The following is a 228961-nucleotide window of genomic DNA, read 5'->3' as shown; positions in this document are numbered from 1 at the left end:
CACATGTTACCTCTGGCCCAAACCTAGATCATGAGCAGAAATAACTGGTGATACTAATTGAGAAGAAAGTTCATCATAGTTTCTAGCAGCCTAAATATGATACCGGATCCTAGGATCCAGGGTGCAGTCAGGTGCTATTGCTCCTCCATCACCTCACCAGCACCCTTTTCCCTCCCCTCCGTTGGCAGTGGCCTGTTTGGTGCCACACAGGCTCCCTCTGCTGCCTCTGCTTTGCCTTCTCTTTAGGTTACTTTTCTGCCACTGTCTGTCAGAGCCTTTCACACGCTGAGACTATTGGAAGCATAAAATAATGGGAAAAATACCAAGCCAAATATTGCTGATAAACACGTGGTGACTAGAGCAGGCACAGGGACTGTATGGAGACCTATTCATCTCTGTTGCCATGGCACTGGGCAGAATGGAAGGGGCAATGCAGAGGTCCACCATTCCATTCTTCTGCATATCACCTGCAACACTGGTGAACAGAGAAGTCACACCAAGAAACCAAGAAGTGTCTTGAGCAACTGATAAAGGAACAACTGTTTGACTTGCCTGCAGTCCCACCCACAAGCTCTGCAAAATTGTAGATAATGAGGTAGTGAGGTGATTCTTCTCCTCTTCTCTCTTGAGAACAAACCTGGAGTACTGCATCCAGTTCTGGTGCCCCAAACACAAGGACATCAAACTGTTGGAGCAGGTCCAGAAGAGGCCAAAAAGATGATGTGCATTATCCCCTAACAGGGACAGGCTGAGGGAGTCAGGGCTGTTCAGTCTGGAGAAGGCTCTGGGAAGACCTTATAGCAGCCTTACAGTACTTGAACAGGGCCTTCAAGAAAACTGGGGAGGGATTTTTTTACAAGGGCTTGCAGTGATAGGACGAGAGGGAATGGCTTTGAGCTGAAAGAGGGGAGATTTAGACTGGAGGTTAGGAAGAAATTCTTTACCGTGAGACACTATAACAGGTTGCCCAGGGAGATTGTCGAGCGAGAAGCCCTGGGCACACCCCTGGCTTGCCTCACCCTTGCCACCCAGCCCAGCCAGGGAGGTGGAGCGTGAGCATAAATGCTAGTACGCAAAAGATGGTGAACTATGCCTGGGCAGAGCAAAGCCAGAAGAAACTCTGGTGGAGGTCCATAGTGGTCCTGACCTTGTGGATGCTGTTCTTTAAACAAGAAATATTGTTATTAATTCACCGTGGCAAGTACGACCGCCCACACACACACATAAAGTCCTGACAGACCCCGCACAGAGGGCTGAGACTTGCTAGGAGCTAATGAAGATTGATTCACGCCCTAGACATTAGCTAGCACCTCAGGGTCTAGAAGTATTTCTGTTGCTTGAAGAATTCCTACTAATTAAGAAATTGACCACAGCACAACAACTCACAGGGTATAAATGGAGTCCTGCTATGGAAAGAGTGGGTTCTCTCCACGCAGAAGCAACCTGGCCATCAGATCTTTTCCTCTTAGAATGGGACCTCATCTGAGTCCACACCCTCCCTTGGCGAGTGTATATATCCTACACACCCCTGGAGGAGATTTTCCCTTTCTGAGTGTCTGCATATTTTGGTTCATCTCTCCAATTAGTTTAATTAGCTGGGCAACTGTATTTTGCCTACTGAGATCTGAATCTGTAATTTTATTGCCTCAGAAGGAGACCAGTTTAATTGTAACAAATCCACAGTTTTCAGGTGCCTGCTGCTGTCTGTTTTGTGGGTGCCTCCGTGATGTTCACTAAGCTTGCTTGTAAGAGTGTTGTGGAAGGCAATGTAAAAGGCCTTGTTCGTGTCAAGATATAACTGTTTGCTCATTCTATTCCAGTCACAAAATCTGATGCCTTTTTCTACAAAAAAAATAATTTAGTTTGACATGATTAGTTCTTGATAATTTCACAGAGACTGATACTTGTCTCCTTGTTATCTTTCACATGCTCTGAAATTACTTGCGTATATAGCCTAGAGATGGTCACAAAATGTGCAGACATGGCACTTCAGGCTATGGTTTAAAGGTCATGGTGATCTTAGGTTCATGGTTGGTCTCTTCCAACCAAAATAATTCTATGATTCCATGTTGCAGTGGCATTTGATGTTAAAGCAGCTGGGCTGTCATTCTCCTTTTACTTCTCAAAAATTGTTTGTCTGTGTGCCGGTCTTAGCTGGGGTGGAGTTAACTTCCTTCATAGTAGCCGGTCAATCAACACAACCAACACACCAGGACCTAACGTGGTGTTCTGAGTTACATTGGACATAACTATATCATGAGTTTCCTTAGTATTCTACAGAATATATAAGAAATTTTTGCATTATAATTGCCAATTTCACAAGGAAATATTTAACTGTACAGCAGAAAACATTATCATTACTTAATTAGCTAGTAAGTTTCCAAAATGCTGGATCATTTTACATATTCTAATGTTCCAATATGCATAAAATGGTAGGGGTTGGAAGGGACCTCCAGAGATCAAGTCCAACCCCCTTGTCAAAGCAGGATCACTTAGGGGAGGTCACACAGGAATACATCCCAAAGGATCTTTAAAGTCTCTGGAGAAGGTGACTCCACAACCTCTCTGGGCAGCTTGCTACAGGGCTCTATCACCCTTACTGTAGAGAAGTTTTTCCTCATGTGGAGGTGGAACTTTCTGTGTTGCAGTTTGTATCCATTGCTCCCTGTCCTGTCACAGGGCGCTACTGAAAAGAGACTGACACCTTCTTGACACCTTCTTCTTGACACCCACCTTTCAGATATTTATAAACTTTAATAAGATCTTCCTCCTCTCACGTCTTCACTCTTCCAGACTAAACAGCCACCACAGTCTATATAATTTTAGAGTCATCTTTTCATAAACAAATTACTAATCTTAGTATTCAATATGAATTTGAACTGTCTACCTCATTTACACTAGCTAAAATTTGAATTGTATTGCCAGCCTAATAATTTATTAGTGTGGCTTAAATAAGCTACATTACATCTTAACTGTTTTGATGGAGAAGTACTTGTACTCCAGCGGCTTGAAGGAGATTTTGCAGAAGTGTTTTGGGTTTGATTTTTTAAATCTTTTCTGATTAAATATTTAGTGAGGAACAAAAATATTAGATGCTTTAAATGTCTCCCACAACAATGATTTTTTTTTTCTAAAGATGGATGCATTCTTTTAAAACCACTAACAACTAATTACATGTTTTCTTTACTTGTATAGGAGTTAATTAGATGACAGAGTTACTGCGTTATGCATTTTCTGAACAGTGTCTGGAATTCCTGCTGTGTCACAGCCCTCTGATTACTATCCGCTGTTGGTCTTTCAGGTGGAAAGAGATGAAGTAAACATGAGAAGCCCAAGGGCAATGAAGAGAGACTACAGGGACTTGGGATGATCAACGGCATGGTCAACAGCACAATGTTCTCCTCTATCATCCCCCAGTTGCAGGGAGTGATGAAGAAAGGATCACAAAGAGCCAGCAGACCAGTGCCTGGCTCCAAGACTGGTGTATCAGGCAGGACCTCAAGATCTGTATGCATCCCCAGGTCTACTGGCAACAGATAGGGTACAGATGTTTCAAATGGGGAGAAGGATCCTGGGACAAGAATTAGAAGGGTTCATAGAAAGGACTTTAAACGAGATTGGAAAGGGGAAGGGGATAGAATCAGGGACTCATTCAGAATCAGAGATGCAAGGGTTACTGATTGGTTAGTAACCAGGTAGGAATTAGGTCTGCCTGCAAAAAGGTGTCAGGATCAATAGCCCAGCTGAAGTGCATGTGCACCACTGCACACAGCGCAGGCAACAAACAGGAGCTGGAAGCCATCATATGAACGCTTTCAACTGAAAGAGGCTAGATTTAGATTAGATATTAGGAAGAAATTCTTTACAGTGAGGGTGGTGAGACACCGGAACAGGTTCCTCAGGGAAGCTGTGGATGCCCCGTCCCTAGAGGTGTTCAAGGCCAGGTTGGACAGATCCTTGAGCAACCTGACCTAGTGGAAGGTATCCCTGCCCGTAGTTTGGGTTGGAATGGACCTTAAAGATCATCTAGTTCCAACCCCCCTGCCATGGGCAGGAACACCTTCCACTAGACCAGGTTGTTTAAGACTCTCTCCAACCTAGCCTTGAACACTTCAAGGGAAGGGACATCCACAGCCTCTCTGGGCAACCTGTTCCAGTGACTCACCACCCTCACTGTAAAAAAATCCCTTCCTAATATCCACTCTAAATCTACCCTCCTCCAGCTTAAAACCATTGCCCTTCATTGTATCACTAGAAACAGTCCCTCCCCATTTCTCTTGTAGGTTCCCTTCAGGTATTGGAAGGCTGCTATAAGGTCTCCCTGGAACCTTTTCTTCTCCAGGATGAGTAGCCCCAACTCTCCCAGCTTGTCCCCACTGACCACAAACTGAGGTGCTCTTTCAATCAAAGCCATTCATGTAATTAAAGTCATCTTAGAACCAATTCAATAGCAGATCAATATTGATAATTTAAGTAATAAAATATTTACCTTTTGGATTGGTTAAAGTCACTTCTCCCTTCCAAGGATCAAAGCCTCATCTTGATATTTCCCAAGATATGAGTGCACAGAACTCCAGTGTGGGGCCTAGGCCTGTTCCAGCATTCAGGGGAGGGATAGTGGGGTGAGAGGAGGGACAGTGAGACAGACAAATCAATTACTCTATTGGGTCAGTCTGAATACCCAAATTTTCACTTAGTCTGAGAAATATTGTACATTATTGGCTACAAAGACGACTTCATTGTACAAAGCATCCAGAGAACCTAACTATGCCAACATTTACAATACAACTAAGACAGCTTGGAAAGACCATATATCGGAGGGAGAAACAGTGGAACAGAAGTATTAACCACAGCCAAAACAAACACACAAAAACAACAAATATGAAACTAAATCAAAACCAAACAACCAAAACAACAACAACCAAAAACCACTGAAACACCCCAAACCACAACAGCTCTGGGATTCTTGTATGTTGGAAGCTATATTCTAGTTGAACTAGAACTAGATTCTCATTTCTCTTGTCTTTTCTCCCCAGAAGTATTCAAGCCCATATAGCAGATCTAGACTAGACATCAGATTGTAGTTTAAGACAAAGATCTTTCCGAACTCAAGGCAGATAACCAAGAGTACCTCAATGTAAAAAAGTACTGTTTAGTTTTATCATAATGTGTGTTTCTTTATTCAGGTAACACTTAAAGATCTAAATTCTATTACTGGAATTCTACTGGACAGGCTGAATGAGTGCGCTAGCAAGAACCTTATGAAGTTCTGTAGTTCAGAAGGTTCAGTGGGGATAAGTGTAGGGGTTTGCATCTGGGAACCTAGGAATGCAGCTGTGGCAGTTTAGGCTGGGTGCCCCCTGCCACTGCTGCATGAGATACACCTCTGGTGTCCTGGGTGCCCACCCACAGGGGTGGACACAGGAAACGACGTATTTCTACCCATAAATCCTGCACCCTATAAGGCCATCTGCAGAGTCATTCTCTTCCTCTTTCTTCCCTCTCTGCTCCCCTGGGAGATGTCCTCTCTTATCAGGTAATGCCGGGGGAGTATCCTCAAGGCCTCTTAGGCCTGTCTAGGCCTAATGCCAGGAGGAGAATGGAGGAGGGGGCAGTCTCAGACCTGGCCAGCCTGAGACTTGCCTAGCAGTGGGAGGGGGAAGAAAGAGCCCTGGGGGGTTTGGGTTTACCCTCAGGTGGGAAGAAGGAAAGGATTGGGAAGCTTTGGGAATTATGTAACGGGCTCTGTACGCTTTGGGATACTCTTTGTCGCTATGCTTTGTAGTTTGTAGTTTTTTTTGTAGCTTCACCAATTGCTTTTCCATTTAAACTTTCCATCACTCTCCAATCCATTTGTGTGAGTCTCATTCTTTTGTCCCTTTCGAGGCAAGAGAGGATCTGTCTGGCCCCAAACCAGTACAGCAGCTCAGACTAGGATCCACCTGGCTGAAGAGCAGCCCTGTGGAAAGGGACCTGGAAGACTTGGTGGACAACAAGCTCAACTTAATGAACAGTGTGCTGCAGTGGCAAAGAAAGCCAACAGGATGCATCACGAGCACAGATAAAGAAGTCATTATCCCATGCTCCTCAGCACTCGTCAGACCACACCTAGAGCACTGCATGCACTTTTGGTCCCAGCTATAGGAAGAAAACAACAGATGAGGACAGGCTGCAAAGTGTCCAGAGAAGGGCCATGAGAATGATCAGAGTACTGGAAGAGCCCACATGAAGAAAGGCTGAGAGAACTGGTTTTGTTCAGTCTTAGGCAAGACCTCATTACCATGCACCAGTTACTAAAGAGTGGCTACCAAGAGGAGACTCCCTTTTTTAGAAGGAATCCCATGGAAAAGACAAGGCCTGGTAGGGGACAAGTTACTGCTGGGGAGACTCTGATTGAAGAAAATGTTCCACTGTGAGAATAGTTAGACACTGGAATCATCTCCCAAGGGAAGCAGTGGATTCCCCTACATTGGAGAGTTTTAAGACTCAGCTTGACAGGGTGCTGGGTCATCTCATTTCAACTGGACAGTTACTTAGAAAGGTTAGACCAGATGACCTTTGGGGTCCCTTCCAACCCAGCATTCTGTGATTCTAAAATTCTACATAAAGCAAAACAGAGGTTTACAAGCTATTACACGGAAATATCACTAATGTAACCTAAAATTCATCCTTGGGAGTATAGCTCGAGAAATTATTATATAGACTCCAGTTCCAAGTAAAGCAGGACGTGAGAAAGCAATTACTCCCACCTAGTGGCAGACACCTAGAACACACTGAGCTTTCACCTTGGGGCACTGAAATGAATAAACACAAATGGAATATTAGGAGGAGATTCTTTACAGTGAGAGTGGTGAAACTGTGGAACAGGCTGCCCAGGGAGGTTGTGGATCGCCCCTCTCTGGAGGTGTTCAAGGCCAAGTTGGAAAGGGCCTTGAGCAACTTGGTGTAGTGGAAGGTATCGCTGCCCATGGCAGAGGGATTGGAGCTAGATGATTTTTTAAGGTCCCTTCCAACCCAAACCATTACATGATTCTATGAAACCCCTCCTTCATCAGTATACTACCAAAAGCTGAAGTTTTACAAACAAATCTTGCTAACAATTATATTCTTAATGAAAATATAAGGAGACCATTAATTTCTTTTTTAAAGAACATACACCTGTGGTTGGGATTGATGATCTTAGAGGTGTTTTCCAATGTTAATGATTCCATGATTCCTTTTTCTGTCCTGTCATGGTGCCACGCTGATATCCTCATCATCTGTCTGATTGATTTCTGGATTAGTATCCCATAGTCTTTGCACGAGATTTAAGTTGGATATCAGGAAAAATTTATTTCCTGCAGGAGTGGTCAGGCATTCTGCCCGCTCGGAAGTAGTGATGCAGAGAACCAGTGTTTGCCCAGCCCCTCTAAGCAGGTTCACCAAAGTCTGGCTAAGCCACAGCTGTGGCTTTGAAAGTTGTCATCTCAACGCTTTAGCAAGTGCACAGCTACTTCAACCCACAATAGAAAAACTCTATAGAGTCCAACTAAATGAAAGGGGCCCGCTCTTCTCCTTGTGTTTCAGTAAAATTAAACTCAGGACTGAGAGTCTTCCTGTTTCACTGAGAAAAAAAATCAAAGGGATTGAGCAGCACAGACTAAAACCAGAGAAGTACAGTGTGGGGAATTTTGCCTGATTGCTCATAAGGGCTCAGTCTTTTCTGTTAAGAAATAAGTGATAGGACAGGAGGAAAAAGCCTCAAATTGCACCAGGGTGGCCTTTTCTGCAACAGAGCAAGAACAAATAATCTTATCCCTCATTTATGGACTGGGCAACACAGACTAGAATATAGGGCAAACATATCCAAAAGTCCATGTGCAAGATGAGGAGGGTAAGAGTTTCAGCAGTGATGCAGGTAGCCTCTCTTCCCTCCATGTTTAACCCACAGCCTGGATGCAGACACGTCAGCAGCCCACGGGACTAAAGAAGCCGTAGAGGAAGCTTGTGCTTCAGGGAGGAAAGCTTGCTGCCTGTTCAGCTCCAGTGAAGGGGAGAGAAGGGGCTCCAGCTCCTCATCCCCACTACAGAAAATGCTGCAGCTTCAGGTACCTCTCACCCAGCACAGGAGCCTCCACTTTGGTCCACAGGCAACTTCATCCCTACAATCCTTCCCCAAAACAGCAGCTTCATGCAGGGAATGCCCCCAGCAGTGCAGTATGAGGCAGAGGCTGTCATCCCCTCCAAACTGCCTCCTAGCTCCCTGCTCAGATCTGCTCCCAGGCCCTCCCTCCTAAGACACCCAAAGCCAGCCTCTGAATTTTGGCCAGGGAAGGGATGCAGCCATCGTCACCTCAGCACTGGTGCTTTCTCCAATATCCACCACATTTTGAATACAGACTCGCAGTCTACAAGCTCAGCATCCAGTTGGGCCCTGCCCTGGTTGCCAAGGCCACAGGGCCTGCAGGCAACACCACAGCAATGGCAGGAACAGAGAGGGGAAAGGTCAGCAGGTGCTAGACAAGATGGCAGACATGGCACAGACCTAGACAGCCTCACAGGAACCCAGGGCTGCCAAAGATGAAGACAGGCTGAGAGAGTTGGGGCTGTTCAGCCTGGTAAAAGGTCTGAAGAGACCTGGTGGCCTTTCAGTGGTTAAAGGGACTGAGAAGAAAGATGGGGACAGACTTTGTTGTGACAGGACAAGGGTTGATGGTCCGAAACTAAGAGGAGGAGTTGCAGACTAGACAAGACATATTTTACACTGAGGGCGGTGAGACCCTGGCCCAGATTGCCCAGAGAGGTGGTAGATGCCCCATCCCTGGAACCCAGGGATCAATGCTGCCACAAGTGACAACAAAATCTGACCACTGTTCCTGCTTTACAAACCAAATATCCACCCCTGGCATGATGAGCCTGATGATGTTTCTAGCTCCTGGACCATAGAGCTCAAAAACCTGATTAATAGCTATAGCTTCTCAAGGCTGATTTGGTTAAGTTACATGTTATGTGCTACTGGGAACTGAGCACCTACACAAATGAGGCAGCAGAATGTTATGTTGCCTGCCTGGAAGACCCAGAGACCATCTGCGTCCACACCCTCAAATCCTTCTGACAGTAAAATATTGTCAGGGAGGTGTATGAGCTGAGGTGAGCTTGTCTCTTTTGTTTCATCCAAGTGTACTGTGCAAAAATGTGAGGGGGAGGCAGGCCTCTTCAAACTCATACATGCTGGCAAAGATTTTTTGAAAAGCTGGGCTCTGTCAGAGCCCTAGTGACATGTTGTAAAGAGTTAAGTTCATTTTCCTCATGTCTGCCTCACTCAGTGTTGTTTGCCTCAAGATTTTTTCACACCACTGTCCCAGGAAGACAGGTCCTTATTTAAGAGGACTGCAACCTCTGAGATTATAGCAGCTGATAACCAGACAAGGCCAAAGGTTCTGTGTTCAAGTGTGTCATGACACAAGCTGGGGCTCACTATGACAGTTTCATGGGTCTTTTGACATCTCTTCAGACAGAGAGATGTTGTTAATATCATGCAACAACTCACCGTAATGGTTTCTTAGGTACTCCAACAGCTGCAGCTTGTCCAAAGAAGTTACTACTGGCTTTGCCTGGCCAAACTTAGCAAAACCAACTCCTTAGGAAGAAGGGGAACTGGTCTTCAAAGAGTTCTGTGCTGCAGCTCCCACACAAAAATAAGCAGGAGCTTGAACTGAACCATCAGCAGGATTGATTCTACTTATACACTGTCCAGAATTAACTCTGAAAAAGTATGTCTGGGCTTTGTGTTCGGTTTTGACTGTTTGGAACTAATGCATTCGCATTTTCTACATATGCACTTCTGTCAATATTGTTTCAGCATCCTAATGTAGGAGAAAAGTACTTCCTAATTTTCACCTGTGTTCTATAAGATAAGAGTAGTATGTCTTATAATTGGTTGCAGACACTCCAAGAATGAAGACAAACAAACAATCCTTGCATAAAAGCCCTTGAAGCCTGGGAAAGCTCAATTTTGGGATCAGACTATGGTAAAATTTCAGTTCTGTCATTGCACACAGCCAAGTCAGGAAACTAAGAGCTGGGAACCCCCCATTAATAGCATCATCAGGTTGGGATGGAAATGTACACCCATTATTGCTGACCTACAGACACATCAGTCCACATTTCTGACTCAAACACAATTATTTGTGAGGCACAGACGTACCATCTGGCTGCTGTGTGATTCTACCTAGCATAGCAAGAGCAGTCAGCAATAGCTACACCATCTTGCTGCTTCATACATACACGGAAGCAACCAGCACAAGCCCAGCGTCAAGCAGCTAGCAGCACACCCATAATTCCATCTAGCTTGTTTGGAATTATCTCAGGTACCTCTTCATGGCACTGCATGAACTGAACTGCACAGTCAATAGGATGGGTTCCCAAGAGGAGAAAAAAAAAAATAGTAACACATTAAGACCTTCCTTAAACTGATCTTCACATTACAAAGAAAGAACTTTCAATGTAGTTCTTGGTATAATGTGTTTCAACTATGACTAATACTGGTACAAATGTATTTTTTAAAGAGATTTTATTTGTCTGCTTCCTTTCTGGGATATATAGAACATACACAGCAAATAGTTCTTATGTTGGCGTGTTACTCAAACGTGAAATCTGAGTCCAAATATAAAATTCAGTGATCCTCTGAAAACAAGAAGTTAACTTGTTACTCACATGAAAAGCCACACTTACCAGAATCCCTCAGAAGCAGAAGAATAAACCCTAGTTCAAATACACACAACTTTATAGTACAGAAAATATATTATCTTTACAAGAAAGTTTTATAAGAACTCCTTCCAAAAAAGTAAACATTCATGTAAACCTCCACTCTGTCAACCTCCCAAAATCAACTGATGTCAAAAGACCACAGTGGCTACCTGCTGTTTCTGGACAGAAGACCATTTTAGAAGAGCACCACCATAACAATACAGTTGTCAATCAATTCTTTACTATTATAAATATATTGTCATTAAAAATACAGGAATCTCACATTTCTCAATTACAATTTGTTAACTTGAATTATATATAAGCATAGAAAGCCATATAGGACCCTCTAGCACAGAAAATCCAAAATCCTTCCTGTCAGTTTTAAGCAAAGTCAAATCATGTGTTTTCACAAACATAGTATTTCTGACAAAAAACAAAACAAAACAACCCAAAAACCTAAACAAATGTATCTTGGCAACAACTGTGGTAAAAATTAAAAAGGAAGAAAGTCAAGCTTAGACATAAGTTATGTAAAACCTGTCTAAAGCAGACCCTCCTAAACTACATCTGCCCAATGACCAGATTCCATGTATGAAAGAAATAAACACTGTTTCACAGGAATTGTTCAAGCATTACAAACTGCACTTACATGCTCCACATTATTTTTGTTCAATCATAGGTTTTAATAATTCAAATAATTTCTCAGCCAGGTTTTAAAACCCCAAGTGTTATAGGTTTAAGACTACTGTCTTACTATAAAGTTTTCCAAAGTATTCAAGAATATCAGGGGGCTGGACAGTCCCCAGAGGGTTGGACAGGACATTACAAAATATTTTTATCCCATCCCATTCCCCCGCAAATCTCTATATAATCTGAAGTTATGGCTTGTTCTTTCTCTCTGCTCTTTGCTCTCCTTGCTTAACTTTGTTTGGGTTATGCTGTGTGGGAGGTAAGACTTGGTGCGGCGGGGACAGGGAGACAGATTTTTTTTTTTTTAGCTGCACAGCATGGCCTTCAGGCTTTGTCCAGGGGGGTTTGGACTATTGCCAGGTTATATATGCAGATGTATATGTTTATTACCTTTTACATTTAGTATACTTTTGTAAATATTATTTTCATTTAACTTTCAAATTCTGTGCAAGTGTTGTTGTTTACTCTTTTGGGGTGAATTCCACATTCTGTCTGGTGCAAACCCAGCACACCAAGGTATCAAACATTACAAGTTCACAGGTTGGTTCTATTATTCTCACCCAATCCTAACATGTGCAGTAAAAAGTCAAGCAGAAACTGGTTGTCTTACATACAAGCATAAACATTTGAGAAATGGTTGGTCTATTTTGAGTTCAAAATGTCAATGTTCTCACAAGAGGGAAGAGTCTCAATTGGACTTTCTGTATTCTATGTATGTCATCATACAGTCAATGTTAACATACAAAATTTCATACTAGAAACAGCCTCTTTCAGAGCCATGCACTGTAGCCTACAGTCACACACAATTTCCAACTCTGCTGGAAATTTTCTATTATTCTACATCTGACTTTTCTATTAAAAATAAACACAGGCTGGATTTATGGTTTAAAAAGTCTATCTTCTCCCACAACTTGTAAAACAAGCATCAAAAGGGAACAAACCGCAAAAATAGAAGAAATTAACACATTGTGCTAGTTATGAAGCTTTTAACATGTGAAAGCCACAGGCTGAGGAACACTTTAGAAGTTCCTATATATGTGTTTTCTGTACACGCTAAGATTAAGAAACTGCTCTACCTGTTTTTTGCAGTTATTGCCACCACTTCCGCACAGAGCTGCAACTCATGCAAACAGGCGGCAGAGCTAGGGAGAAGGGGAACCTCTCAAAGTTCAATAAGGCCAAGTGTAGAATCCTGCATCTGGGGAGAAATAACACCATGCACAAGTACAGATTAGGCAATGTCCTGCTGGAAAGCAGTTCCATGGAGAAAGACCTTGGAGTCCTAGTGGACAGCAAGTTATCCATGGGACAGCAATGTGCCCTTGTGGCCAGGAGGGCCAACAGTATCCTGAGGTTCATCAAGAAAAGTGTGTCCAGCAGGGAGGTTCTCCCCCTCTACTCTGCCCTGGTGAGACCACACCTGGAATACTGCATCCAGTTTGGGGGTCACCAATTCAAGAGAAACAGGTATCTACTGGAGAGAGTCCAATGCAAAGCATGATTGCAGGACTTGAACATCTCTCCTATGAAGACAGACTAAGAGACCTGGTGCTATTTAGTCTTGAGAAAAGAAGGCTGAGAGGGCATCTTACCAATGGCTATAAATATCCGAGGGGTGGGCATCACTAACAGACATGGAACAACAGGTATAAGCGGGAACACATGAAATTCCACCTCAACATGAGGAAAAACTTTACTGTGAGGGTGACAGAGCACTGGAACAGGCTGCCTAGAGAGGTTGTTAAATCTCCTTATCTAGAGACTTTCAAAACCCACCTGGATGCCTTCCTGTACGACCTGCCGTAGGTGACTGTGCTTTGGCAGGTGGGCTGGAGTCAATGATCTCCAAAGGTCCCTTTCAACCCCTACCACTCTGTGATTCTATGAAACACATTTTCAAAATGTGTACAATAATTTTTTTGTTTGTTTTCTCTGCCATAAGAATTAGGTCAGCACTTTCTCCTGTCGGTATCTACAAGAACACAGTTTCTGTTCAAAAAACAAGGCCTTAGTTTCTTGGATAAAACATGGCATACTTAGAAGTTCGAAAGCCAAGCAGGTCTCTCATTTCATTCCGGAATTTTGACAAATCTTGCCGCAGCTCATTCAGGTTTTCCACAGTGGCCTGATCTGTGCTTTGCATCTTTTGTCTCATGGAAGTCAAGTAACGATGGACTAAGCAGCACATGACCTTTTGGTAGTTCTCATCCCTCTTTTGCTTCAGATTTCTCCATTCCTTTAAACAAACATCATGTATTTACTATGGCAAAGTGAATGAAAAAAAATATTTAAAACAACACAAACACAAACTTGTGTTGCTCAGGAGGTTATGGATGCTCCCTCCCTGGAGGTGTTCAAGGCCAGGCTGAAGAGGGCCTTAAGCAACCTGGTCTAGTGGAATGTGTCCCTGCCCATGGCAGGGGGGTTGGAACCAGATGATCTTTAAGGCCCCTTCCAAACCAAACCATTTTATTAATCTATGAACTAAAATACTTACCACCAGCAGCGTGAGGCTTCAACTATTCTTTTTGGTTATTTGACACTTCTGTAAAATGTTTCAAACCAATCACCTTCCCCAAAGGATACTCTGACCTCATGTCCTAGTTTGAGTTAGACCGGAACTACTTCTGGTCAGGGATGTGACTTCCCAGCTCAGTCTCTGCTCAGTGAGGGCACTTTCCGGAGCTCAGGGCATGTTTGCACAGACAGAGCTGCTTCCAGCAGTGAGAACACTCATTTTTTTCTGGTTAGTGATAAGGGCTGGACTGCAGACCAAGGGCACTGGTCTGTACATCTCATGTACTGCCTTGGGGGAGCAGACTAAAAGGCTGCAGCTCCAGGGATAAGCAGACCCTTGAGGTGACCCTAAATGGACCTATGAGAGTTTCTATACATGTAGTATTGAATATAAAGCTGAGGGACCATGAGGGTGAAGCCTCTTCTTCAATGGCCAGTGTCAGAGGACAGCTATGTCTGTCATGCTTCAATCCCTGTTCCCGAGTTCCTGAATCCAGCTCCTGAACCCAGTTCCCATATGCTGCCGAGGCCAGTCTGGGACTTCCCCAGTGCCAGCCACAACATCAGCAGCAAAGGCAATGTCACTGCTACCAGGGGGGTTAGGTTTGGTGTTGTTTTGGACCTATTTGATTTTAACGCTCTTATTTTCATTCCAGATGCTTTACTTTCTTTCCCAACCCATCCGTCTCTCGCCTTTATTCCATTTCCCTTCCCCAACCTAACTCTTAACATCTCACCATTTTTGAGATTAGAAGCCCCATGTAAGTACATGCTATGAGTTTTCAATCTATCAAGGCATTTTTTCCACATTATTCAAGGAGAATTGGGGGTTGGAGGGAAGAGGATTGAAACTCCCCAAACTGAAAGTTAATAGAATCTTACTCAAGTAGAAATAGGTAAGACCTACTTATTTGCATTTAGGATGTAACACACATTGTTTTATAGCTCCTATATCCCAGAAGCAATCACCATGTGACAAGCAGCTTCATGCAGCAATGTGCTGATTCATTTTAGAAAACAGCACCTTTCCAGGCTCAGAGCCTACAGCTCCCCCAATCATTTCTTACCTTTAGGCTGTTCTGACGTTTCACTTTGCCACTTGATGTATGAGAGCAGATCCATTTACTAAGACTGTTGAAAAGATAACAGATAGTCTTGGGGGAGGGAATAACATTGAAAGGTGGAGGGAGTGTGCATTTGTCATCAAAGTAGCTAAGCCAAAGCTTGGCACGAGCAAACTTCCATTCCTTATCTTCATGATTCTAAAGCATCAGAAACATTAACAGAGATAAGAAGCAAAAATTATTTTATTTTATAAATTCAATTTTCTCATGCATGAAAAAATTAGTCATTAAACTTTGATTATATAGTATTTTAGTATATAGATTCTATGTATTTTTACTAAATTTAATATGCTAATATTAAATAACTAAACCTTCCCACGTCTTCAATTCACTATATACTCTAGTGTAAATATAAAACAAACCCCCTATGACATGCCTAAGCACCACACCTTAGCAAGAGTAGCATCTTGACTTGAACAGTCATTGTATCATGAAAGTCTTCAAAACCCAAGAGCCAAAGCCTTGCACATGTTTAGCATGCAAATTGTCCACTTTATTTGGAACAAGGTATATAAAAAGTTTGTATTTAAAGGGAAGATGTCTCTTGTGAGCTCATAGAGCTCACAGAGGTCACCCACGCAGGTCTGGAGATTACTCTACACATTGTAGGAAGAAATTTGCACAAAATCCAAAGACACAGCTTGCAGTTATTGGCAATTAACCAGAAACCACTTACCGCTATCAGCTGAAAACTTTTATGAAGCATTGCCACAAGGAGTTTAGTTAATACTATCACAACCACCACGTTGTAGGTACCAACAATAACAGCACCCACAAAAGACTGCAATTCTTCTCCATAGCTAAAACGCGTGACAAAGATTGCTACGTGTGCCAGGGAGAATATGTACCAGAACAGAGCAAAACATGTGCCAATAAACCTAAAACACATGAAAGGGGAAAAAAAATAATTATCTGGTTAGGTAAAGTAAACATCATGAGTGAGTTTACTTACTGTAAATGCAAGTTCAGTGACAATTTCCAGTTGTGCTTAATTACTAGGAATTAAGGGTTAGGACAGTAGAGCTAGGACAGAGATGTCAGACTCACGAATGGAATGTGTCATTGCTCTGCTGCTCACAGAAAATACCCGCACAGTCTTTTTCTTCATTGACAGTAAATCCTTTATCATAAAGCTGTGTCAATCCAATTGTGAATGAGAACAAGACAAGGAGAAACATGCCCAGAAATTTTCCAAAATCTTGTAGCATCTGCCCCATTGAAATCTGTGAAAATAGATTTATTTCCAAGTTTAGCAAAACACACAGTTTTTCCTGTCTGTATTCTCTCCTTCAGCCTCTAATCAACAAACTATTTACATTTTCTATTTTTTATTACAATTTAAGATGCTAAACAGACCCCAAAATCAGGTGGTATCCTAGTAGCATTTTTCAGTGAGAAATTCTAGATGTTAAAAATAAAACTTAAGCAATTTTAAGATCACCTGATATGTTCACACCCTTCAATTAACCATATGCATTTAACCATATTTGTAATACCAATGGCAACAAGGAACTCACAAGCCAATAGATAAAAGCAGTAAATGAAGTTCATGTGAACACAGTGTCACAGAAACTTCAAAAAATAAAGAGATATCTAATGATCAAAACATCACTAATCAAAAAGTAGCATATCAAAGCCCATCTGCAGAACAGATTAATGATATTCACCTGGAGTGGTCCCAGAATAGAGCTGGTTGTGTACATGAAGAAGAGACGCAGATAACTAAGAACATTAGCAAAAGCAAAAAGACCTTCTGCCACTAGGGTGGGATGGAATGCATCCCAGTCCTTCCTTTCAGCATAATCATGAAACTGCAATATAAAAAGGACAAACTGAGAACGCTGATACTATAAATACAGAGGAGCATCCATGCACTGCTCACTACTTCTGCCTCCAAAACAGGCAACAGCAAAAAAGACATTAATACGATTCAGAGATGGCTCACCTCTTTCAGATATTTCACTCTCTTTAGATAAAGGCAGTTTAAAAGCCATTCCAGAGGGAGCCAGAAATCAGAGTATTTAAATTCAACACCTGCCACTCACTTGCTCAGTAAACCATTCATTTCTGTGTTCTGTGTTTCCCTCTACACTGTCCTGTATGGTTTGCTGAAAAAGGGACTTGTGTGCTTTATAAAAATAAGCATTAGTTTGGGGTAACAGGCCTCAAAAACATTAAAATGCTGCCCAGAAAACTAATGTACAGATGCAATTGTGATGTGTGACAGCTGGTCTTTGCAAGTTTTAGAAAGATGTAGCACCTAGGGTTCCTTTAATGGATTTTATGAATGACTACAGAGAACAGCAGTCACAAGTAAACTGTTAGTGTACACACATCCCTCAACTATATCCACTAGGTACTATTTAACTGTTCATGGAATATCCACAGATCCCAAACTTTTGGCGCTACTGATAATATTCTGCAGTTACATTACCAGCTTCTGCCCTCTCAAAATGGACTTTCAAAAACCAAAGGAACTCAAAACTGCTTTAAATTTACTTGTCCAAAAGTGCACTGCACAAAGATCAAGAAACAGGGATGAACACAATTTTATACATTGCAATTGGATGTGTACAAATCCTTCTGCTACAGAGCCTTTTTCTCTACTTCTCACAGCTTCAGTGCCTACAACATGCACCTAAGATGTAAACGAGTAACTTATACTTGGTTTTCTAAATAATTTATAAACTATGAATTTTGTCACATAAAAATGGTGAAAAAGCCATCATGTGCCTATTACACAGGACAGGAGTCTTTGATTTTCCAAAAGATTGCAATTGAAGCTAGTAGCAAGGGGCTTGTCTCAGCAAAGAAACCACTACTACAGACATGTGCTGGCCGGGAAGGCAGCCCAAAAGGACATTTTCTATTTCTTCCAAGAAATGGAGCTTTCCTTTCCAAACAACTACCAGCCTCTGAACCCTATCCATGCAAGGATAGGAAAATGAGCCAAACACCAAGCTGGGAAGAACTGGACCAGTTTCTTTCCCTCCCAACTGCCAGACACCTGTCAAACTCACAATTTGCAATTCAAAATTAATTGTGCTACTGCACTGGCTTGAATTTTGCTCACATATTTCTATTTGGTAGGTCTGGCAGCTTGTCATATGCAGTGCTGCTAACAACACATAGAACAGAATGGGAATAATTATTTTCAAAACTTCTATCTTCAACTAGATATTGGGAAGAAATTCTTTACAGTGAGGGTAGTGAGACTCTGGAACAGGTTGCCCAGAGAAGTTGTGGACATCCCTTCCCTGGAGGTGTTCAAGGCCAGGCTGGATGAGGCCCAGGGCAAGCTGGTCTAGTGGAAGGTACCCCTGCCCATGGAAGGGGGCTTGGAACTTGATGATCTTTAAGGGGCCTTCCAACCTAAACAATTCTATGAATCTATGAGCTGAATCCCGATGGTTTTTTACATAGAAAAGACAATGTTCTTCTATGGTCTCAGGACTTTTTTCTTTACTACAAAAACCCCCAAAAAACCACACCACCATAACAAAACAAAACAAACCCCAACCAACGAAAACTCCACACCAAACAAATAAACCAATTAAACAAACCAGTCCCACAACCACCTATGATATTTGAGCATATGTTATCAAAAGCTAGATCAAAGTTTCTGTCATAAGAAAGCTTTAGGCAAAACACAGAAATTACCCTTACCTTTCTGTATAGTACAGATATATGAATCAGTACTCAAATCTATGAATGAGTGAGCTATGAATCAAACTCAGATGCCAATTCAGAGGAGCTGTACAGCAACATTTCCCCAAATGAAAATCAAGGGCTTTGGGAGAGCTGCCAGTTCTTACTAGGAAGACAGTAGCTCTGTTTGGGGTTCCTGAGTACTTGGACATGTCTTGATGTTTCTTTGCAGTCCCATATGCCTTATCAACTTCTCTTTCAAGCCCAAAATGTAACAAGACCAGAGATTTTGACAACTATAAGGCACACATCCACATAGCAGGATATTACTAATGCAGTACACTGAACTACAACATACTACTCCTAACGTACCACATTTAAGACTTCACATATTTTGCATTAATGTACTCAAATTATATTTGCTCAGTCAATCCCATAGGAGCTTTGGATCTATGAAAATGAGAGCTCACCTTGTTATGGGCAACTACTTTTAGAGCAAAAGTTGCCAGATACAGGGAATTCATGACAAAACTAAGCTGATTACGAGATTCTTCCAAAAAGTCTTCTAAACCATCATACCACAGTCTTTTAACATCTGACCACACCATTCCTGAAGGGAAAAAAAGGCAAGTCAGGGAAGTCAAGCCATTGCACTGAATGGATATTCTTTTACAATTAAAGCACAATTGACTGGCTTCTGTAAATGATATTTTAGCAAAGAAGAAGTGGAAAAATCAAGTGACATTACTAAAAGCATTACATTGGATTACAAGCATTCATCATAAACAACAAGAGGCTTAGCCTTTTCAAGCCTACTTTCCAACTAAGAAACACAATCTCCAATAAAACAAGGCATGAGAGAAAGTGGAGAAAAAATGGGACAGGAGAAGTTCTAATTTAAATAAAGGTAGAGGGTTAGAACAAAAATGCTTTTTCTGAATGGAAAGAATTCACCTTATTAAAAAAAGCACTATAGAAAGCATTATATTGCTACATAAAGTATCAAGTATTTTTTGGAAGTGTGTAGTTATAATTAGAAAAAAATAGTAATTAGCTCAGTAACTGTTACTGAAAATACCCCAAAAGCAGAAACTTTTCTTACCCTGTTATTAAGTAACATTAGCAGAGAAAAGCGACCATGTCTTAAGACTGCAAAAATCAGAAGTTTAACTCATATCAATAGACATTTAAATATTCAAAATCTTTAGAGCAAAATTTATTTTACCATTGTTAACCGTATCTGGCTGTATGGAAAAATACAGTTACTAAGAATTTTACTAGCTGAATGTTTCTTACATAATTGAAAGGAACCTTAGATGAGATATAATGGTGCCTTTGATTTCTACAAATAATCAGCTAGTTAATGTTTGAATACCTCAAAGGTATGCTACTATATTTAGAACAAGAAGAAAAGCAGCATGCGTCTAAATGTAAAGTAAAAATTGTTAGACTTACTTCAGATTTCTGGACTTTGCATCTTCTCTAAAATTTGGCCCAGTAGGAGCCAGCTGAATGCCATTTGCACCTCTCTGAATGCTGCTAGCCCTCCTGTTAGACCCTACACTACTCATTTTTGATACTTCACTTTCGGTGATAACTAGAGATGGTTCTAACACTTCACATCCCTCTCTCAAAATGTACTTGGTTGTTTTTTCTTTTTAATTGTTACGCTATCCTCCAGAGAGAAAAATCCGGTTAAACAACGAATAACAACATGCTAATTACATCAGAAGGTAGCACTAGTCATCATAGTACAAGCAGCATCAGTATATGCCATCCAGTCTACTCAAATCATACCTACCAATTAGCCATATTATCAGAAGATAGTCTATCCTCTCAAGTGCTGGTCCCATTGTATTCTTCTTATTCTCATTGTAGACAAGGGAATACAAATTAAGTAACAGTAAAAACGTGAAATATGAAGCTCCATGAATAATAAACTTCATAAAAGGAGTGTGAATTATTCGACCCAGTCGAGATTTAGGAGCTAACAAGTAACACAGAGACAGAAGTGGCCAGAAAATGCCAACCATCAAAACAGTCAAAATTTTCTTGCATGTGTGCTTGCGTCGATAGCCTGCCATCTGTCCAAACCACACAGTGTTTAGGAACTGCTGGCAGTTAGACTGAGCAACAAACTGGTGAAAAAGAAACAAAAGAGAAACAGACAAAAAAAAAAAAAAATCAGCCTCAGGTTTCAGATTATTGGTTTACCTTATTAAAATGCAAACTGTGCATAATTGCCAATGAACAGGAAAAGGCAAGAATATGAAGATGGAATAATAATCTCATGTGAGATTAAGACTATAAATAACCTTAATTTTTGGGTTCTTTCTAGAACCAGAAACTAAGAATGAATGATACATACTAGATTTTTAATAGTTTTCAGGTCAAGTTCTGATTTCCCAAAAAATGGTGTTATTCTTCAGTAAAAACAAACTATGCTCACAACCAACAGAACATCTGAAATACTTTGGTAGGCTTGTTTAACGCATACCAGAAATGTGCAATGATGGTTATAGGACATTCTGTAACCATAGTATTTTAACAGTTTCACCAACAGTTTAGGTCTAGATATGTAGAACAGGCAGAATGGTAACGACTTCTGCAAGAACTAACTGAGAAAGAATTTGGCATGGAAAGTAAACCTCTCCATCCCTGGTCCTTGTACTGGAATCCCACAAACACCTACTTGCCTTCTAGTACAGCAAAATTAGAGTGACAATTCATGAAGGAATATAACCAAGAATGACCTAAGTCCCATACTGATGGCATAAAAAGGCACTACCTTTCTCAGAGGCGCCATTAACTTACACAAGTATAGCTCTAACACACCTCAGAACAGCACAGACCAGACCAGGGTAAAAGCAAGAAGATAATACCTAGTCATCTGTGTTTCCCTATGCAAGGATTTAATGAGGTTCTGAACAAATAAGTACCACTACCAGAGCTGTTCATAAAAGAGTAGTCATTCCAGCACAAAAAAAACTACATTCTTTTCCACAGCAGATACTGAAGAAATACTTGGCACCATGGAATTACAAAACTGTGGGGGTTGGAAGGGACACCCTCAGGATCACTCAGTCCAACTCCCCGCTAAAGCAGGTTTGCCTAGATCAGCTTGCATAGCAATGTGTCTAGGTGGGTTTTGAAAGTCTCCAGAGAAGGAGACTTCATGACCTCTCTGGGCAGCCTGGTTCAATATGCTGTCACTCTTAAAGTAAGGAAGTTTTTCCTTATGTTTAGGTGGAACCTCTTGTCTTCCAATTTGTGCATGTGGCCCTTGTCCTATCACTGCTACCACTAAATAGAGACTGGCCCCATCCTCCTGACACCACTGTCTGGGTATTTATAAGCACAACAAAATAAATGAAGTGGCAAAATATGATATGGATAGCCTATCAAATGACTGCAAAGACAAACCTCTTTTTGATTATACTTGATGGCAAGTTTTAATCGACTCAAGTTCATCCTCTCTTCCAACAATCCTCGCTTGTCTACATGTTCATCGCTAGATGTGTGATTCAGAATAACCTCCAGCTCCCGTGAATTCCGTGCTTGTGCAAGCAAATCTTTAGCAAAGGTTTTGCACTGCCGAGCTAGCTCCTCATAGTCGTTTCTGAAAGAGGCAGAAGCAGTGCACACCATTACACTACTTGCACAGATTCCATTAAATCACCAAGTACCCATTTTATTTCAGGGTTAGATGTTACGCTAAAGCAAATTAAGAAAAAAAAAAACCACAAACAAAACAGCCCAACAGTCATATGTCAAGATCCAAGCATTCTGAAAATAACTCTGAATAAGTCTCACCATGCCATGTAACAATTACACATAGTTTAGCTTGCAACTCCACTAGTCAGAGAAAAATTGAGAAACTAACTTACAGTATATAAATTCTTACTTTGTAAGTAACACATGAAAAACTCAAGACAAAAAAAAAAAAAGACAAGAACAGATTTAGTGAGCAAAATCAGATAAACATGGTACAAAATGCATAACTACCCTAGCCTGTTTGCAGAAGCAGCATGGTGCAAAGCAGCAGCGAGCAGAAGCAAGTGAGCCAAAACCCCAAGTTAGAAAACTACTCCTCATACCCCTCCCTGTCCCACTGCCATCCCAGCAGAAAGGACCAACACCCAAGGACCCAGAGGCAGCAACGGGAACAGGAAGCCTCCCATGCTACAATCTGAACTTCGAGTCCCAGAATATTTTGCTCCAGCCAGCACTTTCATTTTTGAAGCTGGCATGACTGCAGCATGGTATGAATAACAGCAGCAGATTTGACTCAACCCATGACATTTGTTATTATGCCTAATTATCAGTTTAAACAGTCCAATTACAAAAAAATGGAATAAAGCTTTCATAATGCATACATACACGTGGCATTTCATAAGACGATTAAAGTTGGTTTGTGTTTTCTATTCCTACCTGAATTCAACCTCAACAAGGCTTAATTCTTTCAAGTCTGCACTAAGTTCAAAAGCTCGTAAGATTGGATCCTCCTCTGTCAACATGATTAAAGCAGGACTGGCCAAACACCGATAAATGTCAAGACGAAACCTGTGGCAAAAGAGTATGACACAGAATTAAGACGTTTTATTTGATTGGCAGTTTCAAACCAGAACCCATTCCAAAAGTTTTCATAAAACAGTCAAGTAAAAGACAGAACAGTTGCTTTTCTTAAAATCAGACACCACAAGCATTAAAGGCAGTATGTCACAGAAGACACTGTCCTTCACATACTTATAATCCCTATTATTTTTATTACTGGAAATTGGCCAAACTAGGTCCCTCTCCTTTTCCTCGCTACTTCAGCTATTATCAGCATAAAGTCATCCATTAAAGTAACAGTATTGGTAAAATTTTGACATTTTAAGTGTTAAGTAATTAGAGTTCTTCAGGTGTCAATGAGAGACGGAAGTAAAGCATTTAATGCAATTCAGAATCACAGAATGGCAAAGGCTGGAAGCGACCTTTGGAGATTGGCTAGTCCACCCTCCCTGTAAAGCAGGGTCATCCACTGCAGGTCACACAAGAATACATCCTGGCAGGTTTTTTAAGTCTCCAGAAAAGGAAACTCCACAACCTCTCTTGGCAGCCTGCTCCAGAGCTCCAGTATCCTCACAGCAAAGTTTCTCATCATGTTCAGTTGGAACTTCCTGTGTTCCATTTTGTGCTCATTGTCCATTGTCCTATCAGTGAGCACCCCAGCACAGTGTCTAGCCACATCCTCTTCACATTCACCCTTTAGATATTTGTAAGCACTGACAAGACCCCCTCTCAAGCTGCCCTTCTGCAGGCTAAACAGCCCCATGTCTCCTGCCTTTGCTTATAAGAGAGATGCTCCAGTCCCCTTGTCATCTTCACATCCCTCTGCTGGGCTCTCTGTTTGTAGATCCTTGTCTCTCTTGGACTAAGAAGCCCAGAACTGGACACAACATTCCAGATGTGGCCTCACTAGTGCAGTGCAGAGTGGGTGAAGAACTTCCCTTGACCTGCTGATCATATTCTTCTTATTGCACCCCAGGTGACTGATCATTTCCTCCTGGACTGTGAGGGCTACTTTTTGTTCCCCATCCCTGTCTTCCAGTTCCAGGGGCTGAACCCTCATGGAGCAACTGGTGCCACTGACAAATACTGAAGCAAAGTAGCAGCTCAGCCTTTTTCTTGTCTTTGGTCACCAGGTTCCCTCCTACACCCAGCAATGGGTGGAGGTTCTCCCTAGCTCTTTTAGTGTTAACATACTGGTAGAAAATCAAGACACCTAGGTTGATATACAGTGAATAATGATATAAAACCAAAATGAAAAAAGCCACTGCTTCCCCCCAGCATTTCAAAGCACAACCTATCCTCAAGAACTACCATCTCTCACAACACAAGCTACAACATATTTAAGGAATCCACTTAAAAAACTCACCTGAAAGAGAAGATGAAATCTAATCGATCTGACCCAAAGAATACCAGAAAATCATGACAAGATTTTTTTATTTGTTGTTGTCTATAACTGGTAAATTATACCTGGAATGTCGCAGGCTGTCTTTTTTGTTCTTTGCAGTACACAGCGTGCATTCACAGCCTACAGCATGAGGCTTAGGCAAGGATATATCTTGCTTCAGTAGCATGGTGAGAATTTCGTAGTTGTTCCGATGAGCAGCTAAAATGACAGGTGCCACATCCATGGTTGTAGAGTACTCTGGGTTCTGAATGCGTTCCATGAGTTTCTGAAATAAAACGTAGGAAGCACCCAGATTTATTACATACAGTTATGCTATAGTGTTTGTATGCAAGGGTGTTTTATTTTTTTGAATGTTTAACAATGAATATCTCGTTAAAAATATTTTCCTGTGTTTCATGACATGAAAATAAGGAAAAACTTGTAACAATTGTCACACACCTCTCACATACTGGAAAAGAAAAATTAACACAGAAACGCTTCTGGTTTACATACATCAAAAACACGACATTCAGCACCTATCTTCTCTAATATACATGCATGATATTAAAAAGTGTATTTTGCTCTCATTTGAGAAAAAAAAACGTGAATACATTTCCTACCTAAGCATAGAAAAACATATCCTGGCTGTACCATATTCTGTTGCACAACCACCTTATTCGTTCCCCTCCCTCTACCTCTGCATGTGAATTTTAAAAAGTTCTTTGATAATTCAGCACTGTGAAAATATGTTTCAACTGATTAATTTCAAGGTGAAGATTTGATGTTTACATATTTGCTCAAACAATCTACAAAGCTTCAATACATGAATATAGTTGCCAAGACCGCTAATTACCTTGCAAACAGTCCACAAGAAAATAATTTATAGGTGCTCTGTTTTTATAGTCTCCTCTGGACTAGAGATGCAGAACTTCTTTTAAGAACACTGTTTTAAATACCTACTGTTACGCAGAATCTAACAGCACAGCCCACCACTTCCTGACCAAAAATCAAGGAAAAACAACACTCAACTACAATGGTTGGTCTGGAGGATCTTTTTGGTCGGTGATTAAGTAGAATGTCAACAGCTCCCACCACTTCAGAGTCAATAGCCACCAAAAGTGCATCCGATGACTAAGGAAAGAAAACAAGTCATATGTAAAAACTGCAGTAACTTCAACAGCATAAAGGGTCAATCTGAATCCAAACTGCAGTTTGTTTTTTTTGTTTGTTTGGTTGGTTGGGTTTTTTTTAGTTTATTTTTTTAAAGTAGTAAAATTATGTTCTGTATTTCCAACATTCATATGATCAGGATACAAATCCAGATTCTCATTCCAGGAACTACATAGCATTATGGACTATCTGTTTCATAGCACAAACAGTAAAAGAACCAACTGCAGAAATTAGTTTCCAGCAAAGATAATGCAGGACATGGCAAAAATCAGGTTCTAAGGGACAGTTTACCAGGTTATAAAAAAATGTTAAAAGTTAGCGTCTCTGTAACATAACTTGTTTAACGGGATATTTCAGCTCCATATGTGTAGTTCTGTAGCAATGCTACAAAAATAAGCCTGGGGGGAGGGGAGGGGCTGGCAACTACTTCTGAAACTTCTCTTAAGTGGACCTAAGCAGCTTTTCATTTTCTCTACAGTTGACATTATCCTTTTACATTAACTTGAGGAAATTCAGATTTTTACTTTAAAAGTAAAAGAGAAAGACACAACTGTCACTATTGATACTAAAAAGGAGATCCAGGTAAAGCACGGGTTTGTTTGGGTTTTTTTGTACATCCAGTATCAAACAAGCAAACAAAAGATACTATTTTTTCTTCTTCTACACACTTAAGCCATCATAGCTACAACTGTCTCAGCAGCAGCAGAGATGCTGCATACAGTTAAGGAAGTATTGTTGGTATGAAACTGTCTCTACCACCAAGCACAGATCAAGCTGAACAAGCACTGCAGAAACACATGCTGGTATTAACTTGAAATTACCTAATACAACATGTCTTTCTAACTGTGCTACCACTTTAAAAGTTATCATATTCCACAGACAAAGAAATCTCTGCATTCTACACTTCTTAGTATGTTTCACACTGACTATGTTCTGTTTATTATTACAGAATCACAGAATGCATTGGGTTGGAAGGGACCCTTAAAGGTCATCTTGTCCAACTGCCCCCTGCAGTAAGCAGAAACATCTTCAACTAGATGCAGAAACATCTCCAACTAGATTAGGTTGCTCAGGGCCCCATCGAGTTTGACCTTGAATGTCTCCAGGGACATGGCTTCACCCACCTCTCCAGACAACCTACTCCAGTATTTCACCATTCCATTTGTAAAAAATTTCTTCCTAATGTCCAAACTAATTCTGCCCTGCTCCAGTTTAAAACCATTGCCCCTTGTCCTTCTAAACAGTCCCTCTCTGACCTCCCTGTAGATCCCCTTCAGATACTGGTATTTTGCTAGCAACAGGGATGACATTTAAAATAAAATTCAGACTTCTTAGTATCACTGAAAAATGTTACTACACATTTGCCCTGTCAGTAAAGTCCCACTAGAAAAGTAAACCAGTGAGAAGAAAACACTTTCACAATTACTAAAAAGAACTGAACTGCCTATAAAGACAGATGATATTTCCTTTCAAATTCTGACAGATTAACAAAGATGCTATATAAAGAACAGACTACACAGATGACTGCACTGACAATTTTCAATAATTTAGGTGCCATATACCTGACAGCCATAATCCAAGAGAAGCTGTAGTATGTCCAAGTTTTCATTTTCAATAGTTATGGTAACAGCATTTCGTCCAAGCACATCCACACAATTTATGTTCATTTCACCCGATCTGTTTTCCTCTAAGAGTTTCTTAACCATGTAATAGTCACCTGTAATGTAGAAACGTCACTTATTAGAAAGCACTAAAAGCACATGAACATTCTTAAGTACCAGCTACCATCAAACAAGACAATATTATTCCACAGCTGACAACAGAAATTGAATATGCCAGAAAATTAATAAATCAAGGCAGATAAGCACTCTCTCATTAGGGAAGAAACTTAAGGTATTTCAGGAAATCACTAAGACATGTACTTTAATCTACCCCTTTAGTTCCTGTTCTAAAACAGAAACAAAAGCATGAGTACTTTTCCAAACTGGCGCAATAGCTCACACACAACCTGTGAGATACAGGAGACATTAAGTTTAACTACATCAGAGCTGGCTGCAGGCCATCCAGCTGTCTCATACCAAGGCAATCCCACCACACAGAGCACCAGAAGGAACTCCCTAAACCCACTGGCTAAGTTCCCTGCAGAAATACTGTGGTTGTGAACTAACCTAAACACAAGACCACCAAGCAGCTCTGCATAGAACGCTTGCCTCTTCCATCATGCTTATACCCTCATGTACTCGTAACCATTCAGAACATGACCAAAAGCCTACGTCAAGTCAAATATTTCAAACGTATAAAGATTAGTTTCAGACTACGTTCCTATTCAAGGGTAACTAAGCATGTGCTTAAAATAAGTAGTGTATTTTAGAAAAGATGCTACTTCCCTCTCACATCATGGGTGCAAACCCCACTCGTTCTGAAGGTATCTGGATAAGCCCCTTATTCTTCAACAACTAAACATTCTCGGGCTAACAGTGACCGCAGAAGATACCTCTTCAGACACAAAACAAAGTCCCCCACAAATACAAAACGAGATGGCCCAATGCCTCCCCTCCCACCGGACGCCGCTGGTGATAGGAATTGGCCGGAGAAGGGCGGTCCCACCCTCGGGGTGCTAGGGATAGCGGGACGTGGCGGGGCCAAAGCAGGGTGGCTTCACCGGCGGGGTGCTAGGGATAGCAGGAGGCGGCGGGGCCGGAGCAGGGTGGCTTCACCGCCGGGGTGCTGGGGATAACAGGAGGCGGCGGAGCCGGAGCAGGGTGGCTTCACCGCCGGTGTGCTGGGGATAGCAGGAGGTGGCGGGGCCAGAGCAGGGTGGCTTCACGGGCGGGGGGCCTCCTGCGCCAGGCGCTGGAGCAAGGCCAGGTGCCGCGGTGCCTCTCGCAGCAGCCGCACAGCGAGACAGGGCAAGGACCCGCTGTCGTACACGACAAAGGACGCAGACGTTGGCGGAATTTACTCCCAGTCCCACCGGAACGACCGGGACCTGGGGTGCTGCCGCCAGGTTGAGGAGGGTTCGGACGCCCGGAGCTAGCGGCCAAGACCACCGTTCCCCAAAAGCGCCGCAGACGGGGCCAGCCCAGGCAGCAAGCGCAGTACCTTTGTCGCAGGCCAGCAAGAAGAGTTTCTCGTCCAGGGTGGTCTCCTCCTTCACCTGCCGCACATCCTTCAACGCTAGCAGCTTGTTGGGAGAGGCCGAAGCGGACGGGTCCGCACTCTGATACAAGGCGGCCATAGCGCCGGCTCCGCTAGGCCCATCAGAGCGCGGGCGGGCCGGGGCGGGGCAGGGCAGGGCAGGGCACGGCGGGGCCGGGCCGCGGCGCAGCACGATCAGTAGCGCTCCACCGCCACCCCGGAGGAAGCGGGACAACACTACCCAACCTCGCAGCCCCACGGGCAGGGCACAGCAAGGCGGGGCGAAGGACCACCGCTTCCCACCACACTGCGCAGGCTCAAATGGCGGCGGAGCAGGAGGGAAGGAGCGCGGTTGCGGGCTGTGACCACCGACCGGCTGAAGGCTCTGGCACAGCAGCGGCTCCGTGACTTAAGCTTCCCTCCCGACAGCGTTTAGAGAGCTAGAGTCAGGCGGGGAAGGGGCCTGTACCTTTCAGAAGCTGGGAGGAGAATTTCGCGAGCTTCCTTCGAGGGAGCTGTCCTCTCGCTATTTTACCCAGCACACTTTGTGGGGTAAAAAACTGGGTGAATGGCTGCGCCCAGAGAGTTGTGGTGAAGGGAGTTAAACCCAGTTGGTGGTCAGGTATAAGTGGCGTTCCCCCGGACGCAGTATTGAGGCCAGTTATATGTGGCATCTTTATCAATGATCTGGGTGAGGGAATTGAGAGTACCATCAGTAAGTTTGCTATGACACTAAATTGTGTGGAAGTCTTGATCTGCTTGAGGGTCGGAAAGCTCTGCGGGGGGTTCTCTGCAGCCTGGATCGATTGGTTGAGATCAGTTGTGTGAGGTTTGATAAGGCCAAACGCTGGGTGCTACACTTGCTTCACAACAACCCCATGAAGGCTCCAGGTTTTGGACAGAGTAGCTGGAAAGCTGCCTGACAGAAAAGGACCTGAGGGTGCTGGTTGACAGCCACCTGAGTATGAGCTGGGGTGTGCTCAGATGGCCAAGGCCAGATGCTGCTCTGGATCATGAATACTGTGGCTAGCAGGAGTAGGGAAGCATCATGCCCCCGTACTCAGCACTGGTGAGGCTGCATCTCAAATACTTGTTTCAGTTTTGGCACCCTCACTGCAAGAAAGACAGGGAGGTGCTGGAGCTGATGCCCAGGGAAGAGCAACAAAGCTGGTGAAGGGTCATAGAGAACAAATCTTATGAGGAGCAGCTGAGGGAACTGGATTGTTTAGTCTGGAGAAGAGGGGGCTAAGGGGAGACCTCATTGTTCTCTACACCTCCCTGAAAGGAGGCTGGAGTGAGGTAGGGGTTGGTCTCTTCTCCCTAGTATCAGGTGATAGGATGAGAGAAAATGATCTGAAAATGTGCCAGGGGAGTTTTAAGTTGGATATTAGGAAAAAAATAATTACTGAAGAGAGTCAGGTGTTGGAATAGGCTACCCATGGAGGCAGTGGAGTCACTGTCCTGGAGCTGTTTAAGAAACCTGTGGACATGGCATTTTGGGACATGATTCAGTGGCCACAGTGGGCTGAGGTTGAAGGTTGGATTCAATGACCTTAGAGGTCTCTTCCAACTGAAACAATTCTATGGTTCTATGATCTCGCCACACTGTGAGGCCTCAAGAACACAGACTGCAGCACATCTCCAGCATCCAACTCCTGATTGTCTCAGTTTCTGCTTTTTCTTCTCAGAATGTTTGTTTCAAAGAGTGCAAGTGTTAACCAAATGATTTTTCTGAGTGAGACAGACGTTCATCATATGTTAATCCTTAGTGCTCAGCTGAAGTTAGTAAAGCTAAGAGCTGTGGTTCTGTGCCTCTACAGGCTGCAGGTGCATAAACGAGGTAAGTCTCATAATGTTATTGTATGTCATACTAGAGTAAGGCACAAAAAAATTTGTCTGGTAGCTCGTGACATAAATGTATTTTTGAAATTCAAGGAAAAAATGGAATATAATTTTAAAATGAAACGGGAAAACAAATGATTTTTAGAAATACTCACTGCAGAGGAAAGTGAGTACAAGACAGTTTAACAAGGATTGGGAAATCAGTACCCTAAAGGGGTGGTCTTTCCAGACAGTACAAACCAGTACACAGAGAAATGGGTCTCTATCCAAGCCCTTAATTCTCTCAACTTCCACTATCCCTTTATGTCATAGAAACTAAATGGATGCATCTTCCTTCTATTAATATGTTGTTCAAGGTACTGAAGATGTAAAGCTTAGGTCAGCTGTTCACTCATCATGATTTTTGGGTTTTGCCACATATAGGACTGGGTTAAGAGCTAAGAGAGTAGCAGCTTCATACTTCAACCAACCAACCAAAAATACATTTTTGCTTTTATTTAATTTTCTTTCTTTATGCTTGGCTTCTGTTAAGAACTTTAATAAACATCCAGCTCCACACCATTTGGTGAAAATGTACAGCTGCAGAGGAAGGAGTATAAATACTTCAACATTAATAAAATTATTATGAACTCATCCAATCTTTCTAGACAAAAATCTCTGCACACAATATACACTTTAGGAAAATCAAAAGAGTGATCTACAAGGAAATGCAATACATTAATGTGAAACCCCAAACTGGACTAGCTAGCTCTTTACTGTTTTCTTATATAGTATTTTATGAAAAATTGGGAAAAAAGAAAATCAGATGCTTAGTCCAACTGCAAAAGTTAGTGAATATGCAGACCTAATAATGACATAGTTATCTTTCTGGTTACTATTTGAGTCTGTATCTTAAGAAAAAAACAACAAAGTTTCTGCTCAGTAACAACAAAGCTACTCCATTACTTAAAGATTATTCTCACAAGAAAGTTTCACCAGCTTCATCAATATTCATTAGTTTCCAGACATTCCCATAGGCCTTCACCTGCCCCACTGAACCAATCGTGTGACTTAATGACTTCAAGAGAGTGAAGCTCTCCAAGAGTAAGGCAAAGACAATACCTTCTGTGCAGTTAGGAGTAATGCAACAGGGTTGGAATGCACCTTGAGACTTGGATGACAACATGTAAAAGACACCCCTAGGAATCAAGCAATGTTTCACAATAGGTCTTGAAATAACTTATGTAAAATGATGCAGATTCTCACAATCCTACAGAAACTAATATAAATGAAGCTTAATTAATATGCTGTGGGTAGGGGTTTTGCTTTAAAACAATACAAATCTGTGATGCTAATTTGGTAATTAACATATTCTGAAACCAGTGTTATCCATCAGTGATCAATGTGTTATGAAACTGAATAAAAATTTAACTAATAAATACATTCTAATAGTGTTTGTATTTGTGCATACTCAGCTTCAGAGCTCTGTAAACGGTGAGGCATTCATTGTGCTTAACATGGCAGAAAGTTCTATTCCATGTTTTCATTACTTGATTTTGTTCAGTCCTCTTCCCATCAAACATGCAAACACTGTCATCACCATTTTTGGCTTCACTTCAACCAGGTCATCTGGGAGAGCATATATACGAGCACCAATTTTCCGAGCAACTGAAATAGCATATCTTGGAAAACAAGAGAAAATAAATGTTATTTATCTTTCTTGCATCTACTAGTGTGCCAAGATGCACAGCAATGGATTGTAATAGCAGGATATGCCTTTTCAGGCATACTCAACACTCCAAGAAAATGGACATGACTGTGAAGAAAGCAGGTACTACCAATTGTATTGGCAGACCTTTTGTTACCGGTTATCAAACCACTTTTGTCAAAACCAGTAACAATTATAGCAGGCTATTAATAAACCAGTTGGAGTGTAGTGGTGGTAGGTCTTATCAGACGTGAATTTGAAGTCACACCACAGAATGGCAGGTTGGAAGGGAACCCAAGGATCATCCTGTTCCACCTTTCTAGGCAATAATCTAGTTGAAATGAGATGGCCCAGCACCCTGTCAAAACTGCCCAGTGGATGGGAATCCACTACTTCCCTTGGGAGATTATTCCAATGTCTGACTGTGGCTACTGAATCATGTCCCAAAGTACCATGTTGATGCATTTCATGAACACTTCCAAGGACAGTGACTCCACCAACTCCTTGGGAAGCCTGTTCCAATGCCTGACCTGTCTTGCAGCAATGAAATTTTTCCTTATCCAATCTAAACCTCCCCTGGCACAATTTCAGGCCATTTCCTCTTGTTCTGTCACCTGATACCAGAGTGAAGAGACCAACCCCCATCTCCCTGATTTCCTAACTAAGAAGAAAATGGTCTTTGGATGTGATTGGCCTTCTGGGCTGCAAGCACACATTGTCTGCTCATGTCCAGCCTCTCGTCCACCAGTACCCCAAGTCCTTTTCCTCAGGGCTGCTTTCTATCGCCTCCTCCCCCAGCCTGCATTGATAGTGAGCATTGTTCTGACCTAGGTGAAGGACCCTGCATTTGGTCTTGTTGAACCTCATGAGGTTCACCTGGGCCCACCTCTCCAGCCTGTCCAGGACCCTTTGGATGACATCCTGTGCCTCCAGCTTATCAACAGCACCACTCAGCTTGGTGTCCCCTGCCAACTTGCTGATGGTGCACTTGATCCTACTGTCTATAGCACTGATAAAAATATCAAACAGTGCAGGTCCCAGTACAGGCTGCTGAGGGACACCACTTGTCACTGCTCTCCATCCGGACTTTGATCCATTGATCACTACCCTCTGGATGAGACCATCCAGCCAATTCCTTATACACTGAACAGTCCACTGATCAAACCCGTATCTCTCCATCTTGGTGAGTAGGATGTTGTGGGAGATCGTGTCAAAGGCATTGCAGAAGTACAGACAGATGACACTGTCCCTTGTCCACTGATGCAGTCATAGAAAGCCACTAGGTTGGTCAGGCAGGATTTTCCCTTAGTGAAGCCAAGCTGGCTGTCTTTGATCACCTCCCTGTCCTCCACGTGCCTTATCAGACCTTCTAGGAGAATATGCTCCATGATCTTCCCAGGCACAGAGGTGATCCTGACATGTTGGTAGTTCCCAGGATCCTCCTTTCTGCCCTCTTTAAAAATGGATGTAATGTGTCCCTTCTTCCAGTCACCAGGGACTTCACCTGACTGGCAGGACTTTTCAAATAGAAGAGAGTGGCTTGGTCCCTACATCAGCCAATTCTCTCAGGACTCTGGGATGCATCTCATCAGGTCCCATAGACTTAGGTGTGTTCAGGTTCCTCAGGAGGTCATGAACCTGATCTTTGCATACAGTGGGAGGGACTTCACCACCCTGGTCTCCACATTGTGATTTTTTTAACTTGGGAGGTGTTGGGAAAAAGGTTGCCAGTAAAGACTTAGGAAAAAAGTTGCTGAGGACCTCAGCCTTCTCCTCACGTGTTGATACTAACTACCATTCTTGTTCTTCAGCGGTAGGGGGTGGGGTATGTTTTCTTTTACCTTCCTGCACCTTACAGAAACACAAAGCAGCATTTTAAACTTACTTAGCGTTATTCAATTTATCTTCATAAGAAAGATCTTCTCTCTTGACCATTTCTGGACGAACTGCTTTTGGTGCAATCGCATCTATTAAATCTAGTACAGGCAAACTAGTGCTAATTGATTTGTCCTAAAAGAAAGGACACCAAAGATAAGTTTGCTTTGGTTATTCCATCTTCACGATGCAAAAAGGCCTTCAGCAAATCTCACATACTTACTGAAAGACAGAAACAGGTTTGTTTACTTTATTGCATGAAAGGTTTTCTCCCCTCCTTTATGAGGTCTACTGTTCTTTCCCACAATCATAATGACAAGGCTCACACGTGGTGTTGATGTTATTATTAAATGGTTTATATTTATTTAATGGAAGAAACTTCCCCTTTTCCCTAAGGAGTAAAGGGAACTCTGAAAGAAGTCCAAGGACCAGACTTTCAAGACAATGACAAAGTATTTACATTCCTCAACTCCTTTTCTTCTTCTTTTCTTGTAATGGAACTATTCTGTGCAGTTAAGTTTATGGCTTTTCATTTCAGCAGGTATTCTGACCTGGCACAAGCAGCCTGTGTTTTGTACTTAACAAAGTGTTATGGCTGTAATTATTTTTTTTCCCCACCTTTAAAGCACAAGCAGCTGATGATGGATGTCAAACCAACAGTCAGCAGACAGTGCCAGTGAGGCTGGCCCTGTTCTTGCAGGGGCCCAGCACAAAAGCTACATGACATGACTGCCTTGGCCACCAGGTTGGAACTATTGATTTCTAATTCAGTGAAGCTCCATACAGCCAACACATCATTTAGAAACAGTAATATGAATCTGCTTAAAGACATGGAATGCACATTATTGATCCCACCACCTTGTGGGGGGAAGAAGCCCCAAAGACCATCTTCAGGAACTTCTGTGGTTTCTAACATATCAATAACCCTTTCTTCTTTGCAGCCACATGCTTCTTTGTCTTCTGCCTCCACCAAGACAGCTGATGGAAGGACCTCACTTAGCATGCTGTCCCTCAAACACTGGCATGCCCTCCCCAAGCTTATTTCCAGCAAATCTGGTTTTATCCCCTACACCCCTCCAATCTACTTTAAAGCTCTTTCAATGAGTCCTAACAGCTCCTGTGCAAAGATCCTTTTCCCCCTTCGCAACAGGCATAACTTGTCTGTTGCCAGCAGGCCTGGTGTCATGTAGACCATGATCAAAAACCCCAAATTTCTGCTGGTGACAGCAGGTTAGGAGCTGGGCATTGATCTGCTGGCTCCTACTCTTTCTCTCCTCACCTTTCCCTGCAACTGGAAGGACAGACTACTGCTCCTGAACCCTTATAACCAGTCATCTCAAGGCCTTGAAGTCTCCTCCGATTGCCCTCAGACTTTTTGTTGCAACATCACTACTGCCTACTGGAAAAATCTGAGGGTTGTACCAGGGTAGGAAGCTTTCCTTTCAAATCTTTAACTGTCACCCCTGGGAGATGGCAGACTTTCCTAAGAAATGGGTCCAGTCTGCATATCAGGCCTTCTGTTCACTTCAGAAGGGAGCCTCCTGTGACAATGACCCATCTCTTTTTGCTTTATGGAAGGAGTTTAATTTAATTTCAATTTTATTTTTTTTTAAACCACACACACCTCCCCACACCCCCCAGTATTTCTGAATTAGTTTTTCAATTCTGGACAAGCATGAGAGTGCCGTATCAAAAAATCCAGAAGATACACTGGTAACTTTGGACATAAACCCCCACAAAAGTTTAGCCAGTTTTTGTTGTTGTTGAGGTTTGGTTTGTTTTGAATCCTGAGGCAGCAATGTTATTAATAAGAAACAAAAATAAATGAGGCTTGTAAATTTCACAGACTGTCAGAGCTAGCAATTACAGTCGCTGATGGGAGAGCTAGATCAGGTTAAAAGTGCCAGAACTGATTATATGTAGAAAGAAGTACATTAATTTGATTACCTTGAAACTTGTAATTGAAGTTTTCTTATTTGCTTTTGCAAGTGACTGATTCACCCACTTCATAATAATTTCATCATTTACTTTTTCCCCCTCTCCAAGGTCTGACAGTACATTCAAAGTGTACCTGTAGACAGAAAGTAAAAGTCTGAGTTAAAGGGAGCGATTGAACTCTACTTTAAGAGCACAAAGATACAAGGAAAAGGAAAAATATTTCCAGCACAGTACCAATGCCAAGTAACTTCATAAGGTACCTTAAAAACTGCTCACTTTAAATCACTTTTTCATTTCTTTCAGGAATAAAACTCTTAATATTCACCATTACATCTTCTTCATATATTTTACTGAGCATATCATGACTAATTTTTCTTTATAAGCTTAAGTTGCTCCTCACATCCAACTCACCTTGAACACTGAATCACAACAGTTTGAGAAACAGAAAAAGCATTGAGTGTTTTGGAGTAGATGTAAGAAAGTTAAGTTTGGAAAATTGGAAAAGTGGAAAATACTTGCAATAAAATACTATTTCATTAAATAAGTTTTTTCCTCCTCAGTATACTAGCAACATTTTCAATTTATGATATTTACATTGATATCACTGTGATGGCCTAAAAATTTCTTCCCATTTTGACTTCTATGGCACGTTACCTCTATTTATCTTCCTTTTTAAATTACTCTGTGCTTATCTTGAATTTGCCTTGATATACAAGACACATATCCATGGGTGCGCAGATACATATACGCGTATCTATCATATACCGTGCCTAACTTACCTTCTCATCAGCTGCCATATCAAAGCCAAAGTCAGAGTTGGATTACCCTCATTTAGGTCATGTCCAGCGATACCAACTAGTGAGAATCTGGCTTTTGCTTTCCCAAGTTCTACTGCATAATTGCAATTCTCAATCTAAAAAATAAACGTGGTACACATGACGAAAACACCTTAGTATTTCTATAACGCAGACCTATAGTTTCTGTGTACTTGGAGTTACTTTGATTTACTCTAACTATGATGCAATCTGGAGCCAGAGCAAGATTTCTAGCTTTTCTACCCTGTGATTATGATAAGATAGTTTGTACTATAAATGCAACTATGCAAAGATTCCAACAATGGTTTTCTCAAGTGTGAAAAAAAACTAAGTTGACTTCCACTGAAGTCAGGGAATTATATTTACTGAGTTTGGAAAAATAGAATCATAGAATGGTTTTGGTTGGAAGGGACCTTAAAGATCAGCCAGTTCCAATGTCCCTGCCATGTGCAGGGACACCTTCCATGAGACCAGGTTGCTCAAAGTCCTGTCCAATCTGGCCTTGAACACCTTCAGGGAGGTGTGAATAAACTCCCTCAGCAGTTTATTCCAGTGTCTCACCAACACTGAATATTGAAACGTTCTTCTTAAACAGATGGATTTATTTCCCCTTTACATTTCTGGTTTTAGAATGATCACAGAACTAACTGAAAGCTTGGATTCTGCAAATCTTACACAAATTCTCCTGGCAGCACATAAAACTGCTCTGTGAAGAAACACCTCACAATAGAGCAGCATCAGGCAATGGTAGCTAAATGTCAGGCCTGAAACCTTTTTCTTATGAAACTGTGCTCTAGCACAGAGTATTTACCAACCTTTTTCATATTGCCACCAAGTAATGGATAAGGAGGTTTGTTGATGTGGTTCCAGTCAACCGGCACACGAATCATGTCATACAATTGGAAGATTATTAAAGCATCAGAGAGGTCACTGTACCAGAATAAAACAATTTTAAGTACAAAAGCTCAGATTCACCACAAAAATATTAAGTACTTGAGAGCTCTCAAAGTCTAATTACACTGCTGAAAAAAATCAATCACATAAATAAAAATGTGTGCTGTTCTGTGGAAAAATCACAGAAAATCATTAAGGTTGGAAAAGACCTCCAAGATCGACTCCAACAGTCAGCCTAAGACCACCATGGCCATTAAACTATGTCCCAAAGTGCCATGCCCACATGTTTCTTGAACACCTCCAGGGACGGTGACTCCCCACCTCCTTGGGCAGCCTGTTCCAATGCCTGACCACTCTTTCAATAAAGGAATTTCCCCTAATATCCAACCTAAATCTCCCCTGGCACAATTTCAGGTCATTTTCCCCTCATACTATCACCTGACACTAGGGAGAAGAGACCAACTCCCACCTCACTCCAACCTCCTTTCAGCGAGTTGTAGAGAGCAATGAGGTCTCCCCTCAGCCTCCTCTTATTCAGGCTAAACAATCCCAGCTCCCTTAGCTGCTCCTCACAATACTTGTTCTCCAGACCCTTCACCAGCTTGTTGCTGTCCTGTGGGCACACTCCAGCACCTCCATTTCTTGTAACGAGGGCCCCAAAACTGAAGTCAGTTGAGGCGCAGCCTCACCAGCGCTGAGTACCTACTCCTGCTGGCCATGCTATTCTTGATCCAGACCAGGATGCTGTTGGCCTTCTTGGCCACCTGGGCACACACTGGCTCATGTTCAGTCGGCTGTCAACAAGCACCCTCAGGTCCTTTTCTGCCAGGCAGCTTTCCAGCAACTCTCCCCTGAGAAACTGACCCCATTGCTTGATTTCTGCACTTAATTACATTGAATTGCATATTGAATATAATTTATTTCCACAAATCTCAATGAAGTACACACATAGGGTAGACACAGATAAAACACCCAGCTAAAGAGTTGTTTTTTTTTTTTTTTCGTAGCATTTGTTTCCTCAGGACTTTCCAAAATGTTCAATTACTCCTGCTTTATCTGCACCTACAGATGTATTTTGCTAAAGAATAATCAAAACAGGGCTCCCCAGAGAGGTTGTGGAGTCTCCTTGTCCAGAGACTTTCAAGACCCATCTGGATGCATTTCTGTGCAACCTGCACTAGATTCTATGGTCCTGCTCTGGCAGGGGGGTTGGACTCAATGATCTCCAGTGGTCCCTTCCAACCCCTAACATCCTGTGAAAAACTATTTTCCTTCATTGTGAAAAAACAGCACTAGGAAAAGTATTATTTCCCCATTATAAATACCATTCCTAATAATCCCCCTTCAGATAGTTGTTTAATGAAATCCTTCACATTAAGCTGTCTACAGATGGTGTCACTTTACAGATGGCAGAAAGAATGAAACGTAACAGCAAACATGTATGAAAACAGATGTTCCCAGTTACTCTCTAAATCCCATCTTCTATTGGTAGGACTTGAATCAACTGCTGGCACAGTTTGAAACTGACCAGAAGGATCTGAAAATCATGCTAAAAGCCTTTTGTTTTTTGAGGGAATAGCACACTGCATAGATTCTTCCAGTCAGCTCAGCAGACATATACCCTCCTACAGTTTAGAACTACATTAGTGGTTTAATAAGTTTACAGTCATTTCAGCTCTCATTATAGAAAATAAAACTCTTGTATTATAAACCATAATCATTTCAATCTTTTTTTAAATGTAATTCAAAGTAAAGGAAGGGTGGCACATCAAAAGTTCACAAGCTTTCCAGTATTTCTAGATCTTTAGTAGACTATATTTCAGTCAGATACTGCTTAATGTATTTCTACAGACTGGTTTTGAAGTTCCTATCACACTTTGTAGAAACTTGGAAATCACTGTTTGTTTGGTTTTGTTTTTTTAAGTGTCTTACCTGTATAAATGATTAACATAAGGGCTTACACCCAAGGAGTTCATCCAGTTTCTGAAAGTCCTTTCTTCCTTACTTTCTCCTATGGTGACAAATAGAATGCTACATTCAGTGTTGGAGAAGGCACTTCAATAGCTAATGTTTAAATGACTCTCATGGCCCTTCCCCCACCCCTAAAAATGAGTTCATCCTTTCCCCATCAATGGTCTCTACTGGTCAGTAACTGGAAGCAATGCCATCAAATCCGGAGTCCCTCAGTTGTGGGTACAATGCCAGAGGCACTACAGGGAGTGCTATTAGACTATATTTTTTTCTGTGTAAATACAATTTAATAAAATACTGAAATAATTTTGTGGTTATATTTTAGATAATTAATTTATCATGTAGAAAACAGTGACGAATAATAATTTCTTAAAACCAAAATCAGTGGAAATTATCTTTAAATAATTCCTTTATATTTTTATAGTATTTTGTTTAATTCAACACTATCTCTAAATCTGCTTGAAATGGCTTGTTCTTATTGAAAGTTAGTACTAACACACTTACTGCAATTGCATCAAACTCCAGAGACTAAAGTTTCACTTGTCCCCACACACAAGTTCAGGGTATTAACTTGCAAAGGTTCTTCCCTCACTTTTATAGTTTTTAACACTAGAGACTTGGCAAGGCAGTATTGGTTATATTTGTGAAGCTCTTTGTACTGCTAAAGAGGTTAAGTTATCCTTGCAGTTTCAACTAGCGACACTGCTTAGGAACAATGCAGAAACTTCAGTAGAAAATAACCCATCCTTCACTCTCCTGACTAAGATTGTTTTTATCCAGTGTAATTATGAGTTCCTAAAAATAATGCTCTTTCTCTGTACAGTTACTTTGCAGTAACAAATACATTAACTCCCTGCATATAACATTACCTAAATTTTAACAAGGTTTCTGTGGTCCGTTGCACATGACTCAGTGCTGCATGAGATGTTTACTCTTACATCCAGGAAGAGCATTTAAAAAAATATTTAGTCTGAATGTGAGCTTGGAATAACCTCATCACTTAGTTCCACAATTAAGAAAACAGAACACTGAAGAGAGAGAAAATCTCTAAACCTCCCCCCAAACAACCCAATCAAAAAACCTCCAAACCCAGAAGAACAGATTTCTCATCTCAGGCCTGAAACAAAAATCTGGGTATGATTTTTCTTGGTCTTTTTTCCTTAGAGGATAATGGTACTGAGTTTGTTTAATGAGGCTTATTTAGCATTTAGTACAGCAGTTCTACATTGACTACTAACCAATGAATGTTTTTGTAAAATGAATCTACTGCACAAATATGTATTTATCATAACAACAGAAAGAAAAACTCTATTATATCTTTTCCTTGAATTTGACATATGTCATAACATAGATGTTTACATACAAGTTATAATTTTAATCTAGATCTCTGTCTTTTATACAAAAAGCTCTGGATTTCAAAATATATTTACAAAAAAATAATTTCAGAAATCTCAGCCACAATTAATTGATGTTTTCCAAATTAATAAATTTTACTTATGTTTTAGCCAGCTTAGCACTCATTTTTCAGCTATTATGAAATAGATGAAATGTATCTTAATATACTTTATTTCTAAATTATGAGTTGTTTCATATGTAAGTCAAACCAGTATTTATTTCAAAGATTTAGTTCTAAAAATCACCAGTTGCTGACAAATATGTTGAGTCAAAGAAAAATACTATTTTACAAGGTCTTCAGCCTGTCAGCTTTGTTTAATTCTCTTTGTTTACATTCTTGTTTATATTTCTTCCCACCACAAAATTTAAAATACATCAGAGAATCACGTTTTCTGACAAAGTTTTTAAAACTACCAGTGTTTTTCCATAAAGAGACACAAGAGATACATTAAGATTATAAGGACTAATTTGAGAGGTTATAGTATTTGAAGCAAGTCTCTTTTGCCTTTTTTTTTGTGTGTGTTTTTTGCTTGTTTGCGGTTTGGGTTTTGGGGGGTTTTGTTTGGGGTTTTTTGTTGTTGTTTTGGATTTTTTTGTTTAAGATTTTAGGCATACTGAGCTTTACAGTGGTTTGCAATACCTAAAATGATGACTGCCAAGGTCTTAATTTAGGAACACTTACCCTTTGCAAAGACAGCAACAAGATTATTTAATGAACGCTTACGGGAAAAAGCATTGCTACAAACCCAAATACTCAGCAACTGCACTTAGCCTTAGAATTCCAAAATGTGTGCTTAACATGGTTAAAGGAGCCAAGCAGGAGCAAAAGCATGCAAGTCGGGCAGCACCCTTTTGGAGAGCAGGAATCCAGGAACTAAACCCAGCATACTGTATTTAATATGCCACTCTAAACAAATTCATTTAGCATGCAACACGTAAGTGTTCATGAGTTTTCTGGATGGCTGAGAAGTGACCAATTTTTTTTCCTCTCCTATTCAAAAATACCTTGTGATCCTACAAGGAGCGTATCTTCTGCTGAGTGGTGCAGCAGATAGCCAAAATCATTGCAAAACTGCTGAAAGGGGGCAGAGCTATGCAAAAGAGAGAGGAGCAAATTTGGTAGAATCCTTTGTATTTCTTGCTCTCTCTCTCTTTGCGATCATTATACTATGGAACTGATGAGAAGTAACCATAGGGATGAGGTCAAGAATCCAGAGGGCTCCAAATACCTACATTTCTCTCTGAAAGACAAGATGCAGTTTGTACCCCAAGTTCAGCTGGCCTGAGTGGGTAACAGCCTTGAAGGCTGCCAGTGGGCTAAGCAAAAGCAGCAGAGGACACCTACACTGAAGCAAACGTGGGTGGACAGATGTCCCTTCTCTTTCTCCCCACAAGATATCAGCTTTCTGTGTGACAGAGTCCAAACTCTGCTGCCTTCCCCGGAAGCAAGAGGTTCCTCAGAACAACAGCAAGACTCAGTTAAAGGTCATGTGTTGCCTGAGGGCAGGATGCCGTGCTTCTTCCCCACCCAATATGCAATGTTCTTTTTGCTGTGTCAGGATACCTAAAGGTACAAGTGCACATCACCAGACTTGGGAAGCGTTACCAGAGCGGATGTCAATTTATGCAGCCCCACAACATACTCTTTGGGTGAAACAGTCACTGAAAACATAGACTTCATACAGGAAAGCAAAGACCTTCAGAAAGCTTTACTCATCCACACGTGCCTAGAGCTTTACACCTCAGCTCATGGAAAGCCTGTACTGGTTAAACCAAGAGAAAGGACATACTGCATGTCCCTGCCCACATTTTACATGCATCATGCTAGACCAGTGGGGATTTTTTAATTTCTCTTTTACTTATGATGGCATATTAAAGCAATAGAAAAATACAAGAACAATGCAAAAATCAACCAGAAAAGGACAGAGATGATTAAAATGCTAGAAAAAAAATAAAAGAAATAAGTAAGCAATGGCAGAACAAACAATTGTAAGGAGTAGAGAAAAGTACTAAATACAGTACCTACATTAGGAGGGGTCAAATCTGCATTTCATGAAGCAAAATAGGAAAGCATTATAAATTATGAGTCAGATTTCAACAGACAGTCCATGATGAAACTATAAAGAAACGAATGTCTTATATTTTATATCACTACCTTGAGAAAGCATCAGTAAAAACACAGGATTTTTTTGAAAAAAAATTAAAACCACAGAAAACATCATAAAACACAAACAACATCAACTTTTAGCTGAAATAACTATTTTGAAAGTTGAGAACTCTGTGACACCACAGGAGTTACTTGAGTTCAACAAAGTGTCATCTACTTGCCTATGAACAGATAACATTTTCATGATGAATTATTCATCTCTAAAATATAAACAGTAAGTTACATTTCGCCAGTGTTTATCCTTACCAAATCATAATCTAGCATTCAGATGACTAACTTTTTTACAAACTGTTTTAGCTGACACTCTGATCTCACCTAGATATTTTTGCAAAGTTCAGAAAGTAGTTCAGATGGAGTTTTTTTCCCATGCCAATGAAAACTCTTCTAAATTTGACCAAGTTTTCAGTATTTCGAATTATACCTGCAACTTCATGTTCAGAAAAGAGATGCTAATCTGAACATATTCCATCACCACACAGCTCCTGGTTTTGTATTTCTCAAAAAATTTCAGCAGAGGAAGAACAGGCCTTTCCTCCAATCATTTGTCCTGGTCAGCAGGGACTGCAGTGACTAGGGATATCACAGCTGGAAAGCAAAGACTATCACCTGTGCTCCTATACCTCTACCCAGCTAAAACTTAGAAGAGCAGGAAGCCTGAAACAGGAGTGGTCTGAGGGATACAAGATTTGTGACACAGGGATGTAGCAGAGCAGATAAATTATGAAAAATAAAGAGGAGCAAAGGAAGATGGACTCACCTAGATGGAAAGGAAACCTGATAGGAACAATAAGAGGAAGGCAGGAGTAGGCAGTGCAGAGGAATGTGTGAATTGCTGATGATTCTCCCGAGTGCAGCACCCCTGATTCTCACCATTCCTTTGAGATCAGTGAACAACTGTGAAATACACTGGCAGGAGCCATTTAATGATCCTAGATTTAGCTGGTCCAGAGGAAGGGTAATAGCCAAAGATTGCTACCAATTATCCCTTTATCTCTAGCATTAGGGATCTGAACTGTATGGTTAGAAATCCAAACTTGCTGATGTGGTAGGATCTACATAGATTAATATAAGGTTGTTGATACAGAAGCCTTTTTGTTTGTTTCCTGTTTTAAAAGGCAAACTGATATACACAAACATATATACTCATATATGTATAAACACAATACGTGAAAAGTACTGAAAAATACTACTACAGTTGCACAGTACAGCACTGCAAATTAGGGAAAGCCAGCAGTTTTGCATCAGCTAAAATATAAACAGTATGGAACAAAATGCAGGCAACTGGAAAGAGAGTAAGAGGACAGTTACTGCTCTTGCAGATTAATGATAGAAGGTTGTTCAGGAAGAGCCTTTAGTTATACTAGCACAAGCAAACACCACTTACATGAAGTAATGGGGACTTCTAAGGCTTATACTGAAAGCTAGTAAGAAAACTCTCTATGCTGGTGTTAACACTAGCACCATCACACAGGCATCCTAGATCACAACTACAAGGCATACTTAAATACAAATCACTAATATTTTTGTCTCCAGTATGTTTAGTAAGTTGAGTACCTTCTAATAAACTGAGATCGTAAGATGAATTATCAGGCTTGTGTAGGGCTGGATATGTGTTAAAGAGGTTTGCAACAAAAGCCAAATTGAGTTTAGGGTTGCCTGCAACCACATCAGCTGGAGTTACAAACTGCCTGCAATTCAATTTATCTGCCTGTTGGAGCATGTGTTCAGCCCTCTTCAAGTCATTTTTATCCTAAAAGACAAAAAGTTTGTAATGAATATTAGCATGTTTCCATTCTTTACCCAAAAAAATCTCCAGCCAATTTTTAAATAACCCATGTCCTCCCTCATTCCCTCAATGCCTTGGAGCCCAGAACAACTGCCTTCTTCACATCCTTCTTCCAATTTTTTTCTGTCATAGCATCATAGAATTGTTTCAGTTGGAAAAGACTTCCACGATCGAGTCCAACCATCAACCTAAGACCATCATGGCCACTAAACTACATCCCCAAGTGCCATGTCCACACATTTCTTGAACACCTCCAAGGACAGTGACACCTCCCTGGGTGGCCAACACCTGACCACTCTATCAGGAAATAATTTTTTTGTAATATGCAACCCAAAGCTGTCCATTGCTTCTGCAGCTGCCTGCAGAGTATTCCCCATGAATCACAGTGCCAGCAGCAGCACCCAAAGGTGTGCTGGTTACATTGCTGCTTCCAGGCTGCTGATTCTCACTCTGCAGATTCTGTGGCATGTGCAAAAGGTTCTCCATTGCTGCCTGAAACTTATCTTCTCAAGCATGGTAATTAGAGATGATGCCCAAAACCCTCAGCGAGAGTTTGAATGTTCCAGAATGGGATAACCCACTACCTTGCTCTCCTTGTAATACTTTTGCCTCTGAATAGTCTTAAGTTGATAACCTATGTGTTGTTTTGCTTATTCATCATTATTATTACTCTACATTGAATAAAACAGTGTTCAAAATTGTGTAGCATATACTTTCTCCCTCAAAGTCTTCATAATACTAAGAGTTACTACTTGCAGGGAAATGATTTAGTAATTGAATTGCTGTTAGAATTGTGTAACAGAATAATTCAGTGTTGGTACACTCAACCAGAAACTTGCTTGAGAACGAGTTGTTATGTGTTATCAATATTGATTTATCACATTACAGAACACAATCATATGAACTGTAGGAAATTACATGAAGAAATTTAACTACTATCCTTTCCTACTCCCATAAAATCCCAACAAACAGAACTCTCCTCATGAAGAAGTTTGAAAGAACTTGATTTTCCATGTGGGTTTTCATTATCATCAATAATGAGATTCTACCTAGGATTCTGATTGATAAGTAGCTATCTATATCTCAAGCAGGCAGGTCAATTTTGTATCAAATGCATTCTTGAAATAATCCTTCCAACAAGCATTATGAAAACATAACTGATGAGGTTTAAAGAGACCTCTGAGATCATCAAGTCTAACTGCTCACCTTGAACTCACAATCCCACCACTACTGCTAAGCTACTACCACTAAACCACTCAGCAGCACATCCATGCATCTTTTAAATATTACTAATGATGGTATTTTAAAGATGGCAGGCTGGTTTTAGATCCTCTATCCCTTAAAGCTCTTCTGTTGATTATTAGAAGGGCTCACAGGTTATTTCTGAATGCTATTTGGTTTGAGGAAGGATCACAAGGTTTGTGAAGTCTACTCCATTTCCTTGTCTGAATTCTGGAAGAGCAGATCTGAGCAAGATGTCATAGGAGAAAGCAGTTAGACACTACCCCAAGTCAAACATAGCTCCAAATTCTAGACTGCAGGATACATTATCTCGTTTCCGTAGCACCTTGAATCTTCATTCAAGTTTCTCCCCATCTGAGTATTTGTGACATGGAGGAATCTGACTGAGCTTTTGTATGCTTTGCAAAACAGAAAAGGATTCAGAGAGCCTTGTAACCAGGATGTTTGGTACACAGATAGAAGTCTCAGGTATTTCCAGTCTATTTTTGTTTCTGGATACTTACCTGAAATCCTGAAAAGTCAATTTTAATGGGTGACTGATCAAGGTCATCTCCTTTGGGTGCAATCTGATTTAACAGATGGTAATACACTCTTGAATCCTAAAACAAGTGTCATATTAAAAAAATTAAGCAAATTTGAAAAGCACATATGTAGGCTTTCATAGCCATTTTCTGCTTTTCTAGTCCAATTTGAATGCCACAAAAGTCAAAACTATAGCACCCTAATTTCAGTTAACAATGGGTGAGGTCATACTATGCTATTTCACACAGAACTTATTTAGTCAGATGGAATGTCTGCTAATTATTCTGGACAATGTTTGTTGAATTTATTCTGCTGGGTATGAACTATACAGCTGTAATTAAGATATTTAAGGTAAATTTATATAAAATAACCACAAAAAATACCCTCAACAATACGGAGCTTTGTTGCAGTGTTGGTATTTTATTCCTTATCTATCCTTTTAAAATAGACTTGTTTTATAAAAATTTCTTTCTTAATTGATGACATAATTGGAATTAAAAATGGAAAGCTAATTGGTTCTTGTGTCACTATAGATTCATCCAAATTGTGTTTATTTGATGAAGTTTTCAGTATGTTTCTGGCTTTTCTCCCCTCACTAGGAAAATACTCATGAAGCTAGCAGGTTTTTGGTTTTAACACTTCTCTTAAATAGCATGGAGTATTTTTACCATAGTAGCAGTTTTTATATGAAACTGCTTTCTAGTTAAAGGCTTGCTTTAATAATAGCCTTCTGGTGGCATTGGAAAATACTTAACTAGCAACTAGTGGCATGTTTTTCTTCAATGAAAGGAGGACTTGTCACCCTCGGGAATCTTCCTCCTTTCCATTTAGTTGAGTTTTTCTCTCTTCAGCTGGACTTACTACATTACTCTGCATGCCTTATGCAGAAAGGCTGAAGAAGAAAAAAATGATGCAGATGTGCCTGCCACCACCCCAAGGAACCAACACACCTTTCAATAAACTGGCACACCAGCAAAGCACAGGGATTGAGGGGGGCTGCTCTCTCCTTGCATCAAGAACCAGTAACTACTCCAGACAGCCCTCTTAGCTGTTCTTGCCCCAAGACATTTCCTACTCTTCTGTAGAGTGCTAAGTACCAAAGGAAATCACCCATTAGCAAATATACACCAAGAGCACATTTAAAGTCATGTGCCATTTATTTAAAACAACAAAAGAAAGAAAAGATGGCTTTATGCAGACCCAGGAGCAGGGAGGGATGGTCAGGAAAAAGGTAGTACAAATTGTTCTAAATAACTCAAACACCAATCTTAGAACTTTAGAACTTCCCTGGATATAAGCTTGTCAGAAATGCTCACTTTGCTGTGACGCTGAACAGGATACAAGACATCAAAAGGATGCTTTCAGTGTTTAGAAATGCAGGATGGATCTACAGCTAGAAAAAGCACAAGGCTACAATTTTTTTTTTAAATACTTCTGGTATGACACATTTGTTTCTATACATAGTATGTTTAAATACCATCACATCCAATCATCACACTGATAGCTACATACCTTAATGTCTTGGCTGAAGTTACTGATTTTCAGCCACCCTGCATTAGCCATGTGGTAGTTCACCCAACGTAGCAAGAGCTCTTCTGGGGAAAGCTTCATTAACTGATCTAGCTCTTCCCTTTCATTCAGCAAGGCAATAAGAGCTAAAAGCAAGTTTGAAAGAAAGCTGAAATGATTGCTATTGTGGTCTCAGTTAATTCCAAACTGCCAACGTTGCTATATCTGGTGTTACTCTTACCTTCATTTCTGGAGATCTCAATATCAGCAAACAGACCAACTTTAATGATCTGCCATAAGAGTCCCAATACCAAGTGTGGTTTTCCTTCTTTCAAATCTTGTGATCCAATATTGACAACAGTACAGCCAATAGCAGATGCTGAGTTCAGAGCCAGGTTTAGGTTTTCCTATTTGGAATAGAGTTTAACAAGTTTATGAGGTTGCAATTCTCATTAAATCTATAATTTTAAATTATTTAAGATTCAGATTTGGTAAGAAATAGTGTAAGAGTTCACAGAATCACAGAATGAATCGGGTTGGAAGAGACCTTCAGAGGTCATCTTATCCAACCCCTCCTGCAGTGAGCAGGGACATCTCCATTGCCTGAACATGCAGATCAGGTTGCTCAGGGCCCCATCAAGTTTGACCTTGCATATCATGGTTGAATAGCTCCCAGTGGAGAAGAGCACACAAGATTTTTTGTGAACCACTACATATATTTTCAAAATTTAATCAAAATCATTATGGACAGTGTTTAACATGACCCACCAAAAACTTGTTGACCACATTCTGCAGCTTGGATCATGGAGAAATACTCTAATAAAACTAATTTTTGTGATTCATAAGTAGCACATGCACAAATTAAACAAGTATTGCTCAAAATATCAGGGGTTTGATCCTGTGGAAAAATGTGCTTGCATGGAATTCTGCCTCGTGCAGAAGGCTACTAAGACTATCATCCCACCTGGGATTTTATACAGGCTGACAACACATTTATTCAAGCAATTGTTGAACTGTGATTGAACAGGCAGCATTAAGAAAATCATGACAATTCAACATCCTAACACTGAAAGTAAGAGTAGCGATTGTCAGAGATGAAACAGTCCAAGATAAAAGTACCTGGCAGCTCTCATAAATATTACTACTTTCTGGAGTCATATTTAACCATCTACAGAGACAACATAAACACTCATAGTACCATGTTTGCTTACACAACTTCTTTAAATAAGTAGAGATTACAAAACCTTCCTGGAGAATTTGCAATGTGGTATGTTTTAACATTTCATATTTTAACATCACAGCCTGAAATGAAAAGTCTGCCGGTTAACTGAAGGGTTAGATCATGTTGTACTTTTTCTCATTAGGCTAGTAACTTATGGATCTATTTCCCTGTTCCAGACCTGGGTTTTTTTATGCCCAAACTAAGATCTTTAAAATTGTTTCTCTCAAATATATGACTTGATACACAATTAAAAGCAAAGCTTCTTATTTTCTATTTCTTCACTAACTGAAAATGCATCATCCTACCATATAGCCACAGAAAACTTCCTATATTGCTAAACTATGAGCTGATATCCACTCAGAGCCTAAGATTTTCTTCAGGTACTTAGTAAAGCAAAACAAGAACAGTGAATAAAGTAAGAACTAAGGAAAGCATGAAAAATATTTGTGTGTAAATCACCTAAGAAACAGGGATATTCAGCAGTTTATTAGAAAATACAATCTCATGCTTTGACATTTTTCACTACCTAGGCCTTTCTTTTGCTCCACCAGGAGAACTGTAATTAAAGGAAAGCTACAGAAAAATATTTTACTTTTCCATTTCTGCCAAGTTCTTATCTGTGCAGTACTTACAGAAACAGTGAAAGAAGTGAGTTTCTTCTTATTAATAGCCCTTTCATCAATTGTATTTGGTTGTGAAAAGTTGATCATTTTGCTATGGAAGAAAAGTCAGTATTTATTCAAACTGTCATTTCCCAGAAAATCTATTACTTGACTATAAATCCATAACACTTAAAACTAGCTGTAAATATTTCTGATAAGTCAAAAACACCACCTCACCCTCTAAATCCCTCCTCCCTGTTAAATAATTGCACACTCATCAAGAAACACCCAAATAATATATGTAATTATAAGCAACTTGAGCAGCTGGGTTTTACACTTAAGTAACACAGCAATGTCTGTGCTGTCAAAAAAAGCTGAGAAGATTAAAGCTGTAAAACAAAGTCAGTTAAATAGTATCTAATGAAAATTTTTGTAATATAATCAATATATTTCTGTACTGCATTTCTATAGTAGCTTGCAACTACAAGGATCTCAAAGATTAATTCATGTTGATACTGATATGCTAATCCTTTCTTACCACAGTGTTTGAATAAGTATTATTACCCTATTTTAACTAGAAAGTTAAAACAGACTAAAGATAAGAGACCTACTATCCTCTCTGTTTTGCCTCAGATTTAATTCAGATTTCTATTTCTCCCATCCTGGGATATAACAACTACATATAATAGCTTCTAAAAATATTTGAAATAGCAAAATTTTCCAATTATTTCAGCTAATGAACGCACAAGCTGTGTAATTATCTCCTTTGTAAACAGTCTGTATATATCTGATATGTAACAGTTGAGTCTGAAATGGAAGTCAAGTCACATAATTTGCAAAGATAACGTTTTTATGGGCAAACAGATTTTCCCATCTTACAGGCTGGTTGAAATATTTAAGAGTGGAGTCTTGATGTTAAAACCCATCAGAAGTTTTCCAATTTGTGTCACTCTGATCAGCATTTAACCTTCAAGATTAATTTCTTTTCTTTCTCTCAGCCCTGCACTTACCAAAGAAGAATGCCATCTGCAAGGGATTTAAAAAGACTAGCATCTGATGGGTTCATAGGCAGGAGGTGCTTACAGTCTGGGTCATCTTGTAGAGCTTTATTTATCCAATTAACAAAAGCAACTTTTTCTTCCTCTGCAAAGAAAAACAGCATTAAAATAATCTATTAAAATGTTGATGAACACATCAGACTTCTGTAATGGCACAGAGAAAGCTGATGAGGTCCTTCCATCCAAAAAGATGTGTATTTGTCTTGGGTTTGGATGTGGGTTTAGTGTTTGGGGGTTTTGTTTGTTTTGTTCTAAATTGACACTGTGGAAATGAAAATGAGGATAAATTTTTCTGTAAGTACAGAAATAAGAGTAGATTAGTAGATAACAAAGCCAAAACCTTCACTAAAACTTGACTTGGCATTACTAAAGGTACAACAAAGGAGCCACTTATTTTCTGTCCCAATGCATACTGCCAATGCTTGTTCTCATTTGTTGCTCTGGCAAAGGCATCTAGCGTACCTCCAAGTGCAGCATGAAACTAGCAACAACTCAACAGCCTATATATTAGTAAACTAGCACCCACACTGATCCTGCCCATCTCCATAGGCTTTTTCTTCTGTTAATTTGATGCCAACAGCAACGTTTTCCAGTTGTTTTTTTCTTCCTCTCTAGTGCACACCTAAATATCTCCATGTAAAATCTTCTCACGTTTAATTGTTTCTTACCTGAATAAGAATGCTGTGTTCCCTCACTAGATATAGCTGATGTACCTCCAATTGCTGTAATACCTTGCTTTTTGTTTATTGATTTTCGGAAAGATTTGCTAACATCTTTACTTTTCAATTCCTGAATTATCTGGAATTAAAAAAACATACGAGAGGACTTTGTGATTGAGCATACCTTCAAATAACTGTGTTAAGTCATGCAAGTATTCTAGAATCAGTAGTTAACCTGGCTGCCTTTCTTTGGTATTTACACTGACTTCTATTCTGAGAGGGGAAAAAATAAAAATAAAAAAAAAAAAAGGAAGTTACCGTATGGGAAAAGTTAGTTTAAATCCCTTCATGCAACATTCATACTGGGTATCTAAAGTATTGTTTCTTATTGAGTACCTCAAGTGCTATCTTTATTAAGCCATGGTATCTAAAAAAGCAGACATCAACAATCTACACAGTTTTTCCACAGGTATTTTGGTAAACTGATAAACGCATTTTCAGCTACTACAGCACATTTATTTGACATCATATGCTTTACAGTAAAAGGTACAAAAAAACCCAGGAACTAGTAAAAAAACATGGAACAGTAAAAAAATGTCAGCTACACGTGCCCTTAAGAAAGCTGATACCATTTTCCACCTGCCTGCAATGTAAACCACATTGGATATACTGATAAGTCCTGTATTTGGCCAAATAGTGTATATGTTTCAGTGTCAGTTTTGAAACCTAAGTAACACATACAATTTAATACCTGTGAACTATTGCATATTAGAATCTTGGAAAGAAAGACGAACTACTAGTCCAACGAGCAACTTGCTGTAATTCAAAACAAAAATCTAATCATTCTGAAACACACACACCCCCCAAAGTCTGAAAAGTTTTTGTTTCTCTTAAACACATTAGAAAGTAATCCACATTAAAAACAAACAAACAAACAAGTCTAAAAGTTTAAGTTCACTAGAAGTAAAATCTGTACCTTACTCCCAGTAAAAGATAGCTTTTAGTATAGAGATTAAGTGTAGCAGTGCAAGCATTAGTTTATCACTAAGAGAATTCAAAGGGTGGTATCCAATTACTCTTTCGTTAAGGCAAAGGCTGACCCAATAGTTCCTAAAGTATGTTCCTAAAGCATGTGGAATTTGATGAAATTCAACAAGGGCAAGCGTAGAGTCTTGCGCCTGGGAAGGAACAACTCCATGCACCAGTAAAGGTTGGGGACGGACCTGCTGGAGAGCAATGAAGGTGAAAGGGACTTGGGGGTCCTGGTGGATGGAAGGGTGACCATGAGCCAGCAATGTGCTCTTGTGGCCAAGACGACCAATATCATTCCAGAGTGGATTAGAAGGGGTGTGACCAGTAGGTTAAGAGTGGTTCTCTTCCCCCTCTACTCTGCACTGGTGAGGCCACATCTGAAATATTGTGTTCAGTTCTGGGCCCCTCAGTTCAAGAAAGACAGGGAACTGCTTGTAAGAGTCTAGCGCAGAGCCACAAGCATGATTAAGGGAGTGGAACATCGTGAGGGATCTGGGGCTCTTTAGTTTAGAGAAGAGGAGACTGAGAGGTGACCTCATCAATGTTTATAAATACTTAAAGGGCGAGTCCCAAGAGGATGGAGCCAGGCTCTTCTCAGAGGTGCCCAATGACAGGACAAGAGGCAATGTGTGGAAGTTGAGGCATAGGAAATTTCATGTAAACATGAGAAAATTTTTTTCACTGTGAGGGTGATGGAGCACTGGAACAGGCTGTCCAGGGAGGTTGCGGAGTCTCCCTCTCTGGAGATATTCAAAACTCGCCTGGATGCATTCCTGTGCAATCTGGTGTAAGTGATCCTGCTCTGGCAGGGGGGTTGGACTAGATGATCTTTCAAGGTCCCTTCCAGGCCCTGAAATTTTGTGACTGTGATTCTAACCCTTGAGGAAATAGTAAGTAGGACTAAAATTGCTGTGCTCTCAATTGCTGCTCAAATGAGATCCAGTAATTAAATGGGAGAGGGAAATATAAAAGACTGAAAAATAATTACACAGGATATCTTAAATTGTCTCAGAAAGCTTTCCCATTCTCAAAATATTATTTGCATCAAAATAGTACTTAGCTGTACGACTTAATTCAGTTTTCCTGAATCCTAGTTCTCAACAGGTATCAGACAAAAGGAATGTCTTACAGAGACAAATTCTTCAAAGTTGATTTTCCCATCCTTGTTGCTGTCCGTCACCACAATGACTTTTTCTACAATCTCCCGGACTTTGTAACCAGGCAAGGGCAGACTTGCTTCTTTAAACAGGTCTTGAAGTTCATAATCACTGACATACCCACTGTTGTCAATATCTGTAAAATGAAAGCACATTTTTATACTTATATGAAGAAACAAGTAGATAAATTATTAGTTCACCAAAGCATGCAAGTAAAGCATCAGTAATCTTACATGAAAACGTTTGTTTCAGATTTAAGGAGTTCAAATACCTGAATTTTGAGATCATGCTGCATATACAAAGATACAAATAATGTAACTGTCCAGCTAGAAAACATTTCTGTTTTCATTGCTGAAGTTGGAAGAAATTAATAAACACAGAATTTCAGTGAAAGTAAGGGGAGTTATGTAAACATTCTTATTTTCTTAGATTTTGCTGGCAACATAGAAAGAAAACATGGCCCTATTAAAATGAAGTGATCCATAAAGAGTTCTTTCACCAATCCTACATGGCTTTGCAGCATTAATGGAATCCTTACTATTTTCTTCTTTAAAACATACCTATTTTACTGAATGCTTCTCTTAGCTCTTCAAGTTCTTCACGAGCGACAGTAATTATGTTGTTTTCCATCTCTGGACAGAAAGAAGTGACCTCAGTTGCTTATACCTAATAATAATAGACAGGAAATACATAGGGCTTTAATTCCAAGCACATACTGGCAGAAGTTACAGATCTTTTAAATATAATCAATCCAAAATGACATTTTTGTGCCTGGCACACTTAAAACATTACAAACAACACTTTAAAGTACATCAAACACTAAGCAATTCTTTTCACTGCACTACTGACTGAGAATTCATAATAGCAACACTTGTTTTCAGACACTTAGTGTTTTCATTTACTTGGTGTTACTTAACTTGTTATTAATTTATGTAGACTATGCACTGACCATCTATCTACCTCGATTGCTTGAGTGGTTTTCCAACATAAAAATTGTCTTATATTGCAAAACTCAACTTTTATAAAAGCTGATTTTTAAGTGCAATGCAGTGTCACTGCCAATTAGGGGCTAATTGCTATGATGTAGGCCTGCAAAGCAGGCAGTTGCACAGTAATAAACCTCAGCAGGACACTTTCAAGAACTTGCTTACAATCAGAGGGTGAACGCTGGTGAGCCTTTCCACAGCTGTTGCAGAAGCTGCCACCTCCCCACTCTTCTGACAAGCCTCTTGTCTCATAACACTGTCAAAGAGCCAAATCCATTTTGCTAGGCTTACTAGCAGCATGTACCATTCTTCATATTCAAAAGAAAAAAAATACTTGAATATATATGCAGAAAAAATTACCTTACACACAGATTTTTCTGGAAGTGCATGCAACTTGACTGGAAACCTAATGTGGCAATTAAACATAAAGAAAGAGTGAACTGTAGAAAGATTGGGGAAGAAAATTAAATATTTAAAACCAAATTACTGAGGAAATTTAAAGGATTGAAGGTGCAAGCAAAGACAGTCCTCTGAAATACAGAAACAGTGTGTCAAAGCATGAGTGAAATAGCCACACAGGTGCAAAAGAAAACATCACTTCTGTCATGCTGTTAGTATTTTTTAACTATTTATCACTACCATGAGCCATACTTTATCAAAGCCAATTTCTGCAAAGTTGCAATGCAATTAGTTTCACTCCTCCCATGTTATGATTCATAACTGAGATTTTCCCATACTCTGAGAAAATAATAATCTTTGATTTCCAAAGACATTTCAGTAACACAGTAGGGACATCTGTTCTTGAATGAAGCAGATTAAAGCTAATACCTCTGCTGTAAAGCAAGTCTTAAATACCCTATTACATAATTATAGAGGGTCAATTAAATGGCAGAAGTGCTGCAATCATGGTTTGGCATTGAGAAGCGATCTAGTTTGAGCAGAGACTCATCAGATATTTCAGACAATTTCAAAATAGACACAAGGACCTTCTATCTAAGCTAGTAAATACCTTGCACACACAGGTTTATCACACTGCCCAGATGACTTGCTGCAGAGGCAATTCTGACAAGATTTAACAGTAAGCCTCCAAAAGTACCTGTCCACTGAAACTACGACTACCTGTTGAAAGATGCATTGCTTTACAGAGACACATTTCTCTGTACTTTGGTGGTGCTCGTATGACATAGTATGTTCTGCTGCCCCAGGACAGGGTAGGTACAAACACTGGGTTTATGCTGAGAAAATCAGCCTTGACCCTTTTTTCAGTGCTACACATGAACTGATAATATTCATCTCTCCCTAGCCTGCCTCCTGTGCCAGGAAGCTTTTTTATATCCAAAGACAATCCATTGGGGTCTCCTGGACATGTCCCACATCTAAGTTTAATGCAGATTCTAACTACTGCTGACACCACTGCGTATTTCTTTATGTGCAGAGGAGTATCTGGCTGAGTAACCACCAACGAATAAAGTGAGTAGGCCAAACAGTAGTTCCTGATGGGTTTTTTTAAACCGTTATCAAAGCTGCCAGAAAAAGACACAGCTGTTAACTGGCAGTCAGGCCCACAGTTTTCTCCATCCCTGCAGGCACCTGGCAATTTCTTTTCTAGCTCTACATTTCAAATTCCATTTGCCTTGTTTCCAAATGCAACTACTTCTGCAATGGCAACAGACTCTACAAACACTGAGTCAAAAGCTTGTTTTCTTTTGCTGCTATTCTTCTTGTCTGGCACTAGACATCTCCTCTTCCCTAGTGGAAATACTACTCTATAGCTCCATCTTCCTTAAATTTTTGTTTCTCCAGCCAAGCTAACATAACTTGCAAATACAGGTTGTGCTTTCTTGCCGAGAGAAGGACAACAAAGCTGGTGAAAAGTCTAGAAAATAAGCTGAGGAGAAGGAGCTGACAAACGGGGGTTGTTTAGTCTGGAGACAAGAGGCTGAAGGAAGACCTCATTGTTCTCTACAACTACCTGACTTAGTGGCCATGGCAGCCTTAGGTTGATGGTTGGACTCAATCCTAGATGTCTCCTCCAACCAAAACAATTATTTGACCTTATGTCAATAACCAGCTGGTTATCAATATGTGCTACCCACAATTACAAAACATGAAATTTCTACTTCTCTTATTTGCCTTTCAATCAAATTGTGATAGATCTTAATGTGCACCCTCCCATCCCACGCCCCCTCAAAATCCGTAGTTTCACCTGTAGCATTCCTATGTTAGTTTACCTCAGGTTCTTCAAGCCAGCATGGTGGGAACAAGTTAGCTTTCATGCATCTCTAGTCTCTTAGGCTCCTGACATTAAACTAGGAGTTCTGCCCTGTAACAGTGAGAAAAGAATGTATTATAAAATACAAGACATATAAAAGTAACTTCAAAACAAAGCTATGGATCGATGTCCTTCAGTCAGCAAGAAGAGAAGAGAAAACGCTACTGTATTTTAACTGAGGAAATGATAATTAAAGATCAGGGAAAAGACTTGCATGTAATAAAACACTGGAGCAACTGAATTAACTGGAATTGGTACACAGAATGTTAGCTGTGTATGAATGCATACACAGGTTTCTGTTGTCTTGTCAGAAAGAAGAAAACTGACAAAGTTTGTTTGCTTTGTGTTTTCTGGGCTTTTTTTGTTGTTTGCTGGTGGTTTTGCCTGTGTTTGGGGTTGTTTGGCTTTTTGTTTGTTTGGTATTGGGGCATGTGTTTTGTTTGTTTTGGGTGGGGGGTTTCAGGTGTTGTTTGATTTTGGTTTTGTTTCTTTTTTTAATTTCCCACAGAGTAACTTTTTATCTTACTGTGGTTAAGTCTTTTAATCTTTATGATAAAATCAATGATCAATAAGGTTCAGTGACTTTATGATTTATTACTATAGTTTAAGCTGGTACAAGATATAAAAAGATCTTTCCCTTATCAGTGAAAAAGCTGCAGGAGACATTATTAGGAGAGAAATACACTTCATGTTAACCAAAGTGAAAGAACTCTTGATTGTAAAATATAGTCATAAAATCATAGAACACCAGGTTGGAAGGAACCTCAAGAATAGTCTGGTCTCACCTTTCTGGGCAAAAGCATTGTCAAGACAAAATGGCCCAGCTCGCTGGCCAGCTGAAACCTTAAGTGTCCAATGTCGAAGAACCCATCACTTCCCTGGGGAGATTCTTCCAATGACTAATGGTTCTGACTGTGAAAAATTCTCCCATCAGAATCTCTGCAGGAATAACCTGTACCCATTACCTCTCATCCTTTCCATGTGAATCCATGCAAAAAGGGAGCTTTTATCTTCTTCGTAGCCACCCTTTAAATACTGCAACATGACAGTAAGGTCTCCCCTAAGCTTTCCTTTCTCAAGGCTGAACAAATCCAGCTATCTGAGCCTCCACAGGCTTCCCAGTCCTCTGACCATCTTTGTGGCCCTTCTCTGGACCTTCTCCAGCCTGCCCGCATTTTTTTTTTTTCTATGCTGGGTATCAAAACCAAACACAGCATTCCAGTTGTGGCTGGATGGCAGCACAGCCTGATGGGGTGTCAGCCACCCCTCCCAGTTTGGTATCATTGGCAAATTTGCTGAGGGTACACTCTATCCCTTCATTCAGGTTATGGATGAAGATGTTTAACAACCCCAATACTGACCCCTGGGGAACACCACTACCTAGAGGACTCCAACTTGATTGTACTGCTGATCACAACCCTCTGAGCTCTTTCATTCAATCAGCTCTCAATCTGTCTCTCTGTCCACACTTCCTAAGCTTACCAATGGGGGTGTCGTGTTACTGCTGAAATTGAGGCAGACAGCATCCAGCACTCTCCACTCATTTACCCAGCTAGTGTCACCATCATAGAAGGCTTGATAGATTGGTCAGGCATGATTTCCCCTTCATGAATCCAAACAGACTACTCCTGATCATCATCTTTTCCTCCACACACTTGGAGATGATGTACAGAATGAATTGTTCCATCACCTTTCCAGGAATGGAGGTGAGGCTGTCCTGTAATTTCCTGGGTTGTCCTTTTTGTGCTTTTTGAAGACTGAAGTCTTCAACACAGTACAGTAATGCTAGTGAATAATAAAATCAACATTTTCAAATATGCCTTTAAGGTAAGTATGGGTGACTCTAGAATAAACAGTAAAACGATAAGCTGAGTGTCAGGGGGTAACACAAGGCTTCTCTTCCCTGACCCCTTCCTGCCTCCTCTTTCCCTCTCCCCCCTTACAGGAGATAAGAAAGGGAGGAAAAAAAAAAAAGTAGAGAGAGAGTTTTAGTTGATTTACACAACATAGTTTACTCCTCTACTATAAAGGTATCAGATTACACCAGTAAGAGGCAAAACACAGCTACCCCAAACGAAAACCAGAAGAGCAAGAGAGCAACTAGTGTTCCACCTCCTAGGGTCGTAATACAGCACAGTCCTAACTCATGATCTAACAGTGGAGGATATACATGTTATGTGGTTCAAACCACTACACTGAGATAATATTTAGACTGGTCAGGGGCCTGAGCTGACCTCACTTATTATATTATATGCACAGGATAATTTCATGAGACTTCAGTCAGGATGAAGAGTGATTCTACTACAAAGCAGACACATGTTTGCTTTAGAAAAGATACTTTTTCATCAAAACAAAATGCCTCCAGCTTCCCCTGGCTGCTGAGTATATAGAACAACCATGCAAATTCATCAGCAGTATCACTTTCACCCAGTTTCCTTTACATGCATCATTCAAGAGGATCTCAGACTGCCTGTGCTTTCTGTTGTTGTGTGCAGCACTCAAATGAATCCCAAACAAACAAAAACTACAAACAAAAACTACAAACAAAACCAAAACCCAAACCATCAATGGAAACCTTACCTATGCCAGAAGGAACGCTTCTAGGAGAGTAATTTTGAAAACACATTATTGCATACAGAGTTCACAGAGGTACATTTTCTGAAACACTAGACAAACATAACCTGTTTACCATTTAGCTACACCAATACTTTGGGCTGAATTTGCCCAAACTGATAATTCAGACCATATGTGACCTGTTCTGGTTTGGTTAAATAGTTACTTTTCTAAGAGTTCAAGGAGTTTCACCTGTCTCCACAAAAGGACCAGAGTAGTTTATTCCTGATCTGGAACAGGGACAGAATCATTGAATTGTTTCAGCTGGAAAATACCTCCAAGATTGAGTCCAATCATCAACTAACACCACCCTGGCTATCAAACCATGTTCAGAAGTGCCACGTCCACATGTTTCTCGAACACCTCCAGGGATGGAGTCTCCACCACCTCCCTGGGCAGCCTGTTCCAATGCCTGACCACTCTTGCAGGAAAGAGATTTTTTTTCTAACATTCAACTGACACCTTCCCTGGCATAATTTCAGGCCTTTTCCTCTCCTTCTATCACCTGACAGGGAGAAAAGACCACCCTCCTACCTCATTACAGCCTCCTTTCAGGTAGCTGTAGAGAGCAATGAGGTCTCCTTTCAGCTTCCTCTTCTCCAGATTAATGTGATGTGAATCTTGTCTACCCCAATATCAACAGGAAAAGTGATATTTGCTCATACATTAATCCAGATATTATCTAACTCATAAAACTCACAAAATATTTTCTTGAATCCATTATGTCAAGGATTCTTTAAGGCTGTAATCTTCCATTTAATTTGCCCTAAGCATGCTGCAGTCTAGAAGAGCAAGTAGTATGCAAGAATTCATCTCTGCCATTGCTCCTTTCAGCTGCTAAAAGAAGGCATGACACCTCCCTCTCCAGTTCCAAAGAACAAGGGGAGAGTAGTGAACTCCAGTCTTCCAAATTCTACAATAGACTACAGGCCACTGCTCTACTTCTCATTTAATCTCTTACAAGCAGCTGTGACATTAAGTATGTCATCAAGAGCAAATCTGAAATAGCGACATTGTCTGTGAAACAGGGATGCCGAGGTGATAAAAGTCAACACCACCAGCCCTGCAGAGCTGTGTGCACAGGTTATTGCTTTCTAACCGTATTTCATAGATTCACAGAATGGTTTGGGTTGGAAGGGATCTCGAAGCTCACTTAGTTCCAAACCCCCTGCCATGGGCAGGGGCACCTTCCACTACCCTGCTTGAAAAGGTGGTTTGTAGAAACCACTAGGATTGTAATAAACTGGATCTTTGCGAGTATGGTACTAACCTTCCCAACACAAAACATTTTAGTGTTTCTTTAGCTTGCACCATACTGTCCAGAATCTAGAATAATCTTTATGTTTTACTGATACAGTTAAAACTAGCACTTGCAAAAGAAATTCACAAATCCTGGTATAAAACTTAGGAAACTTGCAGCCCATTTCAGAGAGCTGTGTGACATACGCTTGAAAGAGCCATTTTCACCTGTGGGCTTCAGATAATATGACATAGTTACCCTCAGATCTGCTTCTGGTCACAACCAAGGTCACATGCACTCACAATGAAAACTTGTATTCATGTTAAGTATTAATGTGTTTTCCATAGCTCAAGAACACTAAAGAGTCTGACCACTGTTACTCAAAATCATAGAATCAGTCAGGGGTAGAAGGGACCACAAGGATCATCCAGTTCCAACCCCCCTGCCATGGGCAGGGACACCTCACACTACACCAGGCTGCCCAGAGCCTCATCCAGCCTGGCCTTAAACACCTCCAGGGATGGGGCCTCAACCACCTCCCTGGACAACCCATTCCAGGCTCTCACCACTCTCATGGTGAAGAACTTCTTCCTCACGTCCAGCCTGAGTCTCCCCACTTCCAGCTTCATTCCATTCCCCCTAGTCCTGTCACTACCTGATATCCTAAAAAGTCCCTCCCCAGCTTTCTTGTAGGCCCCCTGCAGACACTGGAAGGCCACAATAAGGTCACTTCAGAGCCTTCTCTTCACCAGACTGAACAGCCCCAACTCTTTCAGTCTGTCCTCATAGGAGAGGTGTTCCAGCCCTCTGATCATCCTCATGACCCTTCTCTGGACACCTTCCAGCATGTCCATATCCCTCTTGTAACAGGGGCTCCAGAACTGGACACAGTACTCCAGGTGGGGTCTCACCAGAGCTGAGTAGAAGGGGAGAATCACCTCCTTTGACCTGCTGGCCACACTTCTCTTGATGCAGCCCAGGATCTGGTTGGCTTTCTGGGCTGCAAGTGCACATTGACGGCTCACATTGAGCTTCTCGTCCACCAGCACCCCCAAGTCCCTTTCCTCAGGGCTGCTCTCCAGCCATTCACTGCCCAGCCTGGATTAGGGCTTGGGATTGCCTCGACCCAGATGCAGGACCTTGCACTTGGTCTTGTTGAACCTCATGAAGTTGGCTTGTGCAAAAGTGAAGCAACCCAACCATCTCATCTTTTTATCCAAGAATCTAAAATTGGGTATTTGAATAAAACTTAAACATTTAAAGGTGGTTTTCTGAAAGCAAAAATCTTGCTTTTCCATTTTACACATGGTGATGACCATATTCAAGTAATACATGATTGCAATGCTACATTCCAATTAATTAAAAAAAATTAATTAAAAAAAAAAAAAAACAAAAAAAAACAAACAGTGAGAACAGGGCTCAGGACAGATTAAGGTGACATGGTGGAAGAAATTTCTTTACAATGCAAACATCATACTGTTTACACTGGTCCAGGAAGCATTTGACTAAACCTTGAACAAAAATCCGATTTGCCTTTCTTTCAACAAGCTCAATCAATTTCATATACTGTTCCATTTTATATGTTCTTTTCTCATATCCTCTCACCAGCAATGTCATTTGCCCTTTGGATAGATCATTTGACATGCCCCACAATCAGCTTATTATACTGAAACCTGTGTTGACTAGTTATTTAGCTTCCTTGTACACAAACGTGCTAGACCCTCATTCCTTGAGAACTTCTGCAAGCTCCCATCAAGTATCTCTTCTGCTCTTCCTCGTCTACAAGACTACCCTTGCCTCACTGACTTGGAACCCATACCCACCATCTGTATCCATATGAATGCCTTGTTCAGCACTTCTGAATTCATCCACCCAGTAACCAGGCAAATGGACTGTCTCTGGGAGGCCATGCCTGCCAAATTGCAGAGGAAGCTGGTGCCTTGGATGCTGTCACCAGAAGCAAGAAAAAAATATGGGCTAAATCAGCATCACAGCCACCATGGCACAGGATGCCAAACCTAGACATTGTGAAAAGAGCAATGCCTGCTAAGGTCAAAACAACATAGCACATTTACCACCCAAATGTGCATTAGATGGAAAAAGTCCACCATTAACATCCAGAAAATTTGATGTGAAAACAGGAAAGAGCTTGTCACAAACCCCATTAGCAGTCACTGCTCTGAAGAACAGTCACTGCTCTGAAGAACAAAGCCCAAACTTGGATTCTCTGTGACATTTCATTACAGTAAACCACACTAAAATATAAATGGAAAGGCTACACTAAAGTAAGTTCATTCAGACACTCCATCTTCAAGTCATTCTTTTATACCTGGGCTGACATTACATATCAAGTTTACAACAGCAAAAGAGAGTGAGTTAAAAGACACACCAGGAAATGACACTTAATCTCTTTCTCCATCTAGGTGTATGCACATACAGCTTTTGTTGGCATGCAGCTACAATGACAACTGCATTATTTTTATAGCAAATTCCCATATTATCTGCTACACATCTTAATAAGGAAACAAATCCTGACATTCTGATTGTAACATCTGCATCAATAAAAATTTTGTCTATGCACACAGCAGAAGTCATGCTCAGAGCCCATGATGCGTTATCAGGACTCTCATTAGGCAGAGGGGCTTTCTGGGTGTCTCAGTACTCTACATGTAAGATTCACAACATGGAGGTTGTAATGATGCTGTAATTATTCTAGTACTTCTTTGTTAACCTATAGCACTGCTAGTTATTTACTAAACAGGAAAGCTAACCAGAAGCAGTAACTCTAACTTTTCAAAAACCTAGTCAGCCCCAAATTAACTTAAAAAAAAAGAACAACAAAAAACCCAAAGCAAACAAACAAAAAAGCCCCCCAAAACATAACATGTTTTAAAAATTACTCATATGGAATGACATCTCCTGTTTTCAAAATCCTCACATTATTCTCAGATTAACTTTTCAAGCTTCTCTCTCTTAAGTGGAAGGACTAGAAATTTGTTTTCAAATTTAACAAATTCCCACTAATTCCTCCATTCCACAAACTGTGACTTTTGAAAGCATCTTCAACTCTAGAATTGATGATACTGACTCACCATCTTCAGGTCTGCCTCTAAATTACAATTTAAATAGTATATTTCTAAATGTGACAGTGCTATTAAAGTCAAGTAGTTGAAATGTTATCTCCAGCTCTGTATTTATAGTAAGGAAACAAAATTAATCAGAAACATTAAAACTCAAACAGCACAGCTTTTCACTATTTGCCAGCTTCTAAGCACAGCAAATTATTACCAATTTCACAGACAGAATCCTGCTGCTGCAAATTACAACTCTGCATGTTGTGAGTGTCACAGTTTTTCAGGATTTGCTGGATTTTGCATTCTGTCTACTACAATCAAATAGATATCTTCAATTGTTTATTCTGTTACAGTATCACTGATATTTTTACAATACCTTTTGCAAGGCTATCGGTTTTTGTCCCAAGCCAATTCTTCCAGATTCGATGCTGCTTGAGGGTAGGACATACTGAACTAACTGTTCTTTGCCAAGAAATTTATCCTTCCTTGGCATAAAAGTATATTTTTCTTAAGCAAAATTAGAACAGTATGAACCATTTTTCTCTTCTCCAAGCATGAAAATAACATTTAGTGTGTAATTTAAAAAGCAAACCTGTGAACAAACCTAAGAGGCAGAAAGAGAGGGAGACCTTAAAGCAGTGTAACTACAACACTCCAGAACACTACTGCCTCTACCCTTTCCCTGTTCCTGCTCCCTGGTAGTCTGAAGAAACCTCAACTTGCTACATAAAAATACTGAAACTCCAGCAGAGAGCCACAGGCTAACTCTTACTAATTAACTTAGTTTTAAGATCACTCCAGAAGTTAATCATGTGAAGATCATTAAGAGGAACAACAAAAATGCACATTCAGTCTCCTGCCCTCAGCAATTCAATTTACATCCACATATCCTTAATATTCTAATTGCAGTTACTAAACAGTACTGAATAACACAATCGAGTGTTGCCAAAGTACATTTCAGTTTTCATTATCAAATGGCAGTATGACCTTCTGTCACCTGCTAATTCCCCGTTCAACTCTACACTCTTCAGAAGATTCTTAGAAGATTAGACTGATCAGCTACTATACTACAAGCAAGCCAGGATTTTCTGTCATGGAAAAGTCAGTTTATTTTTGTTTTTCTCTTCTCATTGGTCAAGCTATAGGAAAAAGGAGGATCTTATACAATTCACAGTGAAAGCAACTGGCAGCTCTTCAATGCAGAAAGTTGCCATTTTCATGGGATTAAGGAGTTGCATTTGCTAAAGTGTGGAGGAGCACATCAGCACATCTGAGTAACAGAGTATTGTTTTTAGCTTCTACACTGGAAAACTAGCTGGGGTACACATGAAGCTCATTTGCTGGTACTGCAGTTCTTAATTATGCCAGAAGAAAACACCCACAGTTGTTGCCAAGTAAAGCAAAAATATATCTTTATATTCAATTATAAACAGTTTTCTCACTGAATACTTCATGTTACCTAAGGGGAAAAAAAAAATTCAGAGTTGAGTCCTGGTGCCAGCTGTATCACTAGCAAAATCCACACTAGTTTCAATCAAATGTATCTTGATTCTATAAATCAAACTTGAAAGGACTAGAAATGTTGCAGAAGTGAAATACTCAGCTCAGTGGAACAGAAGAATTTCATAATACTTTATATTTTTTATAACTTCAGGATATTGAAGAACAGAATTTAGTTTCCCTTTGTCATAAGGGGATAAACTACTGCAAAGAGAAAATGGCAGCACATGTGGAAACAAAATGGGAGAAAGGGAGAGGTGAAACTAGAAGACGAGCTTAATAAATCTGCAAGATAAAAGCATTCCTAACTATAAAAATTTGGGAGAAAAACCCAAACCTATTAGTGAACATCTGATTTGAGAAGAAACACCTAGCTCCTGAAGCTCACACTGAGACAAATCCTTTAAATTAGCATTCGAGTAACTATAACCTTGCTGATAACATATGCCTAATGTTCCAGCATTTCTACACGTCAATGTATTTAATCAGCCCATTCTACCAATCTTTACTAACAAGATGAAAGGATGAATACACTAAATGAATTAGGGGATACAGCTGCTTTTTTTTCCCCTCTCTTTTTTTTTTTTTTTGATAGTGCCTGCTATTTTTAAGAAAACATCTGTGAAGGAGCCCTGAAAGCGGGTTGCTAATCCTTTTCACACCAAAAGCACGCATGCAGAAGCGCACAATCTGCTTTATTTCTGAAGCTTAGCAATATCAGCATTACTGATGAGCTGTTGTGATGTACTATTTCCTTTATTCTCCTTGGACACTTCTCTGTAACACCAGTAACAAATACACACCTCCACATTAAAAAAAAAAAAAAAATCTAGAAATTCATCAAGTAATTTACATTTAGAAGTACTGAAACAAATAACTACATATCTAGTAAGGTCAGGACAAACATTTAGTACTTCCTGCATATGACCAGCTGAAACAATGCTGAAATTATGTAATTGGCAATTTTATCACAAACATAACACTCCCAAAGAGAGGTCACCCTTACTGTTTCATTTTTCAGACCTTTTATAAATGTGTACCAACAGTGATGCTTAAACCCCCTCAATAAAATGGATTTACATGATTGTAATGAAGAACTGGTTGTATCAGTAACCTGGAACTTCTGATCTATACTGACCTGACTCACACCAACTGTTTTTGTTAATATCCCTTTGGGTATTACAACAGCACCACTAGTCAGCTATTTGCTCAGTGAATGTCAAGGCTGAAATGAGCCTTCCACACATCTTAAAACCCAGGATTTCCACTGAAAAGCATTTGCCCTTGCTTAGCTAGCTATCTTTTCTCAGTGTTACAATTTGTTGTTCTCTCATTGTCTAGCACAGTACAGTGGAGCCTTCTCCACTAATCATTCTGTTTGCTAGGATCATATTTGTTTATTTGCTGCTGCTCCTGCTTTACATTTATTTAATCCATTTACACAGACCTAGTGATTTTTGGAGGTTTTATGGCAACAATTATCATGGATGTGAAGTATTTCACATGCCATGGTGAATGCTATGAAAATACTTTAAGTAGTTCCTGCAGTAAGAACAGCAACTAACATTAAATAGACTGCACATGAAGTGATAAAGGTAAAGGGTACAGTCCTTTTAGTTTAGGTGATGACATAATCCTCATGGAGTGAAAGCTCAAAGCGCTGGGAAAATACCACAGAACATATGCTCCTCCAAAAGGGTAAAAGGACAAAACCCACAAGTCTCCTTTCTCTCTCTTCTATTGCACTGGTTTCCATAGTGAGCCATGCTACAGAACTTTAATGAATATTCCCAGCCATAAACTCTATTCTTTAACAGTATGGAAAACTGTTTCTCCTTACACCGAATCTCTCTCAGAAAACAACATATTTCCACTATGAAGATTGTAGCTAGTACGGTTATTCAGAATTTAATTGAAGAAATACTTTATTAAAAGAATCTATGGAATTACACCACCTAGAATTTTCAAATGTAGTTTAGATGATACTTTACACACAACTTTCTCCTAGTGTGAGAAGTGCAGAGTTTCATACTTCGGTGTTCAAGGCCAAGTTGGATGACGCCCTGAGCATACTGGTATAGTGGAATTTGTACCTGCCCATGGCAGGGGGGATGGAATTAGATGGTCTTTAAGATCCCTTCCAACCCAAATCATTCTATGATTTTTAGGCATCACTGTTGCTACAAGTCCGGAACAACAACAACAAAAAGAGTAATTTCCAAAGCAAATTAAACAACAGAAAAAAATCCTCCCACAAAATTATTATGACTATTACATTCTTTAGTTCTGCATTTTTTAAATTTTTAAAATCAGCATTTCAGCTTCTGTGTTAAGAGAGCTAGATTCCAGGCATCCATGTTCATGACCACATATGAAAATGAGTCTTCAAGCAATTGTACAGACTACCAGCTGTTATTACAACAGCCAGGTAAATGACAAGCATGCCTTGATACAACATGAAACAACAAGCATGCCTTGATACAACATGGTAACATTACCATGCACCACCTCTGATCATGGTATCAGCCTGTATAACATTCATATTTCACAGTTCATGAAGGCTTCAAGGAATATACATGTGCTTTTAATGGTCTTAATATAAGCACTTCTGTCCATCTGTAAGAGACAGCTGAAATTTAACTGCAGTCATGCTAACCACATGGGGGAACATCTCACATACATCCACCAAGTGGATGAGCATTAAGAACAACTAAAAAAAAGACCCAAAACCAAAAAATCCAAACCCAAACAAACCAACCAACCAACCAACAAACCACAAAAAACCCACACACAGTCTTGGAATTAAACAGAGCAGGTAAGTTCTTGTGCTCTGGGACCTACCAGTCCAAAGCAGTCACTCAGTGTCTTTAAATAAGTACACTGACCTGCGGAGGTGTGTGGCAAAGAAGCAATGAAAGCCAAAGACGGTAGAAATCTGAGCGTGGAAGAATTATGCAATTACACAGTGAAGGCACTGCCTAAGGCAGGTGGGGAGGCACATGCAAGGCTCATTTCACCAATATGAATGCTGCAATAGAAGAGAAAATACAGAATGGTCTCATGGCACACTATTTCCTCCAGTAATGAATCACTCTTCAACTGGATGGTAATATACCTGCTCTTCCTCCTAACGGTTGAGAGACATAGAAGTATAAAATAATTGGACAAGGAAGAAACAAAGAGATGAATTCAGAGTTTATTAAGCTGCTTGTCATGTTCAAGAAAGCAAGGAACAAAGTCAGGTGTTTCAGCTAGTGTTTCTTTGAAGGGTTTGGAGAGTGCTAGGTGTCATGAATGCCCATAAAAGTGTCTTTAAGGGGAGCATCTAGAAGACTTCTTGCATCCTTGCAGCACAATGAAGTTGTTATGGGCAGTCTCATAAGACTGCAGTAACAGGAGGGACTTGATATGATCAAAAGGCAGTAGTTGGTGCTTTGCAATCAGGAAGGAAAAATGTCTCCTAACTTCACTCCCAGCGAAGAACAGGGAGCAGGAGATCTCCTTAGTGAATTACAGTAAGTATCACCAAAAACCCAAAAACAAACCACAGAGAAACCAACCAACCAACCAACCAACCCACCCACCCTGAATTACATACTTGGTAAATGCCAACATATGCACCACAAATTTATATAGCGCTCTACCTATGAAAAATGAAGGCCCTTTTTTAACATCTATGTTAATATGATCCCACTGTTAGCTCAGGAGACTTACAGGCAAATGCACTTCATTTTTTCATCCATTAAGCACTTTATGTGCCCCACTTATGCTTGGCCAACAACGACAAAAAGAAAAAAAAAATCACCCTCCAGCTAAAAAAAAGTATTGCATTTCTTAGGATTGAAACATAAAAAAATAATATAGCCTGCTCAAACTCTCTTAATATCTCAATAGATGTACTGTTAGCTTTCTTGAGCTTATCAGGAATAATATAGGAATTGTAATTTTACATTGAATTACCAAGTAGTGCACTTTACACCTAAGTGTGATTATTTTCTCAGTAAGTGTGATTATTTTCTCAGACTTGGACACTAACATTCAGAGTACTATTTGCACTATAAATAGTTTTAATGGAAATTGGTTAGAAAATTGTGTTCAGAAAAACACTTAAAACAAAATCCAGACATACTTGGTCTTCCTGGACTGTCCCTTTCAACCCCACCATTCTATGAGCCTATGATTAAAGTTCTACTTAAGAAAAAATGTAAAGCTATGTGGTTTCTACTTTATCTCTTGGAATGACTCTTGAAAGATTAATGTTGTAAAGTCAATTGATAGAAAACAATTCAATGTGTTGACAAAGACGAAATTCAGTTATGCTTTGTAAAGCTTTTCAAAATATTTCAAGTCCTTCCATGTTAGCAACCTCTGAAAGGTCAGCAGAAATTTTAATCCAACAGCAGATAGCTGTTTTGCAAAATAAAAATGACCATCCATTAATTTTAAAAAATTACAAATAGACTCCCCAAAAACATCCATCCAAAATGAATCAATAACTCAAATACGCACATGCACCCCCTTCGTGGACTGTTTTACATGCAAGAGACATAGTCTTAGCACAGTGGAAACAGGCAACAGAATTAGAAGCCTCCAAGAGGATTTAATTTCAGCTCAAGAACAATGCTATTACAAAGTTCATAAACAACTGCAGAAAGAGCTAGACCTTCTTATTAGAAGCACAAAGCTCAGCCTTGAATTTCCCCTCGCATACTCTCCCTGCTACTTCTAGTTATACATACCCCCCCGTACTTTATCCTTGCACACTCTAGTTATGTAGGCAGAGCCCCAGGCGCGGGTCACAAACTCAGGTCTGGCAGGACACCCCAGGACGGCTGCTGAGATACTTTGGCGTCTGTCTCGCCTTTGGGGTTTGCGCTCAAAGCCTTTCGTACTTTATGCCTTCAGATACGGTCATCCCTCAAAGATACATAAACAGAAAACAACAAATAACGAGCAATGAAGTAGGCTCCCTTGCTATCTACACGGAGGAGCGATGAGTCGGTGAGCGCTGAGTCCCAGACCTACCAAAAAGCGCCCTCCAGCCCGCCAAGCCAGCTGGACTCACCCCTTCAACCCCTCACGGAGTGACTCCGACAACCGGCCAGACCAGACGCTCCTACACCTGCCAGGTCCCGGCCGCCGCCTGCGGTGCTCGCCGCCGCCACCTGCCCCCGACAGGGCGGGACGAACAGAAGGACAATAGAGGCGGCCAATGGCAAGCGGAAAGCGGCAGGCGCGGGCCCAGGGGTTCTGTCACTTGCGGCCGTGCTCTGCGGCTGGAGGGGCTCTCTCGTAGTACTCCAGTTGTTGCCCAGAGATACACTGAGAAGAGTGTCGCCACGGCCGACTCAGGGCACCCTCTAGAGAGGGTTTCTCAGGCAGCTCTGAAGTTTTCTTCCTCCTCACTGTAAGGCACTCTCAGAGCTGCGGTGCTTTCATCCCTCGCCGTACGCTCTGAAGCCCTTTGAGCCGCGGTCCGTACTGCGCCGAGGCGTCTGTCATGGCCCGGTTTCGGCTGGCGCTCCTGGTAGCCCCTCAGTGCCCTTGCCAGGAAATAGCTGCGGCACAGCGGGATGCACTCGGGTCTTGCTCGGCTGCTGGCTGTCTGTGCATTTCATTGTGGAGGAACGCCCTGCTAGGATAGCGAGGTTCTGTGAGAAGCTATAGGAAACCAAGCTCTGAGCCACCGTGACCACTGTCTCGTCTGGTGACGAAGCGGTTAAACGCCGGCCGCGCCTCAGGGAAGCGCAGCAGCCCCCATCGACAACGGAAGAGGTTTGGGTCCTGCCGGACGCCGTCACGCACTTTCCGCCTCGGCGGCGGCGCGGCGGCGCCCATTTCAAAGCGGGAACCATGGCCGAACAGGGCCTAGGGATGGCCTCCATGATCCCGGCGCTGCGGGAGCTGGCCAGGTAGGATGGATCCAGCCTCTGCTTAGTGGGCATGGGGACGTGTGAGGGGGGTGTTACGCTGCTGAAAATGCGCCCGACCTCAGCATCCCCGTGTGGCGTGGTGAGGTGGAAAAGTAGGTTCCTTCCCCGCTGCTCTGCGGAGTCGCCTGCGCTCTCTCTTTATCCTGGTAACCTTCTCCCGCCACCTGCCTGAGTTTCTCTCTTCCTCCAGGGTGGTGCTGGTAGAACCTAATGGGAGAGGCGTTTTGCCCTACGTAGTACCCAGTGTCCTGGATTCTTCTGTTGTGTTTATAGGGTGGTTTCATTGAGAATTAAACTACCTTGGAAATGTTTGTTAATGACATTTTAATATTAGCATCAAGACTGCAGCTTTCTTTTGTGGTAGACAGCTAGTTAACATGGAGCTACAACTGTATGTTGAAGAGTTGACAAGCCTTAGCTGATATATTAATCACCTGAGTAGTTGTTATTGTCACCACTTCACCAGGGTATTGGTAGCTAATGAATAATTTGGGTTAATTCCAAAATTAAATGAGTTTTTAATTTTTGTTGTTAGTGGTTTTCTTCACCAAAACTGTTTTATTGCTTGGTAGAAATAACAGTCACTCAAGTCTGCTAAATGCTAATTTAATATGTGTCAAACATAATTGCATAACAAAATTAAATTATCTTCAGCACTTCATAGAACTTTGTACTTCTGAAGAATAAAGATAAAGAAGAACAGGCAATATGCTGGTCACTAAAACAAAAAAATCAGTTTGTATTTCTTTGTGACAACTTGTTGAAGAATAAGAATTCAATGTTTATCATCATGTTGTTGAGATAGTCTTCAAAGAAATTATTTTTTATTTTAAAATGGATAGTCACAGACCACTGGAACAGGCTCCCAGGAGAGGTTGTGGAGTCTCCTTCTCTGGAGACTTTCAAGGCCTGTCTGGATGCGTTCCTCTGTGATCTGACCTAGATTGTATGGCCCTGCTCTGGCAGGGGGGTTGAACTCGATGATCTCCTTGGGTCCCTTCCAACCCCTAACATCCTGTGATGCTGTGATCCTGTGATAATGTTGAAATAATGTACTTCTATTTTTAGTGCTAGTCCGGAAGAATACAACACAGTTGTGCAGAAACCAAGACAAATACTCTGCCAGTTCATTGACAGAATTCTTACAGATGTAGATGTGGGTAGGTATTGCAGCCATATCTTTTAGAACATAAAGCTGTAAGGGTGGTGGAGCCCTGGAGCAGGCGAGGTTGTGCGTTGTCTTTCTCTGAAGACTTTCAAAACCCATCTGGATCCATTCCTGTGTGGCCTGCCCTAGATGACCCTGCTTTGGTAGGGAGGGTTGGACTTAATGATCTTTGGAAGTCCCTTCCAGCTCCTACCATTCTATAACTCTATGATCTATTTGAGTATCATACCCATGTTACTCTGTAGATGATGTGTAATTCTCTTGCAGTCCTGAAAGGGGAAGCTATAAAAATAAAAAAGCCATAGGAAAACTGTGTGATTAAGAATTAATGTTAACTGTGTGCTGTTCTTAATTTAAAAAACAGTTGTGTCTAATACTAAGTAAAGGTTAATGCATGTAGTGTTAATGAGTAATATTTAACCTAATTTATATGCAGAGAATCATTGTCACCTCATGTTTTGTCTGGAAGCCTTTTCATTTGTAAAAACACACTCTACCTTAATCCCATCAGGTTTAATTCTGTATCATAGTGTGTTATATTAAAAAAGTTCTTTTTAGGTGTGAACAAAATTTGTGAAGTTGATTTATTACGATGTTAATTCAGAAATGTCTCCTTTGTTTTTTTTTAAGTTGCTTTGGAACTGATTAAGAAATCAGATTCACAGCCAAGTTCTGTAATGCTGCTTGATTTTATTCAACATATCATGAAATCTTCCCCTCTTATGTTTGTAAATATGGACGGAAATCAGGAGGAAGCTGAATGCAAATCAATTGGTGAGTTCATTGAAGATATTTATGTTGAAGCTTTATATTTACAGGGTTTAAATTTTCTGACTGGGATCATACAAAAGAACAAAAATGAGCAAAGGCTAGTTTGTAAGTTCAGCTTTACTTGTTTTTAAGTACATTATGATAGACTTGCAAAACTGTGAATGGATTTGCACTTGTGGTAATGGAAATTTATCAAGACAGAGTTTGACCTTATTAATTGCCATTGCTTAATGATATTACCCAGCTCATGTTGATGAGGTACTCGGTACAGGGATGTTAGGAATGAGTTCTTTACCATGAGGGTAGTGGAACATTGGAACAGCTTGCCCAGGGAGGTTGTTGGGGCCCCATTCCTGGATATATTCAAGGTGAGGCTTGACAGGGCTCTGGGCAGCCTGATCTAGTTGAGGATGCCCCTGCTTACTGCAGAGGGTGTTGGACTAGATGACCTTTGGTGGTCCCTTCCAACCCAGACCATTCTGTGATTCTATGTATTCATTGCCTGAAGGTTTTTACTTACACAGGAAAGTATCTGGAACTACTCAGTGTAAATGTTTTGCTGTTTTGGTTTTGTTTCCCTGCCCCCACCTTGGCATGTGCTTTCCCACTCCCATCCTTTCCTCCTTTCCAATAAGATCTGCTGAAGAAATGTCCCAGTGGAGGCTTTCTGTTTATTTAGCCTGTATTTATCTCAAGAAGTTTGTTTATTCTTTTGTTTATTGACAAGCAACCTGCTCTCAAGGAGGTGCTTGTAATGGGAGGATTTGAGTTTTATCCTAATAATTTGCACTTTCTTATTGTCCTAGAATTCAGTAACTGGATCATAACGAGGCTTCTCCGAATTGCTGCATCTCCAAACTGCAACATGTTGCACAAGAATATTTGTGATGTTATTTGCTCTTTACTTTTTCTATTTAAAATGAAGAGTTGCTCCATTTTTGAAGTACTAACAAAAGACTTGCTTCAGCTTTTCCAAGACTTAATCTGTCTGCATGAAATAGATGCACAAAAGTATCTCTGGGAAGATGGACTAGTCTGGCCAGTGACTGTAAAGAGATTTTCAAGCAGTGCAGGTGACAATGTGGGATATTTAAGATTGGCACCATTACAGTTGATGGGTATGCCTAATGTAGAATGTTTAGAAGTTACTTTAATGTCTATTCTGACAGATATTGCTGCAGATGTGTTTTTTGCACGACAAGATGTTATTCTCTGGGGAATAGGCTGCTCCCTATTGGAGCATGGCAATCTGAAAGTTAAAGCCTTGGCAATGAAGTTTTTAGTAAAATTAATTCATTTAGGAGGCCCTCCACAGCAGCTGGCCAGTGTTTTCTTCAGAGTCTTTTTTGGAACTCTGCAGTCAGCACTTGAAATGGATACTGAAGCATCAGAACTCTTTGGAGAGCCACTTTTACTGTTGGTGAGGACATTGTTGCCTTTTGAAGCAGATTCTTACAAAAACGTTGAACCTGTCTACTTGAATATGCTATTAGAGAAGCTCTGCACGTTGTTTGAAGGTGATGTGTTTAGATGTCTTCAATCCGAAAAGTTGAAAGCTGTTTTTTGCCATATACTGCAATATTTTCTGGAGTTTGTTCCAACTGGCTATGAATCTGCCTTACAAGTAAGAAAAGTCCATATCAGTACCATATGTGGAATTTTTGTGAATGTGCTTGGAACTCAGGAGGAACAAGAGGTAGGTTAATTTCTAAACCAATGTTCATTGTGTGAATGGATCATGTACAAAAGCTTACATTTGTGCAAAGGAAAAATATTTTTTTAGATTCAACAATACTGATTTTTAGTTGCATAGTTAGATTGATAATCCTTGTTTCTCAACTGTTTCACATATTAGTACAGGTCAGAGTTTTTCAGTTGAACGTAGCTGCACCCTATGTTTTTAGATGTATTGAACTATTGAGAAGCTATGCAGGCATGTGGGTCTGTCTGTAATCATAGTATAAAATGGGGTCAGGCACAGAATACACTCTTATAAGGGCAGCTTTACAAGTTCCCTTCATCTGAGCTGCTCTTTCTAATCATATGCTTTTAGTCAGATTTGTTGGAGACAGGCAGACAAGTTTGAATAACATGAAATTAAATGGAATCATCTCAGTTGGAAGGTTCCTTTAAAAGTCATTTAGTCCAACCTGCTGAGTGTTCCCTCTACAACCATGTGTGTATCCTATCTGTTGTTTCTTAAACTTCATGTGTCTGCCTTGATGGCTTTGTGAGCCAACATATTACGGCAGGAACTGAGCAACAACTATACAACCTGCATTCTGTCTGCTAGGAACACAGGAAACTTCATTGCTTATCAGAGTTCTCATCTTCTGATTAAGATTTTTGAATAGAAAGATTTTTAAGAACTTCAGCATAAAATCTTGAAATACACTATTGTAAATCAGAAACAATAATATTATTGAGAAGTAAGGCATAGCACACATCATAGCGCTGCTGTTTTTTTATCTACCCCAGTATCTGCTGAGTCCACTTTATACAGCATTGAAAACACAAACGGAAGAAATTGTTCAGGAGCTTCAGCAGAACCAGCAGGATACTTCCAATACTGCCAATACTGATTGCTGGAGCAGCAGCACTGATGAAGTTCCAGAGAAAAGACGACGACTAAGCCAACCAACAAAGCACCCAAAGAAATCACCTACAGCAGTAATGTACGACACTTACTCAATGACTACTTTTATAGTAATTTGGCTAGTGAATAATAACAATGTGTTTTATAATATGTTCAATGCAAATTATTTTCATTTTTATACACTGAAAACAGAAAAAGCTGGGAGAATTCATACAGAATCATGTATGTGTCTGTGCTGTTACACTGGATGTGCTTAGAGCAGGTCCAGTTAAGTCAGTTCTTGGATGAACAAAGCCAGTTGTCTCAGCCTCTGCTTGTGCTGTGCTTGATTATCATGGACTTGCTCCAGCATATTGTATTTGGGCACTCAAAACTGATTCCAGCATACTGTACTCCAGGTGTGGTCTCAAGGTCAGCCTTTGTTCTTGATAATACAGCCCATTAAGTAGTTGACCTTCTTTACAACAAGGTAACACTTCTCTTATATTCAGCCTTTCCATGTCTGTTGTGTCATTTTCTCCAAAGCTGCTTTCCTAGCCAGACGACCTTCAGCCTGTTCTTTTGCATGGGTTTTTTTGTGGTAGTTGCAGGACTTTTCTCAGGTCTCTTGATCTTCATGAGGGTCTTGTCAGCCTAATTTTCCAGCCAGTTGAATCCTCTGAGTAAGCAAATCTTTTATCCACAGAGATACTTGTCTCATTATAGAAAAGAATCAAGTTAGTATGGCATTATTTGCCCTTGGTGTAAATATTTGCTGGCTTGTTCCTAGGTACCTTTTTATCCCTTATGTGTCTAGAAATGAGTTAAGGGAAGACTTTTTCCCATAGCCTCCCCAGGGACTGGTAGGTCTGTAGTTCCTTGGATCCTCTTTTTGTCTTTTTTGAAGATGTGTTTGCCTTTTTGTAGTCATCAGGAAGCAGCCTGCTCACCATGATCTTCTAAGTCTTGAGGAACTGCACCTCAAAGCCTTTTGGATAACTGATTTCCGTTGTACTTACCTTCAGAGTTAGTATCTTGATCTTAAGAGCACATGTAAGCTAATGCTTCATTTGGTATTTTCCTAATTCTGTATTCAATGGGAATTATCTCTGGCTTTCCTATATGATTTATCTTTTTCTGAAAAAAAGTATGTTTTGGAAAATAATGAATATGGTTAAATTTCAGACTTAGTCCTGTAAACATGAAATTGAAGATCTCTCTCTGGAATGCCATCAGCAGAAAAGCTGCATCGCTAATACATATCCTTGAGGAAGAAATTCTGACAGCAAATATTCTTCAAACTGTGGAAGGGATTGCTGTATTTCTGCAACTGGCTGCTCTGTGCATAGTTCATTGTTCTCCCCCAACAAATTCTACCAGGTAAAGGTACCACAAGACCAATAGTTTATCGTAACTTCTCATGGTTTGTGTAGATTAATGCTTGTCCATGCATCAGGACAAGCTTGGATAAGTCCTGTATATTTTGAAGTAGTACATTTTCACAGTAGCTTTGTCTACAAGCAGTACAGTGTTCAATGTTTAATGGTCTGTGGCACTCATCATGATTTCTGTTTTAACAGTATAGATCATAAAGTGACTTATCTGTGTAACTCTGACACAAGCGAGGATACTCCGAGCTCCTCAGATTCAGTGGCGAATACCCAGTTCTCATGGATTTCCTCCGATTTCATCACAAGAATAGTGAAAGTCTGCAGAAACCTGTTAGAGGCTGCTATGAAGATCACTAACCTAGAACGAGTGATTGACAGACTAGTTAAAATCTTTGATGCTTTGCTTTATGCACAAGGTGAGAAATCCTTTAACCTGTCATTCATTTGATTTGGAAGTTAGGAAGGCATCTGAATTAAATTAGTCTGTCATGGTAGAGTATTCAAATTACAGATCTTGTGTTAGAACTCCAATTTCTGTACAACAAGGGTTGAACAAAACAAAGAAAATATTCTCTGTTTAGAGAGCTTCCTTTACATTCCTTTTTTTTTTAACATGATTTACCAATCTTTGTCTGCATTTAGGAATTTTTATCTCCCAAAGAGACTACATGGGGACAGTGAATATGCGTGAGGGGAAAAAAAAGAACTTCTGGCATTTTTTTCTTTTTAAAATACATTGATGAAGAGGCCTATATATATGGCAGTCTGAGACCAGTCTTGTTTTTAGATTATTTTGATGTAGCACTAAATCATTTATTACTATGTCTCAAGTGTAGGATATCAGCCTGTGGGAGTAGTGATGCTAGTCTTTGTTGATAGAAGACTAACATTTTGTAGCAAATTAAGAATATTAAATATGTATCTGTTTTAAAATCTATACAGAGCCTTAAAAGTATAAATTTTTTTGTTGTTTTGTTCTTTTTTTCCCCCCAGTGAAAATTCTACTAAATGATCAGATTTTTTATAACTTATGTGAATTGCTGTCTCTACCTTGGATTTACAGCCATCCTGATGATTCCTCTTTTAAGCCATCTGCTTTTAGTTTTGATCCTCTAGTTTTGAGTCAAAAAACTGTGCAGAGTTTCTGTAAGTATATTAAAGTGTACAAAACATACTCTCTCTCTCAAATGATTCTTCTGAAGTTCTTTTCTTTGTGCTCTTATGATGATAGATAATAGTAAAAATTTAAATCAAGTAATTATCTCCTTTTAATTTTTTTTTCCTTTAGCACTCCAGGCTCAGTCACAGTGTGTGTTCCTTCTGTCTCTCTTCCCAAGAAACATTTGTCTGGATTGGAGAAGATCCATTTATCATTGGGCACTGCAAAGTCCCCATGAAGTAATTCGGGCTGCTTGTGTTCAAGGATTCTCTTTCCTGCTTCACCCACCAAATACACAGTCCTGCAATATGATTCCCAAAGCTCTTTTGTATGTATTAAAATCGCTTTTCTGTGTTCAAGCTAGAGAAAAATGGACAAATAAGAAATTTAGTATAAGCACACAAAAAATTCCTTTCTATTTCATTAGGATTTGCTAGATCTCAATTTCAGAAATCATAAGATGTCAACAGGTGTAAATGACAATGTCTATGATAGAAGAGTTCCCTTGGTGTGTCACTGTACAAGTTACTTTGCTGGTTGAAGACCTTATTTATAGTTAACCAACTTAAATTAAGGAGGGAGATATCTCTGTCTGTTAAATGTACATGATATTTGTCCATATGGCTCTTAAAATCTCTCCAATTCCTCTATCTTCTGTATATACATCTTGGTGTCTTCTGTCCTAACGTGTCTGGTCTTCAATTTCTTTATAGTGTTGCAGACACACCATGGCCAGTGCTACTTAAGCCCTTTAACAGAACTTAAGGGTAAATGAAAAGGAAAGATAGTTTAGTGAGACAGTTCCTTAAACTGGCCTAATATTACTTTAAGTGTAGTTAGAGAATTCAGACTATGTAGAAATAGAAATTTCTATGTAAGTGACCTATTAAAACAATTTCATTTTTGTTTCCATTCCAGAAACCAAATAGAAGATGAATCTGAACTAGTTAAGGAGGCTTGTGCTGCTATAGTTGGGAAATTGTCTTGCTGTCTTTCTGGTACATACAGTGTACAACCTTCCTTAGCAGACTCTGCCATTAAGCATGCTACTTATGATATTTTATGTAGCAGTCTTACTGTGACTTCTACTCATGAAAAAACTTGTTCTGTGCAAGCCTGTGTTTTCAAGCCATTTCTTGTTCTCCTTGAAAACAAAGTACCCAGTTCAGTAAAGCTAGGTATGTGACCTTACCTTTATCAATTTCTGTATGAGGTGCAAAGTCATTACTGTACCTTGCTCTATTTTTTTCTTTCTTTTTTCAGTAGCTATAATGATAATTGAAATGTTTTATTTTAGTTGATATCACTGCTAATATTTGATATTGTCAATACTTTTAAACTACCTTGATTTAATTTTGGTCTACAGCTATATCTAGAAATGTAATACTTGAGAAAATCTGCTCTTTAAATATCTTGTTTGGTTTGACAATATTAACTCTCTTGATTTAAAAAAAAAAAGTGTGCTTTATAGCTTACTTGCATTCCTGTTTTGTGCATTTCAGTAGATGTTTTTTTTAAAAAAAATTACAATTTATTTTTTTCCTTCCCTCCTCCAACCTATGCCACCCAGCATTTATAGAAAATATACCTCATCTTTGCAAACATCTAGATTTTAACACTGACGAGTCCAGTGTGAAGATTGTTGTTGGGTCCTTTTTAAATCTAATGGAAGATCCAGACAAAGACATAAGAGTGGCTTTCAGTGACTGCATAAAGAACATACTAGAATCCTTTGACTCTGAAGAAGTATTCATAAAAGAGGTGAATTAATAATTTATTTTTGGTTGGTTTTCCTCATTTACTATGTTTTTTTTGTTTCAGTAATGTCGAACACCATTTTTGTCTTGTTTTCCTGTATTCCAGCTGTTTGTTTCAAGAATGAAAGAAGCCTATACAAATGCCAAAATATCAAGGAATAATGAGCTTAAAGATACTCTGATTCTCACCACAGGAGATATTGGAAGGTACTTTTGATAGTATCTTGAAAATTGCAAAATAGTGTCAATTTGTGATGTGAAGTAACTGTTATGTTCAAGTCTAAATCAGGTTAAATTGCTGGTTTCACAGTCAGCCTTTGTCCAGAGTCTTTTGCAACTGTAGTAAGCTGTTGATTGATACAGACTGTACCTCATTTTATTTTGCCCTGGCATAGGAAGTACAGATAAGCAATGCAAATGCAATGATCAGTCATTCTGCGTTATGATAATTGTATATTCTTGAGTCATTTTATTAATACAACTATTCTTTTTCCCTTTTTAATTCTTTTTCTTCTGCTTACTTTATAAGGGCATCCAAAGGAGATTTGGTACCATTTGCCCTCTTGCACTTGTTACACTGTTTGTTGTCCAAGTCAGCTTCTGTGGCTGGAGCAGCATACACAGAGATTCGATCCCTGGCTGCGGCTAAGTCCATAAAACTGCAAGCTTTTTTCAGTCAGTACAAGAAGCCTATCTGTCAGGTAAAAAGGAAAAAGATGATGGTTTACAGAGGCATATGTTCATGTTCTTTTTGTGTGTTTTGAAAATGGCGTTAAATGTAAAAATTAACAGGATATTACAAGGTGAAATCTCATAGGGCAAGAAAGAAATAATTTTAAGAAAAGAAGCCCACGGACGTTCACGAAGGAATGGAAAATCTTTCACTTCATTGAGGGGAAAAGATTGTGACAGAGCGGCTTTTATGTTTTATTCCCTAGATGTTGGCATTTTGAAACAGATAAATTGTGTTGTTTCTTGCATTGCCACAAGAGGCCGTGATTTAAGATTGGCATTTAAGTCAGCATTTTACAGGCTTAATACTGACATGATCGATTTGTTCTTTTGTTATACCTACTACCTAAAGACAGAAGTTCTGTTTAAAAGAAAATTAGCAAAAGCAGACTTTTCTGGGTTTGAATTTTTATTTAATTTTTTTTTTTAGTAATGCTATGTTTGAATCCAGGGTTACAAAATTAAATGTAGTTAAGTGGGTGATCGTGGAATGGTAGGGGGTTGGAAGGAACCTGCAGAGATCTTCGAGTCCAACCTCCCTGCCAAAGCAGAATCACCTAGGGCAGATTACACAGCAACATGTCCAGATGGGTCTTGAAACTCTCCAGAGACAGAGGCTCCACAACCTTGCTGGGCAGACTGCTACAGGGCTCCATCACCCTTATTGTAAAGAAGTTTTTCTTCATGTTGAGGTGAAACTTCCTGAGTTCCAGTTTATGTCTGCTGCCCCTTGTCCCATCACAGGACACCACTGAAAAGAGACTGGCCCCTTCTTCTTGACAGCCACCCTTCAGATATTTGTAAACATTAAAAAGATCCCTCTCAGTCTTTTCCAGACTAAACAGCCTCATGTCTCTCAGCCTTTCCTCATCAGACAGATGTTCCAGTCCCTTAATCATCCTCATAGCCTCTCTCGGACACCCTGTGCCTCTTTAACTGGGGAGCCCAGAACTGGTTACAGTACTCCAGATGTGGTCTCACCAGGGCAGAGTAGAGGGGTAGCAGAACCTCCCTTGACCTGCTGGCCACAGGCGTCTTAATGCACCCAGGATACTGTTCGCCTTCTCAGCCACAAGGACACGTTGCTGTCCCATGGATAACTTATTTTCCACCAAGACTACAAGGTCCTTCTTCATGGAGCTGCTTTTCAGCAGGTCAACCTGTTCTGTTGATAATCAAGTTCTATTACAAAGTAATAATCCCAGATGTGCATGCAATAAATGAGAAATAAAAACAAATGTCTAGAAAGAACAGTGAAACTCTTTATTTTTAGGGAGTGAAAAAAAAAGAAAAATAATAAAAAATATCTATTTTTTCACATGTAGTTTCTGGTGGAATCCTTGCACTCCAGCCAGATAGCAGCATTGAGCTCTCCATGTCAGGGTAATGAGCTGCAGAAACAAACAGCTGCTCACCAGAGAGAGATGGCTCTGGACATGCTGTCTGAGATTGCCAATGTATTTGATTTTCCAGATCTAAATCGCTTTCTCTCAGTAAGTTGGTCATTTCTTATTATTTTTTTTATTTTTACTTCTCAGTGTGTGTTTCTATTTAAGTCCATAATTTTTCTGTGAACGTCACAAATTTGAATTTATTTTTTTTTTCTCTAGTTGCTGTTATAATGTAGAATGTTTTGGGATTGCTATCGGTGGGGGCTCAAATACAGAGGAACAGGCGTATCAAGGAGTTCAAATGGTGGCTGTAGTGGCAATTCAAGTATGACAGATGATAAATGGAGGTCTAGCTACTGATTGAGTAAATCTCTATAATAATGTGATGCACTTGGAGGGATTCTTTTTAGGAGGTGATTTTTTGCATGTTTCAAATAAAGAAAACTATCATTCTGTGGATAGATTTATTTTTCATCTGGTTGGATATCTGTTTTACTTAAGGTTAAATAGATTCATAGGCATACCCTTATTGCTTGTTGGTAGGTGGGAGATGCACAGATATAAAGTAAGCAGTGTTACAGTTGACCAGTAGGTTGGTGAGGTGTTGAGGCATGTGTCTTGTTTTTGTGTTGTGTTTTGTGTTCTTTTGGTTGCCTTTTGTTTAGGTTTTTTGTTTGCTTGGTTTGATTTTGTTGTTGTTGTTGTTTGGTTTTTATTTCTTTTATGATTTCCTTTACTGGAGAATCTGGATAATGCAAAAAATGCACTTTCTGTTTGCATCTTTGTCAGTATTGATTAGATGAAGCACCTCCTTAAGTAACTATCTGCATTTTTAATAGATATTTCCATCTTAATAAAGTTGTTCTTTATTCATACCTATGACCATACATATGACCAGTGTTGTTCTTAATTTACCAGCGGACCCTACAGGTTTTGCTCCCTGACCTTGCAGCCAAGGCTAGTCCTGCAGCCTCCACGCTTACTCGGACCATAGCCAAACAACTAAATGTAAACAGGAGAGAGATTTTAATTAATAACTTTAAATACATCTTCTCTCATCTGGTCTGTTCCTGCTCCAAGGATGAACTTGAGCGAGCACTTCATTACCTCAAGGTAAGTTGGCATTTGCTGCGCTGTATGTGCAGATTAGAAGCAACAACTGATGAACAGTAAGCTTTCCATTAAGGAACTGCAAAGCATAGATGGGGAAACTGTACACGTAAAAGTTTTGTTCTTGCTATTTATAATCTTGTGGCTCTGAGCAACTGTTGTAGGATATTTTGTGAATTAAAAACTCTAAACTGACTGGAAGCTTTTTGTTTGATTTTTATGGTAAATCAACCAGAGTCCAAAGTCTCTTGATGTGCTAGTTGGATTGTGATGAAATGAAGACTTGGTTTCTGTTTGCTCTTTGATTATAGAATGAGACTGAGATAGAACTGGGCAGCCTGCTGAGACAGGACTACCAGGGACTGCATAATGAATTACTGCTGCGTATAGGTGAACATTATCAACAGGTCTTCAATGGTTTGTCAATATTGGCTTCATTTGCATCGCACGATGATCCCTATCAGGGACCTAGAGAAATAACATCACCTGAACAAATGGTAAGAACTTCAAATAATCATGTTCAGTCTTATTCAATACTTGTTTTTCTTTAGTTTGAGACAAGACAGTTTGGCAATCTCTGTACATCACTTCTTTGAGACAAAAAGTGGAGGAAAGGCTGGCATTTCATATGAAGTGTTCTTGCAGCAGGTAGATACATACCAATTATGCATTAAAAACCCAACCAACCAAAAACCTGAGAAAACCCCAAACAGATAAACACCCCCCTTCCCAAAATCCTACTGAAAAAAAAAAATAGGGGTCTTTCATTGATGCTGATATTTCTTGAAGAGCAGTGTATGTAATTTGCTTTCTCTTTCAGAGTTAGCATTTCATAATTGCTTTTTAATTTCTTAAGCTTAGGAATGTGTTAATAGTAAGATTATTTGAGGTTTTTACTTTTTTCCCTCTCCACAGGGTGATTACCTGCAACCTAAATTGCTTGGTATCTTGGCTTTTTTCAACATGCAGTTGCTGAGTTCCAGTGTTGGCATTGAGGATAAAAAAATGGTGAATGAACTTTGATTTTGAATATTAAACCAAAGATAAGCAAGGACTATTTTAACAGTACAGACTTACTGATGTGATTCTGCAGCTGTCACTGAAGTCTGAAAGATACTGAGGTTCTGATGTGATTCTTGAAAACTGATGGTCTCACTGTGTAAGATCAAAAGGGTTGTTTCTGTTGCAGTTACTGCAGGAAACAGGGTTGTAAAGGTACAAGAGGGCAAAGCTGAAGAAAACAAAATGCACATCTGTGAGAAACTAGGTTTTATTGGTTTTGTTTCTCACAGAACAGCTCCATTTAGAGCATTTAGAGCAATCAGAGCTCACAACTTTGAGATAAAGTCTGAATGTTCTGCTTTGCTAAGACAGTACCTCTTACCACAAGAGGGGCCTTTTAACCACCTAGCAGATGTAGTGCAGGTGCTTTCTGTGGTGAATTTTTCAGTGCTAGAATGTGTATTACCTTTATGCTCACAGACTGCATTTTCTCTGGTGTTCATTAAAGCTTTATGCTTTTCAGATGTTCACACTTAGATGCTCTCATTTTCGTAGCCCCGTGTGTTCACGCTTTCTGAATTTCTTTATTTAGATAGTAGATGCAGCAGAAGAAATGCTATCTTACCTGGTTCTGTTTGTTTTTTGCTTTTTGGTTTTGGTTCTTTGTTGTTGTTGGGGGTTTGTTTGTTCTGTTTTGTTTGTTTTTTGTTGGTGAGTTTCATGAGCTTTGTAAAGCTCAGGTTTCTTCCTGTGTTACTGATTGTCATACTGGACCTTGTACTACCTTTTTTAGTGAAGCGGTACAGGGACTGAAATATCTCCTGGTTTTCTGCATCTCAGTATTTTCTCTTCCATCCTTCATCAACCCCATTGACAAGCTGTTCTCCAAAGCATACCAGTCGCTTCTGCAAGTCAATTCTCTTGTTTTGTTTTTGTTGGTTGTTTTAAACGCAGGGTTTTTTCTCTCTGCGCTTCTAAAACATGCTCTTCTCAGCTTCTGAAACTTTTTTTGGATGTATAGTCAATCATGTCTTGTAACAGTCTTCTATAACAAATAACGCCTTTGATATCCATAGTTCTTCCTTCTTCCATGTGTCACCACCCTAAATAACAACCTTTTTGGTAACATTGCTGCCATTACAAATTCCCTTTCATTCTCTCTTCCTCTAACCCTGAATTCTTTATTGAATATCAGACTGAATTTGATATTTCGTAATGTATGATTTCTTAAGCCAGGGTAGCTTAGTTTTACTAGAAAATACAGCTTGTGTAAGTTTTGCTGTCTAATACATTAATTTATGTCTAGGCTTTACACAGTCTCATGTCTTTAATGAAGCTCATGGGTCCCAAACACATCAGTTCAGTAAGAGTGAAGATGATGACGACACTGAGAACAGCTCTAAGATACAAGGATGACTTTCCAGAACTGTGTTGCAGGTGAGCTGATCGTGTACCTAAGTGGCGACATAGCTGCTGTTTCTGTCCTTGAGTACATTGTTTTGTTCTGTTGTAGACAATGTAAATTACAGAACTAAAATAACTTGGTGTTTCTGATGACTCGCCTTAAATATCTCTATGCAAAGAAGAATCATTGATTGCTGTTGTTTTGTGGTCCTTTCTTTTTTCAGAGCCTGGGATTGTTTTGTTCGAAGTCTGGACCATTCCTACCTTGGTTCCTTGCTTAGTCATGTGATAGTAGCATTGTTACCCCTTATACACATCCAGCCAAAGGAAACTACAGCAGTGTTTCACTTCCTCATAGTTGAGAACAGGTATGCTACAAAATATTGTCAGTTACATGGATTAAATCCTGTAATCAGAATGGGGATTACCCTACATGAAAGTTGTCTAGCACTGAGATGAGAAAACTCATCGTTCTGCAAAACAGTATGGTGTTCTTTAACATTCCCATTTTAAATTCTAGTTGGGATTACATGATTGCCTCATCTGGAAAGATTATTTTTTTATGTTGTCTCTATGAAAATCTATGATGCTGTGGCCAAGTTACAACCCATTCAGACACCTTCCCCTGCTAGATTTTCTGATTCCACATCTTTGCTGTTAGTACAGAGAAATACTTTTTCAAGATGTTTCTGATGCAACTAATGTTTACTATCCTTTTTTTGTGTGTTTATTTGATAATTATTAGGGATGCAGTACAAGACTTTTTACATGAAATATATTTTCTGCCTGACCTTCCAGAACTGAAAGAAATTCAGGTCGTTCTTCAGGAATACAGAAAGGTACAGCGTCTGTTGTTTATTGATTTTTATTTTTTTTTTTTTTTTTTTTAAAGCATCAAACAGATTAATGACAAGGAAAACACATGAAGTTCATTGATAGGTAGAAATACCATTTATCTGCCTCCAAAGCAAAACAGAATTTGCATTTCACAGGAATACTTTGAAGCAGGTTCTGATCCTTTAGGAGTGAAATGTGCTCATTTTTTAACAGGCTTATTGCTGCAGCATCTCCTGAATACTGACTTTTCATCTTTTGAGACTAAAGAGATAGTAAGATCAAAAGTATGAGCAATAGCAATAATCGCATTATAGGACTGTGTTACTTTTAAGTTGATTCCTCCTCCGTATTATTTTTAAAGGTAACAAAGTGTCTATTGTTAGGAGTACTTCGTAATCCATTCCTTCTGCTTGTCCTCAGAATGGATAGATAATAGATGGAAGTAGCAATTATTGAATGGGAATGAGGTAACATTTTTTTGCTTCTGATTCTAGATACCAAGGTTCTCTTTTAATAATTTATATTATTAAGACGGTATGAATCAAAATTATAGCATCTTTCTGAGGCAAACATTCTAAAACATAGGCAGGAAGGAAGTGGTGTATTGATGTAGGCAAGAACCATAGAATGGTTTACGTTGAACAGGACTTTAAAGATCATCTAGTTCTGACACTCCTGCAGTGGGTAAGAACACCTTCCACTAGACCAGGTTGCTCAAGATCCTGTCCAATCTGGCCTTGAACACCTCCAAGGAGGGGACATCCACAACATCCCTGGGCAACCTGTTCCAGTGTCTCACTGCTGTCACTGTAAAGAGTTTCTTTGTAATATCTCTCTCTTTCAGCTTAAATCCATTGCCCCTCGTCCCACTACTACAAGCCCCTGTAAAAAGTTCCTTCCCAGATATCTTATAGGCCCCCTACACGTACCGAACAGCTGCTATAAGGTCTCCCTCCCAAGCCTTCTCTTCTCCAGGCTGAACAACCCAGAACTGGACACAGTACTCCATCTGGGGTCTCATGAGAGCAGAGGAGCAGGGTCACCTCACTCATCCTGCTGGTCACACTTCTTGTGATGCAGCCCAGGACACAGTTGGCCTTTTGGGCTGCAAGCACACATTGCCGGCTTGGAATTTTTCATCAGCTGATACCCGCAAGTCCTTCTCAGGGCTGCAGAGAATGTAGGAAGAAAAATACTTTGTATGTATTCTCACATTTGTTCATTGAGGTGATACTTAACTCTTTTTCTGTTATGTGTAATGCAAACTTCTCATGTTCTGTTTTGTCCAGGAGTCCTCCAAACGCACTGACTTGCAGACAGCACTGCAGCTATCCATGAGAGCTATTCAGCACGAGAACGTGGATGTTCGTATTCATGCACTTACCAGCTTGAAGGAAACACTATATAGAAATCAGGTATAGAAAACCTGCCTCAGTGGCGTGGCAGTTTTGCCTGATAAGACACCCTGGTGGGCTGGCAAGGGGAGAAGGGCAGGGGAGATGCTTCCCTTGCCTGGAAGCCCAGCACTTAACGCCAGGTGCAGGAAGACAAAGACTTCCTGCTGAGAGGCAGGTTTTCAGGTAGAAAAATGGGGTGCTGCTGAGAGAGTTACCCCCCTCCCTGCCCCCTCTTTCTGGTTTCCATGGTGCTCTCTCTCTGCATGTGGAAAGCAACTGCTAGCAGTTAGGAGAATCTCTCTGCTCAAAAAATAAAAGGACTTGAAAGGAATCTCACCTTCTCTGCAAACTGGTTTTTGTGAATATATATCTGGGTCCATGGGCAGATCGCATTTATGTGTATTTCTGTCTAAGCAGTAACTCTTGCAGTTGAGGCTAGCAAAACGTAAGCAAGCTATGACTTGCTTAGTTAGAAATCTAGCAAAGTAATCAAGGCAAATCAAACTTAATTAGTTCCACAGCTTGTAGAACTATTTTCTCTGTCGTGTTGGCTGTGGTTTCAGTTTTCATTAATCATGGAATCATTCAGGTTGGAAAAGACCTCCAAGATCATAAAGTCCAACCTTCTATCCAACACCTCCATGACCTCTAGACCTTGGCCCAAAGTGCCACATCTACTTGAACACCTCCAGAGGTGGTGACTCCACCACTTCCTTGGGCACCCTGTTGCATTAACCATAATAAGGGCAAACATCTTCACATTAAGAGAAAACTTGTTCTGTATTTGGACTAAATGTGAAACAGGATGAAGGTGAGCCAAAATGAGAAAGAAAGGACACCCAATTACAATGATGGGCACTGATTAAAGGACTTGAAACCCTGGGCTTTGTAGGACTAAGAAGAAAGGGTCAACTAATGGGAAATAGTAAGGATACAAATGGCAGCTGAAGCAGAAGGTATGATAACAGCTTAATGAAAGCAATGAAGGGGCAGTTAAGTGAAAAAAACATATAGAAAAGAATAGAGATTGATGAGACACAGAAAGAAAATGAAGTTAGTAAAGAAGTGTATGATAATGAAACAAGATATTGGCTGTGACACCCTGATTAATTGAGGCCCAAACCCCTTGTTCATTTGTTTAGCCCTTCCTAGAGTAATAAGTTACTTTAGGACTACAGTTCTAAAATGCCAGTATTGGAATCGCTAACATAATGTCATGGGTAAATGAAATACAAAGTAAGAGTGAGTTGCAGATGGAAATTTTCTGAGATGAGAATAACTCATTGTAGAATAATTCATTTTTATTTTTCAACTTCCTAGGAAAAATTGATAAAGTATGTGACAGATAGTGAAACTGTGGAGCCAGTCATCTCCCAGCTGGTAACTGTACTTCTCATTGGCTGCCAGGATGCCAATTCTCAAGCCCGACTACTTTGTGGAGAATGTTTAGGAGAACTGGGAGCCATAGATCCTGGCAGGCTTGATTTTTCAACAAGTGAAACTCAAGGAAAACATTTTACATTTGTGGTAAGAAGTGTTGCTATATTAGTTTACAGGAGTTTAGAAGTTTAAGGATTTTTTTAATAATACTTGAGAGTAGGAAACCTTATCTTTAGAACCTCTGAAATTCTGTACTTGCTTTCTCATCTAAACCAGTTCAGAGTCAATGCTTCAAAGTGACTATTCAGAGATTAAAGATAGAGCTGCTACTCTGTTTTAATAACACTGGTGTTCTGTTTGTGCTTGAGGCTGGTGTGGAGGATCCAAATTTTGCCTATGGATTACTGATGGAACTCACTAGAGCATTTCTTGCTTATGCTGATAATGTTCGTGCTCAGGATTCTGCAGCATATGCCATTCAGGTAAGATATGTGATTAGATTAATATTTTCTCTTCACAAATTATTTCCTATCGCACTGAACTTAAAATTATGCAATATAAATGTACATTTTGAAGTACATTTTTCAGCATTTGAAACACCTGCTATACAGCTTTAACTTACAAGGTAAAAGGTTATTCAGGGTAGCGTTTTGAGTTTTTAAGCTCCCAGGGCTCACTCAGAATTCTGTGGAGTGGTCAGATAAAAGTTTTGTCTGTTTTTATGTCACAATATTTTAGGAGAGACCTGATGTTTCAGAGGTAAGTAGCAGTCCATATGTAGTGATTCAAGGAGCAATCCTGAGACTGACTTAGAAATGGTGCAGGTTCCATAGGCAGAAATAAAAAGCAGTAAGTATTCCTACAAAGATTTCTGCTTACACTTTCAGGAAGCAGCTAAAAAGGAGCCTACCCTTATTTTCAGACTCCAGTCTTTTGTGCTGGTTTGCCCAACTCCAAGGTGGTTTGGTTGTTGTTTGGCTTTTTTAATAACTGTAAATATCTTTGTGAAAATTTCAGGGCAATCCCTTGCTTCAGGAGAAAGTAAGGGGCCCTATATAGTCCGTGGAATGAGAAAATTTCATTAGTTTATGCACAAAGAGGAATCAGACTATCTTCTGGTTTATTGGCAGATGTGAAGAAAGATAATGTGACCTGAACACCAACTGGAGGATCTGGGGAATCAATAGTTACTTGAAATCACCACTGCCTAGTAATAGGGGATTAACAATGCTGGATGAAAGTCTTCGTGGTCCTAATTTCTGAATTAAGCATTCTGTGACTTAAGTCTTATTGCTGCTATATACACACCATTTTTTGTTACTACTGTGGTCATCAAATCTTTTCATTTTGCTAACTTGTCCATGTAAAACTTTGCATTTTCAGGAGTTATTGTCTATCTATGACTGTAGAGACACAGACACTGACTGCCCAGGTTCCAGGCTTTGGAGGAGGTTTCCTGAGCATGTGCAGGAGATCTTGGAACCTCACTTAAATACACGGTATATGACAGCTGAAACAATGTTTTTTTTCATCACACCTTTTAAAAACACTTTTTTCTTTCTTTTTTTTTCTCCAGGTTAGCAATAACTTAATTTGATTTTGTGATGGTTACTCTTCTGTGAAGAGTGATATGTGTATACAAAATTCAAATAGTCACCTTATATAAAGCTGAATTAGCACTTCTTTGAATGTAATTATCTAGAAAATATACAAGCAAAGTCTGAGCTCTTGCTTTGCCCAGATCTGTCTTTGTCTCCATGGCATTGTCTTATACAATGTCTTCAAGCTGTTGTTTCTGTTCTCTTTCCTCTGTACAAATTTTTACTCAGATCCATTAACATCGTGTTACTGTTGCTCTTTGCAGAAGCAGGAGTAGCTTACTAGGCTTTAATTTGAATTCTCATTTTGTTGAATAAATGATAAAAACAATAGTAAGAAATTTTCAAATTACTTATGCACCTGAATTTGAAATAGTGAACAAACTTCCTTTCTGTTTTCTGTGAAAGATTTTGCTCTTTTAGAAAACAAACTCTTTGGCATTTCCTGGCTCTCGTGTTCTTGTCAAAAACAGTACTCAAATATTTATCAAACTGCAGTTCTTAAGACTGATTTGAACACTTTGAAGTATACCTAGAAATTCTGGTAATGTGTTAGGTTGTTCGTATTTCGTGTTGTATTTTAAGAAGCTCTAGAATAAATGATGTTAATTACTGAATTAATTTATTTATTCTTTTTGAAAAGGTTCAGATGATGAAACCTTATATTATTCCTGTTAGGGAACTTCATAATTAACAAGGTGCTATTGGTTTTTTTTTTTTACTGTATTAATTGTGAAAAATAGTTTTATTAAATGGTTACTTTAAAATTACAGGTACAAGAGTTATCAAAAGGCTATAAATTGGTCTAAGATGAAGAAGCCAATTTACTTAAGCAAATTAGGTGATAATTTTGCAGAATGGTCGGCAACTTGGGCAGGTTATCTTATAACAAAGGTAAGAGAATCATAGATTTGCCTGGTTGGAAAAGACTTTAAGGTCATTGAGTTCAACCATAACCTAACATTTCCCTGTACAGAACTGTTAGGCCATGTTCCTAAGCACTTCATCCAGACATCTTTTAGCACCTCAAGGGGTGGTAACTCCACCACTTCCCTGGACAGCTTGTCCCAGTGTCCAATGACCCTTTCAGTGAGGAAATCTTGTGGCATCTGGGCAGGGTCACCTTCCACTAGACCAGGTTGCTCAAGGCCCTGTTAAGTCTAGCCTTGAATACCTCCAGGGAGGGGGCATCCACAACCTCCCTTGGGCAACTTGTTCCAGTGTCTCATCACCCCTACTGTAAAGAATTTCTTCCTAATCTCCAGTCTAAATGCCCTCTTTCAGCTCAAAGCCCCTCATCCTATCACGAGAAGCCCTTGTAAGAAGTCCCTCCCCATCTTTCTTGTAAGTCCCCTTCATAGTTTCCTACTTCTTGTAAGCTTTTAAGGGTAAGTGCAGTAGTAGACTCTCAGACTTAAGGCTTTTTCTATGGCCAGTAGAAACTCACAATGGTGTAGAAAACACAGAAAAGTAGAACATGTAAGTAATGCTTTTTGTGGTGTCAGAATTTAGCATGTTCAGTAGCAGCTGCCATCTGGCATCTCTGCTGCAGGTTTCAGTCTGATGAACCTTCTGTAGGAGACAAGTATCTTAAAATTATTTGATGGAACAGAATTTGTATTTGTCAACAAAAAGCAACCCATCTATTGTTCAGGCATCTGCACTTCCGTAATAATACTGGAAATAATGTTTTTCTATAGGTGCGGCATGATCTTGCCAGGAAAGTTTTTGATTGCTGCAGTATTATGATGAAGAATGACTATAAAGTGACAATTTATCTGCTTCCACACATCCTTGTTTATGTTTTGTTGGGATGCAGTCAAGAGGATCAGCAAGAGGTGAGATGCCTAAGACGGCAGTGTTCTTCACAGGAATGTTGAGGAACTGCTCTTCCTAAGAGCTGTTCAGCACTACAGAATGGCTGTAGACTTACATGAGAAAATTGTATAGATGTTAAACCCCTTTTCCTGTATTAGTAATATAAAATTTCTGCCAAGATTTGAATATGCTCACAGAAGTTATTGAACTGTTTTTATGTGGATTTCCATCTATTTCTTCAGCAGGGCCTAGTCTGAGGTGTTAGGCAGTTAATTATCACTGCAGTAACATCAAGAGCTGGAGTGCTACAGAGAGGAAGTGAGTGCAACACAAACAAGGAATAAATTGAGCTTGTATACTTTAAAGAATTCAGATTCATAGTTTTTCCTTTCCTTTGCGTGCACTTACAAATTAAGTGGAAAAACTGTTTAGCTTCTACATTCATGCAGAACAGGATTCATAGGTGCCCTGTAGCAAAGGAGGAATGGGAGAGAAAAGAGTTATCCCCTCTGCTTGCTTTCTGTTTGCTTTAACAGAAGTGTAAGAGACTGAAAAAAAATATTTTCTTAATTTGAATTTTCACAGCTAAGATACCTGTTTTTTTAAACATTGTGGATGTCTAGAGGTGTGTGATGATTTTTCTTGTCTGAACAAGTACATCCATAATAAGCATCTGTTCTGTGTTAACTCGTCCTGTTGACCAAACAGGAAGCAGGTCTTTCAGCATGGTATTTACACAAACATAAGCAAAAAATAGATCTGTGACCTAGTAGCCAGTAGATCATAGAATCACAGAATTGTTTCAGTTGGAAAAGACCTCTGAGATTATAGAGTCCAACTTTCAACCTACTACCACCACCATGGCCATTAAACCATGTCCGAAAGTGTCAGGTCCACACGTTTCATGAACTCCAGGGATGATGATACCACCAACTCTCTGGGTAGCCTGTTCCAGTGCCTGGCCACATAACTGGAGAACTTAACTCCTCTCAAACTTTAAAGTAATTGCATTCTTAGGTTCTTGGAACCTAAAACGTCAGTAATTGTGATGGTTATTCCAAATCCAAAAGTTTGCTTTTCAGAGGCTTTGTTCTTTATGGCATCTGCTGACAACAGTTGTTACTTGGTTTGCTGTCTCTTCCCCTGAAGGCTGTGGGACAAACAGAACTTGTAAATAAGTCAAAAATTATTAAAATATACAGTTAAAATATCTAGTGTTTTAGTTTGATTTGTGTATTAATTGCTGTTTCCTACGATTCTGCTGCCTGTGTGGCACTCTGTCCTGTATTTGTATAGGTTTACATGGAGATTATGGCTGTTCTGAGACACGATGATACGTCTACCAGGAGACTTGAAGACAGTGCATCTGATCTGAGTCAGCTGAGCACACAGACAGTGTTTTCCATGCTTGATCATCTAACTCAGTGGGCTAGACATAAATTCCAAATACTTACTTCTCAGAAAAGTATTGGCAAGTCTAGTAAAGACAGAGGTGATCAAAAAAGTGCGTGGTGCTTATTTTGTATAAAGTGGCATTTTACGTTCTTCAAATAAGTATTTAATGTTGCCCCTTGAATTATAGCCATTGAAAAATGCAATATTTCTATAATCTGCTTTATGATTTCTTACTGTCGTATTGGGATTTATGCTCCTCCCACCAAATGTTTTGAATGCCAATTATAGGAAATGCAGATTAAAAATAAAATGAAATGTGAATTTTTTGGTAGTTGTCTAAAGGTTGAGTTTAACTTATTCTATCCTCTCTTGAAAGCTGTTCATCAGACTGTTTTAAATACTTAAATTTAAAGTTATTGTTGACAGAAGGGAAAAAAGTGTTCTTCAATCACATTATCCCTCTAAGTTGTGAAATGAATTAACTGAATTTTGATGTGTAAGATAATTCTTAGAATTTAAACCCCCAATGGACAAACACTTTAAAATGTTTGTTTTTTTTTTTTCTGTAGCATCAAGTGAGGACTATGAAGAATATCAGAATGTGACACGTTTTCTGGACCTCATCCCTCAGGATACGCTCGCTGTGGCTTCCTTTCGTTCAAAAGCTTACACAAGGGCTGTGATGCACTTTGAATCATTCATCACAGAGAAGAAACAAAATATTCAGGAGCATCTTGGATTTCTGCAGGTTCTGAATTATTTTGGTTTTGGTTTGTTTTAATTTAAAATTAAAATGGACCTAGATGAATAAAGCCTTGTCAAATTCTTTGAAGAGCACAAAAAAAGATGTAGTCAATGTCTTGCCATTGGTTACAAGTGTTTAGTCATCTGTCTTTTAGCAATATTTAGTGTTTTCCCTTGTTTAGCATGCTGCTTGTATGAAAAGGAAGGAATGCTTTTCTAGTGTATAATAAAAGATTGTAAAATCTTGAAAATATTTAACTGTCTTTTTGTGGAAAGTATAGCTAAATCTGCCCTTTTTTCTGAGTAAACATAGCCAACTGTAACAACAAAAAAGCCAAAGAAAGCTAAGTGGCTTTCTCTAAGGTAGAGAAAGACCTAATGTTAAGGGCATTGCACACAATTTAAATTGTTTTCAAGAAGTAGCTTAACCTGTGGGATGAGCCTGTTTGTAATTCCTTGTGGTTTACATTCCCTGTTGACATTTCAAATTGAAAATCTTAGTATGTTGCTTTTCCACCTTAAGTAATCTGCAGCTTTGTATTGTACAACTTTATCGTGTAATAAGAGGATATTTATTTTGCCCTTTTTGTAGATTGTTTCAGATAATTTGGTGTGTTTATTCTTTCTATAGCATGAGATCATGAGTGTTACAGCATGCTAAGGAAAAGTAGGGCTCAACTTTGGAAGTAACCCAGAAAAGCGGTCACTTTCCATGAAAGCTGAATGTCAAGAAGCCCTACAGTGTAGTTTTCCATTTCCAAGAAGATGTGTGCTTCTGAGCATGTTATATACAAACTACCTTTTTCCTGTCTTAGGCTTGTTTGTAATGTTCATTTCTATTTTTCTCTGGAACAAGAAATTGTATGCTGCTATGCATGAGCCAGATGGAGTAGCTGGAGTCAGTGCGATTCGGAAAGCCGAACCATCTCTCAAAGAGCAAATCCTTGAACATGAAAGCATTGGCTTGTTAAGAGATGCAACAGCCTGCTACGATAGGGCTATCCAACTGGAACCTGATCAGGTAAATACAACACAAATTATTTTTATTCTTTATATATGAAATTACTTTTTAAATCTACTGGCCAAACATGAGAGTAAGACAAAAATACCTCATCAGAATACAAAGTAAAGTGGGAACATAAGAGTTTGCTATAGCAGTTTCTCAATAAGTATTGCTATTGGTAATGTTTATGAACTAAAACAAATCTTCTATTGGTTTATATTGTTATTTTCAGGCTTTGGTTAATAGTTGGATGCTTGTATCCATTTTTTTTTGCTAGGACAGCTTGCTAGTTAAGTTTAGCCTTTGCTCGGGAAGGTAATGGTACATGCCAAGAGAACTGTTAAATCAAGTTACCACAGGTTTTATTCACAGTAATTCTGACTTGCAATGTTTGATTATTGACTTCCAGGGAAAATAATATAAAAACAATTATAAATGGATAATTACTTGTCTTACACACACTCCCTTTTTTAAAAATAGAACATTTCAGGTACTGTAAATCTGAGCAGTACTAGAAAATCATGATGCTTTCCATGTGCCTAAGTGAATATCTGGAGATGTGATGATAAATGCAGAAAGGAAGTTGAAAACCTGTATTACCCTTTCTGTATCTGAAACATGCTTCTAAGGGCCAGGGGTAAAAGTTTCCTAGGCTGGGGTATCCTTATGGTTTCTTGCATTTCCTATAAAGTAGAAGTTATCTAGCACAGCTGATAACAGATACAGTAAATAAAATTATTTCATAACCCTACTGGGTTCCCACAGTATGGAAAGCATTTTTATTACGAGTGAAATAGCTTTGAATTTTGGGATTATTTTCTTCTTGGCACTTTTTTCTTCTTGTTCATTTCTTTAAATCAAATTTTTATTCACAGCTCTGGTAACTATATTAATGACTGTCAAACTATATTTGTAGTAAAGTGCATTTTGAGAATTGATTTAAGTTCTTTGTTAATAAGACATTTTAAATTTTGAATATTTGTTTATCTTACAGTGCGATTGGTTATGTCTTTCTGATTTATAAAAAGCATCCTAATGGGCCTATTTTCTCCTTTAGACTGCCATGAATGTCATTAACATATTTGTGTTGTTTTTTTTTTTAAATTTGACTTTGTTGTTTTGTTTTGTTTTTTCCTTTTCCTTCTGTTTGTAGATTATTCATTATCATGGTGTAGTGAAGTCCATGTTAGGCCTTGGTCAGTTATCTACTGTCATTACTCAGGTCAATGGAGTGCTTGCAAACAGGTATGGTAAGCAGAAAATGCAATGATTATATGAATAATATGAAGCTCCTGTCTCACCTAAGTCTCAGTGGCCAATTTTGCACATTCTCAGGCATTTGAAGCTTATTGTGGAATCACAGAATGGTTTGGGTTGGAAAGGACTTGAAAGATCATCTAGTTTCAAACTTGCTGCCATGGGCAGGGATACCTTCCACTACACCAGGCTGCTTTAACAATGCTGAGCTATTGAAGCTGTGACTTGCTCATGTATGACTTGATTCTATATACCTCCTACAGCTTAATAATAGTAAGACTAGAACAGAAAATTGAGTGGGAGAGTAAGTACCAGAACTCGTTCTTTTGTAGCAGCATCTAACTTGAAATACCTAGGACTAAGTCCACATATTCTGAAATTTCATTTATGTTGTTGGTATTTTTAAATTCCAGCAAACTCGTTAATGTTAGCAACTCTTCTCACCTACTTAGATCTGTAATAAAGCAACAAAACCTAGCTAAGCTTGTAAAATGCAAACTTACACTTCAATTTTCAAAGTTACTTACTGTTCTGAAATGCCTTGAACTTCTTTTAACCACACACTTTGCTCCTTATCTCCAACATATGCCACTTTAGTCGGGGGCACTGCGTTGCCCATGTAAAGCTTCTGTGTGCCATGTGGCTCTTCCAAATAAAACCTTGAGAATATGACCATAGAATCACTGAATCATAGAATGCATTGGGTTGGAAGGGACCATTAAAGGTCATCTAGTTCAGCTACTACTTTAACCCCATAAAATTAATCCATAACCAATTATGAGCAAAACATAATGACAGCTAGAAACTACTTGTGAAAGACATGAAAAACTTGCAGCATCATCTTCTCTACCCCTTCTACAGCAGGCCACACAGTCTATTTCATCATAGAATGGTTTGTGTGGGAAGGGACCTTAAAGATCATCTAGCTCCAGCCCACTGCCATGGGACACCTTCCAGTAGACCAGGTTGCTCAAGGCCCTGTCCAGCCTGGCCTTGACCACCTCCAAGGAGGGGGCATCCACAACTTCCCTGGGCAACCTGTTCCACTGTCTCACCACCCTCCTTTGAAAGAATTTCTCGATAATATCTAACTTAAAGCCATTCCCCCTCATCCTATCACTACAAGCTCTTGTAAAATGTTCCTCCCCAGCTTTCTTGTAGGCCCCTTTCAGGTACTGAAAGGCTTTTCTAAGGTCTCCCCAGAGCCTTCACTTCTCCAAGTTGAACAGCTCCAACTCTTTCAGCCTGTCCCCATATTGGAGGTGCTCCAGCCCTCTGGTCATCTTCATGGCCTCCTCTGGACCTGCTCCAGCATTTCCATGTCCTTGTTGTGTTGGGGGCCCCAGAACTGGATGCAGTACTCCAGATGGGGTCTCAGGGGAACAGAACAGAAGAGCAGAATCACCTCCCTCATCCTGCTGGTCACACTGCTTTTGATGCAGCCCAGAACACAGTTGCCTTCTTGGCTGCAAGCACACATTGCTGGTTTGTGTTGAGTTTTTCATCAGCTGACACCCCTAAACCCTTTTCCTCAAGCATATCCAATCAGCAGTGTGAAGACAGAAAACTTTCACTGCTTTGTAAATTATTTATTTCAAGGCTTCCACTAACACTGGTACTTCTTATCTGTTCCATGTGTGGTGTTGGTTTTGTGCTTTAATTTGATAAATAGAATCTTTCAATAATTGTCTTGCATGTTACTAATTCCATAGCTATTCTGTAACCTTATAAGAGAAATGCATTGGAAGATGGTAATTTTTAAAACATGCCACAGAAGTTAAACACAGTAGTTGGAAATTGAATTTATGGAATGGTGTTGTGCAGCTATTATTTATTATCAATGCATATTCTTTGCTTTTATTGGGTTTTATTAGAAGCAAGCATACCTTGCTTCTTTTCAAGTGCAAGAAGTTTTATATAGAGAATATTTGCTGATATAAGGTAGGACTAATGTATGGGGTGGGAAACTGAGTAGAGCACAAACTTTCATTGTCTTTGTTTTCTTTTAATAGGTCTGAATGGATTTCTGAATTGAACACTTACAGGGTGGAAGCAGCTTGGAAACTGTCACGATGGGATTTACTGGAAAATTATTTGGCTTCAGGTACCTTATGATATCAAAATATGAATAGTTGGTTGTATTTCTGAACAATTGTATGTTTTAGTCTAATCATCTTCAATTATGTCTTGGGTTTTACTGGGTGGAAGGTTGGTTCTGACAGTATATTTTTGTGAATGTATTCAAATGTAAATTGTATGGTCTTTGAGTAAGGGCAAATTTTTTCTGGTTTTGTTTTGGGAGTGGAATTCTAGACTTCACAAAGTATTTCTAAAATTCAGATAATTAGCTCTTAGAAAAAAGTCACTTTTTTCCAGTAGTATGTTGATACTAATTAGCATGTTCAGATTATACTGCTTAAAGAAGCAAAGTTTGAGAGGCTTTTTCTTTTTTTTTTTTTTTTTTTTCCCCTCTCACCAAAGATATGAAGTCCACTACTTGGAGTGTCAGACTGGGACATTTATTATTATCAGCCAAGAAGAAGAATGAAGCAGCCTTTTATGAAACACTCAAGGTTGTTCGAGCAGAACAGATTGTACCCCTTTCAGCAGCAAGCTTTGAAAGAGGATCCTATCAGCGAGGATATGAACACATTATCAGGTTTCTGATTTTCATGTCACTATTTCCAAACAAAGAAGTCACATAATCAAGTATGCATCAGCAGGAATTTTCCGTTTCCACAATAAATGGTACTGATGTTCATGTTCTGCAGCTTCATTTATTTTTTTCTTTACTCACCCAGCTGAAAACGTGTGATTAATTTGGAACATATACTTATCTGCCACGAATATTAGTCACAATAAAACTGAGTATAATCTTTCAAAATGAGCAAGCAAGTTTAACTTATGAGCACTGCTTTTAATCTGTATAGTGGCCTAAAAGTATTCTCTTAATTTATCAACAAAGAACAGCAAGACCTGAAGTCCTAATGCCTTTAAGTAGATTTTGAGTAAATTTTGAAATTGTCAGTAGTAGAGTAAGGAGCTCATAGTCTCTTTCTATGAAAAAGGCTTTCTCTACCTGTAAATGTGTCCTTATGACTGGATATTATATTAAACAGTTGAAAAATGTATTTCTTAATTCTATTGTGGTTTATTGACATTTGCAGTGTTATTTTATTTGGGAAATAGATTGCATCTGAGATGGTATTTGTTGAAAATACCGGACTTTTTGAAAAACCATTACTAAAAGTAATGGAAAAAAATACTCTAAAGATCACCTCTCCAAATGATCTTCAATGTCTCTGTTCAGCAGCTTGGCAAAGGAATAATGAGAAAATAACAGTTTTGCAAGTCTGTTTAATTTTTTTTTTTTTTTTTAATTTTTTTTTTGGTCTGGTTTTGCCACATTCCTACTATTTGAAATTACTTTCATGGCCACCTTTTGGAAAGAAAATGGCAAAAGCTTTGTAGAACTTGTATATATCTCAAACAGCAACTAATTTTCAACAATATTTTGCCTTTATTTTGCTAATACAGGTTGCACATGCTTTGTGAGTTGGAACATAGCATTGGACCAATGTTTCAGCAAACAGATGGCCACCATGGTAGAGATTCCCTGAATTGGTGTGCTCGTATTGAAATGACCCAAAACTCTTACAGAGCAAAGGAACCCATTTTAGCACTGAGAAGGGCTTTGCTTAGTCTCAACAAAAGGTGAGAATGTGACTATTGCTTGTCTGTCTGTATTGTATTTTCTGTATGCATGTGAGAAGAGGGAAGATAAATTTCCACTGAAATTGTTTATGTTCTAAACAAGATCAGTCCTCTCCAACATTATGTATCTTGAAAACAGAAGGAAAAAGGAGCATTTAACAGAAAGATAAGGGAGAAAAATGGGGAGCAAGACTAATTGTTTCCAGGCCTAAATGGAAGAAACGTGAAACTGCTGTATTGCAAATAATTTTAAATGATTGCTATGTAGTATATAGCTTACAGAGAAATTTTATTTATATTTGAACACGTTTTGATATTACTTCAGATTGTAAAGTAGCATTCGTGACTGAAATTTATGTTCTGCAAAAATCTCTCTGCAGCCAGGATTACAGCGAGCTTGTCGGTCAGTGCTGGCTCCAGAGTGCTAGAGTTGCAAGAAAAGCTGGTCATCACCAGACTGCATATAATGCTCTTCTGAATGCTGGGGAATCTACCCTCTCAGAACTTTATATAGAAAGAGCAAAATGGCTCTGGTCCAAGGTAAAGGAGATTAAAATGTAATTTATTTGCTTATATGCCAGAAAATAATCTTTCAATTTTTTCCAGGAAAAATAAAGGCATGCAATCAATATATGTAAAACAAAACTGCGACTATCAACACGTGCTGATTGCAGCTGAGCCATAGGAAGTTTTCACCTCCAACTGCCAGACAGCCCTTTTCAGTATCTCTTGACTTTTCTGGCAGCTGTGTATAAAACTGGTGGATTACCTGCCTCTGTCAAAGCAGCGCAAGCAAGTTTAAATTATGTTAATAGCAGACGTTTCCTTAATTTGTATATTTTTAACTAATGGAGGTAGGCAGCAAACACAGGAGCAATTACTGTGATAAAGATAAAGGGACAACAATGCAGAGATAGCGAGGGAACATAAGAGTCATTTGAAGTCATAATATTCAGTTACTGCAGCCAGAATGCCTTGAACACTCTCAGGGGCACAGCTTTGCCCTTAACAGCAATTGCGAGATGAAAGTTTTAAATCTCTCTTATTTAAAGTATATAAAATGTTTTCTTTTTTTACCTTAGGGTGAGGTTCATCAAGCATTGATTGTTCTCCAAAAAGGAGTTGAGTTATGTTTCTCTGAAAATAAAGCACCGTGCAGTAGCAAAAATCAGCTCATCCACGGTCAGGCAATGCTGCTAGTGGGCAGATTTATGGAAGAAACTGCTAATTTTGAAAGCAATGCAGTTATGAAAAAGTATAAGGTAATTTGATACACTCGTGTTAAAATGAATAATAATGATAAGAAGAACAACAGTAATACATACTTTAAGTAAAGCTGTTGTTATGCTCCTGATGATGTTAACCAAGATTAACATCAATGAGATTAAATGGTGTATCTGTGTGTAGGAGGGAAGTAGTTCTTCTTGTAAAGATGTAATTATCTGGATTAGCTTTAATATAACACATCAATAGAGGAAATCTACAGTTCCCAGTGGTGGGAACTAACAATCTAATATAATTATTTTAACGTAAAAAACAATTTACAGGAGTGTGGCTTTTCTCTTATGCATGCATGACTTAAAATTCCTCACTGAAATGTGGGCTACTCAAACCTAGGTAGTGAAATAATTTGGTGACACATTGTGCTATTCTTCAGCATTCTTTCTTTCTCTGGTAGTGACTGATAAGCTTTAAACATGCTCACAATCTCTGAAGAACTAGAAGAACTGCAGATCTTTATGCTTCCTTCAAAGTAATATGTCTCCTTCAACTCCTGTTGAAGTTTTGGCATTTGACAAAGTTAATACTTCTGACTTATTAGAGTACTTCTTCTGTAACAGTAATTTAGAGGAAAATCTAATGGATGTGTGACATCAAATGACTTCATAGGGTTGAAATGACAGAAACTAATAACATTTCTGTGGACTATATTACAATACTAATGCTCAGAATTCTCTTCTGCCTTAATACTGGCACTGGGAACAAGCCAGTGTTGTTAGAGAATGGATGTTCCATTTGCTAAGTTATTTCTTATGTATGTCACATAATTTCTTGTTTTTCTTCTAAGCATCATGATTTGGAAGGAAATTAGAAAGGTGAAAAACGTCAACGCATTTAGGTTGGAAAAGAACTTTGAGATCATGGAGTCTATCTGTCAGCATCCTACTGTTTCACATTCAAGAAAGTAAAAGAAACCCATTATTGAGTTTATCAGGATCAGGAACTTGATTATATTTTATTTTCAATTTAGCATCCTTTCAAAAATAATTATCTTTTTGATTTTGTTGCAGGATGTGACGATTTTCTTGCCAGAATGGGAAGATGGACATTTTTATCTTGCTAAATACTATGATAAGTTAATGCCAATGGTAACTGACAACAAGATGGAAAAACAAGGAGATCTGATTAGATACATAGTTCATCATTTTGGGAGGTTAGACCCTAGTGGAACTGTGCTTAGTTTCTACAGAGGATGACTATTATATTGTGGAAAAAAAAATCTATTAATATACTGTCTTTGAGCAATTCAGACTGAAACTTCTATGCAATGCTGCCTTCTACTTTTTATGCATAATTAATTTTACTTCTGACAAAACAATTGTCTGTCTTGTTAAATATTTCACCTGTGGTTTTGATTAATAAAACCAAAACCTGTGTATATTGCTAAGCCTTTAGTTGTATAAATTTCTAAAAGCCAGAATGGAACGTGAAACAGGGATGTAGCATTCATAATGCTTCTAATATATATCAATAACATGTTGTGATTTAAACATGTGATCACAGGTCTCTGCAGTATGGAAACCAATTCATCTATCAGTCAATGCCAAGAATGCTGTCTTTATGGCTGGACTTTGGAGCAAAAGCATACGAATGTGATAAAGGTAGACTGTTTTTTTTCCCAGTGCACGCTTCTTGGGTCATACGTTTGAACATACAACTGAGAGTAGCGAAGTATATTTTCTATTCTTTTTTCAGACCTGAAACAAAGTGCTACTATTCTTCTCGATTACAGGATGTTAATATGCATAAAAGTATTAATTAGTAAACATTCCAGAATATTTTTAAAAACACATGATGAGATAGTATATTGTTCCTCAGATATCTTAAGTTAATTAACAGATATAGGGAGAATGCTTGTATGTCACTCCTCATCTCTTCTAAGTTGCCTCACGAGTAATGAGTGGTGTTTTTGTATACCCTGCTAACGTAGTGTTAGGCTTTGGCACTTTTTTCCTGTTTGTCTTGGTTCCAGTTGTTGAGGGAATTTTGCTGAAATATAAATGGAGGGTGGGGGAAGGGAAATACGCTGTAGGTGGCATCAAGGCATCAACTCCTACCATAGGTGCATTTTGAGTGGGAGAATTTTATACAAATGAAAACTGCATACACTGCCTACGGTTTTGGAGTAAAGCAGCCAGTTATGGCTCCTTGATCTTGATGTGGTTCTATACTTAGGTCAACTGAATTTGGCTTTCAGGCACACCAGGTGCTGCTTTTTATGTTGTTGACATGCTACGCATTCTGTGTCCTCAGAGGCAGGGGTGAAGATAGGAGCAGATGTGCTAATTTCATCCCTTGTAAAGGCTGTCTTAATTTCCTCTCCACTAATGAATATGGGAATCCTTTCACCAGTGATATAGAGTGGTTTTGGTTTGTTCTATGCCATTGCATCACTTTAGAGAGGTAGTAGTTAAATATCATAGAAATTAAGTAATTTTTTGCTATGTTAAAAAAAAAAAAAAAACCAACCAAAAACACTTGATGTAGGAGCTCCTCCTCCAGTTATCGTTTTGGCTTATGAAAATTACCAGCAAAACACATTTTTCTGTAGGCTTGATTTATATGACTAGTTTCTGATGGTGAGGAAAGGAACATAATGTCATCCTCTTCTGTTTTTCAGCTGGTCGTTCAGAACGTGTTCAAATGAAAAATGATTTAGCTAAAATAAACAAGGTGATTACAGAGCACACAAATCACCTGGCACCTTACCAGTTCCTGACTGCTTTTTCTCAGTTAATCTCCCGAATTTGCCATTCTCATGATGAAGTCTTCACAGTTCTGATGGTGATTGTTGCTAAAGTGTTCTTAACCTATCCACAGCAAGCAATGTGGATGATGACTGCTGTGTCCAAGGTACCTTGATAATTATAGCTACAACTTTATTAAGTTTATAAAATTGTTTGGGTTTTTTTTTAGAATTCTTTCATTGATTTGACTGTCATTTAATTTTTAACCTTTCCTCTTTTTTTCAGTCCTCTTACCCTATGCGTGTGAGCAGATGTAAAGACATTCTAAACAAAGCTATTCACATGAAGGAATCTTTAGGAAAATTTGTTGGAGATGCAGCACGCCTTACAGATAAGCTTCTAGAACTGTGCAACAAACCGGTACTTGAAAAAATAAACAAATGACTGCATGTCATAGGGTTATTTCAAAAAGTTACACAAAAGCTCCTTCTGCTAGCAGTCGTTACACTTTCATTTACATTTATGCAATTTAACAGATACTACGCTAGCTTGTAAAAGGTTGGGGGTTTACTTCATAGAAATATTTAAAGCACAGAATATTTTGCGCACATTGTGAAATACTTCAGTACATGATGGTACATTTCACAGTGCATGAGCTTTACATTGTGTTGTACTTTCACGGATGATTCCCAGTGATTTTCACAGAGTTTTACTATAAAAACAGGCTGGTTATGTTTTCATGAACAAATTATAATAAAAGTAAAACTAACGAAATTTTTTCGTGATTCTGTATTTACATTCAGAGTGAAAAATGCACGTTCCATGAAGGTTAGATATATTTACTTTTGACAACTCCCATTTAATTGGAAATGTAATTTGCCATTTTTCTTATTACCATAAGCATTTATTATTCTATTCATTAGTTAATGCCAAGAGGGTTGAGAAATAAACGGTCCCTTCCAATCTAAATCATGCTATGAATCTATGTGTATATATAATGTGTAATATTAGTAACATTTTACTATTTGAAGTGCTTATAAACTCTTGAACAATATTGTTTCTTTCAAGGTTGATGGAAACAGCTCAACATTAAGCATGAATATTCATTTTAAAACACTGAAGAAATTAGTAGGAGAGCACACATTTAGTGAAATTCTCATTCCCTTACAATCAGTGATGATACCAACTCTTCCTTCAGTTCCTGGTACACATGCTAACCATGACCCTTTTCCTGGCTGCTGGGCCTACATCGCAGGCTTTGATGATACGGTAAGCCTCCAGCTGGAACCTCATTTGAAACTTCTAGTTGCACAAATACAGCTGCAAATACAGCTTAGCTTCTTAGAAATGGAGGAGTGAGTAGAGAATTTCATAACTACTGTTGTGGAAACTGAGTGACTTCTATCCTAACAACCCAAAAACAGCCTTCTTGGTACTTCCAGTTTTGGCCTGAGGTTGGAAATGGTCTTTAAGATTGAGTCCAACCATAACCCAACTACCATGACCACTAAACTATATCCTGAAGCGACACATCCAAATGCTTCTTGAACATCTCCAGGGATGGTGGCTCCACTACCTCCCTGGGCAGCCCATTCCAATACCTCACCACTCTTTCAGTAAATAAACTTTTCTTGATGTCTAATCTAAACCTCCCCTGGCACAACTTAAGCCCATTTCCTTTCATCCTATCACTAGTTATTTAGGAAAAGAGATCAACACCACTCACTACAACCTCCATTTAAGTAGTTGTAGAGAGCAGTAAGATCTCTCCTTAGCCTTCTCTGCTCCAGACTAATCAACCCCAGGCTCCCTCAGCCACTCCTTTTATGACACAGCTTCCAAACCCTTCACCAGCCATGTTGCTCTTCTGTGGACATACTCCAGAACCTCAATGTCTATCTTATACTGTGTTAATATACTGTAGCTGAAGTGCTGATGTGACTGGCTGCAGTGGTTTGTTACAGTGAGATACTTTGTGTGATCTGATACAGGTGTTAATAAAGAATTTATTGTTTTCCTTAGGTAGAAATACTTGCTTCGCTTCAGAAGCCGAAAAAGATTACCTTAAAGGGTTCAGATGGGAAATCTTACATTATGATGTGTAAGCCAAAAGATGATCTAAGAAAAGACTGTCGGCTCATGGAATTCAACTCCCTTATTAATAAGGTTTGATGAGTTCGGACAATCAGATGTGTTATACTTACTGACCAGAACAAAATGATGATCTGTCTGACAGAACAAACTTACCTTTAGATGAAGCTTAGTGGATGAAAAGTAAACCTTTGCAAAATCTCTTATTTCAATGGAAATCAATAGCTGTTGATAATGTATAATGGACTTCTGTAAACGGCAACAAAATACAGTGTTTTGCCAAAACAATTGCTTATTCCAGCAAAAACACACAGGAAAGGTTATTTACAGTAAATAAATAGCTGCAGTCTTTGTGGTGTCATGCTTCATATTTCTTCGGAATTTCCTAATATTTGAAATGAGAAATACATAAATTGATCTTTTCATACTAAAAGTTTTGCCATACTTCTTATTTCAGATGTATTTTTGCTTCTCAGCAACATGTTAAGTTACCTTGTTTTCCATGAGGTTAAAGGATAGCATCTGTGAAACACTGTAACACTTAGTTCAAATACTGCTTTGAAGAGATTTAAGCCATGTACATGTTCTGGAGTTTCACTCTTGTATTGCAAAATTTTCTTTTTTTAATTTATAGATGGCCATTTCGCTAGCATGTGCAGACAGCAAAGCTTAGAATCTTAGTTTCTAGATTGTGTGATCTGAGACGAGACATAGCTAGAATGATTCATGTTGTTGATACGTTTTGAGTCCTATCTATGTTATCTGTTCATCTCATTTTTCTTTTGTGAATAGTGCTTAAGAAAAGATGCAGAGTCCCGCAGGCGAGAGCTCCATATTCGAACCTATGCAGTTATTCCATTAAATGATGAGTGTGGCATAATAGAATGGGTGAACAACACTGCTGGCTTAAGAAATATACTGATAAAACTTTATAAGGAGAAAGGTAAGAAGTATCTCAGACTATACTAATGTTTTAAATTAGTTCTATAGTAATTAATAAATGAGACAAACAGCAGAGATCAGACATAATTCTGGGAGCTACAGCATGTGTATTTCTACTGTCTGCAATATATTGCTATTCATATGGTAGACATTTAGCCTTAAATGGAAGAGAACTGGTGCAATAAACACGTTCCTTACAAGAACTGATAACATAATCATCTTAATACATTCTTCTATATTATGATGCAAGCAAGTTCAGCAGCACCGAGTAACAGAAAAGTCTGTGGTCTTTTCCTTTTAGATTTGATCTATTGTTTTTGATTTCTATTACTAAGATCATTTATAATTGAATCAAGGTTGAGGGTACAATAGCTTTCCAGTGAAAATATCAGATTTCTTTTTAATTTCTTGTTAACAAAGCAACTTTCTGGCCAGTGCAATAAAACTTGGGAGTGCATTTCAGCTGAATATATTGAAAGGCTTTGTGAGGGTGAGGAGATTTTGTGTACTTGTTTCCCACCATTCCACCATACAGCAATTAGTAAAAATGGTAGATTGTTTGCCAAATCTTTCAGTTAGAATCACAGAATCATAGAATGGTTTGGGTTGGAAGGGACCTTAGAGATCATCTACTTCCAAGCCCCTGCCATGGGCAGGGACACCTCCTGCTAGACTTGGTTGCTCAAGGCTCCATCCAGTCTGGCTTTGAACACTTCCAGGCTTGGAGCCTTCTCTCCTTATCTTCTCTCGGAAACCTGTACCAGGGGCTCATCACCCTCATGGAGAAGAATTTCTTCCTAATGTCTAATATAAATCCTGCTTCTTCCAGTTTGAAGCCATTACACCTCATCCTGCCTATTATTTACTCTCTGGTACCCCATGAGTAGCGTATTCTATAGGTTATTTTATATTTATTCGTTTATTTCAGTTTTATGGAGATGCTTATCTTTTCAAAAATACCTTATTGTAATACTGGGGATTTCTTCTGAGTAATTAAGGAGGTCTGTTACAGGTATCTATATGACTGGAAAAGAATTGCGTCAGCACATGCTCCCAAAGTCAGCACCTTTGTCTGAAAAGCTGAAAATGTTCAAAGAAGTTCTTCTACCTCGTCATCCTCCTCTCTTTCATGAATGGTTTCTGAGAACATTTCCTGATCCTACTTCATGGTGAGTGACTGGGATTGGGCTAGCTCAAGAACATCTACTTTGTGTGTTTCACTAAACCTTAATGATTTACTGAATAAAGACACATAACCCAAGGAAGTGTCTTAGGCATCTGATTCTTTTTTTCTGCAGGTACAACAGCAGGTCAGCCTATTGCCGTTCTGTGGCAGTTATGTCAATGGTGGGCTACATACTTGGTCTAGGAGACCGCCATGGAGAAAACATTCTGTTTGATTCTCTGACTGGTGAATGTGTGCATGTGGATTTCAACTGCCTTTTCAATAAGGTGAGAAATGGCGCTTGCTGAAATTGCTCTTTATTTTACATGTATGCAAGGTACGCATTTTTACTGTCTTGGTTTACTATTTGGTTTTGGGTTTGTATTATTTTACTTTTGACAAGTCTGTTGTGTAATCCTCTCTCTAATTTATACCCAACAAACAGCCTGGGATTTGTCAAGAGTGTTTATTCTCTGTACTGTACTACTTAAAGCCACTTTTTTGATTTAGCCAACATCAGATGAGCTCATGCAGATATGTGTAAAACAGCTCAAATTTGAGAGTGTTTATGTTTTGTGATTTTTTTTTTTTTTTTCTCTCTCTACTACCACCTTCCAGAAAGAGCTGTAATTGTTATATTCAGAATTCTGCTGCTGTGAAGTTTCTTTGTTTTTCTCACCTAAATTTAGCATAGAAATTCCAGTGGTTTTGTAAAAAGAAACTGCAGAAATTGTGGCCAGAGGGGGATTTTTAATTTTGGTTTCTGCTGAAAGATGCACTTTGTGTGAGACATGCCTTTTTTAATTCAGATAAATGAGGTAGAGGTATTGTTAGTTTATTTCTCTTGCTTTCTGGTACAGTAAGTTTAAATTGTCCTATATAACCATTAATTTACAAACAAAAAAGAATTATTTTTAAGCTAACATGTATACTATAAAAGAAACAGCATTTTTCATGAGACTATATAGCAGCTGTATTTTGAATAAAATTTTATACCCAGTACTAGTGTATCAAAAGAAAAGAGAAAAAGAGGTTATTTGGACACTGGTATCTGTTGTTCACTGAAATTTCCCATGAGATGCTGAGAGGGGTTATGATCTGGGCAAGTGTCTCTTGTCAGCTAGGAAACTGCCACTGACAAAATGAGGGGAAAACTCTGAAAACAATGCAGTTGTTCCCCTTTATTTAAATCGTGATTAAAACATTTAGGGCATACTTTTTTTTTTTTTTTAAATCCATGTAAAGGGAGAGACCTTTGAAGTTCCAGAAATTGTACCTTTCCGTCTCACTCACAACATGGTTAATGGTATGGGTCCAATGGGAACAGAAGGACTCTTCCGAAGAGCTTGTGAAGTCACGATGCGGCTTATGCGTGATCAGAGAGAGCCTCTCATGAGGTATGGCAATTGCTTATGCTATAAACTCACAATAACCTGCCTGTAGTCTGAACACCTGAGAGAGGAACCACAGGTAAACATGCCAGTTCCAGCATCTGCCTATCATGCAGCTCAGTCTTACTATGGCATACTGTTAAATATAATCCAATAGAAATAGCTTGAGTACTGTGTTCAGTTCTGGGCATCACAGTATAGCAAAGATATTGAGGGGTCCTGGAAGGCATCCAGAGAAGAGCAATGAGGCTGGTGAGGGGTTTGGAGGGCATGTTGTACAAGGAGCGGCTGAGGGAGCTGAGGTTGATCAGTCTAGAGAAGAGAAGGTTAAGGGGAGATCTTACCGCTCTCTACAACTACTTAAATGGAGGTTGTAGTGAGGCTGGTGTTAGTCTCTTAAGTAACTAGTGATAGGATGAGAGGAAATGGGATTAAGTTGTGCTGGGGAAATTTAGATTGGACATTAGGAAAAACTTCTTTACTGAGAGAGTGGTGAGTGATTAGAACAGGCTGCCCAGGGAGGTGGAGGAGTCATCCCTGAAAGTGTTCATGAATCGTGTAGATGTGGTGCTTCAAGATACGGTTTAGTGGTCATAATAGTTGGGTACTGGTTGCATTCTATGATCTTAAAGGTCTTTTCCAACCTTAATGATTCTATGATAAATATTCAGCAGTAACTTCAGACTCCTGTTGGTGTTCTTGCTTTGAAAATAAAATATATCTCATGTATTTTATCCTTTTAAATTTTTTTCTTTATTTAGTGTCTTAAAGACTTTCCTCCATGACCCTCTTGTGGAATGGAGTAAACCTATTAAAGGCAATACAAAAGCCCAGGTGAATGAAACCGGAGAAGTTGTCAATGAAAAGGTAAGTGTAAAACAAGCAGAACATAAGGTATTCAAATGGCAAATGTTCATTATGGTTGCAAGTTATGTATTTTCAAATGGAAACCTTAACTGTCATGATTTTTCTTCCATTTAAAAAGTCCTCTGGTTGTTTCTTCTTCATTATCTCTCTGTTCATAATTTGTATGCATAAAGAGATTATTTTTATTGATAGAAAATGTAATTGTCTACTAAAGAACCAGACAAAACAGAGCCTATAATTCTCTTGTTAGTGTTACTAAATCAAGGACAACATCAACAGAAGCAATAGGACAGCTGAGGCTCTTGCTGCCCCTCACGCTGTCTGTTGCACAGTTCTCCAGATATACAGTGTTGGCAACATCAGGAGTCCTTTCCCCTGTATTTTTTGTGCTTTTCTGGAGCGAAAGTTTATTGTTGCAGAAATAGGTGCCTTATTACAATGGTAAGGAATACTTGGTTACAGTTAGGATTGGTTTATACTGTTTCTACTGTGGCTGCTGATAAATGCTGTGTCATTCATGCAGAATACAACTTAAGTAGCCTGTGATTTTTATTCTTTTTCCCCTTTTCAAAAATACTGATTTGTCATTTTTGCTTTAAAAGGAATATTTAGTGAAAATAAGTATGTGTACAATTTAGTGAGCACTGATAAACACAGCAGCTAGGGTAAGGACAAACTGGAGTACTGAAGCCATATTACAACAACAACCATAACTGAGCTATTTGAGCCCAGGAAACCTCCTGGTCTTCAAACAATTACAAACCAGGCTATGTCCACATAATCTTTTCTCTGTTTTTTATTAGTTACAGGCCCACCCACATAGTTGTATGTTAGGTTGGGGTTTTTTTCAGATAGGTGCCAGTGTTATGTTTGAGCTTTAAAGGAAGGTGTGTGAGTAGGAGGCGGCCAACAGCATCCTGGCCTGGATCAGGAATAGCGTGTGATCATCAGGTGCAGGGAAGTGATTGTATCCCTGTACTCAGCACTGCTGAAGACACACCTCAAGTAGTGGGTTCAGTGTTAGGCCCCTCACTACAAGAAGGACATGGAGGTGCTGAAGCGTGTCCCAAGAAGGGCAACGATTGTTTAGTCTGGAGAAGAGGAGGCTGAGGGGAGACCTCATTGCTCTCTGCAGCTCCCTGAAAGGAGGTTGGAGTGAGGTGGGAGTAGGTCTTTTCTCCCTAGTTTTGGGTAATAGAACAAGAGGAAATGGCCTGAAATTGTGCTAGGCAAGACTTAGGTTGGATATTAGGAAAACTTTCTTTCCTGCAGGAGTGGTCAGGCATTGGAACAGACTGCCCAGGGACATGGTGGAGTCACCGTCCCTGGAGGTGTTCAAGAAACATGTGGACATGGCACTTTGGGACATGGTTTAATGGTCATGATGGTCTTAGGTGGACAGTTGGGCTTGATGATCTTAGAGGTTTCCCAACTGAAACAATTCCATGATTCTATGGCCTTCCACCCATCCAATATAAAAACAAAGCAAAAAAATCCCACAACTTAACTTTGAAAATTTCCATATACTCCGTTTTATTTTATCCTACAAGAAAAGCATACACCAGTTGACTGATAAGGTATGAATAAAACATTTGATGCAACCATTGGAACTGTTGCAACTTGTTTGGAGTGATTAGTTTATTTTGAGTCTTGATTGTTAGGTTGATGGTTGGACTCAATCTTATAGGTGTCTTCCAAATGAAACAATTTTGTGAATTATGAACTACTTTGCCTCAGAACAGCTCATTTTGAGTTGCTTAATACAGCCTATTATTATCCTTGCTCATTTTCAGTTGCTTATAACGTTGGCCTAAATTTTCCAGACTAGGTATCTTTAATTTTATTCAGAACTCCAAGAAAATGACTGGGAAATTTTTACATTTATTTTAATGTATGAAATAAAGCAATCACAGAATGCATTGGGTTGGAAGGAATCTTCAAAGGTGATCTTGTTCAACTCCCTTGTAGTGAGCATCGACATCTCTAGCTAGATCAAATTGCTCAGGGCCTCATCAAGTTTGACCTTGAATGTCTCTAGGGATAGGGCCTTAACCACATCTCTGGGCAACCTGTTCTAATACTTCATTACCCTCATTGTAAAGAACTTCCTTCTAATGTCCATCCTAAATCTACCCTGCTCCAGTTTCAAACCACTGCCCCTCATCCTGTCACTAGAATTCCTTCTAAGCAGTCCCTCCCCAGCTTCTTGTAGGTGCCTTTCAGATACTGAAATGCAGCTAAAAGGTGTACCTGGAGCCTCCTCTTCTCCAGGCTGAAGAGACCCAGCTCCCTCAGCTTGTCCTCAATAGGAGAGGTGCTCCAGCCCTTGGATCATCTTTGTGGCCCTCCTTTGGACCTGCTCCAGCAGATCTATTCACCTCCTTGTGTTGAGGGTCCCAGAGCTGGACACGGTACCTCAGGTGAGGTCTCAGCAGAGCACGGTGGCAGAATCACCTCTCTTGACCTGCTGGCCACCCTTTCTTTGATCCAGCCCAGGATTCCACTGGCCTTCTGGGTTGCAAGTGCACATTGCTGGTTCTTGTCCAGCTTCTCTTCCACCGGTACCCTCAAGTAATTTTCTGCAGGGTTGCTCTCAATCTCATCATCCAGGAACCTGGATTGATATCCAGGATTTCCTCAATTTATGTGCAGGACCTTGAACTTTGCCTTTTTGAACCTCACAAGATTCTCCTTAGCCTTCTTCTCTATGCTGTCTAACATTCTAACATTTTCAAATAGATTTCCATAGCATTTTCAGTCTTCTCTTTTATCTGTAAGAATGTAAGGTTTAGAACTTGACCAATGATCCATTTTAAGTAATGATTTTTAAAAGCGAGTATCCTTTGTTTTCAAAGTTAACTGATGTATACATTTGAGTCTTGTATTACATTAGCAAACAAATCCTAGTAAATACTTTTTTTATTTTAAGCAGTGGAAGTTCATGGATAGTAGCTGTATTCTTTTTTTTTTTTTAAACGTTTGTCTTTGTTTCCAGGCCAAAACCCATGTCCTTGATATAGAACAACGGCTGCAAGGTGTTATTAAGACTAGAAACAGAATTAAAGGATTACCCTTATCTATTGAAGGGCATGTTCATTACCTTATTCAAGAAGCAAGTGATGACAACCTGCTCTGCCAGATGTATATGGGCTGGGCTCCTTATATGTGAAATTTTCCCTTTGGAATGATACTATTCGTAAGTCCTGTATACTTATGTTCTGTATATATATAGAAAGTACACAAAGGAACTGCTTTAAAATTAGGCTTAGTCTATCTGAAAAGTGTTCACAATGTTGAAAGAGTACACTCTATAAAATCCTGCATATTCTTGTAAACATTTTGTAAACTGTTTGAGATTTGAAAATCTGACATTGAAGTTTTGTATTGCTATGATGTGATTAAACTTCTTCTATTTGTAGTTCAGAAGGGCTTTCTAAAAATAAAAAATACTTTTCAGCAGTAGAGGTTGAATTGTGGTTTCAACTATGTCTAGAAAAATATTTGGCGTGTGAAGACTTTACGAATTTCTTCATAGTATTCCAAAGATTTTGCCAATTACGATGTGTGGAACCTCCTCTATCTTTTGTGTGGCAAGGGGGGAGTGCATTCAGGTCATGTCACCGTTCACAGGCCTTCCACCACAGAGAAATGTTGCATGAAGGACCTTTAAAGGACCTGCTGCTTTTCATCTCTGCCCTCTACTCCCCGCTGTCGGGGGCTCGAGGGAGCTCCTGTGCAGGGTTGTAGTGGAGGGGGCGAGACACGCAGGCCCACTGGTTAACGCTAAGGTACGTCACCCCCGGCCCGGGCAGGACGCCCCACCACCACCAGCCCCACCCCCCAGTCGCCTGCGCCAGCGGCGCCGGCCGTCTCTTCATGGTCGCCGCGGGGCAGTGTGCGCGTCGCTCTGTGAACGGCAGACCCGGCTATCGGCGTAGCGCTCAGCTCTGAGCGGGAGGCCCGGCTGTCTGCGCAGCGCCGCTCTGTGGCCGGGAGGCCCGGCTGTCTGCGCAGCGCCGCTCTGTGGCCGGGGGGCCCGGCTGTCTGCGCAGCGCCGCTCTGTGGCCGGGGGGCCCGGCTGTCTGCGCAGCGCCGCTCTGTGGCCGGGGGGCCCGGCTGTCTGCGCAGCGCCGCTCTGTGGCCGGGGGGGCCCGGCTGTCTGCGCAGCGCCGCTCTGTGGCCGGGGGGTCCGGCTGTCTGCGCAGCGCCGCTCTGTGGCCGGGGGGCCCGGCTGTCTGCGCAGCGCCGCTCTGTGGCCGGGAGGCCCCGCTGTTGGCAGCGCGCGCCGGAAGGAGGGCGGAGCGCGACGCGGGTTGTTTAGGTCCTGTGGGGCTGTGAGGCTGGCGGATAGTAGTGGTCATGGGGGTCCCTAAGTTCTACCGGTGGATCTCAGAGCGGTACCCCTGTCTCAGCCAGGTGGTGAAGGAGCATCAGGTGAGATCGGAGTGGAGCGCCACTGCCTGCCCAGGGCTCGTCGTCTCTCCGTGCCGGGGCGGAGGAGGGGGGATCCTGGCCGGCCTCTCGGCGGGGTGGGGAAGCGGGCCTGGGCCCTAGTCGGGCAGCCGTCGCCCGGACTTGCGGCGCTGAGCTGGAGCCGAGGCTGGCTCGCAGAGATACTGGTCGGCGTAGGGCTGGCGGCCGCGGCTCGCCGAGCCCCGCAGCTCGAAGCGGCCGAAAGTCGAGGGGTGGTGACGCGTGTGGTTGGGGAGGGGGTCGAAGCTTTAGGATTCCCTCTGAGAGCCTGAAGCCCCTCCGCCGACCTGGCGGCTAGCGTACAGCGCTGCTGGGAGCTGCTGCTGCAGTCCCGCCGCGCAGACATCGGCACACGCAGGCACTGGTTTCGGAAGCACTGGAACCGAAAACAGGCTGTTGCTCGAGGAAGTGCCCAGTCCGGGGCCCTTCTCCCAGGCGTGGCGGTGACCGGCTCCCACCGCCGAGCTCTCTCCTCTGCTTTCGGTTTCCCCAGCCCCTCTAAACTCGGCGGTGCTTTCATCTCCCTCGGGAGCACCAGGTCGGAGTTTCGCCGTTACCGGGTTTAGAAAAGTTCGAGCTGCTGACGACGAATGGCACAGCAGTGACGAGGGACAGGTTTTGCAACCCTGCTACATGTCCGGGTCACATGCGTGGCCAGTTTGTATTAGTAGTAAACCCGAGAAATGTGTTAAAAGCTGGAAAAGGAAAGCTGCAAATCATGCTTTCAACAGCTAGGCTGAAAAAGCCTTGTTTTCAGATAAGTCGTGTTTAGCACCAGTTAGACACAAGCTCCCAGCTTCCCATTATCGTTTTCGACTGGTGTGGTGTATTTGGGTTTAGAGTCTGAGTAGGATGTTCTGAGATGAGTTGGGTGATGATTGAAGGCAAATCCCAAGCTGTAATGATGACATTGTGTTTGTACATAGAATCACAGAATAATAGGGCTTGGAAGGGATCTCCGGAGATCACTGACCTACTCCCCTGCCAAAGCAGGATCATCTAGGGCAGGTCACACATGAACACATCCAGACAGGTCTTCGAAGTCGATAGAGAAGGAGACAACCTGTTCCAGCGCCCTGAAAGCAGTTTAGTTACTGAATTTAACTGTGCTGAAGATCATTTTGCACAGTAGGAGACTAGTTATTGCAAGTGGCTGCAGATCCTTCCTGTGCCTGTCTCTTGTTCTTCACCATTCATTTTTCTGAAACAGTTATGTTACTCTTGTGTCTAGATGTCCAACAGCACACCTTTCAAAACGATGTAAAGACACATCAGCAGCAATACTGCAGAAAATCATGACAAGTCTGCAGTACCTCTTCTTAGCTGTAATGACAGGAGGGTTCTTATGGCCAGTCATACTGGGGACTTAAAGAATAGATCTGTGGATAGTGGCTCATTCAGATGCTAGCAGTGTTTGTAGTCTCTATGTTGCTTGTGTATATTCTGGGGGACGATTTTTTTCCTTTAAAAGAAAGTTAGACTGCTACAGACGAGGCTGTTGGAACAACAGAGAAATAGACAAAAAACACATTTTGGAAAAAATGGGAGTTATAATGGGTAACTGCTGCTTTTGGTGGCAATTGCCACTCTAGATTCTTAGCTTACCTGAAGAGGCAGCAAGCAGTGCTCATGGTAGAAACTGGTTAACAGGAGGAGAGCCCTAAAGCTTCTTAAAACAGCTTTGCTTTTGAAATGCTGTTGGAAACTGCAGACTCAGTTTTGTAGTTTTTATTGTTTATAGTGAAGCTATGCAAGACTGAAGCGGGGTGGGTGTTAAAAAAAAAAGTCACTCTTTTATGGAAGTTTGGTTTTTTTTTTTTTCTTTTTCCTTATGCAATGTAGAAGATTAGTCAAGCACAGAGGGCAGAAGTTCTGAGGTGCCAGAAACAGTCAACACAGAATAGGATGAAATTTGTTCACCTTAATTTCTTCACTAAGAAAATCATAATAACAGATTGCAAGTATAAACAAACCCATAACCCGGGAAGATATTCTTAGTCCATTGGTGTGCAATAGGTGCCAGGGAGGTCTTCCCAGCTCAGCTTGTTTCCGGAGTTCATTACTCTCAGCCACACCTTGGGCAGTGATTGTATTGCTTCATATGTCAGCAGATGAGGGCTAACTATGGCTTTTGTAGATTCCAGAGTTCGACAACTTATACCTGGACATGAATGGCATTATACATCAGTGTTCACATCCAAATGATGATGATGTTCACTTCAGAATCTCAGAAGATAAGATTTTTGCTGATATTTTTCACTATTTGGAAGTACTTTTTCGTATTATTAAACCAAGAAAGGTTTTCTTCATGGCAGTTGATGGAGTAGCTCCAAGAGCAAAAATGAATCAGCAGCGTGGGAGGCGCTTTAGGTGAGAATATTTGTTCTTGCTCTGTCTTTCTGATAGTAAATGTTTAAAAAAACCCAAACATTTACTTAAATGTATGCCATGAAAAGTAAAATATATGAAGAATGGTTGTGCTTTTGATAGTAGTTTTTAGTTAAATGAGGGTAGCTACCTGTAAAAGGTTAATAGTTAAAATTAGGGGTCCCTAAAGGGAGGTGTCCTTTTTGCATACAGTTTTGTCCCTGTATGTGGCACTTGGTGGCACAAGAAGCTTTTTCCCTATGAAATTTTTGGTGAAGTAAATCTCTAGCAGAGCTCAAAGCAATTATCTCCAGTGGCTTCATAACCTGTGAGAGTCTCTGGTATTTGTGAATGCTAATTATAGGTATGCCTTTTTGGTAACTATAATGGAATGTTCTTTGACAGTCAAAGAAGAAATGAAGTTTCTAGTAGAACTCTGCTTTCCTGTTTATACCAGTTAGCACCCTAGATGAAATACAGAGCTGCAAGTAGACTTTACAGTCGTTTCACAGGTTCCATATATATATGCTGTGGGAGATGTAGAAGGTTTTTTGAAGACTTCTGTAAGGAAAGTCAGTGATCAGACAGTACAGAGAATGTGTTAAAATGTGACAAAACAGACTGGTAGAAGGGGACAACAGTAAATGTTTTCAAGCTACTAGGGGGTGGGTTTGGTTTTTGGCTTGTTTGGAAGGGTCTTCCATAAGGAAAAAAGGAGGTTGAGAGAAAGAAGAAGAAATTAAAAAAGAGTTCCAAGTAGAAATGGGACAAATGTTTCAGCAAAATTGAGAGGACAAAGATCTAAGATATTGGTGGTTTTCTGATGTTTGTGAAATCCTTGGACAAGAAAGGCCAGGATTACATTTGTTCATTTGTTTCTGCATCATTCTAGCGGTGATAGATCCCTCCTGCCTCCAAGGTATTCCAAACTTGTTCTTTGTTTAACCACATCAACACTGTTGTTCTGGTGTAGCATTTTCAGATGTTCAGATCCCAAATATTCCTACTGTTTCAACACTGGCTTCCTCTTGTTCTTATCAGCCACTGAATGATCATCTTGCTAATCTAAATATTAACTGTGTTTGAGTAATAACTAATCATTACTAGAGGAGAAAAAAACTATTTTTAAAGCCTTCCAGTTGTATTGGAAACAAGTTCAAACTCTGTTCAGGAGTTAAATTTCCCTCAGTTTTTGTATTTTTTTTTAAATACTCTTTCAAAAAGGGACTATATATATTCTGTTAGTAAAGCTGTTCTTAGGGTAGTAATGTTTGAATAAGATTATTTCTCTACTCCCTCTCTCCAACTCGTTTGTTTTAGATCAGCAAAAGAGGCAGAGGAGAAAATAAAAAAGGCATTAGAAAAGGGAGAAACTCTCCCTACAGAAGCCAGATTTGACTCCAACTGTATTACACCAGGTAAGATGATTTATTAATTACTGACATTTATTTGGATTTATGTTGTTGCATCTATACTTTGGCATTCTTTTCCTCTTCTAAGGTATGGACTTTTTTTAAACTGGAGAACAGAATCAATAAAGACTAGAAGTTTGGAGCATGAGTTTTAATAACTTCTAGTAGGGTTGAAGTATTTCCTCATTTAAAAAATTTTTTGGATTGCTACGGAAAACATGAAACTTCTTGGGTGGTGGGGGGTGAAACTACAGCTGCCTCTTCATCTCTTGCAAAGCTTTTCCTTGGGTTGTTTGATTTTTCTCATTAATACTTTTGATATTGAAATGCAGTTTTGAATGACCAGTGAAAAGCTGTGTGTTTAACTTCAGATTTCTGTTTTCAGGAACTGAATTCATGGCCAGATTGCATGAGCATCTGAAGTATTTTGTAAATATGAAGATTTCCACAGACAAATCCTGGCAAGGAGTGACAGTTTACTTATCAGGCCATGAGGTCATTGGTAATGTTTTATTTTAAATAAAATTAAATTTATAGGAAAATACTTATTGATTAATTTTGGATTTATTTTTTTTATGTGCAGACTCCAGGGGAAGGTGAGCATAAAATTATGGAGTTCATCAGATCAGAAAAAGCAAAGCCCCATCATGATCCAAATACAAGACACTGTCTCTATGGCTTAGATGCTGACTTGGTACGTGCAGTTAGAATAAACAGTGTGTTTGGCTTCTGAAATAGAAGCCCTTCTGTGCAGGGTTATAAATTGTTATTAAACAAGAATGTAATTTTGTATTCCTGCGAACTTTTGAATTAGTAATGAAACAGAAGAGCAGAGTTTCTTTGTACTGCTCAAATCTTGAGTAACATTTTTTTTAAAAAAAATTAATTACGACCTCTCTAATATCTCTTTGTAATAGATTATGCTGGGATTAACAAGTCATGAGGCACACTTTGCGCTCTTAAGAGAAGAAGTCAGATTTGGTGGTAAAAAATCTCAAAGGTGAACTGATTTAACTTTACTTTTATTTCATATGTGATGAAATTAAATCCAAAATATACTCAGTTTCTTTATTGATTGCTTACTAAATTAATACTTTTTTTTTTTGTATGAGAAAGTACATGAAATTAGAAAACTCAAGTTGTTAAATTGTACATTTGAGTTAGTTTACATGAGAAAATATATGCTGTTAGGAGAGCTGGCAAAAGAAATCCATAGTGCCTTGGTGTGTCGTGCTTCTTTCTTCATATTATGAGTGGGGCAGTCCAGGCTATACTGATGTTGTTTCCATAATTCTCTTATGCAAGTATGGACTTCTAAAAATGTATTTCTAACTCTGAAGTTTTGTGCATGTAGGTAAATTACTAGAATAATTACTAAAATAAACACTCTGACAGGATACTCTTACTCTGGATTTGCCCATTTGAACTAACTTGTGGGTTATAATCAGAAAAATGCAATTTGTTTCAGAGCAGAGAATTAATTTTTAGTTGTTACTATGTCTAAAGTTTCTTCTTTGAAGCTTTTGTTTGGTGGATATAGGGAAAAGGTAGGAGAGACAGAGAAAAATACACTTTCGTGATCCAAAGTTATTTTGGACAGTGATAAGTCATAAATGTTTAGACAAACAGATGATTTTTGTTAATAAGCACATGGTTTTTGTAGCTAAGGACAGTATAATAAATACCAGGAATGAGTATACTTTTCATAGTCCTCCACAGTCAGCTTTTCACTAGTGGTCATTCTGTTGATAGTGTAGGTGTGTAATACTGTAATGTTTTAAAAAGATCTTAAATCCCAAAGAATGTCATTATTCCTTTTTTAAAAAAGAGCATAAATTAAAAGTGTGATGACCTTTTGAGGGATAAATTAAAGGATGGAATAAAGAAGCAAGGTGTCATTGAAGCTCTAGAAGGGTAGATTTAGACTAGATAATAGAAAGAAGTTCTTTACAGTGAGGGTGGTGTTCTGGTTGCCCAGAGAGGTTGTGGATGCCTCCTTCCTGGAGTTGTTCAAGGCCAGAAATGATGAGACCTTGAGCAACCTGGTCTAGTGGGAGGCTGCTGCTTATGGCATGGGATTTGGAACTAGGCGATCTTTAAGGTCCCTTTCAACCAAGACCATTCTATGATTCTGTGATCATTTGGGTGTCCCAGCAGTGTTGAATATTTGGCTCCTGTTGTAACTTCTGCTCATTATAGGAATTTACTTCTGGAAGTTACTGGAATTGCTTTTTGTGAGTATTCTCACTTAACAATTAAGACAAAATGGCTCTAGAGTCTCACAGCACCAATGTGGATTTATCGATATTAAAATTATGTTTAAATTAGGTCTGAAGTTCTGTATAACTAAGTGTAGCTCAGAATTTGTCTTAAGCTTCCTTTTTCTCAGAGGGTTTTGGACAAAATACACAGCTGTTTATGCTGGTTCATCACTGAGGGAGATCCCAGCTAGTTAACAATATCTACAAGGTGAAATAGTCCTTCGTGAATTTAAAATACGTCAATCTTCCTAAGTCATTTATCTTTTAGTGTAGGAATTAACTGATTTCAGACTAACCTTAGCTAAGGTATTACGTTATTTTAGTGAAGAGAGGAGAAGGTAGAATGCATGTAGACTAATTTATACTGCAAACAAACGGTAGATGTGTTGTGTTTGTTTTGATTTTTGGTGCTGTGTTGAAGCCACTAGATACAGAGCTTATCTGAAAGTTGAGCGTATTGTTTTCTTACAAGGAGTATTTCAAATGGCTGCAAATGTAACCTAACCATGAATCTACATTCTCTAAGTGTATTCAGGCTAGTTCTAAAATACCTTAAAAAGTTTTGGGTTTGGTGCAAAATTAGGTGAGGATGATCCTTTTTTGGACGATGGGATAATTACTTAAGAAATAGTTTTTATGTGCTATGGAACTCAATAAAGCTGCCCTGCTTTCTCTGAGCTAGCTGTTTGCCATACAGTGCAGTCACATTTCATGCTTAGGAGATTCTGCTGCAAAAGTTTGTATATTCAAAACAGATGAATCCTACAATAGAATCAAAGAAGAAACGTCTGTACATAATTTCTCCTGTGATGATATAATCCTAGTAAGATTACTTGTTTTAGGTAGCCTTGGATTTATTAATTATTTATGGTGAAATTGTGTTTATAAATAATGAACTTAATGTTACAAATCATTTACAGAGCATGTGCACCAGAGGAAACCACATTTCATTTGTTGCACTTATCACTGATGAGAGAATATATCGATTATGAATTTTCACCAGTAAAAGTAAGTTCTGATGGAAGTTGTGACTGAAAAAACATTTGAGGTCTTGTTATGCAAACATGATAATAAAAATTATACCCCTGTGGGGTTTTTTTTCTTTATTTGTTTGAGTTTTTCTTTTCTTTTTTTCCTCTCAGGACAAGATTTCCTTCGAGTATGATATTGAAAGGATAATAGATGATTGGATCTTAATGGGTTTCCTTGTAGGAAATGATTTTATTCCTCATCTACCTCATTTACATATTAATCATGATGCACTGCCACTACTTTATAGAACATACATGGCTATCTTGCCAGAACTGGGAGGTAAGAACACTATGTTCAGTTGTTGGAAGTTTTAGTGTTTCTGTGTTAGTATTTATTAAGGTTTTTAGATCTGTTAGAACGTTGAGCATTTCTTACACTTTCTTTAGACAGCCAGCAAGATTGCATTCTGTTACCTATGGGGCACTTACATGTAAATTTTAAAGTTGTTTGGTTTAAAAGCATGCTTTATTTTCCCAATAGGCTACATCAATGAAAATGGGAATCTGAATTTACAGCGCTTTGAAAAATATCTCACAAGATTGTCAGATGTAAGTCATTTCAAAATTGCACTGTATGGAATGGTGTAGTCTGTGGAATATAACATTGATGTAGTGCCCTAAAATCCACCATGCTATAGTTTCAATGAACTGTTACATGACTGTTTTACAGGCAGTTCTAACTAAACAATCCCAGTTCCCTCAGCAGCTCCTTATAAGACTTGCTCTCCAGGCCCTTCACCAGCTTCGTTGTCTTCTCTGGACATGCTTCAGCAGTGATTGTCTGATTTTATCATAGCATAAGAGGAAAAAGATTGAATCACCTGATCTATGTTTTAGCCAACATCTTTTAGTACTGCAAGTCAGATGAGGATTCACCATTAGAATCCTGGTTCTTAATTCTCATTCAATAATGAGCAGCAGTACTGGACAAAGTGCTGCAGGCAGCAATCGTCTTTGCTTGCCCTGCTGGTTAATTTCTTGTGGGGTAAACTACATCTGAAGGTCTTGGAGTGCACTATTTTTTGTAAGTTTTTAATGAAGATCCCTGGTAAAGAGCAATGAAGCATTCGTATCTCTCCGAGACAGACATGAGTGTTCTTCATCTACTAACTGGCATATAGGAGAAAATCCAGTGAAGTGCCATTGCAGTACTCCATCCTGGAGAGGAGAAAACATGTAGACCATATAGAAATTGAAAGATCTCAGCTTTTTGCTGAATTTGGCAGAAGGAAGTTCGTCTGTTGTCTCTGCTTCTGCCCTGTCTTCTGATTCTTGGGTGAAACTATGAAAGTGTTGGGTGTGTGGCACGAGACTGTATTACCCAATCCTTTTATACATTTGTTACTTCTAGAGTTGGTAGTAAAGTGTGAAATTTGCCTAAGTTATTGTTACCCATTGCTGCCTCACTGAAAGAAAATAAATATGGCTTGGTTAAATGTTAGGTATTGGTAGGAGAAAAGATTTTCAGTATTAATGTATTAGTTCAGTTGTATCTCTAGCGCAAAATGTTTATGTGCAAATAACTCTAGATGTAATTTAATGCACAGACTGAAAGCTTGATGTCCCTCAAACGTTTCTAAACTTCTTTTTGTCTTTCTGCACAGTTTGATCGTGAACACTTCAGTGAAGTCTTTGTAGACCTAAAATGGTTTGAAAGTAAAGTAGGCAATAAATACCTCAATGAAGCAGCTGGTATTGCAGCAGAGGAAGCCAGGAAAAATAAACAAAAGAAACAAAAGGTTAGTGTATTGCACACACAGTTTTGGAAATGAGAATGGTACTTCTTGCAAATCAGTGATTAAATGGCATAAACTCCTGGTTTGAGGTTTGGTTATCCTTCAGTATATACCTTCAGAGTATTGAGGAACAGCAGGGAATTCCTTCAGGTATAATCTGTCACTGTATGTAGTTGTTCCTAGTTTTAGTGCAGTTTATGGTTTCTATTAATATTAAGTATGCTTCATTGGTTCTTCTGTGGTTTATTTGCCACAGAAGTTTGGAGCAGCCATATAGTTTTAGTCAGTGTAATGGTTCTGCTTATTGAAAGCAACTCAGTGCTGTACACAGAAGACAGCATGTAGTGTGAGAGTGAAGGGAATATTTGTCTTGTCTGATGCTCTAAAACATTATTCTTGTATCCTTACTTCCTCCAAAAGTAATTTTAACAATTTGCTGATGAAAATTTGACTGTATCCTGGTGTTGTAGCATGATAAGGGGTAGAAATGCTTGCATGTGTACTGCACGGTTTTGGAAGTAGTTGTATACTGGAAAACAAATACTTAAAAGTTTATTTAAAGGTAGTTGAGGTTTTATTTGAGTCTTCTCCCTTCTCTGATCTATCCTTCTGTCTGATAAAATAATTTTCCATAGAAAATTACAAGGGAAAGAAATGTGATGAGTTTTATACTTAGTAATATTTATACATCTTGAATTAGTATTTTGAGTTGCAGATTATATAGTTGTGAATGAAGTATGTGCATCTTATTCTGTATTTTTACTTTACCTCAAATATTAATTTAATAGGCTCAGGAAAATTCTATATGTTTGGCTGCTTTAGAAAAAAATGAAGCTGATGTGCCCCCTAAAAGTAAGTGCAAATAATTTTTCAATACACGTAGAACAAAAAAATTTGTTAATTTGTGTATAGATTTGGAAGATCTGTAAGAATTTCATGTCAGAGAACTAAATGAATGAGTTATGTAGTCAGCTGTTGGGAAATGGGACTGCATGTCACTGGTTTATGGTGAGAGGGAATGGGGCTACAGATTGTGAAGTGCTTCTCGCCTGCCCTATGCTTCCATGATGAGTTAAATGAATGAATGAGCAAATCTTCAACAACGTTGTGGTTTTGTATGCCTTAGGTATTTTGTTATGCAAATAGGGACATTTGTAGGAAATGTCATTTGCTCGTGTTCTTGAAATTCAGTGTCAACAATATATGAATAGTACTCCATGACATCAGATGATACTGCTGATAAAAGATTACATTATGAAATTTATTTTAACATTTTCTGAATGGCTTATATTCTTTTCTCTGTACTTGTACTCTGTACTTGGGACTGACAGACAAAAGACATTGCCTGTGTTTAAAGGAAAAAAAAGAAATTCAATTTCAGGCTTTCTCTGTGCAGAGATTTTGTTGCATTATTTCATGTTACTTTCAGTGCAAAGAAGGTCTGAATTGAGAAACTAAATCAAGTCATTAAGTCAAAACTGAATGTCTTATAAAACATTAATTTTTATTCTTCCTTTTTTTCATGAATGCTTTTTCAGCTGTATTGGAAGATGAACCAGAAGATGATGATATGTTTGAAACTGAGTTTAGGCAATACAAAAGAACTTACTACATGACCAAAATGGGTGTAGAAGTAGTTTCTGAGTAAGTGTATGCCTTTTTTTTTCTTTTCTTTAAACACGAAAGACAAGTCTTTGCACGTGTTTAATACAAGACAGAATATTCATCCATGCCGAAAGCAGAGGACACATGCAGTCCACCACAGCTTTTTGGATAATGCAAGAGAAGCTGTAAGTCAAGTTTTCTGTAACAAGTAATTTGAGGACAAGAGAACAAAAATAAATTAGTATTAAGTGGGTGTGAAAACTAGCCTTACTGGGTTCCCCACATGCTTCATCTTTATTCCTCTGTACAAGGTTGTAAGTAGCTTTTACATACCAGTAAAAATATGAAAAAAATAATATGTATCTTTCCTTTTCCTTTCAAGTGACTTCTTGGCTGATCAAGCTGAATGTTATGTCCAAGCAATACAGTGGATTTTGCATTATTACTACCATGGAGTTCAGTCATGGAGCTGGTAAGAAAAACAGTCAATGAGAAATTGCTCTAGATCAGTCAATATTTCTGCCTTGTATGCTGGGAACATTTAATGTAGTTCTATTTGTTTCTGATTTGTGAACACTGCTGTGCTATAATTAAGTATCTAAAGAGGCTTTTTCTATGCAGGTATTATCCTTATCATTATGCACCTTATCTGTCAGATATTCGCAACATCAGCGAACTCAAAATCAAATTTGAACTGGGAAAACCTTTCATGCCATTTGAACAGCTTCTTGCTGTACTTCCAGCAGCTAGCAAAGATCTGCTACCTAAATGCTACCAGGTGGGGTTTAGAGTTGAATTGCATTTAGCTATTGCTTACTGGTTGTCTGCTTTATTTTAAAGTAACTCTTTTCTTGATGTTTTTACCTGTCTTCTTAGTTGTATTCTGTCTCTAAATTTTAGGTCTATGGTTAAATATTTCTACTTCTCACTATCACAGAACAATGTAAAGTTAGTAATAAATACAAGATTTTGTAGCCTGAGACTACAACAGTTAAATGATAAATGTCAAATTCCTGTTCAGCCTCAAACTGATTTTTATGCCAACCTCTGTCTCTTCCTAGAACTAGTTCTAAATTACCTCTGATATTGCTTAATTTTTCTATTGTATTTTTGTAGCATTTGATGATTAGTCAAGATTCTCCTATTATAGAATATTATCCACTGGATTTTAAGACTGACCTAAATGGAAAACAGCAAGAATGGGAAGCTGTGGTTTTAATCCCATTTATTGATGAGGTAAGTTCTTTCAACATATGATGTCTGTAAAAGCTTCATAACAAAACTGATAAACTTCTTAATTTATCAACAGTTAAACATGCAATTAAATGGAAGTTTAAATTAATACTTGATAAGACCACAGAAAAATATACGTTTGCTGCCTGGTGAATAAGGCTAGATTAAGTGACACAAGCAAAGTTAACCTCAAGCAGCAGAAGCCTTAAGTAAGGGATGTGGACTTGTGGTTTGTTCACAAACAGCTAGCCTTTGGAAACATATTTGCCAAAAGGTCATCTTTATTCTCCAAAGCCATTCCATTGTAATTGTCTTACTTGAATCAGAGAGCCAGGACATGAGGAATGCTGAGACTGCAATTAGGAAATTAACATATTAACCAGAAAAATGTGGGTATCCACTTTCCCAAAGTAGAGTTTTCTGTGATAATTTTTGTTACCAGTGTCACATATGCCAATTTCTCTAAAATGTAGAAACGACTGCTGCAGGCCATGGAATCCTGCAATAAGTGCCTAAAAGAAGAGGAGAAACGAAGAAATACTCACAGCGCTTGCTTAATGTACTGGTATGATAAAGATGCAGAGTTCCAGTACATGTCCCCATGGCCAGAGAAATTCCCTGCTATAGAAAGATGTCGTACCAGGTAACGCCAGCGTAACTGTTGTAAACTACTAGTTAGAAAAGTTGTACTGGCCTTCCAGTGCCTTAAGGGGGCCTACAGGAAAGCTGGTCAGGAACTTTTTAGGATGTTGGGTAGTCATAGGACTAGGGGGAATGGAGCAAAACTAGAAGTGGGTAGATTCAGATTGGATGTTAGGATAAAGTTTTTCACTATAAGGGTGGTAAGAGACTGGAACAGATTGCCCAGGAAGGTGGTGGAGGCCCCATCCCTGGAAGTTTTTAAGGCCAGGCTGGATGGGGCTCTGAGCAACCTGATCTAGTGTGAGGTGTCCCAGCCCATAGCAGGGGGGTTGGAACTGGATGATCTTTGACCTCCCTTCCAACCCTGACAATTCTGTGATTCTGTATTAGCATTTTAAGCAAAGCTTGTGTATGCCACTACATACGCTGAAAAATGTAAAAGATTCAATTAGGCATTAATTGTTGTGGATAAACACGGTAAAATTATTTGTCCTTTATCTTCAAATGTTACTTTGCAAAACAGATAAACCACTGCTAAGTTTGCAAGAATGCTTAAGAGGATTACCAAACTCCTGTGTGACACAGAGGATGAAAGGCTGGTCCAAATACCTGATAATAGTGGTGGTTTATCAGCACACTAATTCCAGCCCATTTGTTAAAAAAAAAAAAAAAAATCTAAGCATTTGGATCCAGAGCAGAGAGTTGAACATAAGTATGTTTGTCAGTTTCATCTCACTGAAGGTAGCTAGCTTTATTTGATATACAGACTGAAGTTTCAAGATTAAATGGAAACAACCTTAGTAGTAGTCAAACTTCAGCAAAAAGGGTAGAAATGCCTGTTGCAGGATTACACTTCGTGGTCAAACTTCAGCAAAAAGGGTAGAAATGCCTGTTGCAGGATTACACTTCGTGAAGAGTGAAGATGAACAATACTATATATGTGTGTGTATATATATTTTATATTTATATATATGAATGTACAATTGAAAGGTTAGAATTTGACAGTAACAATTTAATTACAGTAGTGAGATTGGGACATACCATGGCTTGAAATTTCTTCTTTCTGAATGAGTATTCTTTTCTCAGCACTAGCAAGGGGTTTTATATACCTTTTTATAGATTCCAAGTGACTTAAATTAAGCTTACAGCAAAGGTTTGTCAGTTAGTATTTGTATGAGTAATGAGAGTTTCTAGATCTGAAAGTCAACCTAGATGAGCAAATGTTGTGTGACTTTTTTTTTTTTTTTAGGTATAAAACAATACCTTTGGATGCTTGGCATGTAGAAATAACCCAAAATAAGATAACTAAAATGAACAAAAGTATGTTATATTTTCGTGGATTTCCTACTTTAAAGCACATTAAACATAAGGTAAAAGATTTCTCTATTTTGACATTTTTAGTGGTATTTAACTGTGTGAGAGTTTGAGTAAGTTTTATGTACTGTTTTCTTCTTATCCAGTTCTATCTTAGAAAAAATGGTGTACAAGTATTTCAGCAAAGCAGCCATGGAGAGAACATGATGTTAGAAATCATAGCTGATAATAACTCAAAAGAACAGGTAAGCATTCAGCTCCTAACAAAACAACAACAATAAAAAAACAAACCAATGAACACCCACACACAAAATATAGAAAGTCTGTACTAGAAACGTAAATCAACTCAGGTCTTACAACTGACATATGCTACATCTAAAGAAACATACTTGGAATATGGTCCTTTGTGCCACAAAATTAAATACGATTCTCCATTTCTAATAGGAGACAATGTAATGTGTATCAATATATAATGTAATAAGCTAAAATGAGCTTTTTCTTTTAGAAGAAAAAAACTTGCCTTAACTAGAGTAGCTTTTAGTGCAAAACCAGTCTGAGAATACTTCTAACAAAAATCTTTTACTATGTTAAACAATTAGTAACTTGTTGGTTTTTGTTTTGGGTTTTTTCAGATGGTAGAAAATGTTGCCAGTTTGGTACTTGGAAAGCGTGTTTTTGTTAACTGGCCACACCTTGAAGAAGCCAGAGTTGTTGCTGTGTCAGATGGAGAAACCAAGTAAGAGACAATTTCATAGATGCCATCTTTATTGTTTTGTTCAAAATAAGTTCCTCTAGGCTGTACAGGAGTTTGGGCAAATCATCTCACATGTATTAAAGGCTGCTTGGTGGAGGAATCTTCAACACAGTTCTGAGGGCTGGTTAGCTCTGTAGAAATCCAGTCCCTCAGTAATTTGGCTATAGATGTGGAGGTTTGCAAGAGCTCATTCTTAATTTTGGGGGAAAAACGCACATGCAGAAATCCACACAGAAAATGTAAAAGAGAAGGTTTCTTTGCAGTCTTTCTTTTAGCATGTGCACAGATACTTTTAATCAAAAATAAATGATGAAAAACTCAACATGAGCTGGCAAAGTGCATTTGCAGCCCAGAAGGCCAACCATGTCCTGGGCTGCATCACAAGAAGCGTGACCAGCAGGGTGAGCGAGATGATTGTCCTGCTCTACTCTGCTCTCATGAGAACCCAGCTGGAGCACTGTGCCCAGTTCTGGAGCCCCCAGCACAAGAAGGACTTGGAAGTCTGGAGCAGTGGTCAAAACATTGAGGTCCAGAGTGGGCACAGCATGAAGGAGTTGAGGATGTTCAGCCTGGAGAAGAGAAGGCTCCAGGGAGACCTTATAGTGTGAAGAGGGCCTCAAGAAATCTAGGGAAGGACTTTTTACAAGGGCTTGTAGTGATAGAATTAGAGGGAATGGCTTTAAGATGGAAGAGGGGAGATTTAAACTGGATATTAAGAAGAAATTCTGTACAGTGAGGGTGATGAGGCACTGGAACGGATAAGAAGTACCAGTGTTAGTGGAAGCCTTGAAATAAATAATTTACAAAGCACTGAAAGTTTTCTGTCTTCACACTGCTGATTGGATATGCTTGAGGAAAAGGGTTTAGGGGTGTCAGCTGATGAAAAACTCAACACAAACCAGCAATGTGTGCTTGCAGCCAAGAAGGCAACTGTGTTCTGGGCTGCATCAAAAGCAGTGTGACCAGCAGGATGAGGGAGGTGATTCTGCTCCTCTGTTCTGTTCCCCTGAGACCCCATCTGGAGTACTGCATCCAGTTCTGGGGCCCCCAACACAACAAGGACATGGAAATGCTGGAGCAGGTCCAGAGGAGGCCATGAAGATGACCAGAGGGCTGGAGCACCTCCAATATGGGGACAGGCTGCAAGAGTTGGAGCTGTTCAACTTGGAGAAGTGAAGGCTCTGGGGAGACCTTAGAAAAGCCTTTCAGTACCTGAAAGGGGCCTACAAGAAAGCTGGGGAGGAACATTTTACAAGAGCTTGTAGTGATAGGATGAGGGGGAATGGCTTTAAGCTAGATATTATCGAGAAATTCTTTCAAAGGAGGGTGGTGAGACAGTGGAACAGGTTGCCCAGGGAAGTTGTGGATGCCCCCTCCTTGGAGGTGGTCAAGGCCAGGCTGGACAGGGCCTTGAGCAACCTGGTCTACTGGAAGGTGTCCCATGGCAGTGGGCTGGAGCTAGATGATCTTTAAGGTCCCTTCCCACACAAACCATTCTATGATGAAATAGACTGTGTGGCCTGCTGTAGAAGGGGTAGAGAAGATGATGCTGCAAGTTTTTCTTGTCTTTCACAAGTAGTTTCTAGCTGTCATTATGTTTTGCTCATAATTGGTTATGGATTAATTTTATGGGGTTAAAGTAGTAGCTGAACTAGATGACCTTTAATGGTCCCTTCCAACCCAATGCATTCTATGATTCAGTGATTCTATGGTCATATTCTCAAGGTTTTATTTGGAAGAGCCACATGGCACACAGAAGCTTTACATGGGCAACGCAGTGCCCCCGACTAAAGTGGCATATGTTGGAGATAAGGAGCAAAGTGTGTGGTTAAAAGAAGTTCAAGGCATTTCAGAACAGTAAGTAACTTTGAAAATTGAAGTGTAAGTTTGCATTTTACAAGCTTAGCTAGGTTTTGTTGCTTTATTACAGATCTAAGTAGGTGAGAAGAGTTGCTAACATTAACGAGTTTGCTGGAATTTAAAAATACCAGCAACATAAATGAAATTTCAGAATATGTGGACTTTGTCCTAGGTATTTCAAGTTAGATGCTGCTACAAAAGAATGAGTTCTGGTATTTACTCTCCCACTCAATTTTCTGTTCTAGTCTTACTATTATTAAGCTGTAGGAGGTATACAGAATTGAGTCATAAATGATGAAGTTACAACTTCAATTGCTTAGCATTATTAAATTTGAATACAGCTCTTCTCTTCTGGAGTGTGATTGCCCAGGAGAACACAACTAAGTTGCAGGACCTTCCTGTTTTATTATCTGTCTTTTGATTTACCTGCCTTAATTACCCCTGACCCCACTGTAAACGTAGTATGTGTTTAAGTTACTACACTTAGCCATGTAGTGATGGCTGTACAACAACGGAGAGGGAACTGGTTAGGTTGTTTATTCTAGGTACCTTTTATAAAACAGAAAGCAAACTATTTGAATCCTTTTATTAAGAGCTTTTGGGGGGTTTGGGGTTTTTTTCCCAATAATAAATTAATTCCACCCTCTTGCTTCAGATCCGTTTATTGTAATAAAAACTAAATATTCTGCTTTGTATTCAGCTACCAGAGAAGAAAAGGAATAATTATTCATGAAACATCAATAGTTGTGTATGCTCAGTTACTCACTGGTAATAGATATCAGCTAAACCAAAATGGAGAAGTTTATTTGGAGAAGCAGTGGTCAAAACAAGCTCTTCCTTTTGTTTACCAAACTATTGTCAAGGTAAATACAGAAGTTCAGTATCTTCTTGCACAAAGTTTCTTACTTGGTTGGGGCAGGGGAAGTTGCACAGAAGAAAAAAAAAAACAAAACAAAAATAAGCATCTTAATTTACTGTATAAAAAACCATAATGTGCTTAGGCAAGCACTTTGTCACAAAATTTGGGGCCTTTTTGCATAGTTTTGAGATCTTACTGAAAAAAATGGCCTTTGTAATCTTTTCATTACTAATATTTTGGATGAATTCACGTTAGTGATGCTCTATAAGATAGTATAATTGCTTGTGTAACAGCATTTGCCATATAGCATTAGCTTCTTTGCCTTGAATGAACTATTCCAGAGTTGGATTATGTTTTAGAGTAAACATTTATTTATATGAACTTTTAAATTATTCTACTGAACCAAATGGTAATGAACATTATTAATTTTGTCTTTCTTATGTAGGATATCAAAGCCTTTGACTCTCGTTTTTCAAATATCAAAACTTTGGATGACTTGTTTCCTCCTGGAAGCACAACCTTTATGCTGGGATCTCCTTACTATGGCTGCATGGGAGAAGTTAGTTCCAATAATTCCATAATTTTTTCCCCCTTAGATTACCGTATTTGCAAGCCTAAAAATCTAAGATGTCGCGTGGCAGTAGCAGTCATTTGCTAGCTAAAATTTTAAATCTAAGATTCTGTGCTGGCTTAGAGGAAGAGGGTTTTTTTGCTCTTTTTATTATCACTGTTGCTGCTGTAACATGAAAAAAGCCTAAAAATCTAAGATGTCGCGTGGCAGTAGCAGTCATTTGCTAGCTAAAATTTTAAATTGAAGGTTCTGTGCTGTTTTAGAAGAAGAGGGTGGTTTTGCTCTTTTTATTATCACTGTTGCTGCTGTAACATGAAAAAAGTGAGCATAATAATCTTGCATTCAAGTTATGTAGCAAACCCGCTATTTTGGACCATTTTCAGTCGGGGATTCCTTTGCTTTGATGCTTTTTGATTTGTATCTATGAGGCAGCAGTGTGCAGGTCAAAGCAATATGATGAATCCCAAAACATCTATGTCCCTAGTGGAGAAAAACTGTTGACAAAGTAGACTAAGTCCAGTATCCAAAGACTGCTGGTTTTAAACGTTTTTAATGCATAGTATTTCTCTCCAAGGTTCAAGATTCATGTGATGTGATCACAGAAGGTAGAATTCGTGTAGTTTTCAGTATTCCATGTGAACCCCAGCTTGATCCTTTAATACAGAACCAGCATGTAAGTGCTTCTGGTTTTCTAGTAAAAGCATTTAATATGTGTCAAGTATACTTTGTGATCTAAATATATCCATGTTACTAATTTTCTCTTTGTATAAAAATTCTTACCCTTTGGGAATTGCCACTATTTTTTGTTTATTTGTTTTAAAGAAATATTCTGTGAAATACAATCCTGCATATATTTTGGCCAGCCGTCTTGGAATAAGTGGCTATCTTGTCTCCAGATTTACAGGGAGTATCTTTATTGGAAGAGGATCAAAGAAAAAGTAAGTTCTCTTTGTGAACTTTATCTGTAGAGAAGCTTCTAAATCTGATACAACTCTACAGAATTTCTGTGTTCAAGTGTTGTTCTTATGAAGTGTAACGCTGGTTTATGATGTGAAGCTCTCTTTAAAGCACATTTGCCATAAATTAAATTCATGTGCAGTGCTTTTCTCTCCTATCATAAACTTCTTAATTTTTGTTTACTGGAGAGTCTTCTGTTGGCTTTAGTATTGCAGCAATACAGAAAATTACTTCCTTCTTAGCTGTTTCCAGAATTGAAGCAGGAGCTTGAGTTCTCTGAGTTTCCTAGGACAACTCATTGAAGTGTTTGATGCACAAGCATCTTCTTGTGATTTAATGTGTGCATTTGTTCCCCTCTGATTGTTCAGGGATATCCTTCTACCTCTTGGTAAATGCCAGGTAGACTGTGGCTGATTACGTCTCAACTAAGGAAGAAAGGCAAAACATTCCCTACAGTGGTTGCTTAGATTTTGTTTCAGGATAACCATCAGCCCACAATGTGTCCTGGTGGCCAAGAAGGCCAATGGCATCCTGGGGTGCATCAAAAAGAGTGTGGCAAACCAGATGAGGGAGGTTGTCCTCCACCTATACTCTGCCCTGGTGAGGCCACATCTGGAATATGGTGTTTGATTCTGGGCTCCCTGATTAAAGGACAGAGACTTGCTGGAGAGGGTACAGAAAAGGGCTACAAAGATGATGAGGGCATTGGAACATCTCTCTTAAAGGAGAGACTGAGAGAATTGAGACTTTTTAGTCTGCAAAACAGCAGACTGAGAGGGGGAATCTCATAAATGCTTATAAATACTTCCAGGGTGGATGTCAGGAGGATGGGGCCAGTCTTTTTTCGGTGGTGCCCAGTGACAGGACAAAGGATAACGGGCACAAACTTGAATGTAAGAGGTTCCATCTAAACATGAGAAGTAACTTCTTTAGGGGTGGTGGAGCACTGGGCCAGGCTGCCCAGAGAGGTGGTGGAGTCTCCCATCTCTGGAGACATTCAAAACCTGCCTGAACATGTTCTTGTGCCACCTTCTTCAGTTTAACCTGCATTGTAAGGGGGATTGGACTCAGTGATCTCCAGAGGTCCCTTCCAACCCCTACCATTCTGTGATTCAAGGAAGAGAAGTCAAATATTCCCTAGTCTCCTTTGCAATAAGGACATCTACCGTATCACAGCTTTTGTCCTGTGACATATACAACTGTCACAGTGCTAACAAGTAAATGACACAATGAATTTAATTTTTCTGTAGCTTAAGTCTGAGAATATAATTTTCTGTGTTTTTTAATGTGTGTACACATCTACTATTGCAAGTTAATAATCTTTTTTCTTGTTTCCAGTCCTCATGGAGATCACAAAGCAAATGTGGGGCTAAACCTGAAGTTTAATAAGAAAAATGAAGAAGTTCCTGGCTATACTAAGAAAGTTGGAAATGAATGGATGTATTCTTCTGCTGTAGAACAATTACTTGCTGAGTATTTAGAAAGGTAAATATTGGATATGAACTTCATCCAAATTATCTACCTTAATATCAATCTTCAGATTTTGTCCTCTGCATGCATATCTTCTAAGAACTGATGAGTGTGCTCTTGGAGATTGCTTTAGCAACTTCTTTTATTACAGCATTCTGTTTCAAATAGTCTCTAGTTCCAAGGAGAAGCATACTTTGGCATAGAGTAATTTTGTCACCAGCTTACCCTTGACAACTGAACAGTGTGGACTAAATTAAGTTTAAAAACAATAATCCATCTGGGCTCCAAAAATTTTGAAGCCCACTATTTGTTTTGATGAGGCTTTTTGGTGGTCTGTTCTCAGATAAAACTAAATTTGTCTTACATTTGTTACTTTTTTAGGGTCCCTGAACTATTTAATTATATAGCCAAGAATAGCCAGGAAGATATATTCTATGAAGATGACATTTGGCCTGGAGAGGATGAGAACGGGTAAGCCATCTTTCTTCCCTTTTATTTTTTATAAGTTTTCATTTCTAGAATAAGTAGAATAAAGGTTGACACTGTGAAATTGGTACTGGTCAAATAATGGTTGCTATGTAACTGAAACCTTGCTGTTCCTTGAACAGCATGATTGTTCACTGATGGCTCTGAAAAAATGGTCAGAATATTGTACATTTCAATTTTGGAGTTCAAGCCTGTCAGGTTCGATAAATGAGAAACTTATTTTTTTGGTGGCTACCTCATAATTCTTGCTTTTTAAAGGAAACTTCAGGTATGCATAGTTATGAATAGTCAAAAAGTCACTAAAAGATCATTCTTTGAAAATAAACAATGGTTATTTTAATTGTTTAAGATTTCTTGGAGTTTGATTTTTAAAAAAAACTACACAGAAAATTGGAAGTCCTTTGCATGTTTTTGGTATACGGTCAGCCAGTTTCAGAGGCAAGGAGCAACCTTGGTTCCAGATACAGTATAGAAATACTTATAAAACTTTTATTATTAGCTAGTAAACTCTACTTAAGAGTTTGAGTTGCTAAGTCTGCATGATGCTGAACTCCAGAAGACTCTTACCAGGAGGGTATATTGCTGTGGGACTCTTCTATTATGAGAATATCAGGTTTGTGCTCCATTTTCAGAGGCATGCCCTGAAGTTCATTCTTAGTGTGTTGTGAGAAACAGGTGCCCCCAGCTCGGCATGGTTAGTTGGTTGGATGTAAACATATTTAAAAGTATTAGTAAATTAATTGAATTTTTACATTTTTTTTCTGAGATAAAATTTCAGGTTATAGTTTTGAAACAGTATTGCATGGTTTCAGTTAGATTATTTGTATTAATCCCTATTGTAAACCCCTGCAGAACTCTTTAGTCCTGTTACTTTGAGCATGTACAAGTGTTGTACCTATATCATAATACTTGACTGATTAAATCAAGGAACATGGTAAAATGCTTGGTACCTGTAGTTAGAAGTTTTAAGTCATGTTGTTCTTTATTTAGAGCTGAGAAGGTTCAAGAAATTGTTGCCTGGTTAAAGGCACATCCTGTGTCTGCATTGTCTCGCTCATCTTGTGACTTGCAAATTTTGGATGCAGCCATTGTTGAGAAAATTGAGGAAGAAATAGAGAAATGCAAGGTATGCATCATATGTGCCACTGATCAGAACTCTCTGAACTCTGTTGTTGCGTCAGTTACCAACCCACCTCATGTTCCAATCATCTTACTCACTTTTCTTGAGTTTACATAGGAGAGTGTTATGAGAGACAGTATCCCAAAGCCTTGCTGAAGTCAAGATAGATGATACTCAGTGCTTTCCCTTCATCTGTCCATTGGGGCATGCCTTCGTAGAAGGCTGTCAGATTAGTCAGATTTCCCCTTAGTGAATCCATGCTGGCTACTCTGGATAACCTTCTTTTCTTTCATGTGGTTAGAGAGAGCCTCCAGAATGAGCTGCTCCGTCACTTTTCCAGGGATGAAGGTGAGGCTGACGGGTCTGTAGTTGCCCAGGTCTTCCTTCCTCCCATTTCTGAAGACTGGAGTGACACTGGCCCACTTCCAGTCTTCAGGGACCTCCCCTGTTCTCCATGATCTTTCAGAAATGGAGAACAACATCAGCCAGCTCACTCAGCACTCATGAACACACCCCATCAGGGCCTGCGGGTTTGTGCATTTTGATTCCATCCAAGCAATCTCTAACCCAGTCTGCACCAGTGGAGAATCTTCCTCCCTCCAGATTTGCTGACTTACCTCCAGTGTCTGAAATTCCTGAGCTCTGGTCTTAGCAGTTAGGATGGTAAAGCAGTTAAAAATGGTTTGGGTTGGAAGGGACCTTAAAGATCATCTAGTTCCAACACTGCCACCATGGTTTGGGACACATTCCACTAGACCAGGTTGCTCAAAGGCCTGTCCAGCCTGGGCTTGAACACCTACGGGAGAGGGGGTATCCACAACCTCCTTGCGTACCTGTTGCAGTGCCTCACCACCCTCCCAGTAAAGAATTTCTTCCTAATATCTAGTCTAAATCTGCCCTCTTCTGGCTTAAAGCTGTTGCCCCTCATCCTATGTCTGCAAGTCCTTGCAAGGGATGAAGGAAATTATTAAAGCAAAAGCTAAGGGCAAACCCACGTGAAATAACGAGCTGATTTCTTTGAAATTACTTGCAAGGACATGTCAATGAAAATTGTGAATTCTGGAAATTAGATCAACAGTGCAAAACCTTTGGTAAGAAATCAGTCATGTTTTAAAAACAGGACTTACTTGTCCAAAAGACTTCATGAAAGATGTATATTTTTATCTAAAAGAAGCAAAAGGATTCTGTCTTACCTTTACAGGTGTTTTGCTGTGCATGAAATCCAGTGTTGGTTCCCTACACTGGTTTATAATGATTCTCTGTTCCTTTCCTTCAGCAGAGAAAGAGCACCAAGAAGGTGCGAGTAACTGTGAAACCCCATTTGCTGTACAGAGTAAGTTATGTGGAAATGTGTCTTTTCCCTTTTTTTTTTTTTAAATTAAGTTGTCCAGATTATACTTACTTTACCTAACCTTATTGGCTTTCAGAGAGTGGAATTTTATGAAGGTATTGATGGAAGAGAATGTTTTATGATGTTTTCTGGAAAATCAATTTGAGAATAATTGTCTGTCTGTGAAAGGACAGAATTTATACTCACTGCAAACTCCATCATGTATTATGCTGACTTTCAGTTCTCCTTTTGCCTTCTGATTTTAACTCTTCTACAGTTACTGGCTGTATAATAAAGGCAAAATAAAATGTCCCATTTATCTCCTCTTCCCTGTTTTGCCTTTTTTTCAGTTCTTGACATAGGATCCACTGCTCGTCTTTCCCAGTATGCCACAGATACTCATGTTATTGAGACAGGCAGGTTACACTGGGTTGTTTTATTTTGTCTAAATTGATCCCCTTGGTCTGCCTCGGATCGTGTACAGCACTGCTGCTTCTCAGGCAGAAGCAATGAGTCAGAGTTACAAGAAAAAATAATGAAAGTTTGCCTTGTGTCTGCGGAGGGAAGATTCTATGTTCTTAATTCATTTTCCATTTTCAGGATGTTTCAGATACTGTTTGATTGTAACTCTTACTTGTTTGCAAGCATTAACAGGGTCTTTTGGTTATTGTCAGCCATTAGAGCAACAGAACGGCGTTATTCCAGACCGAGATGCAGAGTACAGGCTGTTTGACCGTGTTGTCAATGTCAGAGAGAACTTCTCTGTTCCAGTTGGTCTTCGGGGTACCATTATAGGAATTAAAGGAGGTAATATTTTCTTCATAATTGCAGAATTATAGCTATGTAACAGCTCATGATGTGAAAGCAGGCTTTAGAAAGGCATTTAGTGTAATGGTTGTGAAGGCACTGAAATTTCTTCCCTGTGAAGCTACTTGAAGCCACTAATGATGTGTACTGTTTTGAATTAAACCTACAGGTATTGGATTTTAATTTCAAATGTTACATCGCTACACTTTAAGAAGTTACTTATCCTTTGTTTCTTCTTAATCATAGAATCATAGAATGGTAGGGATTGGAAGGGACTTCTGAGATCTAGTCCAAATTCCCTGCCAAAGCAAGATGATCTAGGGTAGGTCACACAGGAACATGTGACTTTCCAGAGGAGAGTCCCACAAGCTCTCTGGGTAGCCTGCTTCCAGGGCTCCAGGACCATTACAGTAAAGAAATTTTTCCTCATGTTGAGGTGGAACTTCCTATCACAGGACACCACTGAAAAGAAACTGACCTCCTTTTCTTGACAGCCACCATTCAGATATTTATAAACATTAATAAGATCGCTCTCAGCCTTCTCTTCTCCAGACTAAACAGTCCCATGTCTCTCAGCCTTTCCTTATCAGAGAGATGTTCTAGTCCTAAGACATGGTCTTAGGTTGATGGTTAGACCTGGTGATCTTAGAGATCTTTTCCAACACTATTCTGTGACCTACAAGAAGGTCACGTTGAAATTGTTGGTTTGTGGCTGCCTGAATGGCTTGCATCTCTTCCCTGGCAGTTTTTGACAACTTTAACACTGCTATAAATTCTGGTTCTGTTATTGCAGGTTGCTAGGTATGGTCCATTTTTGCTGAAAGTACATTTTAAGGGGCAGCCATATAGGACTTCAAGAAGAATTTCCAAATCATTGTTAATGAAATAGTTTATTTAAGGAATAGAGATTTTGTTGTTGTTGTTGTTGTTGCTAATTGATTTTTGATAACTCATAGATATTTACATAATTTAAATTTAAACACCTACTGTTTCATATATAGGATAACTTTTTCTTTTGTTTTTTGTAGCCAGTAGAGAAACAGATGTGCTCTTCGAAGTTTTGTTTGACGAAGAATTCCTTGGAGGCCTAACTATAAGGTTTGCACAGGGGGGTTCATCATCATTTCATGCTGTTGCTATAGATTACCTGAAATCATTGCCTTTGGTTAGGTTGAGTCTTTTTTGTTTTTCTGCAGCATACTATATTTTGGAAATCGTTTTTAGGCTTTTATGCATATTTAGAAGGTTCTGGTCTGCAGAAAGCAAGTATGAACCATCAGAATAAAGCACTAGATCCAAATGTCTTCCTAAAACAAATACTTAGAAAACAGGTTATTGTCAGTATGTCTTTCACCTATAGATTAAAAAATAGTCATTAGTCATCCATTCTTGTGAAGAAGGGCCTCTGAACTATCAATAATTGATACCTAGGCACTGAATTCTAACCACTATTAAAAACCTAAACTTTTCTTAGGGAAGTGTCCCTTCCAACCTAAACCAATCTATGGTTGATGCTTTTGTTCTAAACAGATAACTTTTCTGTATCTAAGCAGGTAAACTTCTGAGTGCACTGTTTTACCCAGAAGGCTCTGTTTCACTGTTTTTCTTAGATAAGGGGTTTTATAACAGAAATTAGAAGAAAATCTTACCTATAGCCTGTGTTCAGCAAGCAAAACACAAACCTGTCACTTGGAAGAGTGTGTCCTGTAACGCAGATGATCTTCAGTTTTCAGAATCACAAAGAAAGATAGAAGAAAACTTAGTGCTGCTGCACTTCAATTTATAATTCTGCTATTGGCTTCATCAGACAAAAAGTATTGTTTCCTGGTTCATCATTTTTTGCAGATATATTTACTACAGAACTGTGTTATAACAATTCACTCAGCATTGACAGGTACAATATAAACTCAGAGTAGTAGTAATTTCTGTTGTTTTCTGGTTTTGACAGCCAGAGGCACAATGAGGTGAATGTTACGTGTAAGGGTGCTAGCTTTCAATATTGGTTATGTTTTTCAGCCTCTGCTGTTCCAACTTTGTGGTGTTATCTTTTGGCATAGAGGCAACAGTGTTGTTAAATCAGATATATGGAAATGTCAGTTGATGAAACTACACAGAGCAATGATGTAATTCACTTTTCTTAAGGTGCTCACCTGCCAGAGGTTATCGTCTGCCATCAAGTGCCTTAATTAACCTGTCTCATGGTAGTCGGTTAGAAATGGGAAATGAAAAACTGACGGCCATAGTTAAACCTCAGCCAGCTGTGAGTAACTACAATTCTCATGCATCTGATCTGTCATCTGTATCCTCACAAAAAGTGCATCTGGGAGGCCTCAACCATTCTCCTCGGTCCCTTTTTGTTCCTACTCAAGTAAGACTTTTCCTTTATTTTTATAAAAATGTTTTTCCTTAGAAGCCAAATCGGTGCAAACAAAAGTTAGTATTTATGTCATTGTATTAGGAGTAGAATAATCCTTGTCTGGGAGAAATGAGCTAATCCAGTTCATAAAAAAGGATCCAAAGTTTCTTATTGACAGTTGATTTGCTTTGAGTAGTTCCAGTTTCATTTTCAAGAGACAAATAGTTAGCAGCAGTGACACCACATTTGCTGTCAAACAGTAGTTTGTTTAGGCAGAGATGCAATTATTTCTTTAAAGCTCTCTTCCAAATAATGCTTCCTACAGGCTGCGTTTGTCTGTGCTCAGAAAGAGAAGATATTATTTATTTCTTGACTATTATTTACTTTGAAAATACAGTAAAGAAGAGAAAATTAGACGTGAACTAGGATTCTCATTGACTTAGTTACGCTTCCTTTTTTTAACAAGTGACTTCTTTAAAGAAAATTAGCTTAATGAGTAACTTCACATTGCTATAGGTGTGTTTGAGAAGAACTATCTCATGTTTTCAAAGTCTATACTACAAGACATACTATTTTTCAAAAGAAGATTTAAGGTAGTAAAACACTTATGTTTTTTTCACTCAATAATTTAGCAGCTGAATGGAAGGCAGCAATACAATCTCAGGGCTGAAAATCAAGGCAACTGCAACTCAATCCAGAAAGGATCATTTCTGAGTGGCAATCAGAAAAATAAAGTGAGTGTTCTGATTCACTATTAGGCCTCATGTCTCAACATTTATTTTGTCTCCCTATTTAGAGTGAGTGGTCTTTTCTCATGATTAACACATAACTTTGTACATCAGATTTTTCAGTCCAGATTACTGAAGCAGAACTTTGTCCCAGTTCTTGAATGAATGTAGCATCCTGTGCTATCCATGTTTAGATTCTAGATTTTCAGAAGAATTTTTTATGTAGCTGGGGTTCAGTTCTGTGGTGACAGAGGTGTAATGTTCTGAAACAGTTGAGCCTGTTTTATGTAACGCCTTACAAAACAAGGCATGTTTTTGAAACCATTTTCAATTATTATCAGAGTTTAATTATATTGGATGGTCTTTCCTATCTTCATAATTTCAGTTAATAACAAAACAAAAACTATCTCAAAACAAACTATGCACATTTCAGTTTAATAGTGATTCACAGTTACATCAGTGCAGCCCACCACAACAGCCTGTTTTATAATACTTGCATATTCTAGTGTCAGTATGAAAATTTCTATTGTCTGAGCACTGTTAAACGTTAGGATTTTCAGAACGTCTTTGTGTATGATTAGCTTATTAAAAGTTGAGTTTATAGCTGCTGAGATTGTTGGGGGTGTTGCTTATTCTTTTCTCAGGCACAGAGTAAGCAAGGTGATGAATTCTGCAGCATATGGCAATCATTGCAGAGTTCTGGGAAGTCTCACCACATCCAGCAAAATATGCACGAGAAGGTAAGCATATAAACTTTAAACAAACCCCTGGTATTTATTTTATATGTCAGTTCATTCCATTAAAAAGCTTTCTAGTTAATGCTACAAATAAACCTTCTGGATGAAAGTATTGTTACAGTGTGTATGCATAGCTCTGAAAAGATGAAATGTCTTGGGACTACTATGTAAGCAGTAGATGCATAGTCTTCTGGCTAAGGTTTGGTGTTTGAAATCCTAGGGTGCAGTTCTACCTCAGGAAATCAATCTGGGAACTGGTAATCAGTTCTATAAGCCAGGATTCAATGACAGCAGCTTTAAAGGTCAGCAAAGAAAACAGGAGCCATACAAAAAATGTAAGTACTGTAATTAAAAACTTTGTTTGGAACTACTTACTTTATCTGATCTTCATTGAGTGCCTGGTGTTTTTTTTTTCCCTTAGTAGTTATTGATAGAAAATAGTTGTTACATAAGCTCTGTTGTACTCCTCATTGTCAAATAATGTCCCTGGTGTGCATATCAGGTTATTTCACACTTAATCCTGAATCTTTTAATCAAGCTGTACAGCATGTCCAGAGAAGGGAAACTAAAGCTGGTGAAGGGCCTAGAGAACAAGTCTTACAAGGAGCAGTTGAGGGAATGGGGGTTGTTTAGTGTGCAGAAGAGGAGGTTGAGGGGAGACCTCACTGTTCTCTACAATTCCCTGAAAGGAGGTTGGAGTGAGGTGGGGCTTGGTCTCTTCTCCATAGTATCAGGTGGTAGAATGAGAGGAAATTACCTGAAATTGTGCTAGGCAAGACTTAGGTTGGATATTAGGAAAAATGTCTTTCCTGCCAGAATGGTCAGGCACTGGAACAAACTGGCCAGGGAGATGGTGGAGTCACCATCCCTGGAGGTGTTCAAGAAACATGTGGACACGGCACTTAGGGACATGGTTTAATGGTCATGATGGGCTTAGGTTGACAATTGGGCTTGATGATCTTGGAGGTCTTTCCCAACTGAAACAATTCTATGATTCTATGACTTTCCACCCATCTGGTATAAAAACAAAGCAAAAAAAAAATCCCCACACCTTAACTTAGAAAATTTGCTAGTGATCATACTTAGAGAATATAAAATGAATCAGTTATATTATTCCATATACTTCATTTTATTTTATCCTACAAGAAAAGCATAAACCAATTGACTGCTAAGGCATGAATAAAAGATTTGATGCAACCATTGGAACTATTGCAACTCTGGGTGTTGGGAGTGATTAGTTCATTTTCAGTCTTCATTATTACTATGATTTTTAAGAGCATTTCAGAAGAGTGCATTCTTTTTTAGTTAAAGAAGATTACAGAGTTACAAGAGGTGAAGGTCAGCCACGTAACAAAATACCAAACAAACAGGTAATTTCTCCTCTGCTACATTTTTTTGTTTGTTTTAACTCTGATTCATCATTTTACAGATTTCTCTTTAGCTGGCATTGTAGTTGATTCTTTTCCTAGGTAATCTTTTTTTCAAGTGAGATATTTTATAGACAGAAAATAAGAGTGCAGAAGATGTTACTAAATGATTTTCTTACTGCTTTCAGATTCTGAAAACTGTGTTGTAGTGGGGAAACACAAATACTAGGTTTCCAGTAAGCTGGAATCCTTTAAGAATGTTAGCTTGTGAAGGCTGTTTGCAGATACATTTCTAATATGATTGTATTATGAGTCATGGAGTATTACTACTATTCAGTGATAAATGCTGCCATGTACTTCAGAATTTTGCAGATGTGAATAAATACAATATCAAACTTTTGAGGAGGAATGAAAGTCCCAACATGCCTGTAATTCAGAAGGCTTCAGTTGATAGTTCCTCCACAGGTGGAAAGGTAAGATTTAGGTAGTTGATAATCATGTATTCTTTTGAATAACTTCTGTTTCCAGTCCACTTTCGTCCTGTCATTCATGTTTGTGTACAAATTCGTGTTCATAATGGAAGACAAATATATATAACCTTGATCATTCTTTATATTAATTCTGTATTGGTCAATATTTGCATCTTTTTAGTATGCAAAACTTGAAGTAGTCCCTGGGTAACTGTTCACAATCTGAGCAGAGGGTACTTGGGAATCTGGCCAAGCTAAAAGATAAAAAGTCCCGAATGAGCATAAAATTAATCTCAAACTAATATACCCTTCCTCTTGCACCTGCTTGTAGTATACTAAATGAATGTACTTTTTTTTTTTTAATTTTAAATGTGTTTTAAGAAGGACAATGAACTTGAAAACCTTCTAGCTTCTTTGAAAATTTCCAAAGAAAATGATGTGCAGACTTACTCCAAGGAAACAAGAGCTAAAAATGAAGAACATCTGTCACCACAATCATTTGTTATGGTCTGTATACTACTGGAATCATTACATTGTAATTTACCATCTGCTGCCTTAGTATCAATGCTCCTATTTATAGAAACTCCATGAAACCTCTTACTGCCTTTTAAAACATATTGATGAGTTTTTAATTAGCCATTCCCAAAGACAATTAACAAATACGTTTGTTTATGCTATGATGTTGTTATCTGTGCTTTAATAAAATGTAATTGTTAGGAAAAACAAAAATTCAGATTTTGTTACTATGATATTCAGAGTTAAGTAAGAAGGTAGTGTTATGTGAATGCCATCATGTCCCTGAATGTTTTATTTTATTTTTAAAGAAAGGAACACAGATGCTCAAAGAGATATTGAAGATAGATGGCTCTGACCTGGAAACAAGGAATGAGGTGAAATCCCAAGTTAATGATGTCCCTGTACCCTCCAGTAGACAGGATTGCCATGGAGCTGCTTCACAGTATAGACAAACCAAAAAAATGGGTATGTTTAGACATCATCTCATAGTTCAGAGCTTCACCTTCTAGTGACATTTTAGAATAGTACTGATATTTAGTATAGTACTGATTTTCAAAATAATAGTGTAGTAAATCTTTTTTTGTTCTGCTTCGAATCTGAAAATCTCTTGTTAATCAGATATTAAAATACTAGAAAAAAAAACTTTTTTTTCCCCCTTGCTTAATAACAAAGTTGCTACCTTTCAGTGCAGAAAATATTATGATACAGCTTCTCTCTTTTTTCTTCCTTTTTGTTTTGTTTTATCCAGCTGCTTATATGAACAAGGCTTACAGCACTGGAGGTCCTCAGAAGACACCAGTGTTGGAAACTGGAGGTCACCCTTTTGCTTGTCCACAGCCTGCGCTGTCTACTGTTTCTGAGCTTTGTCATATTTGTTCTCTTGCTGGAATGTCACAGCCAGATTTTTCTTTTGTAAAGACACCACAGGTAAAATCCTTTTAATGCAAAAGTTAAGGATCTCAACTTTGTGTCAACTGTCCTATATTAAACATTTGGACCAAGGACCAAAATCCATCTGAAAAACAGACCTTGGCTCCTTTTGTTTGCCTTTTTTCAAAACAAACAATCAAAACTTGTGTTTCTGTCTCATGGTTTGTTTGTCAGCGATAACAGTTACCTCAAAAATCTTCTCTCCTTTTTCTAGACCATGACAGTTTGTCACATAAAACTGTCAAATGGTTTGTTGGTTCATGGACCACAGTGTCACTCTGAAGCTGAAGCAAAGGAGAAAGCTGCGCTTTTTGCTTTACAGCGTTTGGTGAGGATGAAAAGAATCTTTTAATATCTTTCTCTCTTGCACTGTGCCTGTTTGTAATCATCCCTTTCCTTCTTCACAGAGTTCTGTAGGAGTAAATTTCCCTATGCCTCCACCTCCACCAATGTTACCAAATTACCACACACTGGGAGTTCCTGTACCACCTGGGTCTATTCCTCCAGTATTTGCACAGCCCCCTGGTAAGTATTTGGCTAGTACACATTTCAGATGTTGTCATGATATTGTCACAAGGCCACAAAGATGCTCAGAGGGCTAGAGCACCTCTCTTAAAAGGCCAGGTGGAGAAACTTGAGGCTGCTCAGCCTGGAGAAGAGAAGGCTTCAGGGAGACCTTAGAGCTGCATTTCAGTATCTGAAGGTGACCTACAGAAAGGCTGGGGAGGAACTCTTTACAAAGGCTTGTCGTGATAGGACAAGGGGTTTTGAAACTGGACCAGGACAGATTTAGTTTGGATTTGAAGAGGAAGTTCTTTACAATGAGAGTGGTGAAATGCTTGAACAGGTTGCCCAGAGATGTGGTTGAGACCCCATCCCTAGAGACATTCCATGTCAAGCTTGATGGGGCTCTGAGCAACCTGATCTAGTTGATGATGTCTCCTGCTGACTGCAGGGGGGTTGGACAAGATGACCTTTGAGGGTCCAATGCATTCTATCATATCCTGAAATTGCAATGATTCTATATATGAAAATAAATGCCCTCCAGAGAGCCCCGTTTTTGATCTTCATGTATGTAGTCGTATGTCTGAAACTGCTTGGAAAACCTTTTCTCATTAGTGTGCAAAAGAAATCAACACAGAGAGTCGTGTCTCTCCCAATTATTTCTTTCTCCTCAAGAATGTATTTGTCCATTCAGTCTTAAACAGGTTTTTGTTGCATTTGGTTGGGTTTTTTTTAATCAAAACAACAGTATTTACAAAGCTGGTAGTCTCAGTCCAAATTTGTTGCGAATCTCTTCCTTGATTTTCTACATAGATTTCCCCTGCGTCTATCATTAATGGTTATCCATGCATTAATGTTTTTTTTTTTTGCTTATAACCAATGTGCACTGAAGTGCTGCATCGTAATCCTGTTTGTACACTGCCAAACATGAGCATAGTAAGTAACTCGTCCAAAATTCCAGAAGATCCTGGTGGAGTTTCTGGGTTTTTTGTTCTGTTAGAAATTACATTCCCAGCTAATAATAATGGATCATCACCATTGTAGCATCCTAGTAACACATAGAGCAGCTTCTACATCTCTTTTCCTGTGGTGTTGACTTTTTTCAGCAGGATGACCTAACTTGCAACCTTCTTAACTAACAAAGTTTACTCAGCTGAGGATATGAAGATCCTGAATTATAAGCACTCTGCAATGCAGATGCCATTAGTGCTCTTAACTCTGCTGTCATACAGGTGTAATTCTGTAACAGCTGAACTGTTTTTTGGAATTATTTTGATCATAAATAAATGCATACCTAGTTTCAAGTAAATATGAAGAACATGAGGCTTTATTAGAAAGATTAAAAACACACAGACAAACATAGCTGGGGTACTTTTGGGGCCTGGGGAGTTGGTGACCTGTTTTTTTTGAGGAAAGAGCTAAAAGTTACTTATTTTCACAGCTAATATAATGCCTCCATCGTCTCGCATGTTTGGTCCAGTATCCTGGGGAACTCCAGTGCCTAAACATTATTATCCTGGCTCTTATCCGGGAAACGTGTCTCTTGCAGGAGCTATACCAGTCGGTTCTCACAACCAGTTTATACCTCTGCAGGTGAGATTGTCTGAATGTTCTGCTGTTGTAAAAGATGTCCCTACATGATGAATTTGAACCACACCCCCACTGTGAAGCACTATTTAGTATTAGAAAGTCATTGTAAAAGTGTGTATGCATGTTGTCTAAAAGTGGAATATTTGCAGTTGTTCGAGAATGCATTGTTAAATAATATTTATTTAATTTAAAGGTAACTAAAAAAAGGGCTGCTAGCAAGAAAAACTTTGAGCTGAAGGATTTACAGAGTTCCCCTCAAGCTGCACCACTAAAGAATGAACAGCCAATGTCTTCTGACCACAATCAGCAAGATAGTTCTTCAGCTCCTTTAAAATCTCCTCCAGCTGCTCAATCCACTGTTTCATTTCAAGACAATGTGGCTACTCCAAGCGTTCCTCATAACAAATCAACACCAAACACTTCCAGCAAGAGAAAGCCAAGAAAGCTGGCTGTCAATTTTGGCACACCCAAACCTTCAGAATAAACATGGTAGCTAGGTGCATTTTATCTTCAACTCTTCCCCCACTGTTATGTTCTATCATTTAAAAAGTCCGAAAACTCTATTAAAAAGACCAGCCACTTTTACATAATACAGAATGAAATGCATTTTATTTGCTATTATTTTCAAGTTGTTCCAAAAGAACTATAAAAATCATGTTAAAACTTAATGAATTTCACATTAATCAGCAGAAGCCAGGAAATGCTGAATTAAGGTAACCATGCCATCCATTGTGCCTAGGTTTCTCAACGGTGGCTTGCGTACTATACACAGTAAGCAGCAATAACAGTGGCAACCTTAATTCAGAACTGCTATGCTTTTTGGGAGGGATATGGAGCAGTAATAAGTTGGGCATCTAACATTGCTTAATATGACATTTTGTATTCTAGCTTATTTTTTAAATAGAGTAATAAGACAGAAAGGAAAAATTATTTAAAGGCAGCTTTTATATTGGCTTTTCAGGTCCTTGTGAGTCAAACTGGTGTGATTAAAACGACTTTACAACTTTCAAAATGTAGATATTATTGTATGTCTAGTAGTATAGTGGCAAAAAATGGTTTCTGATGCAGAATTTGTTCCAGGAGATCAATTTATAGGATGTATTGAATAAACACGTTTGCAAAGTAGAGAGCACTTTGTTAAAGTATGATTAATATTCTTAATCTAGCAGCATTTTTGAGTTGCATTGTTTTCAGATGGCAAAATAACGTGGGTGATGACTGCAGATCTGCATAGCCTCCTCAAATGCTAGTGATAACCTGATTTTTTGATAAACTACAAAAATGGCCAGACTTTAAAGATGTCCATTTGTGTATTATGGCTGTCAAAGTTATGTTTACTTTGAATCCATTTCTCCCTCTAATAGTCTGAACCCTGAAACCTTCTCTATGATAGCTTATTTTTTGTTGTTGTTGCTAGTGACTTCTAGTATTTTTTTAGTTCTATGACAGAAGTTCTACATGACAAAACTAAATTATCAGAAAATGTTTCTCCTAGTTCCATAAGAATATTCAGACAAGCAGTTGACTTGTATTTTTCAGGGGAACAGTGTTGTAAACTAATTAATTCTATCACTTAGTTTACATAGGAAAAAATGAAGATTCAGAGGTCCCATGCTATTTTGAACCCACAGGTACCATTCTTACTGACATTAATAAGAAGTCTTCGGTTTCAGAGAAAATTTTAAACCTCAGTTTGTGATGCGTACTGATGTTGATGAAATTTTATTTTGCTTCTTTATTTAAATCAGTTCCAGAATTTTTTTTCTTTTTTTTTTTTTGCTTTGTAAGGTGCAGGAAGCTTAGAAATAAAGCATACTGTAGTCATTCATTTTGTTGCTTCCAAACAGGTTTCATATTGGATCTGCAAGTTTGCAGAGTTTCTTTCAGTTCCACTACCTTGTTCTGTATCTCCCTTTCTTAGTGTAGATCCAAGTTTAGCATTGTTACTATGTTACAGAATTTTTTTTTTTATACTGTCTCTGAAACAGTTGTTGCCTTCACAGTATTGAGGATCACAAATGTTGTAGAATATTCCATGTATGGTCTTAAAATATTTTACTGTTGTCTTTACAGCCATCTAGTCTCAAGAGGTTTGAAGCTATGTTCCATGCAGTCACTAGAAACATGTGCCTGACAGAATGCTGACATGCCAGGGTTTAAGAGGCGTTCATGTAAAATGTAACCAAGACACAGATGTCAATCCCCCATGGCCTATATGAGTTATCTAACTGTCAAAGAAAAGATCTCTTTAGAAAGAGGAGACACCTTTAGATTCTTGCATCACAGAACGTTGACATACCTGGATAGCAAATTTATGCAGGTGTTTTAGAAAGCAAGTTACGAAGAATACTATACTCTTAACACTGGTAACACAGAAATTTTTATTATTAATTACTTCATGCCATGACTTCCACTCCCTCTTCAAGTAGAATTGCTGTATTTAGTATATTTAGCTTCATTCTGTAGTTGCTGATTGTATTAGTCCCTGGTTTGGGGGTGATCTGTGCTATGATGCTGACTGCCTGGTGCCCAGTTAATTACAGTTTTACATGTCCTGGTAGGTGTGACATTGACTTATGCCATTTCCTCTGTGATTTCAGTTTTCTATCTTAACAAGTTGATTCTTTAATTCATACAGATACAAATTTAAACATTGTTTTTCTCATAGATAAAAAGTATTTTGTAAAGCACTGGAGTTTTTCATTAGATCTTATACAGAGCAGTATTTTACTAAAAATCCAAAAGGGAAGACTTTTATGTGCACATTTTTGTAGTTTCTGATTTTTTTTAAATAACTTTTCATTGTTTATCTGCCAAGTGAAATGTTTTGAATTTGCATATGAATGGATACAGAATGTATTTTTTGTGCTGTTAAGTGTTAAATGTGCATTTTCAGATTTTTAGCATGTAGTTGCACAAAAGATGGTGCAAAGCTATTTTAAAATATGAATATATGATACACTGAAGGAAAGATGTTCATAAAACTTTAATGCTATATAAAACTTTAATGCAATAGAATAATTTTCTAAATTGTCTGTGTCTGCTTGGATTAAATACTGAAACAAGAAACATTATTTATTTTCACTGTTTTATTTGGAAATATTGTCTGGGAACTTCTGTATGCTGCAACCCAAAATTTTAAGGTAGAAATTAAATCTATTTCTGTTATTCTTGGAAGCAGCAGCTGCTCACCGGAGCTGATGGCTTTCAGCTGCTACTCAGTTAAAGACAGATTGCTAAAAAGGCTGTTGGCCACTTTGTAATTACAAGTGTTTAACTAGATACTGATCTACCAGAATTGCCTTGGCCTCAGTTAATCATTAGATTTTTAAAAAACAAAAGCTCTAGAAAAGGCAGCAAAATTACTTTCCAGCAAGTGGAGTCCTAACAAGATGCAAAACTGGCTGACAGCTGAAAACCAGTAGCCCTGGGTACCTTTAAATATTTGATACTGGGTTTTTTTGTACCTGGAGATTTTTGCTAGAGTAGAGTAAGAATAGTTAGCCCATTTGTAACAATTTTGAATGAAGCATAATGGGAAACTGCACTAAACCAGTATAAGGTGTTTGAATTTCTTTAAAAGATGAATGGCAAGTTGGATTTTTGTAAGTATAGTTCCTCAACCCAAATAACAGCAGGGTCTTTTTTAATTAAAAACTACATTTACCTCCATATTTTACAGAGGGTGAATAAACTTCTTCACCTTTGTATTGTGTGTATATACCATGTGCATAGTTTTGTTCTCTTTGGTTACCTCTAAGGTTCTGTTCAAACTCTACTTACTGTCCCCTTTTAAAGTATCATGAACACTGTAGCAAATTAATTTTTAGTATCTTTGTGAGTTAGGAACTGTGTTAAGATTCATCTTTTGCCAACTGCAGCACCAGCTTTTCATGTAAAGAGATGTTTTCCCCCTCCTAGATCATTGAGATCATTGTGTAAATTAGCTTGTTTAAAGCAATTAGCATAAAGAATGGAGAACACTCTTAACATGATCAGCTGCTGCAAGTTCACGTGACAGTGTTCTGTATAGAACTGCAGTCTGGTTGGCGAATACATCTAGGTCATATTACTCACCGTGAAGATACCAATCTTGTGCTTCTTAAGATGTCTTCAAATTATTAGTCCATAGACTTTTAAGTACTGCAGTTATCCTGCATGGCAAGTTCTGGCTTGTTACTCTTCCCATCTCAATCTATAGCACTTAAAGAAAGTTAAATCAGGTAAACCTCTTAAAATACCTCAATTTGTGTGTAATAATTCTTCCATGAACAGTCCCATTTGAAAATCAAGTGACATTTTTGTTCCATGTAGTTTACTTCATCTAAACTACTGTATGGATAATCTCCTAGTGTGAGGATTCTCAAAGAAGGAATGGTTACTTATAGGAAGGGATATGTTTTATTCTTTATATTTGAGATATGGTCTCCATATGTATTCCATAATCAGCCTTCCTTACCACTGAGAGACAGTTATGTTCTTCTCTTTCTGTCTCTGGAAAGGGGACACAGTGACACCAAGGGCATAAGAGCACACTGAATACACACTCTTGGCCAAAAGAATCCAAATTCAGGTGCATGAGGATCCATGAATATTGAGAATGTAACTGATACATATTTGGAAGAATCAGGTACCATGAGGTAAGTAGCTGTTGTTTATTAACGAAAGAGTCCACAGTTTCAACAACAGTTCCTTATTGCTGTCAGTTTTTGACAAGGTGTTCACTTATTTTTGTGTAACATGCAAGCAAATTTCTTGTTTCATTTCTGCTATGAAAGAAATTAAGAAATAAATTTTAAAAAAACCCACAAAAAAAACCCAGAAGGAGTCATAATGCCATCAAGTGCAAACAGTAAACATGATTCCTGTTTTTTGAAAGGACATGGAAAGCATTTTTCATTAAAACTTAAGATACTACTTCTTGTAAGACTTGGTCAGTAAGCATTACTGCATCAGCACTGCTTCATTAAAATTGATAATCAGCCTTAGTTCTATATTTTGTGTAAGTGCAAGAAAGACAGAGACTGGCAAACAAAAGCCAAACTGTCATTTCTGTGCAAGTAATGAGCAACAAAATTCTAAGCTGGCTACTTTGAGCAAGTAGAAGGTGAAGCAAGGACTCTGATTCCACTGCAGATAAGTCATCTGTTTCAAGAGTAATCTATGCATTTTTTGGATTTAAGGTTTGGGATGCAATGTGACACTTAATATGAGCTCCTGATGTTTCTTACAGAATGTATTTGTTGGAAATAGTTGAAATGCTTTGTTAGTCATTGGAACGTAACTTAGCAGGATAAATGGAGAGCAGTGTAGGCTGCTGGACGCTCAGTCTCCTGAGAATACATATTGAGAGAGTTCATCTCCTAAATTTTCCTGTGTTTATTTTTTTCCTTTTCCTTCCCCTTGCTTTCTTTTTTTCAAGTGTCTAGGTCTTAATTGAAACGTTATTTAGTGTTTTTTCATCCCTTTAGCCTGTAGTATATCAATTTTCTTGTTATGCTCGATGCTCATTTTCCTTCATTATTAGATTTTTTTCCCCTGTGAATTTCCAGACTTCAAAATGAATGTTCTTTTAGAGAGCTGTTCAGCCCTAGATTTTCTAGAAACAAAAGATCATTCATCACATGTGTGTATACACACACACACAGATACAGGATTCAATCTCCAAGCTGTTCATAGTTCTGTTATTTTCAGTCCACATCGTAATCCCTTAAGAGACATCCAGATGATGATAGACATTCTCATATATGCACATTACACATCTCCAAATGTATATATTGCTTAGGATAGGTTAAAAACATGGGCAGATAATGAAATGTGAAAAGAACAAGTACACTAGTTTTCACTTGGTTTAAAACCTGATTGTCCTCAAGTCCATCTCATTGTCTATCAAAGGTTACTTTTATTGAAGAGCTGGCAGAAAGGAAGGACTGCTTGTCAGTCAGCAAGCACAGTGCAAAACCTTCTGTATGTGGGCACAGTTTTGATGTGCAATTCCCTAGTGAAAATGCTGGCTTAACCAGTCTCAGATGATTTGTTCCCACTGGATCATGCCAAGTGTATCAACACATTATGAACCATATCAAGGAATTAACCCAACTGAAACTCCTTCCCCCATGTTGGAGTGAGTCCAGAGGAGGGCTGCAAGGAATATCCAAGGGCTGGAGCACCTCTGCTATAAGGATGGGCTGAGGGAGCTGGGGTTGTTCAGCCTGGAGAAGACTGGAGGGACCTTACAACTGCCTGCCACTACCTGAAGGGGGCCTACAAGAAAGATGGAGAAAGGACTTGTGTTTCACAAGGGTGTCTAGTGACAGGACAAGGAGAGAATGGTTTTAAGCTGAGGGGATCTGCTGGAGAATAGCCCTGTGGAGAAGGACCTGGGGGATAACAAGTTATCCATGGGACAGCAATGTGCCCTTGTGGCCAAGAGGCCAATCGTATCCTGGGGTGCATTAAGAGGAGTGTGCCCAGCAGATTGAGGGAGGTTCTCCTCCCCCTCTACTCTGCCCTGGTGAGACCTCATCTGGATTATTGCATCCAGTTTTGGGCTCCCCAGTTCAGAAGGGACAGGGATCTACTTGACAGAGTCCAATGGAGGGCAACCAGGATGATTAAGGGAATAGAGCATGTGCTGTATGAGGAGAGACTGAGAGACCTGGGGATGTTTAGTCTGGAGAAGAGAAGAATGAGAGGGGATTACAGAATGAGGGCTGGGTGTCAAGAGGGAGGGGACAGGCTTTCCTCCATTGCACCCTGTGACAGGACAAGGGGCAATGGATATAAACTGGCACAGGAGGTTCCACCTCAACATGAGGAGCAACTTCTTCACTGTGAGGGCCACAGAGTACTGGAACAGGCTGGCCAGAGAGGTTGTGGAGTCTCCTTCTCTGAAGACTTTTCAAGACCCATCTGGATGTGTCCCTGTGCAACCTGCACTAGATTCTGTGGTCCTGCTCTGGCAGGGGCGTTGGACTCAATGATCTCCAGAGGTCCCTTCCACCCCCTTAACATTCTGTGATTACAGGTTTCAGATCTTGCTGTCCTGTATCTCAGCAGCTGGAGTTCTGTTGGCACTGCCAGTGGCAAGTTTGGCCACATTGGCCACAACAACCCCATGCTGCACTACAGTTTGGGGGCAGAGTGGCTGGAGAGCAGACAGGCAGAAAGGGACCTGGAGGTACTGGTTGGCAGCTGGCTGAACATCAGCCATCAGCATGCCTAGGTGGCCAAGAAGGCCAATGGCATCCTGGCCTGTATCAGAAATAGTGTGGCCAGCAGGAACAGGGAAGTCATTCTGCCGCTGTACTCAGCTCTGGTTAGGCCACACCTTGAGTACTGTGCCCAGTTCTGGGCCCCTCAGTTTAAGAGAGATGTTGAGTTGCTTGAACATGTCCAGAGAAGGGCAACAAAGCTGGTGAGGGGTCTGGAGCACAAGCCCTATGAGGAGAAGCTGAGGGAGCTGGGGTTGTTTAGCCTGGAGAAGAGGAGGCTCAGGGGAGACCTTATTGCCATCTACAACTGCACAAAGCCAGGTGGGGGTTGATCTCTTCTCCCAGACAACCAGTGACAGAATGAGAGGACACAGTCTCAAGCTGCACTAGGGGAGGTTTAGGCTGGATGTTAGGAAGAAATTCTTCACAGAAAGGGAGATTGGCCATTGGAATAGGCTGCCAAGGGAAGTGGTGGAGTCACCATCCCTGGAAGTGTTTAAAATAAGACTGGACAAGGAACTTAGTGCCATGGTTTAATTGATTAGATGGTGTTGGGTGATAGGTTGGACTTGATGATCTCAAAGGTCTTTTCCAACCTGGTTAATTCTGTAATTTTGTGAAGTTTGGTTCATACTGGAAGCCTGGGATCAGCAGTTTCAGTCACACAACAACTTTTATTTAAGTCACACAACTTTTATTTAAGAGAAAAAATGTTTCCTATTCCAAATAGGAGACTTTAATTATCTGGTTGTAGAAAACATCAAGATCATGTTTTCTTTTTAGTAATTAGGTCTGATAGATCACTCCCTTCTCTCTCAAGGAATGCCTATTTTAACCTGGATAACTGGGCAAATTGTATCATCTAAAGTGTACTTACTGCTGAGTGAAACATTGAGCATGTTAACATTGCTTAAAACATTCAATATAAATTATTTACAGTGGAGATTTTGCCACCACTGCCAGTGATCTTGTCACTGATGTTCTGCCACTTGGTTAGTTTTATCTAATAATTCTTATATTTACTACAGCATTGGACAAGTCCCTGGAGTGCCTCCAATTCTTCATTTGGTTTGATACTCCAGTTACAGACCAATGTCACATTACAGAGACCAAAGAAGCCGAGGATTTCAGCAGAGAAGATGCAGAAGTACAGGGCATAGCTGCTGCAGTAATTGGTATGTGACCCCAGACGTGTGAATTCTCTGCCTTCTGAGCAGGGGAACGGCACCTGCACGCTCTCACTCAAGCAGGAAAAGCAGGGTTGGAGCCAAGGGTTACCTGGGCTTGTTACTAGCATTGCATGGCAGTAATAAGTCATGTCTGGACAAGCTATGCATGCCTGAAAACTTGTCGCCCCCTTCATTGCATCGGTTTTAATGTATTGCCAACAGAACAATAGAGCATTTTTATTTCATAAGCTTCTCTTGAAATTCAGCAATTATTAACACTTGTATAACTAGATTACATATGGACTGCAACTGTGCAAGTTGCTTCATGTTATCTTTTTCCAATGATAGATGACGTTCCTTTCCAAGACACATCCAAATTCTTAATTATCATATTAAGCAATTTAAGTTTTGCATGAAGACATGGTGGCTTATCGCTATTCCTATGCAATACAGTGAATCAGAGTGGTGTGTGTTTGTTACATTTAAGAGTTTGCAAAATAAAAAAATCACCTGCATCTCTTCTCCAAAGTGTCTGGTGATAGAACAAGAGGAAATTACCTTAAATTGTGACAGGGAAGGTTTAGCTTGGATATTAGGAAAAATTTATTTCCTGCAAGACTGGTCAGGCATTGGAACAGGCTGCCCAGGAATGTGGGGGAGTCACTGTCAATGGAGGCATTCAAGAAATGTGGGAACATGGTTTAAAGGCCATGGTGGTCTTATGTTGAGGGTTAGACTCAATCTTGGAGGTCTTTTCCAACCAAAACAATTTTATGATTCTATTGTTCTGTTTTGCTTTTTGAAGTTTTGCTTCATCTTACAGTGAGATGGGCCTTATTCATATGGGTAATGTAAAAACACAAAGGCTGTTTTGATGCATTTTCCCAATTTTACTTAAGGCTGCCTAATTTTTGAATGTTTGGCAAGGTTTTAGCCTTTTATACCACTTAGATATGTTGAAGCTTATTTAAAGAGCTTCAGGAGTTCTAAATAATTATTATTTACCAAAGCTAGCAGAATAATTAAATTAGTTTGAAGAAAACTAATCAGATGGGAAGTACCTGATACCTTTCTCTGGCAAGAGATTATAGCTTGACAGGTTATTGTCAAAGAGACTATGGAAGTCAAAGGGATGATACCTTTTTAAGGGGTCATTCCTTAGGGAAGAGAGGTCAAGTAGCCACTCCTTGGCTTTTTCTTTCACCTGCCTTTCCCTTTTGTTAGTGTTTGTGGTTTAAAGATCCAGTAACATCGGATCCTTATCCCACATAATACCCTTTTGTTGTTCATAGCACTACTTTTTGTACAAGGGGCCAAGTACAAGGGGAAAATACTTCCCACGTATTTCTTGCTTTTTCAACTGCTTAAATGAGTTAAAACTAATTTATGAATTCTTCTAATTAAAATGGGGTTAAAACTAAATTGTACTGATACTAGTTTGAAGTTGAGCATCCTGAATTTTATTGCTTGAGAGTGTTTCTGCTTGTTCCTGTTTCAAAGTCCACACGCAGCGCCCCGCCCCCGCTTCCCCCCGCCTTCCAAGGACGCTGCAGGAACATTCCTCTCGCAAGCTGTTCCGACCGTGATTTTAAGCGTGGCTTTTGTGCGAAGCAGGTGGCACGAGAAAATTGCAGTAGAGGAAGTCTTCATACGGCGCTGGCTACCTTCAGTGACGCATGCCAGGATTGACCATACCCAGTTGTGTCCCAAACACCTGCTGCTAGTGGACGTTCTGTGTGGTACCGCTGAGGAGGCACTGGGGTTAGCAGATATTTACCGAGCCGGGGTTAGCACTGTGAGGAAATATTCCCATGCTCGCTGAAACCTGGGTTCTAGAACCCCTTTAATATTTGAAATAAAAGCCTTTTCCGTGCATTTGGTAAACGTATACAGCAGCTACCCAGACTATCACGCAGCGTTGGTTTTGTTTTGGTGTTTTGCTGTGCCTGTGAGTCCCGGTGCCGGGGGCCTAGCCAAGCTCCGAAAGCGCCATTGCCGCCGGGAAGCTCGCTGCCGCCTGCTTCCCCTTCGCCAGGAGCAGGTGCCGCTGTCCCCAGCGGATTCGGCGGCAGGCAGCGGAGCCATCAGGCCGTTCTTTGCGCGGCAGCGGCTTCTTCCCGCGGCGTCAGTGCCAAGGCCCGGCGGCGGTCGCTATTTGGCGGTCCGTCTCTCGCCACCCCGCAACCCGCGCCCATAGGCCGGTCGGGCACCCGCCCCGCGGTGGGGCCGGGCGGCGAGGCGGAGGTTTTCTGGCGGGCGGGCTGCGGCCGCACCGCACTGGGCGATACGTCCGCGGCCGGCGATGCCGTGCGAGCAGCAGGAGAGCGCCGCTGCCACCGCGCGGTACGTGGTGGGGGTGGACGTGGGCAGCACGGTGCTCAAGTGCCACGTCTATGACCAGGCGGCCGCCGTCAGAGGCTCCAGCTGCAGGAAGGTGAATCCCCGGCGCGGGAGCGGGGGGGAGAGCAGCGGGGGGCGCGGTGCCCTTTTATCGCTGCCAGGCCTCGGCGCGCCCCGGGCAGGGATCGGCGAGTGAAGGCAGCCTAAGCTTGCGGGCTGAGCAGCTCTGACCCGAGACTCCGCGTCCCGCACCGAGTCCCCGGAGGCGGCGGGAATCGTTCACTAGCGCTCCTCTAGCCTTGCTTTTCGAAGTGTGCGGCTGTCCCTTGAGCCGGGTCGGATTGAGACGACTTTTCGAAGACTCTTAAACTAACCTGGGTGAAACGAAACCCGCAACGCAGTTGAGAGCCCTAGGGACGTGCCACCGCTGGCACGCACTCTGTTGCCTCTCAGTGTTTGCTGCCGCCCACCTTTACCTTCGCTTTAGGCACCTGTCGACTGATCGTTCTCCAAACTAAAACACTTTCCTTAGTGGAGCGTAGCTGAGACCTGCGTAGGGCTTACCTTTACGATTCTGAAAGGAGATGGTAGTGAGATGTGTGTTAGTCTCTTCTAAGCAACTAGTGGTAGGAGTAGAGGAAATTGCCTGAAATTGCACTAAAGAGGTTTAGCCTGGATATTAGGAGCACTTTCTTGCCTGCAGGAGTGGTCAGGCATTAGAGCAGGCTGCCCAGGGAGGTGGTTGAGTCACCGTTCCTGGAGGTGTTCCAAAAACACGTAGGCATGGCACTTTAGGACATGGTTTAGTGGACATGGTGGTGTTAGGTTGAGGGTTCGGCTTGATCATAGAGGGCTTTTCTAACTTCAGTGATTCTACGATTCAGTGTCCTATTATGCAAGAGCACTGTGTTAAAATGTGTTAACTTCCGAACATGAATTTCAAGCTGCTTTTGTTTTTCATGGCTTGTGATTCTGGGATCGATATGATCGCCAGAATTAACTTTTTTATTATTAGCTGTCACAATGAAAGGAAAGTGTGGAAATCTGATGGATTTTCAGAGCTGGAAGGGGATGTCCTCAGTGGAGCTGACTCTCCCTCTTGCTGGAAGCTCATCTGGCAGGTGATTCCTGGCCTGCTGTTGACCTGCTCAGAGACGTAGACATCCAAGTTCAGCAGCAGAACAATCTGCAGTTCCTGGGAGTTTGGGCTTCTTTATTCATTCCCTCTGAAGAGAGGTCTTCCAGAGATCACACCGCCGTATTTAGCAGTGTTTTAAAACACTGTTGTTTCTCCTATTGCAGTAGATTTGGAACATTAAGAAGAAAAAAAAAAGGGGGGGGGGAATTTCAAACAAACTAAATTCAAATATATTTACACATTTAGAACAAGGCTGATTTCTGTGAACTAGGTACTGTAACAATGATTTGTATGTTTTGTGAACAGGTGGAATCGCTTTATCCTCGTCCTGGCTGGGTTGAATTAGATCCTGAAGTGCTGTGGAGTCAATTTGTTGGTGTAATAAAAGAGGCTGTACAAGGTAATGGCTTATAAATTTTGAGAAGTTAATGAATTCTTCATCAAAATCTCTGACTTTCCCCTCTGCTTTTTTGGATGCCACTCTAACCATGCCCTTACTTTCCACAACTCCCACAGCTTTCCCATTATACCAGCTACAGTGTTCTGTGATCCAGTATGGATCACCTTCTGTGCCATGCTGACACTGTAGTCCTGTCAACAGCACACCGACTTGCTTTCTCACAGTGCCCCAGCCTCCTTGTCACATGTGTGCATGTCATACTCCTTCCTTCAGTGCTCAGAGTTCCTCCTGTTCAGCCTCTCTTGCAGTGTGATCTCCAAGTCTTGCTCTATCTCCAAGCCTGGCTGGAGGCAAAGCTTCTCCTTTGGAAGGAAGGTGGGGGGACAGGGAAAGTGAGTATTGCCAGGTGTAGGCTGAAGCTGAGTATTTCAGACTCTTGTTTCCTCAGCAGCCACAACCAGTGTGTCACAGGAATAACAATGCTCTGTCAAGCCCTAAAGACATTACTAGTTTTCTCCACTCCCACTCTGTGGGGCAAATCAGGAAGATCTCTTTCAGCTAGTTTTAAAAAGGGAAGGCCAAACTCTGTGCATTGGTAAAGTAATTTTTAAGTGGTTGTGTAACACAAGTGAATGTAAGCTCCCACTGCTATCAGAAAACAGTCCCACCTTCCTTTGTACAGGGATGTCTCAAGTTTACAGCAGTTTCCTGAGTCACATCTCTGTGTAGTTGTTTATGCCAGCAGAGCTTCACCAATGTTTGTGCTGCCACGAGAGGGGGTGTGGTAGCAGGAGCAGGAATGATTGAGTGGCAGCAGAGGGAAGGCATGGGAGCACTTCAGTTTATAGGGCTTGGGGAGCTAAAACATGATCCCACTTGTGACTGGTCAGTAGTGCCTAAAGGTGGAAACTGCTTCTGACTGCATGGTTCCATACTTCTTTCCCATTCTGGTACTGGTTCACCCTACCAGGAGACAGCCTAGATGGAAAATACACATAATTTATCTTCTGTTTGTTTTTCTTTTAAATGGAAGTTATCTCTGCTCACATAGGGGTCAGCAGAGCATGACAATTGAAACGGGGAAAGTAGTGGGAACATGCAGGTTGTTGGCTTCACCTTCTGTTTAGACCCAGCTGCTGTTTACAGAGGTACTACTGTTCTCAAGCCACCCACTCCTAGGTCCTTCTCCCATACACTCCCATACCAGCTGTACTTGTGCCTGGCAGTTGGGGCAGGTAGCCTTGCAAAAGCACTGGCTGAATTTTCAGCTGACTGAAGGCTGTTAGAGCACTGCTTGCCTGAGTGCAAGGATCACTCTGAGGTGCTCAAGCATGTGTGGCGGTCAGAAGGGCAAGATGTACCCTTTCTGTACGAAAGTCCTTCTGTAGTTGTCACTCAGAGGCTGTGAGTTGGAGAGTTTGCAGTATGTGCTTACACAGATGAGTAACTTTGCACATGGAAATTAGCATGTATAAGCAGGGCGTGCTTAAGATGACATATGTTCAAGCAGCAGGATTCAGAGCCCTTCAGGGTAATGGAGCTTTGGACAAAACAGGTGTCTTTATTTAAGTGGAATTTCTTAATGTAGAATTTTTTCACATAATTTTGTTTCTGGAATTACACATGGAGGTTACTTGGGAAGCTGACCAGAGCTACTTTGAAAATAGCTCTGGACATACTTATTTACAGTTATGTGAAATTAAGGTTTAACAGCAAAATTGATGTATATCCTAGTGTACGTTTTTATACTTCTGAATTTGAACTGTATTTTGTTGCATTCAGTGATACATGGTTTAAACAAATTGTTCTTATGATTTTGAAATATTATTTAGGGTGAGACATGTAAAAAATTATGGCATGTTGACATTAATCTCCTTGCTGTCTACAGAATCGATCTAGTTTCTCTATGGAGTTACTGTCCATAAATTTTTAAAGATCCTGCTTCTCTTTGTGTTTTCATTCACATTTATGCACGTGAAATCCATTCCTTAATTGATTCTATCTAGTCCATGTAATCTGCCTGCCTGTCTCTGGGATTGCTCAAGGTAAATACGAATAGGTCTTTCAGAAGGGGCAAATTCTCAGTGTGCCATAACTGGTTTTGTAAAACATGTAGGATTATTTACCTGCTTTGGAATCAGTTGTGCAGCTGAGGGTTCTCTAATATTTCACTGTTCTAGCCATTTAGTTGGTCAGTTTGTAGAGATTTATAGTCTCTTAAATTATTAATTTCCTATGCATTTCGTAGCTTTTGGAGTTATATTGGAAAAGCTGTATATTTGTTTCTTCAAATGATGCTTATTTTTTTGTGCATGTGGTTTGACTTGGGCTTTAGCTGCAGGACTTCACATGAGGCAAATTGCTGGTCTGGGCATCTCAACGCAGAGAGCAACTTTCATTACGTGGCACAAGTACGTATGTAGTATGTTGTTTAAACTGAGTTTGTATTTATTTATATTCATAGACTGGAGGGAAACAGTGTAGAAAAGTTGAACTTGGTCAGGTCACAACCTGAAATCAAGAAATGTCAGTCACTCTTGTTCTCTTTTGTTTGCACAGTGTGATGGTTTCGCCCTGGCTGGGGGCCAAATGCCCACCAAAGCTACTCTATCACTCCCCTTCTTAGATGGACAGGAGAGAGGGGAAAAAAATACCAAAAGGCCTATAATAAGATATAAGCAGTTTGGATAATGCAGAGCAAAAGCAAAGAAAGATGTTACTCTCTACTTCCCATCAAGTCAGACAATGTTGGGTCACTCCCAGGAAGTAAGGCTTCAGTATGCCTAAGGGTTGCTCTGGAGGACAGATGCCATCATCAAATGTCCCCACACTTCCTTCTTTTACTCAGCTTATATATCTGAGCTGACGTCATATGGCATGGAATACCCCTTTGGCCTGTCTGTGTCCCCTCCCAAGATCTTGCTCACCCCTCAGCATACTCTTGGGGCAGGGAAGTGCTGGCAAAGCACAGCTTTGGTGCTTGGTTCATCAGCCACCAAAAACGCTGGTGTGTTATCAACACCCAGCTACAGCACTGTAAAACACAGCACTACAATGATGCTCTGGGGAGAATTAACTCCAGCTCAGCCAAACCCATTACATACAGCCACACCTTAGAGAAGTTCAGAATGGTTTACAAGTGTATGTCCTTTGTTCTTTGCATACTACTTTGGAAGAGATGAATGCATACATGTCTTAAATTCTGGTGAGAAGTCCCACACTCAAAATGTCCATGTGCCTATTACAAGTTCCTCAGATCCACCAGGAAGATACACACTTGTTTTAGGAATTGACCTAAAGTTAAATGTCCTTGATGGGAAATGGTGAATGCTGTTGAACCTTTTGGACAGTGTATGTTCCGTGGCTTTAAATGGGAATGTTCAAATGCTGTTTTTCAGGAAGACAGGGAAACCTTTTCATAATTTCATAAGTTGGCAAGATGTAAGAAGTGCTGAACTTGTGGATTCCTGGAATAAGTCCCTTCTGTTGAAGGTAAGGCTGTGCTAAGCTAGGTACTGCTTAGACATACTAGAATGATTTTGTTTTTATGAAGAGTAATGCATGTAATACTGCAAGTGTTCTGTTAACAGCTTAATATGACATACTGTGGCTTCAAAACATTTAAGAGAGTAAGATTAGTGTAGAAGATATTACTAAGAAAAAAAGTACACTACTGGTAGCTTGAAGGTAATTAATTATGGGGAAATATCTCTAGGTCTAGCACACTTTTTGGTACTTTTACTTAGTCTATGTGTTGTATGAAAATGTTGCATGTTAACACTGCTACAGCATAGATTTTGGATATACGTAGGTCTTGTTTGTCAGTGTTTTGGATATTTTGGGTTTTGTTTGGTGTTGTTTTTTTTTTTAATGTACTGTTTGATCAGGTTATCTATAGAAGGTATGTTTTATGCTGCTCATGGCTTGTGCTTCATACCTTTAGAAAAGAAAGGGCTTGACCACAACATGCCCTTTGGTGGCCTCCTCCTTGGCTCCTTAAGCGTTCAACCAGTTCGTCATTCATTCCATAACAAAGCTGCATGTATTTGAGATGATCCTTTGTTCAGCATCCTGGCTTCATTTTCCCCACCTGTCCTTCCCAAGTGCCTCTGTTCATGCATACATTCCTCCATTGTGCAGCTCTTTCTGCCATGTCACTAGTTCCAGTCACAACAGTTCCCCAGCACCCTGGGGAAACGGACACTTCAGAGCATTTAGTCATCCCAGCTTCTCTAGGGAAGGTGCAAGAGCCTTCGTTGTCATGCTTTCCATTATGCATGTCCTCTTTTCCTCTCAGTTCTTAAACCTGCAAGCTTTGGTCTCCATCTACTAAGAAGCTTAGTTCAAAAGCCTTCCTCACCAGCTTAGCAAACCTCTTGGCAAAGAAACTCTCGTTCCACTTTGTCTTTCCATAGCAATCATGACCTACAGCCAGGTTACAGGATGCTTCCATTTCTGTTGGTCACAGGCGCATTGTGGTTTTGGGTTTTTCCCCACTGTTCGCTAAACAGTCCTATAAAAACCTGAAGTTTAGAGTCTAAAAAATGGGCAATCTTTTCATCATGGTGGGGCTGGAAGAAGAGATCTCAATCTAAATGAAGGCAGCTAGAACAAAAATGTACTTAGCGTTTAAGGACTTGGTTCATCTCTTATCCTACTGGCAGAGGAGGACTACTTAGTTCATCTCTTATTTCAGCAGTCTCCTATATGAACCAGTAACTTCACACTATGTTCATGAATGTCCAGTATACAACTACATATATTTTCCACATCCCACAAAAAGCAACAGAACCATTCTATGATTAAATAGAATGATAATTCATATTTTATTGTATATATTCTGTATAATTTGTATAAGATCCTTGAATTTATTTTTTAATAATGCCTGCAAATATAATAATACTAATATGTAAATATTTACAATGATCCAAACATGGCAAAAAGAAATAGTGTCAAATCTTAAATCCACAGAGTGAAAACAACTTCTTTTCAAGATCCACCAGTAAGTTAACAGTAAAGGAAATTGATTATTCCATGAAATCAGACTGGTCAGCAGTTTGTCTTTTCATCCTGCAATTGGTTGAGCATTAGCAATATTCATCGCTATGAATTTGCAAGTCATTATTTACAGTAGTAATTTGTGAAAAATTCCTGCTCATGTAGACAAATCCAGGGATCTCTCCAAGAACTTGGTCCTAAAATCAATGAAAATTTGAAGAAGTGTGTTCCATTACTCTGAGTTAGCCATGAACAATCTTAAGTTTCTGAAGAAACTACATTATCTGAAGTCAAAGAGTTTGTGCATTTTGGCTTTTCAGATTTAGCTTGAACAGGATAGTCTGTAATCTGTCTGTAATGAATATTGGCTGGCCCACATGCTGGTTTCTGTTCTTCACAGAATCAGGGAATGGTAGGGGTTGGAAGGGACTCTGGGGACTGGAAGTCCAACCCCCCCTGCCAAAGCAGGATCACTTGCAGGTCACAGAGGAACACATACAGGCAGGTTTTGAATGTCTCCAGGGAAAGAGACTCCACCACCTCTGTGCAGCCTGTTCCAGTGCTCTGTAACTCTTAAAGTTCCTCCTCCTGTTCAGAAATTCTTGAGTTCTTTTGTTAAAGCAGACCCTAGAGGAAAGGCACCAGCTTCAAAAATGTGGTAGTCATACTGAAAAACTACAGAGACAAAAGGATCTCTAAAGTCTCAATTCATAGCCAAGCAAGGCTTACTAAACACAAGCAAGTAGTAATCTAGGTGATATCTTCATCACGCAGAACAGTCTCTACCAGTGTGCCTGCAAATGTCAGTAGAACAAACCTGCTTACTGCAGGTACTCTTTCCTTGGTATTTGTTGTGGGAAGGCTATCTGTTGAAATCCCATGTAAGGATTCTCTAACAGAAATTCAGCTTTCTGAATCTAATTTTGTATCAGCAGCTTTCATTTGTGTTGTCATCCTTTAAAGAGAAACATTTAAAGGGAGAGATTAAAAATTAAGTAACTGTTTTCTTTTGAAACAGGTAATACATGTTATTTTTACAGTGCTTCATTTCTTGACTGGGAGTGATCGCTATTTGGCACCAAGTTTTCTTAATTTTTCAACACATCAAACTTCTATGAAGTTGTCATGGGTTTTTAAAAACATATATGAGGTAAGTAAAAACGGAAAATGGTAACTCTCTTGAATCATGGTAATGGCTAATGACTTTTGTTCAGTTTTGTCTTGCTTGTTCTTTTCCTCTGAAGCATCAGAATGAAACACTTCTATCTATGTTCATGTTCAAAGCCTGTCTACCTAAATATCTGCTTATGCTTACACAAATTTTCCCTTTCATCCTGGAAATGTGCAGTAGAAAAAAGTTTTCTTTACATATTAAAAACCATAATCAAATCACCTCATTTAATTTTAATGATACAGTTAGTAATTGTATTTTGTTCTAAAGTTGTTTGCACTCTAGTTTTGGGTGACAGTTGTATTTATTTTCAGCTAGCAGTCTTCCCATTCTGCATTATTCTAGTGTTTACAGTTTCACAAATAATGTTCTACTGGACAAGCAAACACTGCAGTTTAATTCTGCATGTTGTTGTGTTGTAAATTGGAAAATACACATAAAATAAACTGTGCTGGAATAATCTAATGGATTCATGAGCACTGCACTATTTGTTTCTGTATTCTTTGTTCTAAACATTACCCTTTTCCTTATTTCTTTGTATTGTATTTATAACTTCAGCCATGTCATTTTCTATGTTAATTTCAAGCTATTTTTTGAAGGAAATAGACACCACTGATTTGCTACCCTCTGTGAGGAAACCTGGCATTTTTCTGTCACAAAACTAATGGGAAAGTTACACGCAGTTTTTTATTGGCGTGCTGAGTTTTCAGTCTGAGATGAACATTCTCACACATTCTGTCAGGCACTGATAATTAAAATATGCACATACCAAACCAAGAAGCTCAAAAATTCATGGCTCTTAATTGCAGAGAATAGTGTATTTGGTCATATTTCAAGTGAACTAGCTTGTATATTCTTCTTATGAATTCTGGAGTTGTACACATCAGTTAGTAGAAATTAGATGCAACTTGAATATCCCATTTTTAAAGGGGAAAAAGATCCAAGGAAAATAATATTCTGAACTCCTTGCAGACATTATAAATTGGAAGACAATAGCTCTGTCTTTATTGTTGTCAAGCACATACTTTAAAATACATTTATTTCTTCTATTGATACTTTAAGTGCTATATGCATGACCTTGTTTTCTTCATTCACCACTTCTTTATCATTTCTACAGTTCTGAGTATGAAGTTTTCTTTCCTAAGGCTCTGATGCCACTACAGATTTATTAGTTTTCCTCAGCAATAACTGCAAGAACCTGTACTTTCTCTCTGTTAGGAATATGAAGTGTAGGGTAGTATTACTTACATAGCCAGCTTGCCCTTTTCTAAAAAGAAATTTGCAATTAGAGACTTTATTTCTGGAGACATTATCTCTAATCATGAAGACAATGAGAAAAGGAATAAGGAAATCAGTTCTTCATGGTACCAGGTTATAAATACTTTTTGTTGTGTGTGTTTTTGTTCCCAGGCTGAAGAAGCTGCCAGAAAAAATGATTGCTGCTTTGGAACAGTTGACACGTGGTTATTGTATAGGCTGACTAAAGGTGAATTTTACAGTTCCTCTTAAATCTTAAACAGGAATCCAAGTAATGTTCATGACTGCCATTGATACATTATTTTTTGACAATTTGTGCTTTTTTATACTTGGTGAATCATGTAATATATTTACTGTTAACAAAAACAAACAAACAAAAAACCCAACAAACTTCTGAATTAAATATTCTTTAGACCTGCCTGGAAGGGTGGTCAGAAAAGTTTGTCATGGGTTAAGTTAAATGTTTGCTGCTGTTACTCAAACCATCCTGACTCATGCCAGCTTCAAAATGAAAGTGCTGGCTGGAGCAAAGTATTACAGGGACTGAAGTTCAGATTGCAACATGAGAGGCTTCCTGTTCTGGTTGCTGGTTCTGGGGTTTTGGAGTGTTGTTTTTTTTTTTTTTTGGCAGGGACAAGTGGCAGTGGGGCAGCCACTGCTTTTCTTTTATGCTGTTTTTTTCTGCATTTCACTGTGCTTTTCCTGCAAATAGGCTAAGCTAAGGTGATCTGCATTGTATTATTAGATTATTAGCTAAGGTGATTGTGCATTTATGTTATCGCATTTATTCAGTACACTCTTACCACTTTATCTCAACCCTGAGTTTTTGTGTGATACTTTTCCCTCACTTGTGTGTTGGGGGAGCAAGTAGGTTAACCCAACAGTTTTGTAATGGTTTTGCTTTAAACCATTACAAAAGGATATAGTTACTCAGTCTATTCAAGTTTTTAAGCATTTAAGATTTAAAGAGTACTTCTAGAACTAATTGCCATTGATTAAAGCAAAAGAACAAGTAATTGTTAAAAATGCACAAGAAGTTTCTATTCTGAGGGCTAATGCCTGATAGATTATGAGAGTGGTACAGTCAGTGTTGTACATGTTGTCAGACACTCCAGCTCTCAGTTCTAACTGGTTTCAAGGGGGTAAAATTAGATAATTAATATCCACACATTATAGTGAGTAGCAGGTAAAGTTTGTGTGCTCATTTACCATTATGACTTGACTTATAGACAGTCTATATTTCATGGGAGTCACTGAGATGTGCAAAGCAAGAATGTATTTAAAATGACCCTTAAATACCTGGATATCTAAAATCCTCCTTTGTTCTTTATTTTGTATGGTAGGTTCTGTGTATGCTACAGATTACTCAAATGCCAGTGCTACAGGTGTTTTTGAACCCTTTACGGTATGTTCCAAAAATAAAAAAATGTTGTTTCTGTTTATTAGCTTCTGAGAGTTGCTGACGTTTCTGCTTTTTCTGTATTTCAGAAATGTTGGAACCCCACTTTGTGTCATTTGCTTTCTATTCCAATGTCTATTTATCCACCGGTGAAAGACACAAGGTAACTATGAAGGCACGTTCAAAAGAATACCATAACTGCCAAATTAATTGTCTATAGAAAAATGTTATGTAAACTACACAGGCAAAGGAATATATTTAAAAATGTTTGCCCCCCCAAAAAAATTCTGTGCATCTGTACTTTCTTTTTAACACTACATGCAGGATTTTACTATCAGTATTTCTTAGAGTGATCGTTTTAATGCTTTCTTTAAAATTTGTCTGCCCCAAATACTTGAACTGATAGGGCCACAAGAATGATCAGAGGACTGGAAGAGCTGCCATATGAGGAAAGGCTTGAGAGCACCAGGTTTGTTCAGTCTTAAGAAGAGAAGGCTTAGGGGAGACCTTATTACCATGCACCAGTATGTAAAAGGTGGCTACCACAAGGTTGGAGACTCTCTTTCCACAAGGAGTCCCATGGAAAAGATAGGGGGTAATGGGTACAAGTTACTGCTAGGGAGATTCCCATTGGACTCCAGAAGAAAATGTTTCCCCATGATAAGTCAGACATTGGAATCATCTCCCAAGGGAAGCAGGGGATTCCCCTACATGGGTCAGTTTCAAGACTCAGCTTGACAGGCTGCTGTGCCATCTCATTTCAACTAGAGCATTGACTGTAAAGGCTGGACAAGATAATCCTTGGGATTCTTCCAACCTGGCATTCTGTGATTCAGTGAGAATAAATCTGTAGCATTACCTTTCCTATGTGATGCAGACCCAGGCTTTATATAAGGTCAGATTAGTGTTGTGATATTTCTTCGTAACATTTGTTTTAAGCTTCAACTTTGGATCAACTGATTGTGAAATATTTGGGGTACCTATTCCAATAATGGCAATGGTGAGTGAAAAGGTTTTCTTACTTAAATCTGTAGATTTGTACCTATATTCTTTTTATATAGCTTTGGTTTGATTCTTGTTTGGTTATTAAGTATTCTCTATTTCTCTTCTGTGATGTTACTACAGTAAAATTTGTCACTGAATTTTTTTTATCAAAAAAAATCCAAAAAATGTTGAAAAATTGAGCATGGAATAATTTGGTACGGGAGATGCAGCAGGAAAAAAAAAGGAAGGTGAGACGTCAAAACATCAACTTTATGTTTGGGGGAAGAGGATTTCAATCCAAGCTACTTTGTTCTGCTCCCTGGCATTGCAAGTGCCCCATTTATCTCTGTCAAATACTAAAACATAAAATACTTCTTATTTCCATTGCATATTTTTAATGCTTGCAAGCAATACTACAGGTATTCACATTGTATCCAAACCTGGCCTAATTTGATTCTAGTGATAAATTTGTTGGGATGGCCTGCAAATACAGGAGAAATTTTGTATGAGTCCTTCAGTACTCTTCTGAATGGTTATTTGTATTCCAAACTCGGAAGGGTTTGCAGTGCTAGTTTAAAATCTAGCAGGTAGGTTGGTGGTTGGCAGCTAACTTGTATTGTTTTTGTTGGTATGGCAGGTAGCTGATCAGCAGTCAGCTATGTTTGGAGAATGCTGCTTTCAGCCAGGAGATGTTAAACTGACCATGGGAACAGGTGGATTCTGGAATGTGAATACTGGCCAGCAGCTCTTTGCGTCACGGAGAGGTAAATTTGGGCTTTAGAGTATTTCATATTACTTGACAGCTGTTAACGGTGAGGGTACAGAAGGGCATAAAGCAGGGCTGTGTTTTTCCTTCTGTCTCCAGCCGTAGAAAACCCGTTTGAAGGTGTTTTCAGAACAGAAGACTGGACATTTTTTATTATAAATGTCGATCTTGGTTCATCTGAAATATGCTTCTCAAAAAGTGAATCTGAGTAGCATCAGTAGTAATTATATTTGCTACCTGCAGCTCTTTTTTCCCCTTCTCTCTCTCTCTTTTTTTTTTTTTTTTTTTGGTGTGTTTTCCCTCCTTCACCTGTTCTTGATAGCAGTGTTATACAGTACAGGATTAGAGAAAAAGGGGATTGTACGTCTGGCTTCTACATCAAAATGTTTCAGTGGATTGTGGTTAGTTCCTCATCTTGAGCCCTTATGGTGTCAAGTACCCTGCAGTGAGATAATGCAGGATTGATAACAGTATTAGTAGTTAGTATTAGTTTTCTTTTAAAAATACTAGAAATGGTCTCCCTAGTGTGTTTCAAGTGTTTAAAACTTTGTCATTCTGATCATTTGTGCTTGGTCAAGCCTATTAATTTGTCATAGATGGCTATTTGTCAAGAGAGCAACAGCTGATAATGAAGTAAACTTGCCTGCACAGTCTCTCTGTCTCATTTTCCATGGTTTTGGGAAGCCTACAATTTAAAATGGGAGGTGAGGGGTGGGGCCAGGAGGACAGCAGTGTGCTAAGGAGACCTTTTGCCAGCTGAAGTCTGCAAGTGCAGATGGCTCTTTTCTTTAGCTTAAAGATTTTTTTGATAAATTACTGTGATGGGGTTTTTTTTAATATTCTTTTTTTAGATTAACTTTGGTTTTAAGCTGTTGTTTGAGTCTCTTGTAATCTCATCATTACATTTTTAAACAGTACAATTAACCACCAGTGACTTCTAGCTTGAATTCTGTGAAGGAATTGAATAAAACTGTTCTGTGGGAGATTTTTTTTCAGTTGGGTTTATTTCAGGGGCAGGGCGGGGCTTGAATATGTTCTTCTGGAAACATTTAATTTCATTAGATGGTGGGTTTTTTTTGTTTCATGGAAAATAATTAAGGTCTGTATCCACTGATTGGTTGGAAGATTGGGGAAGAAGTTGTTTACTTGACCGAAGGCTGTATGTCAGACATTGGCTCTGCCATCAGATGGGCTCAGGATATAAGTAAGTAGTTCTTTAATTTTGTAAACAGTAAAATATATTGCTCCTTAAACTTCTTTAGGGGGTTATAGTTATGTTATTGGGCTTGGTTTTATTGTCCATAGTTGAAGAAACTAGCCTACATGTTTTTGACAATGGAAAATGCAGTGTCTCATTAGTAGGTTCTCTGGTGAGTGTGTTTTACTGCCGGGAGCTTGGTTTGCTCTTCAGGCTCTGCCCTCAGACCCTCCAACGTATTGAGACTTTTATTTTTCTGAAGCATTTTACTTATCGCTTGCTCTCTCTTGAGCACAACAAACTTCTTTCGTTCATTTAACCTGGTATCTGGACTTGAATAGAAATGGTGTAAAGGAGACCTGTCTAAAGTAAGAAGCATGCTATTTTAGAGTATTTGGATGTGGATTTTCACTTGAGGAGAAGCACAGAAATTAACTGCTCATTACATCTGGTTAACATAATTGTAAACTCAGTATTCTGTAAACATTTGCTGTAATGCTCTTAAGAGATCTGTAGCTGTACATCTCAAAATCGGTAACAGATTGGAGTTATACGAAAATAATGTGAAGAATTTCATTTTTAGGAAAAAAAGTATTGGCATTGTTTATGTTGCTTCATGTAGAAGTAATGTGCCTTTTGGCTGTGACGTATGTAGTGAAAAGATGTGCATTGCAGTTTAATAAAAGACTAAAAAATACTAACTGCTGTAGATGATGTTCAAAACCAGTGATTGTTTATTGGACAACAGTTTTGAGTGTTTTAATAAACCATGTATTTGGTTTTACTTAGAAAATTTCAGTACACTATTGCTAGGATGCAATCAATGAACTAGTGTCTCAAACTTTGGGTTGTCAGGGAAAGATGTTCCTGAAGTGTAGGTTACTACAAAAATACTAAATGTGCTGATAAAATATAATGGCTATCAAGAACTTTCTCTGTAGTCTTTTGTTGCTTGACTGACAGTATCTTTTCAGGGAAAAAACATAGTTTATGTTTTGCAAATCTTTGGGTGCCATTGTTAGCATTTTCAATTCCCATTTATGTCTATTTGGAAAGCTTATGACCTCTTACATGATGTGAAGATTAAATAGCCTGACAGATATGAGAAGATCCTTTTGAGTTTAGCTTCCATCTGAATAGGGTTTGGTTGGTTGGGTTTTATTAATGTGACTGATGGCCATGAATGACAGGAGAAGTGATTGTTTACCTTAGAATATGTATTACAAAAGGAAATAGTCTAACTCTAGATTTTTGTCTTTATATGAAGAAATTGAAGTAAACAATAAGAACATATCACTTATGTATATTTGTAGATCTTTTCACCAGTGTAGATGAAACAGAAAAGATGGCATGGAGTATTGTTGATTCTCAAGGCGTTTGTTTTGTTCCAGATTTTCAGGTAAAATTATTATTATTAATATAATTGAGAATATCTTTTTAAATAACTCAGTTAAAGTTTTAACTTTTACATATTTAAACTTAGTAATTTACATCTATCTAATCACAGTATTTATTCTGTATTACTCAGGTTCGTATTTTCTGTCCCTTACCACAATGTGTGAAGACCATTGTCATATCAGAATGCTTAAACACCACTCTTCCAGGAGAAAAACTCTAGAAAATAGGAAAATTAACTTCAATTTTGCAGAAGGAGACCTGTGTGACAGATAAACTCAATTACTTTGCCACAGCAACTCAGGCAGCACCTGCAGAGACAGAAACTGATCTTGCAGCTTTTCAGTGTCAGGCAGAGCCTTCACTGAAACAAGATTTTTTAAGTGCTGTTCTAAAATAATTATTTTTATTCTGTCTCTTTTCATCATGTAGGTTACAATTCATCAGAATATTTAAACATACTGAAATATGAGCAAGATTGCAAGTCCTGGTGTTACAAAAAGCAAAGGTAGTCATATTTAGACACTTTTCCTGGGTCTAATCAAGCTGAGTATGGCAGGCTTCTTTTCTCTTAGAAGTCCTAGTAATTCATTGGTTTGAATCTATGCCAGCTCATCACTCTCTGTTTCTGAAAGTTGTTTTGTTGGGTTTTTTGGTCTTCATTTGTCTGCTATACTCAGTTTGATCATTCCCAGGACTAGTGTTTTTTTTTCTAAAGAAACTTCACATCTTTAATCTTACCTTTGTGTAAGCCACAGAATCTCAGAATGGTAGGGGTTGGAAGGGACCTCAGAAGATCGAGTCCAACTGCCCTGCCAGAGCAGGATCACCTAAAGCAGATTACACAGCAACACATTGAGGTGGGCCTTGAAAGTCTCCTGAGGTGGAAGATCCACCACCTTTTTGGGCAGCCTCTTCCAGTGCTCTGCCACGCTCAAAGTAAAGAGGTTCCTTCTCATGTTTAGATACAACTTCCTACGTTTAAGATTGTATCCATTACCTCTTGTCCTGTCACTGGGCACCACTGAGAAGAGTCTGGCCAATCTTCCTGACACCCACCCCTTAGATATTTGCAAGCATTAATAAGATCTACCTTCAGCCCTCCTCTCCTCCAAGTTAAACAGATCCAGCTCTCTCAGCCATTCCTCATATAAGAGATGTTCCAGTTCCCAAGTCCTGTATGTTAAAGGAACAAGGCAAAGAAAAAATTCATTTCTTCCACAGGTAGTCCTGTTATCTTCTCTCAAACAGCCTCCCTAACCATTAGGGGTATAGAGCTAGATGATGCTAAATTGCTTCCATTTAGCATTTACTTTGACTAATTGTTTTATGAATAAGCAGGTGTCGAGTTATGCCAAATTCCAGTATTTGCAGATAGGAATTGTGAGGTAGAAAAGTGTTTATCTTTTTTGAGTCTTTAATTCTATTAATATTCACATTCTAGAGATGTTAGTAAAACTTCTTGTTTGTTCATTCAGCTTTTTACTTGCATTGTGGGTTTTTCTCCCCCTTGCTCCAGAAGGAAGCTTCTTGGTAAACACTGACTCAGTCTCTTTTTTCCAAATTCTGATATTCCCAGTCCAAATTCAGAAGGAGGACATAGAAAACTGGATTTGTCTTTAACAGTGACATCTAGTAATCACTAATAGTATCCACCAATGCTTCTTGAAAGCTTTACTTGTTCCAGTGGACCATCCTTAGCTAGTGAACTCTGCAGAGTGAGTCTGTGTCAGGAACCTGCATCAACTTAGAAACCAAGTGGATTAAATGGTATGGAAAGGGTCATGACTCAGAGTTAAACACCTCTGGCAATGTAATGTGCTTGCCTTCAGTGGCTAGATGCTACCACAAATTGGTCCTGTTATAATATTTCTCTATTCATCCATATTAAGGCAGTTGGAGTAAGTTTCTTTTTTACTGGCTTCTGCTGTTCTGGTGCAGCACAGTGAGAGGAGCAGCATTGTGAAACTGTATTTGAAATTGAGTGGTTATGTGTATTAGTCATTTTTCCTTTTGCTGAGTGCTAGAAATAGCACTTTCCGGCCTTGATGTGCTGTGGTTAATAGTGACAGAAAGACTGAGGACTCTTCACTGGGGTGTATGCATACATAGGTACTTGGGGTTTGTTTTGTTGTTTTGTTTTGTTGTTTTGTTTTTTAAACTACTCTTTTTTTTCTTTTTTTGAACCACTTGTTTTTTGGTGGTTTTTTCTTAATTGATTCAGTCAAGATATTTAGCCTTCTGCAGAATATGAACCTATGCTTTTTAGTTTATTATCTTATATACGAAAATCTGTAACTTTGGTAGCCATGAATCTTATTATGCTACTGGGTTGGACAGGTGGTTCCATTCTTAGCATGGGATGGGTACTTGTATATGGGGGAAAAAAAAAGGATATTTTAATGCAAAGTATTCTTCTAATTAGGAATGTTGGCAAAATGTCAGTTTTCCTTTTGGCAATGTGTACCTATCTACACATAAATTTTTAATCTTTTTTTAAAAACATGATAGAACTTTCTTAACTTACTTTACAAATACATGTGTATGTAGTTTCTATTGAATTTCTATTGAATTTCTAATGAAATTCAAACATCTAGTAAGTTATGTCATATTTGATGCTTAGCACTGTACAACTGCAAAAGATTGTTGCAGTTTCAAAATTTCTGTCTGCAGTGAAAGTAAGACCTAACATTGTCACGGATCGGGTATGGACCAGCAAACTAATATTTAGGGATAAAGCTCATCAGAGGGGGGAAGAGGAGATTCATCAATCGATCTTGCAGTTCTCATGGAAAGAAAAAAAAAAAAGAAAAAGACAACTTGATGGCCATTAGAATTTTAGTTGGACTTTATCAGTGTCACTGAAAATGGACTGTAGTAGAAACTAATAGAAAGTTACTACCATCCTTCTCAGTGTAACTTTTAAAGCTCAGTTCGTCTTTCAGCAGTTCAGGACTGTTTAAAAAATAAATACTGTGTGTGAAATCTTGACAGAGAGCAGCAATATTAGTGTGCCCTGTCCTAGGCACTTAAAAGTGTACACTATATGTAATTTTAAGAGAAGTCATACACTTCAGTGTTGTTTAGTATGTCAGATTTTGAAGTTGCTTAAACCTTTTGCTGTTGAAGCTATTTCTGTATACATACATATACACAAATGTGGATATATATGTGTACATATATTCATTCTCTAACTGCTCACTGAGTTAGCTAAGATACTATCCACCTCTTACCTACTGTTTTCAATTTTCTTCTTTCACTATGCTGCCTGTAATTGTCGTAAGTGATTATTCTTTATTTCTTACTATTTGACTCCTTACTCAAAAGCCTACAAATCCAATTCACTGAATTCATGATGAAATCTTTTCTGCAGGTTTCTGTGAATGACCCTCTTCTCTGTGCCTCTTTCATGGGGCTGAAACCTTCCACTACCAGAAACCATCTCGTACGAGCTATATTGGAATCTGTAGCTTTTCGGTACTGTTTGCTTAATTATCTTGTTTATATTTTTTATTTGCTTTTATTTTGATCAGCAGTGTTAAATGGATACATGGATTTCTGCAGTTTGCAAAATACCAATCATAGTAGTCCATTGCTGTTACACTGAAAAGGAGTTGTAGATACTTCCCTTTTTTTCATGAACACTTTACAAATAGACTCATGTATATTTATTAGTTCAGAGTTTTTCTTAAGTAACCCTGTAGAGACTATTAAATTACATTTGTCTTCTGCATGTTTTAACAATGTTTCGTGTTTAAAGTTTGCCCTTACTATCCTGTCAGGGTTTTGTGGAAGCTGTAGCCCACTGCAGCTGTGTTTAGAGTATACCTGAAGCTGTAAATCTTATATTAGCTCTGACTAAAGTTTGAGATGTTAGTGTTTCATTGAACATGGTAATTGGAAACTTAAGCATCTTTAAAGATATAAATGGTCAACAACTTTCAGATCTAGCTGTTGACATTACTGCTAGTAACTGATGATTAAGGGCACCTGCCTTGTGGGGACGGGCTGCAAGAGTTGGGTCTGTTAGTCTGGAGAAGGATCTGTGGAGACGTTATAGTGGCCTTCTAGGGCCTACAAGAAAGCTGGGGAGGAACACTTTACAAGGGCTTGCAGTGATAGGACAAGAGGGAGTGGCTTTGAGCTGAGAGAGGCAAGATTTATGCTGGAGATTAGGAAGAAATTCATTATAGTGAGGGTGGTGAGATGCTGGAACAGGTTGCCCAGGGAGGTCGTGGATGTCCTCTCCCTGAAGGTGTTCAAAGCCAGATTGAACAGTGCCTTGAGCAACCTGGTCGAGTGGAAGATGTCCCTGCCTATGGTAGAGGGGTTTGGAACTAGATGATCTTTAAGATCTCTTCCAATCCATTCTATGATACCACATCAGTAGCTGCCTGTGGATCAGCTCAGTTCTGCCTTGCAAACCCACCCAGCATACCTCCAACTGAAGCTGAATATGGTTTAACCCAGGCTCACGTTGCACTGTGGGCACTTAGGGAGTACTGATATGATTTATTCCAACCAGTCATCAACTCTCCTTAGGGCATCATGTCCTACTGACAAGTTCAAAAGGATGTCTGGAGGAAGGTAACATTTGGAATTGCTACAGCTGTTCCTAATGCGTTTGATTCTCTGTGCTGTAAAAGCAATATGAGATGCAGTAATTTCTGAACTGAAGCGTGCATCTCTTGGAAACAGGGACACTTAGAACCTGAGCAAACACCTAACCACTTAACTAGGAAAAGGTAGAGATCCCTTGTGTTTGTTTTTTCTCCCATTAAATGAAATGGTTTCAGAACAAGTCAAACTTGCAGCCTGCAGACATAGCTTTTAAAGAACAGCTGGATAAACTCGGATTAACACTTATGTCAGCCTCCTTTCCTCCCTCTAAACCACTCCTTATATCAACAATTGCATCTTGTCAGTAGAAACCTATCACCAGTTTCAAGTGGGAAAAATGTGCCTTCTGCAGTGGCTTGCTATAGAATGGGCTATGATTTAATAATGTATAACAAAGACCAGTTTCGGTCTTTATTTTTTTCCTTTATTGTTTTTTATTTTATGCACTATGGAAACTCAGTAGCTACTGCAGCTGTTCTGACAGAAATTGGGCATTTTTGTATTGTATTTTACTTTCTGACTATATAGATACTGGCAAGACTTTATGGAATATATAATGCTTAATTCAACTAAATGTTTTTTTAAAGAAACAAACAGCTTCATGATATGATTGTGAAGAAGGTACGCATTCCTCTTCAAACTATTCGGTAAGTTCCTTCTTACTTTTGAATTTAGGAGTTGAATTTAAACAGATGTGAACTTTTGTTATGCATTTTATCTCACAGTAAAAATTCTGAGAAATGGCTGGATGATTATTAAGTCAAATGGCAATGTAACTTAAGTGGCAGTAGAGTTTACCCACAAAAGGATTGGTTCTTAAACTGTTTGCATTGGTGAATGTCAGTAGGTGAGCAATGGATTGCTCCAATAATTTAAAAAAAGAAAAGAAAAAGGCCAATTCATGTTTTCAGGTAGCACTAGACTACATATTGTAATGCCTACCACAGAGGTCATTCTACCCTTTTGTGCCAAGTCTCTCACAGACTGTATATTTTTTGAAGATGTCAGTTAAAACTGGATCTATTTTTGATGGAAAGATAATACCTATTTTTACAATTTAATTGTTAAGACATTGATTTTTGTTTTGCTATTTGATGAAGCAAATTACATCTAGTGACATAACTGTGGTCCTTAGAATTCGCTTTCCACAATGTATTGGAAGAATTTAGCTGAATTATACATTGCTGGTAGGTACTTTGTTTGAACACAAGTTGTCTGTTGTCTTAGAGCACCAAGCTCCCTCACACTGAGAAACATGTCCCACACTTCAGCACCCAGGGGTCTTTATGATACCATGATCAAGAAGAGAGGACAGTGTTCCCATCCCTCTTGTGGCTTTTTTCTTTGTATTCATGCAAAGGAAGAAATAGACTGGCATGCATGTAGACAGAATTGAAATCATACTTTTGAGTAGTGGAAGGGCAAGTACAAAGAAGGGAGAGGTAAAAGTTTATGTCTTCCGTCACATGCTGGTAGGCAAAGGTGAAGGAACAGCCAGGCTCTAATGAAGAGGAAAAGATTAAAAGTATTGGAAGTTTTCATTCCTTAGGAAGCTTTTTTACATAGACATTTGCTTCCAAAATTTTGGAAGTTGTACTAAGGCTGCAAAGTGAAAAACAGGAAGTGTGGAAGTACTGCCTAGGGACCATTTGAATTCTGATCCCATTTACATTGTCTTCTGTTACATTCATTAATATAAAATGTCTGTTTCATATAGTGACTGTAATAGTTAACTACCATCAGTAGCAGTTCAGCTTGTAGAGTAGCATCAGAAGATAATGAGATACACTTACTGGGTTGTAAACTGCTTTCTCATCCTTTTGTCTGCACATCTTTAGTATCTGTCCATTACCTTTGATTATTTCATTGTTGTTGGTTTTATCCCATAAATATGTTAATTCCTTTTTTAGGTACTGTCCTGTATCCCTCATTTCTTCCCAGTCTCTGGCTCCTACAAGTTCTTACAAAGTCTTCATTTTCATTAGCTTTCTACATTACTATCTTCTGTTTGCCTGTCTCAGCACCATCAAATAAAGCATAGAGAAGGGACCCTAAGTTTTAGTCCTCATGTCTTACGTTGTAGCAGTCTGCAACAGCCTTTACAAGGATGATTCTGGTGGTCCCTGCAGTCTGGAATGTCACCTGTTTACTTGTTCTGTGAAATGGCAAATCCTCAGTCAAATAGCACTTGGGAACTTTGGAGCTAGAAGATGCACTGTACAGATGGAATCTTCAAAATATCTAGCAGCAAAATGTAACTAAATGTAAAACTGAGTGTTGAGATTTTTTTTTCCCCTTGTAACTTGAATCAAATGGATATCATGTTTTTACAGAAGGAGGAAAATGCATGTCACTAGCATTGAGAGGGACTTTGCTAATTAAAGGTTTTTGTGCTAGAATGTAGAGGTGGTAACCCTGCTTAATTATATGTACAAATAAGCAAAACACTCCACCAACAGCTGGGCATTCTCCCCTGATTTTAACTTTCAGAAACAGCCAGAACATTTATGCAAATGTTTTCTGAGTCATCATGTAGCAATACAAGATTTCAGTTGGTATATTTGAATTAAGATTTCTGAGCAACTGTTAAGTTTTATTAACCAGAACTTTCCATAGTAATAGATGTCTTGTTCTGTGTTGATAGAGCTACAGCTCTGTACCTGGCTGGTACTGGATTACAACAATAATGAATGAATCTGTGACAATTTAAAGATTGCTTTTTGTTATAGTTAAATTTTGTTTGCAGGAGGGATTACATTGCACCACTAGTAATCATTCTCAGATGATTAAAGAACAGCATTGATAAGTTCTACTTTTCCCCATTAAAAGAGTTTCTGACTTGATGCAATTAGGAAAGTAGGTAGATGGAAGCCTCATTCTTGTCCTCCTCATAGAAAGAAGCAAACATGAAGGCATTTTACTAACTAGTACAAAGATTTGGTAATAATGAGAAAAGTACTTTTCCAGACTTGAGGACACTTGAAAAGGTTTGTTTAACTTAATGGGTTTGACTGTTGTCATGGTGTGATAACTAACTGAAGGTTCTATTATAACCCATAACATTTCAACTGAGGTGATGTATAGTTTTAGAATATACAGATTTCAAAGCTTTTGACGATGAGTCTGTCCTGTGACCCTGTCTGTCTCCCATTCCTCCTCCAGTTTATAGGCTTTCTGTTGTTTTCTTTTTCCTAAGCACCTTGTGCTGGCCTCTAAATTTTCCCATAAAATTGGATTGCATTTGTGTATGAGTGACAGGAAGACTTACGCATAGGTGTGAAATGTCAGAATTTGTTTTGAAATGTGGGCAAAAAGCATTTGAACTAAACACTTTTTTTAACTGCTTTTTCCCTTCTCTCTGTAGAGCTGATGGAGGCATCAGTAATAATAGTTTTGTCATGCAGATGACATCAGATTTAATTAATAAGAGGATAGAAAAACCTGCAAACGCAGACATGTCTAGTCTTGGTGCAGCTTTTCTAGCGGGCCTGGCTTCAGGTATGTATATAATTAAAGGGGGTTTGGTTTTCCCTTCATAGTGTGGGTTTTTGAATACAGAGACAAGATAAAAACAATGCCTAACTTCAAATAATTGTAAAAACTCCCCAAATTACTATTCCAGGCATTTTTGTGGGAATCCGAGGTAAGTAGTGTTTGTTTCTCTGTACACTGATTTGTATCCATGTACTTGTGTTTGATGAGCCAAAGAAATAGATGATAATGTCATACATAAACCAAAATCAAGGACCTTATTTGCATTTCATAGAATCATTAAAGGGTGGAAAACACCTCTAAGATCATCAAGTCCAACTGTCAGCCCAAAGTGTCCTGTACACACGTATCTCTCATACCTTCAGGGACGGTGACTTCACTACCCCTCTAGCCAGCCTGTTCCAGTGCCTGACCACTCTTGCAGAAAAGAAGTTTTTTCTTAATATCCACCCTAAACCTCCCCTTGCACAATGTCAAGCCATTTCCTCTTGTTGCATTACCTGATACTAGGAAGAAGAGACCAACCCCCACCTCACTCCAACCTCCTTTCAGGTTGTTGTAGAGAACAATGAGGTCTCCCCTCAGCCTCCTTTTGTCCAAACTAAACAATCCCAAGTCCCTCAGCCACTTGACAGACTTGTTCTCCAGACCCTACACCAGCTTTGTTGCCCTTCTCTGGACACACTCCAGCACCTCAATGTCCTTGTAGTGAGGGGCCCAAAACAATCCAGTATTCAAGGTGTGCCTTCATCAGTGCTGAGCAGAGGGGAACAATCACTGCCCTACTCCTGCTGGCCACATTGTTCCTGATCCAGACCAGGATGCTGTTGGCCTTCTTGGCCACCTGGGTACACAGTGGCTCATGCTCAGATGGCTTCCGATTAGATCTATCTCCATTTACCACAACTCTCTGGGCTTGGCTGTCCAGCCAGTTTTTGACCCAGCAAAGAGTTCATCTGTCTGAGCCATGAGCAGCCAATTCCTACAGGGGGGTGCTGTGGGTGACAGTGTCAAAGACTTTACTAAGAGTCCAGGTAGACATATCCACAGCCTTTCTCTTACCTGCTGGGTGAGTCACCTGGACATAAAAAGATTCCAGGTTTATCAAGCAGGACCTGCCTTTCATGAAGCCATGCTGGCAGGGCGTGATCTTCATCTGCACTCAGGATGAACTATTCCATAATCTTGCCCAGTACCAAGGTGAGACTGATAGGTCTTTTTGGTGGGTGAGTGTCACATTGGCAAGCCTCCAGTCGTCTGGGACCTCCCCTGTTAACCAGGACTGCTGATACATGATGGAGAGTGGCTTGGCAATTCTTCACCAGCTTCCTCAGTACTCCTTCAGTCCACCTCTAACAACCATGTCCCCAGTTTGCCAAGTGGTTACATGCTTGTTTAGTTTTACATAAATGGTGACAGTGAGTGCAAAAAGTCTCTGCATACATGTGTGTGGAATTCATTGACACATAGAGGTATGTACTGCTGAAGAAGAAAGAGGTGAGCCTCCCTCCTCGACCCCAGACTCTGCATCCCTTCGCATATTGGCAGGGCCTGCAGTGCTGCTGGGTGAGCATGGGCCACCTGTGAGGGCAGCTGCTGTGCTTACGTGCAGCTCTGTCATTCCAGCTGAAGCTGTATCCTGGCCTCTGTGAACCCAGTCTTGATTCTCTAGGGTCTTCACAGAAATAAACACAATGCAAGTACAAAATAAAATATTAACAGAGGGAAAAAAAAACATCAATCTCTCCTCATACAGAATTGGTTTATGTAACTGACCAGACTTAAACTACAAACTGTCAGTAGTTTTGCCTAATATCCACATACAAAATATATGTCCATTAACTTCATTAAATTGCTTTCATATGTAAATAACAATACTGGAAAAATAAAAACTATGTGCTTCAGGTAAGTCTTGCTCGGCTGTTAAAACTGTAAGAAGGCTGCAGGCCTTGGCAGATGGGGATGATTCACTAACATAAATCAATCTGAATAACATCAGCTGTTTTCTGCCATTTATGTAATTTTTAAGACAGTAGAAAAGCAACAAATGCTAAACCTTGGTTTCTGTGGCCCTTTTTATATTAAAGGTCACTTTCAATATCTGAAGGGGACCTACAGAAAGGTTGGGGAGGGACTTTTTACAAGGGCTTGCAGCAATAGGACAAGGGGAAATGGCTTTAAACTGCAGCAGGGTAAACTTATGTTGGACAGTAGGAGAAAGTTCTTCACAATGAGAGGTGAAATACTGGAAGAGGTTGCCCAGAGACGTGGTTGAGGCCCTATCTTTGGAGATGTTCAAGGTCAAACTTGATGGGGCCCTGAGGACCCTGATCAGGTTGGAGATGTCCTTGCTGACTGCAGGGTGGTTGGGCAAGATGACTGTTAGGGTCTCTTCCATCCCAATGCACTCTGTGATTCTTCATTTAGAGGGACTTGCAGCTAAAAGCGTAATGTGGATAAAACCTAACTTCAGTATAATGGAGCTGTTCCTTGGAAACCATCTGAGTTAAGCAGTTGTGCTGTTGTCAGGATACCAAAGAAGTGGAGGCTATTGGAAGGAAATTCGTTACGTTAGAACTATGCTTCCCTCTGAGAAAGTTGTTGCTTGAGTAAAGAAAAGCTGTCATGACTTCTTACTATGTTTCAGCTTTCGATCTCTTGGAAATAACTCAGAAATAACATACTTGTAGTTGAGCTTGAGACTTAATTTTCTGTTTATAGGATTTTGGACTGATAAAGAACAACTAAAGAAGCTGAGGCAAGTAGAAGCAGTTTTTGAGCCCCAGAAGGGCTCAGAGGAATACAAACCTGCTATGGATACTTGGCTGCAAGCAGTGAAACGCTCCCTGCACTGGTAGAAATGGGCATTTTGGTTTAAGAATGTAAATGTTTTAATTCATATGTATATATAAAATCTCAACATTAACAAGACACTAAAAGCCATAACTGAAACTTGTGATGGTGTATATATTGTTTTACGGTACTTCAACTATCCTCCTCCTACATTACTTACCCACACCATAGTGAACCTTCCTGTCACCCCTGTGTCAGCTGTAGTCCAGCTGCAGAATTTGTGTCCCTTCAGTGACCTCCTTTGGGTGGCTCAGCTGCTTGAATCCTACCATGTACTAGACAGAATGGGGAGTTTTTTCCTATGATGGGTTTTCTGCTGAGTAGTTCACCACCCTTCAGATCTTTAAAGTCTCTGGTACGTTAATAATCAAGGCAGACAAAAAGTCACATATACTTCCCTTCTAAGAAATGTAAAATGATTGCTGAGGGGTGACTTATGATGAACTTGATTTTGTACAAAGATACTGGTAAGTAACCTGTTAGCACCTTTTGATTGACTTTCTAAGGAAGCATTTGACCCAGCTCTGTGATAATGTTTTTGTGCACTAAACTAAGATGAAATACAAAAGCAAATAGGGTTTAAGTATGGCATTAAAAAAAAAAGAAAAAATAATCCAGGTGATGGTTCTTACCTAGCTTGTTGCTTAGTTGTAAAAAAGAATAAACTATCAAGACCAAAAGCTATATTATCTGGCATGGCTAATATAAATGCATTAAAAGTAGTTACAGGTATGCTATTTAACTTGTAAAAATGTGTAACATTAATGTTTTCAAACCCATTGTTAAATCCTGTTACTATTAACTAAAAGGAATTTTTAAACATCTATTTTTTAAGCCATGAATTTTGTATTTTTAAAAGAAATTATAATTAAAGAAATGTATAGATAATTATTCTTGTGTATTTGTTAATCACTAGTCTTAAATTACGGTTTTCTCAGAAGTATGTGTAAATAGGTTTTAAAAATGTGAAATTATTAAAGGTTTTAATTTCTGAGTAATATCAAACTGTGGGTGATTGTGTTGCACAGACGTTAGAGACAAGAAATATTTGTAGGTTTAACATTAAAGAGGTACAAAGCATTATCATTGACTACTTCTCACACTGAAACTAGGAAGGTTAAGTCATACACCATTCAGTTTCTTTCACGGTCATCTACCATGTCCTTATTCCTGTGGTACGTTTCATCCTTTAACCTGTGATACATCTTGCCACTTTTTTTTTTTTTCCCCTGAGTATCCTTCTGGTTGCAGAGACCATTCTTTCCTGAGCCAACTTTAATGGAAATCCTGAAGTGGAGGTTCAGGAAAGTCTAGAAGCCCAGGTCTGTTTGCCCATGTCTAGCAATATGGCAGACTATATGATCTATGGTTGACAGCTGTATACACACTTCATTTTTTTTCTTTTTGAACCATAAAATAAGGCTGTCCAGGTGCCAAAACTGAAGTCCACTGATGAGGTTCCCTCCACTCCTCTACCTGCTGTAAGGTAAGAACCTGTAGTTACAGAATATGTGGAACATTTGTTTTGTTTCATCTGTGTTCTGCTTGTAATTGTCATCTCAACCTCATTGCTAAAGAAGATGCTCAATGGCCAGAAGGTTCTACTAGGCCAAACAGAAAGGCTTTCAGTTTGCAATTTTGAGCAGAAGTTTGTGCCTTAGTCACTGATACTTTGTGATTTGCTCTCACTGAAGGAGTTTTGTTTCATCAAAGTCTGCCTAGGGATACTGTCCACCTATTGCCCTCTTGAGGAAGGCTCCCTGACTTTCGTTCACATGGTAATTTTGTTATTTTTGTGGGCTTAAATAGAAACTTTGTGATCTCTGGAGGTCCCTTTCAACTGCTATCATTCTGTGATTCCCACATTGTCTCCAGCTGACGCTCTAATGGGAGCCGAATCTGATTCTGTTCAAATCACTTTGCTGAAGGTAACTCAGCTCATCATGTACCTTATACTGCATCTTTACAGTGTGGTGGTGTTCCTCCTGACTGTGGCATAGCTAGAAGGATAGAAGATACCCAAGATTATACAGTCCTCTTCCTCTACATAGTGTCCTAGGGGACCTATTCTGGCTAACTACCACTGTCCCTGTTTAATGTGAAGCAGGAAATTTAATCTGTTTTCCTTTCACTAGCCTCAAACCTACAGGAGAGAAACTTCATAAATTACGAATGCAGAAAGGCCTTAGGATATTCACCACCTGAGCTCTTCAAATTATCTGCAAAGTTGTGTGTTTTATGGAGAGGCTCAAACTAGTGAGTAAGTCTCTGAAACAGGGAGTGTTTAAGTCTACCAAAGACCAAGCAGCCTTTGGGGATTGGAGCATCTGGTACAGCTTGTGATGCATAGTTGCCCAAAGACTGAACAGACTAATAGCTTGAAGAAACTTGGTTATTGATCACTAAGCCTCTTTTGCTTATTTGTTATGAGACAAAACTGATTTTTATCTTCCCAGGAAATTTTTAATGTGCTGATAAAGCAGTACCTTTTCACTGATAAAAGCAGTACCTTTTCATTGATAGTGAATTTGAAATGAGCTTTAAACAACTAGATACACTTTTATAAGTGCTGTGCTGGTTCAATTATTGCTACACAGAGAATATTAAGATTGTTGTAGAACCTCACTCATAGTAACTTTTAGTTAAAATATGACAGCTTTTACTGCTGCCCTTTTTACTTCTATTGAGATTTTTGCCTCAGGGGTGGTTTTGATCAGTTTGAAAAGGATGTGCAGTTTTACTTTGGCTGTCAGCTGAGTATGAGAGTAAAAAGTAACAATACAAACATTGTAAGTCTTCACTAGCTTGTAGTTTTATTATTTTAAGAGATACAGCATGTTGAGACTTGGAATATTTTACTGAGGCTTGGGTAATAATGTACCTCATCAGGCATGTGAAGGCTGGAAATTCATTTGAGAGATGTTCTAATTATGATGGAATCATAGCATTGTTTTGATTGGAACTGACCTTTAAGATCATCAAATCCAACAGTCAGCCTAATACCACCATGGCCATTAAACCATGTCCCAAAGTGCCATGCCCACACATTTCTTGAACATCTCCAGGGACCGTGACTTCACCACCTCCCTGGGCAGCCTGTTCCAATGCCTGACCACTCTTGCAGGAAAGAAATTTTTCCTAATATCCAATCTAAACCTCCCTTGCTGCAACTTCAGGCTGTATCTTCTTGTTCTATGACTTGTTACTGGGGAGAAGAAACTAACCCCCACCTCACTCCAACCTCCTTTCAGGAAGTTGTAGAGAGAAATGAGGTCTTTTCTTAGCCTCCCCTTCTCCAGACTAAGCAATCCCAGTTCCTTCAGCCACTCCTTATTGAACTTGTTCTCCAGAACCTTCACCAGCTTCATTGCCCTTTTCTGGACTGCTTCAGCATCTCCATGTCCTTCCTGTAGTGAGGAGCCCAAAACTGAACCCAGTACTCAAGGTGTAGCCCCACCAGTGCTGAGTGCAGGGGCACAATCACCCCCCTGCTTCTGCTGGTCACACTATTCCTGATCCGGGACAGGATGCTGTTGGCTGCCTTGGATACCTGGACACATACTGGCTAATGTTCAGGCAGCTGTTAACCAGTGCCCGCTGTTCTAAGTGAACCTGCTCTGGCAGGGGAGTTGGACTACATTATCCTGAGGTCCCCCTTCAAACCCCTATCATTCTGTGATTCTTTAAGCAAGTAACAATGTCAGTGGGGCAGGTGAAGTTGTCAAATACTGTGCTCTGATCCAGAAGTTGGGCAGCATTTTAGTTTAAAGTTTTACAGGGAGCACGAGACACAAGTGTGGCGTCTGTTTTGGGTTAGTGTTTGTATAGGTTATCACAGCAGGGGCTGTAGGCTGGCAATAAAGCAATGAAATTAGCAAATGTTGTATGTTGTGAAAGGGGAAGGTGGAGGATCTGACCAGCTGCAGGGAGCAAGATGTTTTAAGTCTGGGAGACCACTGAACATTTCTGAAAGGAGACAGGAGAACTTCCTGCAGTGCAGGTTTTACAGCTGCTAAACCCATGCCTTAGCATGTCTTAAAACCCAGTTCCAAGATGCTTTTCAATTCAGCCCTCCTTCTGGGATAACAGTTGGGATTTATTCCAGTTCTGAATGACTATGCATTGGTTTAGAATGGTACAGCAGTAGTATACTTAACCTCATGCAAACTGATCCTTGTTTCATCAGCTTCAAACTTACTAGTGTGTCTGTACTGATATAGTTGGTCTGCAGTGTGGTGTTGAAAAGCAAATTACAGCAGTGACCTTTCTTTTATTTCTCTCCTTAAGGGTTCAAATGCCCATTTTTCATGTTCATACTCTGTTGTAGTATCTGACTTTAGTTCATTGGTGTTTCTTGCAGAAAATAAACCAGTGAACTAAAAAGAGAGATTTGAAGTTTGTGTCTTTAATTGCAGCTGGGTTTGGGTCCAGGTGTTTGTTAAGTTCAGGTCACTTATTGAATAGTGCAATAAACCAGATAACCTGGTCTGTTTCAATTTTGCTTTCTTTTCTAAGGCAGGGATGCTTCAGCTGCCTGTGAGTTAGCTATTGTGATTGTACCCATTAGAGGGATGTCCCAAGAAAATACACAATAGTTTGCTTTTCTTTTTCATTAACACTTCCATTAAGGGATCTTGCATAACTGCAAATACTGATAAAGGTTTTATTGTGTGTAATGACAGTATTTTATAGATGAAAAAGAAAAGTGAAAACTAAAAAACTAAAACCATTCCACAAAACTAAAACCACATTCCAGGGCACATGCTGGATTTTTCAGTTGTGAGCTGAAGTAAACATAGTTCTTGTTTGCTGATGTTTTCTTTAGCCCTTCATTTAAGAGCTATTTTACAGGCTGACCACATTTTTTGATGTAAAGGGGATTGGATCAAATATGTCTTTTTAGAGCATTTCATCTCTCTAAAGCAAGAAAAACTCGAGTTATGTTTGACCTACTCTCTATGTAGTCTGGAGGTTTCTGGAACAGAATAGTTTCTATATCCACATGAACCTTGTTTTGTTCAGGCTGCTCAGTGGTACTAAGATGAATTTGTAAAATTTGAAAATTCGAAGAAAAGGGGTTCCTGCAGAGCTTCCATGCATGCCTAGCTGTACAGGAGAGTCTTCTTGTAACAAAGGTTGCACTGCTGCCACGAACAAAGCCAAGTGCCAGGTTTGTTTTTTCACTGCCAGCAGTGTTAATTATTCATATTCTAAGAATAATTAATTCAGCTTTGTTGAAATATGTATTTTTTTTTAAGGTAAGTAAATGTTGAAAGCAAATACTTCTTAAAACTTTAATAAAGGGCCCAGTTGGGGACCACTTTCCCAGGGCTGGATCCAGTGCCCCCTTCTCCTCCGAGGTGCGGCTGCTCAGCAAGGCCTGGGTCGTGGAAAGCTGGGGCCGGGCGCGCCGGGCGCGGCCACTGCTCCGCAGCAGATTCATGTCTTTGTTCGCCAGCCGTCCCTTTGTTGGACGGGAAGGGAGGGCACGTTAAAAAATAAAACGTCGCCCAAGGTTTGCCAATACTGTCCTGGTCGCCGAGGCCGTGTCGCTGCCACTCCGCTCCTTTCTGCAGCGGGCTTTCCCGTACGAGGGACGGGATGTTCGGTCACCTGAGGCGGCCAAACCGCGGCGGGGCTGGACTTTGCATCCCCAGGACGAAACCACGCCAGCTCCTCTCAGGCGAAGCGGTGCCTGGCAAAGCCCATGTCTGCAGACACTGCGGCGCCGTTCACTGCCTATCAGCGCAAATACACGCGCTTTATACCGACCATCAGCGCCGTGCCTCACCTCCGGCTCAGTGAGGGCGGGTACAGCTGTCTGGAGCTGTGACTAGCGCAAACCTGGCCCCGGCCTGCAAGAGCCGTGCCTGGCACCAGATGGCAGACACCACCCAACGGCCGTCAGACGCGCTGCGGGCACCGGATCTTGGTCGGCCCCGCCCCCCCCTCGCCGCCACCCCACGGATTGGTGCGTAGCGTGTGTACACACATGGGATCGAGCCAATAGCAAGGGGACGGCGGCTGACCTCACGTGGCGCCATGGCCAATGGGTGCCGGCGATGGCGAGACGCCGCCAAGCTTGTGCGGGGGAGAAGGGCCCGGGCAGTGCGCGACGCGGAGAGTGGTGCCGGGCGCGGCGGGGGGTGGGGGGCGGCGGAGGCTGGGCTGGAGGCGCTGCGAGCGCTCGCGCCGCCACGCGCCGGGACTCGCGGACTGGCCGTGGCGCGCGCCCGTCCACGGGGCCTCCTCGCGAGCGGCGGGTGCGCGGCGCCGACCCGGCCGAGAGGCGTCGGGGCCGGGCGGAGCGTAGTGGAGCGCCTGGCGCCCTGCCGCGGCGGCGGGGAAGGGACCGTCGCCTCCTCGTTCCCTGAGCGCAGCTGTCGAGTCGCGGCCCGCGCTGGCGCCTTGCCTCCCTCTTCCTCGCCGCTGCCAGGCCTGCGGGTGAGCGGAGAGCCGAGCGGGGCCGGGGGGTGCCGCGGGGCCGTGAGAGCGGGGCACCACCTTTCTTCCCAGCGGGCCGGGGCGCCGCTTCCCGCGCGAGGCCGCCTTTACCGGCCGCGCATTCCGCGCCGTCTGGCGGCTTGGTCCCGTCACCGTCCTCGCCTCTTACGTCCCGGGAGGGGGGGAGCCGGTGCCCGAGCCCTGCGGGCGACCGTGGAGGGGCGGCGTGTCGGGCTGCCGGGTGACAGCCGCCGTGCCCGCTGCCGGACACCCTCTCCTCCGCGATGGGGAGCGCGCCGAGAGCGGCGGGTCTCGGCCGCCGCGTGGGGTGCGTGCGCGGCCGCGGGGTGAGCGGGACGGCCCTGGCTACTGGCGGTAACCGGCCCCGCTGGAGGATTTACTACTCGGGAAGGGGCCAGCGGAGCTGTGGTCTGAGCAGAATCTGCCTTGGACTTTGCAGCGTGGTTGTTATGAGTCGGGGATTTCATCGGGGGAGGGTCAGTCCGGTAGTAACAACAACAAAACTTAGCACCTGTTCCTGCGCCCTTAGAGCCACAGGCCTTCCTTGGCTGCCAGCCGTAAAGAGTGTAACGGCAGAGGCGGATCCAAACATAAATAGCGTCTTTCGGGATGGGGAATGCAAACAATAGGAGGAAAATACGGAATGAGCAGACTTCCTTGAAATGTGGAAGAAAGCCGCATCTAAGAACGCGCTCCCTCTGTCAGCAGAGAGGGATGGGGCTGAGCTGTGTCAGAGCTTGTGCTGCTTCTGTCTGCAGAAAGGACTTGCCTGTTCAATTTCTCTGACAATTTTTGAGTTAATAGAAAATACGAATAGCTTAAATAGATAGGATTTAATATACTGTGTAAAAAGCCCTTTAAAAAATACTATTTGGTTGGTTTTCATAATTTGGAAGTCAGTACAATTTCATGACTCTTTGGTAATACTTTTGACAGATGATAGTGGTGAGGATTTTCTCAGTTGCTATCACTGATAACTTCATTATGCTGACATAGCAAAGCGTTGCAGGCTGTATGATGTAGCTAATTGCAACTTGATGAAATCCTTTGATTTAAAAATAATTTTGTGCTAGTATAATCTGATGCTATTAAAAGATAAATTAATATTTTTCTTTTTTTTTTGCCCTTGCCAAATTAATTTCATTTAATTATATTGTATCTTGCCGTATACAAAAAGTGTCTGATTTGTATACATGGGACAAAGATTGGTGACAGATGCTCAGAACAAATGCAAGACTGTATTTCACAGCCCGTATTTGTGCCAATCCCATGTGTACTCCAAGATAGTTTTGTACACAATGAAGTACTGAATTTTAGGAACTTATGTTACCACATGTAGGGCACTAACTGCAGCACTTTGCAGAAACATGGAAGAGTAAGAAGAAAAGAGCAGGAGAGATGATCATAAGAGAGGAAAAAAACTCTTTGAAAACTTGTCTAGTGCCTCTAAAATAGGAAGGATTTAGTTCTATACTAAGGAGAAAAAAATACTAAATATTAGAAAGATTGTCTTGAGGATGAATTTAAAAGTTCTCTTTTCACTCAGATTTTTGGGCTTTTAACCACTTCCTGTTTGCACAGAAATCACTATTGTAACACAACAAAAAGAAACCGTTTGGTTTGCGCTATATTAACGTCATTAACATTAGAGAAAACATATACTAGTAATTGGGGTGCTCTTTACTGCTGCAGAGTGTTCTGACTGGCAGCCTCCATTTATGAAGTGATATGGTTCAGTTCTCAGTGCAGAATCTTAACAGCAGCTCCCCACCCAGTATGAGGGGATAGGCCAAAAATTTGAACTTTCCATCCCCTTCAAGAATCTATAATGTTCTCCAGTTTAAGTGTGCAGACATCTTCACTGTGCCTACAGGAAAATTTAGTGCAAATCTCTTTAAAGCAGTAGAAGAACAGTGACCTGTTCTGGTACAGACAGGGAAGCTGCAGCCCATACTGTGCAGACAGTAAATATTTAAGCTTCTGCATTCTGAAGTCGAGTAGAATGAGTGTTTTAGTTCTAGCTAGTCTAATTTGATTCTTGGAACTGCATTTCTGGTGTGCTACCTTAAAATAGTAGTCTTAGGGCTGTCTGTAAAAAGCTTATTTTTTATCTTTTCTCCATAGCTTTTGGTGAAATGGTTAAGAATTTCTCCTCTAGCTTTCTGATTACATTCATAGGACATGACTGCTGATACTATCATAAAGTAGGGAAAATAAACTCTATTCCAATGCAAGGAAATACCCTTCTGGAATACTTGGGTGCAAAGTCAAGAAATCACTGGAAGCAGACAGGTTTATGATACAATTTTAGTTATTCAGTGGAAAACAATGCAAACGTCTTGGTCTTGTAATAGTACATGTACTACATCTGATAATAGTACATGTACTCATGTGGGATGTGAAAAACTAGGTATGTGCTAGGAATGCTGTAAAAAGGTGTGGTAGGGACTGACATTTTAATAACAAGTTATTAATTTCATTCCTCATGTGGTTTGTTGTAACATCCAGTATAGAAATTAATTGTTTTTCCCCCCTGTTACTTGATTTGTAGGGTACGGCTCTCCTGACAGAAAGTGAGGCAGTAGTAATTGATCTTACTCTTGAAGTTTCATTAAAGGAACTTTTTTGCTACTTTGATTTCCTGGGTGCAGTGATGATTTCCAAGAAAGGTCTTTACAGGCTGTTCATGTTCACTTGTATACTTTCCAATATTAATACCATAAAAATCAGTCTAAGCAAATCAAACTGCATGCCTATGGTTGTTCAGTTTGCAAAACTGCTATATGCTTTATGCTAGTAATGTATATAATACTATATCACAGGATCACAGAATAGTGGGGATTGGAAGGGACCTCTCGAGATCATCTAGTCCAACTCCCCTGCTAAAGCAGGCTCACCTAAAGCAGGTTATTGCAGCTGTGAGGTTTGTCCAGTTTGGATAGGACTAGGAAATGATTCATTTCAGTCTCTATAACCTTCAGTTCTGTCAGCAGAATCTCTTACTAACGTCTGGCAGGGTGCATGAAAAGATTGCTTTGATAGAAACTCATCATCTGCGATAGAGGTTAGCAGATGCGTTCTGTGTTAGGTGACCATCTTCACTCAGTGTTTTGTTACTGGGAATTTCAGCCCAAGATGTAAATGGAAAAAAGAAAGATACATTCAGAATTAAACTGGCAGGTTGCTACAGGTAAGCACTTATCTTTAAGGCTGTGACCTTTCAGTGAAGTTGTATAGGTGAACTTGGTAGCAGCTATTATTATGATATTTGTGGGAATTAAAATACTAATGCAAATGTATCAGTATTTGCTCATTAAGGATTGTGAATGCAAATGCATTAATATGTCATTTGTGAGACATAATGGTCATCCAAGTATTAAACCTTTCCCATCTAAGCAATAGTTGTAATTACCAAAATAACTGTAATTGACCTGTAATAGAAATTATGGTAGTAACATGACCAATAATTAGGAATAAGATTAGGAAGAGCAAGTGAAAGTGAACTTAAATCCCCAGAGCGAACTAAAAAATCTTAGTGTGCATGAGCTCTCCATTAATTGTAAGGAAAGAGTATAGTAACTTTTCATTATAAACCACCTTCTATTCTCTTAAGTGTGCAATGCAATTGTAACAAGCTTCATCTTGAGTTTATTTAAAATTCAACTTACAGTTGCAAATACAAGAAAACACTTTAAAAAATTTAATAGCCTCATAGATAAAACTACTGAAAATTCAAACTGTGTGGTGACTGTATAGCAGCAGGCTTCTGCTGTTTGTCAAAAGCAAATTATTATTTCTTGCATAGAAAACTAGGAAGGCTATGATGTAAAGACAAAACATCCCACTTCTTCCTACTGGATTTTGAGAGCATGCACATGCTCTAGTGAACTCTTTAAAATCATGAAGTGAGTTTCCTTTCAAATGTTTCTTAAGGGCTACTTTCTAATATTGTTTTCAAAATAAGAATTGCTGTGTGGTAACTGAAGATGGTGATTTGTTTCCCACTCTCATGTATGTGACATGTTGAATACACCCCTTAGTTGGCTTTTTGAAGTCCTTCATTCCGTGATAAGGTGGATGTTTCCTGGACTTTTTGTGTTCCTGTCTTTTGCAGTTTGTAGGCCAAGTTTATTTCTTGTATACATAAATGTAGGATAAAATCAGGACTAAGTAATTTGAAGAAGACTCAAAAAAAAAAGATAAATCAATAGAATCTTCTTGTAGAGATGCAAAGTCTGTAATTTAAATTTCAGAAACGAGATAGCAGAGTTATATTTCTGGTTTTTTGGGTACCAGAAAATTAATCCAACTAGGACATACAAATCTTTTCACTAAAACTGGTCCCTGTTTATCTAAATTGCTTCAAAAAAAATTTTTGATGATGAAATGTATTTCAGGAACAAGATAGGGCCACACTTTCTGGGAGCAGATGGATTTTTGATAAATACATCGTAATTCTGAAATTCTACTGGTCTGAAAACAGACACAATAAAGTAACATATGTAACACGTGGTCCAATCAATGTAGATGCTGTACATACATTACTGGTTTAAAACTGAGCTTGTACTGATTAATAAGGAATCTTTGTTACTACTGTCTTCTGAAATCAGCCTTGTAGTCTACCATATCTTGAAAGTTAGTACTATGAAGAGGGATGTGAAGAATATAAACTAATTTCTAGTGGAAAGGCTGGTGTTCTATAGGCACCTTTTTCTGATGATGCTTTCTTTCCTTTTAGCTTGAACCCAGTTACTTGGAATAATTTTCACTTTGCAACACTCTTGACCAAGTAAATGAAAAATCACTCCTTAATGATGACAAAAATCATTCTAGTATACTAAAATATCTCTGTAGTTTTTTCTGGATTCCTTGAAGGTCTTTCATCGTAACAATTTAGATAATTGTCTAGTAGTTGTCTTAATTTGTATATTTGTAATACTGATGTGATACTTATATAAATGATTGTTTATGTTGTGAATTGGAAGTGGCCTTTTGGACTGGGTAGAATGAAAGTGAGGTATGTGAAGTATTGATAAGAATCTGAGAAAGAACACAAGGACAAGTTTGGTATAGCTTAATTTTCAGGAGCCAAAAATAGACTGTTAAGGTACGAGACTTTATTTTTTTCTACTATTCGATTTTAGTATGTGTATTGTAGAAGGATAATTTAAAAAATAAGACTATGGGCCACAGAAAATAAACCTGTGAAGGAACGTAATACTTTTCTGCAGATAACTTGTTTTCTGTATTGCGTTGTTTCTTGTAATGGTATTCAGCTTCAGTATCACTGCAACTTCTTGTAACTAGAGCTTGAGTATCTGGGCTTTTGTAAATTTAATGCCATTGGCATATATGATTAGGCAACTTATATTCTAGAGGAAGCTACACCTCAAAGTTTACAAAGTCAAACAGTTCACTTGGCTCGGTGTACTGTACAACATTTGACCAAAAAGGCAAAATTATGGAAGTGGTTTTTAAGCCAAGGCTTAGATTATGAAGGGACAGCCTTAGCTCAAATAAAGTGATCTTTGTGCTTCATGTGCATTGGCCTCTTAAAGCTTTCTTTATGCAACTTCATTTCAGTAGAAACCAGCTAAAGAACAAAAAGATTGATTTTTACATTTCTCTGTGTGGTGCAAGCTGTCAAACAGCAATTGGGAATAAGGAGACTCCATTTTGAGGCCATCTGTGTAGCTTCTTTTGTCTGAACCTGACAAGAGGTCATGGCAGATGGTGGGGTCACAAAATCTGGCTTCTTGAGCTAGAGAAAATATGTTCATAAAACTGAAAGAATAGCAACTGTTTGTACTGACTGAAAAGCTTTGTGGCAAAGGACTGTAGTTTATGGGCAGTACCTTCTGGATTGCTAAGCTTGACAGCAAATAACTTGTCAAAGATAAAACTGCTTTGCTTATCTCTAAACGGGTTAAAACTGCTTAACAGTGATGTTAACTGTTTCATTTGGGTAAATTGCTCTTAAAGCAAGAGAGGCAGGTCAAACTGCATCATGAATTCTGGCCAGAGCTCCAGATGATGTAGTTGAGAGTTTGTGTGGAAGAAGGAAGGTAGAACAAGAAAAGGCACCATAGTTTTCAGATGCAGTGCAAGAATTCAGCATTTGCTCTTTACCATGACCACTGTAGCTTTATGGCTTTTCTGTGGCTCTGCAGGTTTCAGGATTTCAGATCCAGTAGTCCTTTTCTCCTGGGTGTGAACAGAAACCTCTTTGTAGTGTCCTTTCTAAAGACAGTGAAAAATGCTTCTGGTTTTGTTGGATGTTTTGTAGAACTAAAACTCTTAAGTTTTCATGGGATAATGTCTTAGTAGACAGAATTGTATGTCATTCACATGCTGGCGTAATTGCTTAATTATGGCTGCAATAAATTGAGGCACTAAGATAAATGGAACAACAGAAAATGGAGAACAAGATGTTTTTCCACCAGCTCTAATACCAGTTTAGTTGATATGATGTCTGAATAAACCAAGAAATTTACAGAAGCATCCTAGAATTTAAAATTTTTCTGGATTGTCTAAAACCACTAATGAAGAGTTCACCGCTAGCTATAGACGGCTGCTGAAACAGTTTTTGAGGCTGTTCTGGAAGGGAGGTGAGGACACTGACTGTTCTCAAACGGCCTAGCTTAAAACACAGAAAATCACCTGAATTGCGTTTGCCTTTGTAGCTGCTGAATTCTGCTGTAACAGGTTATGGCTCGCATTGTGTAACTAGCTTAGGTATCTTCCAAAACGGTCTTGCTGAACTGATGGCACACGGTAAATGTGTGAACTGTGTCTCCCTTTCTTACACGTCTAAGTGCAATTGAGATGTCTTTTGTAGGCCATTTCTAAAGCAAGTAGCACTTCTGAAGTACTTCTGAGGTACTTAAATGCTTTGTCAATTCAATTCTATGTTTTAAATGGTTTGTGCTGCCACCATTGTTTTGTAGCTTTTCTTCTGTTTTCTGTAAGACTTCTAAAAGCTTTGACCTAAAAATGAAGTCACTTTAAATATTTTCAGTATACTTAAATGTTTACCTTTACTGAAATTGTAACATTATAATCCTAATTACATAGGGGTAATAAAAAAGTCTGAAAATATTTTAAAGGTGAGTTTGAACTGGAATGTTTTCTCTTGGATGTTTCTTAAACATGCTGTGTATATATACATTTCATGGTATGTACTGCTTCTTATTAAGATACTTCAATGTCTGCAGTGATGGAATTGGAAGGTTTCTGAAGATAAGATGGAGAAAATCAGTTTACTTCTAATTTTTGCAGCCAGTTTACATTAGATGCAAATGATGGCATGGTTTTAATTAGAATACTTTAGTAATGACATTACATGCTTTGCTAGCACATTAATACAGTTGGCCCTCTCTGTAAATTGGGTTTTTGTGTACAAGATTAGGTCTCTGCCTGTTCCAAACAATGTGCATTTCTAATGTCTGTGCAGAAATTGACTGTGGTGGTTGATTTTTATCAAAACATTTTAAAAAAATCTAGCCTCTGCAGATGCAGGGTTTCAGCTAGAGAGGTAACTGAAAATTTATTTTAACTAAACTATTTTATTAACTTTCTTACAGGATGTTCGTTTTAAAGAGTCTGTGAAGATGCAGAAGGAGATCTTATGGTTTCACAGAATATAAAGCAATATTGTCTGACATGACAGCAAAAAATGTAAGTGTGATTCTACACCATGTATTACTTTTTATATTGGCACACTGATGATGACTGCTGGCTTTCAGAATTTGAAAGGCTTTGTGTTTGATTTCTTGTATTTGTCCATTCAAGAAATCAAACAAAAACCCCTTCGAATTCAAAAAAATCTTGCCTGATTTTTGTATACCACAAATGTGTACCCATTACCTTCAGCAGTATTTTGATCAATTTAAACTGGCTAGAAGCTGTTTTAAGGATGTGAAGTTTACACAGCTTTACGTCAGGTTGATAGCTGGGACAATGCTTTATGCATTGAGACACTTCATTCCCTAACTGATCCTTAGGGATTCCTTCCAACTTGAGATATTCTGTTTCCTCTGACATTGCTCCCAACATCACAGAGCTTCTCATTTTGTTGAAGCACCTTTGCACCAGAGTAAAATCCTTCTACGGAGTCACAAAACTCAAGAAAGAACAGAAAGATAGCATCTTTTGTTACTAATGTAGGTAGACTCTGGGGCTCTCAAAGGCCAGCTCTTATGAAGCTTGGAGGTCAGTGAGTTGAGTATGATTAGGCTCTGGGCAGTTTACCCAGTGACTGCTTTTGATAAGGCATCCTACAGTCTATTTAAACATTACTAAAGAAGAACTCCAGACCGTAAGTGTGTATTTGGTTAGATTGATGGCAGGGGCACAGTTTGGTTTAATAAATTCTCTGAAGTTTCTGTTCACCTTATTGATAGTTCCATTTGGTATGTAGCTCCAGGTAAGGCTTTCAGACTTTCTTACTGTTGGATTCAAGCCAACCAAGCCAGAAAATAAATGGATGTCTATGCAAATCCCTTTGATATACTTACTTCATAGGCCATATCCAGTTGTAGCATAAATAGGTAATTCTACTGATGCATGTGGAACAGCTACACAAATCCAAATAATTTGTGGTTCTGACCTTTTGTTCAATGCAATTAAAAGATAAATATCAATGCCAATGAAATCCAGGGAGTGTTGTGTGATGGTCTTGGAGTGACATAGGTTGGACAGGATTTCAGGAAGGCAACTCTGGTGCTTTGTGTAAAAGCTCTTTGACACTTGAATTCAGAACCCAGTTGCTTGGTGCTTTGTTCAGGGACATTCAGGGCTTTGAGTTTTGAAAACTTCTGGAGACAAACATATGACATTCAGTCTGGGCAACCTACTAATGTGCTGAGCAAGGAGATACGGAGAGAGGGTTGTTTAATGCAAGGCTAATTTAATCAGTGTCTGTTGTGTATGAAAGTAGAACTCAGTTTTCATGTTTGTTAAGTATACCTGCTCAAATGATTTGCAAAATAAATAGTGTGAAAACAAGAGTGGTCACATGCCTTCTGTTTTCATTTGTAGTAGTTGTTCAGGCTTTCCCACCCTTAGTTACTCAAAACTGCACATTCAGGTGAATAGTGTCAGCCTGTCTTTACTGTTGCTGCTAAGAAGGCCCAAGAATGCTTCTGGATTTGGATGGGTTTCCGCAGCTTGAAAACTGTTTCAAATGTAATGCTAATGTTGGTCCTCGGTTCTACTGTATGAGATACATAATCAGAAAATTGGGGTGGAAAAGACCTCTAAGATCAAGTCCAACTTTCAACCTAAGACCACCGTGGCCATTAAACCATGTCCTACAGTGCAAAGTCCACATGTATCCTGAGCACCTCCAGGCATGGTGGCTCTACCACTTCCCCAGGCAGCCAGACCACTCTTTCCAATCTAAACCTCCCCAAATTTTTAACCTCCATATTTTAATGATCTGCTGATCATTAAAAGTGAGTTGAAGGAGAGAACTTCTCTGCAGAAGTATTTTCGTCTTTTTTTTTTTTCCTCCTGTTGAAGCATGAAGGAAAGGGAACTTTAAAGTACTGGAATTTGGATGTCTGGGAAACCCTTAAAAGGCACACAACTTTCATCAAATACGTACAGATCAGAAAGCTGTCACTTCATTATTCCAAAATCACTACCCCTCGAGTGGGACACCGCAGTCTAGGGATGTTTGTGTTCCTAATGCATCACAAGAAGAAAGTGCTTAGGCATCCCATGTGTATAAGCCGTGTTGAACAACCTTGTCTTCAAGGAAGCCTGTGCTTCATGTGCATAGCAAAATGTTTCCATAGACTCAGTGTGCATGTGTGAGATCAACAATGTTCCCTATCACTATTTTTCCTTGCCAACTTTTTGAGTATGTGGTGGGACAATTACCAAGACTGGCCTCACTTTCTCTAAATGCAAGACGCTTTTAGTGTCTGCTTGTGGAACATTGTTTATGAGTAATTTGACCTTACTTAGATAACAAATGCAACCAAAAGAGCTATGAATAATAAAACATGGAATAAAAGTTTGGGATTCTCTTGGAGATAAGTTGTTTACATGCTTACCATATACATTGTACCAGCTCTAATTTAAACCACCCTGTCATCATGGGTTATTTCATTCTTACTTCTATAACATTTTCTTGCTTGTTTTGTACTTCTATTCCCATCTGCCCTTCAGGTAAGAAGGCACTAAAACAGTATTGAGAAATGGGGAGAAAATGAGCAAACTTACTTCTAGGACAAAATATGACTCCAGCATATTGTTTGAATAAGACTGTTAGTTTTGATTGAAGGTTCAATTGTCAACAAATTGCAGTGCTGCCTTTGTGATGTTCAGGGAAGGTGGGATTCCTTATCCTTTCTCTTGCAATGAATTAAGGCCCTTATATCTAACACTTGATATTTATCCCTGTGGCTTCGCTGTTCCTTCTCTGAATTTGTGTTCTATTTCTTGCAGAGGCAGAGGTCCTAGGAAGAAGCTTTGTTATTTGACATTGTTATTTATTGTGCAAAGGCAGCAGTATTATTCGTAGATGTATAGAATGGTTTGGGTTGGAAGGGACCTTAAAAGATCATCTAGTTCCCACCTCCCCTTGCCATGGGCAGGGACACCTTCCATTAGACCAGCTTGCTCAAGGCCTCATCCAACCTGGCCTTGAACACCTTCAGGGAGGGGGCATCCACAACCTCCCTGGGCAGCCTGTTCCAGTGTCTCATCACCCTCACTGTAAAGAATTTCTTCCTATTCTCCAGTCTAAATCTGCTCTCCTCAAGCTTCACTTCATTCCCTCTTGTCCTATCACTACAAGCACTTGTAAACAGTCCCTCCCCGGCTTTCTTGTAGGCCCCTTCAGGTACTGGATGGCCACTCTAACGTCTCTCTGGAGCCTTTTCTTCTCCAGGCTGAACAGCCCCAACGCAACCAGCCTGTCCCCATAGGGGAGGTGCATCAGCCCTCTGATCATCTTCATGGCCCTCCTCTGGATCCACTCCAGCAGTGTGATGTCCTTGTTCTGGGGGCTCTCACACTGGGGGCGCCTGGAGCACATTGCTCCAAGTGGAGTCTCGAGAGCAGAGGGACAGAATCTCCTCCCTTGTCCTGCTGGTCACGCTGCTTTTGATGCAGCCTAGGACGTGGTTGGCCTTCTGGGCTGCAAGTGCATATTGCTGGCTCATGTTGAGGGTCTTTTTTGAGTATTATGATCCAGGAGTGCTGGCTCTTCATCTTGGCTTTGCAGTCATAACATCCTTCCAGTGTTACAAGCTATACAATTTACTAAACATTTCCTGTTTTAAAAGATACCAAGAATCCATTTTCAGTATGAAGAGTCTCAGTGAGACATGAGCTTACCTTGCCACTCAAGCTCCCCGACAGGAAGAGTACTAAAATGCTGCTGTGTTCCACATGGGCTTGCAACCAAAGCGTGACAGGAGACAGCTTGAGTCTGTTTTCATGTCTTCCTTCTCTTTCTCCTGCTCAAAACTAGGCGTTCCTGTTCAGGTCCTATGTAGCCCTGCTGCATTGCCTCTGCATCGCTGCCACCTGGTGGGAGACAGAAGGGAAAACAGGGAAAAACGGAGGCAGGCTTGCTGTGTGCTTCAAGAGCAACTTCTGGTGATCCCATGGTCTGCACCAACCAAAGCACTGGGTTGTATTTTGGAGATAATAGATCTGTCACACACTCTCGGGTGTGACAGGAAAGAGCAAGTCATTTGAGATAAATTGATAAAGTATGTTGAGGATTTCTAAGGGCTTGTTTACAGAAACACATGACTTAGATCATTTAAGCAGTATTTTATGGCCAGGGTAGAGCAGCAACAGTTACTGTTCACATGTTGCTCCTGATGGTGAAAAAATCATAACAAAAGTAGTTTCAGAATAGCCGCATCACAATGTGCAGATCTTCCTGTTCAAAAATTACTTGCAGAATAAAAGGTCTCTGATGGAACTGGGTGACTGAATGCTTGTAGTAGATATCATTTGTTCTTGTGCAGTTTATTTTAGGTTCATGTTACTGCTGTTTAATCTGCCTGCAATTAAATTATTCTCTAATTTGATATGATTAAAACTATGAGCTTTCCTAACATATGTGCCATTATAACTACATCCCTATGTAAAATATTTTATCTTTGATTGTATTGATTGTTTTTTTATTAACTTGGATACCTTGGATACCTTATTGTAATTATTTACAGAAGCAATCAAATTTTATAATTTTTGAAGATATTTTGTTGTATTCAGTTTAATTGCCTACTGATCCAACTAAGCTTAGTCCCTCAGTGCTTGTCACAGTTTACATCTCAAAAGCAAAACAAAATGCTTTGTTGAACCTTTGAGAGGTGACTAAGGTGGTGCATGCACAATGCTCTCAAACTGAAGAATGCCTTACCATTACTTATGTTCCTGGGCTTATCCTGTGTTAGGTGTGACCTAAGGGATTTCTTACCTCCCTCATCTTGTGTTTTTCTATACAAGTTCCAGCTTTCTATGCTTTGTGTAAACGACAAAGTCTAAAATGCACCATTCTAAATCTTCAGTTCTCCATGTCTCTGTAATTTACCCATAGGGTAAATTATTTTCATAATACTGTTAGCTGCATACTAGAAATGTTTATCCTATTTTAAGTCTTCCAAAATGTTTTGTTCAGGTTGGTGTGACTTCCACAAATGGAGACTTGAAGGGATTTATAGATCAGAACCAGAGTCCAACAAAAGGTAAGAGAATTCTGTTTGTGTATGATTTTCCAGTTACCTTATGGCAAAACTTAGTATACTGAAATAAAAATTGAAAAAAAAGGCCATGGTTCAGGAACAAGTGAGAAAAGCAGGTGACGGAGGAGAAGAGAAAAGACCAGGGAACATATGTCAAACACCACTGAGTCAGGCTGGGACCAACTGGGCTAAGCTGAATGTTGGCCAGCTCCTAGGGAAGGAGGGCAGGGCAGGGCAGTGGTGAGTGGTGTCTGCCCTGCTCTGAAGCAACCTGTCACCTCAGTTGCTTTCAGTTTCTGTCTGCTAGAGCCAGAGAGCATAAGTAGCCCTTCAGGAGCTAATCCTTGGCTTTACAGTTTATGCCTCCAGATAGACTAAAACAGACTCTGGAATATAAGGCAGTGGCAGCTCTTCTTTAGATTTGATTCTGCCTCCAGACCCACCAGTGTCATCCTCCATTTCATTGTATCCATTTTGAATAACACTCTGCATAGGAATGGGGTGAGATACATGACTGATGACTTCCCAGTTCTCTTGCTTTGGAACTGTCACAGATAGGAGCTGCTGCTACCACAGTGCCCATAGATGAATGTGTTTGTGAGTGGCTCATGTGCAACACTTGGAACACACATGGGTAGTGCTGCAGGACAGATTTGACATTGTCTGAAGAATCAAGATTACAAGGTTTGGAATAGAGGAGGAGCAGCAGCACTTGTGAGACTCTCAGCACAGAGCTGCACTTCTGTGTGAAGGCAGGATGAGTTAGATACATGTTACTTATAGCTTACTAAAGAAATAACTTAAAAGTCTTTTTTTTACCGTTCTTTTTAGGTAATATTTCAATAATCACATTACCGGTTTCCAGCACCAACTCCCCAACTAAGATTTTGCCAAAAACTTTAGGACCAATCAATGTCAATGTTGGACCCCAAATGGTAAGTTTTTTACCTCTGGTTGCACTAACTTGTGTATCTGTAAGATTTCCTATTGCTGGGATATGGAAACGTGAAAACCAGATATGAACAGTGGTAGAAACTTCCTGCTTCCTGCCTCAGGTGCAAAGGCTGCTGAAGGGCCCCACATGGATACAGCAAGTTAGACAAGCCAGAATTGCCACTCCCAGCAGCAAGCTTGTATGTGACCTTAGGGGATACCTATCTTCCTGGCTTGGAATGGAAATGGAAACAGCTTTACTAGCTGACATTTTAACTATTACTCAAAAGTGTATTAAAAAAACAGCTCATTAAGAATGTATTGATACTCGGAATATTGTGAGTCATGTCCTCATCAGTGTATCTCACTAGAGGTTTAACTTGTTGAAACCATTCTTCATCTGTCTTTTCCTGTCAGTGATAGCTGTATATGAGCATGTATTGCTGCTCAGAAGTTTTGCAGCTCGTTTGGAGAACATTTTTCTGGTTTTTTGCTGGCCAAAGAACTAAACTGGCAATGCAGTGAACGGTACCTAGTAAACTCATGCTGACTTACCAAGCACTTAGCTTGAGTACAAGAACCATATAGTATGTTGTATAAATAATTGTGATGGGTCTTCTTCACATTGAAAGTTATTCTTGTTCCTCAATGGCTTTTATCCCAGTTGGACAGATGGGCCACAAGCATTAGAGCCAGCTCCTCCCAGCCTACATTCTCTGCTGTGTTCTCCATTTAAAGAGTGCTCATGAGTTATTATTAGTAGGAAAGTCAGCACTCCTTTGGCAAATGGAGATTGGCAAACGTGACATTCTATCTGCAAGAAGTGCCAAAAGGAAGATCCTGGGAGCTACAGACCTGCCAGTCTGACCTTGGTGCAAGGGAAGGTCATGGAGCAGATCATCTTGAGTGCCATTTTGTAGCATGTGCAGGATAACCAGGTGACCAGGCACAGTCAGCATGGGTTCATGGAGGGTAGGACCTGCTTGAATAACCTGATCTGGCTGGATCAATGGACTCTAGCCAGTAGTATGAGATTCAGTGAGGCCAAGGCCTGGAGCCTTCATGGAGTTGTTACGACCCAAGTGTCGGACCTGGCTTTGTTAATTTGGCTTTGTTAAACCTCACGCAGTCAACCTTGGCCCGTTGATCCAGTGTGTCCACATCACTTTGCAGAGCCTTCCTACCCTCAAGCAGATCAGCACTCCCACCCAATTTAGTGTCATCTGCAATACCCATGACATCTGTGTCCTTATATCCAAGAAGTTGTAGCTTTAACTGTAAGCTGTAGAGAGGTGGATTTTTGTGCTTCTAAGAGCCCATTTGACCTGGCACTACCTGAGGAGGGTGGCTGCTGTGGGTAAGGGACTTCGGGAGAGCCCGCTGCTAAAGTCTGTCTCCACTGGATGGCACCAGGGGATAGAAACAGGACAGGTCAGTCTTGAGAACACTTGAACATGAATTTGCTGCCTCAGTTTGTTGTAGTGTTTGTCACAGAGATTGGACATCAGATACTCCTTTATGACACATTTGGTCTGTGATTTGCAAGACATCAGCAGAGCAGTGTGAAGGCTCACAGAGGGCAGGATGTGGTGAAAAGCATTTCAGTATGCTAGAATCTCTTCTCCCTGGCATATCTGCCATATGCTGCCAGAACCATGTGCTTACTGCAAATAAAGGTTATTTATAGTGTTGCAAGAAATTGATATAGAAAATGACTGAATTGTGTTGACATATAAGTAAAATGCCCTGTCCAGGAAGCTTTGGCAGTCATGCTGGAATCAACGTAATCTAGTGAGTGTTTTATTTTAAAGAGTAATTAGTTAATGGTGTTTCATTTTTAAATGCTATATAAATTCTTCTGATGACTTACTTTAAAGAATGAACTTAGATGCGATTTAAAAGCTGAGACCACTTATTGTAGTGCTATCACTGTACCTACAATTCCACCAGATTTGAGTAAGTGTAAATTCTGTCTGTACTGTACAGACTTTACAATTCATTCCATAGCTCTGATGTTCTATTATTAGCATGCTGGAATGACTTGAGATCACATTATGAATGCTAGAAGCTGCAGGGAATACTTTGCCTGCAGCTCAGATTGTTGTTGGTACCAAAGACAGACAGCTGTAAGAGACAAATCCATTGGAGCAGAGGTTTTATTGATTACAGTGATCAATAAATCACCTACACATACTCTCAAAGAAAAATCAGACTTATCTGCCACACTCACTAATTACTTCTATTTGTCTAGATCTTGTCCATATGAATAATAAAATAATATGGTACAATAGTAGAAAACTTAACAGCATTGTAATTACTTTCATGTATGAGCATATTCTGTTGACATGTCTTCTGTATATTTTGACTGCAGCTTGCATTTGGTGCAGAATTATATTTTTTCTTAGTACCATGTGCATAGTATGAATTTTGGGCTATGGTAATCCCCATTTCTTAAGAGGGCTGTGATTTTTGTTTCTTAATTTCATAGATCATAAGTACATCACAAAGACTGACCAATTCAGGGAGTGTTCTGATTGGGAATCCATATAACCCAGCTCCAACAATGGTCACACAGGCACACATAATGGAAACTTCTGGCTGGGTCCCAGGGTAAGATTTTTTTTTTTTTTTGCCAACACCTGTTCTGTTTCTTCCCCTTTATTTATACTGTTGTATCTGTATGTTGGCCTATGGCTTCTACTCCTTGCCCAACTGAAAGGAGTATCTTTCTTAGCCTGTTACACACTTTTGATGTCTGGAGCACATGAACGCAGAAGTATAAGCACCAGTTACTTCACTGCCTGTTTTAATTTTAATAGCATTGTCTGTGAAAATGGGGAGTCACAAATTCAGGACTCCTAGAAGCTTTTATTTTTTTCAGAAGTTCCTGGTATATCCAAGTAGCTTTGCTGGTGAGTGTATGACAACAGAGGGGGAGGCTGTAAAAAAAAAAACACTTCAAGAGGCATTAAGAATAAAGCTGTAATGGAAAATTTTGGCTTAATCAATGTTGTATTTTTATTACTATCTTACAGTACCAACCAATTTTCATGGGGTTTTGAGATACTCTAGAGTAACGTGACTGTCTTTATCTCTTCAAAGGAAATCTAATTTTTACATTATTTTTTTTTTCCTTAATATCACTACTGCTAATCTTACCCATCTCATGACAGATTAAATGCTTTGCCTCTGAAAATTAAAATTAAAATGCTCTGCCTCTGAAAATAGAAAAGTAAATTATTTTAAATGAATTGTTTATTTAATGTTAATTATTTATTTAATCCAGAGAAAAATAATTTTTCTAAACAAGTGGTGAATGTCAATAGTACCTTTCCAGCTTTAGGGGGGGGAATTGGAGCATGTAAGACATAGCAGAAATAGGACCATAACGTTTGTACCTTGACTTTCTGTGCTGTAATCAAGGAAGGCTCGTACTTCCCTGATGCTATATTTCCACCAAAGAGTCAATAAACTGCATGCAGTTACAAAGTTTAGTTATTTTGCTGAGTTGGTGCTTATGTCTTAAGATACCTTGTGAATCCACTTTGTTCTGATTTTATTGGAAAAAGGAGTTGTCAAAGTTTACTTTATTTCTGCAAATTTTGTAAAATGTGGAGGCTGGGCAGAAGTTCTTTCAGTACCCAGTGGAGAAAAAGCTATAGTGTTTGTCCACACCTTGCTAAAACAGAGAAACAATGTCCATTAGCTTGCTTAAACTTCATCCAAGCCCAAGTGATAGAGATTCCAGGAGGGAAGTTTAGTTGCAGTGCAACAACCGCCACCACTTCCATTTGGATGCTGTCAAAATCTAAGCCTACTGTTTTGCCGATAAAAGGGAGCAAGGATTTCACATGGCTGGCTGATCAATATTGATCCCTGCAGAAGTCTGTACAGTAGATCATATTTTCATCTGAAGAATGCAGGTGAGGACAGGCTTATGGTATTGCCAAACCTAAGCAGTGAGCTCTTGCTGAGGACAGTTCCATAGGACTGGAAGTTCAGCCTCCTTGCTTTACCTGCTGCTTATTCCTCTTCACAGATTCCAAGTTGTTTCCAAAGCCAAGCGAGATGAGCATTTTCATCCTCAGGGCTCCATACAGCCTGTGTCAGCCTGGCTTCCAGAACTGGGGACAGCTCTCCATTCACTGCCATTCCAGCCCCCTGCCCCAGCTCTGCTGCATTCAGACCCCAAGTTGTGCAGCATTGGTGGTGAAGCACTGTGTACAAGGATCGCCAAAGACAAAAGTCCTGCTGTTGCTGCTGGGTTCTGAATTGCACAACCAAATACGTGCAGGCTTTCATGGCACAGTTCTTCAAATACATAATTTCTCTTCAGCTCCCTTCATAACTTTGTCAGGCTTTTAGCTGCAGAAGTATCTGCTGGGAGCCCTGCTTTTGAAACTGCACAGCGTGCAGTGTGTGTGTGAAGCGATTTATCCATAGTTCTCAAGCAGTGCGCTTTGCATCAGCTGCAAGAGTAAAAGACAAGTTTGGAATACAGCTTCTGAAGTTTGCCTGCTGTAGCTGAGGCACAGAAAGATAAGGAAACTGACGGTTGGTGACTGCTACTCCACTGCAAAATTCACATCAACTACTTCAGAGTATGTCATCAGCTCTAGTATGAACATGTGTTTTTTTACAGATAGTAGAACATTCAATATCCTGAAAGTACGGGATAAAGGTGTTTTTCTTCCACATGGAGGATTTTGAAATAGGAAATTTCAAAGGAGCCTCAATTCTTTCTGATGGGATTTGGTTATCTAGCTCACATCAGCACTTACTGTAGTTCCAGGTGAAGTTACTTCCCTAAAATCTCATACAGGCAAAGCATGATAAAATTTGGAACAGAATTTGTCTGGCAGTGAGCTCAGACAACCTCCAAACTCCTAACTGCCTTCTCTGCAGTTTTGGCAATCTGTGTGTGTGCTCTCTTTTCCCCTGTTGGTAAACATGTAACAGCAAACATTAGTACCCAGCTAGGCCCCAAATACATTGATTTTGTTGGTCTAAATATACAATAATGTTTTCAACTAAGTTTGAATTATCTTTTCTTAGGGACAAAAAGCGGGCTCGAGAATTTATAGAATCAGATTTCTCAGAAACGTGAGTATTATTGACCATACATACATGTATGTATATAGAAAATATATATGGTCATACCTGGTTTACTTCTTTCATCTGCCCTTCAGTGAGATGGGTATCCAGTTCCCACTTGCAGCAGTTGTCATTTCTTCATGTAAAAGCTATGTTGTATGTTATTCCTTGTAGCTGTAGTTCATTACTCTTTGCTTTATCACTTTCTGATAAAGGCATTTGCTGTTAGAGATGATACTGGGACTTAAGAACAAACACAATGCATCTTCAGAAATTACTTTCAGTTTTCCACAGGACAAATACTTGTAAACAAGTGATCTTTTCTCCTTTGCTTACAAAAATTCTTTGAAAGCATTCAAGGTGCTTTTATTTGTTTACCTATCATTGTCACTCGAATTGGATAACTGCATGTGGGGATTAGGAGTGGTTTGGGTTTTTTAGATCTTCTAGTATTCCTTTCCACTCTTTTGTCCTTTCCAGTGTTCTGTTTTCCTTAAAATTCAAAATTTTGAAGAGCATTCTTGTATTTTAAGGTTTTTCTTAGCTTGTTCCTTGCTTTTCTGGAGGAAGAAAATGAATGAAAAAGAACCCTGACAGTTGGCAGTTACTCACTTGGAACCATAAAAAACAGAGAGTGTGTACTTACCCTCCACAGAAAAGATTCTTGTATCTCAGTCTTAGCTATGATGGCACAGCTATTAAACTTGGTCTTTAGGATAAGGGAGGTATCATCTGCTGTATTGTAAACAGGAATGTCTGAGCCTTTCTAGTTTAAGCACAAACAAGAGAAGTTCTGTAAATCTGGCTTCCAGGGACATAAACACCTCATGGGGTTTGCTCTTTTTTTGATTGCTCTTTTGTGAAGTTATGTGGGGATGAATCCAGGTTTTTAAGCATCTGACTGGTAGGATGTGTTCAAATACTATCAATGTAGAAATCACCAAGAAAGGGCTCCAGTGTAATATTTTGACAATTTGTAAGCAACAAAAAACTGACTGGAAAAAGCAGAAGAATTTTATTTTTAATTTAGGTAGTACATGTCATGAGTTCTGATTCCTTCTGCAAAGAATATACCTTTTGCTGTGCAGCAACGTAGCTTATTAATATTCAATGTACTAATATAATTAAATTTTATCCTTCCAGTAAGAGGAGCAAAAAAGGAGATAAAAATGGAAAGGGTCTGAGGCATTTTTCAATGAAAGTCTGTGAAAAAGTTCAGCTTAAAGGAACAACTTCATACAATGAAGTCGCTGATGAACTGGTGTCAGAATTCACAAACAGCCATCTAGCTACAGATTCGGTAAGCAAATACCTGTTGAAATTTCTTACACCAAGACAAAGTTGTCTTCTTTATCACAGAGTTGTGTCCCTTCTGTTTGTGCACTGTCTTGCCACATTCCATACTTCACTGCTTCCTAAATACAAAGACTTATCCTCTCAAATTTAAAAATACAGAATTGAAATTAAGAATTTAGCTATCTTTAAATTTGTAAACAAATCCAAGACCAACCATATGTGGTCTTGTCAGGCTTTTTGGCTTTGTCAGACTTGCCATGATGGGAATTTGCTGCACAGAGGTTTCAAGCAGGCCTGAAACTTCAGTTTGCAATCATACATGCCATGTGGTATCCAGTTCTTGATACATATGAAGGCATCATGTTTCCACATTACTGTGTGTCTTGAGCTGCCATTGTGGGTTTTATCTTCTATGTGTCTATGAGGGATGTGTTCAATCATTTTTTCCTCTTTGAATTATTTAGCCATAATTAATGCTTCCCTGTTTTCTTAGCAAGCTTATGATCAGAAGAATATTAGACGGAGAGTTTACGATGCCCTTAATGTCCTGATGGCAATGAACATCATTTCCAAGGAGAAGAAGGAAATTAGATGGATTGGCCTTCCTACAAACTCAGCTCAGGAGTGTCAGAATCTAGAGGTAAAGTGAGGCAGTTGGGAAATTCTGTGTAGTTCACAGGTTGTGATGAAGAAGCTACTATACTTTAGGAGGAGGATTTTTTTCTCAGTTTGAACCTGACTGGTTTTGCTTCTTGCACATTATAAAAATTACAATTTTGGATATTTGAATAAACTAAAAGGATATGTTTATATATGCTTAGTTCAGCTTTATTTAGTGTGTATTACATGGAGTTTGAAAAACACCTTTAACTTACAAAACTGGACATTAATTTTGAAAGTAATCCCTGATTTAGTCAAAGTCTGTAGTGGCCTGAATTATCCAGAAGAATGTCAAAAGCATTTATGGTGCAGTTATGCTTACATAATGATATATTTAAAAGGAAACCACTATTCTCTATTCTACAGACTAATAGACATTAGTCTGTACTTGGAAATGCCATTCAAAGAAAATCCTGCTAGGATGACAAGTACTAGTAATGAGCCAGCAGGGAGAAAAGTGTGATTTTTCCTTACTGGTTATTTCCATTATTTTTCCAGCAGGCCAAGAGTTACCATGTTTTTGCAGGGATGCCAGAATTTTTATGCACAATGTTGCTTATCCTTCAGGCCATGATCTATAAATAAAAAGCAAAAGTTACTCTGTTTACTGCAGAGTGGTGTAATGACTGTCCATAAATACATCTTAATATGTATAATATTTGTGATACCTGTGACATTAAATATCTTAAAAGGTGTGGAGGTGCCTCCCCAGGACAGAACTGGGTTTTTTGGGGTTTTTTTTGTTTGGTTCTTTTTTTTCATTTGCAGGTTCAATTACATCAATTGTGTTTCTAGATACGGTAATAAGAAAGCTTTTACTTTTCTTGTCCATTACAGCAACTTTAAAAATACATGCACCCTAGGAGTATGCATGTTTTCAATCATTGTATTCCAGAATTCTTTTTTTTTAAAGTATCATGGATAAATTTACATTTTACATGCATTCATGTGAATGCATTGTCTTCAGTGTTGTGCATATGAAACTTGAATTCCATTGTTTCACCCACAATGATTATATGCTATTCACTGTTTTAGGATCTAATTAATTACATATTGGAAGCCAGGCAAATAATGTATTTGTCCCAGCAAAGAAAGTCATCTGCTGGATGGGAAGCACCACAAAACAACACTGTAAATAGAACAGGAGAGTTTAGGCCAGTTGTTTTAAGATTGCATCATTTAGTTTCAGTGGTTGAATGAATAGGCAATTTAACAGTTTAATATTTTGGAGAGCAATGATACAGTGCTGGCACCAAAATGTTAATGAGGAGAAATATCTTTTAAACATAATGACTAATGTCCAGTTCATCAGAGCACTATTTAAAATACCATGGGTTGAATTTGCAGTGCCAGTAGGCATCCATTACTACTGCTGTCCCAAATGCTGCATAGGTTGAAGATTGCTTTGCCCCAGAAACTGACATTTACAAAACTTGCAAGAAATGGATCCTGTGCTCATGTAGCAAAGGTTACCACAACCCACTTTTTGTTGCTGAAATATTGTTAGTTTAACCAAGTCTCAGAAGAGTCGCCCAAACAAAGAGTGAAGGAAAGATGCAGGTGATGATCCTAGCCCAGTCTTCACATACTTATGTCTAGTAACTTTCAGCAGAATAGTGGAAGGCACATACACAGTTTCAAGAGAGTAGCAGACAGGAGGAAAAAGGAAAACCAAACCAGAAAACAGTATTTAATTTGGTGCTAACAGGAACTCAGGGCACAGTAAAGAGGGGAAGTAATACCATCTTTTGTAGTAGTTGATTATTCGCTGGAGTTAAAATTGTTGATTGATAGTTCTTTAATTATGGTTTGTCAGACATGTTTTAGGGAGAAACTCATGTGATTGTGCAGTTGGTCTGTGTGAAAAGAAGAAAATACATGGCAAATGGGTAGAGCCAAAAAGGCTTGTGCAGTTTCCTTACCATGCTCTGGAATTCAGTCCCGTTTACAAAGCATGGATTTCTGTAGTGATGCTAGCACACTGATGTAGCTCTAAAGCCTTTTCAGTTTGGCACAATGGAACAGGCAAGGTAACTAAGTAAATATCTTGATGCATATACATTTATATTTTAAGATAGAAAAACAGAAGCGGATTGAAAGGATAAAACAGAAGCGAGCCCAACTACAAGAACTGCTGCTGCAGGTATATTTTTAATTTACTTAATTACAAATTCATCATGTTAGCTCTCCTACATTCTAACATGTGCCTTTGAGCTGAATCGAGTTTTGGGTTTGATTGCAGAAATATATTTCAAATTCATCTTTGTTTATAAAATCACATTTTATAAATACAGTTACAAGTATTCTGAAGTGTTTTGGCCTGTGCGGGCTTTCAGTAATTCAAATAGAATCAAACTTTGCTATGAGGTTACAGGCAATAAGGCGCTATTTTTTCTCATCTCTATATTGATACAATTTTCATGTAATTAGGTATACATGGAAACTTTTAAGTATCTGATGCTTTTCCTTTTTTCATCACCAAAAACTGTTTCTTTACTTAGGGCCAAAAGACAGATTCTGTTTGATCTAATAGATTAGCAGCTTCTCTAAGACTAAGATGAAATCAACTTGGTGAAAATAAGGCAACTCAGGCTCTCTCACCTATTAGCCTGAAAATGACAGGCTTGCACTCCCTTACTATCTACAACTGTCATTTCTTTGACTATGTTAGTTGTCAAACGGTTTACCAGTCCTTCGGGATTCTGTCTATTCACCTTACCTTTAAGTGGAATAAGTAGTGCTTCAAAGTGGTTCAGTACACTGTCTTCCAGTCCCTCAAATAACATTTCTAAATGTCTAGATTTTCATGCGTACACAGTCAGATAGAAGAATTCAGTAGAGAGTAAGTGGTGTCATGAATGGCAGCTGTTTAAAACTTGTAGAGAACTTGTAGAGAAGGATGTCAAAACTAACTCATTTGAGAGAGAAAAGAGAATCATGGATGAGAAGAGGAAGTGAAGCGGAATGAGAAATGGGGGAATGCTGTAATTTCTGTTAACTTCTGTTTCAGTGTAACTAGCTCCTAGTCTGATATAATTATGCACATAAAATAACAGAGAAGACCTCTGATGCTAGGAATGGGGAACAATTCTCCACCAAGCTTTATCGCTCCATTCTTGTTTCTTCTCCAGGGATTGTGAGGGGGGAATAGCCATTAAGATATGTGTGCAAAATTTGTATTTAACTTATGTTCCTGATGAGTTTCACTAGTGCAAAGAGGAAGTCAGGCCACAACTTATGACAGAAAATTACTGGAGATACTGAGAGTGGTAAATAAGAGCTATGAAGTTCCACTTCCTGGAAACACTGATGTCGCCTCCTTTATTGTCAGTAATTATCTTTTCTTTTCTTTTCTTTCTTTGTTTCTACAGCAAATAGCATTCAAAAACTTGGTACAAAGAAATCAGCAAAATGAACAACAAAATCAAGGTGCCCCAGCTTTGAACTCAACAATACAGCTGCCTTTCTTAATAGTCAACACTAGCAAAAGAACAGTTATAGACTGCAGCATATCAAGTGATAAGTGAGTATTTGTAGAATCAATTTTTAGGATTTTTCTTTCTTTGTTGAACTAGAATTTTTCTTTTAGCAAGTGAGAGACGCTTCGCTAGTTTACCAGAAGTAATAATACATTTAAATTTGTTACTTCAGAGGGGTGTTTTGTTGTTGTTTTTTAATACTCCATGCAACTGCAGTAGTAATAAGTAGGAATAAGTTTATCAACATGGCTTTACAAAAACTAGAACAGGGAATTATATAGAAATTTGAAATACAGTCTTTATTAGCAAATTACGGTGGTTGTACTCTTGTATTAGTCTGGAAATCTTCACTTAGGTGCTTCTGGGTGCTTTTGCTGTTCATCCTGTGAAAATATGGCTGAAGGTATGAGTTCCTGTTATGTTAGCTCTTAACTGGATCACAGCTAGTTTATTAGTTGAAAGTAGTTGGTGTTGCTTTAATACTGTGGATTACAGATTTGACTCTGGTATACAAACCCTACATTGAACATTAAGTCAGTTAACAAAAATTGACAGCCTCTAGTAACTCAAGCATCAAGATGCAAAAAAGCATGCTCTTGAAAGTTGAATCTTTGTTGAAAATTGGGCTGAAGTCAAATGCATTCTGTGACAAAACTTCTGGAATACTCCCTTCAGTTAAGCAAGTTAGGAATTTGAGGATCAGTATTGATTTAGCTTAACTATACTCATACAGGCATACTATACAGTTCTTACTGCACTTTCAAATGGTGCTCTAGGTTTGAAGTCACTAAGTTGAAGGCTTCAGAGCTGCTTTGAAGCTGTCAGAGATTAAACTGGCATTTGGGATCTTGGGAAGTGTAACACACTTCTGTAGTATCAAATTGGAAGAAAGCACTGCTACTGAAAATAAGCATACCAAATTGTTTAGGTTGTTGATATTTCAGTTTATATAACCTAGATTCAATATACTGTCACCTGGAGATTTTTAACTAGACATCCCAAATTAAGTAAGCTTTCTACTGTGGTTATGATTTGACCTGCTCCAGAGAAGCTCCACAGAGAAGGACCTTGGAGTCCTGGTTGGAACAGCAATGTGCCCTAGTGGCCAAGAAGGTCAATAGTACACTGAGGTGCATTAAAAGAGTGTGTCCAGCAGGTCAGGGGAGGTTCTCCTTCCCCTCTACTCAGCCCTAGTTAGGCCACATTTGGAATATTGTGTATAGTTCTGGGCTCCCCAGTTTGAGAGGGACAGGGAACTACTGGAGAGAGTTCGATGGAGGGCAGTGAGGGTGTTTAGGGACTGGAGCATCTCTTAGAAGGAAAGACTGAGAGACCTGGGGTTGTTTAGCTTGGAGAAGAGAATGCTGATAGGGGAACTTATCAGTATCTACAAATATGTGAAGGGTGGCTGTCTGGAGGATGGAGCCAGTCTCTTTTCATTGACATCCAGTGATAGGACAAGGGGCAGTGGACATAAACTCAATCACAGGAAATTCTACCTCAACGTGAGAAAAAAATTCTTTACTGTGAGGGTGCCAGAGCACTGGAAGAGGCTTGCCCAGAGAGGTTGTAGAGTCTCCTTCTTTGGAGATCTTCAAAACCCACCTGGACACATTGCTGTGTGACCTGCTCTAAGTGGTCCTGCTTTGCAGGGGGGTTGGACTCAATGATCTCTGGAGGTCCCTTCCTCCCTCTAGCATTCTATGATTCTATGTTTATTTGTGCAACTGATTAGTGGCAGCACCAAGATGTAGAGTGCCAGAAACTGATGGTGGTTAAACCACTGTTACATTGATCTGATAAATGATGCAGTTGACAAAAGTGGTCACTCTGTTTGGAGAATCTAAATTCTATAGTGTATTGGAGAGTATTTGCACTGCCTAACCCCATTACTAGTCAGCTTGTGTGCTTGCACTTGGTCTCAGCTGCAGCTAATAAGCCACTATTGGTACCTAGGTTTTAGCACAGGATAATAAGATGGCAGATCACACTGTGAGAACACAAGTTGATTTCTTGGTAATGGCCAAAATAATGCTGGGAAGTATTAGAAGAAAAAAAAATAGGAAATACGATGTAGAATGAAGTGTGTATAATCCTTTTATATCTGGAATAATTGTGCTGTCTTGTTCTTGGGAGGAGTATAGTGTAACCAGGGGAGAGAAAAAGGAGTGCATCAAGAATGCCTGGAGCTATGAAGAGGTATTCATAGAAGGAACAGATGGACTCTTTGGCCTAGAAAAGAGAGGATGGTGTATTCACAGTTGTCTACAAAATCATGGATGACATGAGCAATGTCCATAGAGAACAGCTGTACACAATTGCATATTAAAGTTGAGACATTAAGAGAAAATACCAGGTGGCAGATTTTGGACAAAAAGAATATAAATAGTTTTGTAACAGTTGGTCTGTGCAGATCATGGCATTCCACAGAATCACGGAATGGTAGGGGTTGGAAGGAACATCTGGAGATCATCCAGTCCACCATCCTTGCTAAAGCAGTGTCACCCACAGCAGCTTGCCCAGGATCATAGAATCATTGAATCATAGAATGGCTTAGGTTGGAAGGGACCTTAGAGATCACAATGTCCAGGTGAGAATTTAATCTCTCCAGAGACGGAAACTCCACGACTGTTTGGGCAGCCTGTTCCAGGGCTCCAGCACTGTTCAAGTAAAGCTGATTTTCCTCATGTTCGGATGGAACCTCCTGTGTTCCAGTCTGCACCCATTGCCCCTTGTCCTATCACTGGGCACCACTGGAAAGATTCTGACCCCATCCTCTTGCTCTATTGTTTAGCTACTGATCAGCAATTGAGAAGATCCTCTCTCTGCTCTTCTCCAGGCTCAGCAGCCCCAGGTCTCTCAGTCTTTCCTCCCCAGAGAGATGCTCCGGTCCCCTCAGCATCTTCATAACCTTTGATGTTCATACCAAAAGCTTACATAAATTCAAAAATGGATCATCTAAAGTCCCTGAAAGAAAATCCTCAAATGGCTATTAACAGAAAAAGGTAGTAATGTAGTAGAAGGCAGAAGTGGGTAGCATTCCTAGAGATGGAGGACTTCCTGTGCCAGAGGCTGAAGGTTGCTAGAAACTCTGATGGAGAACTATTACACTAAGTTTCTTTTTTTGGAAGCTTGTGTATAACCACAACACATGGGAGGAGAATTGCAGAGCTATCAATAAGTACAGCTTTTAATCCTGTACCAATAAAAGCTGGATTCAGTTATTGCTTAGGTAACTGCACGGTTTGCTCATTGTAACTTGGTTTGGCAGTAATCTCCCATCCCCTGTTTGTCTAAACAGAGTTATGTGACTTCAGCTGCACCAGCCTAGGTAGAAGGAATTTTGTAAGGTTGTGTTGTAAGGAATGATGTAAAGTTGATGACAGGTAAAGTTGTAATGAGACATTTCATTTTCCCTTTTAATGTGGATGCACTTAAATACAGCTGCATAAGCAGTAGGTTTTACAATCAATACCAAATGAGTCACAAGAGAAATGGTGCCTGTGGCTGACAATTACACCATGTAGTGTGTAGATTTCAAGGCCTCAACAGTGCCAAGTACAGGGGGACAATTATTTCCTTACTTCTGCTAGCCACACTGTTCCTGATCCAGGCCAGGATGCTGTTGACCACCTGAGCACACACTGGCTCTTGCTCATCTGGCTGTCAACCAACATCTCCATGTCCTTTTCTTCTGAGCAACTTTCCAGCCATTCTGCCCCAAGCTTTTAATAGCCTGTAATCATAGCATAAGGCCAGTGTAGATAACCTTGCTTTTCTTAAGGCTATATTAAATTTATATCGCTATTTCTACTTTTATATGCAATAAAAACCATTTTGAGAGTCCTGCAGAAGAAATGGTCGATTGTGAACATACAAAAGTCTGAACAGATTGTTATTCTAGCTGCATCCGAATGCATCCAAAAGCACAAACTTGTGCTAAGGTAAATAGGTCAGTTCACAGGAGGAATGCTGCACGTTAGAACAGAAAATGAAATGTAGAAGAAGCAAAAGCAGTAGTTATTTTGGTGACAAGGTTGCCAGTGACCTTTAAAAGTATTGGATTTAGTACAAGTGAAGGTTCATGTTCAGTAAGGCCTCCCTCTTCCTCTTTGAATTTGTTTAATGAGGTAGAAAATGTTAGACTGTTTTCTTTACTGGTGAAGTTACTTTAAGTGAGAAAGTGCCATTTTAAACTTTTTAGGCATGCCAGTCACAGAAGCAGAAGAGAACAACAAGAATTTGCTGAACTTTTTTTTTCTTTTTCCTCCTTTTGTAGATAACAAAGAATCTAGACACCTACCTCAGTGCACACCAAAAAAAAAAAAAAGGCAAATAAAGTATTGCTGTGCTCCTTTTGAAACCATCTCACTTTGACTTTTTACATGCAGATTTGAATACCTCTTTAACTTCGATAACACTTTTGAGATTCATGACGACAGTGAGGTGCTGAAGAGAATGGGAATGTCCTTTGGGCTTGAGGTGGGCAAATGCTCGGCTGAGGACCTAAGAACTGCAAAATCACTAGTGCCAAAAGCCTTGGAAGGCTACATCACAGGTAAGTTAGAGGAAACTTACTGTTCCTCATCAAATTCGTAACATCAGCTGAGGCAAATCTAATGATAGACTAACCTGCACAGGTATGTCACATTCGAAGTTCTATGGGTGCTAGCAGGGTTGGTACTTAAGTTCTTTTAATTTGGAAGGTTTTATCATAGTTGTTCTGTAAACTGAATTCACTCTGATTTATAACAACAAACTTCTGAGAGAACTGCATTATGAAGAAATTGCTTCTTAACTAAACTGACATCAAGAACAGGTTGTCATGGGTTAGTATTCATTTTGGATGTATGGAGGAGCAAACTGGAAGAAATCAACTCTTCCCAAGTTGAGGAGGAAAAGGAAAGAAAAAAAGCATCTTGATCTGGTTGAGTGTAATCCATATGTGGCCCAACTCTATTCCCACTTTACTTTGAGGTAGGTGAGCTCTGCTAAGAATTCTCCATGTCTGTCCATGTAGAAATGCTCAGTGTACTCTTAGTACATGGATGGTGGCTCTCCTGTGTTCAGTCATTTCCTTTTGGAATCATATAATTGTTTCAGCTAGAAAAGGCTTCTAAGATCATTGGGTCCAACCATCAACCTCCCACCACCATGCCATTGACCTATGTCCTAAAGTGAAGCTGTAAACAGTCTAAACTTCTCTTTTAGAACAGTGATACTTGGATAAAACACATGGCCAACAGGTGCCATCAGGGAAACAAGTTTCCCTAAATAAAGCAAGAGGCTCCAAAGAATTCCAGGATGGGTGCAGCGGCTTTTACCTCCCCTAGTCCTACTGTTTGAACAGGTCACACTTGAAGAAACCCAAACCTAGATCTCCAGTGTTGCATCACTGGACTAGAGCTGCTAATAAATCTTTGTCATCGTTTCCTTTAGTTATTGTCAGACTGCATTCTTCTTGCTCCACCCTAAGCTTAAAACGTAGCTCACGCTTGTCTCAGATTTCTGGAGGGACTTCATCTGTAAAGGAAGCATTACCCTATGAATTACTGTACACAGACCTTCAATTTTGAGGAAAGTGGGAACAAAGCTATTTCCCTGGCTTGTCTACTGAAAAGGCTTTGGTCATGTTTAATTTATGGTGGTATAAAACTGCATCTTTCACACAGGGAACTCGGAAACTTCAAGCATCTGACTGACTTTTCTAAAAACTCCTGAAGTGGATTCCCTTCTATTGACAATATTTAATCTTCATGTCAGTATCTTGTAATTGCAGACTTTATATTAAAAAGTGTTGTTTTATTGTGCTAAGAAAAATAAGCAGTCAGGAGCCAAAGATGGTTTTCTAGTCTTGATTTTACTGTGTGAGCCAGTTAAGAATTAAACAAATTCTTAACATTTCTGATGTCAAATCACTGCTGAATATAATTCAGTTACATTCACTGAAATTCAGGCATTTTAAATGGCATACACACCAAGTAAGGCTGCAGTGCTGCCAAAAAAAGAAGTTGAAAGAAATATTGATTTGTTCTCTTCACCTTCATTCAACTGAAAATTATTTACCACCATTTACCACCAATGTGAAAAACGAAAGGAGCAGGACCCACGTATTTTAATAGTGTTGAATTCTTCAAGTTATTTAATTGCTAACATGTGTTGAGGAGCAAATGAAGATTTCTATTTCATTTTAAACCTGCATTATTTTATCCTGAGAGAAAGGATGTATTTAACTTGAAAAAAACACCTATGTCATTGTACTATTTACTGAACAAAACTAGCTTTTAAAGATTAAGTAATAAAACTACATGTTTAAGCTAGTGATGATGATTAGTAGTTCATTTTAGTTTCTTCTGAAAAAAAAATCAGTCACACCAGTGTACTGCTGGTGGAGGTTTTTACTGAACGCATTAAAGGCCGAACAACCATGACGTTCCTGTCCAAGTAAGAAACAAGTGGTGCTCTGTTTCAAAGAAACTAAACAGGAAAAAAAAAAGATGCCAAGATTGCATGTTCTTAAAGAATGCTGTGAGTAGGGTTATCTCCCTAGCAGCAAACCAACAACCAGGAACCTATCTAGAATTTTAATCCTGAGAAACGTGCTGATTCTGTGTGTTACTCAAAATGCAGTGAGGCAAGTATTGTACTCTTTAGATGTGGGTTATGTTCATCTCTTTTAGCCTCCAGAAAAATTAGTCCAGAAGTGTTCTGCTAGAGTATGTGCATTTATTTTAAAGGTTTAAAAATATTAGGCAATGACAGTATGAGGCAGAGGTATTCATTCTCACTGCTTTATGTGTAAAATCCATATTTTCTTTCTTTCTTCAGAAAGAAAACCTAACTAGCTTATTATCCCAAAATGTTAATAAAGGGCAAGATTACTAGCAGTGACTTGTTAATTCTTCTGGAATATTAAACATGTACACACAGGTACATCCTTTCAAAAGACCAGGAAAAAACACTGTGATGCATCTCTAATCCACTGTGTTAATCTCCATACAATGCAGTCATTCCAAATGGTTCAACCTTGAGAGTGTCAGAACATGTTCCGTGTGAAAGTAAACTGGCATTTAGGACAACCTGAGTGAAAGCTATCTGGCTTTGTTCATACTTAACTGTTCTCATCTGTTCCATCCTCATACATCACCGTAAAGCTGCCACTTATTGATGTTTTCTGTCATGTTCCAAAGGCTCTGCTGGCAGGAACATCAGCCTTGCTAGCCTGGCTTTGTAACACATCATTTAAATGCCTTGCTGCTAACAAGTCTGCACAGCATGGAACAGGGCAGCCTGAGTCCCAGCAGCTTGAAACAGTCCCTGTGGTGGGTAGGACACTGTCACATTTCAAGGAGCCAGAGCTTAACACAGGCCAGAGGAGAAAGCCATGTAACAAACAGATTTACTTATTTCTCTTACCTGATGGTACAGAACAATTCTACATACAATCTGAATAGCACAATCCCATCTGGCTGCCATCATGCTTAAGGGAACAGAGGTCCTGGCTAATGCACAGAAAATCATGGTAAGGATAACTACTGGTTTAATGTGTCCAGGTGGAACCACATGGAAGCACCATGAAAAAGAACTAGATGGTTCAGATAACTTATTTGGATTTTAGTTTTGTGTTGGGATGCAATTTGGGTAGGTGAATAGAAAACACCCCTCCCCCTCCTCCAAATCCCCTAAGTGTAATTGGGTCAATGGACTTGTTTTGCTGATTCTTTTGGCAGAAATGTGCGTAACTGGGAACAACTGACAGGGATTACTTGTTAGGGAATTTGAAAACAAGTCCTCTGAGGATTGTAAGTAACCCATTCACATCCCTCAGAGGGCTTTTAACAAGTTACCTCAAGGAACTCAGCATTATTGCAAGACCATTTTAATCCTGAAATTTCCTATCCCTAGGCAGGAGACTTACACATGACACGTGCGGTGTACAGCAGGCTCTGTCTCCCATGCTCTTGGCACAAGAGTTTTGGCATGGTCTGTTCATGTCCACAGCTGATGCCATCTCTATTCAGTGTCAGAGTGGATTAGGAGGCTACATTACAGCCAGCTAGGAGACTGCCAAGAGGAGACTGCCTTTGGCCATCAGAACGTACACGGCTGCAGCACATACTGTCTTGGTAGCTTCACTGCAGGATCTCCAATCCTGGCAAGTACTTTACCAAGCGCAGCAGCAAAGGCACTTGGAGCTTTTGGGCCATTTTATAGCAGTAAGTTTCCATGAAGGACTCCAAAATTCAGGTACCTGTGATTGCATACAGCTACTAGCAGGGATCACCTACAGGGGGTGAAAGGTTTCATAGGAAAAGCAAAAAAGCTTCATAGAAATAACCACAGTTCTGAGTGTGACTGCTGGGAATGTGTAGATAGATAGATAGATAGATAGAATTAACCAGGACACATCTACAGTACAAAATAAACTTGAGCTACTGCCACCACCTCTTTTAAACTGAGGAATCCCACCTGCAAAGAGAATGCAAAGTTTAAGGTTTTAAAAGGACTAAAAAAAAATAAGTACCATAAATTACAGTTATGCTTTTTTTCTAGATATGTCTGCAGAGTTTTCGTGGATAAATGAAGGGTTACTTTCAAGTTCAGCACAAGCAGTTTCACATTTAGACGTAGCAGGAGATGCTTCTGATGCTAACTCAAGGTAAACAAAATAATTTTTTGTGTAAGGATAATGACCTATGCTTGTGGTACTTTTTGTAACCACTATTTCATACCATTTACATGTAGGAAAGGAAATCTCCGTTATGGCTGATTTTTTATGGTGAAAAAGCCTCTTATTCTGTTTGGTAATTCTGTTTGAAATCAACATGCTTTGAATTTTGAACATACTAGCTTTTTTTATATCTAGAATCACTACATCATAAGGACAGTGTTTTCCTGATTAACCTTAAATTCCTGCCTGGGCATGGGCTACAAATAGGCAATTACATGTGGGAAGAAGCCCAATAACACTTCTGAAGAACACAAAAGAACATTTGTTGTCTACTTATGCACTAACTGCTTAAGCTTTCTGTGAAAGAAGTTAAGTCCATGCAGTCTAATCATAATTTTAAATTAAAAAGCAAAAAACCAAAAAAACCCACCACCCAAGAACTTGCAGGTTAACCATACCTTAAAAAATGAAATTAGGGATTATTCTCGAGCACATTCTTCTTTGTGGAATTTAATAGCTTCATTTCATACTGCAGACATTTCTGTCTATTGACAAAACTGTGATAGATTTATTCTTCTTCAGGGTTTCTTTGGCTTGAGCAATTATAATGGTCATGGAAAACAAAAGCCACCCAATCATCTTTTTAATGTAGCTTACCAATATTTGTCAGTTTTCACAGTAATTAGCTGTGTTAAATGTAAAGCTTTTGGGTTTTTACTTGTTAGCAGCATTTCTTTAATCAAAGGAAAAGCTGAGGACACAAAGAAAGCTCAAAACTTTCTGAGAAATTCTCTAAACTTCAACAATCCTGTTGTTTTGGTAGTGAGAATCCAGGGCTGTGTTTGGATGCTGAAGTGGCCTTAGCAACTGGGCAGTTTCGTGCCCCTAGTAATCAACAGTCCAGCAGCGCAACGTCACGCTACTCTGAATCACGGGGGGAAACTCCATGCTCGTTCAATGATGAAGATGAAGAGGATGAAGATGAAGATTCTTCCTCCCCAGAATAAGGACATTAGAAATCAGAATGTACAAAATGCTGCTCAGAAATATTCTTGATGGGATCTTCTGTTTGGATTTTACTTACGTTTCTAGCTTTGGTTAGCACTGTGTCCAGTGATGCAAAATGGAAACTTCCAGACAAATTCATCCACAGCTGAAATTGAAAACTTGGGGTGATAGAACACAGCGTGGTGTGTAGACACAGAGCAAAGTGGCTTTTATCAGCCATAACCAAGGGAAAGAAGAAACTCCCTGGAGGTTTTGCAAAGTAACCATCAAGTTCACGTTTTCCATTTTGGAACATTCTGTCTTAAGTTTCTGTCTTCCCCTTGTTTTTACCAGATGGGGAAGGAAACAGTCAACAAATGCCAGTTCTTGCATTGTCTGCTGGCTGTGCTAGCTTTAGAAAAGGGCAAAGAGAGCATGTGCAGATGTGCTGCAAATAGCTATTTTAAACTATCTTGTGAATTTTGTTGTAGGGAAAAGGGGCTGTTAGAATGTTTACTTTTTTCTGTTCAATTTGCTGTATAGAATATTCTTCAAGTAATATAAATTGCAAGTGATTAAATGAATCTTGAAATAGTTTTAAACCATTTTAGATACTCTAAAAGTAACAATAGTATCTCTCTTTTGAAAGGTTCATATGTTCATTTATACTGCAGACTTAATTCATTACAAAAAAGTGATGAATGTTAGCCATTATTAAACAGCCAGGATAAAGACAGTACTCTCTGCACCAGCTTTTTTCAAGGAAAAAAAAATGTAAATCTATTCCTGATTATAGTGTATCCAGCATAGCTTCTCCTTTACTGTTCTAACTTTATAATCCCTTTGATTTTGTAGCATGTGGTGTGGAGTGGGTTTTTTTTTAAAGGCCTCTATGTTAAGGATCTCTGGCAGCATGTTTTCTAGGCAGTATCTTCAGGGTGGGCAGGTCACCTAATTTTTAAGTCATAGGTTAAGGTTCTTAGGAAAAAAAATAAACTTCAACATGCATTCTAGTCAGCTTGGATTATGACAGATTGACTTCCTTAAAATCAATTTCTGATGCACTCATCTTGATGCACCTTTGAAAAAGAGTAGTATCAAACCATGTGTTAAATCAATATATGGCTAAAATTGCACATGTATCCCACTTGAACTGTTAAATTAGACTTGCCCACAGGAGGCTCTTTGTTCCGTAGTGCACATCCAGTCATTAAGACCTTTTAAAAACCCAAACTTGAATAACAAAGCAAAACATGCTGTGGATGTACTCTTCCCATAGTGTGCTAATGTCCAGTGTTTTAGCCAGTCTCAAAGGTAACTATTTTTAATTTGGTACATCCAGTTTAAAACAGCATTGCTTCTTTTTAGGTTTTATACTGTGTGTAAATAGTTGGCCTGTATTAGCTGTCAATCTCAGAAATGTTGGCTCACTTAGGAGATGAGGTAGCTCATCATACCAATCCTTGCTTGAGAATTGCAGCAAACTATCCCTTGACTCAAGCAGAGTGTAGGGTGTTTTGGCTACATCATCTTTCACAGACAGACTTGCATTCAAGACCATGAGATTCAGAAGCACCAAACCTGAGCTTGGGAGATAAACTTAATCCAGCTCAAAAGTGACCTGGCTGTTGTACAGGAGTTCACACACAACAAGCTGCATACAGGAGAGGTAAAACTATGAGGAGCACAGAAGCACAGCTGCATAATTGCATTCAAAATGCAGAAACTTTTCTCCAAGAGTTGAAGCTCCTGCACTGGAGGTACAGTTAGGACAGCACCATTAGGCATAGCTCCTGATGGAGCTAGAGCTATCTCACACTAATGAGTCACAACTGCACAAATTAAAAGAATTCTTACATGCCTGCCATGCTGTTCACCCTCTGGGCAAGACTGGGAAGACTGGCCTGTGCTTGTGGCTCAGGCAACAGCAGGCTGAGTGGTTTACATCACCTCATTTCGACCAAATCTGTAGCACTACCTCTATGTAAAGAAAAGCTTTACAAACACTGAAAGAATGTTCTTGCTGCGCTCGAGTTGATGCGCTCGAGTGAAGTAGCTCGCTTTTGAAACTAGAGGAGAAGGTGACAGATGCTCTAGGTATGGAATTGTCAGCTTCATGAATGACATTTCATTTAAACAGAGGATTGCTTTTATTCCTAAAAAGCTATTGTTTTTTTCCAAAAGTGCTGTCAGTCAGCTTTCACTGGAGTGAGCAGATCAAAAATACTTGACACTGGCAGGATCTTAAGGAATTCTTTAAAAGGGGAACGTTTTCTAAAGCTGTTACTCCCCTCTAAGGGGCACATTTAACTTTGTACATTTCCTTCTCAAGATCTGCATAAAAAGAAGAAATATCAAAACACTAAACAAATTGTTAAAGAGGAACACCTTGAACTTGGCAAAAAAGCTTCCTGTCAAGAAATGTATTTTATTAGCAGTCAGTGTGCTTTCTGCTGCACAGGAGGAAGAAAACCCTAAGAGATGTCTGTCTTCCATTCATGTCCATATCCTTCAAAGCAGCAGACTGCACAGCTACTTACTTTCTGGCAATCTGCAAGCTATCAACTTTAAAAAAACAAAACAAAACAAAACAAAAAAAAAAAAAAACCAAAATTAAATCTAGGAGCACATAACATTTGTTTAGACAATTGAACTAAGACTTTAAAAGTTATTTTTCCTGAACTAGTTAAATACAAAAGAATAAAACAAGTGAAAATATTTAGAAGAAACTTCAAAAGAAAATTCTTTCCTTGGTATTCTTTGTGCCACGTTCCAGTTGAGGCTGAAGTTCAACTAAGGCACTGTGGTCTTGTGG

General features: G+C 39.5%; 6 protein-coding genes across 14 annotated transcripts; 4 read left to right on the top strand and 2 right to left on the bottom strand.

Moving 5' to 3' along the window:
* Positions 1-13426: 13426 nt before the first annotated feature.
* On the bottom strand, positions 13427-29053 carry TRPC1 (transient receptor potential cation channel subfamily C member 1). Of its 7 annotated transcripts, XM_054386351.1 has the most exons (13): positions 28918-29053; positions 27378-27532; positions 25675-25776; positions 24729-24931; positions 23139-23270; positions 22131-22326; positions 20509-20845; positions 19178-19317; positions 16727-16870; positions 16107-16282; positions 15736-15937; positions 15003-15197; positions 13427-13654 (listed from the first exon to the last, which is right to left on the bottom strand). In XM_054386351.1, the coding sequence occupies exons 1-13, from the start codon at positions 29051-29053 to the stop codon at positions 13427-13429; spliced, it is 2346 nt and encodes a 781-aa protein (XP_054242326.1). The 7 variants fall into 7 exon arrangements, with proteins under 7 accessions (XP_054242326.1, XP_054242327.1, XP_054242330.1 ...); XM_054386352.1 differs by lacking the exon at positions 25675-25776; XM_054386355.1 differs by lacking the exons at positions 16727-16870; positions 25675-25776.
* Positions 29054-32320: 3267 nt separating this feature from the next.
* Positions 32321-54956, bottom strand: PLS1 (plastin 1). The gene is made up of 15 exons (XM_054385941.1): positions 54887-54956; positions 54299-54462; positions 52147-52276; positions 51431-51563; positions 50451-50532; positions 48838-49003; positions 48600-48742; positions 47069-47164; positions 45092-45287; positions 39937-40015; positions 37926-38040; positions 37075-37208; positions 36305-36428; positions 34368-34492; positions 32321-32456 (listed from the first exon to the last, which is right to left on the bottom strand). Exons 1-15 carry the CDS (start codon positions 54954-54956, stop codon positions 32321-32323), a joined length of 1893 nt encoding a protein of 630 aa, XP_054241916.1.
* Positions 54957-71864: 16908 nt separating this feature from the next.
* ATR (ATR serine/threonine kinase) lies at positions 71865-115140 on the top strand. Its single transcript, XM_054385998.1, has 46 exons — positions 71865-71923; positions 73013-73104; positions 73743-73886; positions 74690-75579; positions 76362-76558; positions 78081-78265; positions 78843-78995; positions 79138-79336; positions 79927-80186; positions 80579-80769; positions 80872-80972; positions 81295-81466; positions 82823-82990; positions 83807-84001; positions 84310-84495; positions 84914-85006; positions 86307-86437; positions 86629-86772; positions 87150-87243; positions 88531-88656; positions 89959-90165; positions 90387-90500; positions 91402-91517; positions 92390-92510; positions 93317-93454; positions 94731-94938; positions 95399-95577; positions 96430-96594; positions 97730-97821; positions 99846-99937; positions 100315-100492; positions 101371-101547; positions 101928-102087; positions 102630-102809; positions 103839-103981; positions 104332-104429; positions 105449-105681; positions 105801-105935; positions 106584-106784; positions 107538-107681; positions 108399-108549; positions 109561-109717; positions 109847-110000; positions 110959-111110; positions 111866-111971; positions 114967-115140. Exons 1-46 carry the CDS (start codon positions 71865-71867, stop codon positions 115138-115140), a joined length of 7755 nt encoding a protein of 2584 aa, XP_054241973.1.
* Positions 115141-116317: 1177 nt separating this feature from the next.
* On the top strand, positions 116318-150498 carry XRN1 (5'-3' exoribonuclease 1). The gene is made up of 41 exons (XM_054386207.1): positions 116318-116405; positions 118582-118814; positions 120132-120229; positions 120609-120718; positions 120807-120917; positions 121141-121223; positions 123405-123492; positions 123627-123795; positions 123997-124064; positions 125120-125260; positions 126040-126103; positions 126790-126895; positions 127239-127328; positions 127478-127634; positions 127973-128092; positions 128563-128732; positions 129981-130101; positions 130192-130290; positions 130678-130781; positions 132525-132656; positions 133360-133522; positions 133964-134077; positions 134664-134762; positions 134912-135027; positions 136385-136531; positions 136898-136987; positions 137993-138128; positions 139399-139455; positions 140127-140259; positions 141288-141357; positions 142402-142627; positions 143988-144083; positions 144301-144415; positions 145386-145450; positions 146299-146424; positions 146742-146898; positions 147182-147360; positions 147578-147691; positions 147771-147888; positions 149309-149460; positions 149651-150498. The coding sequence occupies exons 1-41, from the start codon at positions 116331-116333 to the stop codon at positions 149939-149941; spliced, it is 5103 nt and encodes a 1700-aa protein (XP_054242182.1). The 5' UTR covers positions 116318-116330; the 3' UTR covers positions 149942-150498.
* Positions 150499-160142: 9644 nt separating this feature from the next.
* GK5 (glycerol kinase 5) lies at positions 160143-185856 on the top strand. Its single transcript, XM_054386190.1, has 16 exons — positions 160143-160274; positions 161625-161718; positions 164054-164129; positions 165117-165210; positions 167735-167866; positions 169298-169373; positions 170488-170549; positions 170633-170706; positions 171483-171543; positions 172165-172291; positions 173393-173497; positions 174805-174890; positions 178260-178363; positions 180094-180153; positions 182871-183004; positions 185720-185856. The coding sequence occupies exons 1-16, from the start codon at positions 160143-160145 to the stop codon at positions 185854-185856; spliced, it is 1554 nt and encodes a 517-aa protein (XP_054242165.1).
* Positions 185857-199960: 14104 nt separating this feature from the next.
* TFDP2 (transcription factor Dp-2) lies at positions 199961-226166 on the top strand. Of its 3 annotated transcripts, XM_054385838.1 has the most exons (12): positions 199961-199993; positions 204963-205029; positions 205858-205961; positions 208448-208569; positions 211015-211062; positions 212197-212353; positions 212843-212989; positions 215084-215152; positions 216381-216532; positions 220880-221046; positions 225042-225147; positions 225983-226166. In XM_054385838.1, exons 1-12 carry the CDS (start codon positions 199979-199981, stop codon positions 226164-226166), a joined length of 1338 nt encoding a protein of 445 aa, XP_054241813.1. In that variant the 5' UTR covers positions 199961-199978. The 3 variants fall into 3 exon arrangements, with proteins under 3 accessions (XP_054241813.1, XP_054241811.1, XP_054241812.1); XM_054385836.1 differs by lacking the exons at positions 199961-199993; positions 204963-205029; positions 208448-208569 and having other exon boundaries at positions 205945-205961; XM_054385837.1 differs by lacking the exons at positions 199961-199993; positions 204963-205029; positions 208448-208569; positions 211015-211062 and having other exon boundaries at positions 205945-205961.
* The last annotated feature ends 2795 nt before the right edge of the window (positions 226167-228961 follow it).

The sequence above is a fragment of the Indicator indicator genome, chromosome 13, assembly GCF_027791375.1.
Source record: "Indicator indicator isolate 239-I01 chromosome 13, UM_Iind_1.1, whole genome shotgun sequence".
Taxonomy (NCBI): domain Eukaryota; kingdom Metazoa; phylum Chordata; class Aves; order Piciformes; family Indicatoridae; genus Indicator; species Indicator indicator.
Note: the sequence above shows the minus strand (reverse complement) of the source record. Positions and strands in the feature narration are given on the sequence as shown.

Coding starts and splice junctions, on each gene's coding strand:
- TRPC1 (XM_054386351.1), bottom strand. CDS start 29,053: ATGGCCGCCTTGTATCAGAGTGCGGACCCGTCCGCTTCGGCCTCTCCC. Junction 25,777..27,377: donor TCTTGGATTATGGCTGTCAG/GTATATGGCACC, acceptor TTCTTTCCTTAG/TCATCGGATGCACTTTTGGT. Junction 20,846..22,130: donor TCAAGTATAATCAAAAAGAG/GTTTGTCTTTGC, acceptor CTTTTTCACCAG/TTTGTTGCTCAGTCTAACTG.
- PLS1 (XM_054385941.1), bottom strand. CDS start 54,956: ATGGAAAACAACATAATTACTGTCGCTCGTGAAGAACTTGAAGAGCTA. Junction 51,564..52,146: donor AACACAGCATTCTTATTCAG/GTAAGAAACAAT, acceptor TTTTCTTTGCAG/AGGAAGAAAAAGTTGCTTTT. Junction 50,533..51,430: donor GCAGATGGCATTCTTCTTTG/GTAAGTGCAGGG, acceptor TTTCTTCCATAG/CAAAATGATCAACTTTTCAC.
- ATR (XM_054385998.1), top strand. CDS start 71,865: ATGGCCGAACAGGGCCTAGGGATGGCCTCCATGATCCCGGCGCTGCGG. Junction 87,244..88,530: donor TTCTTCAGGAATACAGAAAG/GTACAGCGTCTG, acceptor TGTTTTGTCCAG/GAGTCCTCCAAACGCACTGA. Junction 90,166..90,386: donor GAAAACATTTTACATTTGTG/GTAAGAAGTGTT, acceptor TTTGTGCTTGAG/GCTGGTGTGGAGGATCCAAA.
- XRN1 (XM_054386207.1), top strand. CDS start 116,331: ATGGGGGTCCCTAAGTTCTACCGGTGGATCTCAGAGCGGTACCCCTGT. Junction 141,358..142,401: donor CTTGGAGGCCTAACTATAAG/GTTTGCACAGGG, acceptor ACTTTTCTTAAG/GTGCTCACCTGCCAGAGGTT. Junction 147,889..149,308: donor AGTATTTGCACAGCCCCCTG/GTAAGTATTTGG, acceptor TTATTTTCACAG/CTAATATAATGCCTCCATCG.
- GK5 (XM_054386190.1), top strand. CDS start 160,143: ATGCCGTGCGAGCAGCAGGAGAGCGCCGCTGCCACCGCGCGGTACGTG. Junction 173,498..174,804: donor CAGATGGGCTCAGGATATAA/GTAAGTAGTTCT, acceptor GTATATTTGTAG/ATCTTTTCACCAGTGTAGAT. Junction 174,891..178,259: donor GTTTTGTTCCAGATTTTCAG/GTAAAATTATTA, acceptor TCTTTTCTGCAG/GTTTCTGTGAATGACCCTCT.
- TFDP2 (XM_054385838.1), top strand. Junction 208,570..211,014: donor ACTTCTGGCTGGGTCCCAGG/GTAAGATTTTTT, acceptor ATCTTTTCTTAG/GGACAAAAAGCGGGCTCGAG. Junction 225,148..225,982: donor GCTTCTGATGCTAACTCAAG/GTAAACAAAATA, acceptor TTGTTTTGGTAG/TGAGAATCCAGGGCTGTGTT.